Source organism: Columba livia, chromosome 19 (genome assembly GCF_036013475.1).
Source record: "Columba livia isolate bColLiv1 breed racing homer chromosome 19, bColLiv1.pat.W.v2, whole genome shotgun sequence".
NCBI classification, from domain to species: Eukaryota; Metazoa; Chordata; class Aves; order Columbiformes; family Columbidae; genus Columba; species Columba livia.
Genome location: NC_088620.1, coordinates 10031721 through 10269165, shown reverse-complemented (window position 1 = coordinate 10269165; position 237445 = coordinate 10031721). Strand labels below are relative to the sequence as shown.

Sequence of the window (237445 nt, the reverse complement as noted above, 5' to 3'; positions counted from 1 at the left end):
AAGCTGAAGGAAAAGAGGTATGATTTGAAACATTACTTGGCTTGCTCACATTGGAGTGCAAAAGGTCCTTCCTCCTTATTATCTCAAGTTCCCTGTTGGGAGAAGAAGGAGTACAGCTACTGAGCCTCTCCTGTGTCACCCGTGAGTCCCAGCTGATCACACTCAGGAGTCAGGGTCTTCCCTCTGTGCCTCCATTCTTTTTGTTTGTTTGCTTCCAGAGACTCTTGTTCCTGGCACCATTGCAGAGATCTGAGAAACGCCTGCTTCCCGCTCTGGTCACACCTCCCACCAAGCCACGCTGTCCTGGCCTCAGGATCACAACCTCCAGCTGCCGGGCTCAGCCAGCACAGACATTGTCACCGCGCGACTTCCACTCTTGCTGTGCCCTCAGGCTCTTTGATCATCTGAATGCCATGGGTGCATGCAGGGCTTTCCCAGGGAGGAAGCTGTGTAAATGGCAGGTGCCACAGCATCCACCAGCTGATCCTTGGATCTTTGCTCTTCCTGGAGTTGCCTCTTAGCATATCACAGCAACCTTCCATGGTTTGGCGCAAGAACTTGACACAGTTGCCCATTAGCAATGAGCGTGTGTGTAGTGTGATCCTGGTCTTTATGTCTGGCACCTTCTGGATGCAGGGGAGTTGGACAAGAACATGGGACTGATGTTTGTGTAGTGTCCCATTGCCTTTGAATGGTGTAATTCCTTCCGTGGCCAGAGTAAGTCAGTGTAAAGCCCAGAGACTTCAGGGGAGTAGCACTGAAGCTGGAAATTCCATCTGCCTTGGGATAAGGCATCAGTCCCAGTGGTGGCAAAGATAATATGGAATTTCACAAAAGAGGAAATCAAGCACTAGGAATATGTAATTTGTGCCAGTCATCATGGATCTGCCAAACAAAATAAATTCTTCTTTTGAGGATGTTATAATTTAACTGATAGCAGTAACCACACAGCTATAACACAGGCTATGGAAATGCTTTTTATGTACAGCTGCAAGGTCTAAGAGTGTTAAATCTAAGGTATAAAACTAAGTAAAGAACCAATTGAGTGGCCATGACAGATCCATAAGAGCAGCTGTTAGTGCAGAACTGCAATGGGATGCAGGTATTCCTACAGGTTCAAAAGGATTTGCAGTGTGGTTGATACTTAGTATTTCTGCCACTGCTGTAGTAGCAATCACTGATGATAAAAACTGTGAGATAGCAAATAACAATGCCAAATAGTTTGAATTGTTTCACAGGGTATTGAAATATATTTTTAGACAGACAGTGCAGAACCATGTAAGTATAAGCAAGTATCGTTGGTCCTCCTGGACAGGACTGTGTACGCAATTGAAGCATTGACTGGAACGGTGGTCTCTAATATTGACCGGGCGGTCAGACATCATGGATTTCAAAATAAAAAGGAGGCAGCGATGTCCTTGGGTGTGTCCCTGAGGGGTCAGAGCAGCAGCCGACAATGCCTTGACTCACGGGGGAGTCCCAGATGGGAAAGCTGGCACGGACCTGGGGATCGCACTCTTTACAAAGAGGTTGAAAAAAATGACAAAAGGTCTCCTGAGAGTATCTGGAGAAAAAACTTCTTATGAGAAGAGATGAAGTGGGATGAGTCAGAGCGCGCTGCCTGAGGAATCCAGTGTGGCCGACCAGGAGCAATGACGGACGACTGCCCGTGCGCAGATGCTTTCTGTGCAGTTATGAGCACTGGAGAAGCTGTTTCTGGAGTTGCTCCCTCAGTGCCAGCAAACTCCCGTGCAGCTGGGGTAGACAGAGGGGTGAATTTGGAAGAAGGCAACTTTCCTCTTCCTCCTCTCACCGTCTCCTTGCGGTGGCCAGAGCCACCTCCCCAGTTTCATCACATCTCATGTTCCTATTGCTCAGGTATCTGGACACCCCCCCAGGGGAGTCCCATGCCCTGGGTAAAGGAAACCTGTCCATGGTGGGTTTCTGCTGTGTGGCCAACAAAAGGATGACCGTGGGCAGGGATGAAGAATGGCACTAAACTCAAGGTGGGCAGAGCATGCTGGTGGACAGCATGCAGGGACGATGGACAGGGAAGGGCATGCAGGGGCTGTCCACAGCTCCTCACCACCCATCTGGGGACTGGTGCAGTCTGTTCCCACCATCAGTGTTCTACGGGATGTGATTTGTGTGAGCAGCTGGGATGCAGCAGGAGGACGTCCTTGTCACAGCATCTGCCACCCAGCCAGACTGACAGGCAGAGGCTGGTGTCTGCAGAGAGTCAGGTGCCCAAAGGCATTAATTTTGTGGTGGGGGAGCTGCAGGGAGCAGTGAAGTGGAGACCAAGGTTAAAGTGTCTGAGCAGCTGTTTGGATTGAGCTGTTGCTGTCGTACATTCTGGCCCTGTCTCCACCTCTCTGCCAAATGATAACCAGGATGGATAGCAGTCCCTAAGCAAGTGGTGTGCTCTCCCTACATGCTTTCCCGGCTGACAGGGCCTCAGCCCAGCCCACTTTGCAGTTCAGAGTCACCAGGCAGCACAGCTCCCTGTCTGGTGCAGCACACAGCTGCTCTGCTATGGACATCTATGTTGTCTTTACCCAGCTCTCCTCACAGGCCATGAGATCTAGGGCTCTGAGTGCCTTTGCCACGCTCCTGAGCACAGTGTGTGTCACCTCTGGAGTCCCTGTCATCACAGGAAGAAGCTGCAGCAGCATCCTATGCCAAGTGATGAGGACTGAGGTATCTTTCCCTCTTCACTCTCAAGTTACTGCATCACTGCATCACCCACGCACAGGAGCATTCACATCATCCACCCGCACTTTGCTTTCACCCAAGGCAACAGGGCATTCACAGGGCTGGGGGGAGTTAAAACAAGAAGACAGACAGTTAGGCTGGATTTTGGACACCAAGCGAGTCCTCAGCAGGTGGGGAGATATTCAGGTGACTGGCAAGAGGATGGGACACAAAACATCAATGGCAGAGGTAAAGATGGTGAGAAACACAGAAACAGCTTCTGTGAAATCAGAAGGAACTGACTGCACAGAACACAGTCTGACGTGCGGTAGGAGTGGGTGGCAATTTCCACTGTAATAACTTTCTAAGGGAAAACCAGCATTCACATGTTTGAAATGCTCTGTAGGAAAACTTTCATTTTGATAAAGCCCAATTTTCTGCTGCAAAACCACCTAAGAGGTGGCTGGGTTTCAACTGCCTGCACATTGTGTCCCAGGAGATGGGACAACTTGTCCTTGGGGACTTCCAGTCTCCTGGGACTGCTGCATAGCAGAGGCTGGAAAGGAGCTTGAGGAGATCGGTCACTTATTGGGGGATTCCTGCACATCTTCACCTTGGAGGACACTAGGACCCAGGCCAAATAATGCAGTGATGCAGTCACTGGTGCAGATTGGCTGGGGAACATCAGCCCCTGTGCAGCCCTTTGTGCTCCCCAACACACACAGCCCACACTGGAGCTCAGTCCAACGGCTGGGGTGTCCGCGGTGAAGCTTCTGTTGGGACATGGGTGTCAGAGGTGACACCCGGGGCTGTCAGATTCACTTCCTTTATCTCCAGGGACTCTCTGGGGACACTGGGACACCAGAGGTTGCCATTGCACCGATAACCTGCAGCCCTGTTCATTGCAAAATGTGGTGAGGTGTGCCTGTGCAGCACTTTGCTCAAGAAGAAATGGTCCCACCATTTAAAAAGGCTGGAGGGGCCAAATTCCCTGGGAAAGGGGACATATGAGCTTCTCCAGGTGGCTGTGTCTCCCCAACAGAGTCCAGGTGGTGACAGGCTTCATTGGTAAGTAGAGGTGTCACCTTGTTGTGCCTCATCAAGTTGAAAACGAGACCTCTGGCCATGCCCAAAAGCTTTGGGCTGGGATGAGGCAAAAAAGGGAGGAAGAAAAAGGGGGTCAGTGACAAATGAAGCACTCAGGAGCTTGCAACCCTTCCAGAGATAGGCATCCTCAAAGACAAGACATCATCTTCACAGTGATGGGCACAGAAATGTGCAAGAGTTCCCAACTTCGCACCTCTGAGAGCTGTAGCAAACACCTCCTCTGCAGAACCCCTTGGTGTGCATGGCCAAGCCCCCCATCCCCCTCAGGAGCCCCCCATGTACACAGAGCTCCCCTGGCACCACGGGGCCCAGCAGCCGTGGGTCTGCCCCTCCGCAGTGAACAGTGCCCGGGACAACTCAGTCCTCAGAACTTCGTAGTATCGTGGAATCATTTCAGTTGGAAGAGACCCTCAGGATCATTGAGTCCAAACACAACACAACTCCAGCACTAACCCATGTCCCTAATACCCTTGTCTAAATGCCTTTTAAACCCCTCCAGGGATGGTGACTCCACCACTGCCCTGGGCAGCCTGTTCCAAGGCCTGGCAACCCTTTCTGGGAATAATTTTTTCCTAATATCCAATCTAAACATCCCCTGGCGCAACTTGAGGCCCTTTTCCTCTTGTCCTATCACTTGCTACTTGGGAGAAGAGACCAACACTCTCCGTGCTACAATTCATGCTGCTGCTGGGAAATTTTCATGTCTTTGCAAATGTTTAACCAGCTCCAGGGGCTTCCCAACCCGTGCAGCTCCCATGTGAACACTTCTGACTTTGGGAGAACAGGAAAATTAGAGGGCTGCTTTCCAACCTGCCAGATGTGGCTTTCAAAGACACCAAGCACAACGAATGAGAGGCATACAGCCTCGGGAGCAGCTTTGGAAGATGCTGAGCGAGCCAGATGATGCCAGAGCTGGCCCAGTTGTGTCAATGTGGCATGTATGGGCAGGAGCTGAGTGGCATCAGACTTTCAGCTGCACTTGGTGTATCTCACCCCAGGAGCCAGCTGGCAGGCTGGAGAGCAGGGCCTGGGTGTGCTCCAACATGTACCAGAACGGATAATTGATGGGTTAAGGCTCAAACACAAAATCCAGAGGGTGGGAATGTGACAGCACGTGAGAGCTGTGCCCTCCTGTCATGTGTGATGGATATTTGCTGGAAGATCAAAACCTTATTGCTGAGGACAGATAGAAAATTTGATTGCACAAGCTTTATTATGAAACCAGCTTAAAACCAAATAAAAACATGAGGAGACAAGGCCAAGCAGCACTGGTTTTGAAGAAAACACTCTTCTTTATCTCATCTCTTTCTCTGAAGGTGTCTTTAATGTGCTTACAAGTCAGCACGTCTGGAAGGCAAGACACACAGTCTCAAGGTGGGCAGGCAGGGTTACCTGGTGGAAAATGTCATTGAGGGTCTTTGTGGCCCATGACCCAGCTCTCCAAGGCTTCCTGCAATCCTGTGAACTGCCCTTTACTTCCCAGTTCCATTGCCATGTCAGGTCACAGCCCTGATCTAATGCAGAGATGTGCTAGAAAGTCCCAGCCGGTCCGAGGATTTCTAATATTAGATAAACACCACATTTCTGCTTTGCTTGTTTTCTGTGGAGTCAAACTTCATGTTGTCAACCTCTTGAAGCAGACGAATCCTCTCTACTGTGACCACTGCTCCTGTATGTGTCAAACCCGGGCAGTGAAGCATTTCAGCTGCAGGTAGTCAGTTCAGCAAACTCAGAAGTGCTTGAATTTGGGGTTTTGTACTAAGGTGAGAAGTGTTCAGAATCTGTAACCACAGATGCTTTGAACCCCAAACAAATGCTTTAATACAACTGAGGTTGCTGTGTACCAGTCAAAAGACTCTCAGTATATCCTAAAAATAAATACAGAGATAATAGCTTACAGAAGCCACGGTTACCTCATCAATGCTTAATTATACTTAGTTTACATAATTTACAGAAACATTTACTTCTCCTTGGACTCAAATGTACCAGTTTCTTCCTTTTCCAGTTCCCAGCTGCCTTGGCATGCCTGAGAAGCTAAGAATGAGAAAAAATCTCTGCACTGTGCTCTATTTTCCCTTCTCACATGGGGTGTGCTGCATCCCAGTACTGCCCACTGCAGCATCCTTGAACCAGGCACCTCAGAAAGCAGGAGCAGACAAGGTAAAGCCGCATGCCCCATGTGTCTGTGGAGGTCCAGCATCACTCAGTGAGTTCCCAGGTGCTTCTGCCATCACCCCACTCAGGAACACCCAGCGCCCTGTCCTAGGCCTGTGATATCTATCTGTAAATGCCTCTTACACTCAGTCTCTAACACTCAGGCTTCTGGGCAGCCTTCACACATCAAGGGCTCCTTCACTTCTGTTCTCTGGCTCAACTCGTGCCCTGAGGTTTCCACAGGGCCATGCCAGATGTGCCCAGAGTAACCCTTGATGTTTCACCAGTGGTGGGGAGTGCTTCATCAGGGGACACCCTCTGTGTGTCCCACCAGGGATGCTGTGGATGCCCTGGCCCTCCTGTTTGCACCTTTAAGATGTCTTGGAAGAAGGATGTTTAAGATATCTGGGGGAAAAGAACAAAGCTAAAGGGATAAGTGTTCATCAAGGTTCTGGCCAGCCAGTTCTTGGACTCAGCATTTCCTCCCCATGGAGGTAACTATTGCTGCTGGGTTCATGCAGCAACACCCTGGGGCTCCCCATGTCTCCTGTTTGTCCTTTCATGTTTTGATTTCCCTCTCACCTGACCCAGTTCTGCCCACTAATAAATCCTTCAAACTTGAAAAAGGGGTCAAATACGTGCTTAAAAGAAAAGTGCTAGATTGAGAAGAAGACCCCTTTAGTTTGGGGACTGGTGCTGGATGGGTAAAGTCACTTTCTGTTTTGCAAGGCTTCAAGTCTGTTCTGTTCACACCACTCCCTGCTTCTGTTGACTCTCATTTCTCTCTATCTCTTGTAGGTTCACTCCATGCAAGGTGAGGCGGCCACCATTACATACACCTTGCAGTAGGATTACATTCCTAATTATTCTTGGAGGAAGGCTATTATGCCCGAAAGCTTGTCAACTTTTTTCCAGCTGTATCAGCTCATTTAATGTTATTGTCCTCTAAAGACCATTTTTCTTGTATATGCTTAGATCACCATGCCCACAAAAGCTTTAATACTAATTATTTCTGACATTGCATTTGTCTTTTTGAGCAGTATGGACAAGCGAACAGATGTATTCACAGACTAAGTCAAGTAACACTCAGATCTCTTTCTGAGTGCCAATTACCAGCTCATCCTCTCCCATGGGTCTTCATCACGTGCATTATTATACATTTACCTGGCAGACGCTGCTGTTTGCCTGCCAGTCACTGAGAGATTTGTAAGGCTTCGTTTGCAGTAGTTCACAGTCAACTTTTCATTTTACTATGGTGAATAATTCAGAATCATCTTATCAGATGATCTAGACATGTTTATCCCATTTCCCAGGTTCTTTGAAAATACATACAGATCCCTGCTTTCTATTGTAACAGCCGAGCGTCTGTTCCTCTTTCTTGGTTCCTATCTTCTATCCACTTACAAAAGCAGAGAGGTTCCCCCTGTTATTTCAGGATTATTTAAGGACCATTTGCAACATGCTGTCACAAAATCACAGAATCCAGAATGTCAGGGGCTGGAAAGCTCATCCAGTGCAATCCCCCCATGGAGCAGGAACACCCAGATGAGGTTACACAGGAAGGTGTCCAGGCGGGTTGGAATGTCTGCACAGAAGGAGACTCCACAACCCCCTGGGCAGCCTGGGCCAGGCTCTGCCACCCTCACCCCAAACAAGTTTCTTTTCATATTTAAGTGGAACCTCTTGTGTTCCAGTTTGCACCCATTGCCCCTTGTCCTGTCACTGGTTGTCACCAGAAGAGCCTGGCTCCATCCTCCTGACACTCCCCCTTTCCATATTGATCCCCAGGAATGAGTCCCCCCTCAGTCTCCTCTTGTCCAGCTCCAGAGCCCCAGCTCCCTCAGCCTTTCCTCACACGGGAGATGCTCCACTCCCTCCAGCATCTTGGTGGCTGCGCTGGACTCTCTCCAGCAGTTCCCTGTCCTGCTGGAACTGAGGGGCCACAGCTGGACACAATATTCCAGGTGTGGTCTCCCCAGGGCAGAGCAGAGGGGCAGGAGAACCTCTCTGACCTACTGACCACCCCCTTCTAATCCACTCCAGGTACCATTGGCCTTCCTGGCCACAAGGGCCCAGTGCTGACTCATGGTCACCCTGCTGTCCCCAGGACCCCCAGGTCCCTTTCCCCTACGCTGCTCTCTAATAGGTCATTCCCCAACTTATACTGGAACCTGAGGTTGTTCCTGCCCAGATTCAAGACACTTGCCCTTGTTCTATTTCATTAAATGTTTCACCGCCCAGCTCTCCAGCCTGTCCAGGTCTCTGATGGCAGCACAGCTTCCAGTGTCACCACTCCTCCCAGCTTGGTGTCATCAGCAAACTTGCTGACAGTCACTCTATTCCCTCGTCCAAATCATTGATGAATATATTGAGTAGTACTGGTGTTATAGAGGAAGTGTCTCGAAAAGCCACATGAACAAAGTGTTGATGAACAAACTTGTTCCCTTGTTCACAGACTCCTCAGATACATCTGTGAGATGTGACTTCTGGGTGCAAACAGGGGGCTGACTCTTCCCCAGCAGAGCACCTTCGTTCCTGTGCCTCTCAGCCCTTCACTGCAGGGTCTCCTGGATTTGCCCAGTGCAGTACTAAGACTCTGCTGGTCCCCAAACCACCCATCAGGTCTCTGCTTTTGTGCAATTGATGTTTTTATTAAGTGCTTCTATGCCCTTAGCAACTTGCCCTTAAAAATCCGTCTTTGATCTACCTTATTTTGACTTGGTCTTTCACTTGAAAGTGTTGCTGCATTTTTCCCTTCCCCCAGTCAAGCAGGACCTGCAGCCTGTCCCTCTCTGAGGGATGTCTGTTTACATGTAATTGTTGTGTTCAGTCTTCTGCATAACCACACCAGCATTCTTCTCCTAGAGCAGGTTTCCAATAGGTCATATATATATTTACCCGAACCTTTCACATGAGATGTTCCTGCAGTTCACCCTGTCTGAATTCACCCTTTTAGTTGTTCCTTTTGCTTCAGTCAGATGCTCCATTTCTGTCCACTTTTCCCTTTTTGATTAGTCTGTACTAGGTGGGTATTTTCAGTTGCTGCATCTCTTAGAAATCTCTGTCTACATGATAGGCAACACGTGGTTTTCTACAGTTACCTCTGGAACCTGTGCAATACTTCTGACTAAATCAAGCATTACTCCTCTGCCTCAGCTGCTGTGCTCCAATAGCCCAGGCTTGGCTTGGCCCTGATTTATCCTCTCTGGATGGAGGGGATCCAACTCCCCTCTTATTCCTGGTTTCTGTGCTGGCATCTCTCTGAGCTTCTCTTAAACTCTGAGAGACCTGTCAGTGTCCTGTCAGCTGGCAATGTCAAAGCCAGCCCCAACACCATATTCCCCCTTTCTAAGCCCAGGGCTGCAGCTCAGGAGGATGCTGGGGTATTTACAGATCTAACTAACTGATCTACTGAATTTAAGACCACTCATGGAAAGGGTTGTGAAGCACTGGAACAGGCTGCCCAGGGAAGTGGTGGAGTCACCATCCCTGAGGATGTTTAAAAGACATAGCTGAGGCTCTTAGGGACAAGGTTCAGTGCTAGATGTGGGTTATGGTTGGTCTCGGTGATCTTAAGAGTCTCTTCCAACCAAAATGACTCTACAATTCTTTCAAGGAAACATTTTTTCCCTATGTGCAAGTGAAGTTCGCCTTGCTGTACCTTGTGTTCATTGTGTCTCGGAGAAGATCCAGGCTCCCTCTGCTCCACAACCCTCGGCCTGGCGGCAGGCTGCAGTTGTATCTGCCCCTGCCCTCCCAATTTGCCCCTGACCCTCTCCGCTCAGCCCCGGCAGCGGGAGCTGTGCAGGGTCGCCACCTCCCCGGGGCCGAGCAGAGCGGACCCCGCCGCCGCAGCCCGGGATGCAGCCGGGGTTGCCCGTGGGGTCCCTGGGGTGTGAAGTCCCGTCCCCCCGGCCCAGGCAGCGCCTCCCCAGGCGGGGCGGCCGCGCTATAAGGGGCGGCGGCGGCGGCGGGGCCGGCCGCGCTATGGAGATCGAGCGGTGCGGCGCTGCGCTGCTGCTGGCGGGGCTGGGGCGCGGGGGGCTGCTCTTCCTCCTCCCCCTCTTCCTCCTCCTCCTCGTCCTGCTGCTGTGGGTCTGCTCCCGGCCGCTGGTCGTGCGGCGCGGCCCCGGGCAGGTGGGCTACCTGCCGGTCCCTGGGCTGAGCCGCAAACAGGCTGCTCGCCGCGCCCGCCGCTACCGCCGGCCCGGGGCTCTGCCGCCCCCCTACCCCAACGGCTGGTACCGCCTGCTCGACTCCGCGCAGCTGCCCCGCGGCGCCGTCCGCAGCCTCTCCCTGCTCGGTGAGTGACCCCGACCCTCGCCTGGGCAACGGGGTGATGAGACTCGCGATCCTGGCCGGTGTGCATGGCATCCCTGCCCCGGCATCCTTGCCGCGACAGCAGGGCATCCCCGCCCGGGCATGTTTGCCGGGGCACCGGCGCATCCCTGCCTTGGTATCTCTGCCGGCGCACTGGGGTATCCCTGCTTGGGTACCTCTGCCAAGGCACTGGGACATCCCAGCTGGTAACTCCACCAGGACATCCCTGCCTGGACATCCCCACCGGGGCACCAGGGAATCTTGGACAGCACCCCTGCCAGGGAAACAGGGCACCCCTGCCCAGACGTGCCTGCTGGCGCACAGGGACATCTCTGCCTGGGCAGTTTGCTGAGGCACTGACATCTTCACACCAACATCCTCACCGGGGAGCTGGTGCACCCCAACCTAGGTGTCCTGCTGGGGTACTGGGAGTGGCACAGCAATGTCCCTGCCTGGGCTCCTTGCCAGTGGTCAGGGCATCCCTGCCTTGGGGCTGTGCTGTGGCACTGGGACAATTCTGCCCATGCACTCCTTTCAGGGCACCCCAGCCCCCAACCCCATGGGGTAACAAGGGTGTCACAGCCTGGGTTTTGCATGTGCATTGAGTATCCTTGCTGGGGCACTGGGGACACCATGGCACAGGCTCTGTGAGACTGTGCAGGGCACCCCTGTCTGGGCTCCTTGCTGGGACAACAGACCATCTAGCTGCCTGGGCTCTCTCCGCAGGCATTGCTGTCTGCAGCTTCCCATGTCCTGTGGAGATCAGGATGGGGACTCACAGCTACATCCAATGGAGAACTGTGCTTGTCCAGGGTCCTTTCACCCTGAAGAAGGGTTTGGACTTGTGCTGGTGTCTTCCTCATCAGAAGGGATGTTTCTACATTGAAACCTCTCATATTCAGTGATGAAAGGGTGGGATGTTTTCTGTTTTTAAGAGCCATGCACTCCTGTGAAGTTGTTGTTGGTTTTGGTGTTGTATATTTTGTATAATGGGACCTATGTAATTCAATATATACATCCTAGAGTACCCTCACCAGCCTGTTATGACTCCCTTGGTTGTCTGACTGAAGCCCGGTTCCTGGCACCCAGTCCTCTGGGTCTTGCTGAAACATGCAGGTAAAAATCATTTCTAGTGGCAGCGTAACAGTAGTGTGCCAGTGCCAGGGAGATTATCAGTGAATAAGACAGTTAAACAACCTGCAGCCTCCAGGTTTGTGCATGTCTAATTTATTTTGGAGTTTGTGAGCATAGCCTGGAAAGGCAATGAGCCAGAGATGGTGAAAGAACAGAGATCACTTGACTCAGTCCCTTTGGGATGTGATCCCTTCCAAAACATGGCACTGAGCACGCAGGAAAGCCTTATTCTCTGCTGAGGTTGTGAAAGCAGAGCTGTTCTGATCCGCTGCTCAGGCACTGCCTGCAGGGGAGCTGCTCAGACCCTGGTGTGCAGAGAAACCCCAGAGCGCAATCTCTGAGCCAAGTGCCTGGAACTGCACGGTGGCCCTGGGGCATTTTATATCTCATATGCTAGTCTTGCTATAATTGCCACCTGACTTCCATAAAATATATTGGCTAATTTAAAAGAAAAGCATCAGTATTGTGGAAAAGCACAGTGTGGAAAGCAGCACTGCAGAGAAGGACTTGGGAGTTCTGGTCGACAACAGGTTGACCATGAGTCAACAATGTGTCCTGTGGCCAAAAAGGCCAATGGTAGCTGGGGTGCAGCACACTCTGCTCTGCCCTGGTGAGGCTGCATCTGGAGTTACTGGGACCAGTTCTGGGCTCTCCAGTTGAAGAAGGACAAGGAATCACTGTAGAGAGTCCATTGGAGGGACACAAAGGTGCTGAGGGCTCTGGAGCATCTTCCTGATGAGGAGACACTGAGAGAGCTGGGGCTGTTCAGCTGGAGAAGAGAAGCTGAGAGGGTGCTGATCAATGGGATCAGTATCTCAGGGTGGGTGTCAGAGGACGGACCAGACTCTGTTCAGTGGTGCCCAACGCCAGGGTGAGGGGCAACGGGCACAGACTGAAACACAGGAGGCTCCATGTGAACATGAGGAGAAACTTGTTTGCTGGGAGGTGCCAGAGCCTGGCCCAGGCTGCCCAGAGCGGGTGTGGAGTCTCCTGCTCTGAGACATTCAAACCTGCCTGGACACCTTCCTGTGCAATCTACTCTAGGTGTAACTGCTCTAGAAGGTGGGTTGGACTGGATGATCTCCAGAGGTCCCTTCAACCCTAACCAGGCTGGGATTCTGTGATTGTGGCTATTAATGTTCTAATAATCAAATGTAGCAGAGTTTCTCAGTGTACCTTATGCCAGGACACTATCCAAACTGAAGAGACCTCAGATTTGATGCACAAGCCAGAACAAAGATCAGCTTCTCTTCTGGTTCCAGAGGCTGGAGACAAAAGCAGGACTCACTCAGGGGTCCCGGGTGAGGTTCTCAGGCAGCCCAGCAAGGGTCTGACCATAGGCACTGCTTCAGATCTTCAAGGCAGAAGAGCTCCAAACTGCCTGGATGAAGGAAAGCTCTAGAGATGGGACCTTCGTGGAATAAAACTGTCTTAAACCTTCAGTGAACAAAGCACCAGACTTCAGAGCTGCTCCTAGTGAACCTGCAACACCACCAGCAGGCAGAAACCCTTTCCCTGCTTTCCCCTCTTTGCCTGAACCTCAGGTCAGTTGGAGAGGCAGGTCAGAGAGAGAGGAAAATGCTGATGTTCCAGAACGGATCCCTGGTACCTGGGGCAGGGGGAAGGACCACTGGTGCCTCCACTCCCCTGTGCCAGCTGCCAGCAGATATGTGAGAACCTTCCAGAAAGACTGCAGGGACAACAGAGCCAGGTGTCCTGGGTAAGGAGGGACCCTCAGGCTCTGCAGTAGAACTCATTTCTGCCAGATACCAGAAACAATGCTTCCTAGGCTCGAAAGCTGGGAAAATTTGCAGGGTTTTCTTTTCTTTGCTCAGAACACAAAACTTCAACAAAGTGTTTTTGGGTGGGATGGCTGACACTGGGTCACTTGTCATCAGTGTGGCTGTCTGGGAAAATACAGACAGGACCTGGCTCTCAGATCCAGTTTGGCTTTATTTCTTACTAGTTGAGCTTTAAGTTACAGCAACTGCTATAATGATCAGATTTCGAAAGCTGATGAAATCTGAATTAATACATGCATAACCTGAAGCACAGTATGGGAGAGAGGACCTCGGAGCACCCCAGCCTTTAACTCAGTGGCTGCATCTGTATGAACAGCCCCTGAGTGCTCCTGAGCTCCCAGAGCAGCTGTGGCCCTTCCAACCAGGGCATGGCTTGAGGGGACACTGGAGCAGGTCTGGCTTTGCATTAGAGCCAGGTCACCCATGAGCAGACCCTTTCCCTGAGCCGCTGGCAGGGATGTGGGTGCTGGAAGGGCTGCAGTGCAGCAGCACTCTCGGAGCAGCTCTGTGTTTGGCCAGAAAAGCACCTGGCACCTAGTCAGGCCCTCCAGGAAGAACATTGATTTAGGTAATCATGTGGCATGCCATCCCGCTGTGGATGCCTTACACAGCTGGCTGGACCAGTGCCATGAACAGACCTCCAGCTATAGCCCAGGTACTGTCTTTCTCTCCATTTTATTATCTCCTTACTCAGCAAACACAGTGCTACCCTGAGGGTGGGGAGGAAGAAGACAATCCCAGAACTGAGCAGGGGCAGATCCCAGCAGGACAAACCTCACATTGCTTCAAGGGAGCACAAGGAATCAGGTCCAATGATGGAGAAAAGCAAGTCTGAGTGCTGGAGCAATACAAACCCATGCCAGCATCGACTCTCACTCACTCCCCACCCGGAGCAAACCAGAGTCAGGCGCTCCCCTTTGCTTCACCAGAAAACTACCTTTTGCTAAAGATGTGACCATTCTCCAGCCTGCAGCACCAGCTGGCCCTGCTCCAGGAAGGGATTTGCTGCTGAGCTGCAGTGCAGATGGTCCTTGGAGTTCAAGAGCAAACAGATGAAGGGCTTCTCCTTCCTACTACAATTAGCAGAGATTCCCAAAATGTATGAGCCTGTGCTCCTCCTCTACATCTCTGAGGCAAAGGCTTTAAATGCAGCTACTGCTCTGCTACATGTGGATCCCTCCCTCGGCAGGGGAAACATCGAAATCTTTAACTACTTCTGTGAAGGCACCTTTTATCCTGCAGCTGAAACAGCTCTGAGAGCTCAAGGACCAGGGCTGAGGGACAGAGCCAGGAGGGTTTAGAGACAACCAGGAGAAATCGTGCCAGCTGCCCTAGCCTGGCATGTGCTTCAGCAGCCGCCAGCCCGGTTCTGCACGGCCCTTGGTGCAGGCAGCAGATGCTCCTGCCTGGCCGGGCAGCACGGGCTCCGGCAGCTGCCTGCTGCCATCTCCTGGTTAAATAACCTCTCCGGAGCAGCCGTATTGCTGTCCTGCCACGGCTCTTCCGTTGGAAAGCAATGAAAAAGTCCCATATGAATTTTTTAGCAGGATATTTCTGCACAGGCAACGTCGGGTAAAGGCGCCGATTGGTGCTGCTTGTTTATAAACTGAGCAACATTTGTCTTACCTGACCCTCTTCATTTGGAAACGTCTTTGCAACCCCACAATCTCGTATTTCTGCAGGAGAGCAGCTGGCTGTGTTCCGCGGCCAGGATGGCCAAGCCTATGTGGTGGACGCCTACTGCCCCCACCTCGGCGCCAGCCTCGCCGCCGGCGGGCGCGTCGTGGGCAACTGCATCGAGTGCCCATTTCATGGCTGGCAGTTTCAAGGAGAAGATGGAAAATGCACCCGCATCCCGTATGCTGAGAAAGGCGAGTATCCCCCAAATCCACGGAGAGCTTCTGCAGAAACAGTAGTGCCCTTTGTGTCCTCATTAAAAGCTACGTCATTAAGGAAAAGGGGTCTTTATAATAATTCACACTCCATCTGGCTCCCCTATTTCATGCAGCACCCTAATTTTCCTCCTGGGTTTTACATGTTGTTTACATGACGTTCCAGTGCCCTTTCCTATGTTAGATGGTAACTGGGACTTCAGTCTGGTTAAATAATCACTCTTCTTGATTTTGATAGTCCTACAACTCCTGTGTTCAGCAAGCAAGGTATAAAAATAAGAAGGTTTTTAACTCCAAGTTATCATCATCAGCAGGGACAGATCCTGAGGAGCTATGGGGTTTCAGGAATGATTCTGTACTCTATAGTCACAGCTTACACCACGTCAGTGCTTAAATCTGTCACGTTAGCATGACAGAATAGTCTCCCAATGACAATTTTTTCTCCTTTTAAGGTCTGAAGGGAACTTTTGGTTAGAATCCAGGAAAGCTCTTTGCACCCACCTACCATTTAGATATGATTCGCGCTGACTGTGTAGGAAGAATATCTTAAAGTTCACATGTAGCCATTACTTGATCTAGCTGCACTAATTAGTTTAAACCACCAATTCTAAACGTGGCTGAAACCAGCAAACAGACTTACCTTGAGTTTTGGTTTGGCTTGTGCTTCTTAGTTATTTAAAAGCAGCTCCTTCTAGCTCATTGAAACTTGAGGTGAGTCCACTGATGCAGCAGACAGTTACTTATTTGAACAGTTTTAAGAGTAGAGAGAGAAGGCTGAGGAGCAACCACCTGTGCCTCTTCCCTAGAAAGACTTCTGCAAAACACCAAACTGAAATAAAACTGATTTAAGCAAACTGTCTTCTATGAACTTCAGAAGCCATTGTCCTCCTTCATCAGCCTGAAAGCGGGAAAAGCATCACTAGGGAGTCTGTGCTACATGAGTATCTCCCATAAAGACCATCTCTGAGCCGTGGTTCCGGATGAGGTGACCCTCAGCACCAGTGTCAGCCTTAGAGATGCCACTTTTAACTGACTCCTTTTTGTCCCCCACCAGTGCCGGACTTTGCGAGTATCCGGACCTGGCCGTCCTGCGAGGTGAACGGGATGCTGCTGGTCTGGTACCACCGCGAAGGGGTCGGTCCCACCTGGGCAGTGCCTGAGCAGCGGGAGGTCGCCACCCAGGAGTGGGTGTTCCGCGGGCAGACCAAGCACTTGGTGGACGCGCACATCGAGGTAGGGAGCCTGGTCCCTCTGCGGGGTGAGACCACGCCTGGATCGTCTCCTATAGTCCGGTTCAGGGACATCCCCTCCCAGTTTACCCATTCAGGGACATCTCCCTCCTGATTAACAGGGCTCTGCCTGCACCCAGTGCCACCGGCAGAGCTCAGACCCAGAAATACATCCCTACGCTGTGTACCGAGAATATGACATATGTTCCCCAAACACGCATCGTGGGCTTCTTGAGTAGACAGCAGATGTTCTGGGTACTTAAAAGGAATCTGTTAATTTGCTTTGACTTATAACTGATGTAATTTAAAAAAAGATTCTCTAAGAATTGCGGCACTTAGTGTCAGGAGGCTTTTCAACTTGTCAGTCACCAAAATGGAAATGCACAGTTATTTTGCTGTTAATCTTCATAATCACCGTCATATGCTGACAAATGTGCCACATAGAACAAAATGGCTGTTGCCTCCATCACCTCTCGGTGGAAATGAGTCTGGAAAAGCGGAACCATTTTGTGGCACTAAACAGAAGAGACCATGGCCGTGGTCCCCAGGGGCAAGCGTGGGTAGAGGCGATGGGAGGCAGCAGCAGTGTTGAAAACAGGCAAACCCTTGGGATTTGGGACCTTGGGAGATTTTTATGTACTTGCCACTGACCAGGACACCCCTATTTGTAAAAACCAGTGACAAAAATTACGCTTATCTAAAGCACACGTCTTTCCAAAGGCAGCGCCTGCCTGCTGACTAAATCACGACTTAGGTGAGTGGATTAGAAAGAAAAGAATTATCAGAAGAAATGAAGAAGGTGCAGGAGGCACAGGAGATACAGCTCTGGGAGTGGGAAGAGGAGTTGGGAGAAGCCAGGAGAATTTGGGAGACTGATGGGATAGACAGTAATATTTATTTCATGTCTGCTTTTCAGTGCAAGCCACTGTACACAGGTCTGTACTGGGGTCAGTGTGTGCTACTTGCCAAGCTGGCGGAAAGCTTGTGTAGCTGAGTAATAGAGAAGTTAAAACTTCTCCAAAAGTTACATATTGTGGGCAGCCTAGTGGGGTTTAAACTTTTAAAAGTATGTGAAAACTAGTCTAGGAGCACATACACAACAATGCTTTATTCCTTACAATTACTGCGGGGCCAAAGGGAGGACTTGGAGACTCAGCTTGTGCAGCTGCACAAGTTAACATGCATAGACTCCTGTGAGCTTAAAAGTAACCCTGAATATTAAGAGCTTCCTGTTTAAATGATCCATATACGCTAGTTCAGAACCAGTCCCTGGTCGGTCTGTGCTGAGGCTCCTTCGTCCCCGTGCTCGGTCGCCTCGTGCCGTGTTGGGTCTCCGCTGTGCTCAGCTGTTAAATACAGGCAGCTCACACCCCACTCAGCTCTCAGCAATGGCAAATTGTTCCCCAACGGCAGGAAATCCCTGAGAACGCGGCCGATGCGGCTCACCTGGATTTTCTCCATGGAACAGCTATTCTGGGTGGATCTGATCTGAGATACTCAAAATCCAGACTGTGGGAGTTTATGAAGCACAGGTGGAAGGTAAGACCCTGACTCCCCTCTTAGCCATGAAGTCCTTCAAACCAGGTCCCCTTTCTGCCGCAAAGCATCAGTCACATCTCGACCCCTTGGCCACATTCCCCCGTCTCCAGGCCGAGGCTCTTCTCTGTGTCTCTGAGGGGTTTAGCTGCCCTCCCTCATCTCTGCTCATCGCTACATGGTCTTTTGGGTTCAGTTTTGGGTCCCTCACTGCAGGAAAGACCCTGAGGTGCTGGAGCGAGTTGAGAGAAGGGAATGGAGCTGGTGAGGGGCTGGAGCACAAGTGTGATGGGAGCGGCTGAGGGACCTGGGGGGTTCAGCTGGAGAACAGGAGCTGAGGGGAGACCTTCTGATCTCTGAACTGCCTGAAAGGAGCTTGGAGCCAGGGGGGTCGGGCTCTGCTCCCCAGGAACAAGTGCCAGGAGCAGAGGAAATGGCCTCAAGTTGCGCCAGGGGAGGTTGAGGTTAGATGTGCGGAACAATTTCTTCCCCAAAGGGCTGTGGGGCATTGAACAGGCTGCCCAGGGCAGTGCTGGAGTCACCAGCCCTGGAGGGCTGGACAGACGGACATGAGGTTCTCAAGACATGGGGCAGTGCCAGAGTTAGGATAATGGTTGGACTCCATGATAAGGGTCTCTTTCAGCCAAAATGACTCTGTGATTCCATGATTCACAATCAGCTCTTGTCACCACATCACTCCTACCATCCCTCACCATGAACTCCCATCTCCCCAAGTCCTGGACTGAGTTGATTTTCTCCACCTCTCCAGGGGGAATGGTGTCCGGAGCCGGAGCCCAACGAGCATTGCTCCCAGCTGCTGCTCCTACACTCCACAAGCATCTTCGGGAAGCACATCCCCGCGCTGGATCTGAAGGTTTCAGTGAGGCAGGTATGTCTTGTGCTGGTGACCACCAGCAACCCGCGGCTGAGTCCTTGCCCGTTCTGCCCAGCATGGCCTTTCCTACCAAGCACATCAGACACATGGGCCAAAACCACCCACTGACTGTGGGGCTGCCCCACAGCGCAGAGCAAAAGGAGGGTTTGTGAGGACCGCTGTGCCAGGAAATAATTGAAAAAAGAAATAGCAGACAGTGATGACAGTCCCAGGAGACCTTCACACCACATTGCCACAGCTCTTGATGTGGACCTTTTGGGTCTGTGGCGAACATGCCTGGGAAAGGCGCAGGGAGCACTCAATATACAGTGAGAAACATTCTGAGGATGTTGATCTGTGTGATCCAAAAAACTCGGCTTTTTCTGACACCTTTCTGGAAAGCACAAAGATTTGTCAGTTTACAAACATTTACACTAAAAAACCAAAGTCCTACTCATCAAGAGCTCCTCCTGCAGTTCACTCCTTTTCTTATTTTCTTCCTTTCTTGTGTGTTTGGTTTTCGGTTTGGATACACATTTATTAACCACACTTCTCTTTCCCCCTCCACTTCCCAAAAATCAGAAAAAATATGTCTTGTAGCACAAGATCAGCCCTGAATAACAATAAAATAGTTGATAATAATTGATAAAGAATTAAAGGAAAATAGAAAAAACATTGCCACTAAACATGAATTGCTGGGAACTGGATCTTCACACTTTGTTTTTGGTTGTGTGTTTTCTTTTGATTAAATGCGAAGCTTGCCTGATAAAACCAGTATCTTTGTTCTAGTACAGTTTTGAAGGCATTTGACGTATTTCCATATTACAAATTCAGAACAATAGCAAAACAAGTAATAAGGGATAGATCTTGGTGTAATTAGGTAATTATCACAAAGTGTATGTTGATTGTATCTCTGAGTTTTTAAATCTGTGCTATTTAGAACTGATATCAAGGAACAGGAGAAAAAAAAAAAAAGACATTAAAACAATCTTACAAAGACTCTGTACCCAACCAAATGTTAAATGAATAGTAAATCAAGTAGACAAAAACCCCAGTAATATCTGCACTGCCTCGAAGAACCAAGCGTATGAGGACACATCCATGTGTGGGTGCACATCAGAGCGCAGAGAACAAGCACTTCATGTCATGCAAGACAAACGGGAGAACCTGAGCCCCTTCAGCCAAAACCTGATGTGACTTGTGGCTGCAAAGGAAAAAGCCAGAGCAGGAGCATGGCTGTTGTGTTACCTCCATACTCACATCATAATCACCGCTACTGAGATCCAGTGCCCAGGACTTGTGTCACCAGTCCAAGGAGGCTGTTCATGACCTGAAGGTAGTTCAGTGATGAACAACAAGACCAAGGGACAATTTGGAAGCATTTCCTAGATTAGATTTTAAAACTTTGGGGGACCAGTAGGGTGTTGTAAATCCTCATGAATTCCCTTGGGCTCACAGCAAAGCCACCCAGCCCTGACACAATGTCCCAGGCAACCAGGGCTGCACGGCTCTGCTGTTTCCCAGGTCAGGGGAAATCCATCACCAGGCAGCACATGGTCTGTGATTCATGGCCCTGAGGTGTAGCTTGACTTTGAGCCTATGATCAGATGAAAGACAGAGCAATGGGGACTGGAGCACAGCCTAGGAGCCACCTCAAGCTGCGGGAGTTGCTGCACCACACAGCTGGACCACTGGGGACTGTTCCTCAGGGTGTTCTGTTGCTCTGCAGGTGGGGCCAGCGCTGGTTTTCCTCATCCTTGAACACACTTTCCTGGGCCGTGGGATCATCCTGCAGTCGGTGACTCCCCTGGAACCTCTCCTGCAGAAAGTTGTTCACACAATCTACTACCAGAAGAACATGCCAGCCGTAATCCCCAAGTTCCTCCTGAGAGCAGAGTGCTTACAGGTAAGGCCTATGAAGAAGCGCGGCCAAAGGTGGTCACCTGGAGCTTGGTGGCTCAGAGGTGTGAGGAGGAAGAGCAGTTGCCCGTGTGGGCTCAGCTGTTTGCAGGAGACAAGCACTTATGGGCAAGATCCTTCCAGTGCTTGGCAATGTCTTTCAGTTTTAGCAGCCCAAGGAACTAAACTGAGGTTTAGCAAAGAGGGTCCCTGCGGTGGCTTGTGTGCTGAGGAGGGCAGAGGTGCCATCCCTCTCCTGCGCAGGGGGAATGGGGGCACAAGGATTAGGCAACCTCTGCCGAACCACAGGACCTCTTAGAGAGAACCAGCAATTTGTCCGGATTTCCAGCATCCCAGGCTGGTGCTTTAGGATCACTCTACCTCCCTCAGTGAGAACTGAGTCAAGAGATCCTCTTGCTGTTAATTTATCATGAGATTGGGCAGCTCCTGACAGAGGTTTCTCCAGGTCCTTACCACAGGGATCCATGAAAGTGGTGAAAGGTCCCTTTGAAGATCTCCAGTCCAATATCCCTGTTGGGGGCAAGGCTGTTGCCAAGTTCAGGTCAGGCATGGCCTTGAAGGCCTCCTCCTTCAGAGAACTCCAGTTCCCTGGGTGACCCGTTCTATTACTGCTCTACCCACATTGTTCATTTTTGAGAAGTTCAAAATGGACATGAAAACCAACCTGCAATCTGTGGCTGGAACTGCCAAGAAAATTCGGACTCTGTCACTCCTGTAACTCCCTCCCAGCAGTCAGAGGGGTTCATGTCATTCCCTTCTGTCAGGGGCTAAAGCTTGGAAACTGTTTGGTCTGACCCTGCAGTAAAAATGGCCACCAGATTGTTTTCAGATGCCAAAACCCTACCCCAAATCCAACTTGGCTGTGCTAGCTCATATTGTATAAATGCTGGCTTAATATTTTGCATTCTTACTGATGTGAATGAGCAGCACTGATTTCTGCTGAGACCTCTTCACAGAGGACAGCTCCATAAATCTTACTGCACGTGTGTCTGAGCAGAGTTTAAGATGCAGATGCTTAATTTGTAAAGCCCTGGTTGGCTGGAGCTGTGCAGCAAATCTAAAAATCTCAGGTGCAGCAGCTCCTACCTACACAACATCCATTTCTTTTTCAGTATCTCCTATGACAAAGGTAGTCTAAGATGAAAGCGGCTTCTTGCTGGGCTAAACATCTCCCAACTGCAGACAGAGCAGTAGCGTTACAAGTTACAAACAGCACCAGCAGTCTGACATGGGTCACTTGGGGGAAATGCTAAAAAGTAATCCTAGCATGCAGGTAGCACAAATCTGCTGGTTCGGCTTCCCCACCTGAATGAGACCACCCTTCTCCCCCCAGTTTGAACGCGATATAACCATCTGGAATAACAAACAGTACCTGCCCAAGCCGCTGCTGGTCAAGGAGGACTCCAGCATCCAGCGGCACCGGCGCTGGTACAGCCAGTTCTACAGCCAGAAGGGCACTGGGCTCCCAGCGCAGGAGGGCCTGGACTGGTGAGGACCTCGCTGCCCTCGGCAGAAGGTGGCCAGAGGCTCTCACACAGCTCCCTTCCTCCCTGGGCAGGCATGAGCAATATTAGAAATGTTGGTGCTGACACAGGGAGCAAAGCCTGAAACACGCTTGTTCTTCTACCTGTGCTGCAATGTATGAGCTGAGCCGGAACCTGCCAGAACTGTCTTCAAAGTGCCTTTGTCTCTTGCTGCTGCTATCATTTTGAGTAGTTATATGAAAAGCTTTTCAAATGGCCTTCTATTGCCTGAAGTGTCCTTTCCCAGCCAGGGCTGCTGTTGCTCCTGCACTATCCCTTTGGCCGGGGCAGGTTTCAGCTCTCCAGGGGATGTCTGCATGGCAGCAGGGCTGTGACTGCGAAGCCCACAGACATCTGCTGTCCTCCGTCTCTCTGGCAGCAGCAGGGCAGTGTGGGTTTCAGCTGCCCACCATGCCCTTACTGTACCTGCTGGTTTCCTCAAGCCTACCCAGCTCTTGCATGAGTCAGTTCCTCACGGAGCACCTAGCTGGGAAGCAGAGGGACCATCCTGGTGAGCAAATCACTTAGACTGACAACAGCTCTGTAGGTCAAGGTTGTGAATAAGATCCTGCTTGGGTAGCCCCTGGATTCCAGCAATACCCTGGGTACATGGTTGGCTGTAAAAATTCGTGTCTCATGGCAAGACCACAGGTAGTGCTCACTGTCACCGATCAGAAATGAGGCTGACACAGGGAAACTAGGCTGCAAATGTGGCCAAAACTAGTCTAGATTCCCCTGTGCTTTGTGCCTAGGCACTCTGTATTGGAGGGCTAATTCTGCCTTGCTGCATATCCTAGAGAAACCCGTCACCTCCCTAGGCAGAGCCTTGGATAAGAGCAGGACCCTGGCCGTTAATCTCTGCCAAAATCAAGAGCAAATGCTCAAATGCTGGAACTTTCTGGGGAAGCTGGTAGGGGCTGCTCTCACGCGTGCTGTGTGCTTGTCTGTGCTGGGGAATTCTGCACTTTGCTGAGGCTTCTGGTTCCTCCTTCACCATCAACCCCTGGAGCAGGAGCAGAATGTGCCACCGCAGCCCTCTGCCAGACCGGAGTCCATCGCCCCAGACAAAGTGCAGCTGTGCCTTTGCCATTCATATCTGGCTATTGCGCTGTCAGCATTTCACTATTAAACATTTTTTAAAACTGATCTCACGTTCATGGTTGTTATTTTTCACTGTTTTGTGGGGTGTTCTTGCATTGGAGAAGCAATTCTGGAACTGGCCCACGCTGTCTTGTTTCAGGAGCCACAGAGAATCTTCAGCAAGGAACTTAAGACAGTAGGAGCTTGGACAAGGCGCAGTGCCCAACCCAACAGCCTGAGCCTCTCAGGGACCTGAGAGCATTCACACATCTTAGTGGCCCTGACCAGCCATACCTGGGACATTTGTCCCCTCCCTGCCGTGACCCAGGAGCACCATTTCAGCTCAGCTCTGGACCTTCAGTCGCTGTCCTGAGCTACGCTCCAGCCCACACCTGGCTGACCTGACCTCTGACCAGAGTCACTTCCCAGCTTGACCTCCACCCTGTCCCACCACCCTGGGCCTGGTTGTGTCTGACCCCGGCTGCCCTCACCAGATCCCACCCCTGAGATGCAGGTTGGCTCCCCAGCCTGACCCCAGACCTGCCTCATCACCAGGATCTTGCTCTGGACCCTTGGTGGAGCCGGGCTGTGACCTCCGGGCCCGCCCTGCCCGTCCCACTCAGGCTGCTGGGACCCTGCTCAGGTCCCTCTGTGAGCAGCCGCCCTCGTGCTGGCGGGTGACGGAGAAGCAGCAAGAAGCAGGAATTGCAAACACCGGGTCAGAGACATTACAGAGCGGGTCAGGATGTACTGACTGCTCAGCCACACGTCCCAGGGGGCACACGGCCACCCCGCACACCCCACACACACGTACAGAGGCTTTACCTGCACAGGACGTCTCAGGCTGTCGTGTAACACACCTGGGCACTTGCACCCTGCTCCTCACTGTGCTCCCACATGGGATCTCAGCACGAACAAAACTCCACAGAAGGTAAATGGTCAAAGATCTGATTAGAAGTGGCGAGTTAAATCAGTTAAAATCTAGTTCTGCTAGATTCATCAGTCCTTCTGAAATGAGAGGAAACTACAGGATACCCCAAGAACCTGAATTCTGAGCCACCATTTCCTTTCATACTAAGGCTAAAGTAGTTGTGTCACATTAAGGCAGAAATTAGAGAACCGGAAGTAACACAGGATTAGCTTAAGTCTCTAACGCTTCCATTTGCAATCTTTTTTATCCCTTTAAATGGGTTCAGCAAAAAGTATGATTCAGTGCGAGGAGACCGTGCCGTGCCAAGGAGCATGGTCCTCTGGTCCTCTGTGCCTTTTGGTGACACATCACCCCCTTGACATATTTAGATTTTTCAAACAAATCCTAACTCCTATCTGGTTAGGGTGTGAGAGACCTCATCTCACCGTTTAGTGAAATCACTTTTACATCAAACCTACTGCAAAGCTATGGCCATTCTTACCATTATATTCTGATCACTGTAGTTATTACTGTGGCTTATCTTCACACTTCACTACTAACGAAGAGAGTTTATCCAACTGCCAGACCTATCACCATTCCATGTATTTTCTTCTTCCAGCTAACAAACTACAAATTTCCTAATTCTCAAGCAGAGTTATTTTTTTCCTTGCCTTTATTAAACTTTGTTTTTTTTGAGGGGGTGAGGGGCAAGGTTAGAAAACCCCAAAGGATATTAAAGTAGGTCAAAGAGAAGGATACAAGGGCAACAGACAACGCACCTTGGATTGTCCAGCAGTCAGCCTGGTCTTCTCCTCCGTCAAACCCTGGTCTCTGTGCTTGTTCCACATGGGACGATCCCCTGGTTGTTTCTGGCTCACCTGCAGGAGGGTCTTGGAGCTCCAAGGAGCATCAGTAGGGCTCAGCTCCTGCAGGGACCCTGTTCACCAGCGCATCCCCATGAGACACCAATGCAGGTCAAGGCTGATACAACCTCTAGGCAAAGGTTTCTGCGCCTTTCTGATTTTGGCTCTTTATAAACAGCTGCCGAGGGCTTTGCCTTGTGCAAAAAGCCCACTCAGGGCCCAAATGCACCTGTTCTCCTGGCCTGAAAGCAATCTGCAGGTGGATCTACTGATACAAATGACAACCTCTGACCAGTTGGGCAGAAACACGGTGTATGTCAGTTAAGACTACCTTGCTTGGTATCAGCTTGCAGTGCTTTAGCAGCATAAAAACCAGCTGATCCAAACCTGTCCTGGTGGTGTGAATACAAATCCTGCATTACAACACACCGACCAACCCCTCTGGTGGGCCAAGCCGACCTGGAGCAGGTTCTGCTGCAATGAAGGTCCCGGTGGCACCAGAGGAGCAGGTTCACTGTACCGGCAACCAAGCGCGAGGCACGAGATGCTCCGGAAAGCGCTCGGGATGCGGGAAGAACCCGCCGTGGAGTTGTACAGCCGACAAGGTCCATCAGAGACCGGTGCTGAGATTACGCCGCTTTCACGGCCGTTTTCCCTCTTCCCAACAAGACGTTCGGCACGGGGTGATGCCCCATTCGCGTGCTTGAAAAATAGAAAACCCCAGACACTTTTTTTTTCCTAAAGGTTGTTTTATTGTAAAACCATAAATACAACACTGACATGAAAATCCTCAAGCAACGGATGCTCTCTTACAGTTACAGTTTGTCTTCTGCCTTGGCATCAACTCTGAAAAGAATGTTGCAGAAACATGTCTCTAAGTTATCTCCAAATAACTGAGCCCGGAGCGCTCAGCTCGTTTGGAAACTAAGTGGAACTATTCCTCCTCTCTTGTGGAATATTTCCATTCAGACAGCAACAGACTTGTAAAAACAGCAACATTTAAACACCTTGATTTATTTTTTCTTTAATAATCCTTTTCATTTGACGTCAGTCTAAGTTTCAAACAGCACTGAATTTATTTAGCTGTAAAAAAAAACCGAAACGAAACAAAACAAAATCCTAAAAAGAAAACCAGAAGAACTTGAGTTGGCCTCAAGCGTTCATATATCACAACGAAAATCAGCAACTCAACCCCGTGCAATATTGCTCTCTATTGAGTCATTCGATCCACACCAACAATACATGAGACTTCAAACAGGTTTTGTTTTGTTTATTAACACAGCAAGTGTGACATTAGATAACCTTTTAAATACAGTACATGGTTCAGCGCGGGGCCAGCTGCCCGCACTTTTCCCCGTTATGAAGACAAAGCCAGCGGTGGCGGTTTATAAAAATATTGTGTTGCTACAAAAGTATAAATTAATGCTACCGGTATTAAGAAATATTAAACACATAAAACTTATAAGGATTAAGAAAAATATTCATTAATACCTGTAGAAAACTCTGGCCTAAAAAAGATATTTTTTGTATATTTTTTGTATATTTTTTTTTTGTATTTTTTAAGATGACATGAGATTCTTGCACTCGCAGGTAGAGACACACGCAGGTGCATCTGTGGTATTGCCTAGAACATCTGCATCTACAGAAAGGAAGGAAACGCACACGAGTCACCGAGGGGAGGGGTGGGGAGGAGGGAGAGGAGAACGTTAATTGTTTGCTTGATGAAACAACAAGAATTCAGCTCCCAACGGGAGGTTTGGAAAAATGAACATAGGAAGGAGGAACAGCTTCTCTTTTCGGACTGGCTGCAAACAAGGATCTCCTGACGGTTCAGTTTGTCGGCACGACACGTTCTGGCTACGGCGCGGACCGGAGTCCTGCCCTCTGGACGCTGTGTGTTCCTCCTGGACCGACAGCCTTGGCTAGTCACCTGTCACCAATGCTTCAGTTCATCCGCTATCAGTTTTCCTTTTAAATAATTACAAAACCAATAAAATTAAAGTCCCAATGAGTTCAAAGGGACTGTGGAAAACAGCTTCTAAGGCTGTTGCACCTTCCAGAATACACAGCCATTGCAGAGACCGCCACAAGAACCCCCCAAAGACTGAAAACAAGCGCTGATGAGGCTGGGAGTGTCTTTTTAAGGAACTTTGGTTGTAAAAAGCAAGGGTTTGACATGCCTGTTCTCATCAACTCACTGCCGGATACTCGTCTCGTTAAGGCTGCGCCGCTCACCCGGTACCGGACACGCTCACCACTGCCAGGGACGCGCCAGCGATGGGAAGGGAGAGAATCCTTCAGTCAGTGGTCGCTGTTGTGCATCCATGAGCCGTTTCTGTGACCCATTCCAGGAGCTATTCTAAAAAATTCAAACTCAGCTGCCTACAGGTCATTAACCCTAAAGGGTCTACACTGTTGTCTAATGTGAGCAAAACTCTTCCGTCAAGTTATAAAACAAAGGAGTAGTAAAAAACCCAACTAACCAGCCAAACAGAAACCAAAATTAAACAGAAATCCCTCAAACATTCAATATATAAAATTAAATTTCAGGGCAATACACTCTCATTGGTTCACCATTTCTGGCCTAGCATAAGCACACTATCCCACAGGACTAACGAGGCATTTGACTCGGAGCTGTGCTTGGCTTTACCTCTCCGGATCTTCACTACTGCTCGTTTTGCTCAGTAATGTTTCCAGAGGCCCCCGGGAGGTGACAGCCCGTGGCGTGGGGACAGGCCCCGCGCTGGGAAAAGGGAGCTCTTATTGCTACGGGGCGACATCGTCAAGTACCTGACACAGGACCTGGAGTCTCAGCCAGTGTCTCGGGGTATTCCCAACTGATCCAAGATCATGGTGTAGCGCAGAAAATGCACAGCAGAAGCAGCAAAACATTGAATACTCTCCCCCACCCCGATTTGTCCACCTTGGCACTGTAAGGGCTGACAAGACGTTTGCTCCTCAACTGGTGTTTGCTCCTCTGCCCCTTCTGCCCATCAGCCACCTCCCTCCTTTCTGAAACCTGGTTCATGTACGTACTGGAGTGCTGGGAGGGGTCTGGTGCCGGTGGCGAGGAGGACGCAGAGGAAGATGCTCTGTGAACCCTCCTGGACCCACGGGGCAGGACGGGACTCGACACGCAGGAATCATTGCTCAGCTGCGTTTCTCTTGGCAAGGCCCAACGCAGCCTGTGCCCTAAGGAGTGTGCTCCGTGCAGCTGTGCGGCCTGGGCTCAAAAAACGCTCCCGTAACAGACTCCTCCCAGATGAACAGATTTCTCCTCACTGTAAAGGTTTCCCAGAACCTGCCTTTAGTGTCTTTTTGTTCATTTTCATCCCATTACTTCTAATTGTTCCATAGGCAACACCTCGCCCCCTCCTGCGTGTGCTCCCTCTGAATGCCCACGGGAGCTCCTCTCCTCCTTCAGCCAGAGAGATGCAATTAGAGATCAGCCCTTCCTCAGCACAACGCAGCGCTCCCAGCCTTTGAGTAACTTTTTGGCTGCCTTTTTATTGTCTTTTGATTTACCGTAACTTGGTGCTGCCTGGAAATCCACACGGCGTTCTCCAAGCGGCACCGAGTCTCAGTCGCCCTGCTCCTGTGCAACACGTTGCCCTGACGCGGCTACCGCGGGATCTGGAAGGTGGAAAAGGTCCCTCAGAGCAGGCGAGGTGGAGGGGACTCACCCACCAAGGTGAACATACATCATTTCTTCTCACGCCAAACCTTTCATGTTATTGCGAGCAGTCGGTGAAAACCCAACCAGCCAACCTGAGACATCTCAACGCTGTATTAACTCAGATACCGCAATTTAGAGCTCAAGCAACTTTTAGAAGTGTCTCCCCTCTACTTTCAGTGATTCCCGAGCTTTGAGAGTATCTGCCACAACTTCATTTGCAAAATCCATGGAAGGGTCACGACTCCCTGAGCTGCTTGGGGACGTTCTCTGACCAGTGGGAGAACACCCAGCAAGCGCAGTTACACCAGTGCAGGTGGTTGATGCTTAAACCAATCTAAGTTAAACTGGTTTAACCAGCAATTAACAGACATATTAGACAAAACCTGAGCCCATGGTTGGCTTTAACAGAAAGTTCTCCAGATTGCACTAGTTCAAACACAACCAAATCAGTTTTCTTAGAACAGACACAGAGCTTTAACAAGTTTACTTCCATCTGAAAACAACCCAGGTGCAAGATACCGAGCCTCTCTTGAAGGGAGAGCACAACTGCTATCAGCTGCTAGAGACACGGCGAGAAGAGACAGACAGGGGACAACTCTGGGCCCCGTGTTCTCCACTGACCCTCTGGCTGCCATACTCACTCAGAAACAACCTTCTGTTTCAAAGAGCTCTGCCTCTGTATCCCACTTTCTCAGTTTTCTAGTAACAAGGATCTTCAGACAGGACTGGAAGACAGTTTGTCTCCTGTTGGTGCTTGCTCCCCACCTGAAGATCATAACCCCCCAAAGCAAACTGTGAAGTCAGCAAGAGAAGTCTGCAAGGTTGGCAGATACAAAAGGAATGCCTGGAGGACACATACACCATTTTTTATCCCAACACATTTCTCCAGCACAAGTAAAGGCAACAAGCAGAAGGCAAATTCCCAACGTGACCTACCAGAGGATGATCCCAGCTCTGAGGAGCTCTCCTCCCAGCTCAAAGGGAGCAGGACCTCATGGCAGCTCTGGCCAAACTAGCAGAGCCTCTTCCCCTCTGGTTGTCCACCACCAGTGCTGCTCCAAACCACCGAGGCAATCGCAGAACAGAATCACAGAAGAGCTTGGGTTGGACTAACCTGGCAAATTAAAAGCTTCCAGAATTGAGACCTTGGTAAAGTATCCATGATCCCTAGAATGCAAATCCAAGTCTTGAAGAGGGAAGGAGAAACAGGAGCAAAAGCATTTAGGGTAAATACATGTGCTCCAGATGTGCTTCTCTCCTTTTAAAGCAGCATTAAGTTAACCACACAGAAGTCGGGCAGTGAGCAGACACAGCAGGAACAGCTCGAGCAGAACACCCTGTAACCACGTCTAAGACTCGGGAAGAGCTGCGGCTCCTTCCACAGACTTGCAAAGGGGGCTGGCCAACCAGCTCCTCTTCTCACTGACTTTCCAGATCGTGCCATTTTAGGGCTTAGGGATTTACTTTGCTTTTTCAGCTGCTAAGCTGAGTTTTTAAGTCTTTGGGAGAATCGCATCTACCAGACAACGCTGTATGTTTGCTTAACATCCATCACTAGTGCAACTATAACCACAGTTGTGGTGCAGGGGCAGGTACTCGGATGGGAGACGGGGCCAGTCAGTCTATTTGGCTGTCCCAGCAAGAAAACCACAACCAAAACCAGACTGCAGACAGGGTTAGGGGAGACAGGCTGGGATTTGGGGTGGCTGTGTCCTCCCCATTCGCACAACCTGGGTCTGTAACCAGGTCCAGCCAACCTCTGTGCACAGCCTGGCATCAAACGGCTGCATGAATGACCGCAATTCTACCTCATTCTCAATTCCAGGGCTTTAAACCTCCAGTAACTCTGCTTTGTCCCACCCTTAATGCCTTGCAGAGAGACAACACAACAAGCCTGAGTTAGCAAATCCCACAGAAGTTGCCAACCTGTCCCTTAGCAAAGGAGGGTTAGGGTTTGAGGCTTTCTTTCCAAAGGAGTGCGAGTGTTCTACACGTCTGCCTGAGCATCAGGGAACTCGTGAGTGTCTCCCGACGTCTCAGGTAAACCAAGCAAAAAGGGGTAATGTGCCATCAGGAGAAAAAACTACAAACCCTGTCCCCATCCTGCCCATCAGCTGAGCTGCACGGTGCACGCTCTGCAGCCTCAGAAGTTAATCTTGCTTTGGATTCACAGATGCCGAGTTTTCTCTCCGCAGAATACCTTGTGCTTTTCAGTGGGAACAGCAGCACAGCACAAACGCTCTGTTACCGGCACACATCTCACTTGGGTTTTTTGTTTGTAGTTGGAGACTTAGTTATTGGTTGTTACTGGTTTCTCCTGCACTAGAAGTGCAAACAGATGGACCCAACTAGTAGCCGGGCAAGCAGGGTTTGTATGGGAGAAAATAAAACCAGGAAGAGGAGAAGCTGGCCCTACAACCAACACCTCCAGTTGCCAAAGCCACTGCCAGAGAAATCAGATGCCCAAGTGCCTCCGCCTTGGCTGCTCAAATTCCAGTGCCCCTGCAGCTGCCCGTGGGTTGCAGACCATGTCTACATGCAAAACTGACATTTAGGAGACAACTGGTTTTGCCCTGATGCCAGTAACGGTGCCGAGAGGTCAACACAAGTGCTAGACCAAAGCTAGTAGGTCGTCTCCAGGCTGAAAAGGGTGCAAAGAGCCACCCTCAGTAACCTTGACCTAGAGAAGGTTTCCAGCACACAAACTGTGCCCCTGGCTGAGCCCACGGCAGTGAAGCTGTCAGGTAGAGCCTGTCAGGTTCAAGGCATCTGAACACAAAGCCTGAGAGATAAGATTTGCCATTTCTCATGTCTTGGGACCTGCAACTTTCACTACAACCAGAGATGAGCAGGTGGGATCTTGGTTTAACACCTGTTTAAGAGCAGCACTTATAAGAGAGTCCCGGTCTCACCACCGCATCGTCAGCAACCAGCGAACACCCAGCGCTGCCGAAGGGCTCCAGCCTGCTCGGAGCCGAGCGAGTCCTTCCTCCCGAACCCCCGACGCTGCTGCGGCCCCTGGGACGGCAGCTCTGGAGCACACTGCTGCAAGCAGGAGAGACAACTGCAAAAATGAGAATTTGCTTCAATTTGCCTCCAGGATACAAGTCCCAGTGATGAAAAATTAACAGTTTGGCACCAGCAGTTGGGAATTGTCCGAACCTGACAGCCTGCAGAGATCCCGTCCGGCAGCCCCTGAGCTGTGCTGATGGGCACCAGACACAGCGGAGCCCTGGCTGGGGGGACAGCAGAGTGACTGAGGTGTTTCTGGGTTACGATGATCTCTAATTGCATTTGGGGTGAGCCAGTAAGTGTGAACGCTCAAGGGCCCGTGGCCTTCCTAGCCAGAATGACTCGGCAACGTAACAAGTAGTGTAATGCACTGTAGGTATTAAAAAGACATTCGTGCTACTAGAGGAACCATTCGAAATAAAACGGGAAGATATTCTTTGCACTCAATCAGGAGCACTTACATTCAGAAGGATTTTTGAGCCCATGCACTTCTTTAAGCTTCCTTCAAACCCCAGTTTGACAAAACTGATCTTTGTTCCCCTGAAAATCATACACCTTGGTTTGTCCTTGGCCTTGGGAGGGTTGTTCTGAGTGCGTGCACTGAGAAACCTTTTTGCAGCAGGTTTAGGTACGAGGGTTCTCAATGGCAGCCGGCAGAGCCTGGCGAGCTTGCTGGTGGCCCAGAGACACCTGTGCTATCACCACTCGCTTCATTTGCCTGGTTTTTAGCTTTTCCATAAAAGCAACTGCTGTGGTTCCCATAAGGATATTATTAAATTGTAAATGGGCTACTCCAGAACAAGTTTGAGAAGCCCCGACTGGCAAAATTCACAGAGAAGCTGATCAACATTGGGAATTGAGAAAAGAAGTTATGCTGGAAAAAAATCAATCCAAGAAATGTAACAGACGTTTTCTGCAACGAACCATTTCTCTTAGTTTTAAATAAAACTTTACATCCCTAGTTAACATGATGAACCCAAAACTGGGAGTGGAGACAGCAGTGTAACTTTTGGAAAAAATGTATAAGAAAAAGTTACAAATAAAATTAAAAAACCCCTTTAAAGTCTCCCTTCCTGATTTGTAAAGGTAACGGTGTGTTCATGAAACACAGCTGCCCTGATAACATGCAGACAAACGCCCTCAAGGTGTACAGCTCTTCAGAGGAGCAAAGGCCAGTGCAGAACTGGTCTGTTCACTGTAGTCTGATTATCCATGGGAAGATGGCCCAGGGGACGGGAGGAAAGGTGGGGTGGAGGAGGAACAAAAGAAACTTCAAGTCACTTTAGATCTCAGCTGCCTGAAGACTTTAGAACATCAGCCTCCCATTGGTCTGCCCACTTGAAAACATTAGAAAGTCTGTCAAGTCCACACACTATCTATGGAAAGGAGCACGTTCTGGCAGAGGGCCGTGTCTCTCACGTGCTCAGCTTTCCTTTCAAACTTAATTTTATATATATTTATATTTTTATATATATATAAAAAAGCACTTGGTTTCCAGGGGCATTCATAATGAGGTCCACAGTGTTTAGAACTTAAAATTCTTTTTCTTTGTTTGGAACAGTGTTTTAAAGTTTTGTTTTAATTAAAAGACAGTCTTAAAGCATGTTGGACTTCAAAAACATGAGTTTGTTCATGTCTTCTGGACTGAGTAGTCGTCTCCTTTTGATTAAGAGAGCCTGCTCACACATATTTACACATTCGCTTCTGGCACCAACAGCAGGCACTGCTAAGAGCCAAAAGGCTAGCTTGGCTAGTTTTGTATGCTTTTGGGTAACACACGACCAGTACTGAAACAGGTCAGGGGTGGCCTGGAAGAGAGGTTCTTGCAAATAATCATAGACTTCATTTTTCCCGAACCAATCTTCTTCCTGAGCTGCTGTGGCTTCCCCTGCTGCCCGAGGCTTCTTGGTTGAAGGTTCAAATTCTGTTTCTTCTGCCCAGGACTCTTTCACCTCGTTGATCAGCTCACAGACCTTGCCGATGATCTCTTCGTGCTGGTATGGTGGGACGGGCCGCAGCTTCTGCTGAGGGTCTAAGATCATGGCTACCTTGTGTGCCGAATGAACTTTGAAGTTCTCCTTCAGCGCCTCCAAGAAGAGGTGGCAGAGTTTGCTGACCACGCCAGCATCGTTAGCTTTGGAAGTGAACAGTTTCTCCAGTTTGACGTAGGTGGGCAAGACCAGCTGCAAGGTGGGCCGGCTCTCGTTGCTCAACTCAATCACCGCCTGCTTGACCGGCGCCAAGATGGCCGCCAGGTTGCTGAGCAGGTGTTTGTTCAGGTTTTGGATGAGGTTCATCTTCTTGGCCCTGCTGTAGAACTCGCAGATCTGCTCGTAGCGCTCGTGGACGAGCAGGAGGGAGTCGGTGACCGAGTTCCAGCAGGGCGGAGGAGAGGTCTCTTCCAGGGAGCCAAAGGTCTCCTTCGAGAGGCCTGTGGATCCCGCCAGATCTTCACAGACATTCAGGAGCTCGATCACTTCGTGCATGTTGCGAGCCTGTAGTGTTCGCTTGTTCAGCACACTCTGCACTACCGAGTTCAAGGCACAGGCCGAACAACGCAAGCACATGCCTGCCTTGGAGAACGCAGAGGAGTTGACTTTGCAGTCTGTCACGTACACCGTCCTGATCTCTGACATCACAAACTCCGACAGCACGTTCTGTACCCAGTGGTGGATAAAATCACCATTATCGCGAATATCTACGCCCTTAATTCCCAGGACGTAACTCTTGATGTGGTTGCCTTCCACCTGGTAAGCTGTCAAGATGTAGCAAGAATCGGGGCCAATGCTCTGCGAGTGGCAAGTGACACCGATGCCAAGGCAAGCATTGCTGCCCAGGGCGCAGGTGACCTTCACCTTCACTTGGTTGTACATCCGAGGCAAATGCTTCAGAGCCAGTGTGTTGAAATTGCCAAGGATTTCGGTGACAGAGAAGGCACCGTAGCGAGCTCCGCTATCGACCAGGGTCTGCGCTAGCTTGATGAATTCCTTCCCGCTCACCACGCTCAGAGCCCCGAGGTCAGTGCACATCACCCTCAGGAGCCTCTCGGCAATGTTCTGCCGCTCCTTCTCCGGGATCGCGCTGTTCCCTACCGAACCGCTCGTGGACGCTGCAGTGAAATACAAGGAGGGAGAGAAAGCACCATGTGAGCATGGCTCCTCTGCGACAGGAGAGAGGAGGAAGTCACAAAACAGTTCCCAGAGAGACCCAAAGAGGTGGAACAGGCCCAGATGATGGAACAGACATCTCCAACCCTGGATTTCTTCTCCCAGGGGTTTCTGGACAGAGGAACCTCCAGGAACAGGCCTTGCTCTTGCTTAGAGCAGCAAGGAGCTTATTTGCACGCCGCCCCTGGTGTGGGGACTGAGACCAAGCACACACTGGCTACTCTCAATCTGGCGCCTTCACCAATGGCACCTGTGCGGTGTTCACTGCCCAGACAAGTTATAACCACGAGTGCTGTTTGCTATCCATGTCGACAGGCTGGTGGTCACAGCTTAGCCCAGCTAAGGATTTTTGTGATTTGAGCCTTTTTGTTGGGAGAGTTATTTTGAGAGGAGTTACTTCCTCCACCATCTCAAATAAAGCTGAAGCCCAATCTTCCATTTCTTCCCTGAACTCCACCATTCCTACTTCTTGTGGCTGACTTTGGGCAGGGTGAATGTCATTTTTGGTGATATCAGAATGCAACAGCACCACATTTTTGTATCACCTTTCTCCCAAGGCTGCTCAGCTCACATGTTCTGCAACTGGTTTCCCATCAGGCTGTATTTTACCTTTTCCTCTGGTGAATTACAAGCCTGCAGGACGAGCTGGGGCTAAAGTCAGCACAGCGAGCGACAGGCTGCGCCTGCGCCACACCACAACGGCTGGATTAATGTTTTGACCCCAGGTCAGGAGATCTGACCGTGGATCAGAAGTTAACTTTTCCCAGGAGCTCCCAAATGCATCTTCCTTACAAACCTTTCCTCCTCCCTCCCCAGGGCTCCCAGTACTTCTTGCCTATGAGCACTCCTGTAACGGGAATGTGTGCTCTGCTCTGCAGGATGGTACACAAATTACAGATGAAATTAAGTGCAGTCAGGCAAGGACCATGTCCCTGTGCGAAGCCCAGCACCACTGCACCCTCTGTGGCAGTCATTTGTTCAAAGCGGGGAGGTAAGCCCGGGACGGAAGAGCAAACACCGCTACGTACTGTTGTTGGCGTTATTTCTTTGGAGCTGTGGTTTCCACTTTTCTTCAACGACGGCTAGAGGTGATCGGGGCTGGCTGGAGGCAATGTTGTTCTCGTTGTCAGCTGTGGGGCAAGAGACAGGCAGGTGTTAGAAGCACAAGATAATAATGCTTAAAGCACAAAGAAGGGGAAACAGCACCCACCATTTACTTAGGGTTCCCTTAAATAAGGTGACACCGACCTGCTTCATTCTCTGTAGCTTTTAAGCAGTTTTCAGTGAGATGTGAGATGGCACAGTACTGCCAGACACCTGCAAAACTGTCTGTGGACTTGCAGCCTATCACCTTCCAAAATGGGGCTGAAATGACAGTGGCTTTTTCTGTGCTTCAGTGACACTGGTGCCATCAACACACCTTGAGAAATGTCTCCCAGTGCACTGAAGCTGCACACCCAGGGGAACAGATGTTCCTCGTGCAGCCCAACTTGTGCGATTTGCTTCTTTTCAAAATGAAAGCAGGTGTAACAAGCATTTATCCTTCTTTTGCCTCACTGCCTCTTTCTGCACCACAGGTGGCTTCCCTTTGCTTTACTGCTAAGTAGTTTGTTTTTTAAGCTATGTTCAACTCCTCTGTATTTGAGGACTTTATTACAGTATTCACGCATGGTTTCCTCCCACTGTAGAAAGGGCCAATGTCCTCTCGGGCTGCTCACTGCTGCCTCGCACTGGAAACAAAATGAAAATAAACCAAGTTTCTGGAATGTGATCAAAGATTGTTCCTCCCTATGACTGCAAAGATAGCGACTGCTCTGCAGGTCTGTGTTCATGCTCCCATTTCTGTATATGGAACTGAGCTAAACACTTTGGCTGCCAATCGGATGGGGCCTTTCATGGAAATGTAATAAAGATTGGGAAATTCTGTATTGTATCTACCTTCTTTCCCCTCCTGTGCCCCAAGAACTTCCCCCCAACCTCTAGAGGAAGTTTTCTAGTTCTTAGTATGCTTCATGATGAAACTGTGCTCTGCAACAGGCTGTGAAGCAACAGTAAAGTGCACAATGAAGAGAGCTGGAAGAGGAAGGAGAAAGATGGAGAGACAGATGACCAAGCTGAACAGAAGGATGGAATTAAAATCAAAGACAAAACAGGTCCTTTACTCATCACAGCTGGACTCATCTCGCCTAACTTTGGATACCTCCATTAGACATGCCTCTCTTCAAAGTGGCCCCTTGGGGCTCCTCTTACGGTGGTGCAAAACGGGCTCAAGTGTGCGATTCCTTCACCCAGGCAGAACTAAATGCCTCTTGCAGTGTAAGATCCATCATGCTCTGAACCCACCTGGAGTTCACCCACTGGGTGAACCCACCACACCTGGGAATGTCACCCACTGACATTCAATATGGGGACTTCTTCCACACTGATTCTAAAGGGATTCCAAGCTGACCAGCTCAGGTGGCATTATCTACAGCCCAGGCACACCAGCATGCAGTGAAAGGAACGCTGCGCCAGTGCTCCAGAGAGTGAGCATGAAGTAGAGAAATGTCTTATTACAGCACACACAGGCTGATGTGGTGCTGGGCAGAACAAACAGAAGGTAAAGCTCCATGTGCAGCAATGACCAGTGAGAGAAGGGAGACCCCCAAGGATCTAGAGACAAACAATGACGTGATCAAATTTCAGTGCCCTCTTGCATATGAGCACGTCCTCTCGAATCTAAGCAGCTCAACTGCTGGGGCACTCACAAACCTGGCCGATGATGCACAGATTGTACAGTTATTATTAGGTCAGGGCACTGCACAGGCTGGATCAACACCTGAGAGCAATCCGGGCTATGACAGAACCAGGGCAGATGCTGGGAGCATCTCAAGGATGTATAGGTTGGGGAACGACCTGTTGGAGAGCATTGTAGGGGAAAGGGACCTGGGGGTCCTGGGGACAGCAGGGTGACCATGAGCCAGCACTGGGCCCTTGTGGCCAGGAAGCCAATGGTACCTGGGGTGGGTTAGAAGGGGGTGGTCAGTAGGTCAGAGAGGTTCTCCCGCCCCTCTGCTCTGCCCTGGGGAGACCACACCTGGAATATTGTGTCCAGTTGTGGCCCCTCAGTTCCAGCAGGACAGGGAACTGCTGCAGAGAGTCCAGCGCAGCCACCAAGATGCTGGAGGGAGTGGAGCATCTCCCGTGTGAGGAAAGGCTGAGGGAGCTGGGGCTCTGGAGCTGGACAAGAGGAGACTGAGGGGGGACTCATTCCTGGGGATCAGTATGGAAAGGGGGAGTGTCAGGAGGATGGAGCCAGGCTCTTCTGGTGACAACCAGTGACAGGACAAGGGGCAATGGGTGCAAACTGGAACACAGGAGGTTTCGCTTAAATATGAGAAGAAACTTGTTCCCGGTGAGGGTGGCAGAGCCTGGCCCAGGCTGCCCAGGGAGGTTGTGGAGTCTCCTTCTGTGCAGACATTCCAACCCGCCTGGACACCTTCCTGTGTAACCTCATCTGGGTGTTCCTGCTCCATGGGGGGATTGCACTGCATGAGCTTTCCAGGGCCCTTCAACCCCTCACATTCTGGGATTCTGTATGTGCTCAGCGAGTCCCTGCTCCAGGCTGGTACCTGGGGACCGCAGCCACAGGTCAGTGTGTGCAGGTGTGGAAGAGCCGTGAGGAGCAGGGGGTGCTCCAGTGGATGCCAGTGATCAGATACAACAGATCACTTCTCCCCCAGCGTTTGCTTAGACCAATTGTTCTTGTGCCAATATCATCATTGTCCTCAACTCCAAACGTCTGTGGGTAGGCAAAGGAAAATGATCGACGTTGCTTACTAAGTCTGTTCATGGTTCAGGCCTTCCTTGTTTTGGTGAGGGGCAGGTGGGGGGAGAAACCCTCTATATTTCATCAACCCAACTCTTTTATCTAGTTCACAGTAACAGAGGATTTATAATGTAGAAATACCCACTGACATTCAATATGGCATTAATGAGATTTGTGCGTTTCAGCCTCATCTTACTTATCGAGCAGTCTGTGAACTACACAGATCATGGTTCTCTAATTTCTCTTCATGCCTCCAATCCTTTAATCCAGGTTCAGCCTAGTCGTCCTTTTATTTTTTAGCTCTAGATTGTAGGAAGGGCATTCTATGGTAGCACTCGACCTGAACAAAGTACTCTAAAGGGAGTCAGAGCTGTATATTGTACACTGTAATTACAGAACAAATTCCTTTGCCTGGTGTTCTGCTGTTCTATTTCTGCCTTTCAGCCTCCCATTTACATTCTAATTGCTTCTTCTCATTGTGTAGCTGCTTTATGGAGCTATAATCTCTCCTTATTACCTTCTAGCCTCCAGGCTCAGCCCTCTGCATGACTTAAGAGCCAGTATGTCCCCACTTTTGTTCCTGGTTTTGCTCCTCCAGGCCAGCAGCACATTTCCTGCATTCAGTCACCACCAAAGGAGCTCACTGGATGTGTCACATTTAGTTGGAAGAGACCAGCCCTTTGCGTCAGACACGATAAGCCAAACTGGACTCCTGAACACATTAACTGAGGGAATATTTGACCCATCTGGCTTCTTGTATCTCTGCATCCCCACAGTGAGACATTCCTTGAGTCAGGCATATGGACCGGTCTAAATGGCTCCTATACCAGTGTCCCCAGTATGTGGATTCTCTGCTGTCTCCACACCCCCAGACCTCAGAGATGTTGGGCCCATCTTGGATATGGAAATCCCCACGCTCTGACAGTCTAAAAGGCAACAAACTGCGACCGGAGTCACTGCAAGTCCCGTGTAAGCTCTGCTGGTGCTCTGCTTAAGCACAATATCCAGAACTGGACACCTCCCAAAGCCGCTTGCATCTCTTACATCTCTTCATGTTGGTCTGCCCTCAGCCCACAGCATAAACACGGTGCTGCTTGCCCCCAGCGGCATCCATCTGGAGGAAAGGGTGCTGTTCCCTCCCAAGGAACAGGCAGGAGCACAGGGCTGGCAAAGGCACCAGGCAGAGATGGCACAGCAGGGGACGGCTGCTTTCCCAGGGCAGCCTCGCTGACACCACTTCAAGAAGACATGGACAAGCTTGCTGCCACTGGACCAGTGGGGGAAGCAGCCAAGCAAAGACGGTGACTTACAAACAGGCAGAGATGAGAAAATCCAGAGTTTAACAGGGATAATCTTGAGTTGGATGCTGACATTACATGACTTGGATCACCAACACCTGCTCCCTCCAGCCATCTCTGTGTCCAGAGTAACCCAGGTGACCGAGCCCAGAGCCCACGGGTCATTTGTGGAGAACACAGAAGGAAGAAGCTGCAGACAGCACTAGCTTAACGTTTTCAACAGCTCACACCTTGCCAGTGAATTGCTGTTCTTCCCTTTGACACCTTGGCCTTGGTCCCTCCTCCGCAGTCCCTCTACTCAGTGTCACCAAGAGCTGTAACTCAAAATGCCGTTTTTCAGTACCAGAGACCAGAAGAAGGAAGAGGATGGTCAGGACGCAGTGTGGAAACGAGCAGAAATCGCCACCAACAGACAGAGGAACAGACCCCACCACCACAGAGTGACGGCGGCCGCCGTGCCGCGCGGAGTCACACCGAGTCACAGCACTGCACATCAACCAGCTTCTGCTCTAACAGAACATAACATCCACAAACCTCACACCACGTGATAACAAACCACCCGAAGTGTCTATTCATAACGTTACAAAGATGATAAATAAAGCAGCTGCTGAACAACACACCAAGCCTGCGCTACGATTCACCAGTGAGAACTCAACTGGGACCGGGGAACCGTGCGGGTGAGGAACTCAAGGGACGCTCATTAAAATTAGTGCTAAAACTAACGCACAGAAGAAGGTAAGAGCTTTGATTAGAGTTACTGCTGAATGGACAATGTGCTTTTCCTCAAGCCTCTTGCCCTTCAGGGCTCGCCTGTAAATTGAGGGCAAATGCAAGCACCGAACATAAACCTCAACAGGGCAGAGAACACAGGTCTGTCAAAGGTGAATTAATCTGAATACCTGTGTTAATTCACTTGAATTTACACTCAAGAGGAAAAAAAAAAAAGAAAAAAAATAGGCCAAAATTAAAAAAAAATCCTATTTCTAAATTTTTGAATATGTCTTTGAACCAGCCTTGGCTTTGAAACTTTAAAATCATCTCATGTATGGAAATAAAAACCAAAAATGTGGCTTAGAAACAAAGTGGTGCAACCGTTCCTCAGAATTTTCTTTTGTAGATTGCTGGGAAAGAAATGAACGCAACTGATGAAACGGCAAATTCTCCTTCTGAGAACACATTTCGATCCTTTGCAGAACTCCGGGAGACACAAGCACGGAACAGGACTCGTGCGGGCAACGGCTCTGCTGCCCTGCGAGCGTTTTTGCTCTGTTTGCTGCCATGAGAACCACCCTTGTTGCCGGAGGAGGGATTTAATCTGCTGTAGGAGTCACCCATTAACGCTTACACAACGAGCATTCCCTTGGAATCGCTCCCATTTGGACTGAGGGAATGAGCAGTTTGATGTGCTGTGTGCTAGCACGGCACCTTCCCTCTCTTCCTATGGAAAGGAGTAATATATCTGATACACCGTGAGCCTTGCGTTGGTGCAGCCACTATGTGCTCCAGCCTCTGAGGATCTTTTTTTCCGCAGGTAAAATTACTGGGGCTTTGGAAACCGTGAGCAAACAAGCTCCATTGACACACAACGGGGTCAAGATCAGGTATCAGCGCAGAATTTAATTCTCCGCTTTAAGCGAGTCAAAGTGCCCAGCTTACCTGCATGGGACTGCATGTGCTCCAGGAGATTGTTATAAAACTGGAACTGGATTCCACAAGCTCCACAGGTGTAAGGCTCTGTTTGGGAGAAATCAGTTCAGAAGAATTACACAGGGTATGGAGGGAAGCAGCACACGTGCAGTTTGTACAGTAGCGGGGCAGCGCCTCAGAGCCTGGTCCTTGTCACCTCAGCCCCCGTGTGCACGTCACAGCGGCTCTGGAGAAGCTCGGGCTGTGAACTGGGAGGTGCCAGGGGCACGTCCCCGCGGGCTGGGCTGGGGTGCACGTGCTTCGCTTTGCTGCCATGAGAAGGCTGGGAGGGCAGAGGGACAGCTCGAGGAACCTGCCGGTGCATTTGGGGGGAACTCAGTGAAGCTGCACAAAGATCTGAGCTACACACTGACTGCGGTTTCCCAGCTCGTGCCTGCTGCAGGCTGCTTTACACACACCCTTCTTGTCAAGCCTGAAAGCAAAGCATAGCGAACTGATCTGACTGTCAAATTCCAGTCTCTGCCGCCTTTCCCGAGTAAGACAAGGAGCATCGGGTTGTGAAAAATCCTGTTGCTGTGAAGTTGAAGCGCCAGGAGTGAACTCAGCTCGGTTTCTGTGCAGCGAGAGCGGGGAATGGTGATGGCAGCGGGCTGGGCGGCCGCAGGTCGCCGGGATAAGCAGAGGTGGGGAAGGAGCAGGGGGGCTGTGCCGGGGCCGAGAGCGGAGCCGTGGGGCCAGAGCCGTGTGGAGGAGCCGGAGCCAGGACAGAGCTGGGAGCAGAGCTCCTTTGGGAGCCAAAAGTGGCCATTAGTTCTGTTCTAACAAGTGTGTTCAAAGTGTGTGTTTTTCCACCAAACTAACCTAACAGCAAGTGTTTGCACCTGCTCATCTAAACAGCATTAGTTGACAGATGTAACGTCAAACTGCAGTGGCTGAAATACGTTAAGATCGCAGTTTGCCTCTGTGCCTCAAGACACACCAGCACCCTGCCGCCATTTATTCTGTGGCGTTTTGTTCCGTAACAGCAGAATGCACAACGCAGGCATTTGGTACACAAACGACTTTGCATATAAATGCCTGGCACACACACAGAAAAAGGTCCATTGCTACAACATACCAGAAATCTGTATCTGTATTTAAAGGAAAAAAAATACCCTGCATCAATGAAACTTAAGAAACCTATTGCACATATGCAAAAGCACCAGCATCCAGGATGGAAGAACCAAAATACAGGAAGGCACAAGCCTGACTTGGGTATCATCTGTAAGATGTTTATGTCAGGTAGCAAGACTCAGAATTCATCAGATGGCTACAGGAAGCTGGGAGGAAAAACATAAAAGATTCATATAAGATTCATAACATGAAATGATTCATATAAGCTATACGTATATGCTGTAAGGTTAAACACCCTGCTGTGCCTTTCCCTCAGCACCTACAGCCTCTGAAACGATGGAGCCAGCTCAGTGCATTACTTAAATTGCTGTATTTTCTGGTGATGCTGCTCCCGTGTTTTGCTGTAGTGAGGAAGTTTGGAAATACTGCACTTAAGTATAATAGTAATAAACAGTAATAGTGCACTTCACTGTGCTTGTGAAGAAAAGGGAAGACTTTGGCAGCCGAGTGGCACACTGAGGAATTTCGGGACTGGGGGAATGAACATAAACTGGCTGTTTGTGTTGAAACCATCAGTAGTGAAATGGCTGGCTGTGGTAAAATGCCACAAAAGGCACAAAGTTGTTTACACTCCTTTTGTAATTATCAGTGAGAAGACAACCCCACATGGGTGCAAACCATCACTCCTAGATACATATTTCAATGTCAGATGACTTGTGTTACAGATGCACCTATTTGCCTCTGCTGCTTGGGCAACCTGGACAGTAGGTTGACCCCCTCTTCAAGCATCAAAATTAGCATTTGATTAATCTAATGCAAGAAAGAAGTCACCCTTCAAAGAGCCAGCTGAACATTGCCACCAGGTTCCTGGTGGGGGCAGGGAGCTCTGGTGCTGCAGTCACAAAGCCACCAGCCCTGCTCTTCATCCCCTTGCTTTGCTGGAGCCCCTTCCCCTACCATGAGTTGGGAGAACAGAACACGCTGCACATCTCAAGGGTTTCAGAGAGTCTGACATTTAGAGGTGTCACACCGCAGTTCCCCACGACACTTCCAGGTCTCCACATGCCATTTAAACATAAGCATGTACTCGCATTCCCCTCTGCCATCTCTGCCTGTAGTGCCCTTGGCCAAAGCAGTGGTGGAGCAACCCATCCTTCACTGTGCAGTCCAAGGACCCCCCTCTGCTGCCAGACAAGCACACAAACTCCACAATTCACCCCAGAAGCAGGTTTCCAAGCAGCCGCCAGAACAACTCCCGCTGAGCTCAGTTACGGGCTCCTCGCAGGGAAGCGAATCCTCACGTACATCCAGCGGTCCCCACGCAGCACGTCGCTCATTCGTGTTTCTCTTGTGTTTCACCACATCCTCACGTTTCCTTCTCAGCTTATTTTGTTTCAATGAGCTGCTTCACCTTCCTCCTATTATATTCTCAGCATAAAGCCATGATGTCTTTTTTCTGGTTATCCCCTTCGCTCCCAGCCAGTCCCTTCTGGGTTCTCCCCATCTCCATCCATCACGCAGAGACCATCAAGGTCTCCATGGTTCTTCAGCTCGAGCTCCTCTCTCTGCCACCACAACGTGCTGTGCACTCTGACTCTGAAAGGTCTCTCGTTTGTGACACTTCTCAGAAAAATCATGTTGATTTTCATCCCATTTCCAAAAGCCTCCCACCCTGTTCTGCTACAGAAATGTCCACTTCTGGAAACAAACCCACTGCCTAGCTTCAAAAACTCGTTTCACATTCTGAAAATACCAGCACATTTTCTAAATACTTTTGAGACAGTCATAGAAATCTACAGTTTGCCACCAAATAAAAAGATAATTAAAACTAGGGATAAAATTTCATTTCAGCCAACAATTCACAAGTGTTTCCCAGGGAGGAGGGAAGGGATGCCCGGGAGGATGTGCAGAATCCCTGTGGGATTGAACGAACGTGCTTTCCTTCCCAGGGCTTTCTCAACCCTCATACATCTGAGATTTCAGCTTCTAAGGCATCTATACTCCGCAGCGTAAGAGACTCAGGCCGGCTGGAAGGAGGGTGGGTGAGCCGTGCTAGGAGAGGGATCTGGAAGGTGGAGAGAAGAGAGAGGGGAAAAAAAGCCACCGCTGGAAAAGAATTGTACATCTGGGCTGGTACACACAGCGAGTAAATCCTGCTCCCTTTGACTTCTGCTTGCAATTTAAAGGACAAAGTTGTCAAAACTGCTCTGGATACCCCCGTGAGCCACCACTTGTGGGGATGGGAAGGGAGGGTGTGAAAACCACCCAAAATTCAGCATACACCGTCAGGGAAGGTGGAATGAGATGGGCCGGGAGCTCACCAGGGCTGGCTCCAGAGCGCTCCCCCTTCACAGGCTGAAATCCCGAGTTCTGGTTGCTTTGGCTTTGCTGGCCAGGCTGTGGCCCAGGCACAAGGTCCTGCAGTTTGCATATAGGAGTGTGTGGCTTCGCTACTACTGACTGTCCCCAGTGCATCCTACCAAAATGTCATGTTAGCAAATAACCCATCAAAATCCTGCAGTGGACAACTCTATAAACTTGTAGTACAGTATTCTCACGCATCACTAAGTAACTCAGAAGATGAAATGCCAGACCATTACTCCTCTACCCACCTAGAATCATAGAATCATTGATTGGAAGAGACTCTGAGGATCATGGAGTCCAACCATAACCCACCCCTGGCATTGCTCCATGTCCTGAGAACCTCATGTCCATCTGTCCAACCCTCCAGGGCTGGTGACTCCAGCACTGCCCTGGGCAGCCTGTTCCAATGCCCCACAGCCCTTTGGGGAAGAAACTGTTCCCCACATCCAACCTCAACCTCCCCTGGTGCAACCTGAGGCAGTTTCCTCCGGTCCTATCACTTGCTAATTGGGAGAAGAGACCAACCCCCTCCATGCTCCAGGCTCCTTCCTGGAAAGCACAATCTTCACACAGCCAAGACCAGAGCTGTGAAGCTGGGGCAGCAGTCAGAGATGCTGCATTTTCTGCAGGTCTTGGGATACAGCTTGAGCTCTCCCATGGGCTCACGTTCAGCCACGGTTACAATGCACAGAAGCTGGAGAGCCAGTGCAGCAGCAGGAAAACGGTTCTGCCCGACCCCGACACCTGCTGCTGGGCCAGGAGCCTTGCAGAGGAAGGCTCTGGGCATCTCCTGCCCTCCATGTCCTGCCTCTTCTCACACATGGCTGACCTGCATACATAAGGCTTTGCTGCAGAAGGGCTGGAAACAGGCTCTGAGACTTCATGAAAGAGTAAGAAAAGATCAACTGGACCCCCAGTGAGTTCAGGCTGCCATGTGAGCCTCACTGTCTCTTCGGGCCTGTGTTGTTGCTTCACGTTCAGAAGGCTTCTGCAAGCTTGCAGCCTAAATTTGCCAGCGGAAAGTCCATGCAAGAACTGGCAAATGTTGCCTGGGCCAGACTTGTCCACACAGCACTGGGGAAGAGGAGAGGGTACGACACTGAGTACACGACTTGCTGTGCAGCACCTGCGCTGCTCCCCCACCATCTGTCCACCCACCGTCTTCTCCTGCCTCCTGCGGTCCCTCCTCCTCCTCCCTGTCCCCTGTCACTCAGAGCTCACGGCACAGACCCAGCAGGTTTTTCTCTCTGTCGCTCCTGCCACCACCGGCCATGCAGAGCAGCACAGCACGGTGTCTGGAGATCCCACTGTGCTGAGCCAGGATCCTGACTCTGTACGGCTCTTCTGAGGCAAAATATTTGAAAATCTGGAAGGAGAAAGTCACTCTGAACATGTCGTGTCTGCGGCAGAAAAGGGCTGCTCTACTGCAGCTGAGCCCACTGGAGTCTGGCTCTCGCTCTCGTGTTTTCCCACAACGTGGAAGGGTTTCGTAGTGGAAAGCACAATGAACCTGTGACGGGCAAGCAGCAAACACCCTCCCAGGGCACTTCAGCAGCCTCCTGTGAGCTGTCTGAAAGTCAGGCGTTGCAGCATCCCCAAGCAATGGCATTTCATTCTCCTATCAGACACCAAAGAGCTCTCCTCCCCAGCAAGAAGAGACATTTGTGGTGCGCTGGCTGTTGGCTGCTGAGCACAAAGCACTCTTTTTCCCCCGAAAAACCCACCTCTTTGCGAGACAGGTCTGTCTCTGCTCTGAACACAACGTGTCACCATTACTGGTTGCCCAGGGACTCTCTGAAAACACCTTTACAGACACCTAAAGCACCAGCGGCCGCTGAAGCCTCTTCAGTCTCTTGACCCGCACAGAACTAACACTCACAGTTGGCTGCACAATTTAAAACATCTTTCCCCAGGGTTATTATTAGACACTTTTATTAGTGCTTTATATATACGCAGTGAACAAGGCTCCAGAGTAAGGCTGTAAAAGCCAAGAAAGAGAAAAACCAGCATTCGTGCTTAGGTTAAATAAATCACTCTAATTCCCATGTTAACTCTCATTGCCACATCTAAGCCAGAGAAAACAGCAGAGCCTGGTTTGAGGCCAGGAGTGAACACGAGTTGAGAGCTTTTAACAGACAGTTTCAACAGAAAGTGCCCTGGGCTGCCTGTGCACGAGCAAAACCCATCAGGCAGCCCAGGAACGGGGAGCCCCAGGCAGCTCTCGCCTCACCAGAACAGACCCACATTTCAACACCCCTTTCCGCATTTTGATGAAAAACAAATGCAGAAGAACTGCAAGGGAAACTTGTCAGTGTTTTCACCCGCTGTTTCCATTGGCTTCAGTTTTAATAAGAGCGTGACTGCATCTTCCCATTCCTTTGACAGAAACCGATGAAACAGAACATGTGGCTCAGCAGCAGCCTCCTAGAAAAACACCATCATGCGTCAAATAAGTGGAAGATTCATGAAAACCGTCCTCTGTCACTGCGGCCACCGAGGGACAGCAGCCTTGGGTTATGAGTCTGGTGCAGAAATGATTATCCCTAAAATGCAAACGCAACCCAAGCATTAAGATGATGGAGAAGCTCCATAGGGCAGAACCTCGAGCGGAGGCCACGTGCGTCTGCCCATCCCAAACCTGCCACCCTGCCCTGGGCTCCTATTTCTCACCTGTCTCTGCAAAGGGATTTAGTGAGCCGAGCCACGAAGACAAATCTTCCTGTGCACAAACGTAACTTCAGCATAGATTCATTTGCAGTCTCTCGGAACATATATTATTGGCATATTTCACAAAACTTAACTCTCCAAAGGCTGAGATTGAGTCAGAATGGTCTAGCTGCCACGAACTGCACCAAAACAACCTAAAGGATTTCTGATGCTTTTAAATCTAAAACCAGAGCCACAAAAACAAGGTATTTTGGTCTTTGACACATGGGCTAATAATAAAAACCCATTTATTAACGAAAAACGCTATGCGGGCAGGCCAGCACGGCTGCAGGGTGCAAGTCCCCGCCTTCGCACACCACAGACATCCATCGCACGTGCTTTGTAGAAGTGGGGAAGGATTTGAAATCAGGGGACTTGTGATTTCTGCAACAAAGAAAGAGATTTAAATGCTGAGACTGGCGGAGACCTCGCTGCCCGCGACACAGCTCTGCCGCCTGCTCACCGTCCTCCTCCTCGCTCTGCCCTTCCACACTGAACTGTGGCAGGACTGGGTCTCCATTTACCGCAAATTCCGACGTGTCCAGCTGTGAATTTTCTCCCCGTGCCTTGTCAAGTTTCTCATGGCTGGGAATCTGCATCTTCCCTTCCCATTTGGAAACATCCGGAGATTTTAACGTACACCCTATGCTACAGTAATGGGCACGGGCAAGTGGTGAGGGCCAGCAGAAGAAAAGCTATTGGGGTAAGAAACCTTTTACAAATGCCTTTTTGGGGAGCCCAGATGCACATTTCCAGACTCACCGTGGAGCTTCTTCAAACTGAAGGTGGGGAGGAAGAATAGGGTGTTTTATCCTCACTGGATGATACGCCCAAGAGAGAGTTCCTGAGCAGCGCACGCCACTTCAGGCTGAGAATGCACATTTTCTGTGGAGCACGGCTTGCAGATTGTGTCTCTTTAACGTGTGACTGAAAGGAATGGAAACACTGGATGCTCCACAAGCCCTTGGTCAACCAGGGGCCCTCTGCACCCCCTGTGGTGCCCGGGAGCAGCAGCAGCGACTCTCAGCACCTCACACCTTGTGCAGTTTCTTACCGTTTCCAGGTGAGCCCTGGAGTGACAAACCCCTGCGGAGGGGAAGAAACCATCAGTGTTAAATATTCGGCCATCAGTTCAGTGCGTTCACGGAACGGCCCCAAGTCCAAAGTTCTGAATTAATGCATCGGTGACTGAGGCTCTTGGGGCTGACAGACTTGGACTGGTTTGCTTGGAAGGAAAACTTCATTAACCTCCTAAGTGAAGCACAGCGAGGCTTCGTGATAAATATTTCAACACGATGAGGACCTGTGCTCTTGAAGATGCATTCAGCTGGCAGGGCAAGCACGCAAGCAATGAGGATGAAGGCATGGGTGCTGCTTGGCAGAGGCACGAGCAGACAGTGCCGTGGTGAGGGTACGGCCGGGAGGCACCAGCTGCATACGGAACGCTGCTGACCACTGCACACGCTTCTGTGACCCGGCGCTGTGCTGAGAGTGCTGTTTGCAGCTCATGAGGTCTGTATCTGAAGGATCTTCACTGAAACAAGTTCCTCACGTGGTCCTAGTGAGCAGCTGAACAGGGCAGGCTCCTCCAGGTCCCATTCTTCCACTCTGTGTGCTCACTGCCTCTGCTTTGGGAAGCTGTGTACGGATTCAGTGAACGCAAGGATGCTCACCAGACCATCCCATGGCTGCAGGCTCTAAAGGGCTCTTTCAGCACCCCAGAGGCAATAAGCTTGTGAGGGCCAAAACCTGGCATTTTACCGTCCCCCTAGAAGTCACCTTGACCTGGAAGAGGCAGCGGCGGACACCCCATAACGCACCGCGATGGATTCTCAACGTACTCTGTGCTGCTTTCCAGCCAGCAGTGCTAAAGCAGTCTCCTCCTTACGCCTGACTTCTATACGCATGAAAACCATTGTCAGTTTGCAACAGGAGTCCAGGCCACTTGCTAAACGCTGCTACTACAGTATTTTAAACAAAGAAAGACTGTTGGGATTTTTCTGGTCTTATTATTATTGGTCATTTTGTTATCCATGCACTGTAATGTCCCCGCCTCAGCACAGCCAGCTCCACTAAAGCAAACTACTCAGAAAACTGTCATGAAGTGTCACACTTTGAATGATTAACAATAAGTTGGCTCGCTTTAGGGATTTGCTAATCAGGCAGAACTGAAGAAGGAGTTCAACTTTTTCTGCCCATATTGTGGTCTATCTGTGATCCTTTTTGCCCTGTCCTGTCCTGCTCCAGCCCAGCACAGCATCTGTGTTTGAAGACTCCGATCCACAGCTCCGATCCACAGATCCACTCCGATCACTGGCTGGTTGTTCCCAAGTTTGCTGACTGCTCATACTCCTGCCACAACCAACCTCGGTTCCAAGCAACTGCCCAGTGGACACAGCAACTCTTACGTATGCAATGGAGCAAAATGACACTTTCTTAACTGAAGAATCGTATTTTGTGCTTTGGTCCAGCTGACATAACCCGTGAGCTGGCTGGGTGTGTCACAGAAGGCAAGGCGTAGGGGCTGGCTGTGCTAACATCACACTGCAACCAACAATCAAGAATTAACATGCCCCAAGTGTTAAAGCTGTATTTACCACCGAAAAATACTAGCCTAAAAGTCATGTCTTCCCAGAAGAAATCCTGCCAGGTTTGGATGTGCTATATCATCACTGGATGAGGATGATGGCAGGGGAAGATGTACAGCCAACAAGAGAGAAGGAAGAAGATGCCAGTGTTTGTAACACACCTGGCTGACTCCTCCTGTATGTGCACCATGACCTGCGCTTCCAGTGCAAAACAGCTTTTATGGACTAGCTGGCAGTATGAGGATCTGAACATCCCCACTCTACAGCGAGATCATCCATGTAAAGGCTGAGTGTCAGGAGGATGGAGCCAGGCTCTTCTTAGTGACAACCAGTGGTAGGACAAAGGGTAACGGGTTCAAACTGGAACACAAAAGGTTCCACTTAAATTTGAGAAGAAACCTCTTCCTGGTGAGGGTGTCAGAGCCTGGCCCAGGCTGCCCAGGGGGGTTGTGGAGTCTCCTTCTGTGCAGACATTCCAACCTGCCTGGACACCTTCCTGTGTAACCTCATCTGGGTGTTCCTGCTCCATGGGGGGACTGCACTGCATGAGCTTTCCAGGGCCCTTCAACCCCTGACATCCTGGGATTCTGTGATCAACACAAGACTCATGAACACACACCATGATGCCGACGATGGTCTCACCGTAACGATGCAATTTGCTTCACAGCAGAAGTTTGGGAGGAGCGGCGGGTGGGTGTCCCAGTGTGGGCTCCATCGGGGAGCACACGGGACCCGGCGCTGGAGGGACAAGAGGAGGGACTGAACCGTTCTGTGACAGAAGGTGCGTGGGAGACCCAGCAGACATCACGTCTGCTCCCATCAGACCCACACAAAGCCTGAGAAGAGATTTACATCACCAGTTTAGCGCTGATCTGCACTGTCTTTTTGCTGCTTTCCACAAAGCTAAAGGTTAGTTCTGTGCAGCTGCTAAGTGAAAAAGACACAGAACCTATTTCTGTTTGAGAGACAACCCTGTTTAACACATGCTAAAAATACTGGGTTTACGTGGCAAGTGGCGAATGAGACATTTCTAATTATCCTTCTGCTTGAAATAGTTCCATGCTACAACTGGATGGGAATTAGGACCCACAATATATTGCAGGATGCTGCTTATGTACACTTTCATCTTGCCCCTCTACCCACTCGGAAAAGCTTCCCCGTGGAAATAGGAATGAAAAGCACTGACATTTTCAAAACTGCAAATGCTCAAATTTGTTCCAGTGGAACTTATGCCAGTAATAGTTACCTAATGCAGCAGATGAAACTGAGACATATTTATACAGCTTAAATTAACCTTGAACGTTAAAAATATTTCCCAATTCCCTACATAGTTTTAAATGTTGTCTCTTTCACGTTCAGAACATTTAGCAAGTTTAGACATCAAGAAATACCACCAATTTCAATAGCTTTTTTTCTTTTGATGGCTGTATTTTCAGGTATTAAACTAAAGAACTTTTTAATTGCCTTTTTGCTTTGATTTTTTTCCGTAAGGTCTCACAATTTCCTGCACCCCCTTGGCCTACAGGTGGTGTAACGGGAGATGTGTCATTTTACCGAAGTCATGCAGAGCATCCAAACCAAGAGATGGAGGCTGGTTTAGGCTGGAAACACTCACTTAGAGATGGTTGTTGCCCCTTTCTGGGACTGTTTCCTTCCCATGCTCAGGCTGAAAATCTCCAGCTTTTGCAAGGCAAATATTTCACAAACCAGCCTTCAAATAGTTTGTTGGCATTTAGTACAAAAAAACCTTGCACGTGTCAAAACTCAGAAAAACGACGCCCACCAAGGAGTGTTTTCTTAAAGCGGCTTCACAGAACTGCAGATGATCACCAGCTCATGCATCACAACCAGTCAGTTCCATCTTTTGGCATCAAGTCATGTTAATTGTTTTCCGGACCCTGCTTAGCTCAGCACTCAATAATCCCCAGCTCGGTGAGAGCTGGGAGCTCTGCGGCCGCTGCCTGTGCTCCAGAAGTGGCACCAAGAAGCAAACTGCACATTTTAGCAGATACTATTTTTAAAGCACTGAGAAATTCCCAGATTTCATTAAATAAAACAAATGTAAGGGGTTGTGGAGACTTTTTCCTATTAACACAGAGGACTCCCTCCCAATCATGAAGCTAAACCATCCTTCTCCATCCACTATGTGGCTCCACCGTGCTCCGCTGGGAAAAGGAGCTTCTGCTGTTATAGTAGATGGACTCAAACGCAGCCACAGAGAACAGTTTTGTAGGCACTAAGACACCACGTTACTCAGATAAAGATACCAGGTACCTGCATTCACAAGAGTTTGGGCTGGATGCAGGGAAGAGACATCACAAATCCAACATTTTCCCTTCTAGCTGTCTCATTCCCACTCAGGACTCCCCACAGAGTCGCATCCAAGTCTATTTTAGGTGGCTTTCCTTGCTGACATTGCCACTCTGCTCGTCCTCCCCCTCACTCCGGACACGAAGCCAGTTGTGCCACTGTGACACAGGGAAAGAGCAGAATGTACCCGGCCATGTGGCCTCAAAAAATACCACTGCTCTGTTTGTTATCACTATAAACGAGCCTGTGACACAAAACCCACAACCACAAAGAGCAAGTGGTGCAAGGACTCAAGCATTTAACAAGGGCAGGTCGCACAGCTCTGAGGCTGCTCAACTGGGACATGAATTTACCTCCCAAACCTGGGGACTGTTCTTTACAGCAGCAGGAGTTTGGCGATAAGCAGCAGATGGGAGCGGGGAGGATGTAAGTGTCCGTCCTTCTGTCATTCCCAACCACATAATCTCCATCTGCTTCCCTGCCTGTGTGAGATCTGCTGGCTGGAGCACAAGAGAGGACAAGCCAGCAATGCCAGAATGACTCCCCAGAGTTCACACCACACATGTGAATACTGAGCCACGCAGTTTGTCCCACCTGCTGAAACACGGCCATGGAGAGAAGGAAAACGGGGAAGCAAGGACATGTCAGCTCTGCAAAAAGCAAGTTATCAAGAGCTCTGCGTGGACTCCCAAGCACGCAGATGCCTGCAGAGCTTGCCATGGCCTCTCTAATCACCAGCGCCATCCACACTGTGACACGGTGATGCTCACTGCAGTCCCTGCCAATGAGAACATTTAGACCGACTCCTGAGAACACGAAGAAATACAAGAGAAGAAACGGCTTGGTGCAAGAGCTGGAAAAGAGCACTGAATGGGACACAGAGGAAGCAGCACAAAGATGGAGTCAAGGTGGGAGAAACAGGCTGGGAAAGAAAAGAAAGTGCGGGATGGATAAGGGAAGGGGGAAAAGGGAAGAAGTTTATACATCCCCATGCACCAGTCTGGCTTTGAGGAGTGTGTCAGCTGCCTAATGCAGAACAGAACTGCTCCCAGCCAGAGCCCAGCTCCCCTCCAACCAGCCCGAGCTGCCCCTCCACTTCCTCAGCTTTCCTGGCGCACACAGAAGTAGAGGTGAGCACGCTGCAGCCCGCCAGGTCCTGAGCCACTAAGATAAACTGCCCATACATGTGGTGCAGACAGAAGCACTTCTCACAATAAAATAAGACCAGCAAATAATACAAAAATCACTAGTAATTTTCTAAGAATTTCTGGCTTTGTTTTGATTTTTACTTTGAGCTTTTACTCACATGCTTTTAAATGTTGTAGTTCAGCTAGAAACAGATTGAGGAGGATGAGTGTGATGTGAGCTGGTAGGAGATGGCAGGGAGATCTGTGAGATGTGTCACAGCAGTAATGGGTATTTAGCAGCAGTTCAGACAGAACGGAAGTCTCGGACTGTTCAGTACAGCCGCTCTTTTTGTGTGTGCGTGTGACTCTCGTCAGTGGTTCCTACCCCACACCCCACGATACGGGTTCATTTCCCCTCTTGCAAAACTTAACAAGAGGAATTTTGCAGTCAGAAGGTTTTATAATGCAGATTTCTTGGGTTCAGGGATGAACTGTTTGATGTAAAGGGAGATAACTCTGTCATTCCTGTGTAGGCTATAAAGAGTTTGACAGGAATAAAAAAGGAACAATCTACGGTTGCTGCTTTGAAAGGTCCCCAGAGGAGTCAAGAACCCAAAGGTATATTGGCATTTAAAGATGTGCACTGAAAGGTTTTGAAACCCTCTGCACAAACCACTCCTACTGCCCACAGAAGTCAAGACGTGAGGAGCAGACTGGCCGAGAGCCGAGTGGCCATTTTCAGCGCAGTAAGTTGGGTCAGTAACTCTCAGCAGGTAATTTGTTTTGGCGTCATGTCTACATACACAGACATGTGTCACGTCTACGCGACACTCCTACAGCATTCAGTGTCATGTCGAACAGGCTGGGCGGGCTGACAGAAGGCAGACTTGGGCACCTGCTGCCACCCAAGAGGAACAGGACTAAAGAGTACAAGGGCCTGAAACACAGAGACGAGCTCACCTGATGGATTCTGCTTACATCGCTTTTCTTTAGGTTTTTCTGTCCCCGAATGAACAGCTGTAATTGTGGTGAATGCTTGGATTAGTACACAATTGTTCCCCAAAACATAATATGCAGTATTTTAGTAACAACTTTTTTCCCATTCGCTATCACCCGCTCTGCTACTGCACATGGGTTTTCCAACACCATTCCTTTCCAACATGGTTCTAGAAAGCCTCATATTTGCTTCAGAGCGGACACAACCCCCCACAACAGACACTGTGGGACCTGCTCCAGGGAGAGTTCTCTTCCCTTACCTGTCCATTCCAGCTACCGGCGTTGCGAACACCACGTGTTTTGGGACTCTTGCATGGGGAATGGAGGGAGGCCAGCCTTTTCTGCTGGCATGTTATTTATCTCTGCATTAGGATGCCAAAATTACATTTAATCTGGTCTGCCTTTTATGCTCCAATTAGCGAGCACAACAGAATGGCACTGTCCCACATGAAGGCAGCAGGATACATAGGCAGGATAAGAATATTGTGAAGAAAACTATAAATGGTGTAACTAACCAAAATTTTCTAGGCCAGTGGTTACGTTTAGTTACCACCACTTGGACTTAAAACTCAAAGCAAACTCCAGAAGTGGGGTAAATTTGAATTCCTTCTAGCACATGCATTCTGGCCCCCATTTCCACATCTGGTGTGCTGTGACCTCCATAGAGCAAAGTCACAAGCATCTGGACTCTGGGTACAGTGACATGTAAATGCCACATTTACCACTGCTGTAATATCCAAACTGCTGTTCTACTCATAGTGCTCAAACTTCTCTTGCTTGTTACAAATGGCTTCACTTCCCAAGAACTTCACTGATGCACAAAGAACGAGTACTGCTTTATCTCCACCCATATTCCCCTTTCTCTACATCTTTGCTCCTCACTGAAAAATCTGTGTTAAAGTACATGGATCTGGGGAGCAGGATCCTCACGTCACTATTTTCTATGGTCTCTGGAGATCCAGGAACCTGGGGAGCAATGAGAAGAAGGTGCTACCCCAGGAAGGCTACCTGTCTGCAATCCTAAAGCAGATACTCCAAATCTACCAACAATCACCAATCACAGCAGAATCCTGTGCTGGAGGGGGATGTATGTGCTAAGCAACAGCAGGAGGGGGTGAACACACTTACCGCTGGAGTTCTGGGAGTTGCTGTTTGTTTCTTCAAAGTTGTTCTGCGCTTTGCCTTCCACTCTCCTGCTGAAAGCACTTTCTGCTGGGTGGAGAACAAAGCAGAGATGGTGACTGGTCAAGAGTGGACATGGAAACACACAGACAGCAGGCAAGACAACATGCTCCTGCGCCACAAACCCTGAATAAAGTAGAAAGGTCAAATACCTCATTTTGGAGGCAAATGGGCCAGATTCATTGGAGGGATAACAGGTAGATATTTTTCTTGAATGCCTTCTGGCTGAGGTGGCCTGGATTGGCTCTTAGGGAGCCCATGAACACCAGTCCTGACTGAACCAGAAGGGTCATGGCTTCCTTCCCTGCAAAAAAACCCAACCCTTATCTTCCTCTTTTTTAAGGCAAAGAGCAGCCATTAAAGCCTCTGGCACAGGTGAGCAGGTCTGCAGACTGAATTCGGGGCCTCACAACATGTAGAGCGTCACCTACAGAACCCTGTGCCCGCTCCCCCTGTGCCTTCAGGTCCAGGTGAAGGACTCATGGGCTCAGCACTGCCCACGATGTCTGGAGAAGCTACAGCAGATCCCTGACCCTCCGTGCTTCCCAACGGTGGCCTCGCTGCCTCAGCCCCCCGGCCCAGCAGCCGGCCCAGCTCCTGCTCCTGTGCTCGCGCTGCCGGCCGCTGCCCCCGGCAGATCTCCCGCTCTGCACGCCGTAGCAACAGCACAGGGCAATTTATCTCCCAGTAACTGGACTAGGAGGACTCGTCCAGCATGCAGAGGTGGTTTCTGACCTGGCAGTAGCTGCAGTGTCCTGAAATGTCACTGTACAGCACAGCTGAGGTGCCTCCCACCCTTCTCGAGCTGGTGACCCTTAGCACAGGTTCAACAGCACAAATAGAATCATTTTGGTTGGAAGCAACCCTTAAGATCATCGAGTCCACCCCTGGCACTGCCCCATGTCCTGAGAACCTCATGTCCGTCTGTCCAACCCTCCAGGGATGGTGACTCCAGCACTGCCCTGGGCAGCCTGTTCCAATGCCCCACAGCCCTTTGGGGAAGAAATTGTTCCCACATCCAACCTCAACCTCCCCTGGCGCAACTTGAGGCCGTTTCCTCTGCTCCTGGCGCTTGTTCCTGGGGAGCAGAGCCCGACCCCCCTGGCTCCAAGCTCCTTTCAGGCAGTTCAGAGATCAGAAGGTCTCCCCTCAGCTCCTGTTCTCCAGCTGAACCCCCCAGGTCCCTCAGCCGCTCCATCACACTTGTGCTCCAGCCCCTCACCAGCTCCGTTCCCTTCTCTCCATCCGCTCCAGCACCTCAAGGCCTTTCTTGGCGTGAGGGGCCCAAAACTGCCCCCAGGATTCGAGGTTTGGCCTCCCCAGTGCCCGGTACAGTGGGACGATCACTGCCCTGGGCCTGCTGGCCACGCTATGTGAGGTCTGTCCTCACTTCAACTAGGTTTGCAATATCTGGGCAAATACATTTACTGCAGTGACTCAAAAGGAAACAAAACAAATGAAAGGTGAACTGGCCAAACTAATGTGTACGGTCTGTGCTGCACAGACTCATTCACGGAGTCCAGTGTCACCCAGCAGCTTCATCTGAAGGCGGCTTAGCAAAACTCTGCTGGGCTCAGCAAACTGTACACAGAGAGAGAGGGGACAAAGATGTCTCTCGTTCAGGAGTGACAGGGGCTGTTGCAAATTGATATCAGATCATCATTTCCTTAGGTAGTTCCGCAGACCAGAGGAGTGGTCAGAACTGCTGCCACAACTTCCAAAGAGGCCCCAGGTCCTGCAGCCTCCCGGCCTCTCTGTGCTCCGTGAAATGTGGCTCAGACACACAGGCTCATGTCTGATGTCCCTAGAAGAGACCATGAAGGTCCCAGCCCATTAATTTTGGTCCAGCCAGTCCTTAGGGGATACTTCCAACTCCGGAGCAGGCTTCTCAAATTCTCTACCTACTACATTCCTGACTCATTCTAAACTGCAGAAGAGGAAAACCTGGTAATCAATTCAGTTAAAACAGAACCACATAAAACAGACTTGAAAAGGAACCGTAGACGTTGTCTAGTCCACCCCCCAACAGATAAATAATAGGAATGAGAGGACTTAAGTAACTAGGACATCAGAGAACACAGTGGGAAAAGAGACCCAGGTTCAAATCCTGGTGTATGTCACAACTGAGATGGAGGTCTCCAAAAACACTGGATAAAATTTGCAGTAGTTTTGTCCTCATCCCCTATATTATTTTTTCTTTGTTTTTTTCCAAGTCTGGCACTAAAAATAAAACCTGGTTTAATGCAGCTCCTTGGACTTACTGTGTCCTTTTTCTTTTTCTTTCTTCCTTTCTTTGTCTCACTCTCTTTCTCTCTCCCTTTCCATTTCCCCCTTTCTCTCCTCATACCTGAACCTTTTGCAAAGCAAAATTATCTGTACAGAGAATGTAAGTGCCGTGCTACTGAGTGTCTGTGCAAAGCCTGTGAGCGGAGCGGTACCGCATCATCTGTGACATCATCCAGGCCCACGCAAAACACCTCTAAGTGCAACACTGGGATGGCATCCATCCCTTCTGGAGACTGTCTTCCTGACGGGTGGCACTGTCAATGCTTTTCGTCATTTCTTTTGCACAGGACACCATGGAAATGACGCCACCACACAGACAGGGTAGGACCACCAGACTAATATTAGTTTCTTGAAGATCAATCTACCAGGCTCAAGCACCATGCAAGTCCTTCCTCCATACAGGAAAAGAACAGCTCAATGTTTTTACCCAATGTACTGATGTACTTTTTGATTAGAGAAGTGCGGGGGAAAAAAGCGCCTTGGCAAAAACCATCTCCCAGTTACTGCTCAGATGAATCTGGCCTCTGACCCAGGAAGGCTCCCAGTTTTAGCACCTTTGTAGGAGATATGAAACTGCAAGAAGCTGTTGCAAGTTTAAGTAACTAACGAAAAAGGTTTCTCAGCTTTAACTCCCAACCTGGTTGGACTGGATGGTCCTCAAATTAGTAATAAAATCATACAAATGCTTAAGAGGTGCAATAACAATATGGAATGTCAGGACTCACATGTCCTGTAAGAAGACAGGTCACTCATGGAAACATCTGGTAGCTGTGGATGTGTGTCATTAACAAAAAGCATCCTTGCTCAGCATCCCATGGCCTGGAGAGCCCCACAGCCACCTCTGCCCATGCCCAACATTTCAGGGGCGTTTAAACGCCAGCTGATTAACCAGCCCTTCTTCTGCACTGAGATGGAACATGCGCCTAGCAAGCCCATAGATTTCAGAGACTGCTTCCTTGCTGCCTGGACATTTAACATTATGTCTCACATCCTATTTATTAATAGTTATTTTTCAACGTTCTTTGTCTTCCTTTTTTAAAAATTTATATATATATATATATATATATATATATATTTTTAAGGTTTTACATTGTTTGGAAGGAGGAAATAGGTGCTATGGGAGGTTCAGCCTTAACCTGAGTCTTCTAACACCTCTGTAAAGGTTCTGAACCATTAATTTTGCTGCTGGAGCCCAGCTTAGCTCTCGGTAAGGAGTGGAGCACTGTGAAAGCACCCGTGCTCCATTTCACTTCCACAGGCACAGGAAAATATCACCTTGAGGGGAACAAACACTAAATGCCAAACAAAGCTGAAAATTAAACAAACCCCCCATACCTGACAAGCCACTACACCAGTCCTTGGAAAGAAGCTCTTCTCAGATTGTGACACCAGGACGTTAAACAGGGTCTTTTGTACCTTGTGGTTAGCACGATGCTTAAAAAACCACAACTTATCGCTGGGAAGAGGTTATAAACACCTACTGCTGGTCTAAATTGTTATTTATAAAGTGCCAAAGGATCTACCCCTCAACTGCTTCCGGGAGTAGCTTTTCTGGGACAGTCATGGATGGAGCAGACTGAGTCCAAGGAGCCTCAAAAGCCAACCCAGGGCAAGACTGGACACTACGCAGTTCAGAAAGTTGACGGTAGAAAGGCAGTTGGTACCTGTAATGGCCTTGCTTCCTGGGGATCCAGAATTTGGAGCGCGGAACATCTGGGACTGGGACGCCGGTGGGACACCGGAGGGGGTGCGGTGCAGGAGGGTAGAACATCGGTTTATTGAAGCCGGTGACTTTTTGCTGGACTGGCTCGCCTGTGTCTTCACTGCCACGAAGAGTGGAGATCGAGAGAACTCTGGATATGAACACTCAGAACTAGTGCCTGGACAGTCAGTCAGCTCCCAGACCGTGTGCCTTCTGGGAGGGTTGCTGTCTAACAGCCACGCTCACCAATCCCTCGCGTGGGGACCTGCAGCAGCTGTGGATCCACCGATCCCATGTAACAAAACCGTTTTCCCCATTCACCCGAGGGGACAGATTCTCGAAGCTGGTTAGTTCCCTTCCACACCTTTAACCGACCCATTCCTCCTCCAGCAGGAATCACCCCATCCATCCATCCATCCATCCATCCATCCATCCATCCATCCATCCATCCATCCATCCATCCATCCATCCATCCATCTTTGACTGTCCCTGCATCTCTGTTCTCCATTTCTATGTATCTAAGAGTTTGGATTTTGAAAGCAGGTTTCTAATGTGATACTCAGAGCTCTGAACGGGGAGAAGTTTACATCTTTGTTACTTGAGTCTTGCATAAATCCTGGAAATCTCCAGCTATCCTCCTAGTCTCGTTAACCAAATAAAAAGGGTGCTATTGGTAATGGAAGGGAATTAGGAGGCAGAGTTCTCATCCTGCAAGTCAGGAAAGGTCTTTTGGCCGCCATCTCCTACTGGTGACACGTGGAGAAATTCTGAGTACTACTGGGACATGCTCTTGGAATGTATCTACATTTTGGTCTCTGCAATGCACAGGGAGGTTCACCAGGAATTTTCAATGCCAAAAGTCATATGAAAAACCTTTGGGAGGACAGCCCTCTGTCTAGGCCACATGGATTAAAAAACAATTACAGAAGTGGAGAAACATCCTAACAAACCCCTTCATTCCTCAGTGGCTTCTTCCATGGAAATGTGGATATACTCCTGAAGCCCAAGTCCCACCCCAACCAATTGACATGAAGAATTGGTAAGAAATAAGGTTCAGATAGATCACAGCCCAAGCTCACTGACAGTAATTTCCACAGGGTGATACATTAGTGTGCTGGATGCTGGATGGTACCACTAGCACCTGTTCATCCTACACAGCGTAACTCAGGAATGCTCACCCCACTGAGCAGTTCTCCATCACGGGCTGTCACGGCAGCACCACAACCTGCCTCTGAAACAGGCGAGGAGAAACGTCACCCAAGGCTGAGACCGGACACTCATTTCCAAAATTCCACGGGACACGACACACCTTGAATCTTTCCCTGTCAGCAGCATTGGAGAGTGAGGACATGCGCATTCCAAACGGCCTGAACTCAACGGAAACAAGTTTTTTGCTTCTTTTGATCTGTGACACAGATCCAAGATGATGTTTCCTGCAAATATTACTGTATTTCTGCAGGAGACTCTGCACTAGGTTTTCTCACAGTTTAGGTCAAGATACTTTTCCTCTGCTTGGTCTCTGGCCAGCGGAATAGGCAGGAGCCGTGCTTTTGCTCCCTATGCTTCCCTTCAGTCCCCATGGATCATCCTCTCCAGTCGCTGCCAAACTGCCAGCAAAAATGTAGTCACATATGACAATTCTCCGCTTATGTCTTACACAGTTTCCCACAAGGCCCATTCCCACCAGTTGCTGCTTTATTCCCCATCTACACCAAGAGAAGCAGCAACCAGCCAACTATTCAGTGTCAGAAACTATCATGGAACTATCATCATCACGAATCCTCTGCAGTCCAGATACTGCTCTCTGACAAAAAAAAAGTCTCAATGCTATGAAGACCTCCAGAATTACTTCTTCCCCCCCAACTTAAACAAATCCTAAGTCTCCAAATTCAGGTGCAGAGAGAAGGTTGCTCCATCTGAGTTTAGGCAGAGATTTTGAGCCAGTGAGACAAGACAGACATTAGTTCTGGCAGTCTGGAGGATGCTAATAATTCATTGTAAAAAAGGTTTTAGTCTTTAGTTCACCAGATGACAAAGTCTCCCTGAAGACATGTGAAACAGGCAGAGAGGATCACGTAGCTCCTCTGTTCTGCTCCTGAAGAGTCACCTTCACCTTCACCATGGAACTCACTGCCTCTGCCTCAGGCTGATGAAAAGGCCAAGTTCAAGATATTTCAAGATGAAAATACCGAGTTGCTGAGTGGTTACAAAAATCTCCTGCCTCAAAATCTGCAGCTGAACAGCAAGTCTGGAGACAGCGCTGCGGACAGATGATTCCATAACTGCTGCTATGAAGTTTCTAGAAGTTTCTTGGAAAGCATCTGAGATACACCCCAGTTGAGGGTGACGTACCGGAGAAGGCAGGAGAGAAGTAACGTGGAGGGTAAGTCCCACTGAATGATCTCCAGTCACCGGGTGAACGGAGCACAGCGTGATACGCTGAGCACGGATGATACAGGTGATACTTAACAGATGGGGGACTCCAAGAGCTTGTGCTCGCTCACGATGGCTGTAGAGGAGCTCCAGGGGCAATGATGGAGTTAAAATGACTGAAGGCGCTGTGTGGTTTGCAATCAGGGCACCCCCAAAGGGGACTGGGAGGACAATGTTAACTCGAAGTTCCTTCACTGGACCCAGTGCTGGTGTGTGCCCTTCACGAAGGCTGTTAACAGACTTGAGAATCTTCAGATGAGAAGGCAAAAGGATAAATGAAGAGCAGTAAACCTTACACAGAAACATCAATTCACTCCTTCGGATTAACTAGGAGGTTGGTCACTAGGAAGTAACTCAACAGTAGACTAGAGAAAGGACAGAAATTTGTTAACTTAGTCCTCCTTCATCTTGCAGGCAAAGTTATAAATAGGATCCACTGTCTCAAAGCTACAGCTAGATATTGTTAGTCTTAACTTAGTAAGGGTAATAATTCATCAAAATAATTACCTTAAGAGGCTGATGTATTTTCTATCACTCTTAACAGCAAGATTAGATGTCTCTCTGCAACATGTACATGAGTATTTAATCAAGGCAATCCTACAGCATGCGTTACTCCGGTCAGTCCAGAGGTCACAGTGGTCCCTCCTGGCATTCCCGCCTCTGGTAAGACCTGCACGCTCCGCAAATGGCAAGGCAGTGGAGGAGAAAATCTGGCAGAGGTTTCAACGGGACTCCTCAAAAGCTACAGAAATCCACACACCACCACCATGCAGCACCAGCACAGAGATCGGATTGTCAGTAACTTCACTTTTTCCAGGTAAAAATTCTGGCTAATAATTTGTGTATCACATTTCTTTCAGGAGGATCTTGTCACGATGGGTAAGGAACATTGGGATGGTTCAGATGGAATTGTATCATCACCACTGGAGAAAAACCTATCTTTAATGAATATGATAAGAGTGATTCCTTAACAATGGCCTGAAATTCAATATGCTGAGAGGAAACCTCTGCTATTGGACACAGGTCTCTCCACAGGAAAAACCCTGTGCTCAGATCTATCAAATTTTCAATGTGCTTCTTTATACACACAATTATTGCCAGTGGAGCCTGTTGCTAATGCACTATGGGACTGGAGAGTGGGAAAAAGATCTGAACTCACAGATGTCACTTGCTGAGATGGAGGAAGCAAAGACACACCATCTGACTGGAATCTGGGTCTGCTTTTTCCTCAGGTAGGCAGGACCTGTGTGGAAACCAGACGAGGATCCCTTTCCCTAAGAGAAAAAGCCACGATGGCATCTGCCTTTAAGAAACACTGCATCTAACCACTTCAGAGAAACAAACTGTACCCGGTGTCCTTCATGATTAGGAAGCAGAGGGGCTTGACGAACCTCCTTGAGCACCTTGGCTGTCAGGGTGGATGTAGGTCTGTCTGTCCTGCCAAGCAGGATGACAGGGCTGGCAGGGCAGGGCCCATCCCGCAGCCCCCGAGAGAGCAGAGCAAGGCAGGACCAGAGATCACAGCCAGGTTCAGCCTAGAGTCCAAATCAGCAGGAAGTTTGTGGCGATGAGAAGTCCATGGTCAAGTTAGAGAGTCAATCCAGAGCTCAGGGACAGGATCAGGTCTGGTGAGGATAACCAGGGTCAGACACAAACCAGCAGCTCTCAGGAAGGTCCAGAGTGATGAGACAGGGTCGACAGCAAGCTGGGAAGTCAGGCTGTGTGTTGGGTACAGACCAGTGGGATCCAGGTATGGGCATGTCTACAAGTGACCAACATCCTGCAGTGTAGCTCAGGTCGGGACTGAAGATCCAGAGCTGAGCTGGAACCGGGAGCTGGAAGGTGCGTGTAGGCTGCACGTGAGGTTGGTCAGGGCCATTAGGACCTATTAATGCACTCAGGGCCCTGACACCACTTTAGATTTTCATCTCGGAAGCAATGGACATGGATATCTGTGCAGACTTTAGTGCTCTCACCACTCCCTTCCATGACCAGGGAGTCTGTGGCCTCATCTGCAGTTGCAGAAGGGGATGCAGAGAGTGTACACTCTGGAGCTGGGACTTACCCAGCTAGAACCCACTCTTGGTGGCTTTATGAGCCAGCCCACGTTCCAAACCCACCAGGTCTTCTCTGCACTGTAAACACATCACCTAAGAGCAATCACAACAGCCCAGTCACCTGCAAATGGGTTAAATCAGTTCCACCTTACAGAGCAGACCAAGGAAGACAGAAAGAAACCTCGGAGCCCTCCCCGTCTCCACCTCCGTTCAGAGATGTTTCTAAAACTGGGACAATGAATGTGCCTACAAGTCACTTTTTTTGGAAACAGCCTCTGACACCCTTCTTAGAAAGAGTGAATAGGCCGACAGGAGCAGCATAAGAATATGTATTTTAAAAGAGTAATGGCCCAGTTCTAAGCATATTAAAAAGTTCCTACTCCTCACTAAAGAAAGGAACTTTCGAAGGAGACATTTGGCATTAACAGTTCCAGGGAACCCCGCAGCAGAGCTCTTTTCCACACAGCAGCTACCCAGCAGCACTGACCGCAAATTATCCTGCAAGGTCCTATTGACCCTGCAGGATAACAAGTCCTTGTTTTAGCCCATTTTCAATCACTTTTTATCCATTATCACTGAAAACCAGAAAGACAGGCTCCGGAAGGGAAGCTTGCGCTCAAATAGAGAGACCCAGAAAGCTGAATGGAAATGCTCAAGTGTTTTCCTTACTCACTGCCTCAATGGCTGATTTTTCAGCATTTGCCTTATAACCACAAGAACAAGACCAGCAGAAAGACACAGTCGGGGCTTTACTTGACTTTTAGGGCTGAGAAAAGCCAGTTGTGCTTTTCCAAAGTCATGTGTGTACAGCTGCCTCACAGGACCTTGGTTTGTAGGAAGAGTTAGAGCTGTAGGAAGGTGGGAGGATGTACTGGCCAGGCTGTCCTGGGAGCTAATCATGCCCTCTCCTGTATGTTCATCAGGTTTAGTGGTTTGTCACTCTAAATCATAAATCTTATTGATTGTTGGAACTAGGAGAGGGGGAAAAAAAAAAAAAAAGGTTAAATAAAAAAAAGGAAAAATAGAAGTTTATGGGGAAAGGGTTAAACCTTATGGAAATATTATCCTGATCTGAAGTGTCCGCATAGTTAAAGATATTTGCTGAAATGACTGTATCTGCACATTGCAGTGACTGCTGGTCTAGTCCGCAGCAGGGGCAGCTGCTTCTGCTTTCACAAAGATTGCTGCAGAAACCATGGCACAAGAATGGCTTTGAGCCCAGTGTTCAAAAGAGTGCGTTTCCTCCTCCATAACTGGCTTCTGGTAGGCAAAATGGGGCATCAGGAGCCCGCAGCTGCCCCCTGCATGGGGAGAAGGACAGCACCTGCGTGGACCTTTCACATCCACAGCCGACCGGCAGGGCCCACTGTAGGCAACGCCTCTCAGAGAAGAACAGTGGTGGTTTGCTTTTATGCTGGAGAGTCTGGGCTGGAACCAGCAGCTGCAGCCGGTTGGGAGGATGGGGAGATATCATAGTGACACGGCCCCTTGGAATGGGATGTCCTGGAGATTGGACGTGCAGTGTTTACAGCATGCTGCTCCTTTGCTGTCCACACAGTGGTGGAGCAGACACCAAAGCCTTGGTGTCTGCAGTCTCATCTGTTATTATTAATCTATCATGTATTAGGAGATTGACCTACTGCTGATCACCACCAACACCTGAATTAAGAGGTGGAGTTTGGGGGTGCAGGGGTGTTTAGGCATAACTGTTATATGTGTGATCATAAGCACTGGGTTATTCCCCTTGGGCAGGTGGGAAGTAAGACTAACTTTGTGGTGATGGTGGTAGACGTATTTTATACCTTACACCATGATCCTGGTCCATCCCACGCTTCAGAGAACCTGCATGGGAGTTGTCAAGAGCCATCAAGCCTTCACCCACCTTAAAAGTCATAGTCTGGTGGACTATGTTTCCAGTTTATTCCTATACATGCCTGAAATCAAAGCTGCTTTATGATAGTAACTTAAAAACCTAAGTGAAGCTGAACCTGGTGCGGAAGGAGCATTCGCTCCCTCTGCTGGCTGCGGATGAGCTGATGAACGAACCCACTAAGCTAATGATAACGAGCTCAGCTGGTCCATGCTCATCAGCCAAAACGCTGGAGCCAGACAGACATGGGCAAAGAGCAGCCATCCTGGCTCACAGCACTGAAACTGCAATAAAGAACAGAGCAATGCTGCGAAAGAAGCATTAAGTTCAGGTGCAAGGAACTTTCCTGCATACTTTTAAAGCATTCAAAACCAGGATGTAGTAAGAATTTCTCTGAATTAAGAATTTTGCACTGAATTACATTTAATTGCTCATTAAAACCTGCCCTTTGTCTGGGGAGTGCAGATCGCAGTGTCCCTCCAGAGTGTGGATCCTAGTGTCATGTAGTATGCTCAGAACTGCCTTTTCCCAAGCTCCCTGCAACAGTTTATTGCCTGTGATTTAGTACCAAGCTGCCATGGTAATTTACATTATTTTGAAAAGTAGTTTTAACTCACTGTCTTGAATAATTTCTCAGAAGCTCATAAGAAAGATGCTTCTTCCCTAGCATGGATGTTCCCTTCTTATTTAGGGGAGTCAAAAAATTTTGTGCATCACTTCAGTTAAACAACAAAATAAAGTATCAAACCCCAAAGGGAAATACATAGAATTCTGTGGACCTTGGTAAAAGTTGAGGGGCATTATAGACCTGACAATAAGTGTCCCTCTGAGAGGAGATTCCAGCTCGGCTTTGCAGTGGTCAGCACAAGATCTGTGTCCTGCCAGCTGCCGTCCCACAGGTCCCGTGGAAGGACCCACAAGGACGATTCACCCGCGACCCTCATGTTTAACCAGAGTAAATCACAGTCTGCAAGGGACCGGATCTCCAGCAGGATACTCACTGATGGGTGCGTGCAGCGCCACGTGTTCTTGGTAGGGAGTGTAGTATTTGTACTGCTTGCCACAGAATTCACAGGTGTAATTGCCAGTTTCTGTGAAGGTGAAACAAAGGCAAATATCAGAAGGGAGCAGCACCCTCTCACCATCACTGGCTTCCTGACTTTTTACACAGAAACTGGCCAGGGGACAGAAACTAGAGCCTGTTCCTCATGCACTTGAACTTCCCTGCGCTGTAATTCACACATCCTTTTTCCCAACAGATCAAACAGTATCCAGAGGGATGGACCACGCATAAGAAGTCCAGTAGAACTGAACAAGCTACAGGAGATGATCTCAAGACTACAGCACTTAAATGTACAAAACAAAGGACAGAATCCATTTCTCAAGTCTGTGTGACAGATGACACAGTTTCGTCTGCTGATTACAGACAGTCTGTGATGTTGTGGACAACAGGAAACAAGTTGTCAAGTTAAAGTCTTAATTACAGAACTTTCATATTGGGATTGTAGATTTCTCTTGCAGGAGGAGCGACTTTTCTGCAACAACTGTGGTAATTCCTGCTTTGGGGGTACTTGAAATAATGGAGTAGTGTAACCACAAACAGACACCTCCTATTCCTGCCAGTGCTGGGAAGTACCGAACCGACAGCAAGGTGCAAGCCAAAGGAAAATCCAGGGTTAATCAATTGTTTCCAAAATGCAGAATTCAGAGAAACGTTTTGGCAAAGTCTGGTCTTTGTTTCACTGTTTGATGAACCCACCACAGAGGCAGTGTGAATGCAATCGCCTGCCATCTGTCAATACACCTGAAGACCCTCCCTAATCGCTACCAACTTGCTTTTCTCCTGACCCTCCTTCCCCTTCTCTTTGCAGAGCTCCTGAGCAGAAATCACCACAAAGCTGCATGTCTTCGGGCCAGGGCTGTTGGTGTTTGGTGTTCATCTGAACCTACAGACATCTTTCAGCACCCATAAGGTCCCAACATCTCTGTGCAACACAGTCCTTTCTGGTTTTCCTAGCGGTACCCCAGCTAATGCCAGATTTTACACCCTCATGCTTTCTCTGTCACATTTTAAGCTGTATAATGTCTCATACTTGGACCAATCTTCTGGAAGGGTTCCGGCTCCTCCTCCTTCACTTCATCTGCTGCTATGACAGCCTGGTCATAGGGGTCTGCAAGAGAACAGAACCAGCAAGAGGGATGACAACAGCCTCAGGTTTTCCTTCTACAGCTGCACGGGCACTGAATGCTCCTGCATCTGTAAGGACATTTCCATCTGTAACAAGATTTCAAGACAGGAATTACAAACCGAATCACCCCTCTGTCTGCCTTGTCCCTCCTCTTCCTCAGCTGCCCCAGGACCACCCCCACTTCCAGCCCAGTAACATGTCTTGTAGGTATGTAATGGTTAAAAAGTACAGAGAAAGACTGAACAAACACATTGCGAAGCCTGATTATTTTCCAGTGCATCTCCTGTCTAATGATGTCACGCTGTCTGAAAGCGGGCACGGTAACGCAGTCTGCAAGCAAGTCAGCTCACAAACACAGAGCAGTGACCTTCTCCCATCTAACAGCACAGCTAGCAACAAATCAGAACCCAACCCTTTTGAGAAAATCATTTAATTGATGCCTTGAGCAATTCACTACATCACCAAGGACATGAAACACCTGCTTCTTTGATTTTCAGAAGCCTGATCAATTGTGTGGACAACAAAAACCTGGTATCTACTAGGGCTGGGCATCAATCTACTTGCTGTAGACACTGAGGGAGGGAGGATGCTCCCTGTCCCGCTGCCATTGGGGACAAAACGTGACTCTTACAAGGGCAGAATCGGACCTGCTGTGTCTGAACTACTGAATGCTTGAAAAGATTGGTGAAATAAAGCACACGAAGGATCTCGGCTTACCTGCCCGGTTTTCTGGGGCCCCTTCCACACTAAAAACTAACACAGAATAGAAGAAGGAGGGGAAGAAACAAAACAGAAATTAAATCCTCTTCAACGGCCTTGTTTTCCTCCTGCATTTCACACACGGCTTCAGCTTATTTCAGCCCCACAGAATAGACCAGGCTTTGTGCCCCAGTCCCTCCTCTTCCCAGCAGCATCCACACACAACTATTCCAGCGTGCCCAGCCCTAATGCACGCAGATTCTCAAGGCCTTTGTTCTGACACTGACACAGCCCCAGGTGAAGCTCAGACACAGCTGCCTTACATTTGTTCCTGCTAAAACCTGACCAGCCCTCAGAGGAACAGAGACTGAGTGTTCGTGCAAGACCCAAGTGGAAGCCGTTTCCAAAGCCCTCTCGTAACCCTAGACAGAGCTCCCTGCACCACGGCTATGGGGACACGTTTCTGACAGAAGCAGACAGGTCCATCTCACGGTGACTTTCAGTCCCCGTAATTGGATTCTGGCTCCCACGGGACTTGCCGCGCTGCGGGAGCCGTTCTTAGAGCACGTTCAGATGTCCGCACATTTCAGTTGAAACCAGCAATTTTTCTAGACACCACATATTGTGAAAAACCACTTGCTATTCTGAGACAGTTCAGCTATTCAAAACCTCCTGCTTTCCAAGCAGCCTCTTTGTAAAACTCTGCCAGGGCTCTGTCCTTGGCCAAGTGAGGAGCAGTTCCAGCAGATCTGGAGCACACAGAGTGAGGGCCTGGAATATCTGGGAGGATTACATGTATCTGTGAGCTTTAGATGCCCAGTATGTAAGGGGCAAGCCAAAGGCAGTAGCTTGTTGCTTCTATCTCCCCCAGTATAGAATAAAGAAGGAGGTGTCTGCTTCTGCCTGAGCGTCACCAGCCTCGGCCACATCTACATTCACGGAGGAACAACTGGCCTGCGAGGTCCACTGACAACCGCATCAGTTCACTACCACAGTAATTAACAAGAACAAAACATCTCTCAACTCTGAAATGTGGTTTCTCACCAAGGAGCACGTTGGGAACAAACCTGTAAAGTCGGGAACCAAAAGGCAAACAACTCTCACTCAGTGAGCAGCCAGACTGACAATTTACCTTCAGACGCTTGGTTCTAGCACATCCACCCTAACCATGAACCTTAGCACAGAAGGAGTGCAAGGACCACAGGTCCCCGCAGACGGTGTTATTTTGATGCACACACAGACAATCAAGCGCAGCGAATCTCTTCCTGCAGAGCCTGTGGACCGTGGCTCTGCTGCCGGAGCCCAGCGAGCCGCGCTGTGCCATGTCCTGGCCACAAGAACCACAGTTTGCCTTCCCCAACAACTTCGCATTCTAGCTTGGGTGTCTGAGTGTCAAAAACAGTACTCACCATCCACGGCATGTAGGTCTCTGTGTTCTTGGAAGCAGCTATAATATTTATATTTTTTCCCACAAATGTCACATGTGTACCTAAAATTGTCTGTAGGAAGAAGAAAACAGGCCACTTTAGAACCTTGGAGGTAAACGGCAAGCACTGCAGACAACACTGCTCCATCAGACACCCCACGTGGTTACACCCACCCCACGTGCTCTGTCAGATCTCTGCGGCATGCAGACAAATCTCTACGGCACAGCCTCCACAGACCCCACAGCAATGAAAACACAGAGCAGCAGGCCCTGCTGAAATCTCCTTTGGAAGTACCGGGCGGGATGGGACAAACCAGGAGAACCAACCCCAGAGTCAAGGATGAGCTGTTAGAACTTAACACGCTGACTACAGCCTGGGCTGGATGTGCCTACACGCGGATAGACACCCGGTTCTCCCTGCGGCGGTTTAGTGATCATCAACCGCACCCCAGATCCCATATGGGCATGTTCTAACAAAACCAAAGAGAATGAGCAATCCAAAGCATGCAGGACAGTAAGGTGTTCAATGAACAGAGCACTGACGGGGCCTGATTTCATATAGAATCATAGAGTCATCTCAGTTGGAAGAGACCCCCAGGATCATCCAGTCCAACCATAATCTAACTGTGGCACTACCCCATGTCCCTAAACCTCATCTAAACACCTTTTAAACCCCTCCAGGGATGGTGACTCCAGCACTGCCCTGGGCAGCCTGTTCCAATGCCCCACAGCCCTTTGGGGAAGAAATTGTTCCCAGATCCAACCTCAACCTCCCCTGGCGCAACTTGAGGCCGTTTCCTCTGCTCCTGGCGCTTGTTTCTGGGGAGCAGAGCCCGACCCCCCTGGCTCCAAGCTCCTTTCAGGCAGTTCAGAGATCAGAAGGTCTCCCCTCAGCTCCTGTTCTCCAGCTGAACCCCCCAGGTCCCTCAGCCGCTCCCATCACACTTGTGCTCCAGCCCCTCACCAGCTCCGTTCCCTTCTCTCCATCCGCTCCAGCACCTCAAGGGCTTTCTTGGTGTGAGGGGCTCAAAACTGCCCCCAGGATTCAGTTTGGCCTCCCCAGTGCCCAGCACAGGGGAAAAATCGCTTCCCTAGTCCTGCTGGCCACACTATTCCAGGACGCGTTGGCCTTTTTGGCCAGCTGGGCACACACTGGCTCATGTTCATCCACTGTCAATGAACACTCCCAGATCCCTTTCTGCCAGGCAGCTTTCCAGTTGCTCTTCCCCAGCCTGTAGCGCTACCTGGGGTTGTTGTGACCCAGGTGCAGGACCCGGCCCTTGGCCTTGCTGAACCTCAGACAATTGGCCTCAGCGCAGCGATCCAGCTGGTCCAGACCCCTCTGTATGGCCTTCCCACCCTCCAGCACATCAACACGCCCACCCAACTTGTGTCATCTGCAAACTTACTGAGGGTGCCCTCGATCCCCTCATCCAGACCACTGATAAAGAGATTACACAGAACTGGCCCCAATACGGAGCCCTGAGGACACCACTCGTGACCGGCCACCAACTGGATTCGGCTCCGATCACCACAACTCTGGGCCCGGCCCTCCAGACAGTTCTTTATCCATCGCAGATACACCATCCGGGCCATGAGCTGCAGCTTCTCCAGGAGATGCTGTGGGATACAGTGTCAAAGGCCTTACTGAAGTCTAAGTACAAAATATCCATATGGTTGTACCCTCAACCCCCTCTCTTCATCCCAGCACCAGCCGACCCCATCACCACAGCTGCACAGGGAAGACAGAAGCAACACAGCTCAAGACGCTTATGAATTCATTTTGGTCTGACCAGGGACAGTGAATATCTGTGGTTCAGCTGTCACATCAGGGTAGGAGGAAAACTTCACTTGTCAACTTGGTGGGGTCTTTCCAGCCTCTGATGTCTGCCATCCACCTCGGGGTGCAGACTGACACCAGAAGCAGTCACCCCGCTGCAACCGGCAGCGTTGTACTTGTCAGCCCAGCACACAGAATCACAGGATGTCCTGAGCTGGAAGGGACCCACAATGATCATCGAGTCCAACTCCTGTCCCTGCACATGACACCCCACAGCTCACACCATGTCGCTGATGGGTTGTGTGCTACCAGCCCACTGCAAAGTGAAACACATCAGCTTGTGTAGCCACAAAGGATCTAGAAACTGATGTGTTTTACCCACCACAGGAGCACACAGGAGTGTACGCAGCAGCTACCGCGGCTGCACGGCCAGGCAGCTGCTCAGAACCTCACCGGGGGTAGCTCGGTGTTTGTATTCATGTATCCATAGGATTAGTAAACCTAAAGCCTTATTTATATGTAAAGACCTATATATTTATATATAAACATATATATATATCTTTAATAGATATATTTATATATAAAGACTTTCTCGCTCTCTACAACTACCTGAAAGAAGGTTGGAGCATGGAGGGTGTTGGTCTCTTCTGAGTAACAAGTGACAGGACGAGAGGAAACGGCCTCAAGTTGCGCCAGGGGAGGTTGAGGTTGGATATGGGAACAATTTCTTCCCCAAAGGGCTGTGGGGCATTGGAACAGGCTGCCCAGGGCAGTGCTGGAGTCACCACCCCTGGAGGGCTGGACAGACGGACATGAGGTTCTCAGGACATGGGGCAGTGCCAGGGGTGGGTTATGGTTGAACTCGATGATCCTGAAGGTCTCTTGCAACCAAAACGATTCTGCGATTCTATGTTTTTTACTTCTTTCACACCATGTTCAAACACACTAGAGTATGCACATTAATAAGCTTTTATTCTACTTCTCAACTATTTTGTTTTTAAAATAAATAAACCTTTTAAGCTAGCATACATTGGTACAACCTAACTGCTCACTGGGGCTCGCTGCTGCAGTCCATCAGCACGTGGGGTTTCAACACTAAATGAAGAATCACTTTCCGCCCTTTATTCTGAATGAAAGTAGAAGCTACACTGATCCAGAAGAGAAATATGCCAACTATCAAAGGTGTTAAACTGCTGGGCACTGGAACTTGACCCCCGCTACCAAAATATATTTGTATCTTAATCAGAGCCCAGCAATGCTAAGCTAGAGCTAAAGGATTTTTAAAAGTCTAGGCTGAACAAGCGAGACAGACCCTGGGCATCTATACTGAGATAAAAAGGGTTGGCTGCTTCAGACGGTGCACTGCTTAAGGGAGAGCAGGAGGAGAAGGAAAACACGTCTGTGAGAAAATTCAAGTGCTAAAAGCACTGGTGGGTCATATTTAACTACGTCCATTATATAATGTTTAGAAGTCTCCTTCTGCAGTCGTACAACAGCGCTGAGGGTCTCAATCTGCCATGGACCTTTTGTGAAAACAAAGACAATGTAATGATGGTCGGGGAATACTTGTATGTTTCTTGCAAATAAAATCCAGTCAGTTATTAGCAGAGAAAATTCATAATGTGTCATCAATTATCAGTCCCACATTGCTGGGCCTACAAGACAAGAAGCCAACCTCCTTTTTGAAGTGTAATGAGCCATGTGATAGATGAACCAAAGACTAATTCTTCAAAGGAATACCAAGCACCAAGCACTTTCAAGACCTCCATTTGGAGGAAGAAAACTATTATGGCCTTAGTTTGGAAGAAAAGTGTTCAATAAATAAAGTTGTTAGAGCAGAATAAAACTAAATGCTAGAGGCAGATGATTGCAAGACTCAAACATGGCTCTCCGTCTGTAACTTAGGAAAGATTGGGGGGATTTTGCTGTCACCAGCAGTGACTTGAGTAGCACATGTTGGGTATGGCCACTGCCTTCCCCAGGCAGCGTGGGGAAATGAAAACACGATAAAAAGTGTAACAGCACACCCCGAGAGAAGAGGGGTTTGCTTGTTTTGTTAGGGGATTGCTTTCCTTTAGGAAGAATGACCTCTGCAGATGATAGCGAAACAAGTTGTTATGAGAAGCAAGAATGTGTAGACTGTGTCCCAGCTGGTGCTGGCGCTAATCTCTTCCTCGACTCTTTAAAGGAGATAATGCCCAGCAAACGGTGCCAGGTCTGAGAGACGAGGAGCTTTACAGCGAATTCAGAAAGTATCAGGAGGTTGCCGATGTGTAGCGAAGCTTTGCCCTTTCTGAACAACCGTCGCTCTTCCAGGGCTGTACCCAAGTGCCAGACGTCTTCCCTCTCACCCTTTAGAGCTTCGTTGCCGACAGCCGCCCAATATTTCCAGCGCTGTTCCCAGCCGGCACAGCTTTCTTAGCAAGAAACCTGCTCTCCAGCTGGGGCACTATACCCAGTGTATGTAATAACAACACAGCTTTCACCGGGAAGGGCTACAGGGACCTCCCAGTGCCCAGGGGTACCCGGCATCCCCCTGCTCCCCATCCCCAAACCTCTGCAGAGATGGTACCAGACGCAGTCAAACTAGTGCTGCTTCAGCAACTCTGCTCCCTCCATCAGCAGGCTGGCATTAGTGCAGTGCAGCTCCACAAAGAGCAAAAATACACCAACGCTGCACTATGAGGACTCCAGGAAAAACACAGGGAAAGATGCTAATTAGCCCACTTAACTAGCACAGGGGTTCAGGGCTGTCTCTTACCAGTATTCAGGCAACAGTCCTGCATCCTTGCTGCGAGCTGAGCAATCGCCATGATACACTGCTGTGAATTTAGAGTTCCAAAATGCTTAAGAGACAGCTGGTTCAAACCCAAACTCCAGCAAATAGCGTTTTTTCTTCATGCTCATGAGTCTTTCCAAGGGGAGCTGAGACTCCAGAAAGAGGTCTAAGGAGCAATGGCCTTACAGTCAGCCCATGTTTCATCTTGCGAATCAAGATACAGCATCACATTTTACTATAAAAAAAGGCAAGAACAGCCTGGACACAAGGCAGTTCCTCGGACAGAAAGGATGGACATACTGAGATGGCAAACAGGCAGGTTCTTCAAGCACCCCAAAAAATAACTCCATGGGACCCAAAAGCATTTTTGACCACTCTGCTTGCAAGTGCACATCCAGTAACCGATGGGGAACGTGTCCGGGGCTGCTGCAGCTCCTGTCCTGCGGTCCCTGTTCAGCAGCGACTCGCAGCTGCTGAAACACCCTGCCCAAGGCATGACCAGCCAGCACACCTTCCTTCCCAGAAATTAACTATTTCCATCTTTTTGTTGTTGTTTTGCTTCAAATATTCAGCAGAGAAGAAAGCACATATTTCATTTTAGCAGGAAAGAGGGAGGGCAGGGAACACATGCCCAACAGCAGCAGGCAGAAGAAGCAGCTTCTTTCCTCAGGGCACTTGTTCCAGTTCCTCAGTGGATTTTGCTTTAGAAACCCAGGAAGGGAACTATAGCAGTTGAAAATGTGTTGAAATGTCAGGACTTCCGTATCACAAGCTAAAAATACAGATCACTTAAGCCACCCTTGGAAGTGCAGGAATTCGAGACCACAAAAACTACATACAAACCAGTTCCCACTGGGCTCAAAGAGCTCTGCGCAGCATCACAGAAACCCAAACTGGCAACGGTTACGTCCATCATCCAGATGACGTCCCTGCAATGCTGACAGAAGGGTACAAAGTGATGGGGTCTCTACACAGTGGACTGTGGGAGCTCCTTAAGGACCTCTCCAAGGTGAAGAACACTCTTCCCCCGACCCAGAACTCATACTGACCTTTCAAATGGAAGAAGCCACAAAAGCCGCTTGATAAAGGAGCTTTCGCAGCAACTTGGCACTTTGCACATACTCTTGAATACTAAGTGATCCTATTCTTAGAGAGCACGGCAGAAATAGCTGTCCGGTAGGGACAGCCTCCAAATGCGGAAGGGCAAAACTGTTCAATGTAAATAGATTCCAACAGCCTGATAAATTATTCCTGAAATCCAGCAGTGTTTCAGCAAAATTAGAAAGATAAGAGGGCAGTCTGCACAGCACTACTGGTCCTGCTCCATGGTCAGCGTGCCACCTTTATAGAAGGTTTGAGAATGGTAAAGGGAGAAGCAAACTCCAGGAATTCTGCATTCCTGGCTCACCTTGGGAAACACCACTTCCCAATCAGTTCATAAAGCCCAGCAGCATCTCTGAAAGCAGAAGACAGCTGGATTTGTTAAAGGTAAGTCTGTTGCAATACATTTATCTGTCATCTCTCTATTTGAGGCTGTGATGCTTCTCCCCGCAACCAGGCTTTCAGAGTGAGGCTTATGTGACAATGACGTATCAGCATCGTCCCTCCAGCCACGGTCAGTGGATCGCAGGACAGTCCATGAGATGCTCTGATGCTTTCACATTCCTTAACTGTTTCCTGGAAATGTGCTGGGGGATGCTGGAGTTCTTACCAGTCCTGCTGGTGATAAATGCAGCGCGCTGGGGCTGGTGAATGGCACCGCCTTCCCTGGGATGTCGGCCTCACTGAAAGAACCATGAGCAACGCCAACACCCCAGGAAAAGCCAAAGCCAACACGACTAAACCACCCGACACAAAGAAAGAGCAAAGGCTGGCATTTTCTGAGATATGTGTCCCTGGGAAACACCCTCCTGAGCCGTATTCAGTGCACAGGCTACCGGAGCAGCCTCCCCAGGAAAAGCAAAGTGCAGCTCTTGCTTCCTTACAACAGAACAGAGAAAAAACAAAACCTGGGACCCTCACTTGCTTCTGTGGCTTCCACCCGGGGCAGCACAAAGACAGCTCTGGAGAGAGGCTTCTTCTCCCTTTCAGCAGCCAGAGGGGCACCTGGAGGGAAAGGAACACATGGATGGTTTCCTAAGCTAGCGGGATATTCCCCACGCAGGTTCACGGACAAGTCCTTTGACCTGACCCTTTGCCATCTTTAGGGGTTTCCTTCTCCCTGCTGGGCTGGCAGAGGCAGGATGGGAGTTTGCAGACAGAGTTCACTGCCTGTACAACTCCAGCCACTCCGCCTTCAAACTGTGTTCTCGCAGAAGCTACGAGCTTTACAACCACGTTTTACAGCCAAGTAGAGAGTTGCCAGTAAAATCAGTTTCAATCTACATCAGGTGTCTAATGGCAAAATTCCTTAAAAAGGGAGCAGGACTGAGCCCAAAGTCAGCAGCAACTCATTAAAAGTTTAAAGTATCCAGAGTTACATTAGTAAGGATTAAATAATAATAAAATCCAGAAATTTGGAAAGCACAGAAACCCTCACACACAAAGGCACAAGCCAGCTCCTAAGCAGGGGTTAGGAAGAAACTGTCCCTGTGGACAAAACTATTCCAGGATCATTCACTTCATGATCATTTGCTTCCTTCCCACAAACCTTTGGCCTTTATCAGAACACAGGAGACATTTAGGCACACGCTGGCTTCACCTAGCACAGTGCTTCCCATGTGGGGCAAAGGAGGCTCCGAGCCAAGAAAAAGCAATCCCAAAGCCTCACACAGAGGGGCCAAACCCCTTGAAATGATCAAAAAGTAGTGCAAGACCTTAGTTCACCTTCAAGCTGGTAAGATGCTAAATGACAAGTGAGAAGCACGGAGCCACGGGCTTGTGTCCCGTCTGAAGCATCTCAGAACTCAGCCCCAGCTCCTAAGAAGAGCTGGATGCATCCAGTAGCCACAGCCCTGACTCCTTACAGTATTTTTTTAAGCTGCATTCAAGAAGGCGACCAGTGAATTCTAGGAATTCTGTGACACTTGATCCAAACCACGTCTCAGCTGAATGGATCAGCATGATGGGCATGTTTAGGGCAAGTGTAGAGTCTTGCATATGGGCAGGAACAACCCCGGGTTCCAGTGTAAGTTGGGGAATGATGTATCAGAGAGCAGTGTAGGGGAAAGGGACCTGGGGGTCCTGGGGACAGCAGGGTGACCATGAGCCAGCACTGGGCCCTTGTGGCCAGGAAGCCAATGGTACCTGGGGTGGGTTAGAAGGGGGTGGTCAGTAGGTCAGAGAGGTTCTCCTGCCCCTCTGCTCTGCCCTGGTGAGACCACACCTGGAATATTGTGTCCAGCTGTGGCCCCTCAGTTCCAGCAGGACAGGGAACTGCTGCAGAGAGTCCAGCGCAGCCACCAAGATGCTGAAGGGAGTGGAGCATCTCCCGTGTGAGGAAAGGCTGAGGGAGCTGGGGCTCTGGAGCTGGACAAGAGGAGACTGAGGGGGGACTCATTCCTGGGGATCAATATGGAAAGGGTGAGTGTCAGGAGGATGGAGCCAGGCTCTTCTGGGTGACAACCAATGACAGGACAAGGGGCAATGGGTGCAAACTGGAACACAGGAGGTTCCACTTAAACATGAGAAGAAACTTCTTCCCAGTGAGGGTGGCAGAGCCTGGCCCAGGCTGCCCAGGGAGGTTGTGGAGTCTCCTTCTGTGCAGACATTCCAACCCGCCTGGACACCTTCCTGTGTAACCTCATCTGGGTGTTCCTGCTCCATGGGGGGATTGCACTGGATGAGCTTTCCAGGGCCCTTCAACCCCTGACATTCCGGGATTCTGTGATGGAGACTGAAGCTCAGACCATCCAGGGTTGGACGGAATTCCTGCAGGTCTGGAAACTTGAGGCCAGATTGGCAGGTACTTCCATACCAGGGGAATATCCTGAATTCATTTCTGAAGACAGCTCGCTGCTTCCTAATACTCTGATGGTCACATACTGTAATTTTTTTAAAACGTTTTGGGGGAAAGGTGTTTTGGGTACCACTCACTAGATGCTGGCACAGAAAATACTTCCCAGGTGTTCTCAGAATGTTACAAATCCATTAATTTCTGTCTCCCATAGTTAAAACTATGCTAAAATGTAATCCAAACAGACAGCAAATATCAGCAATTCAACGTGAAAGTTTTTTGGTGTTTTATAAGAATCCCAAAAATCAGCATAATGAAGCAGGACATTCACACTCCATGACAAAATCAGACAGATCAGGCAAAATAATTAAAGCCAGCAGGTCTAGTTTCCTATTTCTTCATTCTGGTGTCATTTCAAGTGTTGGATTCTTTTTTTTCACATTGTAACTAAGTGTAAGATAAAAAAAGTGAAAAGGGTGTGCTAAGGTGTTACTACCAGCAATTTGACAAAAAAAATCCTCAATCTTGCATAATTTAAAGAAAAATAGTATATACTTCACTTGTTGATGCAGGAGATGCATGGTTTATATCAATAAGGATGCTGAGTCTCCGTCATGAGTAAAAAACTCATGTGGAGTCACACTCAACACACAATTAAGGTTATTTCATTTTAACTTCCTTTTGGAATGAAAATGGTTTGGCTGGGAATACACACAACTTATGACAACCGTTCAGATTAAATGATGTAGCGCTCAGAGTTTCATAAAGGAAAAGCAAATCTCACCTTGACTTTTTTCCTATTAATTTGTCCATGACTAGAAATTTTGTCCCATTTCCAGATGGGAATTCACAGGACTATCACTCCCAAAATGGAAATAAAAGAGTGATAGTTACACGACTGAGTGGCACTGAAGAAGAGATCCCGGAGCCATAAACCTTCGTCAAGAACAAACTAAACTTAAAATAAATTAGGAAGGATGCAGAACCTTCCCCTCTACAATCAGCCAAGATAATCAAGACCTCTAACCCTTTTGCTTTGGTTGGAAGGAAGAAATCTTAAGAAGGAAACCCCTGTATTGCTCTGCCTTTCCTGGTTATAAAGATCCTTAGAAGTGAAAAAGCCAAGAAGAGTGGTGAGGCCAGCTGGATTATTCAATGGACGCATCTTTTTGATCGTTTTCTTGGCTTACAAATGATTGGAATATAGCTTTCAAGGTTTTTTTGTGTGCTATTCAGGCTTATTGTTGAAATGCCACCACACAGCTCGGCAGACACAGGTCCAGGTTGGAAGAGGAATTTGGAAGAATTAATGCTGTCTGAACACCTTTTCTCTTGCTAAATTCCAACCATGCTGGAAGATGGAAAGTGTATCACATCTCGATGAACAGTGGAGGGATCTATTTCTATCTTAAATAAAGCTCTCCTGGTATCTTCAGGACAAACTGATGGATGATTGGAACGATTTGGTATTACTACAATTCTTACCCTTTTTTAATTAGAGTAAATATATTTCTCCATCACTTTGGCTATCTAGGAACTCTGCAAGAGATCTCTTGCAAAGTATTAACATCCAGCTTTTTATGAACACGGTCTACCTGGTCAGTGTCTGGGAAAGGGGCAGAAATTTAACTTTTATGGGTATACTAGAAATTTTCTATATAAGATTCCAGAATCATGGAATGGTTGTGGCCTTGAACCCTTCCAGGGATGAGGCATTCACAACTTCTGTGGGCAACCTGTCCCAGTGCCTTGTCACCCTCAGGGGCAACAATTTCTTCCCTATATCTAATCTAAATCTCCTCTCCTCCAGTTTAACACCATCACCCCTTGTCCTATCTCAACAAGCCATGCTCAAAAGTCTGTCCCCATCTTTCTTATCAGACTCTTTTACCTATGGAAAGGCTGCACTAAGGTCTCCCAGAGCTTCTCTTCTCCAGCTGAACACCCCAACTGTCTCATCCTGTCCATCCAGCAGAGCTGTTCCAGCCTCGGGTCATTCCTGTGGCTCCTCTGGCCCCTCTCCAGCAGGTCCATGTGTGTCCTGTGCTGAGCACCCAGAGCTGGACCAGCACTGCAGGGGGTCTCACAGAGCAGGGCAGAGGGGACAATCCCCTCCAAACCTGCTGCCCATGGGGCTGGTGACACAGCCCAGGACATGGGTGGTCTCTGGGCTGCAGGCGCACATTGCTGGCTTACACTGAACTTCTCAGCAACCAACAACCTCAAGCCCTTCTCCTCAGGGCTGCTCTCAACCCATTCTCTGCCCAGCCTATATTTGTACCTGGGGTTGCCCCCATCCATGTGCAGGACCTCGCACTTGGCCTTGTTGAACTCCATGGAGTTCGCACGGGCCCACTCCTCAACCCTGTCATGGTCCCTCTGGATGGATCCCTTCCCTCCAGCGTGTCGACCGCAGCACACGGCTTGGTGACAATGCAAACTTGGTACGGGTGCACTCAGCTCCGCTGTACATGTTGCCAACAAAGATGTTAAACAGCACTGGTCCCAATACCAACCCCTGAGGATCGCCACTCGTCACTGGTCTCCACTTGGACATTGAGACATCGACCGCAACTCTCTGAGTGCGACCATCCAGCCAATTCCTCATCCATCCGTCCAACCTGTGTCTCTCCAATTTAGAGACAACGTGATGATCACAGATTTACAGAAAGATTCCTTTTCTATAAACTTACACTAAAACTACAGACACAGCAACCTCTCCAGAGCTGTGGGGCCGCAGGACTTGCACAAACGTCAAATCCTCCAGCGTGAGGGCCCGTGTGCCATGGGCCTGAGCACACCCTATGCCGTCACAGGGCAAGACACCCAACAGGACACCTGAACTGAGAACAGCCAAAAAGAACCCTCAGTGTAACCAGTGTGTCAGAAGAGCAACTTCAAATTTACTCTGTTAAAACCAGGTCTGGGAATGGTTACCTGTTTCACCCAGCCTCAAGAAAGACATTGGTGCTGTGATGTGAAGGCGCTGGGTCAAAACTGGAACAAAGGATAAAAGAAAGGTAAAGGGAAATGGATCTCCCGTGTTACAGAAAACCTGAGAAATTGCAGTGAGGAACTCTCTCCCATCCCAGTCCTGCAATGTGCTCAGAGAAGGAGAATGTACGAGCAAGACGGGAGTAACCTGTGTTACCTGTGCCAAAAACGTCTTGTTCCAGGGGAGAACAAATAACCCTGGCCCAGAGCTGCACAGAAATACATTCTGTGAAAGGCAACAACTAAAGCACTGAAGGAAAACATCTCAGGCCTTAAGGTCAACATTTTGTAGCTCCCAGAACTAAGTTCCATATTATTTTCTTAATGTCCTCCTCCTGCACTGAAATTCATCATTCTTGGTCTCAGCCCAGTGGTCATTTAAATTTGAAGATGAACACACTCATCTACTTGTTAGGCAAATGGGAATCTAAAGGGATTTTACCTGCTTAGAACGCAAACACATTAGAAAAATAAAATCCCTTTTTAGGGCTCTCCCCAAGAAGTGGGAGAATTATTAACTAAGAACACTGCAGAAATTAATCACAGAGTTGTAAATGACTAACTGTTCATTCGGCGTGTGTACGTGGGTGTGCACACACACACATCGTTTGCGTTACGCTTTTAATTGGCCAAGACCAAGCACAACAGTAGAACTTCCCATTTTTTGCTCTGTTACTTTCCCCAAAATGAAAGGAAATCCAAAGCTAAAACTGACTTTAAGGAAACATAAGGTTGCAAATTCAAATATTGAAAATTAATCAAGAAACGGAGACACTAAAGGTTCTTCCTTAACCTTAAATTAACACCAGCAAAGCAACGCACATATCTTTCCATTAGAACACTAAAATCACCACAGAATTTTGAATATATTCATTTCACGGTTTCAGTTCACAGCATTCCAGCCCACAGCCTCGCTTCTAACCTTGCAAAGCTTTTTCAGCTAAATTCCCTCTTAGGCTGAGCTTTCTCATGCTTAGTCAGAACCCAAAGGGAAATACATTTTTAAGATTTGAAGCCAATCATTTTTTTAATGTATGGAGTTGTGAAATATTTACTGTGTATTCCATTTGGAAAAAAAACGCAATTTTCCTTTTTTCTCCTTGTAACTAAATGGTGTCCCACAGTGGGGACATGCACTGCCCGTGGATGCCCTCCTGTGCACTGGTGCTGGGTTTGAATGCTTTTGGCCAAGAAACTGCAAAGAAAAACATTCAGTTTACAGCCTACAACATCCTCAGACCCAGATGACAGTCAGTGTGTGTCCCCGCACCGAGCAGCGTATCTTAGTTCAGCATCCAGGCACAAACCAGCACGCGGTAAGATACTACTGTGAATGGGGATGGAGGAAATACAGCTCACAGATGACAGCACAGTTAATATTTTATTTTCAAAGATGGGACCCATCATGAGTCTGATAAGAATTCCAGCTAGCTATGAGGAGCTGGGATACGATCAGAATTCAAACAGGTCTTGCGTTGAGGCATAAACACTTCACTACATTGAGGTACTTGATAAGAGAGACTGAAGATCTGGCAAAGAGAAATGACCCTCAGGATCATCGAGTCCAACCATAACCCAACTCCAGCACTGACCCATGTCCCTGAGAACCTCATCTAAACACCTTCTAAACCCCTCCAGGGATGGTGACTCCTGCACTGCCCTGGGCAGCCTGTTCCAGTGCCTGCTATGGCAAAGCCCAAGCTTGGAGTCAGGTTTTGAGCCAGGGATGGCGATGGCATTGAGCCTATAACACAAAAACTGAGAGATACTGGGTTGTCCCGCTGGTTTCATCACGTACAGAGCTGGGACTGGAGTTTCTCCTCTGAGGGTCATGCCAGTACCACTTTTACTGTAAGGATGGGATGCTAACAATCTAACGGAGTAACCTTCACACTCATGGGCACTACCTGCTCTTAAACTACAACTTGCTTGTCACGATCCTCAAAAAAGTTGTAACAAGGGAAAAAAAAAGAGCAAACCACACTGTCAGCAGCTCACCTGAACTCAGCCAACCTGGCTGACACACTAAATATTATTTAAAGATTCCAGGAATGGTAAGACTCTTCCCCACAATACTAATCAGCACCGTTCGTCAGGCTCAGGACTTCTCCCCTGAGGAGCTCACCAGACATACATGCAGTTAACATACCAGCTATACTTTAAGAAACCTTCAGCTTTCAGTAACTCTTCCCCCCGCATTTCTCTGCACCTTTGCTGCTGTGCTTTCTTTCCCAGGGCACAGAGATGCAAGCGAGCAGCGGGAGGCCGTGCCCGGCGCACAGGGACTGGGCTGCACGCCCAGCAACTCGTGTCCCTTCCATCGCCACTCGCCCGCTGGTGGCTACTGCCAAGTGACCTTCTCTCCATCCTGCAGAACAGCAAACTCCTCGGTAAAGTCACCCGAGGGCCAGCCAGGAAAAGGTTCAGAAGTACTAGGGACTGGGAGCACGATTTGGTGTATTTGCTAACCTCTGGTATTTCAAAAACAGGTATTAAAAGACCACTGGGAAGTTGTAATTAGGCTCGTGCCACACTGAGAGTTGCCAGAGCAACGTTAATTTTGTCCTAGGCTGGTTCAAAAAGGTAGAGACACAATCAGAAAAAGCAACAGTGACATGCAAGTGCTTATGCATGCGCAGATGAATTAAAGCTTCATGGGCTACCACAAAACTCACAGTGTAACCTTGAGCTTTGCAAGCCAATTACGGTTATTTTGGAGATGTTCTTATACACAAGTTCCTCTTTCCTACAGAAAATAATAATACCAAAATCCAACAGACTGAATATTACAATCCATAACCTGTAGCAGAGAGACAGATCGGGAACCAGCAAAAGCTGCCACGCTCTGGAGACAATGGCTGTGCTGGTGGAACATCATCCTCCCCCTCTACCTCCTGGGGATGAGCCCAGAAACAACCTGTCAGCCGGGAGACCACCCGGGGGCTCCCTCCTAACCCAAGGGCAGCTCCCAGGCCCAGGCACCGCCATGGGCAGGGCTGCTGACCCAGCGCTGGTGCCAGCCAAGCTCTGAAAACTATTGTCCCCAAACTGTGACATGTGCACTGAACCCAACCTGCATCATGAGGCTGGAGCATAGAGAGGGTTGGTCTCTTCTCCCAAGTAGCAAGTGATAGGACAAGAGGAAACGGCCTCAAGTTGCGCCAGGGGAGGTTGAGGTTGGATGTTGGGAACAATTTCTTCCCCAAAGGGCTGTGGGGCATTGGAACAGGCTGCCCAGGGCAGTGCTGGAGTCACCATCTCTGGAGGGTTGGACAGACTGAGACGAGGTTCTCAGGACATGGGGCAGTGCCAGGGGTGGGTTATGGTTGGACTCCATGATCCTGAGGGTCTCTTCCAATGATCCTATGATTCGATGACCCAGCAGAGTGCAAAGACCTGTTCAGATCTGAGGTGATGCTTCCCAAAGCTGTGTCGCTGGCACACTGCCCCCGCCAGGCCCGGCCCTGTGGACCCCTGCTTGCCCGTGGCTGTATTTCGCTATCTGTCAGGTTGCCAAGAATTTCCTGTGGTATGCGAGCCGCAGGAGGGAGATTGTTTTTACAAAGGTTGTAACTCTCCTAAACATGACTGGAATTTCCAAGGAGAATGACAGCCCAGACCTAGCCCAAACTTTCTTCCCGAGGACTTCCAAAAGTCTAGAGCAAAGCACAGAGGTGTACGAGCATCTCGGAAAAGCCTGACAGACTCAGCAACCCACGTGTCGAACTGGCCACCCTTGCCTAGGAAAAAATATCAATTAGAAAGTTTCTTTCAAATGTCTCTCCTCCCTTTCTCCTCCCTGCCAGTCAAAGCTGGGAGCACTTAGACAAGCCTCTTTATTAACACATTAGCACTGTGGGTTGTATTGTTTTCTTCTCTCTACATGTGGGAATTCTGGTCTTGGACCCTAAGCCAAGGCTAGAAAAGTAACTCCCAAAGCCATGCAAATATGTCCCCATGAGCACATCCTCTGCTCAATACCACACATCTGTGTCCCTTCAAGAATGGGTCCAAATAAAAGGCAGTCCCAAAGACACGATCTATAGACCAAAAACCCCAAAGGATGGAAATAACCAACAAAGTGCAACAGTTTTTCCTCAAGGGAGTCTTCAAAGTGCCTTCCCAGCTGGAAAGTCTAAACACCACTGTCTCCTCTTTAAAGCAAGCAGCAAACAAGCCACTGGGCTCAGCTGCGTCCCAGTTTGCCCCATGGCTCCTTTCTTCCCAGGAAAAAAGGCTGGGCCAGCCCTTCCTGCAGTCGAACCCTCGGACCTGAAGGCAACACAGCTTCACCCACCACGTCAGCAACTCATCCTCCCGACAGGCCCAGCACAACTCGCTCTCAGCCCCAGAACGGTGAGATGAAAACTTTGCCTCCCAGGAACAAGCACGGCTCGTGGCTCTCAGGATAAGTCTCGGAGCACAACGCAGGTAACTGTCACCAACGCTCCATTACTCCTGCGACCAAGCCAAGGTGCCCTTGGTGTGTTCTGCAGAGCTGGCACCCGAGATGTCTCCCCACTTGATACATGGCGTTGCCTTTAACAAAACTCTGCTGGTGCCACACATACCCCTTAAAATTCACCACGGAGAAACCTGAACAGCTTTTAAAAACCTGCAGTTCTAGTTATCTGAACTAACGCCAAAGACCCGCGGACGGTCAAGGTTGCTCCTCATCCACTCCAGTGTGGGATGGACACAACCTGTGCCCTAGAGAGAGGCACATGAGGGAAAACAAGGTCCTGCTGTATCCCTTAAATACTGAGAAATTTTAGAAGGCAGCAAACCATGCCTGCAGAGCCCGTGAATCTAGAGGTTCCCAATGAGACCAAAATAGCAGAGGAAGATTTGAACAATACAGACATCTGTAATAGAAAGGGTGTAAACAGCCAAATCGGGTCACAGAGGAATAGCAGCGGAGCAGCAGGCAAAACAAAAATAGCAGGAAAGGAAAGATAAATAAAAAATTCCTAAAATATATGAGGAACAAACAGACTGACAAGGAAACAAGAGAGCCATTGAGTAGAAAAAGGAGAAGAGCACTGCAGAGGCAACGAGGGCAGGCCAGGGATTTCATCCAGCCCCAGAGGGGAAGGCACGGGGAGGAAAGAAGACAGCTGAACTATCTCACTGCAGCGGCACGGAGGGGAAGAGGAAGGTGATTTTGTCAGGAAATTACAACCATCTTCACTTAGGAACAGCAGCACCGTCTGCACAGCTCCACGGTGGCTCTGTGGGACAGGTGGCAGGCACAGCCTGTTGTTCCATCGGTGCGGATGGCTGCGGATCTGCATCCCCATCCCCAGCCCATCGCTGTTTCCCTTCTCTGGTGCTGTGGTCTTGCCTCCAGCTCTTTCAGGTAGATGAGACTATTTCGGGATAGCAATGAGTGTGGCAGGTAAAAAGGGGGTTCAGCAATTCCTGCTCTGGGGAGGGGGCCAGACTCGTACAGCCCTGCATGAAGATGCCCCAGCCCCTCTCACTGCTGCCGGCTCCATCTCCACAGCGGCAGCTCCTCTGAGCCCAGTGCAGGGAGCAGCTGCTTGTCACTGTCCTCTCCCAGCGTCATCTTCTGCCTGTGACCTTCCATTCTCCCCCTCCCCAAGATCCAGCCACCACAGAAGTGCCAGTTATACTGACAGAAATCCTTCTATGGCTTGAACCATAGGGTTTGCCCACAGGACTGAGGCATGAACCCTCATGGTTTTTTCCCTTCTTACTCTCTATACCTCACTCTGCTCTGTCTTTCTCAGCCAAAAGAATTCCAATGACAGGTAAGAAGAGGAAAAGCTGACTTACAGAAAAACTTATCTCCTTGCACAAAGTGGTTCCCAAGCTCTGGCAAAAAGGATACTACGTCAAATACCAAATAATGAGTGCAGGATGCACAGAGCATAGCCCAGAACATAGTTGGGCCCAGGGCTATAATTCAGAGTAAGGGGACCAGGACATGAGCCTGGAAAGATTCATGATGAGTAAAACACCGATGAGCAGCAGAGTACCTACTGAAAATGGGACAACAAAGGAGGTGACAGGAGCCTGGAAAGGAGCCTCCCTGTCCGGAGCTGGACACCACATGTCACTGGGTCAATGGAGAGAGGAAGGGCCCGGCTGCAGAGCCCGTCTCCCCTCCACTGAGCACCAGGAGTGCGTATAGACCGAGTGATGTCTGTTTGCTACCGAGATGTTTTGGATCAGGATTTTCATTCCCCACCTGCAGCAAAGTCAGTTCTGCTTCCTTCTGCAGACAGAACGCCCAGACTCCCCTATGCTGACCCCAACTCTCCACCTGTCACAGTGTGGGCTGGAAAAAACAGCAGTTCAAAAAAGGTGGCATGATTGCACTTTATAATTATTATTTTTCTTTTATCTAACATTTTTATATCCACCCAGGGTAAGTTTGGTGATCCTCAACTGCCATCTGTAACCACCAAGGCTGGTAACTCACCTTTGCAATGGAACCTTTGGCTCTCACCTAATATGATCATAGCAAAGTCTGGATTTGCAGAGACCTCAGGAGGTCTCTGGTCCAACCTCCTGCTCAAAGCAGGGTCTGCTCTGAGCTCAGACTCGGGTACCTGAAACTTTACCCAGGCTGGTCTTGTAAAACCTCCAAGGAGAGGCTGAGGGAGCTGGGTCTCTTTAGCCTGGAGGAGACTGAGAGGCGACCTCATTAATGTTTACAAATATATAAAGGGTGAGTGTCAGGAGGATGGAGCCAGGCTCTTCTGGGTGACAACCAGTGACAGGACAAGGGGCAGTGGGTTCAAACTGGAACACAGGAGGTTCCATTTAAATAGGAGAAGAAACTTGTTCCTGGTGAGGGTGGCAGAGCCTGGCCCAGGCTGCCCAGGGGGGTTGTGGAGTCTCCTTCTGTGCAGACATTCCAACCCGCCTGGACACCTTCCTGTGTAACCTCATCTGGGTGTTCCTGCTCCATGGGGGGATTGCACTGCATGAGCTTTCCAGGGCCCTTCAACCCCTCACATTCTGGGATTCTGTGATGCAGAAGACACAACCTCTCTGGGCCAACCTGCACCACAGCACGGGAAAAGCTCTTCCTTCAACAACCTCTCTTCTTTCCACTTCTTGCTCATGACCTCTCATTCTCTCTCCACCCTGAACCTCCTGCCTCCATCTCCCCCATCCCACCCTCACAGGGGCCACACCAGGTTCCCCCTGATGCCACCACCCCGGCGCACAGACCCGCTGCCCCAGCCCCTCCGCACCTGGGCTCTGTTTTATCAACATCCTTCCTTGGCACAGGGAAACACCCCCCACACCCCCAATTTCAGGTGTCAAGTTCAAAAATCCTACAAGACTTGATGACCGCAGCACCCAGCGCCCCCCCGCCAGGGCTGAGGCAGCGGATCGCCAGCTCTGCCCGCGGCCGCCGCCACCTCACACCGCCCAGCTCCCCTCACACCACGGCCGAGCCCCGCGCTCCCCTCACCACGGGGGCCGCCGCCGCTCCCCCCGCTCCCCGCGGTTCCCCCCGGCCCCGCCGCAGCTCCGCGGCCGGGCCGCCCTCTGCCGGCCGCACCCCGCGCCGCAGCCCCGGCCCCTCGGCCTGCTGTCCCCGCCCGCCACCCCCGCTCCCCGCCCGCCACAGCCCGCGGCGCTACGGCCGCAGCAGCGCAGGGGGCGCCGCGGGCAGCAGGTCTGGCCGTGACCCCGGTGGAGAGCGGGCCCTGCGCACCGCGCCACCCGCAGTGCTCACGCACGCCAAGCCCCGGTTCCCCCTTGCGCACCCACAGGAGTACTTACTGCCTTGTGAGGCTCCTTCACCTGAGGCAGCTTCAGTGTCTGCAAAGAGAAAGAGCTGCACTTAGATCTGACGGCCGACTCTGCGCCCCGGCCGGCCCCGGCTCACTCTGCTCCGGCCGGGCTCTTCAGCACAGCACCCGCCACCACGGGCTGTCATGCCCAGACAAGAGCAGCTCCAGGAGCAGCTGCCTCGGTAAACGCACGGGCTCTCCGGCTGCCGATGGAGCGGGCTGTGAAAGGCCAGCAGCTCTGTGGGCTGTGGGGCTAAACCAGGCCACCTCGCAGTCCTCTGGAAGAGGTAAAACATGAGGGTAAAAAAATAGGAGGGTAAAAATGGGGTGGGTGAGAGCCTGGCCCAGGTTGGCCAGAGAGGTGGTGGATGAACCATCCCTGGAGACATCCCAGGCCAGGCTGGACGGGGCTCTGAGCAACCTGAGCTGGTGAAGATGTCCCTGCTCATGGCAGGGGGGGCACTGGGGAGCTGGGAAGGTCCCTTCAACACAAACTATTCTGTGATTCTGTGATAAGAGCCTCCAAACCTGGGGCTCTTGTTGCCCACACTGTCACAGGGGCCTGGGTTTGAAATGGGACGGCTAGAAGGGACCCGTACCCCAGCCCTGCACACAGGGAGCCGGCTCTGTGTTGCTTCACGGAGCCTCAGGAAGGTTTTGGAGCCGCCATCCCCGGCACCACCTCCTCTCACCTCGGGCCCTGGCTGAGGTGTGCACGGACCGGACTGACACATCCCAACAGTCCCACTGTCATCCATGGAGCTCGTGACAATGAGTTTCGTCACTTCTACTGAAGGTTTGTTGAAATCGCCCATGTGCTTAATCCCTGTGCAAGTGCTGTCAACCCAGGAAAGCGAACAGTGCACGGTGCACCCAGCTCAGCCCCTGTGGGAGACGGCACAGCCGGGCACCCCTCACAGACAGCGATGGCAACGCCTCCGAGAGACGGGCACAAGAATCCCCCCAGGGCTGCTCTGCCCTCCTCTTACTGAGGGCACATCTGAAAAGATGGAGAGAAAGCTCTCTCCGCTGTACCAGGCAGGAAGCACCCAGCAAAGATCACATTCGAGCCCTAAATGAACGCAGCGGGCAAAGCTACGAGCTGGAAAACCCAACGTTACAAGTCAAGGATCATAAACGAATAGGATTTCCAAGCCAGTCTGAAGCGTTTAATATTCATCTAAATTGCATATACTCTGTGTCACATTAGCTAATAACATAACTACGTTTCAAAATATTCCGTATGTCTCTTGGAATGGTGCTCGCGTTGCTCTGAAAGCCACAGCTGCAGAACGTCACAGCGCTTCTGAATTTAAAATTTGCAACCTCGAGTAATGAGCAGTGTTTGCATTTCATTTCCTTATTTCTTAAAAACAATAAAACCAAAAGATTGTGGGTTTGTGAATCTGTACATTTCTACTTGCTTAACCTGCCTGATTCAAACACTTTTTTTTCCAGGCGATGATATTAATTTGGCACAACTTCACAAACCAAGGGGCCAGAGCAGAAACCCTCAGTGCCATACGCAAAACCTCGCCAGTCAAACCCTGCATTTTCCACAGCTGCTATTTGTTTGAATTACCACCTATCACTCAAGGAAAAAGCAAGCTGTGGCACAATGGAGTGCTGCAAAATGCTGGCCTGGCGTTCCCAGCCAACAGCATAAATAAACCATAAAAGATATGTACTGTGCATGCACCAGGCCATTCCTGTCATTTAAAGAGCTTTAAGAAGTACTTTAGTCACATTTAACGATTACCAAGCAACACACAAAGGTTTAAGGAGTAGCCATTTCTGAACTGGCTTAAGAAATGTTACTCTTAGTCATAAGACAGACTGAAGTCTTCATGAATTAAAACAAAACCCAACTAAAAATCCCCTAACAGCCCACTCTAAATCACATTTGGGCTCAGACCAAGTAATTACAGCCTTAAAACAAAAGACCAATTTCTGAGAAAGTTGCAAAAGTAAGTCAGAGTAGGGAGGGTGGCAGGAAGGCTGGACAACAAGCAAGTTAACTCCTGTGTCTCAAGGCATTTGCTGCATCTGTAAAAATCTGCGGACTGAGAAATGTACCCAGTAAAAAATGGATGCTTGGGATGCAGCACAGAGGGCAAAGGACCCCCCGAAATCCTATGGTTTTTCAGTAGCAGATAATCTACAAATGAAACCCAACCATCTTCAGCTCGGAAACACCAACTCTGCTCAGCAATGTTTTTTTCGCTATTAATTTTCAACTTCTCACCTCCCAATCATTTCAGTGACAGAACTGCTCCAACTCAGCCTCAAAAAATGTGCACTTTGGAAAAGCGCCATTTTCCAGTTCGAACGAGTCATCTTCCTTTTCGTATTTGTGGAATCCAGCAAAACTCATTCTTGGAAAATATCAACTCGAAACTTCAAAAGCCTTGAGAAGTTTTTGAACGATTGGTTAAAGCAGAAACTTTGTGTGAATAAACAATCCTACTCCAGCTCACTCAGCACCTGTGGTGGCAGATGAGCCCCCAGAGCTGATCGCTCTGCAGCACCCCGATAATCTAAATAAATAATAATGCAAAACAACTCCAGCAAAATCATCGTTCAGCCCTGAAAAGCTTATCTGGAAACAGAGAACTTCCACCAATTATGAGAACAGAGGCGATATATCCTGCGAGGGTTAAACTGGAGCCTTGCTTGCTTTCATTTGCTTTCGGAAGAATTCTCCTTTGGGGAAAAATCTCCCTAAGCCCAAAGGTTTTTAAATTCATTTTTTAAAAGTGTAATAAAGTGATTCCAACCATTTTTTTCTTTGAGTTGCCTAAAAGTGAAATAGTTTTACAGTCTTCTTTTGAGTTATCTAGAAACGAAATAATTTTCCCCACTCCAAACATGCAGATGTTTTGCTCCTTTTGTTGCTTAAATACAACCCAACAGTACAAAACAAAACTTTCGAGCTGACGAACTCCTGAAGGGAACCCAAACCTTTGAAAAACCTCACACAGCTCAACAAAAAGCGCTGTAAGCAACATAATTTCCAGGCCTGGGTCTCACGTAGGCGAAGAGGGAAGGTTTGTCAGCGCCGCGGCCGGGACTGAGCCTCCCATCGCCAGCAGGAATGTGCAGCTTTTCTGCTCCGGCCGAACGGCGGCAGCTCCGCGGGAGGACGGAGCCGCGATCCCGCGGCGCCGCACAACAGCTCACAAAGGAGCCTTTCAGCTCCACAACGCAATTCCACCATTTCTCAGCTACGTTTCTGTTCCTCTGCCGAAGGTTTCACGTGGGGTTTTCTGTGCCCGCATCTCAGCTTTCCCCGCCTTTTCTCTCATCCCGACCCAGAGCCGCCCCAGCCCTTTGCGCTCGTGAACCGCCAGAGCAGTCGCTCCCTGAAAGTCTCCAGCCAACACTGAGCACCACTGGGAGGACACAAGGAACTAAGAAAATGCCCCGTTTTCCAATAAGAAACCACCCGTTCCTGAAGGCAGACGAGAAGAAAAATCAGCCTAAAGAACACAGGTCACCTCTGACACGGCTTCTTTACCATGGAGATCTAGAGAAGAGGCACGTGCGGTTATAAAAGACCCCAAGCATCTAGGAAATTTCTCCCCAAAATGATCATTACAAAGAAAACCGTGATGGCACCAGGTGAGAGTCTGAACGTGGAACTGAACAACTCAAAGGATGAGAAGAAATGTACCAGACAGAACTGACAAGTAAGGACCGAGTGCAAGAGCTGCGAGGGCAGCAGAGCTCCCAGCTCCACACTGCACAGCGAGATGTACAGAACCCAGCTTAGAAACAACCCAGTTCCAAGCAAGGAAAATGTGGGACCTCCAAACCTCCCGTCCTGGGGACAGAAGTTGTGTCCCTGAATGATGACAGCGGGGCTGGCCACAGGTGGTTGTTTCAGTTGTTCTGCTCCAAAGGTCTAAACCAAATGAACATGGTTACTATCTGCCCTCCCATGGGCTGAATTGTTTGCATCCCCAGCTCTTTCCATCTTGGGGACCAAGCTGCAGCGCAGCCAAGGACCGTGAGTGACCCAGGAGCCGACAAGAAAGCAAAAAGCAGAGGGCTGCTCAAGGAGAAGGGCTGCGTCCTTCAGCAAAGCACAGAAAGCAGATATTCCTGCTTGAATGCCCAAAAAGCCCTGGAAGAAAACACCTAAAGAGAAGAAAAAAGGGCCTGAGTTTGCTTAAGCTACTGTGATGCTGAGTTTACCCAGCATCAGTCAGACTTGCAGGGTAAGGCAGATGTTAGGTGACTGATGGGTGGCCCAGACCTCGAGACCTCCGGCTCCCGCCTCGCCAGCCACAGAGAAGTGACTACAGCATTCAGGATTGGAGTTTCTGGCAGCTGGGAACTGCACACAATGGGCCAAGGGAGCTCCATTTCCAGCGCCCGAGGGGGGCTGGGTTGCCTGCAATGTGCGGATTTATCCAAGACACGGACTGAAGATACACAGGGTGAACATGCCAAGTGCAGGACCAACCACATCCCCGGCGTGTGCGTCTCCACCGAGTTCTCTCACGTTTGGTATGATGCTGCAATACCAGCCACTTCTTTACACGAAACCTTACGCGTGGCCATAAAAGCATCTCTCGCAAAAAATTTCGTCTAGTTTTGCACTCTCACACTATTTCCAACAGTGATATTGGTACAGTTCTGTGCACCATTCTCACTGCATAGTATCACATGGGCCTTTCCTCCAAATAATCCTTGTTTTTCCTAACTATACATGACATGCACGTTCAAAGGCAGACAGGTACCCTTCCCTACTGCTTTAACTGCCAGCTCCGCTTCTGTTTCTGGAAGAATCACATTTACAGACTTGCACCGAGCTTCAGTTTGATTTCTTGCTGTAGAGTGTACATGAATAAATATCTCATTTTGATTCTTATTGTCTTAAGGCAATTCAAATGCTCTTTAAACATTACTACTACACGCATCACTTTACAGCAATATAAACCAACGTTTTCTAAGTTTCACATAAATTGTGCTTCTCTATCACTGATATGAAGGTTACTGATAACAGCTACACATTAGAAAGGCTTTGGAAGCAAAAGGTAAAGTCAAGTTTCCCCTGCGTTTATGACAAAACTATGGATTATTGATCATAGGCATGTGTGTCGATGCATCCACACCTTTTAATATATAGCATAGCATGATTTCATGATCAAAATATAAATAAATATACAAATACAAATCAGTTGTATCACATGGATGTGACCTTACACTAATACAGCTCTAAAACTCCACCTGTATTAAGGATCCTACAGTGCCTGGGGTACAGAAGTAAAAGAAAAGCAATCCTTGTCCCAAACCTAAATACTGCAATATTGGATTAGTCTCCATTATTCCCGGATTTCCAAACTTTCCACGAGGAGTTTTCTTTATGCTCCTTCAGCCATCCCAGTCAAGCGTTTTACTGACGACCACGAGTGCCGATGCCGCTGGTTACACCTGAGGAGCTAAAGCTCCTGTAAATCTGGCACACGGACTCCAGCGCTCAGCTGGGGTGAAATAAAGCCACTGAGAGGCTCGTGAGCTTGTTTCACGTCCCCCTTGTTACTTCAAATATGCATCTCCGAACTAGACAAGCTACGCGAATTATACAAAACACTGAGGAAAACTTTCCCATTTCTGCAATTAAGCGACATCAAGTTGGCCAGACTTGCAGAAAATCCAAATAAAAGCCGCTCCTGACTAAGCGCGGGATACATCGGACAAACGGGACATTTGGAAAGCGACCCCAGCTGACAGCATGGACACGGGGTGAGTGTCCTGGTTTTGTTAAAAACAAGACCGGTTCTCTTTTAGTGATTTTTCTTCCAGCTCAGTTCTTTAGGTGGCTGGACTTTTCTGAGCTTTAGCTGCATATTTTTCCTCGGATGCTGCGCTCGGTGCTGACAGGAGACCAACGGGATGCTGAAGAAGCTCGTGTTTAGATCTATTACCATGGTAGCCAAGAAAGACTGATAAGTTTTCCCATGTTCCATTGTGAGGGGGCGTGTTTGAGGAGGGGTGGATGGAACAGGTGAGTAGAACTGACCAACTAAGTATTCCATCCCATAATCGCCATACCCCTATATAAGAGGGTGATCCCAGGGTCACGCTCTCTTTGCCCGTGGCCGGCATCCAGAGAGGCCCCATCTGTCTGTCTGTCTGTCTGTGATCCCCAGCCCGCAGGCCCTGCACCCCGCACCCAGGCTCCGCTTTGCTGTGCAGTCCCGCCCGGGACTCCCGGGGCCGGAGCTGCAGCTGCTGGAGCCGCCAGCCCCGCAGCCCCAGCTCTGCTGCGCAGTGACGCAGCGCCACATCAGCACTTGCATTGGCTTTGTGCATTTTGTATGTATTCTCTATTTATTAGTAGCATTAGGAAAGCCCTTAGAACTCTCCAACTTGAAGCCTAAGTCTCTCTTCCTTTCCCCTTATCTTTCCAATCATCTTTCCAATCTAAAGGAGGGGTGGTGGGAAGTGAGGGGATAACAGGGAGCGTCTGCCACGGTTTACTGCCACATTGCCTTAAACCTTGACAGTGAGTTCGAGTATCATTTTGATTCTAACATAAAAATCCAGCGGTGTAGCGATGCCGATATCTGACCTGACATCCTGTCCCCACCTACCGGGGATGGACGAGGAGACCCAGCGGACACCTCGGGACGTGCCCGGCCCTGCGCTGTGGCATCTGCCAGGAGAAACCTGTGGGTTTGCAGCTCTCCTAATGTACAGTGATGCCCCCAGAGAGCCTGGGCAGTCAATACTGCACCCAACACAACAACGGCTGCTCCCGACCGCAGGAAATACCACTGGAGTAGAGAACCACCAAACCGCATCAGCCCCAAAGTCTGTCCTGCGAATGGGCCACCCGAAAAAACAGTAAGTGATGAACAGAGCAGCAGCACAGCAACCGTCAAGGTCTTCCCGAAAACACCCCCTGAGCCTGAATGTTACCCCAGGGTCCCCAAAGATTGGAGGAGGAGTGAAATACCTCGATGCGCTCGCACGTGGGTCTGGAAACAGTTGTAATACTTGTATTTCTTCCCACATATTCCGCACTCGTAAGACCCTGGAAAACAAGACAGAGAAGCATACATCACCCTGTTAAATCGGGAAAAACAACCTCACCGCATACTTATCCATAAACTGGGAACAGAAGAATGCAGTTTGCAGCAAAGTAATTTTTGGAAGGTTCATGGAGATAAATGCAGGAAATCGCTATCCCAGACTCAATTCTTTTTTCAGCCTTATTTAAGATTCCTTGGCGTATTACCCTGAACTTTCATTTTCAGTACATCTTTCTAACTTTGCTGACATGAAGGGCCACTCTCAAAATAACCTGACTTATAATTTTATAATCATGACTAATATTTCCTATGGACAGAAATAACCTTGAATTACTTTTCAGTAAGTTCCTCGTATATGGGAAAAAAAGCTTTTCAAGTGCAAAAAGCAGGCAGCGTGTTATGTGAGGCAAGGAGTTCTGCACATTTCTCAAGAAATGTACAAATTTCTCAAGAAACCCACAGAGATTTGGTAAATATCCACCCGAAGGAAACCAAATAGATACAAATAGAACTTCTGACCTTTTTAAGGAAAAGCACATGACCACAGTAGTCTCCCTTCTCAATCTGCGTCTCTAATTCCAGAAAACACACATCCCCAAACAGTCATTTGCAATGAAACCAGAGAAACAGAGCTGGGAGAATCATTTGTAATGATGAAATTATGCAATGAATTTTGCCTCTTCTGTTTATTGGACAGGCAGACAGAAATTTCCTTTGATTTGTTATTTGATTCAACCTTTTTTTGCCTCACTCCCTCTTGGTGAACAGGCTATAAATTCACCTTCCAAGCTCTCACTTGCAACATGTGCTGCATTTCTGAGCTGTCCATCAGCAGGTAAGTAACTGCGATCCTGTGTGTGCTCCTCATGGGGATGAGAGCAGCACCCGCTGAAAGAGGAGGCGGGAGAAAGAAACGCTGAATATTTTGTATGAACATAGCATTTCATTTCCATGGACGCTTCCTCATGCAACCTTGAAACAATCTCCTCCCGACCCTGCAAACCAGGAAAACTCCGGGACAAGCCACAAACACGAATAAAACACTCACACACACATCCAAATGAATATTCCCAAACGCCGTTTTATGGCAATACTTACCCAGCGCTACCCAAGAATAAAACCAATTGTGTATCTGAATACGTGATACCCACGTTCTTTTTTTCCCTTCCCATTCCCTATTGCTTACAAAACATTCCCATTCCCCTCCTTCCAGCCCCCGACAGCGCTGAATTCCCCGTCCATCGCTGTTCCCATCACTTGGGACGGGCTTTTGAGCCGGGGAGCTGCTTGGTCATTGATGCTGAAAGAGGCAATTCGCTACAGTCTGATACACTAGAATACGCACCTGAAAAAATACTCTAGAATAATGACATATTCACTTGACTATGTCTGATCTGCTCCACAGCCTTTAAAGTATTGTAGCTAGTTGTATTTTATACACAGATACACATATATGGGATAGTCATCACCCATGGTCACTCCACACAGGCTTTTTTAAGTGAAATCCTGGATACCTGCAGGTTGGCAGCATCATTTTCCATGCTCGAGGACTGATTATAGCCACCGCCAACCTCCAAAACCCCTTCCTGAAAACTATTCCAGCTGGAGCCCCAAGGCAGCAGCACCAACAGACGAGTGCACTGACCATCCCGGGGTCCCACAACCACCGACCCCCTGTGACTGCCCAGGTTGGGCTGTACCAACAGCAAACCGCCCCTGACACCCACCCACACCCCAAACCAGCACTGGGCCCACACGGGGCACTGGGAGAACTGGTAAAGACCCCCCTGCAGTGCTGGTCCAGCTCTGGGTCCTCAGCACAGGACACACATGGAGCTGCTGGAGAGGGGCCAGAGGAGCCCCAGGAATGACCCGAGGCTGGAACAGCTCTGCTGGGGACAGGTGAGAGAGCTGGGGTGTTCAGCTGGAGAAGAGAAGCTCCGGCAGACCTTAGTGCGGCCTTTCCGGACTTAAAAGGGGCCAATAAGAAAGATGGGGACAGACTTTTGAGCAGGCCCTGTTGTCACAGGACAAGGGGTGATGGTTTTAAACTGAAGGAGGGAGATTCAGGCTGGATATGAGGAAGAAATTCTTGTCCCTGAGGGTGGTGAGAGCCTGGCCCAGGTTGGCCAGAGAGGTGGTGGATGAACCATCCCTGGAGACATCCCAGGCCAGGCTGGACGGGGCTCTGAGCAACCTGAGCTGGTGAAGATGTCCCTGCTCGTGGCAGGGGGGGCACTGGGGAGCTGGGAAGGTTCCAACTCAAACTGCTGATTCTACGAAAAGCTGGAGTAATCTTTTTCAAGGGGGGAACCTCTGTCCCCACCCTGCACACACAGCAGGTCACTCCTCCGGGCAGGCAGCGGGTCTGCGGGGCTGAGTTACTGATGTACAGTCCTGCGGGCAGTGAGACAACTCAACAGCCACAACTCTGTACCCAGCACACCAAGATCTGTGGGGCAGAGGCACAGATCCTCATATTAGAGAAGGGAGGGATGACCTGTCACAATAAATGTGTTATTAGAGTGAAGGAAAGATGAAGTGGGGAAAAAAAAAAGACATCCCTCACTATGTGTTAAGGCCTTACAAAGGACATGCCCGTGTTGCCTCGGACAATGCCAACTGTGGTCATCATTTATCTTGGACTTCGTCCACATCAGGATGTATCATGCAGGTTAAAGCTCTTTGAGGTGGGAGAGGAGATGGGGAAGGTTTTTGGTTAGTCAGTGCATTCGGCTTTGCCAGGCTTTTCTTAAGCCTCGCGGTTGGAATTTGGGCAACACATGCGTCGCATCCAGAGCTTTCCCTCGCTCCCTGATCCCTGGTTAGACTTTCACACCCTTCCATCACATACCGGACGTGTATCTCAATGCATGGTCAAAAATCCAGGTCCCTGAATATCGATTTCGCGTGTATCCAACGGGAGAGCCACGTTCCAATGCTTTTCCATCTAAATCGTGCAAAAAAAAGATTAGAACAGAGCCCTTGAGGTGGATGCATTTCCAAAGAATAACGACGGCTGAAGCCTATTAAAAATTTCCAAGACTCATCCCTCCCTGTGTCTTGGCAACAAGATGTCAGAGGTCACACAGAGTTTCTTAAGACTTCTGCATCACTATTTTATTTGGTGTAACTAGGGAGAACCCAAAGTTCTCATGAATTACGTGCAGAGCAGCTGAGACATCAGCATCACAGCACCAATCAAATGTGTGCGTAAGACTGAGAGGCTCAAAACAGAAGGACTCACTCTTCACTTTGTCTAGAAACATTTCTGACTTAATGCATTACTTCAAAAATCCTCTACAGAATGTTTCTCACAAAGCACGGCCCAGATCGAGAGCTTAAATAGTGTTGTATAAAACTCCTCCTGATCAACTCACAGGTACCTCGGTCCTCCAAAACACAAATACGGACCTAATGCTATTCCTACCATCAGAAAATTGTCCACATCAGCCAAAGAGTCTCTGCCCCTTTCTCTTTGATTTACAACACAAGTGCTGTTGGCTTTTCCTCTGTTTTTAGGCAGTTTCATGGTGAATTTCTCTGCCTTTTTCCCTGACACCACTGCCCTGAGGAATGTTAATGCGTTGGACCTCTCCAAATGACCCTGGCCCAAGGCCAGCTCACCAAACTAGCAAGAAAAAGAGAAGAAGAGGAAATATTGCGGTGCAGGGCGAGCGATGCAGCACCTCGGGTGGCTGGGGATGGAGCAGCAGTACCAGTCGGCTGCGGACGGGACCCAGAGCCAACCGCTCCGCTGCCTTTCTACACTCGGGATGCCCAAAGGGGAACCCCACGGGCCTTGCAAGACTTCCGTGGAAATGCAAATGAAAGGAAAAGGGTCCAAAAGGACAAACAGCTCTTGGGCTGTGGCCTGCAGGCACTGCCAGCGCCCATCCCGCTGTGCTGTACGTGCTGTCACCCATCGCGGGGTCTGGGCTGCTCCAAACAGATGGGAACAGAGTCAGGGAGAAACATGTGGCTGAACGGGAAGCAGCAGCACACACAGGCCTAATTGGATGAAAACGCTACAAGCGAACAGCAGCAACTGAGCTGGGAATCCCTGTTATAAACCGCTCCAAGTAACAACTACAAATATAAATACAGCAAACTCCTTCAGGAGACGTGTGACTCAGAAAAGAAACATAAATCCTGCAATGCATGGTTCAGCCAAGTCCCGAGGCTGAGCGCCGCAGGATCGCTGTCACTTGGAGCCGCGTGTGCCCCAAAGCCACCACCACCATGTCCCCTTTAACCAACCGTCACCAGCGCACGACGAACTGAGACAGCCCGCGGGTCGGCATTTCCATGTGAAGGAGAGGGATTCATTTACCTCTGAGTCACCACTTCATCCCGCGCCATGAATCACTATAAAAAACAACCACTTTCGACACCTCCAATCTCAGTTTTTCTGATGAAGGCAAATAAAACCCTCCAAAAGCCTGGCCTTTCTGCACGGCTGAAGTGATTTAGACCCGGGCTACCAGATCACATCACGAGAAAGGCTTCGGGGGAAAAAGGGAGGAAAACTCCTGGCAGCAGCAGCAGCGAGCACAAAGCCTTTGCACCTTCAGCTCTTCACACTCTTGTGCTGTTCCAGAGCTGCAGCTGAAGTTGCCGGTGAAGCAACAGGCACGGGATGTTTCTTGTTCCGCGGCGACAGCAACAGAACCCGTCGGTGGTTTCTGTGGGGGGACGGAGGGGACCAGAAGAATTGACTGGGAGCCAGTTCAAGACACCACAAGGAACTGATATCTGGGCACCACGGCCGGTCCACACAGAGCACAGTATTTGGTGGCCAAACAGAAAAGTTATTCAGAGCCACCTCCCCAACAAGCAGGAGTTTTGTGGATGGCGGGATGAATGGGGGCACTTACAGGCCCCTCTTCACAAAGGCATCGGCCGCCAGCTGCCCATCGCCTCAGGACCAAGCTGCCTTTACAGAAACCCAGCACGAGGCTATAAAATAACAAATATGATGCACATTTCATTTGAAAAGGCCCTCCCAGATAGTTCTCCAGCTTACTGTCTGTGGCTTTCAACCACCACTTGTTAACTCGTAAATAACTCGCTGTCGCTCTCCCAGTGGTGCCTATATGCTGAACCATGTCCCCCCACAGCCCAGCCTGTCCCCAGCACTCTCCATAGGTACAACATGTTGCTGTACACCCAAGCCAGCCAACAGCAACAGCCCGCTGCCCACTCTGTACAATGGTTCAGTCAACCAGAGCTAGAAACACCATTTTAGGGGACTCCACCTGCAGAGCAGCTGCTGCCCAGCCAGAAGCCATGGGGACAATGGGGTCCTACGTGACAGTTCCCATCTGCAGATGCTTTCCTCAAGGGCTGGTGGCCACAGCTGAAGGAGAAGCTCCTGTTGCCAGTGGTCATCTCGCCACCCATCCCACCAGGGTGTCAGGGACACCTCTGTATTTCAGGGCTGCCCATGCAGTGACCAACCTCTCAAGAGCTGTGGGGACACAAAAGCTCTGAATATACACAGAACACAGAATCATACAATCATTTCGGTTGAAAGAGACCCTCAGGATCATCTAGTCCAACCATAACCTAACTCTAGCACTAACCCATGTCCCTGAGAACCTTGCCTAAACGCCCTTTAAACCCCTCCAGGGATGGTGACTCTACTATCATGTCGTCCAAACCGTAAGATTTTTAAGTTGGAGTTAGTTATGGCCTTCCTAGGCTTTCCCTAGATGTCTGGACCATGCATAAATAGCAGTGACCTCCCACCCTGCCATCCTTAGTGACTGTCCTACCGGGACAGGCAGGACAATGACGTTCCCAAGGAAGTCACCAGCTGACAACACCTTCCAGGGCTTCTCTCCAACAGCGCCGGCAATGATCAAGCAAAAACCAGGAGATAATCTAACATTGGAACCTCTCTTCGCTCCCATCTGCAAGACCAACCAAACCCAACAGCAACGATGGGCAGCTCTAATTAACTTTCTCCTGAGTCCCTTGAAGGAAACATGGTCCAAGTGAAGTGCTCTTTTGTCTTTGTATCAGCAACTGCCTTTGGCTCTCAGAGTCACTGCTGGGACCCGCTCCATGTTGGAGTCAATGGATGAGTCCCTTAGCGGTGCCAGCCCAGGATCCCATGGAAAGCCCATTCCCCAGTGTGGGAGGAGAGGACAGCTTGATATTCACCGAAAATCGAAAAGGAAAAAGCTGCTTCTCCTCGCTGCCTGAGGTGGGGTGGGGATACGAAGCGCTGTTTCACTGTTCTGGGAGTGGAACACCACAGCCAGCCAAAAATCAGAATTATTCCCACAATGTTACTAGCGATGGGAAAAACAAACAAACAGAAACCCGTAAAACCTGGTTTTGAGCTCACTCCACTCACTCACAGAAAGCAGCCGCTTTCCTCAAAGCAACTTTTCCCAAAACACTGCAGCTTCTTCTCAGGTTTTCCTCCCAATTGCCTCCTCACCTACACCCAACACACCTACCACCAGGCCTGGGTTCACTATGAATTTGACACATGACTGATGTGCAAGTCATTTAACATACCAAAAGAAGATAATAAGCTTTTTCTTATGGTTACCCAGATCCTGGTTGAGTCTTCAGGGGTGAGCAGATACACATACACAGCAAAAGTTAAAGAAAACCAATAATCCTGAGCCAGGGACCTGAGATTGCAGAATCCCAGCCTGGTTGGGTTGCAGGACCTCTGTAGATCCCCAGCCCAGCCCTGCTCACCTGGTCACAGAGCAGATCACACAGGTGGCTCCAGGGGGTTTGAATGTCTCAGAGCAGGAGACTCCACACCCGCTCTGGGCAGCCTGGGCCAGGCTCTGGCACCTCCCAGCAAACAAGTTTCTGCTCATGTTCACATGGAGCCTCCTGTGTTTCAGTCTGTGCCCACTGCCCCTCACCCTGGCGTTGGGCACCATGAACAGAGTCTGGTCCATCCCCTGACACCCACCCTGGAGATATTTATCAGCATTTATCATCATTATAAGCATAATATCGATGCGCATGTTGGCTCTGGTCCCTCTGACAGAGCTTCCAGGAACTGCTCTCCAGAGCTTCGTTCCTCTCCCCACTCTCACCCACTCCTGGTGCGTTACCCTCAGCTTACCGAGCGTCTGCTGGTTGCGGACCCCACCTATGACCACACAGATCTCCGCGGGAACATCTCCCGGCCCGTCTTTTATGTTCTTCTTGGAATCTTTGGTGTCATCTTGCCAGATCACCTCTTCGATGTAGTCATCTGGTACCTCTGTTTTCACCTTCACCTCAGTCATCATTCCAGCCTCTTCACTGGGTGAGGACTGAGATGTCGCCGAATCGGAGCCCTCTGCTTTCGGGCTCCGTGGGCTCCTCTTCAAACACTCCCTGGACGGGGGAAAAAGAGGAGAAAACATGAATTCTCATTGCCAAGTGTTTTTTCATCACAGGACATCATTAAAGGTACTTTGGTTTAATGCAGTTTATTTAAAACAAGTATGGGTAGGTATGTGTGTCTGTCATATATGGTAATTAAATTTTAACCAGAAAAAAAGTAATAAAACCATTTGCTGGTAATGGAAATATCCTTAATCACCACAAACAACAGCAGCAATCACAAACAGAGCGAATCTCCCAGCAACAGCACAGAATTTCACCACAACTCCAGCAGTCCTGACATCAAATATTAAGCCAAGCCTAGTCCATACATGCAGAGGAAACACCGTATGCTCCCGACATTTCAAATTTGGAGCTATCTCCACCCCTGTGCGCTTCTCCATGCGTTCATCTCCCATCACAGCCTCTCGTTTAACCCTTCGAACAACCTAGCTCTCATCCTATGGTATTTGTTTGGCCTTATTTAATAAATATGGTGATGGCCAGAGGGGATCATATGTAGTATATCATATGCAGTATAATGATATGTAGGGTGACTATTACGTTAGGGACAGATACAATTATCACAGCCAATAGAGAAAACATGATGAGGAAAGGCAGAGAGAAGAAAAGAGGGGTCCAGCGTATTTAGAAACAGATCAAGGAAACAGTATCTGTTTTCATCTTGGAAAGAGAAAGCTAGAAATTCATGGGAGAAAAGAATAATAAATCAATATTCAAAACCCCTTAAGAAAAGGAAGGAAACGGGACACCCCAAAGCTGCAAAACAGCATCAACAAGTGCGATAGTGGCACAAGGATGACAGATTTTGAGCGCGACAGATAAGGACCAGGCAATAAGTCCAAATGCACCATCCCACCGACTCACTGTGGGCTCCCTGTTTTTAAGACTGTTGTTAATAAATTCCAACATGCAACGCAGAGATAAAAGAATCACTCGTTCAGTCTGTGCAGAAATCAGAACTAAATATATAACAATAGCTTAGACTACCTAGAAATAGAGACTTTAAAGACTGTGACATATTTAGAGACGTCCAAACACTGCGAACAGCCAAAGGTGTTCGAAAACACTTTAAACAGAAGTAATAGACAAAACTAATTGTAAAAAGGGCTGAACCCAGAGATGAGAGTTATTAGACCATGCAATAGCAAAACAGAATGAAATCCCATTGGTTGGAACATCATAGAAAGAACAAGTATGAGTTAAATGTTAGCAACCTAACACTTGCAATGGTTCCTGACACTGGTTACGGAGCAACAGACACATCAAAACGCAGATCCCGGGTGATGGAGACGAGAGGAGCAGATGAACGAGGGGAACGATCTGCTGCAACAACTTCTGCACAACATCCTCCTCGGACACGGCGTTGCTGTTTCAAAATGGGTCAGTCACACCGCACCGTCAGATATTTAATATTCATCCCTTCATTCTCATTATGGAATGAAATGTGTAATTAACAGCGCCCAAACAGAGAGAATTCGCCTTGACCTGTCTCATTCCCATCCTCCTCACACGTACTCCCCATGTGCTCCCAAAATCATACGGGGCTTTTACAAGTGAGGAAGATGAATTAAGGCAGAGGAAAACGTGGTTGAAAGCTGGGCGGTCTGTATGGTAATATTATTGGATGGCCAAAAGTCCATCAATCTCAAGGAAGCAGCCAGGAGCCCAAGCACAAAACATGCAGCAATCAGAAACGGGCGGGATTAATTGCAAATCAATCAAACTGAGAAGGTGTGAAGTGCAAAACATGGAGAAAAGCGGCAAAAGCCACGGGGTGGAGGGAAAACCATCCCTCCTTCAGCGAGGACGGTGGAGGAAGGTCACCGTCAATGCGGCGTGATTCCCACTGGTGGGCAGCAAGGTGGAAGCAGCCACAGAAAGTCAACGTTGCACCTCGAATGAAGGCAAAATGCCTCAGCTACGGACACTACAGCAACCTGTACTTGCCAATCCTGGACAAAACAACAGGAAAATCAATGCAGGAGCCAAGTGATGTGGAATTAAAAGCTAATACTACTAGTGCTGAGGCTAAAGATACAGCTTTCTGAGGAGATTATAAATGGGGTAAGAATACAACAGACCTTCTGATGGCACCTGGGTTTACATCATGTCACATTTGGGTGTAAAACAAATCAGCAGTACATGGCATGAAGTGAGCAATGGGCTATGTGCTGCAAGACAAAACGCTGTCCTCAATGGGCACCGCTCCGAGCACAGGCAAGAGGCCAGTGGTCCCTGGGATGCATCAGGTAGAGTGTGACCAGCAGATCAAGAGAGATTTATCCTCCCCCTCTGCTCTGCCCTGGTGAGGCCCCATCTGCAGTTCTGTGTCCAGTTCTGGGCTCCCCAGTTGAAGAAGGACAAGGAATCACTGGAGAGAGTCCAGTGGAGGGACACAAAGATGCTGAGGGCTCTGGAGCATCTTTCACATGAGGAGACACTGAGAGAGCTGGGGCTGTTCAGCTGGAGAAGAGAAGCTGAACAGGGATCTGATCGATGGATCAATATCTCAGGGTGGGTGTCAGAGGATGGACCAGACTCTGTTCAGTGGTGCCCAACGCCAGGGTGAGGGGCAACGGGCACAGACTGAAACACAGGAGGCTCCATGTGAACATGAGCAGAAACTTGTTTGCTGGGAGGTGCCAGAGCCTGGCCCAGGCTGCCCAGAGCGGGTGTGGAGTCTCCTGCTCTGAGACATTCAAACCCCCTGGACCCACCTGTGTGATCTGCTCTGTGACCAGGTGAGCAGGGCTGGGCTGGGGATCTACAGAGGTCCCAACCAGGCTGGGATTCTGTGATTCCCACAGGGCTCCTGAAATGGTTGATGTGGGACAGAATTTTTTAATGCTCTGGAATTAAATTTAACATCGGTGTTGCTAAAATTTCCAGGTAACTCACAGAGGGCTGGAGAGCAATGGCCTTTGAAAAAGCCACGAGCACCAGTGGATCCATCACACCATGAGCCACCTGTGCCTGAGCTGAGCAGCTGCAGCCAAGTCAGACATGTCCAGAAACATGGGTGCACCCACAAACAGCACCCTGACACCCACTCCCTGCCCTCAAGGACTTACACAACCTCCAGATACATGTGCCTGAGAAATAAGCAGGTAATTTTCTGCCCGTATGAAGCCGCAGTGAAGCCAGTCCCGGCGTGCTGCAGACACACCGAGCGCCCTTGTTTTTAAAAGGTGATGAGAAAAGCCGGAGAAGGTTCAAAAAAGAGGCACTGAAATGGTTCGAGACTGGGAAAAGAGACACTATGGCTTTACGAGACCAAATAACTTCAATCTGTTTTTCAAGCCAAAAGGAAGACTGAGAGATGATTTGATTGCAGCATATTATCATCTTCATGGGGAGGAAATACTGTCTGGCCTTAATTTGGCAGGGAGGAGTAGAGTACGAGCTCATTGCTGGGAGCTGGAACCAGCTGAAATGAGGCAGAAAACGCAAGCACGGCTGGTGGTCCAATGGAACAGCCACCTCCAAAGGATGCGCTCAGGGACAACAAACCTCTCCAACTCTTCAGAGCCAGAGCATCCGCGTCTGGCTGGCCCCGGGTTCCTGGGCTCGGCACACACGTGCACTGGCCAGACTTGCTGTCCTGAAGCTGTAGGAATATATAAATTACCATAATAGACCAGACCAATGGACTCTGAAAACCTTTGCTCTTCACGCACTCTGACTTTCTGGACCCATCTCTGCCAAGAAAATAAATTCCCGGCTGGGCTGTCTGCTCTTAGGTTGGACCTAAACCTGCAATTACTAACTGAAAGCAATACTATTCTTTTGATATTGCCCCATATGTTCTAAGCCTGAGCAGATACTCAGTGCACAGAAGCCCTGAAAGAACCCTGCCGATCATCTAAAAGACAAAATACACAAAACCATAAAAACCATAGAACTACTGGATTTTTACAACAATCTTCCTACAACTTTACAACAGAGACCTTCTCTGCCTTCGGATGCTTTCTAAGAGAGATGAAGGCAGCAGGCAGATGTTCCCGGGTTACAGAATGGATACAGATGTGCGTGTGTTGGGTGGCGGACCCACAGCACCCCCGTCCAGAACCGGCACAGAGCTCCGTGCAGACCCACGTACCACGCAGACCCACGTACCACGCAGACCCCGGGGAATGGAGCTCAGCGTGGGGAAAAGAAAATCAAGTATAAGCATTAAGTTATTTTTCAGATCATATGTATTTATAAGAATACCTATATATGTAAATGTGTGTGTCTGTATATGCACACACACATACATGTGCATGTATACAAACAAGAAGGGCTGACGCATCTCGGCAGCATCCCCTTGTCGCACCCCGCTCCGACCCCTTTCTGCCACCGCAGCCCCGGGACACATTCTCTGCTGACACCCTGAGGTGTTGGCGTTTTATTGCACAAGCCAGATCCCATTTCACGGCAGCAGGGGCCCCGGTGCCAGAATTGTGTGAGCCAAAATGCGGGAAGCACCATCCCTGAATGCAGGCTTTGCTGCTGACCTGCACCAGCCTGAAACTGGTCCCACACCACCTGAGAGCGGTTTTAGTGACCTTCTTCACAGCTTAGTCTTAGCCACCTTCTTCTGTTTCACTTAAGAAGGAAAAGCTGTGTTTCTCATGTCACTCTTATTATTTCATATCTTGCAGATGTCAAGATCAGCCCAATTTCAACTGCTGAATCTCTCCAGCTCTGTGTCCAGAGGAACATTATGGCTTTGCAAAATACCTTAAAATAAGTGGAATCAAACAGCAACGCAGCCCCAGCCCTGCTTTCCTCACCTCGGACATGCTACACAGGCGACAGGGGAGCCAGGATTACTGCATATGATGCATGAGAGGAGCATCCCCAGCTGCTGAAAACAGCAGGAGAAGGTGATGGACCCCTCCTACCTCCCGTGCATCTGGAGAGTATCTTCTGTGCGCATCTTTACAGCCTCCAAAGGACTGATGGGCAGACTGCACAGAGAAGGTGTCTGAAGACCACACAACAAGATCCTGGCAAGTGATGGGACTGAATCTTAACCATCCTCTTGCCAGCAGTGACAGAGAAAATGGTCCCCAATGGCACAGTGTAGCAGTGACACTGCCCAGTGACAGTTCCTGGAAAATGCACCTGGTGCATTTTCTGAAGGTTACATAACTGGTGCATAACTGAAGGTTACACAGCTTTGGAGAGAGAAGGAGGCAGCGGTGTGGGGAGAGACAGCTCTCCTGGCGAGAGCATAATCCACGGAAGCCACTTTCTTCAGGAAACCCAGTTAGTGCTCCTGTGACTAGAGCAAAACCAGGATCAGCCCAGGCTTGTGTCTGAAGCTCATTTACCCAATTTGCTGAGGTGACGCTGTGCAGACCTGGGTATCACTGTTCCCAGGGTGCAGGAGGGAGCTGGGCTGAAGGAACAAACCTCATGGGACAGCAGAGTTTGAAGCCTCCTGGTTTGACTGGGGGCACAGGACCAACACCACGATGCAAAACAGGAAAGAAAAGGAAATTCCCAACTCTGGCAAACTTCAGGTGGGACCCAGAGGGGTACGTGCACAGCTGCAGCAGAACCGGGTTTCACTCAGAAGACACCATTCACCAGAGACTCCAGCAAGCCGGGAGGGAACACACGTGTGACCCAAAAGATCTGACCCAATGAAGCATCATTTCTTTACCACCCCTCTGGTCCTCAGATGCTGCATCGCTTGCAAGCCCAGAACACCACACTCACTTGGTGCCATGCTGGATTTTGCCTTCCCAGCTTCTGAGCAGCACAAAGAGTTTCCAATTAGAGATGAGAATAAAGCAGTAGCAGATCCAGAACATATTTGTCCAGAAAATCTCCTTCAGAGCCACAGTGGCAGAGAAAACACTGCCTGGTGCAGGGGAGAAATTTGGCCCCGTGTCCAGACCTGGTTCTGCTGTTTCTCCCCTGCTTGCAGCACAACTGCTGGAAAGTGTCAAAACCAGGATGAGTAAACAGTCTTACATCTGGGGGTCCTGGGGACAGCAGGGTGACCATGAGCCAGCACTGGGCCCTTGTGGCCAGGAAGCCAATGGTACCTGGGGTGGGTTAGAAGGGGGTGGTCAGTAGGTCAGAGAGGTTCTCCTGCCCCTCTGCTCTGCCCTGGGGAGACCACACCTGGAATATTGTGTCCAGCTGTGGCCCCTCAGTTCCAGCAGGACAGGGAACTGCTGCAGAGAGTCCAGCGCAGCCACCAAGATGCTGAAGGGAGTGGAGCATCTCCCGTGTGAGGAAAGGCTGAGGGAGCTGGGGCTCTGGAGCTGGACAAGAGGAGACTGAGGGGGGACTCATTCCTGGGGATCAATATGGAAAGGGGGAGTGTCAGGAGGATGGAGCCAGGCTCTTCTGGTGACAACCAGTGGTAGGACAAGGGGCAATGGGTGCAAACTGGAACACAGGAGGTTCCACTTGAATTTGAGAAGCAACTTGTTCCTGGTGAGGGTGGCAGAGCCTGGCCCAGGCTGCCCAGGGGGGTTGTGGAGTCTCCTGTGCAGACATTCCAACCCGCCTGGACACCTTCCTGTGTAACCTCATCTGGGTGTTCCTGCTCCATGGGGGGATTGCACTGGATGAGCTTTCCAGGGCCCTTCAGCCCCTGACATTCTGGGATTCTGTGAGAACAGGAGTGAATCTTCAGTTCTGCAGATCCCAAGGCTGGAAGCAAGTCTTACTCGTTTTGGGTGGGAACGTGCAGAGAGAAGAGGATTAAGCACTTTTGGGTCATCAGCTAAGTCAAGTCTTGGTACTTGGCCCTGGAAGCAGAATCACTCCCCAGCACAAACCATGAGGTGACCACGAGGCACAGAGCTCCCACTGCGCTAACACACAGAGCAGCCCTGTCCTCTGACTCCTGCGGGGCATGCTGGGTGACACACGGGTACCAGGGACATGGGCAGAGCCTCTGCTGGGTGGAGGCAGCAGCGCACAAGGGAGAACCGAGCACGGGTCAGACCCCACTCCTGGGCACCCTGTCGTGGTGGCTCTGGACGCAGTGCCCAGCCTCATGTGAAAAAATGCAGTTTTACGGTGTTCAAGTGTGGCCTTCCAGGGATCAGCTGCAGTTCCCTCTGCAGGTTCAACCTGCATTTAACATCCATGGCATGACACCTCCTGGGAAGAAGACATTCTTCAAACAAATTACTGTTTGCATAGGACAAAAACTTCTTAGAGAAATCTGACCAGAGATTAGGAGAGTGCACAGGTACAACTGGCTTGAACCTGACCTCCTTCCCAGGGTGCATCGAAGTCCTCCATGTCTTTGAGCTTTCCTCCAACCTCCTGCATTGTTTAATGTCTTGTCTTCACTGAGTTGTGGATTCCTTGCTGAGGAGACAGAAGCCTTGGGATCACACACGGCTCACACCATCGCTCAGTGGCATCTGTGGTTGCTCCTACAGGTGAGGTTCTGTTTCACTTTCCAGAACTGACTCTACAGATTTCAAACATTAAAGAGGCAAACAAACATCGCACTTGCATGTATCACTCCTGTGACTAAGTAGGCCACGTAGCCAATTACTGTATTACCAGCTCTGCCATCTCACAATGCTCATTTCAACATTGCCGCCGGCTTTGATCATCAGACTTTCATCTTCCGATGATGTTACGGCCACTTTCATGTCAAATATAAGCATGTGAAGGCAGAAGAGATTTAAGAAGGCCTTGATGAAGACTCTTTGTGAGGAACTGGAAAGGCAGTGTTAAAAATGGGTTCCTGGACCCATTTAGATACAGCTTCCCTTGGTCCTACAGCCATGACAGCTCAGGACAGTACGGGAAACACATAGAGCTGCTGGAGAGGGGCCAGAGGAGCCACAGGAATGACCCGAGGCTGGAACAGCTCTGCTGGAGGACAGGCTGAGAGAGCTGGGGTGTTCAGCTGGAGAAGAGAAGCTCCGGGGAGACCTTAGTGTGGCCTTTCTGGACTTCAAAGGGGCTGAGAAGAAAGATGGGGACAGACATTTTAGCATGGCCTGTTGTGATAGGACAAGGGGTGATGGTTTTAAACTGAAGGAGGGAGATTCAGGCTGGACATGAGGAAGGAATTGTTGGCCCTGAGGGTGGTGAGAGCCTGGCCCAGGTTGGCCAGAGAGGTGGTGGATGAACCATCCCTGGAGACATCCCAGGCCAGGCTGGATGGGGCTCTGAGCAACCTGAGCTGGTGAAGATGTCCCAGCTCATGGCAGGGGGGGAACTGGGGGAGCTGGGAAGGTCCCTTCAACTCAAACCATTCTGTGTTTCTATGATTCTATGAAGGCTCAAAGCTTTAGCACGGACAGATGATGAGGCACAATATGGACAAACGACTATACCAGAAGTACAATTTCGGCTTTAAAGCTCAATAGACTGATGACACCTCACCAGCACCAACGCGAGGAGCAACGCAAGAGCAATGCAAGGAGCTCCTCCAGATGGAAGGACAGAAAGGAGACAACTGACTGTTCACACCAGTCCCTGCACGGTAACACTTGACCCACGGAGCTCACGGCTCCCCCTTCCCACCAGTCTCCTGTGGAAGAAGGAAAGGAGGGGATGGCGGTGCAAACCAAAGAGCTGCAATCTGGTGCTGTTTTCATCTTTGGCGAGAGTTTCTTTCTGGCTGTGATCAGCGGAACCGGCAATGAAAGCAAACGGGGCCCGTCAGCTGCTGCAGCCAGAAGAAACTCGCGTTTGCAGTTTGCTTTTTCTGATCTGGAGTAGCATTCTCATAAATAATGAAAGTGACTAAAAGCTACTTAAAAAACACACACTCCTCCCTTATGAAAGAATGAGGAAAAAAACCCAATTATAAAAGGACATTTCTTCCAGCTAGGAATAATTTGTCATGTAATTCTCTGAAGACAGCAACAGAAACATGCGTGCTCCGTGCTCCCTTTTGAGTGATCTGTGATTGCATATGTACTCAGATGGCTTCTAATGAGGCTATTTTTATAGCACACATCCTGCTGAGCTTCTGGGGAGGGGCGAAGTGAGATCAGTGGAGAATCAGTCTTCAACGTCAGCTCCTGTGGATTTTCTCCTCAAAAAGGAAAAGGAAGCAAATGTGGTGGAGGACACACCGCTCTGAACCAACACCCACACACAAAGCTCTTCTGCCTCACCAGCAAACACGAAGCATCTTCAGATATTTCCTGGACACCACTCAAGCTGGAGGAACCAGCGACAAATCACCAATGACTCGATGGTATCAGTGATGGTGATACCCAAATCCACACGCTCTGTGCCCATTTACACTCCTGAAACACACTCCTGTACAGCCCCTGGGGCGCTCTTCTGGTCTGCGAGGTGCAAGAGCACAGTGATGAGGACCGTGCAGCGGGCACCTGGTGGAACACGCTTTGCAGAGCCCACCGGGACAACATCAGCAGTACGATGTTACAACTCATCTTCTCGGAACCCATGTGCAGCTGGCGCCCTCCACGCCAAAGCAAAAGGCAGCGGTTGTCAGGAAGAAAAGGAAACAAATGATCGAGGAGGCTGAAACTGGGCTCAATTTACAGATGTCTGCCAGGGTTTCAGAAGAACCAGAAGGTTCCTGCCATGACGGGAGCCAAGGGAAGTGGGATGCGCAGAACAGACGTAAATGAATTCGTATTTTACATGGAGATGATGCAAGTGGAAAAAGAAAGATGTAAATTTAAAATCTGCTTGTCTGATAAATCATTTGTGGTGGCCTTCCTCCCCCTTCCCCAGAGGAGCAGGTCAGGAAGCAGAGGACCAGCCTGGTGTCCTGCATCAGAGACGTCTCCTTTGCAGACCTTACCCAGCCAAAAGATTTTGAAGTTCAGGGCTAGAAGACAGAAAAGTCGGGAGCTGTTTTTTCCAGTGTAACAGCTGAGCGCTCCGAGTCTCCATTCCTCCTGCTTCAGTTTTCAGATGAAAGCCAAAGAGACCAAACAGCTTATCCACCCCAACCTCCCAGTCCCTGCACAGAGCTGTTCTTCTCAAAACTACACCTGCAGCTTCGGCCAGTGCCTCTTTTTGAGAGGCTGTCTTGATTTTGATGTGTGAAGAGCTGGAGTAATTATCACAATTCAGGGTTTCTCCTCTAAATAATTATTTTCCCGAAGTGGTGCCACACTTGCTGCGTGGATCCCTGTCTCCAGCCACTGAGCCACAATCACAGAGTCACAGAGTGCCAGCGGTTGAAGGGCCCTGGAAAGCTCATCCAGTGCAATCCCCCCATGGAGCAGGAACACCCAGATGAGGTTACACAGGAAGGTGTCCAGGCGGGTTGGAATGTCTGCACAGAAGGAGACTCCACAACCCCCTGGGCAGCCTGGGCCAGGCTCTGACACCCTCACCAGGAACAAGTTTCTTCTCGGATTTCTGGGGAAAACAAACAATGCAGCATAGTTTTTCCAATTATCTTGGTCTACTGAAGCCCACAACCTTTCCTGACACCAAACAGCGCTTCAGTACGTGTAAGAGGAACTTAATCGTGCGTGCGTTCCTCAAGGGATGCTCGGCAGCTCCAAATCCTTCAAAAAAGGTGAACTACAGGACCAAATCAGGCTGCTTCTCCTCTAGAAATTAAACATTAAAATACAAACCAGAACAACAGTCAAGAGCCACAAAGAATTCCTAAGGTATTAGCAAAACAAATTCCCTTCAGTCCTTATTAGGAATATGTTGAGGATGGTTTGAAGAGGAAAGTCTAACCAAATATATAAAAAAAATTGGCTTATCCAACAAAAAAACAAATGTGCGCCGTTTGCCAAAAGCAAAAGAATTCAGCCAGATAAAAACCGCGACATATAAGTGATGCAGGTTAAAAACGAAATTTAAGATGATAATAGAATAGCTGCCAGCGTCTTTAAATTTTCAAGCGTGGAAATGTCAACAAAGAAATTCAGCGAAAACCAAAGAGAATAGATTAAGGGTTTATTTATATTGGTGAAAGAACCCTATGTTGCTTGATTAAGAAGTGACTGAGGGGGTGACAACTGTCCGCAAATGTCCACAGGCCCCCCAAGATGGTCACTGACCCGCCAGCAGAACCACGGCCCGGCACGAGATGAAGGGGATAAACGAGCAATGGGAAAAGATGGATGGAGAAGGAGACGGGACCTCGGGACTGGGAAGCCCCCCCAGATGAGGGGGAGCAATGCAAACGAGGTGGACAACGTCCTGCTGCTGGAGATATACGTGCGTTTGATGGACACGAGCTATGAGGCGCTGCAGTGTCACCAGAACAAGCCCGAGCTGGCCAGGAGAGGACCTGACCCAAGGAAAATGATGTCCTGGTTACTCGGCTTTGCTGAAGACATTACAGCTACCGCATCGTGGTACTTTATGGCTCCAGAAAGGGACGTTTCTCCACATCGCACCATCAAAGATCTTCAAGGATTTGGCGTTTGGCAAATATGCGTGGATTACACAGAAAACACACCGGTCCCGTGAGAGCCAGGATGAATCTGGGCGCTGTCATCTCTTCACACGTGTACATTCGACCTTTTTTTGTGTTTCAAGGAAACCTGCCTGGGTTTCCCACGTCTTCTGTGCTGGTTGCAGTACAGAACTGAACCATCCGCTTTGTTAAATTGGCCAATGGAGACTTTTTGTGGGGGTTTTGGTTGGTTGGTTTGTTTGGTTTTGAAGATGGCTGGTGAGAGTCCTTCTGAGAGCACCACGGCTTATTAAATACCTTGCCTCGTTATGAACAGTTTTCTCTGCTTCTGACGCAGGATGAGTCCAAAGCTCTTCAAGCTCCAGGAATGAAAATCCCACAGGTGGCCCTTTAAAGAAGGGGGAAACAATTTAAATGGTTTTGCTTCTGAGAAACGCTGAGCGCTTGGTGTGTCCCTCCATGGGGTGTGGAGCCCTCTCCCAAGGTTAGGAGGACCACAATGTCCAGCTTGGGCATGCACAGATGTTGTCCTCCCCAAACGCTGGGGAGCTGGTGGGGACTGGTCAGCTGGGAGACGAGTCTGCAGAAGAACTGGGGCCATCCCAGGGCAGAGCTGCTTGGGAGGACATATCCACAAAGCACAGAGCAAGAACCGTGCGGAGGAAAGGGAAAGATGCCACCACTGAGGCTGGAGAAGGGTGAACTGAGAAGGAGGTAAGTGCAACCACTTCTCCATACCTTCTCCTCCAGCTGGAAAATCTCACCTTTGAAGCTAGAGACTGAAATGATCAGACTACTTAAGCACCACGGCTTGGTCTGGTGTGTTGACACCTCCATGTCCCAGCCTGAAGCACTCGCTGGACAGCTGTGCAGGGCTGTGCCTCCATCCAGGCCAGCACCGCAGAGCCCTCAGACAAGAGAGACACAAGAAGAAAGGCCTTGAGGTGCTGGAGCGAGTGGAGAGAAGGGAACGGAGCTGGTGAGGGGCTGGAGCACAAGTGTGATGGGAGTGGCTGAGGGACCTGGGGGGTTCAGCTGGAGAACAGGAGCTGAGGGGAGACCTTCTGATCTCTGAACTGCCTGAAAGGAGCTTGGAGCCAGGGGGGTCGGGCTCTGCTCCCCAGGAACAAGCACCAGGAGCAGAGGAAACGGCCTCAAGTTGCGCCAGGGGAGGTTGAGGTTGGATGTGGGAACAATTTCTTCCCCAAAGGGCTGTGGGACATTGGAACAGGCTGCCCAGGGCAGTGCTGGAGTCACCAGCCCTGGAGGGTTGGACAGACGGACATGAGGTTCTCAGGACATGAGGTAGTGCCAGATTTAGGTTATGGTTGGACTCAATGATGTTGAGGGCCTCTTCCAGCCAAAACGATTCTGTGATTCTACTCTGCTGGACCTCCACCTCCAGAGACCTCCCACCCCTTCCACGACCTCTACCGCAGTGCTCTTAACACTGCAATAAAGTCGCGACCCATCCGTGTCCTCACAGCCAGCTCACAAACACTTAAAGTCTGGGATTTTCCCTCCGTTTCGGGAGCAGAACACACTCTCCTGCTCAGCTACATCTGTGCTGCGAGCGGGTTCCCGGCTGGTGACAGCCCGGCTGCAGACGGGGCCTGAGCTTCCAGCTGGTGCCGTTCCCTCCGCAAACAGATGCAGCTCCTATAGCAGGGTCTGATTTATTCAGCAGGAGTCTCGCACATTAAGCGTAGTTAAGTCTGAAAACAAATCTAATGACTTTAAAATAAATAGCCAACGGAGGACTTGAAGCTAAAATTCTTCCTTCCTCTGACACCCACCGTATAAACAATAATAATTATATAAAGCCGTGTCTAACACATGACTACACAAGGCTCTGGTGACCAAGAAAAGCACACGCTGCTTGTCAGACATAATTGCACATTTGGTTTTTCAATTATTTCTCATCAAGTTCCAGAGCCCACCATCTGAATGCTGACATTAATTACTGGTAAGTAGTTAGTTTTACAACAGCGTTACGGAGACTCCCAACGATCACACACTCGGGGTCTGCAGCTGCCAGCGCTGTCCCCATGTCCCCCACGTCCCTCCCGGACTGTCACACAGACTCACACCAGCGCCTGACATCGGATCTGCTCCACCTCGTGCAGAAGGGGCTCCAGAAGAAGCTTCGAGAAACTTCCCAGCAGACGGCAGCAGCGTGAGGGAATGTCCCTCATCCACCAGTGCCCGTGTCACCTCCCGATGTCACGTTCCAGTCGCGTCCCCTGCGAGCCGCCTCCAGCGCCCGACTCGGGGCGATGCGCTCACAGCCGAGTGCCCGTCGCGCAGGAGAACGCCCTGCCTTTTATCGGCTTTGAATTCGCTGCCTTTTAATTTTCTCGACTGTCTCTTTTTGTCTTGCGGAAGGAAGAGAGAAGCCTCTGATCTCCCTTTTCTGGAGCGTTCAAAACCACGCGCAGCTTTGTCACGTCGTCTCTTAGTTGTCACCTTCTCCAAGGCAAACAGCCATCCCTCTTCCAGCTCCCCTAAAGGAAAGGGGTTTTTTCTATGCTCCTAGTAACTGTCTTCACTTTTAAAATTTCCCATTAATAAGCATACGGTGAGGTCCAGGAACCACACAGGCGTTAACAAGGTAGGAGAACAGCGAGCGCGTTGTGCCACCGCTCATTCTGAGCTGCAAACAGCTGAGCCGTGTTATTTCAAAGGCAGCAGCCAGGCCCCATCAGAGCCGCGCGGTGAGAAGATCATAAAGAACTTGTGCCTGCAGAGCTTTAAACATTTACTTGAAACAGAATAAAATCAATTCAATACAATAAATAAATAAAAATAGGATCGACCCGATACTACCGTCACCACATCAAGATCAAGCACGCTACAGTAAAGAAAAAAAGTTGCGGAAAGGTAAAGTTGTCCTGGCAACCTGATTTCGTTTGTATTTTTGACTGATATAAATTAATCGTTAAAAGCTTCCTTGATAGTTTGCAATTACTGAGAGTTTCAAGCAGCAACAACTTTGAAAAACATCTACCTTGTATCTCCAGGCCATTAACGGCCTCCCAGATTTCATCAAAGCCAGTTTTCAACCTTCATCACTAACAGAGCTTTCCTGAAATATTACATTTTTTATTGCATTTTATTTTTTTTGTAAACAGACTTGGTCATTTTCCTTTTTCTCGCCATCTTTTGTTCCATCAGGTCGATGCTGAAGTGGATTTTGTTTCCACTCTTCCACAAGAAAAACTGATGGCCAGGCTCACACTTCTTCTCTATGCACATGCAAAATAACAGTGATAATGGAAGTTCTGTCACCCCAATGGGTGCTCAAGTGTCCACCCTGGGGACACCATCGCTCAGGAACAGGTGACACTCAGGTGCTGGGCCCAAGGGCACCTCAGGAGGCCCAGAGGGGACACACCGAGGGTCACCCCACATGGAGAACACGCTCACCCACCTCCTCTGCAAAACGCTCTGGTGAGAGCTACAAAATCGAATGAAAAGCCAGAATAAAGAGTTTGGGAAAGGAAACGATGCCCGGCTCCCTTCCCCTCGCTCCTCGGCCTGCGCCCTTTCAAGGTTTCATCCACGCCAGCTCCCAGTGTCCCAGAACAAGCACTGCTTGACCACTCTCATGAGCCATCCCAAAAATGAGAAAAGATCAATTTTACTCGGTGTAAGACACAAAACGCTGGTGTTGCTGCCAACTGACAAAATCTGTCCACCAACCCCTGCTGAGTCCAACCCAGCGGGCGCCCCAGAAGCGTTCGGTGCTGGGCAGCACCACTGTACCAAAAAGCTGCTGGTAACGAGGGTAACAACCAGTGACAGGACAAGGGGCAGTGGGTGCAAACTGAAACACAGGAGGTGCCACTTAAATTTGAGAAGAAACTTGTTCCTGGTGAGGGTGGCAGAGCCTGGCCCAGGCTGCCCAGGGGGGTTGTGGAGTCTCCTTCTGTGCAGACATTCCAACCCGCCTGGACACCTTCCTGTGTAACCTCATCTGGGTGTTCCTGCTCCATGGGGGGATTGCACTGCATGAGCTTTCCAGGGCCCTTCAACCCCTGACACTCTGGGGTTCTGTGTGATCCCGTGATCCGCGAGCGGTGCAGCCGGGGTGCCGGGCAGGGTCCGGGGCTGTTGCGGGGGGAGCACTCGGTGCATGTCCAGCAGCAGGAGCCGGGGGAGGACCCCGCAGTGCAGCATTGTGGAGATCAGAAAGGAGCAGAGTTTTAATGTGGAAGGATGCGCTTCAACCGACAGATAAAACTTCGGCAGCACCTTCAAGTCTCCAGCGGGAACGGGCACATGGAGAGCGGAGCGACGGTATCGCTGGCAGCGCGAAGGGGAGGATGTGAAATGCTGCTGGAGCTGTGAAGGAGGCAGAGCTGGATGGGATGCAAGGGCGGTGGGTGCCCAGAGAAAAGCCTCGTGCCTCACCAGGGTCTGCTCCACACAGCGCTGGTGGCCCTGTGGCTTCTCCCCCACCATCACAGCTTCACCACTTGTGCCACCGTGGCACTTGCGGGCTGCCCACACCACTGTTCCCCCTCACTGAGGAAGATGACGGAGATGATGGCAGGACAGGGTGCAGCCCCCCATACCACGCTGGCTTTTTTCTTCAGCTCCCAACTGCTGTCTGTCATCCCCTGTCCATGCTGATGCAACCCACAAACATGCCTTGGGTGCTCCAGTGGTCCCCTCAGTGAGCTATGCATCATTCCACCACATGAAAGTACCTCCATGACTTTCTCACCATCTTCTCCAGCTCTCGTGGATGTTTCTATGGTCTGCTGCACCCACTCCCCGTCCTGGGCCACACGCTCCCCTCCATGGTGCATCTGACCACTGCCCCCACTGCCAGCCCGGTATCTCTCATCTCCTACATCTCCACCTATTTTTACTGCAAAACCTTTCTACACCTGGGAGATGAGCTTTTCACATTGCTCAGGATGGCGGAGAACCAGGAACCAGCTTTGAACACACATGGGACCAGGTAAATCCAGGTGTCACCAAAGCCACGCTTTGCTCCTGGCTCTCAAGGAACAAGCGGCAGGATGAAAGGAGATGGCCTCAAGCTGTGCCAGAGAAAGCTCATATTGGGTACTGGGAAAAACTTCATACCAGAAAGGGTTGTCAGGCATCAGAACTGGCTGCGCAGGGCAGTGGTGGAGTCACCATCCCTGGAGGGGTTTAAAAGGTGTTTAGATGAGGCTCTTAGGGACATGGGGTAGTGCAGGAGCTGGGTTGTGGTTGGACTCAATTATCCTGAGGGTCTCTTCCAACCAAAGTGATTCTATGATTGCATGAGCAGAGAAAGCCCAGATAAAAGGAATTTGTGCCTGGCCAAGGAAGGAAAGCTGCCCCTTCTTCCACACTTTCCCAGCTCTGGACTGACTTCACCAGCTACAGACGCTGGACAGTGGATGCCGCAGGATACTTTTCAGCAGGTCCGCACAATCACTGGAGGCACCCACGTGAGTATCACCCACCTACCACAGACACGCAGCCACCCCGGGCAGGGGGGAGGCCACCACACACCCAACGCTTTTGGGTTTTCAGAGCTGCTTTGGTAACCCCAGCACTGGTGCAGCTCAACCACAGCAATGCCAGGGCTGGGCACTCCCCATTGCCCACTTGGGCCAGGCTGCTGGCTGCTGCTCTGGGCACGGACAGCGACCAAGAAGCAGCATCTTCAGAGCTTCCAGCACGCCCAGCGAGGGAAGATGCCCCACAGCATCAGCAGGAGATGAGAGGCCACAGGGCCTGCAGACCAAGCCCACCACCTCTGCTTTGTGACAGGCGTTCCTATCGCTGCTCGTGCCCAGGCTGTGTCCCTCCCACCAGGACACACCGGCCAGGGGCTGCCACTCGCCCCGGGCACCGTGCCCACCACCACACACACCGGGGGTGGCAGCGGCCTCGACACCACCTGGAGCAGAGTCCCCTGGGTGGGACCTGGGACATCCCACACCCCATGGGAGCTGCAGAGACACCCCTTAGCAAGACCAGAGAGCACTGAGGTGGTGGGACACCCCCTCGCACCCAACCATGGCCCAAGGTCTCATCCAAGAACCTCATCCCGTAACAGGTCTTCCCACCACAGCGCGGGCCCAGGCTGGGGGGACTCAGCCGTACCACCCTGCACTGCATGCAGACCAAAGCCCAAAATAATCCTTCTTGCATCCATTTTCCTAGCAAAATCCAAACATGGGTGTCTAGATGCTGCACCCAACAGCTCCCAACTCATCCCTCTCATGCGGTCGCCCTTCACCACCCATCTCCAAGATGAAGAGCACCCGAGCGGAGCCACATCTGCCTCCCTCATCCCACCCCAGCAGAGAAAACCATCCACCTACCTGCTGGACGAGCTCCTCCGCCCACTGCTGTTGCTCTCGTCAGCCTAAGGGGGCAAAAGACATCAAAAAAAAGGGCTTTTAGGTTAAGAAAGGCAAGTCTGCCGTCCAAGCTCTTCCTGAACCCCAAAACCGGGGTTTGCCACTCTGAGTTCCACACGTGCCCGCGCTCAGCGCCCATGGGACACTTGGGAACGCCAAGCAGAGGTTTGCGGGACACGGCCCCACGGCAGAGGTGACATTATGAGCCAATTCCCTCCGGTTGCTCCCGCGCCATTTATTTTATTTACCAAATTTTAAGTGACGATCCCCCCTTTGCAAAAATAGGCAAATTTGCAGGAGGGAAATAAGGCAGAAATAGGCAAATTCAACACTGCGCCCAAGGTGAGATGGATTGGAGGGGCGGGTCCATCGCACCTCCCTTCGTTAGCGATGAATTGCCTAATTGAGCCCCTCCAGGCCGGTAGAAGGGGCTGAGCAGAGAGTAACCAGCATGTCGTCCTTTGCGCCTCCCTCCCCCGGCTCTCTGATCAGACGCTGCCTTGAAAAGCCAATATTATTCCAAACTCCGAAATTTTATTTCTGAATTTGTACAAATACAAGTGCAAAGCCATTAGCCGCATTTCACATTTTGCGCAAACGGCAGAAACAGGCGCTTCGTGTGCAGCGGGATGGGGGCTGGCCAACGATTTCGAGAAAATAAACCCTTTTTTAATTTAAATGCTAATGCACTGAATTAAAATTTAATAACTGAGGAAATTGAAAAGCCGAGCAGGAATATTGGAAATAAATCCAAGCAGAAACAGCTGAAATTAAAAATTCTAGAGAGTGGGAGGATAGCAGCTAAGCTGTCTGATATGATTGCATTTTATTTTTCAGAACGAAGGGGGGAAGGAAAGGAAAACTCCTCTCTTTGGCTGGCTGGAGGGCAGTAAATGGAGAGCGCTGTGATTTATTGCTCAATTTTCCTGAGGGAAAAAGGCTTGCTTTCATGCTGAAATATTTCATAAATTTCAAGCCGGCATAAATTCTTAATTTAAAAGTTATGGAGGTCACGTTTAGTGCAATTCGGAAATCTTAAAGGAATAGCAACCAAAAATTGCAATTTGAGGTTGGTTTGTTTTAATTCTCGCTGTAAAATTTTGTTGGAAGGGATCGTGCGGGTTCCGCGCGGCAGAAACGCGGCCTGGCCTGCGAAGGTTGGAGAAATCCACTGGAAACGAAGAGATCGAAACCTAATTTTGATTACAAAAAGGTATTTTTTAGTTATTATTGTTGGCCACTTGAGGAATTTCTGTTCAAAAATGTCCTCCCTCCACTGGCCGGGAAGAGCCAGGAGGGAGGAGCTGACGATGTAATTGCTGCTGTTAGATCTCCGATCTTTTGTGAGCACTGATATGTTCATTTGTTATACAGCTGTTCGGTGCAGAAAGGATGGCGGAGCACCCGTAATTCAAACAATCAATCAAACATTAATGATTTGTCATGCTTGCACAATGGGGAAAAATAAAAAAAGGGTGAGCTGGATGGGTTCCTGCAATGGGTAGAAACTGGTAGATTGTTCAAAGCTTCGGGGCATTTTCTAGAGGATCAGAGATATGTGCAGGGAAAAATAGAAAAGAGAAAAAAAGAAGAAGAAAGAGGAAAGAAGAAAGAACAAAGAAAAAAGAAGGAAAGAAGGGAAGGGAAGGGAAGGGAAGGGAAGGGAAGGGAAGGGAAGGGAAGGGAAGGGAAGGGAAGGGAAGGGAAGGGAAGGGAAGGGAAGGGAAGGGAAGGGAAGGGAAGGGAAGGGAAGGGAAGGGAAGGGAAGGGAAGGGAAGGGAAGGGAAGGGAAGGGAAGGGAAGGGAAGGGAAGGGAAGGGAAGGGAAGGGAAGGGAAGGGAAGGGAAGGGAAGGGAAGGGAAGGGAAGGGAAGGGAAGGGAAGGGAAGGGAAGGGAAGCAGGCTACTCAAAGACCTTTCTGCACAACCCAACCTCTCAGGTCCCCCTGTGAGCCACATTCCCAACCGCGGGGACATCGCCCGGGCTCCTGAAATCATAATTCCACATGAAAAACACCCACTGAAGAGAAAAGAACAGGTCACCTGGACAAGTGCTCATGAAAGCCGCAAAACAGAGAAGGCAAAACTAAACGCACAACGTTTGTACCATCTGCGGACCCACTCCCGCCACAGCACAAAGTCCTACCTAAATATTACCAAAAATTAAAATACTTCCATTTGGGAAGCACGTAGCCAATCTCAACTCTGGAAAACTGTCTGAGATTGCAGAGTAATTCATCATCCAAGAATTTCTTTAGATATAAGAAGCAAGAATTTCTTTAGGTGTAACTTCATTTGGGGAACGCATTGTGCAGGGACCGTGACACCGTGTGTTATTCCTGGTAACACACAGGCGGTAGCTGGAGCCTCCGCTGTGATTTACCACGGGGCTGAGGCAGCTATTCCTCTGCGAGGATCACGCATGTCAATCATTTTATGTTCCTTTTCGTATTTGTATTTGGAGTTGAGTGGATGAATTGCTGGCAATAAATGACATGGTGAGACCACACCTGGAATCTTGTGTCCAGTTGTGGCCCCTCAGTTCCAGAAGGACAGGGAACTGCTGGAGAGAGTCCAGCGCAGCCACCAAGATGCTGGAGGGAGTGGAGCATCTCCTGTGTGAGGAAAGGCTGAGGGAGCTGGGGCTCTGGAGCTGGACAAGAGGACACTGAGGGGGGACTCATTCATGGGGATCAATATGGAAAGGGGGAGTGTCAGGAGGATGGAGCCAGGCTCTTCTGGTGACAACCAGTGATAGGACAAGGGGCAATGGGTGCAAACTGGAACACAGGAGGTTCCACCTGAATTTGACAAGAAACTGGGCAGAGCTGGTGCAGTTGGTTTTGGTTGATCCAAGCCCATGGCTGACTTCTTTGTTTGGATCCATAGGCCTAAACATCAAGCCAAGTCTAAATAAACTCAGATCAAGCTGTCTTAAAGGTTCCTGGCTGCTTCAACAAGCCCATCCGCACCAAACTGCCACCGGTAGACACCTTCACACACGCTCCGCTTCCGAAACACACAATGAACCGGCCAATTTTCTGTGCCAGCAATTTGTCAGGGTTGCAAACTCTCTAGGAAGAGCTCAGCTCAGCACTTCTGCAGCATCAAGCACAGCAAATCCCGGCCCATCCTAAGGCTGCAAGATGGTTTAATCATAAATCACCAGCACTTGCACTACTTTGGACCATGGAGTGTCCAGCCGAGAAGTGGGAAGATCATTTCCTCTGATGATACACGGGAAGTGAACGTGAAAAAGTGTAATAAAGAAGCACTGTGGTGTTCTCCTCAAACTTTGCAAAATAAACACAACTACATACTTAAAAAAACCCCAAATTATTGCAGGAAAGCGTGTATAAGTTGACCGATGTCACAGAATCCCAGAATCCCGGAATGTCAGGAGTTGGAAGGGACCTGGAAAGCTCATCCAGTGCAGTCCCCCCATGGAGCAGGAACACCCAGATGAGGTTACACAGGAAGGTGTCCAGGCGGGTTGGAATGTCTGCACAGAAGGAGATTCCACAACCTCCCTGGGCAGCCTGGGCCAGGCTCTGCCACCCTCACCAGGAACAAGTTTCTTCTCATATTTAAGTGGAACCTCCTGTGTTCCAGTTTGCACCCATTACCCCTTGTCCTGTCACTGGTTGTCACCAGAAGAGCCTGGCTCCATCCTCCTGACACTCCCCCTTTCCATCTTGATCCCCAGGAATGAGTCCCCCCTCAGTCTCCTCTTGTCCAGCTCCAGAGCCCCAGCTCCCTCAGCCTTTCCTCACACGGGAGATGCTCCACTCCCTTCAGCATCTTCATTGCCCTGTGCTGGACTCTCAGCGATGTGAGCTGTTTGATGTTCCTCAGCTCTCCAGGTCCACCATGGCATGACGCTCAGAGCCTCGTTAGGTGGTTCCGACCCTCAGTAATTGTAAAGCAAATCTCAAAATAACCTCAACACCAAAGATCCGCGGACTCAAATGGATGGATGTGCACATGGCGTCCACCAGCCCCCCAACCCAAAGGTGACCTCCTCTCTCCTCCTCCTCCTCCCCACCTTCAGCACAGGGAAAACCAGGAGATGCATGCACATAATTTCTAAAAATCTGGCTGAAAGAAGCTTTTTCTCCTTTTATTTTGCAGTAAGCCCATTTGGAACCAAACGTGAAGGGATGATGCCTTTTGCAGACCATGCTATTAATCCATTTAAAATAAAACATTGCATTTAAATCCTAAAAAGTGGTATTTAAAGCCTACAAATACCCTAAGCAAGCCCAAGTGGTGAATCCTGGAAATAACCATTTGACCACCAGCAACCAGAATGTGCCAAAAATGGTCAGAGCAGCTTTTGACAAAGTAGCGTCTTTGGGAAGGGCAGAGAAATCTCCTGCACACCAGTTTACCCAGGTAATTTAATTCAGCGACTTAATTGATAATTGAGAAAGCAGAGGAGCAGAGGTTGTGTCCTCCCACCAGTCAGCGACCAGGGCCCCAAAACACGGGCAGGATAATTACTCACACAATCTCTCATGTAAAAGTATTTACAATTCAAAATATGATTCCCCAGAGCTGCTTTTGTACGTATCAGGTATGTTTAAAGTAGTTATGTTTAACTAGAGCTAATAAATATCTATTAAATTAAAATGCACTAAAGCAGAATGTGGTTTCTGGCCATATGCTCAAGTTGTAAGTGAAAAGTAAATCATGTGATAAATAAGAAATGTATCAGTCAACATCTTCTAACAGGATAAAGTGTCAAAAATTAGGAGTCCAAGCAGATGTATAACTGACCCGAGAAACGCATGTTTATAGAAAGGGCTACACTACATTAGGAGAAAACCCGCAATATTTTAACAGTTACTGCAAAACAACAAAATAACTCAAGCCCATGAAAACGTTAAACGAGATTTTGAAGGATTTAAGCACGGGCTTTCCGCCTGATCACTTAAACGATGATTAAAATCGATCATTTAAATCACTCAGATTTGCATCCGCGTAGGCCGCACTCAGACCCACTCGCACAGGCGGGACACCCAGCGTGGGACGGGGGGCCAGGACCCCCCATGTGCCCCACCAAAGCCCTCCCCAAGGGGAAAACACCTTTAAATCCATGTATTTATTTGTAGACAACCATGATTTCCCTCCGAACTTCACCCTGGCTCTGCCGAGGGGAGATGCCCCTAAACCTGCCCGGGGTTCGCAGGGGGAGCAGAAGCCGCTCACTCCAGCTCCTCTCCCAGAGCAGGGAAAGTCACCTTTAACTCTCCAGATGCTTTGTAAAGGGCTAAATTACTTGTTTTACCTGCGAAAAACAAAACCCAAAGCCCCACAACGTACTTTTCCCAAAGACAGCTGAATAATTGTGGGCGAAACACAAAAACACACACGTGGTTTAGAAAGGAGCCACGGGCACCCAGCGTGGAAAATTTCACCCCAAATGATTAATATCTGGCAACGGGAGAAGCAACTGAAAACAGGTCTCACAAAGGAATGCGCCGTAAAAATAACTGCAGGCCTGCCTACCTGCGCTGTCTGTTATTATTCACTTCAGAGCGAGAGAAAATGCAGGAAGTGCCTTTTTTTTCCTCTCCTTTTTTTTTTTAAAACAAAGGCCAAGACATTGGCCGTTTCCTATTTAATCTTCATTAAATAGGAGAAAAAAACAATCCCGCATCGCACCAAAACACCTGCAGAGCAACAGGACCCACAAATACACCCGTGTCGCTTCTTCTTCTGGATCTTTGTTTCCTCCTGCCCACACAGCAGTGCCGACGAAACCCAAACTCCCAACTTGCATGGCACCGCGGTCCCTTGTATCACCCTCCATTGTCCTTCTGACCCCCCAAAGCTCAGCGATGTCCCCCAAAGTTTATAAAGAGCCAAAGGGTGAACTGAGCAGGACGCGTGTTGGGCGCATCCTGGAATCTGGGCATCCCCTGCACGAAGGCAAATGATCCTTGGTGCTCCAGGCTGGGCCCATCCTCACCCTTTGCAGATCCCTCCAAAAGGGATCAATTTTCCACCAGGGAACAAGTTCATTCCTTGGGCTGGAGGAATGCGCTGCCTATTTCCTCAGCTGCAGCTTCCCCTCAAGAAACAACCAAAATAAGAATAATAAAAGAGAAATCTGCAGGGAGGAAATATGAGCTCTACCCAAAGCGTCTTCTGTGGTCCCAGGGCAGCACTGAGCCCCGGGAGTGAGGGTCCTTCACCCATCTATGTCTGTAAAACCCCCCGTCCCGTGGGGCAACATGGCCAAGATGCACATTGGGGATGCTGGTAGCAATTGGAAAGAATAGTAGTGTCAAAATTATTCGTGAGCATCCAGGGGAATATCACCCTTTTGCGCAGCCATGGGAAAAAGACAGCACGCAGATGGGCTGAGGTCCACGCTTCTTCAGGAAAACCCAATATTAAAAACTAAACCCCTGAGATTCTGAACCCTTTGAGATGAGAACAGCAGGAGCGTTTTCTACTTGAGGTCATCAGAATAAAAAGGCAGTGACTCCAACCCCAGCCGCAGACACTCAGCTCCTGCCATGCCAAGGATGAGCTCTCCAGCAGCGAGAAGGATGACGGAGGTGCTGATGATGGGAATAAACCAAACCTGCCAGAGACGCGCACAGGTGACGCCCAACACCTCCAGTGCTGGAGCACAGGGACATGGGAGACACAGTGGTACCAAAAACCCACGGACCACCCATTGGTATGAGGAGCAATGATCTCGTTTGGGTTCTAACGCCACATACAGAAAAGTGTCCAGTGTAAGAGGAAGGTGCTCATTGCTCTCAGGCATATCTATTATTTAAACTCAGCTTTAGAAATACTTGTTTTGATGTTGAGATTCTCCAGGTTCACTCATGGGAAGGTGCCAAGGTGACTGTGACCAACAGGGACGTGGCCCAAGCTGGACAGATGGAGCATCCCGATGCTCAGCACCTGGGGACACAGGGAGCCCGTCACCCCCAGGGCTGCTCTACATCCTGAGTTTGGAGCATGCTTGAGCAGACCCAAATTCACGAGGTTCACTGAGCAGCCACCTCACCCACCACATTTGCTCATGCAAATAAACGCCTGTTGGAGATGGCTACCCAACATAAAAAGAAATCAGAGTGGTTTGGGAATACAGCACCATCTAAGCTTGGCCAGGCCCCTGGCCATGTCCCCATCTTGCTGGTGGCCAAGGAGCACACACATCAAGGAAGACCTCAAGCCAGCAAAAACCACCACCAAAGGCAATGGTACTGCAGGATGGCCAGGCTCACAAGGACACCCATGACAGCAGCAGAAGAGATGCACTCGCCCCCCATCCGGCTGTCCCCATTGCAGCGGGGTCTCCTCTGGTCCCACCACTGAGGTGTGTGGTGACCCACCTCTCCCAGTGTCTGTCCCACGGTACCAGGGATAACTAATGACTGACAAGATTTCTCACCGCTCATCTTCTTGCAGCTTCCCAGTCGCCTCCAAGCCACTAGGTGCCTCCCAAATGCTAATTAGTAACAAACACTGATGACAAAACCAGCTAGGAGGTCAATCAGCCCAACGCAAAGGTCGGGGCTTCGCTGCAAAAGCCGAGATGGGAGGGATCCTCTCCACTCCTGGAGTTTCATTTCACCCAGGGGCCCTCTCCACACTGATCTTAATTCTCTGTGTATTGGCAGGAGAATTATTTTTCTTTTAACTTCTTTCTTTTATTTTTTCCCCCCATCTTTTTTTCCACCCCATTGTTTCATCTTGCAAATGGCTGCACTGGGTTTGCTCAAACTTCCACCCAAATCCTCATCTTGGGCAGAGAAAGTTGCAGCACAGAGGTGAACACTGTAAGTAGGCAAATAATAATAATGATAAGAAAAAATCACAATTAAAATCTAGAAGTTTTTCTCATTCAGTTCCATTGTGTTTAGTTCTTGCCTACTGTTTTATTATCTTCCCATTTTATAATCTTAATTTAATAACCTGGGTGTGTTGCATGCATCTGCCCAATATTGGAGCTGGCTCAGTAACTCACAAATACAAGTTCTTCTACAAAGTTTGAAACTAAAAAGGTCAAATCCATGATGGAAAAAGCATCCGCGGGGTTTTGCTAAGAGGTGCAAACACCAAACGTGGTGAGGTAGCGAAAAATCCCAGCACAAAAGCAGCCCCGGCTCGGCTGGGTGCTGCATGTTTTGAAATGGGAAAAATCTGCGTGCAAAGGACCCAAGGTTCCCGTGTCACCAACCACCCACCGCGGCTCCCGATGCTTCAGAAAGTCGGAGACGTGTTAAAGTGACAACCAATGATAGGACAAGGGACAGTGGGTACAAACTGGAACACAAGAGGTTCCATTTAAATTTGGGAAGAAACTTGTTCCTGGTGAGGGTGTCAGAGCCTGGCCCAGGCTGCCCAGGGAGGTTGTGGAGTCTCCTTCTGTGCAGACATTCCAACCCGCCTGGACACCTTCCTGTGTAACCTCATCTGGGTGTTCCTGCTCCATGGGGGGATTGCACTGGATGAGCTTTCCAGGGCCCTTCAGCCCCTGACATTCTGGGATTCTGTGGTTCAATAAGGGCTGCAAGCAGCTGCCCTTGAATCAAGGCAATATTCACATGAGTAATTTTATGAACTTGCTAAAAGCACTGTCAGAATCTGTGCTTTGAATTGCAATTTTTCTCTCGTGGCAGCCCAAGGAAATCCAAGTAGCACTTGCCAGCACTTTCCCAAAGAAAGAGAACATAAAATTTAACTTAAAACTACAAATGTTCAGACAAATATTTAAAATCTTCAACCTGACATACCTTTTATTTTTCTCCAAAACGGTCATGAAATTAAAATTATGAATTAAATCAATGTAGTAAATTGGGCTGCATTTACAGAGTTACTCCTTGATTACAAACAACTGAAAAATAATCAAAATGTTTTCTCCAGCTCCTGTTGCTCAGTGCTCTTCTCACTCCATTCTTTATGAGGAAAATAATCAAATGGAGGGTGAAGAGGACAAAAGGCATTACTGATTACTTCTGAACTCTCCCAAGAGCTGGAAAATAAGAGTGACCAGGCAAAACAACACCATTATCTGCATCAAGCAGTTGTTTACAGATGGTATGAGTTTCCCAGCAGAAGAAACAGCTGGAAATATTTTTAAAGAATAAATGTATATGAAATGAAACCTTAGAGGGGGAGGAGGGGATGATTATTTTCTACTTGGGGGGAAGAAGAGGGGAGAAGGAGCCACGCGACAGCACTGCAGAAATCCACCCGTTTCTCCAGGTTTCCAGTTTCACAGGAAACTCTCAGGAAATCAAGTTTTTAAAGATCCCTTTATAGGCACTTTTCCAACTTGATAAAACAAGCGTATCTCACCAGCTACAAGTGCGCACAGCGTGGAAAATAAAAGGGACTTATTTATACATGGAATCCCACATGTTTTACTACAGAAGTGCCACCAGACACCTTTTGTCCAGGCGTTTGTGAGCAGACACATCTCCTGGCTGTGACCGTGTCCCACTGCAGGTGTCGCGTCATGGCAGGACCCACCTGGAGCCACCACCCACCCACAGAGGTCCAGCCCGTCCCCACCAGTGGCCAACGCAATGTGGTGGGAAAGACCTGAATGCTGAGTTTAAGATGAACCACCTCGCTGGAGCACTCAGCTGATGGGAGGCAACCTGAGAAACCATCCCAGCTCCACTGCACGTGGAAGAACTCGGTAGAAGTTGACCAGGAACAGTTTAATCTATCCCAAAATGAGCCTCTGTGCATCCTCCCACTCTGTTCCGCCCCAGTGAGGCCCCATCTGCAGTTCTGTGTCCAGTTCTGGGCTCCCCAGTTGAAGAAGGACAAGGAATTACTGGAGAGAGTCCAGTGGAGGGACACAAAGATGCTGAGGGCTCTGGAGCATCTTTCACATGAGGAGACACTGAGAGAGCTGGGGCTGTTCAGCTGGAGAAGAGAAGCTGAGAGGGATCTGATCAATGGATCAATATCTCAGGGTGGGTGTCAGGGGACGGACCAGACTCTGTTCAGTGGTGCCCAACGCCAGGGTGAGGGGCAACGGGCACAGACTGAAACACAGGAGGCTCCATCTGAACATGAGCAGAAACTTGTTTGCTGGGAGGTGCCAGAGCCTGGCCCAGGCTGCCCAGAGCGGGTGTGGAGTCTCCTGCTCTGAGACATTCAAACCCCCTGGGCACCTTCCTGTGCAATCTACTCTAGGTGTAACTGCTTTAGAAATTGGGTTGGGCTGGATGATCTCCAGAGGTCCCTTCAACCCCAACCAGGCTGGGACTCTGTGATCCTGTGACAGCAAGCGCAGGGGTTTGCAGTGGTTGGAAAGGTGTTGGGGAGCACAGCCTCCCCAGCAGGTCTGACCTGGAGGTGGTGGCTGGAGCTCGGCATGCTTGGGCTGAAGTGCAGACCAGCCAGGAGACCCCCCAGGCTCTCAGAGAGCAGGATGTCCAAATCTGAACCCACCTGCAGGAGAAACACTGCGACACAGACACTCAGAGCATTTCTGTCATCGCCACAGTAAAGCAGGACAAGTACCTGAGAGCAGGATGCCCCAGCAGCCACAGGCCCACCTGTATCCCCAGGATTTGTAGACGCTCAAATCCTGCTCTCTGAGCATTAAAAAGGATGCTGGGAAAGACGGAGCCCAGCCTGGATCTAGAGCAAAAACCATCTCCAAAGTGGGGACCTCCCATCTGGCCACGAATCCTCCAAGTCCCATCGCTGTCACCAGCGTGAGGACAGCGACTGACACGGATCACCCTGCTGGTCCCTCCACGAAGCCCCAACCCAAGATGTGCGGAAAAACTAAGAACAAAAGCAAAACCGATTCATGTCAAGAACATCCTCGGAGGCCCATGCACGCCGCTGGGACAACCACCGGCACAGAGTCCGGGCTGTCAGGGCCACGAAGGAGCCCGGTGATGAGGCACTTCTTGGAAGAAGCTTTCATAAGATGAAAACTTTGCCCTTTAAATGTGCAGAGGCTGTGAAACACGTCCCAGAGGAGCTGCTCCAGCTCATGGGTAAGTCAACTGTGTTTCAGTGGGAGCAACGTGATCTCTGGGCAGAATTGTACATTTTGGAGTTGGTTTTATCTATTTTTTCTTGGTAAATTTTGGAGAATGCTTTGGGTGTCTCCATAATGAACAATGTGGCGTGGACGCAAAGTTCTGATGATGTTCAGCTTAAATCTGAGGTACATGATGAAAAATTAAACGTTTGCCAAACACACAATAATCCAAGGCAGAAAAATAGTGTGTAGAATTTAGAAAAATGCATAGTTTGATAAATATCGGTGAGATGGTGTCAGGACCATAAGGACCATAAGGACCAGCGTCGGCCAAGTGTCCCTTACAATGCTGGTACCCAAGACTACACGACATCCTTTCCCCATAGGGAGAGTTTTCATTTTGAAAAATAAAACCAATTATTTTTATAAACAAATCCCTTGTAGCATTTAGAGACGGGCTAAGAGGCCGAAACCAAACAAACATTTACCGCTGAGAGGGTAACTATGGGATGTCGCCTCCCCTCCCAGCTCTGTATGACTTTTAATAGACACAAATAGTGGTAATTTTGCTTTGGAAAGAGAAAAAAAGTAAAGAAGACAAACCACACTGATCTAAAAGTAAGAAGGGGGGAAGGCACGTAAGGCTGGATAATTTTTTTTGAACTTAAAAAAGAGCAGTAATTACAGGGGGAAAATTCATTCAGAAAGAGTTTAGTCTGCCTGGCTCCCTCAAATATGAAAAAAAGAGAAAAAAGCAGAAAAAAAAGAGTAAAAAAAAAATAAAAGAGAAGGGTGAAAATGAAGGAGGTTGGGAAAAAGCAGGCTTAAAGTAGAAATCTTAGAAATTCTGCTTGCAAAATAACTCCCATCAGCCAACCGCAAATCCTATAAATATCACCAGATTGACTCCCCGAGCAGATATAAATCAATAAATAAACAAACAATCCTCCAAGATTCAAAAAAGCCCCAAAAGGCCTGGCTGCTCTCGCAAGGGCGGCTGGGTTTGAATCCCAGAATCCCAGAATGTCAGGGATTGGACGGGCCCTGGAAAGCTCATCCAGTGCAATCCCCCCACGGAGCAGGAACACCCAGATGAGGTTACACAGGAAGGTGTCCAGGCGGGTTGGAATGTCTGCAGAGAAGGAGACTCCACAACCCCCTGGGCAGCCTGGGCCAGGCTCTGCCACCCTCACCGGGAAGAAGTTTCTTCTCAAATTTCAGTGGAACCTCCTGTGTTCCAGTTTGCACCCACTGCCCCTTGTCCTGTCACTGGTTGTCACCAGAAGAGCCTGGCTCCATCCTCCTGACACTCCCCCTTTCCATATTGATCCCCAGGAATGAGTCCCCCCTCAGTCTCCTCTTGTCCAGCTCCAGAGCCCCAGCTCCCTCAGCCTTTCCTCACACGGGAGATGCTCCACTCCCTCCAGCATCTTGGTGGCTGCGCTGGACTCTCTCCAGCAGTTCCCTGTCCTGCTGGAACTGAGGGGCCACAACTGGACACAATATTCCAGGTGTGGTCTCCCCAGGGCAGAGCAGAGGGGCAGGAGAACCTCTCTGACCTACTAACCAGTTTGCCGTCTTCCCAAGGCTTATGGCCATTGGGACACAAGGGAAAGAGGTAAACCAGCTTTTTTCCTGGGTATGTGTAAACCCGCCGTGGCTGCAGGAAGGATCCTGCCGACACATCGCAAAGATCGTCCCTGGGCAGAGGGGACAGTGACCCCACAAACCTCACCAGGAGTCCCCAAAGCGGAGCTGGCACTGGGAAGAGCGGGACACCACCCCACGCCATCGACCTTTGCTGCTGGCATTCCCAAATCACCATCTCAGCCATCGCTTGGGCTAAAGAAACCGTTTTTCGAGCAATTTGCATGGGACGAGCATCACCCCGACCTGACCTGCGTGACCTGCAATTCCCTATAGTTCACAGAGCTGAAAAAATGAGGCTATGTTGCTGCATGGAAATTATTTTCAGGCAGAAGTGTAGCTCTAGCAAGACCAACCATCGCACGGATTAGTGTAATTTTTACTGAACCATTCACACAACAGAACGGGGCTCTCATTTTTAAAAAGTGACACAGTCTGACATTTAAAATTTCCTGATTCATACAGGCAAAATATCTGCCCTATTTATTTCTTAAAGCAAGAACTATGTGTTCAAAATCTAAATTAAGCACTTGGAAGCCCCAGATTTTATTCAACTGTGCAGCCCAAAATTATATCCTTTGCTTTCCAGTCAACAACAGAAACTAAAATCAATATATGTTCACCTGAATGATCCAGAAGAGATGATCGAGCTGATGCTCCTTAGTAGGTCTAGACCATCGTTGCTGCTCACATAGAGATGGGATCACACAGCTCTGAGATCACAGTATCACAGTGCTTGGGGTTGAAGGGACCTCTGGAGATCACCCAGCGCAACCCACCTTCTAAAGCAGTTACACCTGGAGTAGATTGCACAGGAAGGTGTCCAGGGGGTTTGAATGTCTCAGAGCAGGAGACTCCACACCCGCTCTGGGCAGCCTGGGCCAGGCTCTGGCACCTCCCAGCAAACAAGTTTCTGCTCATGTTCACATGGAGCCTCCTGTGTTTCAGTCTGTGCACGTTGCCCCTCACCCTGGCGTTGGGCACCACTGAACAGAGTCTGGGCCATCCTCTGACACCCACCCTGAGATATTTACAAATACTGATGAGATCTCTCTCAGCTTCAACAGCCCAGCTCTCTCAGTCTCTCCATGATCCACAGTCATGGGTCAAACTTTTTGAACAGCATCTCTATGCCCTTACTGGAATTCGCGTGGGCAAAGGAGAGTGAAAACGAACCCAGGTTTCTGCAAAGCGCAGCAGTGTCCACAGTGCACTGCACCACGGCTCAGTCTCCAGCCAACCTCAGAGCCCAGGCTCCAGCCCAGCACTTGGCTTCCCTGGCAAGACCTCAGATGCCAAAGCAGCATCCCAGCTCCAAGCTCGGGGGGTCTTCATCAAACTTTGTGCGTTGCCAACAGATTTTTGCGGAATTGTGTGCTCTGCAGAAAACCACTGAAGTTATTCTGCTGGTAACCGCGCTGGCACGGCTCCCCGGCGGGTCTGCTGGGCAGCAAAGGAGCTTCACATTGACACAGATTCACCACCATCGTTCTCCATCCATGTTACTTTGCAGCGCTTTATTTTCTGCTAACACATACGGAAAGGCGGCAGCTTGCAGACTCAGTGTATAGGTCTCCGGTGACTAATTGCTTAGGTAATAAAAGAAAAACCTACCAGGCCACAGCTATGCAGCCACTATATCGCAATATGAAGTGGACGTACTCTTGAGCCTCCTGGGATTCCCCAAAATCCACAGGGGGGAGCGGGTTCAGAGAAAGGACATTTAGGAGGTAAAACCCCACGTTGCCTGTAAGGCTCTTAAATGTGACCTCTGGGCTCCCCCGCAGTCGCTAATGGGAAAACTCTGCACTTCGCACAAATTATCGCGAGTATCAAAAATATCTTTACAACGGAGCTTTTATTTCCACATATTTGAAGCTGCTTTCCCCTTTTGTTTCTTCTCTAAACCAGTTAAAATGAGCATTAAGGGATATAATTATGTTGTTAGCTTAATTGCCTACTTAAAGCAGAATCTACAGGGGTTTAATGCAAGATTTGAAAAGGGGGGGGGGGGAAGGGAAATTGGGATATTAATGGATACAATTTTAAAAATTAATCTCTTCTGGGGAGAAGAAAGTTTGGGGCACAGGATGGAGTGTGCAGGGGAGGAGGTGGAATCGGCCCCCATCGCTTTCTGTCAAAACGCACATTGTTGGCCCATTCTTTCTCCAGCGGTCTAATTTTGGAGAATTTGACCTAATTAATCAGTAACCACCAAAAAAAAAAGAAGAAAAAAAAGTATCCCTCCTTCAGTTTGAAACTGTAATGCTATTATTGGCGTGACACACTTAAACTAAGGACAGGGCTGTTATCTGGTACAGGCCCGATACTGCCAAGACCAGGCCAGCTGGGAACACTCTAGCTCCCAAATCACCCAGTGGACAAACAACCATTTTCCACAGACAGAGGGTCACAAACAGCACAAGGGGAGAAAAATAATGCTACCTGGCCCTTATTCTAACAGCTGCCATCTAAAAAGATGTCACTGGTGTCAATATGCAAAGGTAGAAGGATGCATGTCGCCCCACAAGCCAACCCATGCTCTCCCACACAAGCTTATGCATGCACTGTCTTTTGTATTTATTTAGAAACACCGAACTAAATCTTCAAAGCTTTCTGTGTTTACGCTGCCTTGTTTAACTAATTTTATGGCAGAACCAAAAAAAGCGTGGGGTGAAGCCTGTTGATGAGCAGAACAGAGCTGGAGGGCCAGGTGGGCGCTGCCGACGGCACCACCACCTGCGCCATCACGCGCTCTGGATGGGGACAGACTGCTCAGGCACCACCAAAAACTTTAAGCCTTTATTCATTCGCAGAGTCACAGAATCCCAGGATGTCAGGGGTTGAAGGGCCCTGGAAAGCTCATCCAGTGCAATCCCCCCATGGAGCAGGAACACCCAGATGAGGTTACACAGGAAGGTGTCCAGGCGGGTTGGAATGTCTGCACAGAAGGAGACTCCACAACCCCCCTGGGCAGCCTGGGCCAGGCTCTGCCACCCTCACCAGGAAGAAGCTTCTTCTCAAACTTAAGTGGAACCTTTTGTGTTCCAGTTTGAACCCATTAGGGTCCTGAAAGCCTCTAATTTCTGCATTTCTCTTCTCATGGAGAGTTGCTGTGGCTGGTGTTATCTCCGCTGTCTCAGCAAACAAGGTGCTGCTTCTCGAGCACTTTTAGGCTCCTCTAACTCATCTCTATAGCTTCAGTTTCTCCAGCACCGGGTTTTGTCAGACCTGGAATTAAGCTTAGCGCTTTTGTTTCCCAGTTTGACTGCTTTATTGGAATTACACCTCTAACCAGAGCTAAATCCCCCACTCTGAACCTCCGGTTTGACTCAGAAACTCTGTTTCTGCAGGTTTTTGATGACCAGCCCCCTGTCCAGCGTTCACCACGAACCTGAGACAGGCGGGGGACACAAAATTCGGAGGAAAACCCCATCGCTACCTTCATGAGGTTTCACTGCTGGTATGAACCAGCAAGGGAAAACACTCATGAAATTGAACAAATACACGTGGGAAACACCGTTCTGCTCCTGCAGAGACGGAGCAAATCGTCATCCACAGCGTGTGCTCACAACCACACGCCGAGCAAAACCGAGCGCCGCCATCTTCTTATTTCCCAGAAACAAAATGGTGATTGCAAAAGTGACGCTTTCCACCCAAAACGAGAGCCCTCCCTCACCCGGGCTGTCCTTCCTCAAAGCTGACTGAAACCAAATAGTGAAACATTTAAGAAAAGTTTTTATCGTGTTTATTTATTATTCAAATATTATTATATCCGAACTCTTTTAAGAAAACTATGTTATGTTTTAAAAACCAGCAGCTGTTCCCCCCAGCCCTCTGCAGAGCCTGCGGTGAGACCATGGCTGTGATTTTGGAGATTGATGCGCAGGGAACATCGCAATCCTGGATGAATTATTGGTGTACTCAGAAAAATCAAGAGAATTAATGCATTTCAGTGTCTCCTTGGGAACACGGAGGACATGTGCATTGTTACAAAGTTGGATATCATGAGGAGGAACATGTATAGCGCAAATTACGGACTTCAGAGAAGAAGCCACCTTGGATCGTTTGATTAATATAGTAAGTACTTCCTATACTGACATAAGTGGATTTCAAACAACTTGAACTCAACATAATTAGATGGATTCATAAAGCAGCAGAATTAAGACATTAAGTTGAAAGGGAAAATGGGGAAGGATTTGGAAATTAGAAGATAACGTGAGAGAAAATAAAGAAGGGGATGTATAAACTGCAGGCTCATAAATCCTGGGGAGTCCAACAGCGGGTCCGACCGATCACGGCCACCAAGTGGTATCTAACAGCATCATCAAAACAATTGGTGTTTATAAGCTTATACTGGAAACTTAACACCATGCACACATTACATTAAAAGCACATCAAAAAACAGCACCATTGCCAAATCAAAAGTGGGAAAATGCCAACATTTGGGTGGAATGCAGCCTGTGCCATGTGCCGCCAGCCTGTCCCGCGCTGTGACACAGCCCTGAGCTGCTGAAACCCATGCTGCTTCTTCCACACAAACCTCAGCTCCTCCAGCGCTCAGTTTGATTTAGAAACAAAATCAAAATGAAGGCCAATAAATAAAATTTCTAGTGGCCAGACCTACCTTGTCGGGGCCACTGCTGGATGATCAGGTCATTGATTCTGCAATGCTCGCTGATAATAAGTTTTAATTTAGAATTAAAATTTTTAGAGTATTATTTAGCAGCAATTATAGATTTATTTTCACTGTTTTTCCTGTGTGCCAGGGTTGGGTAACGCGGGGATGAGGACGCAGTAGGGACGCTCTGCGCTGCCGGGCACCCCGACTGCCTCTTCGAGGCCCAGCTGAGCATCTGCAGCTCCAGGACTCCCCGAGGTTAATAATTCAGCCAGATCACGGTGTTTTTTCCCCAGCCTCACAAACCTGAAATACAAGAAGCTCTCCCAATTTTCCACTCTATGTCCAACAGTGGTTTTTGCCGCTTGTCCTGGAGCAAAGCACTTGGTTCCTGCACGAGCTGCCCAAGGCCAGCGGGACGTTCTACCACATTTAGGAGGGGATTGCACTGGATGAGCTTTCCAGGTCCCTTCCAGCCTCTGACATTCTGGGATTCTGTGTGATTCTGTGACGTGCGGCCCAATTTTGGCTTTCCTTTCTTTCCCCAGCTGAAGTCAAGCTTAGTGCTGGCTGGGCTGGGCCTAGGCCGGGTTTGCGGGAGGGCCTGTCCCGGCTCTGGGGGCTGCAGGGCTCCGGCCCAGGTCTCAAAACCCACAAAAATTCCTAAAGATTCCTAAAAATTCCTTAAACCTTGACAGATCAACAAAAGACCCCAGAGGGGCAGGGACCCAGAACCACCTGGGTCCAGGACAACGCGCCTTCCCCAACACCCACAGCAAATTTTGGGCTCAGCGTGGGCAAAGCTGTCCTCCTTCGAGCCTCATTCATCAGCCAGGCCAGCGGCAGCTCTTGCTGCAGCTTTTCCAAACAAATTCCCCCCTTAGGCAGACACCTGGCTTGGAAAATTGAGTCACAAACGCTGAAGAAGTTTTGGCAGAGTTATAAAGGGTTGAACGCGGAGGCTGGTCGGAGTTGGGCAATCCGTACTGGTGGCGGCACTGCCAGCTCCCCCGGCAACGCGGCCACCCGAGGGAGGCAAAGGCCAAAATGAGAACATTAAATAAAAAAAAAAATTAAAAAATAAAAAAATAAGCTGAATGAGTCATTGTTCATCAGAGAAGGGCAGGAATCGGGATTTTTTTCTTGTTTGTTTGGGAGGGAGGTGGCGCGTTAGAGATACTGAAGGAAGAAAGGTTGATTTGTTTTGCTTTGGTTTACAGATATCCCATGGGAAAAGTCTTGTTTCAAGATTAAGTAGAGCTATTGATGATGAGTAAAATGGCTGCCAGTCACAGCAGTTAATGAATAAAGTAGTTCTTTTATTATACACCAAACAAGATGCTCCCTCCCATCAGCAGCCACTGGGCCAGGGCTGTGCAGCCCCCAGATCCGGGACAGGCCCTCCTGCAAACCCGGCCTAGGCCCAGCCCAGCCAGCACGTCCTCCTAAGCTTGACTTTAGCTGGGGAAATAAAGGAAAGCCAAAATTGGGCCGCACATCACAGAATCACACAGAATCCCAGAATATCAGGGGTTGGAAGGGCCCTGGAAAGCTCATCCAGTGCAATCCCCCATGGAGCAGGAACACCCAGATGAGGTTACACAGGAAGGTGTCCAGGCGGGTTGGAATGTCTGCACAGAAGGAGACTCCACAACCCCCTGGGCAGCCTGGGCCAGGCTCTGCCACCCTCACCAGGAACAAGTTTCTTCTCATATTTAAGTGGAACCTCCTGTGTTCCAGTTTGCACCCATTGCCCCTTGTCCCACCACTGGTTGTCACCGAGAAGAGCCTGGCTCCATCCTCCTGACACTCCCCCTTTCCATATTGATCCCCAGGAATGAGTCCCCCCTCAGTCTCCTCTTGTCCAGCTCCAGAGCCCCAGCTCCCTCAGCCTTTCCTCACACGGGAGATGCTCCACTCCCTTCAGCATCTTGGTGGCTGCGCTGGACTCTCTCCAGCAGTTCCCTGTCCTGCTGGAACTGAGGGGCCACATCTGGACACAATATTCCAGGTGTGGTCTCCCCAGGGCAGAGCAGAGGGGCAGGAGAACCTCTCTGACCTACTGACCACCCCCTTCTAACCCACCCCAGGTACCATTGGCTTCCTGGCCACAAGGGCCCAGTGCTGGCTCATGGTCACCCTGCTGTCCCCAGGACCCCCAGGTCCCTTTCCCCTACACTGCTCTCCAACAGCTCATTCCCCAACTTACACTGGAACCTGGGATTGTTCCTGCCCAGATTCAGGACTCTACACTCACCCTTGTTCTATTTCATTACATTTTTCCCCTCCCAACTCTCCAGCCTGTCCAGGTCTCTGATGGCAGCACAGCTTCCAGTATCACCACTCCTCCCAGCTTGGTGTCATCAGCAAACTTGTGAGCAGTTAATTCAAATCACTTTTACTGTTTGCAGAACTAAGGGCAACGTGACGATGGAAGAACCGGTGACACAAGACAGGGTTGATCAGGCAAACCAAGTCCAAACGGGCCTTTTCAGGGCTTTTTGTATAATTTATTTTCCATTGTTGATGAAGTGAAGAAGAAATTACATTAATGAATCATGAATACATCACACACCCGCTGATCTTGTGGAGCCACTACCAACTCCCGCTCATTTATTTTTCAAACACAACTAGGAAATAAATATAAAAGCACTGCTAGCCCGTGCCCTTCTCAACACAGCCGTCAGGAGAAAAACAAGAAAAGATGTTTGGGCAATAAGGAAACAGGGAAGAAATGAAACAACGGTGCAAACCCACGTCCCAAGAGCACCCGTCCCGGCGGCCCCGCTCCCGGCCTGCCACCGCACAGGTGCTGTGCAAATCCCATCCCACACACCAGCGCATTGGGATTTTGGGAAAGCCTTTAATACCTCGAGCTCATAAAGTCTTGCACTCTAAAAAATAAATATTTAAAACACTTAGGGCTTTATATGAGTTGGGGTTTTTTTGTAGTTTCTATTAAAGTTTTAGCAAATACACTAAAATAAGTGACCGGGAGCTTCATCCCCATGGAACACCCATCTACTGAGCCACCCGTATTTTGGTTTATTGGCTGGCACCAGAAACAAAAGTGCAAGGCTATTTAGGGAGAAAGGATGCTCTGCCCGATGGCGAGCAATCTCAGTCCCTGTCCCCATCCCTGTCCCCATCCCTGTCCCCATCCCTGTCCCTGTCCCTGTCCAGTCCACTTTTGGAGCCCTCACACATGCTGACAGCTTTTAACAGCATTTCACTACAGCTCTTGCTGGCAACAAGCGAATGTCTGCGCCATGAATCGTGTCCTTCCCACAACAAGAGAAGAGTCAAACATAAAACATTAACAGTGAATCTCTTGACCCACACAAGGAGAACTTCCCACGGCCAGCGATGCTGTAAAAAAGGCAGTGGAGATGGCACACACAGATAGGTCATATTTTACATTTCCTGTTGCATTGGCACCAATTACCTACATTTTAAGGTCAGCTTACAACAGTTTTCAAACTATTTTTAATCAATTTTTTTTCTTTTTAAACGAATAAATGTTTCTGTGATGCAGCATCACGCATTTGGTTTTGGGTTTGTTTTTTGGTTTTAAAGGAGAACTAATCTATCTTGCGAAGGCAGTAATAGTTAAGCACACGCTAATAAAAGTGCAAATCAAGACCTGGCCAAGCGACATAATTACTTTCCAGACGGGTGAACGTGCCGGCAATGGAGTCGCCCATCTGCTGAGAAAACGAGTGCAACAACGGCTCCAAATTTCTTCTTTAAGCAAAGGTGCAGCAGCAAACCCACAAAATAGGTTTCGCTTCCAGCAGTCAGCACCTCAGAGTCATTTTTATAATCCTTGTTTTTCTTAGATTATCCCAGTGTGGTTTTTCTCCCGTTTCCTTGTTGAGCGCTATTTAACCAGCACAAAGTATGCAATCATTAAACCACGCGACGCAGAGCCAACCGGTCAGCCAGAAATGGCCAACAGCAGCAGCCAGTCGTTTCTGAAATAACCGGTTTGTTGGGAAATCGATCAAAATAAAATCGCCTTTGGTGACTGTAATTTGAAAGCAGCGCCGGGCGCTCGGCGGGTTTGGGTTCAGCCCTGCACCGTGCTGGGTCCCGCCACGGGGATGCTGAGCTGCACCGGGTCCCCACCACACACGTCTGCAGGCAATTATAAGCATCTCTGTAATGAGAAACTATTTTTTTTAATAAATAAAAAAGTCTATTAGGAGACCCGGCCCCTCTCTCTTGCAAGAAGCAGAATTGCAATGAGTAAACTCTGTATTTGAAGTAGATATTGCAAGTGAAGGCTCACAGCATTTCCCTCCGTCCACTTGCTGATGCACCAGGGACCAGGCGGCATCACGGGTGCTGCCACCCGAGGCTCCGCTCTGGAACACGGGCAACACTTCTCCAGTTCCTTTCATCTGCAGACTCTGAATCACTGGGGCCCGCTATACCGACTTTAGATCATAGAACAAAATCATAGTATCAGTTTGGTTGGAAGAGACCCCCAGGATCATCGAGTCCAACCATAATCTAACTCTGGCACTACCCCATGTCCCTAAACCTCATCTAAACAACTTTTAAACCCCTCCAGGGCTGGTGACTCCAGCACTGCCCTGGGCAGCCTGTTCCAATGCCCCACAGCCCTTTGGGGAAGAAATTGTTCCCAGATCCAACCTCAACCTCCCCTGGTGCAACTTGAGGCCGTTTCCTCTGCTCCTGGCGCTTGTTCCTGGGGAGCAGAGCCCGACCCCCCTGGCTCCAAGCTCCTTTCAGGCAGTTCAGAGATCAGAAGGTCTCCCCTCAGCTCCTGTTCTCCAGCTGAACCCCCCAGGTCCCTCAGCCGCTCCCATCACACTTGTGTCTTGATTTTGTTCCTCGATTTTGGAAGGAAGCCGGATAAAACCCAAACGCGCTGGTCCTGCCCAAGCGATGCTCACTGTGCCGGGATGCGGGACGGGCGCCAGGACGTGGTCCCCAGCTCAGGTTTGGCTCCGCGCTCACTCCAGACATTAACCTGACTCAGTCAAGAGCAGTCCCAGGCAATCATTAACCAGGGAGGCCAACAAGCACCGAGTCCACACACCCTCTTCACTGGGGAAAGTCATGTGAAATTACAGCCTAAGGAACCAGCGCTGCTTGCCATCCTGGAGAGGCTCAGATTTAGTGATAAAGTGTCTGTTCCCACAGAAAAACCCCAATCAGCTTGTGCAAAACACAAACCTATCGCCTTCTCCTGACTTTAAAAGATGTTCTGGGAGCAAGTAGTGAGCGTTGATGTGACCGAGGCGTCCCAGTCTCAGTGGCTGCTGATGCATCTTGCCCATGGGAAACAGCGCGTTTCCCCACCACAGTTCCCCTTCCCCATCCAGACCCTAAGGACAAGCTACTTTATTTGGATTCATTTAATCAACCTGCCCTTTCTCCACACTGGTAAGCGCACCCTGTGGCTCCCAGCTCCTCCAAGGCTGCAAGTTAGAAAACCCACATCCTTTAATGAAAAAAAAAGTCTTTTAAAAGCCTGAGCAAAGCCCCAGGTTTTGGGAGCAGCTGGACCCCATCGTTCAACAGCATTTACCCTTTTAGCTGATCTCGATTTTACCAAGGGGTGAAGCGCAGAGCCTGTGCAAATCCTACCCAAATTACTCTCCATGTGAACACGGGGGAGCAGGGAAGGTCCAGGCCCCCATCTCATCATTTCTAGAGGCACAGGTACATTCATCCTCTCATTTTCAAGTTCCCTACGTGCACTGAGCAACTTTTTCTTCTTTTCCTTCAAATTAATGGTCAGCACCGAGCGCGGGGGGAAAACAGCGCTGGGCGCTTGCAAAAAGCACCGGACGCGGTGCAGCGCGGTGGAGCATCGCCTGGGCGCTCCTGCGGGAAATGCAGCAGAAACCGCCCTTTGGGGGCACTGGATGCCAAACGACACCAAATGACACCACATGACACCACCTGCACCAGCGCCTTCTTCTCCTCTGCATGTGGACACACCAAAGCAACCAGGGGCACCCACCGCTGCCGTGTCTCAAGTGCCCGTGCCAGCGGGGGCAGCTGTGGGAGCCCAATGTCCCGTCACCCCCAGGGAAGTTGTCTGGGCTCCCCACAAAGTGCTGTGTCCTGGTAGGGCTGCCGCAGGGAGGAGGAAGGAGGAGGAAAGAGGAGGAGGAAAGAGGAGGAGGAAAGAGGAGGAGGAAAGAGGAGGAGGAAAGAGGAGGAGGAAGGAAGAGGAGGAAGGAAGAGGAGGAAGGAAGAGGAGGAAGGAAGAGGAGGAAGGAAGAGGAGGAAGGAAGAGGAGGAAGGAAGAGGAGGAAGGAAGAGGAGGAAGGAAGAGGAGGAAGGAAGAGGAGGAAGGAAGAGGAGGAAGGAAGAGGAGGAAGGAAGAGGAGGAAGGAGAAGGAAGGAAGAAGAGGAAGGAGGAAGAGGAAGGAGGAGGAGGAAGGAGGAGGAGGAAGGAGGAGGAGGAAGGAGGAGGAGGAAGGAGGAGGAGGAAGGAGGAGGAGGAAGGAGGAGGAAGGAGAAAGAGAGGAGGAAGGAGAAAGAGAGGAGGAAGGAGAAAGAGAGGAGGAAGAGGAGAAAGAGAGAAAAGGAAGAGGAGAAAAAGAAGGAAGAGGAGAAAGAGAGAGAAGGAAGAGGGGGAAGAGGGGGAAGAGGGAGGAGGAAGAGGGAGGAGGAGGCAGTCTGGTCCGGCCCAGTGAGCTGTGCTCAGCCACGTGCACAAGCCTCCTCCTGTTCAAGCAGCATCACATTAAAGTGAGAATTACAGCGGCACAAACCCTCCTGCCTCAGGAGTCGCTACCCAGCACATTCAAGGTCTTCACTAGGAAAGAAACTTCTCCCGGTACCACTCATTTCCACGCCAAAACAAAGGGAGGAATTCCTGCCCAGCCAGTGGCACCACCATCCTCACCCTCCTCCAAACACATGCCAAGCGCCCAGACCTGCGCAGGGAGCGAGGCGGGGACGTCAGAGCCAGATGGACCAACCCTGTGCCCCAGCTCGTTTAGACCTGATATGGGGCAAAACGCTACGGGATCTGGTTTTTAGCACTTTTTTGTACCTCTCTGTACGCCTACGTGGAAACTAGTTTCGAAATGCATTAGAAAATACAACTACTACGAAATCACCAATTTTGTTGCTTTGCTTTCAGTGGAAGGAAGCCCAAAATGGAGGCTTTGCAGTTTCTCAAATGCAGAATTTCAGTTCTCAAGAGACAGTTAATTAAAATAAAATAAAAAAAAAAATTAAAAAAAAAAACAACAGCAGAGTTATTTTGTAACAAAACTATTGAATGTCTAAACTAAGTCAAAAGTTAAACACGCCACTGCCAAACTTCTGCAAGGCCCAATCGCTATATTAAGAAAAGAGATCATAAACCAAACAGAACTCCGAACCTAGAGGCCCCGATAGCCCACATCCAACAGCAATGCTTCTTCAGCTATGTGTAAATTTCTAATTATAACCACAACAACGACAAAAAATGCCTCCAAATCCAATCAGAATCTTTCCCTCCTTGTCCCCAGAGATCAAATTTACCCAATCACAGTTTTAATAATTATTTCCATATGTTAATTATTTCCTGTAAAAGACTAACTCGCTCCTCTTTTGTATTACAGTAAAATCCATGTGCAGGGCTCGAATCCGGGCTGAGCACCGAATTACGGGACTTTTCCATGTTTCAGGCCCAAAATAGATGCTTGCAAAGCAAAATGTGAACCGGAGCAAAATTCCCCCCAGCCAGGTGTGTCCTCATGGGCCATCGCACGTATGGGTGTCTGACCATTCAACTGGGGAGAGGAGGAACACGACATTTTTCATTGATACCCACCAAGGAGAGCACACGAGAACCATCCCAGGGAAAGAGCCTTTAATTAAGGTCCAGTCACTGATGAAGACCCAGGTGACTGAGACAGTTCCTGGGGATCCATCTCATCCTCCAGCTCTTCCTTCTTGTCCGTCAGCCCACACAACCTGCTCTCCACTATTACAAACCCAACGCTCCCTCGAGTTGGTGCCAATCCCGACACGTGTCCTACAGCAGCATGACCAAGCCAGAACCCAGGAGGACGAGCATCCACCCAGCAGGGATTTTATTCCTTTTGTTTTGCCGTTTATCTCAGTCCTGAGGGGCCAAAATGGCTCCAAACCCTCCTGCCGACCCCGAGATGACCGGAATGGAGGATTTCTGCTCACTTGGCTCCGGTCCCATAAACTTAAACTGATCCATAGACTGTTTGCTTTGTCAATACAAAAGTACAGCATAAAGCCTTCAGGCACCAGTTAAATCTTGACATCACCGTATTTATAGTTATGAATAATAAGAGCTTTTCCATAGCACTAGAGCAGCAAGGCATAATTCAACAGAAATTCAATTTTTAAAGTATGATGAATTGTGATACACTGAGATTTTTATGCTCCTATGACTATTAAGAAGCCCATGATATTCATTTTAGTAAAGTAAAAATTGAATATGGCGGAGTATTGTGCGCGGCTCAGGGAAGAGCACCACTGCGGGCACCTGCGCACATCTCCATCGCGACGGGGCAGGAGATGGGCAAGTTCCGATGATTCCTGGGCTGTGTCATCGCTGATGGCAGCTGCGAGTTTGGAAATGGCAGAGCATCGGCATCTTCCCGAGCTCCTCCCGCAAGAGGCCACCAGCCCTCTCCTGCCTCGCACCGCACCACGCTCGTTTGGCAACTCTCCTTTGCTTGAATTCTTTCACACTTCTTTCTCTGATTCATCAAAAAAATACCCAAAGACTGGTTATAAAGCCTTCTGCAGCCTTTCTCCCATCATCCAGCCCAGCCCTCTGGCAATGTCACAGTCACAGAATCCCAGAATGTCAGGGGTTGAAGGGCCCTGGAAAGCTCACCCAGTGCAATCCCCCCATGGAGCAGGAACACCCAGATGAGGTTACACAGGAAGGTGTCCAGGCGGGTTGGAATGTCTGCACAGCAGGAGACTCCACAACCTCCCTGGGCAGCCTGGGCCAGGCTCCGGCACCCTCACCCCAACAAGTTTCTCCTCCTCTTTCAGTGGAACCTCCTGTGCTCCAGTTTGCACCCATTGCCCCTTGTCCTGTCACTGGTTGTCACCAGAAGAGCCTGGCTCCATCCTCCTGACACTCCCCCTTTCCATATTGATTCCCAGGAATGAGTCCCCCCTCAGTCTCCTCTTGTCCAGCTCCAGAGCCCCAGCTCCCTCAGCCTTTCCTCACACGGGAGATGCTCCACTCCCTCCAGCATCTTGGTGGCTGCGCTGGACTCTCTCCAGCAGTTCCCTGTCCTGCTGGAACTGAGGGGCCACAGCTGGACACAATATTCCAGGTGTGGTCTCCCCAGGGCAGAGCAGAGGGGCAGGAGAACCTCTCTGACCTACTGACCACCCCCTTCTAACCCACCCCAGGTACCATTGGCTTCCTGGCCACAAGGGCCCAGTGCTGGCTCATGGTCACCCTGCTGTCCCCAGGACCCCCAGGTTCCTTTACACTGCACTGCTCTCCAACAGGTCCAAAATGTCCCACACAGCACAAGAACTCCTACACAGACTCGCACTGCACTCCATGGACCTGCTGTGCAATCTGCTGTCATCTCAAGAATCACACAGAAGTTTTGCACCTTTGGGATTCTGCGTTAGCTCATTGAGGGTGCCTACGGTACCTCTTCTTAAACCAGGCATTGCTTTTGCCTCTGCAGACCCAAACTCCCCTCTTTTGTTCAGTCTCTCTGACCCACAAGTCAATTATCTCCTCTAAAGCATCACCGGAATTCACCTCCCGAGACGCTGTCCCCTCGGCACAAACCAGCCGTGGGACGAGTGGCGGCAGCAGCGGCGATGCCCTGACCGGCAGTGCCGTCCCTGCCTGGAAGGAGAAAGAGGCGAAGAAATTCTGCAGTGAGCAATTACAGACCAGCTCGTGCATGAGGATGCTTCTGCTTAATTTGATCAGCCGGTGGCTGACTTTTACCCCAAACTACATGTGGGTTTCTCTCGCTAATAAAAACCTTTTACTCGAGCTGTATTAACCACAGAAGCTTTCAGCATCCAAATAAACATGTCTCAAAATTCTGACTCTCTTACCATCATTTTTTTTAGCAGCAGGCTCTGTACCTACAGCACGATGTGTCATTCTAAAGGGACTGATTCACCACTAGGCTTCATTTTACCCATAAAGGCAACAAAACATTTCAGCCCAATGCATGAAAAACAAATGCTTACTGACAGACCTTCACACAAACTGGGTTGTGCTTTGGCTTGGCACCTACTGCCAAGCTCTTTGTTGCCTTAGGGTCCTACTTAAATCTCGAAATCAGGCCCCGGGGCTGATTCCTGGCACTGTATCGCGTGTTTGCAACAGGGGGTAGGGCCGGCTGCTCACCAGGGACCTACAAGGACACACACACCACAGGATCTGGACCCTGCTCCTGCACATAAACTCTCAGTTTGCAAATACCCAGCAGACCCAAGCTCTCCATCCCTTCCCAGATGTGGCACCTCCCAGCAAACAAGTTTCTGCTCATGTTCAGATGGAGCCTCCTGTGTTTCAGTCCGTGCCCATTGCCCCTCACCCTGGCGTTGGGCACCATGAACAGGGTCTGGTCCATCCTCTGACACCCACCCTGAGATCACATTGATCACACTGATCAGATCCCTCTCAGCTTCTCTTCTCCAGCTGAACAGCCCCAGCTCTCTCAGTGTCTCCTCATCACAAAGATGCTCCAGACCTCTCAGCATCTTTGTGTCCCTCTGCTGGACTCTCTCCAGTAATTCCTTGTCCTTCTTCAACTGGGGAGCCCAGAACTGGACACAGAACTGCAGATGGGGCCTCACCAGGGCGGAACAGAGGAGGAGGATGAACCTCCCTTGACATGCTGGTCACACTTTTCTTAATGCACCCCAGGTACCATTTGCCTTCTTGGCCACAAAGGCACATTGTTGACTCATGGTCAACCTGCTGTCGACCAGAACTCCCAAGTCCTTCTCTGCAGAGCTGCTTTCCAGCAGGTCCGCCTCTCACGTCTGCTGGTGAAATCAGGAGCTGCAGGTGACCACCCTGACTGTCCCTGCTGCCAAGATCCCTGGGGACACCATGCCACCCCCATGCCCATGCATTTGATGGACACGAAACTGCTGTGGCCGATCCATTTGTGAAAACGTGGCCATGCCCATGAGTAGGTGGCCTGTCCCCTTGGACTACTCCCAGGTCCACGTCCTCCTCCAACTCCTTTCAGACTCCTAGACAAGGACGGGGTTGTTGATGAACATCCCTACCACGTCCTACCACACCAAACGTCAACAGGTCAGGTCACAAGGAAGCAGTAACATGGACTTTTAACATAAATAGAGCTTCCAGACAGCTCACAGTTCAGTCTGTTTCTATAAGGACCACGTAACATAGTCCTCTCTAACAAAAAAGAGGGAAAAAAATACAGTTATGAAGAAATGGTAGTTACTGCGTGATGCTGCCACATAGAGAGAGACTCCCGAAGCCACGGCAGATACAATGAACACACCTCAGACAACAAAACGCAGGGAAAGGATTCAAAATAACTCTTCTGCAGGTGTGAACACCTTGTGCCAACCTGGCTAAAAACGTCTTAGCAAGACAATCAGCCTGTATGTCTTCATACAGGAAAGAAGGAAGAAAACCAGCCTTGTCAAGCAGATTTGGCATTACTTCCCGGTAAGATTTACGGCTTTGGTTGAGAAAGATAACTATTTTAGCATAAGGGACTTAGATTTTTGCAAGGCTTATTATTGCACAAGATGTTGATTCGAAAAAAAAATATCAGCCCCAGAACAGAAATCAATGTAAACACACAGTAAGTGGATTAAAAAATAACTATTTGATAAATTTTGAAAACTAACTGTAATGGGAAAATCCTCATTTCTTCCAAGAGAAAGCAAGCCCTGGAAGGATTCAATATCTATCAATGATTTACAAGCAGCTAGAAAATCATTCCCAGTCCTGTTTGCAGAGAATATAAAATTAAAAATTAGTGGCACATAATTAAAGAGGACAGGGCACTAATACAATGCCATCTGGATCAATGGGCGCGCTGGACTCATTTAAACAAGATGCATTTTTATGCAGCCAAACACAAGATTGTACAACTAGAAAAAAAGAAATGGAGCAGATGGATGGTGTCCTGAAAGAGTGGAAGGAAACTGCTTAGTTGTTGTGGTGGAGACCAAAGGGGTCCTGCTGCCCATGTAAGGCCAAGGAGGAGGTGGTTGGGGTGGAGAGAAGAGGACGATGGGGCTGTGCAATGTACTGACGCCACCAGCTACATCATTAATTTGTGCTGTTTCCATTTCTCATACAACAATCACAAATGAGATGGGAAAGAGGCCAATCACAGACTCCCAGCCTGGTTGGGTTACAGGACCTCTGTAGATCCCCAGCCCCACCTGCTCACGCAGGGTCACAGAGCAGATCACACAGGTGGGTCCAGGGGGTTTGAATGTCTCAGAGCAGGAGACTCCACACCCGCTCTGGGCAGCCTGGGCCAGGCTCTGGCACCTCCCAGCAAACAAGTTTCTGCTCATGTTCACATGGAGCCTCCTGTGTTTCAGTCTGTGCCCGTTGCCCCTCACCCTGGGGTTGGGCACCACTGAACAGAGTCTGGTCCATCCTCTGACACCCACACTGAGATATTGATCAGCACCAATAATGTCCCCTCTCAGCTTCTCTTCTCCAGCTGCACAGCCCCAGCTCTCTCAGCCTCTCCTCATAAGAAAGGTGCTCTAGGCCCCTCAGCATCTTCGTAGCCCAAATCCACCACCCAACCTCTCATATCCTACAGCAGGTAGCTGAAATCTGCCCATCCCTCCTCACTGACTATGGACATGAACATCTAAAACCAGGGCAGACTAATACTATTTCCAGGGTTACAGACCTTTTTCTGAAGATAAACTTCAGGCCAAACAAAACCCATGAGTTTGCCTCAGGAGTTGCTGCTCAGGAGAGATGACCACGAGCCTTTCCACCTTGAAAACTACAGGTCCACAGAAGGTGGACAGAGCATCGTCTGCAATCACCGCAGTGCCATTCAGATGCTAAAGCCAATCCCATTTTCCTAAACCTTTCCTGGACTGGATGACCGCAGTCCAAGAGCCTGTTTATTTTTGCTGAATTAGTCAGATGGGTTTCTGTCAAAAACAAAGCTCATTCTCCCGCAGATCTGATCACATATAACAAAAAACCTGCATAGCTTAGACTCCGGGATCCTGACTTACAGTTGCAGAACCCAAGAAAGGAAAGAAGGAATGAGGTAACAATTATTTTCTTCCCACTTTATGTCTTATAAACCCCTTTTCCTCCTTGCTTACCCAATTTATTTTTTTATTACTGCCCTAGATGGCAGCTCCAGAAATGAAACACTTAACCTCGGCAAGTTGCTTCACTTAATGAACACGCAGCAGTTTGCTATTCATTACATCCAAAAGGAAAAGCCCAATCTGTTTCTGCTGCATTAGGCAGCACGGCTGTTGAGCGCCGCACGGAGAGTAGCCATGGCGACCTCCTCGGAAAGGAACCCGGACTTCTCCAAAGGCTGTTGGCAGCGCTCAGAGAAACAAAACAGAAGCAACTTTTTAAAAATTGGTATTATTTATTGCTGCTTTGGAAGAAAATTCAACACTAGTGAAAGATGGCGGACTGACGGCAATAAAAAAGGAGCTTATCTACAGACTGAGCGTAATATACCCAAGGTTTTGAGAGTTGGGTACCTCAACTCTGACCCAGAAACCATCACACAGCGACTGATCTCCTTGTCTATCAAAATGCCCAGCACATCTGCTACATCTACTGGCTGATGCTCAGCTGGTTGCTTATCTACAGCCCATGGAAAATTGGTCAAGTCTACCAGGACAAAGCCACCTCGAAGCTATGAAATGGCAATTTTTCTTACTCTAAAGAGTAGGTGAATTTTCTAACGCTGAAGATAGGCCAATGAAAATAGATTCTATGGAAAGACAGCTCCAGAGGCTCAAGCAAACTTCACTCTATCGCTCTACCCAGTCAAAGCTACAAGAAACACCAACCAAAATGGCTAAAACATCCTGATGTCTCCCAAACGCTACTTCATATTGACAATTCTGATGTGAGCTGATGAAGTAATTTCTCTTCAGTTCTTGTGCTGGGAAATCTAAGACAGATTATACAACTTGCCCAAAGCTAGAGAAAAAAGAGTTTGTGAGAACCACACGCTTATCTCTTGAATTTCAGTCCTGCATTTTATTCACCAAATCATTCCTTCGTTTTGAAGAGGTTATCTAAGTGCCCGGGGTCATCCCCAGCCTCCGCTGGGGAGTCAAAACATCAAAAAGCCAACAGACACAACCTGGCCAGTAAAAGGAAAAGAATTAAGAGCACTCCAAACTGTTTATTGCTACTGCGATTGTTATTAAATGAAAACAGAGCCATTTGATTGCTTTCCAAAGCTAAGAAGGGCGATCCAGGATGGAGGGATCCAGGTGGTGAATGCTGTGATGGAGAACATTATCCCAAGTGTGTTCCTCCAGACTACGATATAACCAGGACCTGCTCTTTGGGGTCTGCTGATAGTTGTTTTTTTTCCAAAAGAACCCCAAACGTTTCCTAAAGTGTTCCCATGTGGCCGTTAACACTGTGATCAGCTGCTGAGCAGAAACACCACATCATCAAGCAGAAACATCTGAAAGTTGCCACAGCTTCCAGCTTCCTCCAAACGTGACATTTGGGTTTGCCAAAAATACATGAATGCCCAGCCTGTTCTGGCCTCTCCTTGTTAACCACCAAATAGCCCAGACCTCACTCCATCCCCCCCAACCCACCCACCGAGCACTCTCCAGCTCTCCACCAAGCTCCAGTCTTCAAACAGCCAGAGCCAAGGCTCCAGCTCATCCCCTGACACAGTAACTTCCCAGCCCATCAAGCAGATTTGCTGTTCAGGCCACTGGAAGTATCTTCAATTCCTGTCCAGCCATACAAGGCAACTGTCAAGCTTTTATCGCCAGTGGTGACAGTACTGCTACAGGAACGGCAGGCAATGACCCTTGCAGAGGTGGTTGGGCATCCAGGCACGTTGGCCACACATCAAATAGCGTTGGCCAACACATGTGGTTTGTCCTGCAAACTGCCAGATCAGCTACGTCTGGTCCTAAGGCTCTAGTCTACATCCTTGTGAAGCCAACGCAACTACTGTCTTCCTCCAGCAATGTGTAGGAGAACACAAAATCTGAACACAACGTTAATCTCAGCCCATTTGTGTCTGGTGGGTACAAGATTTCTTTTTCTCTGACCACCTTCCATAGCTTTGAGCTAACTGGCAAACACTGCTGAGGACTAGAAACAGTTCCCACCGGCTGTTATTACCCACAGCTTTGAGGGCCTCCAACTCCGGATGTCACTTGTTAACGTCAGTCGGAATGAGCACTAACTAATTTCTTAGTGAACTGTAGAACAAACCAACCAAAATAAGCTGATGGAAAGGGCAACTACACATGCCACACAGACCTTCAACGTCTTACTCACATTCTTCTTTTCAGAGCCAAATACTCACTCCAGGTTTTACTTTTCTGTATTTAACTTCCACCACTTCACAGCTCCTATTTTTAAAGTTTCTGAATACCAGATGAGAAAATCCTACTTCAAATGGCACATTAGCCATGTGGCTGAGAAAATATCCATCCCAGCTCATTTTAAGCCCAACAGCTGAAGGCTGGCAGGAACTCTGTGATGAGGTTGCCTACAAAAACCAACCTAGACTCTATTTTCAAAATGACACATTTTGGTACAAAGGTCTTTTACCTTTATTGGCTTTCTGACATTCAAACCTATGACCCTGCAGCCATCATCAGGAGTGTGCTGGACAACGGTGGTCCTCGATCTTCTGCCATTAACCCCACTACAGTTCAGACACCCTCGGGAGGGTGCGCAATGAGCTGCAGAGCCGACAGAAAGAGCCTTCATCCAGGCCAAGTTCTCGAACATGGAGGTTGACTATGCCAGAGCACTTATGGACGAGTGCTGGGTAGCAAAAGCTTTTTATCATCTGCAGAAATACATTTGGAAGCACTAAATAATGGAATTTTATCCTTTTCTCTTTCATTTATGGAACAGACAATACAAGCGCGATGTGGGAGCACCTTCACCTTTCCCAGCGGTTCAAGTGTCCTCCCACATGGACATGCACTTTCTATGACACACTCTCTCCTGTACAGAGAAGGAAAGCCCCCGAGCAAAGCTCAGTGCTGCCTGAAGGAGGCACCAATGTGTTTGCAGAGCCCCAGTCTGCAGTGCCGAGCACCCTCGGAAAATGCATCATGAGCCAACAATGTGTCCTTGTGGCCAAGAGTCCAACCGCACCTGGGGTGCATTAAGGAAAGTGTGAGCAGCAGGTTGAGGGAGGTTTATCCTCCACCTCTGTTCCGCCCCGGTGAGGCCCCATCTGCAGTTCTGTGTCCAGTTCTGGGCTCCCCAGTTGAAGAAGGACAAGGAATTACTGGAGAGAGTCCAGTGGAGGGACACAAAGATGCTGAGGGGTCTGGAGCATCTTTCTGATGAGGAGACACTGAGAGAGCTGGGGCTGTTCAGCTGGAGAAGCTGAGAGGGATCTGATCAATGTTTATAAATATCTCCAGAGTGTGTGTCAAGAGGATGGACCAGACTCTGTTCAGTGGTGCCCAGCGCCAGGGTGAGGGGCAACGGGCACAGACTGAAACACAGGAGGCTCCATGTGAACATGAGCAGAAACTTGTTTGCTGGGAGGTGCCAGAGCCTGGCCCAGGCTGCCCAGAGCGGGTGTGGAGTCTCCTGTGGCTCTGGCTCCTGTATCCCTCATGCAGAATCAAGCCCTCAAAAAAAGCATCTGAAAATCAGCTGTCCCAACCTTGAGTAAGAGTGAGTACATGAGGAAGACTGAGCAGGCTCAGATCATGGGTCCATACAAGCCACTATTCCATCCCCAGCAGTGGCTGTGTTAGGAAAACATCTAAAATTAGGAAAAGTCTAAGTGGGACTTCTCCAGAATAATCTCCCATCCTCCCACGCGATGCAGCTCAGGGGCTTCATGGGCAGAGCTGCTGCCTTTGTGTTCGGTCGGTGTTGGCAGAAATTCCTTTCATTAATTTATCCAGCTGCTGCTTTTTTGCTATTTTGTAAATACAAAACCTAACGCCAGACTCTCAAAAAGAGACAGGGAGGAAGAATCTAGAAGCATTCCCATAAAAACCATTTGAAACGTCTTGCTTGGTGAAGCGTCAACACATCACACGCATAAAAGAAACAGAGAATGAGCGACTGAAGGGCGACTTGGAGAGAGCAGAGCCATCGAAACCCATTTCTTGGTGCACAACTTGACAAATCCCACCCAACACATCAGGCCATCGCCACCGGGGGGAGCGTAATTAGTAGCACACCTGCAACGTAGGCTCAAAAAATAATTAAAATCAGGTTTTCTTAATTTTTTTTAATATTTAAATGGACTACACAAACTTAAGGACATTAAACCTTCTGCTCTGTTTTTTTTGCTCTTTTTAAGTTCATATCCGATGTGATAGCACCTCACCAAGCAAAATGTTTTGCCAAACTGGTCACAGTCCCAATTCCCTGCGGGAACAGCTGAAAAGGCTGATGGGAGACCAAGTTTCAACCCACTCTCCAGCATTTGGACACTTCCGAAATAGTGCCAAATAATTAAACATTTACTATGTTAAAGTTGCTGGCAGTACAGTTTTCAAAATCTATTTCAAAATCTATTTCTACTAGAAATACTTTGACAATTTAATCAAATTAAAATGAAAACAAGGCATAAGTTTAAATATTGCTTTCACAGTGTGGCCTTCAAAATTTTACTGTGCTGTGTGTTGTAGTTGTGGAGGAGAACCAGAAAATGAAAAGCAAAAGTGATGTCAGTCGGCTTCCATCTCTAGAAGAGACGCAAAAGGGAGTTTTACAGGATAGAAGTGTTAGATCCATAGAATCATTTTGGTTGGAAGAGACCCTCAGGATCATCGAGTCCAACCATAACCCACCCCTGGCACTGCCCCATGTCCTGAGAACCTCATGTCCGTCTGTCCAACCCTCCAGGGATGGTGACTCCAGCACTGCCCTGGGCAGCCTGTTCCAATGCCCCACAGCCCTCTGGGGAAGAAATTGTTCCCACATCCAACCTCAACCTCCCCTGGCGCAACTTGAGGCCGTTTCCTCTCATCCTAAACGATGCCCGACCATGTCAGCCCCATGCTCAGCACCACCTGCTGCTTCCCGCAGCTATTGGGAGGGACCCCGAGCACCGGGGAAGGGACCAAAATAAGGGAGCACAGAGGGACCCCGGGCTCTGCGGAGAGGGTCAGCCCAAGGGGGTCATGGTTGGGCCTGCTGGACCCCAGCAGTAGGACTGTCACTGCAGGGACAACACCAGCGACACCAGCCAGCTCCTCCAGCCCCGTGTGGTTGAGTATTTCACAATACCGGTGAGTTTTAACACAGAATTTCAGAATGCCAGGGGTTGGAAGGAACCTGGAAAGCTCATGCAGTGCAATCCCCCCATGGAGCAGGAACACCCAGATGAGGTTACACAGGAAGGTGTCCAGGCGGGCTGGAATGTCTGCACAGAAGGAGACTCCACAACCCCCTGGGCAGCCTGGGCCAGGCTCTGCCACCCTCACCAGGAACAAGTTTCTTCCCAAATTTAAGTGGAACCTCCCGTGTTCCAGTTTGTACCCATTACCCCTTGTCCTGTCACTGGTTGTCACCAGAAGAGCCTGGCTCCATCCTCCTGACACTCCCCCTTTCCATATTGATCCCCAGGAATGAGTCCCCCCTCAGTCTCCTCTTGTCCAGCTCCAGAGCCCCAGCTCCCTCAGCCTTTCCTCACACGGGAGATGCTCCACTCCCTTCAGCATCTTGGTGGCTGCGCTGGACTCTCTCCAGCAGTTCCCTGTCCTACTGGAACTGAGGGGCCACAACTGGACACAATATTCCAGGTGTGGTCTCACCAGGGCAGAGCAGAGGGGCAGGAGAACCTCTCTGACCTACTGACCACCCCTTTCTAACCCACCCCAGGTACCATTGGCTTCCTGGCCACAAGGGCCCAGTGCTGGCTCATGGTCACCCTGCTGTCCCCAGGACCCCCAGGTCCCTTTCCCCTACACTGCTCTCTAATAGGTCATTCCCCAACTTATACTGGAACCTGGGGTTGTTCCTGCCCAGATTCAAGACTCTACACTTGCCCTTGTTATATTTCATTAAATGTTTCCCCGCCCAGCTCTCCAGCCTGTCCAGGTCTCTGATGGCAGCACAGCTTCCAGTGTCACCACTCCTCCCAACTTGGTGTCATCAGCAAACTTGCTGACAGTCACTCTATTCCCTCGTCCAAATGACTGATGAATACATTTAATAATACCAGCCCCAGTACTGAAATTTATGAAACTTTATCTCTCCATAAACTAAACTCAGTTGTTTTCTATTACAAAATGTGTTTCTGTACCTAAAGGGAAGCCCGTGCTACACAGACCGTGGAAAAAGATTTGAAGGCAAAGCACGTGTGATTCCTCATCTCTCCATCACCCACAAACCTGGCTGGCACTCAGAAGCCAAAAAGCTATGGAAGTTATCGCATCCAAGAGCACACTTGGGTACCACAGAGGACATACTATATGTAAATACAATTTATCACCCAGCTTCCCACCTAATGCCCAAAAGAAAACTCCTTCTGGCAAGACGCATCCCAACGCACGCTCGCCAGCCCATGATCCTGCTTGTACACAATGTTACCATCAGATAAATGTGTTTTCCAAACCCAGAACTCTTTCCAGCAGTTTCTGAGCAAAAACTGATTTATGGTTGCTGGCAATGTGCAAGGAATACAGATTTATTGCTCCTTGTAGACCTCAAAGTCCTCTTATCTCAAGCAAGAGAGAGGTGAAAGACCCAGCACCACCACACAGGGAAATCACAGCCACTGTGCCCAATGCAGGGGCTGACAAATAAACAGTTACTCATGGAGCAGTTTCTTTGTACCTAAAGCAGTTGCTTTGTACCTAAAGAGAAGCCTTGGCACCGAATCTTAACGATGCCTTGAATGCTCCTACGAGATTGTGAAGGTGCTTTGGGGGATCATATGGTGTTACTATAAATCTATTAAGAGAAGAAGTGGGGAGCTGCTCCTGCCAAGCTACAGCAGCATCCCGGGCAGTGCACTACAGGCTGCTACATTCAAGGGAAATCTTGAATTTTCATCAGAGACAACCAAAAGGTCAGCCTTTCTTACGGGATTTCAGCCATTCGAGTGCCCTTTTGAGCTACAATCTTGAAATTAGGAATAATTCATTCATTACAGACTGCTGATTACAGGGGGGAAAAAAACCCAGAAATGTGACATTTCTTCACAGTTCACCAAAAGGTCAGTCTACTGATTTACAAAATTTATATTAATTTTAACTCTGAGGCTGTCACATTGGGCACGAGGCGCCCAATTTGGGGAAATTAAGGTCGCTTAAGGTCTCTAGTTGCGTTTGTCATTTTGAATGCAAAAAGTTCTCAAAGGCAATGCTGAGGGAACCAACAGCCAAAGTCGCCCAAATTGGGAACAGCTATTTTAATAACTAAAATGTATTTTCGTCTAAGAGAACCCAAGCTTCAAGTCTCTTCTTGGCACACGTTGCCAGACATCAACTGCCATCGCTCCATGAAACAAACTAAAGTTTGGGGTTGAACCATCTCCCCCGGCAGATCCAACGGTCCTCAAGTCACGCTGCCACTTGTCTGAGCCCGCGATGGCGCTGGGCATTAATGTGACCAACTCTGCTTGTCACCACCAGCCAGCTCAACTTAAAAATGCCAAGAGATGACAATGACAAGGAGGATGAGGAGGCAGCCTGGAACTCATCTTCCTAAGCAACCCGAGCAGAGGAAGACTCAAAAGCCACCAAGAGGAGGGTGGGAGGTGTCTCCAACCAACATGTGGAGTATCGCAAAGCCACAGGGCACAACGCAGCCCCCAAAGGCACCGCTGGAGCTCAGACTGCCATGGTGACCACCCCAATGCAAAGCGCCATCGCCTCGTGATGCCACACGGGAGCAAGAAGAAAAGTTTGAGGGATCCGTCCCAAAAGATAACAAACCCAGTGATAAGCTTGCTGAGGTTTATGAGTCTTGTTATGTGCGAATAAGTCATTTGTGGAGATTTACAGGATTATAAAGCCCATCTTGTGCACAGAATCATAGAATCATTTCAGTTGGAAGAGACCCTCAGGATCATTGAATCCAACCATAACCCAACTCCAGCACTACCCCACGTCCCTGAGAACCTTGTCTAAATACCTTTTAAACCCCTCCAGGGATGGTGACTCCAGCACTGCCTGGGCAGCCTGTTCCAATGCCCCACAGCCCTTTCTGGGAACAATTTTTTCCTAATATCCAACCTAAACCTCCCCTGGCACAATTTGAGGCCATTTCCTCTTGTCCTGTCACTTGCTACTTGGGATAAGAGACCAACACACTCCTTGGGATCCCTACAAAAAGCCTGAAGCTCCTCCAGGCCCCCCCAAGGAACCTCTGCTTGGGCTGCTCTTCACGCAACGCTCCGGAAAAGCATCCTCACGTTTACAAAGAGCAGCAACAAAAACGGAGCAACCCCGACACTCTTTTTCTGCCACAGTCACCAGTGCAGACCATTTCCCACACCACTTTCCCGCTCCCGGTTTAGCAACAAAACCAGAGCCAAGGCCAAACCCTCAGCTGGGCTAAACCAGACCCGTTCGCACCAGCCAGAGCTTCTCCCTCGATTCTTTTTATTAAAATTGATACATTGCTGTATTTTTTACTATTATTGTTTATAAAGACACACTCACACAAACTGGAAGGGAGGCCTGCTGGGGCTGTCCCTGCACAGGACCTGCTGCACTCCCTGCTCCGCTGCTTTACTCGCACTTCTTAGACATTAAAACTGAAAGTATTTTCTTCTTCAAGCAGAAAAAATTAAGGAAACCATCTTGACATCGTGGTAATTTTATGCTCCAGCTATACCCTCAGCCCAGCAAACTTCTGTCCAGTCTGTGTTTATGCTGTAAGTAGATCTAAATTTTCCAACTTTGTAAATACAGAAAGTTGGATTTTAGCATCTTCTCCTTAGAAAACCAGTTCAATGTTTAGCTCTGCATTGAAAACCGGCCTTGGTACAACTACATTTTAAAATGAATTGCTACTTTTTAAACCATCTGAAAATACTAGTTCCTTTTTGTATTTTATTTCTTCAGGGGAAAAAACAGAAATCCAATCCACAATCAGACATTTGCCTTTTTTCTCCTTTTTAATTTAGTAACTTGTGAATTCATGCATTGACCCAGCTGAACAAAGGGCAAAGCCTGTTCAATCCCAGAGCCCAGGAGATACTCGGTTACTCATTCAAGACCTTCTGCAGAGTTTAAAAACAATATAAAAACCAGACTTAGTGATGAGGAGCGGCAGATTTGGCAATTATACTTTTAAATTAACGACCGAAAAGGAGAAAGAGGTAAACTGGGAAGAGATTAGCTGCTCGCTGTGCCGTGATGGGGAGATGGAGAGTGGAACTCATTAGCCCAATTACATAATAGATTGTTTTGGCCAAATTCGAAGGCTGTAGAAGCAGCGAGAGAAATGGACGTTGGGTAACGGCAAAGATGGAAGAGGTGAGGGACAGGAGGAAAAGAAAAGGCTTTTTCTGGATTTATTCATGAAGCATTTTGAAAGGTTTCCCTGTGGCTGGGAAGCACCAACCAGAGGCAGGAATTTGGCAGAGAAGTGAAACACGGCCGGCGGTGCCTGTTGCTGGGGACAGAGGTGACCAAGGCGGGTCCGGGGTCGGGAGGGACGGCTGCACACCGAGCCAGGGAGAAACACATTAACTCAAAACCTCCCTGCCTTCCCTTCCTCCCATCCCTCAACATCACATTTCATTGAATTCGAAAGCATTCTGAAATTTTACTAGTTTAGGAAAGACTGAATAAGCATGTAATTAAATTAATTACAGAATCACTGCTCTGCATCCTACCGCAGGAATAGCAGTGAATCAACCTAATGGATTCGAAATCACTTCCTAAATGCTTTCCAGTCAAATAAAACTTCAAGAAGAGTTTCAAATCACTCGCGGTACAGTCCAGAAAAATCCAGCCTCTCAACCAGTTTCTTTTACCTGTACAGGGACACGCTCCTAAAGGGCATGATCCAACGTGGAGTGCTTCCCTTCCTAAATAAACAGCAGTTGCTCAGAGCCAGACGCCTCCTCTCCCTGCCTGCATCCCTGCCTGCATCCTTTGCCTGCATCCCTGCCTGCATCCCTGCCTGCATCCCTGCCTGCATCCCCACCCCATTCACCGCCATTCAGCCACTATCCAAGTTGGCTCCTAGGGACAGTCATGACACATTTCTAATTAACTGTCCATCTGTGGAAGGAGGAGATAGGAAAAATCCTTCTGTGAGCTCATGGCTAAAGGGTGCGTTGCAAAGCACATGTACAAACTGAGCATGGGTGCCTGGTTGCTACCAGGAAAGGTGCCACCAGCCTTGGGGACACTGCCAGCATCCCCTCACCTGTACCGGCATCAACAAGACTAAAGCTGAGACTCAGATGCCTCAAATGAGAGTTGTGCATTGTGCGACACAGTGAGCTACACCAGCACAGTTGGAATGAGGTGTCGTGTCTTGGTCAACGGGACAGAGCATCCATCCCCTCAGCTGGGGGATGTCATAGAATCATTTTGGTTGGAAAAGACCCTCAGGATCATCAAGTCCAACCATAATCTACCCCTGGCTCTAGCCCATGTCCCTGAGAACCGCATCTCCATGTCTGCCCAACCCTCCAGGGCTGGTGACTCCAGCACTGCCCTGGGCAGCCTGTTCCAATGCCCCACAGCCCTTTGGGGAAGAAATTGTTCCCCACATCCAACCTCAACCTCCCCTGGTGCAACCTGAGGCCGTTTCCTCTGCTCCTGGCGCTTGTTCCTGGGGAGCAGAGCCCGACCCCCCTGGCTCCAAGCTCCTTTCAGGCAGTTCAGAGATCAGAAGGTCTCCCCTCAGCTCCTGTTCTCCAGCTGAACCCCCAGGTCCCTCAGCCGCTCCATCACACTTGTGCTCCAGCCCCTCACCAGCTCCGTTCCCTCCTGTGCACTCTCTCTAGTGCCTCAATGTCCTTCTTATGATGAGGGGCCCAAAACTGAAGAAAAGATTCAAGGTGGGGCCTTACCAGTACCAAGTACAGCAGCACAATCACTATTCCTGATACAAGCCAGGATGCTGGTGGTCTTTTTGGCCACCTGGGCACACTCTTGGCTCATATTCAGCCAGCTGTCAATGTCTAAAATCAGACGAGCCTCTTGCTCCACTGCAGGAGAGCAGAAGAGTACAAGCAGAAGCGGATTAGCTACAAACAGCACAAGCTGCATCCCAGCCCTGGCAAACACGAGACCACAAGCACCAACACGACCGCGGGAACAGGCACAGGCATCCGCTCTTCCAAGAAAAAAGGAATAGCCTCGCACTGCCTCACCGGCACAGCTGGTGGCGAGGCCGCCTTTCTGTTAATGCTTAATGCAAAGGTACTTTCACATACCACCACGTCCGCCGAGCACGTCTGGACGGCTGCCGGCAGCTCCGGATGTGGAGGGACCGTCACAGTGCAAACAAGCCCCTTTAGCAGCAGGGATGCAGCAGGGACGCAGCGGGGATCATTTGCTGCCTCCTCCCGCTGTGTCCCTGTGCCCAGCAGAAGAGGACCAGGGGTCTCTGGGGGAAGCAGTTTGATGAGCTGGTGTCAGCTCTCTCTGGACACTCACTCCCATGCCACACAGGAGGATCCAGCAGCTCCTGCTCCCACTGTGCTGCGGTAACACCAATCCTGCCAGCTTGGTCCCACGAGGCTGCAAGGCGACACATGTGATGTGTCCCCCGCAGCAGTGCCGTCCGAAGGTCATCAAGGCACACAGCGGCACAGGGTGACTGTCACACACCTGGGGCTGAAGCCCACGCACGGCCACAGCAGCACCCATGACTGCTCTGGGGAGACACAGTGTGACCATTCAGACCAGAAATCAAACACACCTGCTAAACCGGGTGACTTTGCTCAAATTAAGAGAAGGAGGCTCTTCCACCAGCATTGCTGCTTCCAGGAGAATGTCCATCCACGGCCTCAACGGCTTCAGCTAGCAATGAAGGCCACAGCCAAAGCCGGTTTTCACCCCCTGCCCTATGTGAGATGCTGCCTCAAAACCTACACGAGAGGTGCCAAAGATGGGGAAAGTCAAACAGGCACTGCCTACAGGGCTGCATCCCCATCAAATCCTCAGGCAGCAGGACACCAACACCACCTCTTGCCTGCTCATAAAAAATCCAAGTAAGAACTCCAGGACTCGCACTGTTTTCAATAAACTGATGGTCTGTTTGCCCACAGTAAATCTCTTTGCCCACCTGATGTGATCGACCATGATCTACATCTTCAAACAGAGCAAAAGCAGCAAGTTACTGGAGAGCAACCCGCTTGGAGCTGCAACTAGAGCTTGCTGCCCCAAGCAGGGATGAGCGGAAACAAATGTACATCAGTATACATACACCAGTGGGGGGTTTCTCTAGTCCCCTGGGACTGCAGGAGACTTGTCCCCTGAAAAAACTCATTAGCCAATGAAGGAGTTGTCAGCATGTGCAGCCACGTGTGCCACCTGATCAACAAGATCCTGTCAGCCCAGAAGCCACCAAGAGCTCAACAATGGGACAGGCTTCAACACACAGTGCAGATCTTCCCCTAGCCCAACCACAGGATCCCAGGATGTCAGGGATTGGAAGGGCCCTGGAAAGCTCATCCAGTGCAATCCCCCATGGAGCAGGAACACCCAGATGAGGTTACACAGGAAGGTGTCCAGGCGGGTTGGAATGTCTGCACAGAAGGAGACTCCACAACCCCCCTGGGCAGCCTGGGCCAGGCTCTGCCACCCTCACCAGGAACAAGTTTCTCCTCCTCTTTCAGTGGAACCTCCTGTGTTCCAGTTTGCACCCATTGCCCCTTGTCCTGTCACTGGTTGTCACCAGAAGAGCCTGGCTCCATCCTCCTGACACTCCCCCTTTCCATATTGATCCCCAGAAATGAGTCCCCCCTCAGTGTCCTCTTGTCCAGCTCCAGAGCCCCAGCTCCCTCAGCCTTTCCTCACACGGGAGATGCTCCACTCCCTCCAGCATCTTGGTGGCTGCGCTGGACTCTCTCCAGCAGTTCCCTGTCCTGCTGGAACTGAGGGGCCACAACTGGACACAATATTCCAGGTGTGGTCTCCCCAGGACAGAGCAGAGGGGAAAACTACAGCTGCAGGGAGCGGCAGGACCTCCAGCAGCACCCATGACACGTACACAGTTGCTCCTGTCCCAGCTGGCGGTGACACGGGACATCCAGCTCATGCTGAGCATCTCCCCTGCCAGCACCACGGCAGAGACCCTGCTCACGGGACAGACTTTGATGCCCTGAAGGCATTTCTAATTACCACATTAAAAGGTGTGAAATGCTTCCTTCCCACACAGGCACTACCATCTTCATTAAAAGGTGTGAAATGTTTCCTTCCCATGCAAGCCCGGCCATCTTCAGGGTCTGAAAGCTAAAGCCCTCCTTGGCATAACTAAACCAGCCTTCCCAGGAACCGATGTTCTAGGTCTCTTTGGGGCTTATGCTCCCCTTTGGCTCGCTCCTCCTCTGCCCCCTCATCCTCACATGCAATTAATGACATTTTCTCATGGAAATACCAGCAATGATCTTGAGAACACAATCAAGAAGGTTTCAGAGTGAACTGGATAAACGGAGCGGTGGGAACTTGCTGAGAGCAGAGGGCACTGAACACAACCTTGTGGAACGCAAAGACGAATGGCTGTCCTGACCACGCTCCCATGGGACGGGAGGTGCAAACCCCACCCAGGGACCTTCTCACAGCTCTGCAGGTGGAGATGCCGGGGACTGAAGACCCAAAGTGGGAACAGTGGGGAGAAACCACCAAAAATCAAGTAAACTGCTTGAATGAGACTACAAAAAAAAAAAGGCAATAAATCCACGCTTTGAGTTAGGAAAGGGTTGAACCTGATCTCAGTTGGCCGTTATGATGTGCAGGGAAAACATCAGCTAAATGCTCATCGGTGGTCAGATAATATAAACAGAAAACACAATTGCACCATCTACATGTCCCAACCACACCTGCATTTTGAACACAGCCCACAAGTCTGGCCATCTTGTCCAAAAAAAAACAGACTGTTTCTGGGGAAGGAAGAGAGCAAGATCAGCAGCAGAACTAAAATGAACTAAAACCTTCTAGCTCAGAGAAGGCAATGGGGGAAAAAGAGTTGGCACACCTCTCTGCTCCGGTGAGACCCCCTGCAGTGCTGGTCCAGCTCTGGGTCCTCAGCACAGGACACACATGGACCTGCTGGAGAGGGGCCAGAGGAGCCACAGGAATGACCCGAGGCTGGAACAGCTCTGCTGGAGGACAGGCTGAGAGAGCTGGGGTGTTCAGCTGGAGAAGAGAAGCTCTGGGGAGACCTTAGTGCGGCCTTTCTGGACTTCAAAGGGGCTGATAAGAAAGAGATGGGGACAGACTTTTGAGCAGGGCCTGTTGTGATAGGACAAGGGGTGATGGTTTAAACTAAAGGAGGGAGGTTCCAGCTGGACATGAGGAAGAAATTGTTGTCCCTGAGGGTGGTGAGAGCCTGGCCCAGGTTGGCCAGAGAGGTGGTGGATGAACCATCCCTGGAGACATCCCAGGCCAGGCTGGACGGGGCTCTGAGCAACCTGAGCTGGTGAAGATGTCCCTGCTCATGGCAGGGGGGGCACTGGGGGAGCTGGGAGGTCTCTTCAACCCGAACCATTCTGTGATTCTAAATGGGTGAGAGATGCTTAACGGCACCATCCAGCACCACAGGTGTGAGCACAGGGTGGCTTCACTCTCACGCTCCACCCTGGACACCGCCAAGGACCACAGTGCCGGTGCAGACCCCAATGTGCAGCCATTCCTCCCCCAGGCACCACGCAGACATTTCACTCTGGGGAGAAATCCAGTATTTTGTACCACTCAGTCCCATTACGGCTCACGGGGCAACGTCCTTTGAGTTAGAGGGAAAGGAAGCAGCGGATGAATTATGTGTTGTTTGACCTCGGGAACGGAAATCCATCAAGTTTCACTACTTCATCACTCCAGCACTGCGGCCACCCTGCCAAATTTCTACCAGGCCCAGTGCAGAGGCAGGGGACATGGCGATGGCATTTCACACAGGAGTTTTAAGTATTTGTTACTTGGGAAATGGGGTAGAAAAGTACAAAATATGTTTTCTTAAATATTCAAGCAGCTTATTTGATTCTTTTAAAAGACAAATTTTACATAGTGGAACTTTAAACCAGTAATACCTATTTTCACATTTTACAGTTTGGCTCAGAAAAATCCCAGAAACACAGTGAAATCTGAACGTAAATTTAAGCAGAGCAATGTGTCTCGATAAACCATCAAATGCAATACTTCAGGTACTGTACATGCAGCAACGTGTAGCTCTGGCCACCAGCATATTATGGAAAAAAAACCACCCTAAAATCTAAAAGTATAGTGTGCCTTATTTCAAAATTCAGGAGGCAAAAGGCCCTTTACCTGCATCTCTAGCGCCTGGGAATCAACAGTCCCAGCCTCACGGCACAGCTGGAATTACCAGGGAAGGGTAAGGCAGGTACCGGCACTGCAAGCCAGGCTGAATAAAACACCGTAATAAATTCTCACCGCAACAGAAAAAGCCAGCTACTTCATTCACATCCACCCCTGCGGTATCACCGGCAAACAAAGCAAAGTTTGCTCAGAGATGAGTTTGGTCCCTGGTGAAATTAGGTGCTGCAATCTATTGACACTCTCCTGATAAAGAGGTTTTGCATAAAGAACAACGGCTCAGGAAAACCCAGGATTTACCCAGTTTGGGGATTCTATCCTTTTTCCTGAGGAATGGTGCTGACCAAAGGCCGCTCTGGTGCACCAGCCTCCTTCAAAGTCGGGAACAGAAGGCTGACTTCATCTCGTTTCTTGTTACCAACTTTTTATACACTCTGGTGAGCTACAGCTTGCAAAATCATTGAAAATTTGGAAGAAACAGAAAGAGATACTCAGACCACAGGACATGAAGGTTGTCCTCGGCCCACAGGCTCCGGATTAGCAGGTGACAGGGCTGCAGTGTTTCTGGAGAGGGCTGGAAAGGCGATGGGAGCAAGCCTGAGGGTTTCCACGTGTCTCCTCAGAGTTTTTCAGGGCTGCAAAGGAGCTCAGGGCCGGAGCTGGCACACCCGTGACTGCGGGGACCAGGAAGATAGCAAAGCACAAACATTTTTAAACAGCGCATGCTAAAACTTCTCCATTTAACTTCATCTTCAAAGTAAGATCCACCAGATCTTGGAAAACAAGGACCCCAATGGGCACTGCATGGTCACAGCTGACTGTCCAAATACAGTTAATGTGGTAGAACTCCAGTGGAGGCCACGCAGCAGCTGGAAGGGTGACAATGTGGTTTGACATGTTTTTGTCCCAGGACTCTCTGGTGTGATGGGAACTCGCACGTGGTCTGGTCCAAGCCAGGGGGAGGTGGGGACGGCAAGATGACACCACAACCGAGGGGATGTGTCGCTGCTCCAGGGATCGGAAACCCGGGTCCTGCTCCTGCCCGCGGCTCTGGCACACCCTGGGAACCCTTTATTCTTCAACCATTTGTAACCACACTAGACACTCCGTGACTCCACAGTGCTCAGCTCCATGAGACCTGAGCTCAGCCAGCTCACTGAGGAGCTGATCCAACACAAGTCAAAGAGCCATCGTCATCCAGTCAGGCCAGAAAACGGTGTTGGACACTTGACGTTGTGACGACAGAGGGATGACGACTCCAGATTTGGTGATGAGCCTGAACCACATCATGCCTTAAAGTGCGTGGCAGGAATGCAGGTCAAGAGATGTTCTCCTGCCCCTCTGCTCTGCCCTGGGGAGACCACACCTGGAATATTGTGTCCACTTGTTTCGCCTCAGTTCCAGCAGGACAGGGAACTGCTGGAGAGAGTCCAGCGCAGCCACCAAGATGCTGAAGGGAGTGGAGCATCTCCCGTGTGAGGAAAGGCTGAGGGAGCTGGGGCTCTGGAGCTGGACAAGAGGAGACTGAGGGGGGACTCATTCATGGGGATCAATATGGAAAGGGGGAGTGTCAGGAGGATGGAGCCAGGCTCTTCTCGGTGACAACCAGTGACAGGACAAGGGGCAATGGGTGCAAACTGGAACACAGGAGGTTTCACTTCATTGTGAGAAGCAACTTGTTCCTGGTGAGGGTGGCAGAGCCTGGCCCAGGCTGCCCAGGGGGGTTGTGGAGTCTCCTTCTGTGCAGACATTCCAACCCGCCTGGACACCTTCCTGTGTAACCTCATCTGGGTGTTCCTGCTCCATGGGGGGATTGCACTGGATGAGCTTTCCAGGGCCCTTCAACCCCTCACATTCTGGGATTCTGTGTGAATGGAGCTGAGTCCTCTGCTCTGCACCATGGCCATGGCCAAGGTGACCAGGATGGTTTGTGGGCAGGGCAGTGTCCCCAGAGGCTGGCAGGCACTGGCAGCAGCAAACTTGGGGACACGTGGCCAAGGACAGCAGAGCCTGCCTGACAAGTGGGGAAATTAAGACACAAGTTGCTGGCTTTAGCTGAATGACACTGCGGTGACATCCCTGCCGAGGCCACAGCAACACCACAAGCTGCGCTGCAGCAGGTTCAACCACGTCTGTGTGAGCTGCTGACCATGCTGCAGGGAAAGCTGCTGAAAGCTGCTTCTCCCTTCGCATTCACACCATTGCGGAACTTCAGTCCTCCGTTTTTAACACCACAATCCTCAGCCCCTTACAGCACAGTGGAGGTGAGTCCTTGAGTGTCTAAAGTGGTTTAATGGTACAGTGTGGTGCCTTCCTCCACCCACCCATCCTCCTCCTCTCCCTGCGCCTCACTGCACCCTCCATACTCCAGTGTACTCACCAACCTGGCAGAAAGCCCTGCCTTTCCCTCCCCTCCATAGCTGTGTGCTTTTCATGGGTTAAGGAGATAAATCAGCTCACAGAAGGCTCCTGCAAACACTAGCCCATGAAATAAGCAGCAGAAGAGCATGGACAGAAGGCACAGGACCAGCACCTCCGTCTTTTGGCAACGGTGTGCTCTTGGCCAGGCTCCATGCCCCATCTTGCAGGCTCCGCTTGCCACCCACTCCTCCCTCCCACGGGATGACTAGCGGTGTCGTTAACATCCAACAAACGCGGGCTGAGGGAGCTCACACCTCCCCGAGTTACCCACTAACGCTGCTGCCAAACTTAAGGAGACCATAACGTGCTGCTCCGTCTTCAGATTGCGCTTGGAAAATACTCCTCATAAAAAGCGCAAAGCTATTTTTAAAGGAAATCCTGGATGCTTGTGAAGGCGAAGGCAGTAGGCAGCCACGAAGGTACGTCCAGCCAACGAGTCGATGGGTTGGATCTGGTTGTCTGACACCACGTTACGCCCCTCGAGCGGCAGCAGCCAAGCAGGGAACGAGGCTGGAGCGTCGGCCAAAGCCGCGGTCCTGCCGCTGGGTGCCAAAAGACACAAGAGTGTAGCCAGGAGCATGGCAGGAGGATCTCCAGGGGACACCCCAGCCGCTCGCTGGGGGTCAGAAATGGCTCACACAACCCCGCGCAGGGCTCACGGCTGTTATGACGCTCTGCACGTCACGCTGAGCAATGCACAAGATTGTGGGTGGTGTTATTAGTGTTCTGCTCGCTTTTGTAGGAGTTAATGCAAACAGCTCAATTAGTGAAAGCTCACCGCAATGGCAATTTTACTGAAAATCACATTATCCAGCCTTTAAAGGCTCCCAACAATCCTCTCATGGAAGAACCGGTGAAGCAAAAGGATTAATCTCCAGAAATGGAAAGAACAGATTTCTTATTTTTAGGAATAACATTTCGCTACAAATCCAGTAACTGGGATGGATCAAAACCAGCAAGACCTCGAAGTAAATGTCTTTGAAAGACAGGACTGCTGGAAAATCTCTCACCAACAGCGCAGAGGAGAAGAGACAGAACAGTTCGTGGAGGGAACCTGAGGTGACGGCTCGGTCTTATCCACTGTGACTAGTCCTACGGGCAGAAGATCTACACAACAACCTCTCCTCTGCCAGGACCTGAGCTCCGGGGATGGGTTTGGGTCTCCCAGAGCAAGGTCTGAGAGCAAGGAGTCCCAACAGGGCCTCCTGCATCCCAAAGGGATGTTGCTGGAACCACTCACACCTGTGCCATGATCACAAAGGCAACACCATGAAGAGATTCATTTGAGTCATCTCCTTCCTTCCCCCTTCATTTGCATGTGGACTGATGGGAAGGACATTTCCCACTGAAGCACATGGGGAGAAAACAGAGGTATCAGCACTGATGAGATTCCATTTTTACATTCTTTTTGAAGACCAAGCAATTTGCTGAGTTCCATGAATAAGGCTGATCCTCAAATATATTGACTTTATCACCACGTTTTAGAAACACTGTGCATCCATCCTTGGTTTTCTGCCACCTCCTCCATGAAAGTTCTCCCTTCTCCCACCCATGCCCACCCTGACATCCCAGCATGGTGAGATTCTCCTAGCGGATCATCCCTGTTCTTCAACCCTTGGGAAAACACACAGACTGTAATCTTCTGCTTCTTTTCAGCTTCATATCACTGGCACAACTTCCAATGCCGAAACACCACTCAGACTCCATAGCAAACCTCAGCCCACCTTGAACTGTCACATGCAACAACTGCAGATATTTAAAACAAAGATCCTGCAAGTTCATGGAAATCCACTCTACATCTGAACATGCTGGTGGGATCTTACCCCAAACAGGGAGGAGCTGTAGCTTGGGAGCTGACCTGGGCCTTAATAAAAACAACCTCAGAGCTGAGTCTCTGCAGTTTGAGAAAGGTGCTTATGGCAAATGTACACCATGGAAATAGGTATTTCTCCTGCACTGACCATGCAAACACGCCCTGCCCAAGCTGAACCCCAAGCCAGCAGCCCAGCCGGTGCACGACACAACACACGCTGTGCTCCACATGGACAGGCTTGGGCTGCTCTGGGACACAGGCTCTTCACGTTGTGATGAACCACACAGACTTCACTGGGCACCTCTTCCTGTCCATCTGTGGACAGGAATAAAACCTCCCAGCCTCGCTGCACCACGGTAAAAACAGCCTCAAAGTTCTCTGCTGCTCCTATACCAGGAGAAGCATCTTGGCTACCAGATGAGATCCTTCCCTGTCCAGCTGACAGTGGGCAGAGGGTGCCCTGTCACAGCCCATTTGTGCTCCATAATCCCACAGTGAATACAAAGGATGAACCTTCCAGGAGGCTACAGACACAAGGCAAGAAACTCTCAGCCAGCTTAGACAAACAGATTTAATCTCATTTTCAAGCTTCCTCCCTCACCTTTCAAGAAGAGGGGCAAAGGCAGGTCATAACATCTGAAACTTTCTCTAGGGCTTGTTCACATTTTTCCTTTTCCTAATGAACCAGAAGAGTCAATACGAAAGAGTCCTGCCCTGCTGCACACCTAAGCCAAGCTACACAACAAGCCCTGCCAGTTCCCCCAACTTCTGCATCTTTATAACCAAGTCACATCTTCTGGTTTGCTCTTGTTCCAACCTGAGTCCCTATGTCTGGTGAAAACCGTCACCTCCTGGTCACTCCTGCTCTCCGAGGAAGTGAGGAAGTCATCTGATGATGGGCACCATCAGTTTGATAGTGGCAGCACACAGCACTGGGATGGGGACAGCGAGCTAACCCTGGGATCACAGAATCCCAGGATGTCAGGGACTGGAAGGGCCCTGGAAAGCTCATCCAGTGCAATCCCCCCATGGAGCAGGAACACCCAGATGAGGTTACACAGGAAGGTGTCCAGGCGGGTTGGAATGTCTGCACAGAAGGAGACTCCACAACCTCCCTGGGCAGCCTGGGACAGGCTCTGCCACCCTCACCAGGAACAAGTTGCTTCTCAAATTTAAGTGGAACCTCTTGTGTTTCAGTTTGCACCCACTGCCCCTTGTCCTACCGTTGGATCACTGCAAGGCAAATAATGAATGAGACCAGCTCTGCCAAAATTTCAAGTTCACTCCTCACAGGACATATTTCTGAGTATTCCTACAAGACAACCTAGGTCCAACAAGCTACATCAGACGCAGGGACTTGAGGTCAGGTAATGGCACACCCTCTCACATGTGAACACAAACCACAAGGTTTATTCATTCTCCATAAGTTTGCACCACACCAACACACTGGGAGAAGCTGGAACGCGAGCAGGGCCGCTGTGCAGGCACGCTCACATGCAATTTGTTCACCTTCCTCTCCAAAGCAGGCTGTGATTTGAGAACGGCAGCGGTGCCAGCTCCAGCACAAGCGAGCCTTGGTGCGGTACCACATCTCATCAGCAAACCGCTCCCTCCATCAGGATCTCTCGTTTTCAGCTCTTTGCCTGGGCTGGTGGCTCCAGGAGTCTGCAGCCCTCCTGTCCTTCTCCAGTCCAACACAAAGCTTCCTTTGCCACCAACTACATCTGCTGATTTACAAAAGCTTCTCCTCAAGAGTTACATTACTTTTGCACTAATATCTCCCACATACTGGTTTTTTACTTAATTTTTCTCCCCTTGAATCAAATTACCATTTCCCTCTGATTATAATTTGGTCAAATAAAATACAAAGTTGAAGGATATCAGATTTGAGGAAAAGAGGAAAGCAGAGCACGACGACAGATGTGGTACGCTCCGGTCTTGCTTTATTTCCAATTCAGCCCAGGAGACACCCTGCTCTCATTAGCAGGTGAAAATAAAGAGGTTTAATATGAAAACAGTGTGAGCACACAGAAAACATCCACTCTGGGCCTGCTGGAACATGCCAAGATCAATGCTAAGCTCGCTCTCTATATGAGGGAGCTCTTTCACTCCAAAGACTGTAACTTCTTATCTGGGCTAATAACTTTCAATACGACACCTCTCAAATCCCATTTGAAAACTTAAATATTCAATATTTAGGACATTGATGCACTCCATTAGATACATAACAGTTTGAAGAATACCATCCTGCTGCCATCACAAAATGGACTAACTACTCATCTGCTGGTTACACCCGAGCCCCAAGGTGTGAATCCGCTGCCGCGTTCCCACCCCACCAGCTCATTTATGCTGAAGAAGGATCTTCCCATTTCACAACCTACAAAGAGAAGAAAAGTTGTGCAAGGGGAGAGTGACCAGGAGGCCCAAGGGCCTGTTTGGGAGGAGGACACGCAGCACGGGCTGCACGGCGAGCGGCACCAGCGCCGTGCACAGCTGGACACCTCGTTCGAGCAGATGGAGCTGGCAACCCCCAGCTAAACACACGCCGGCAAGGCCGCAAGCCTGCGACACTCTGTGTAAATGTTGTAATGTTTTAAGGGACAAGCCATAATCCACAAACAATAGATCTGGTCACATTCCCGACAAGGCGAATTCCGCCCTGCAGTCAAGATGTGACACCAGGCAGCCGGCGCTCGCTGACATGGAAACGCGGCCTGTTGGCGAAGCGCGGCCCGCGCGACCGCAGCTCCCCAGGAACACAGCCCCAGAGCCACGCGCGGCAGCCGCCCAAAACGTTGCTAATTTCTTCCCAAAGCTGTTGAAATTCGGATTATGGGGGTGGCTGGGTGAAAAGCAAGAATTCAAAGCCTGGACTCCAGAAATGTCTCTGAGCAGCCAGCCGTGGGGCCTGGGCCCAACGGGAGGTGTCCACTGCTGGGACAGCTTCCCTGCCACAGGCTGGGACAACTTATCTGGCGTAGGAACACATGGAATACAGCCTCGTAAACAGAGAAAACAGAACAAAACAAGACTTTCTGGCGTTGCTAATCCTACTCTCCAAACCAGGGTAAGCAGGCGAAGAGGAGCCCAGAGCCCCATCTGCCCTGCATCAGCCACCAAAAGAATCGCCAACTTTCCCAGCATGTTAAAGTCAATCCATTTTTCTAAATGAAACATTAACCACAGTGTGATACCAAGATAGAAGGCGGCTCTTAATTACACGTACAAAGGAGTCTGTAACACTCCAGCTCTACCACAAGGGCAGCTTGCTGAGAAAAGCAACTCTGATCAAAGCTTCCAGCCCCTTCTGTAGACCATAACAACGAAAATCTAGCGAGCTTCCCGTGTAACTGCATACATTGTCCCCAGGTTTTCATGCACGAGACTTAAGAACTTGTAGCCAAAATGCATTTCGCTTGTGGTATTACCTATTTTCTGATTTATGTGCCTGTTGAACTTAGGGAAGATTTGGGAGGTGAAGCATAGAACTCATGTGGAAATGGCCATTTTTACAAGGAATGTCCACTCCACATGACAAGCTTTGTGTTTCTGCACAAAACATTTATATATACACAACATACACAAATAGATGCATATATATATATATAGCTGTGCAACCGTAAGTCTTCAAGCTTCTTGGCAAGCTGCACAAACCGCTTACTTTAGAAACGATGTCTGCACAAAATGAATGTGCCCAAGTGTTTCACAACTCCCTCTGCTGATCATGGAGTTCCTGGGATGACACAAACTGGGTCCTGGACGCACCTCCCAGAGGCAAAAACTCCCTACCAGAGGCATTAAATAGCTCATTCACAAATACGCTCTTCCCGCATTTCCTGCCTCCAGTTGCTACCATCGTCTCCAGTGGACAAGCTTCCTCTGCTAGCTTCTGCCTGCTCTGAATATATCTAAAGAACCCTTTGAAGTCAAAATATTCTTAGCAATTAGATCTTCTCTATTTCTTTTTGCCTTCCTAATTATCCTTTTAACTGCCTTCTGCTTATTTTAATAGATCTTCCTATCCTCCTCCTTACCAGACTGTTTATACTTTTTAAAAGCCTACTGCTTACTGCTTCTAATACTGTTTATATCTTCACTCAGCCACCTCAGCTCTGTTGCTGCTTTTTGCCTGATTTCAGAGTTAACCAGGGGAAATTTCCTCTCTGATCTCTACAGCAGTTTGTAAATACCCCCCATTTTCCTACAATATGTTTCCCTTGTATGTGGGAGAGGGAACGAAGCCTCGTCTAGACCATCAAGTGCTTCGAGAGAAACTGATATCCTTATATATTGCTTTAGGCACACTTCTCTCCACTGCTTTGCCTATCGCTTTTGCATTAGGAATATTAAGCAGATTATTAATGACTGCGTCCCATGTGTTCCCTAACTACCTTATTCATTATCATTTCTTGCCTGAAAAAGTAAACAAATAGCCTTTTGTGCTCAACGTTACAGGAGATTACCTATGAATTTCATTAGTTATATCTCTACGAGGAGGAAAAAAACAGTTGCATGTGCTTTGGTTTCACACAAGGGCTTATACTGGGGGGGCTGTGTAGCCCAACGTTGTTGGAGGAGGTTTTGGAGCATCCCTTAGGGTTGGGAAGTCAGGAGAAATTTAAGGTCGATATGGCAGGAGCGAGAGACTATATTAAAGGCAGGCTCGCTCAATATTTCCTCTCTTCCTTATAATCCTTCCCCAGCCATCTGCTACTGGGCACTGCGAAACAGGAGACCAACAGAGAGAGATGGAAAGCAAGATCTTTTGTTTAAGCCACCGAATAGTCATTCTTTATAACATAACAGCAATTCTCCCCTGTCCGACTGTTGAGTTCTGCCAGAAGACTCTACAACACATGTTCCACAGACGCAGAGCATGAGCAACGGCATCAAGATACGCAGCGTCCACCGTCTCCCCTGGTAGTTTGTTCTAGTAGCTGATCTCCCATGCTGTTCAAAATTTCCACCTCCTACTCTTACGAACATTTTTGTATCTTCATTTTGTCATCTGAATGTTTGGATCCAGCTTCCAGATATTGTTTCTTGCTATGTAGTTTACTAAAACAAAAGGCTCTGGTACCTGGTTTTCTTTCTCCTTTCTTTTTGTTAAACCCATACAAAAGTAGCTCCATGAAGATAAAAATCAACAAGTGAGATTTTTTTTCTAGACTCTCATTGCCAGGGGGAGTTTCCCAAAATATGGGGCACATCCCCAGATGTTTAGGAACAAATACCAAGGAGTATTTCCTTTGACTCCTTGAACCGCTTCACTCTACTCACACAGTCTGTATCTTCTCCACCTTTTTAACATCTCTTACAAAAACGAGAGAAATGAAAACAGGGATATTGTATTAAAGCATAAGCAAAAGAGAAGACAGAATAGCTGTTTCCACACACCTCTCTTCCTTTGAACACCCGTGGTTTGTATTACCCCATTCCCACCGATTCGGTCCTTGTTGATGCCGCAGTTGTCCCTTTCCCACCCCAAAGGCATCGCTGCTTCTTCTCTGGTCTCCCCATCCCTAAAACACTCCAGCTCTCACCTCTGATGCACAAATCCTACGATTCACAGAATCACAGAATGTGAGGGGTTGAAGGGACCTGGAAAGCTCATCCAGTGCAATCCCCCCATGGAGCAGGAACACCCAGATGAGGTTACACAGGAAGGTGTCCAGGCGGGTTGGAATGTCTGCACAGAAGGAGACTCCACAACCCCCCTGGGCAGCCTGGGCCAGGCTCTGCCACCCTCACTGGGAAGAAGTTTCTTCTCAGATTTCAGTGGAACCTCCTGTGTTCCAGTTTGAACCCATTGCCCCTTGTCCTGTCACTGGTTGTCACCAGAAGAGCCTGGCTCCATCCTCCTGACACTCCCCCTTTCCATATTGATCCCCAGGAATGAGTCCCCCCTCAGTCTCCTCTTGTCCAGCTCCAGAGCCCCAGCTCCCTCAGCCTTTCCTCACACGGGAGATGCTCCACTCCCTTCAGCATCTTGGTGGCTGCGCTGGACTCTCTCCAGCAGTTCCCTGTCCTGCTGGAACTGAGGGGCCACAACTGGACACAATATTCCAGGTGTGGTCTCCCCAGGGCAGAGCAGAGGGGAAGGATTCACTACATCAAAGTTTATCTGATGGAGACGGGACCCACGGGGCCATCAGCACCGACACTTCTGACCACCTGAGACCCCATTCACCACCTGTTTCACACCAGTTTGATGCTACCAGTGGGTGTTACGGTGCTTGACACCAAAACATTTCGCTGGCTTGGTAAGCGACACATCCTCCATCCCTTCTTCTAAAGAACAAATTAAATGTTATATTCCTCCCACCTCCTCCCTTCGCTGTGTCAGTCCTCATCCCCAGGCTGATGTCAGGCTAAGCTGGTACAACAACATCATTCGCCAATGTTTCTGGAATATTCTCACTATATCCAAGCCGCACAGGAGGGAAAAAGAGATTAAAACCCCCCTGGGGGTCCCCAGCGAGCAGCACCCACCGAAGCAGCTGCAATGCGCTCCCACCCTCCGCTCCGCTCAGCACCCGCGGTGACCCAGGAGCAACTCTGCACCGGGGCTGAATATCACACCTCCTCCTTACAAACAGCGAACAGCAATATTTATTAAACATGTCTAGTTTTTCTGCTTTATTATGCATTTTACCTCTCCTCAGTCGTGATAAGTCTACACAAACCATTATTAGAATTTCTTTTGTTCCCAATACAAATACTTTCTTACTGTTCCTTGCACTGACAGCCACAGATTTTTTTCCCTTGTGTTTTTAACTTCCTTTATCAATTTTCTGCACTTGATAACTTCTAACTCAAGGATAACTGTCATCTCTTCCTTTTATTATTCTCCCTTTTTTTCCTCTTTTCAATTCTCACCAGCGCAGCGCTGCCAAGCTCACGCGTGAGCTCAGCCTGTCTGTGCAGGATGGCGGCCAGCGGGAGAGCGCAGGCTCCTGGTTTAGAGCAATTTTAAACCCAGACCAGGCTTCTCATTTCATGGCGGTGCCCACCCCTTGCTAAAAAGCACCCGTGAATGACACAGAGCCCAACAAATCCCGAAAAAAGTAAAATTCAGGATCCATATGGTGCCTTTTTGTGAAATACCATGAGGACCCACCTGCAGGCCCAGGCAGGTTAAGAGGGTTGCAAGGCGGGAGCTGAAGGAGGATTCATGTCAAAGGCAATGGAGACCCCACGAGAAAGCCAGATGCCACCAAAACTAAAACGAAAACAGACGCCAGCCTATAAAGGCCTATTTAAACTAAAACCTAAGAGAATTGAACAAGGAAGGAACACCCAGTTTACATGAAGTATTTTCTATTGATGAGGTGTCCTGGTTTAGTTAAAAATCAAGTTTCTCTGTTAGTGAATGTGCCTGTCAGCTAAAGCTTCATATGAGCTGCATTTGCCTGGAGAACCAGATGCATGTTTTGGTGAGCACAGCAATGGAATGTGAGGTTATTGATAAGGACAGATTCACATCTCGCAAGAGGGGCAACGAGAAACAGGTGACCAGAAACTGACCAACAGAGTATAACATCCCATTCACGTGAACACTTCATATAACAGTGGGAGATCATGATGATCTCGTCCCTTTTCCTCATGGCGACATTAGGAGAGGACCTTGCGAGTCGTCCCTGCGAACTGAGGCCAGTGACAGACTGAATCCAGTTCCACTGGCTGCAGAGTCCAGTCCAGGACTTCGGCTGCCGGCTCTGCAGTTGCTGGGACTTTCCAGATTGGTTTTGTATATTTTGTATTATTTTCTCTATTCTTACTAGTAGCATCAGTAAAACATTTTTAATGTTTCCAACTCTCTTCTCTCTGTCCTTCTTTCCCTCCCGATCGCCTGTGCTGAGTGGGAAGGGGGAGAGGGAAGGACAAAAGGGGGAGGCAGGGAGGGAAAGGGGGTTAACAATACATCTGCCATGGTTTTATTGTCACCCCGCAATCTAAACCCTCGATATGAGGTCACACATGTACTGCATCCCTGAAAAACTTTATACAAATCCAGGTAGGAAACAAAAGACTCAAGGCATTACAGTCCATACATAAATTGCGTAGGAATGACAGAGTTGTGTTGACAGCAGCAAAGTGCAGCCCAATAAATTAAACATGATTATGATGCCAACATGTAGGTAGCCGAGAATCTTTCTGGACTGGAAGCTCATCTGAGAAAGGCAACATAGAGCTACAGCACTGGGGAGGGGAGAAAGATGCTCAATATGTCAAGGAACACCAGAGAAGCTGCAGGTTTCTGCCAAGGCAGAAAATACGATTTCAATAACACGAGAATTCAGTTAATCCTACAGAGATTTGCAAATGTGAAAGCAGGTCTCATGTAGAAATTATGCTCTAGATCCCACATTGCCAGTGCACGTCAGGGAATGCAGCTGCCATAGAATCACAGAATGGTTTGTGTCAAAGGGACCTTCCCAGCTCCCCAGTGCCCCCCCTGCCATGAGCAGGGACATCTTCACCAGCTCAGGTTGCTCAGAGCCCCGTCCAGCCTGGCCTGGGATGTCTCCAGAGATGGTTCATCCACCACCTCTCTGGCCAACCTGGGCCAGGCTCTCACCACCCTCAGGGCAACAATTTCTTCCTCATGTCCAGCCTGAATCTCCCTCCTTTAGTTTTAACCATCACCCCTTGTCCTATCACAACAGGCCCTGCTCAAAAGTCTGTCCCCATCAAAGCCTGCCTGTGAGTCCTGATCTGCTCTTCATGGACCATGAGCCTTGGTACAACCAGGAGGAAACCGAGCACTGCCGGGGGTGGAGGAAAAACATTTCCTCCTGGAAAGGGCTGTGGGGCATTGGAACAGGCTGCCCAGGGCAGTGCTGGAGTCACCATCCCTGGAGGGCTGGACAGACGGACATGAGGTTCTCAGGGACATGGGTTAATGCCGGGGTGGGTTTATGGTTGGACTCAATGATCTTAAGGGTCTCCTCCAACCAAAACGATCCTGTGATTCTATGAGGAACGGGCTCCCTGGAGCCCCCAGCCCAGCTCAGCCCTGCTGCCCCACACCCTCTGCGGCCAGGCCCAGAGATGGGACTCGAGATTATCACCAAAACCAGCCCTGCTGCAGAGCCCACCAGGCAGCAAAGCCAAAAGCCTTCAGAACACAAAAACCATACCAAAAAAAGCCCATTACGCTAACACTTAACTAAAGAAAACTATACTTAAATAGGCAAACGAGCTAAAGGGCTTGCAGGTGTGGTGGTAAACTTGGAGAAGGTGGTCACCATCTACCAAACAGTTTGTTTAACAAACAGTTTAACAGCTGAGTGAAAAATGCCATTCGATACCCTGAGAAAGAAATAAAAATGACGAGAAAGTAAACCAAAGGAAGCTACACTTAAAGCCCTAAAAAGACAATCTACAAAAAGATTTTGAGAAACACCTCGCTAAAGGAGTAAAGCCTAATTCATTGTAAAAAGAAGAGAATAAATCAAGCACACAAGTACAAGAAGTCGGCCAGGTTCTGGTAGAAATCAAGCAGTAAAGAAAGATACAACCACAGGATAACGATTCAACTTCTTTGCACCAGTGCTCACTTGAGACGGGGCTCAGCCATTCCCCTCCCGGACTCGTCCTTCGTCAGGAAAGAGCTGAACATCTGCTCCAGCTGCAGGGAAAGACGCAGACCTGCCCAGCACATTAACAGCCAAAGAAACATCTACAGGGACAAACCGTATGTGCCCAAAAGTCTGAAAGGCATGAAGCTATTAAAGTCACCTGGCTGCCGCAGAGTCACCGGTATCAACTTCTGCACCTATAAACCAGAAAGTAATGAATGGGATCCCACCGTTTCAGAAGAGCCACAGAAGGGATCAAACGAACTGCGAACTGCAGAGCTTCGATTTTATAGCAGAAAAATTAGTATTAGCCATAATTAAAAAAAAACCCACAAAAACTAAAAATCAGTGTTCATACAGATAAAAAGGAAACACCAGGAATCAATACGGCTTCTGTAGAGTCAGAACTCACCGAGCGATGACGACGGTTGGCAAGAGTCAATGTGCAAGCAGCAAAGCCTGAGGGAGCGGTGAAGCGCACCTGGATTTCCAAAAAGCCTCAGACAAGTTTCCTCCACAAAGTTTCTTACGGCAAATACACTCGTGATACTTTCATATACACAGGATAAAGTAAGAAATGGTCTCATTGATTAACAACTGATTAAAAGATGGAAAATAAAGGGCAGAAAGAGCTGGTGATCACAGTGGGGTCCTGCAGCTATCTGCTCTGTGCACCAAGACTTGGGTGAAGGAAAATACGGGGGGAAAAACACCAACACAAACAAAACAAAGGTATTTAAATTAGACATTAGCATTCAGAAAAGCAATCGAGGAGACACCGAGGGCACTTCTCCAGCAGCGCGAACACAGCATTCGATGGTCGCCAGCGAGGCAACAACTCATTATGAGTAAAGGAACAGAAAATGTGCCGATGCATAAAGCTGCACCCGTAGCGCTGTGCGTGGTTCTGGTGTGTTCAGCCTGAAAGCCATGGCAGAAGTAAAACAGGAGCAAAGGAAGCAAAGGAGGGTGACAAGGGTGTCTGCACGGGGTGCCCCCAAGGACGCCTGGCCGCTGCTTCCCAAAGCACAAAAATAAACCCCCAAAATAAACCCCACAAGCAAGGGAAAGCAAATATTTTCTGCACTCGTGCTTGCCTAAATAAATTGCTGCAATTATCCAAATCATTGCCTCGGCGGTCGGTAACCCCAGAAAACTGAAAATCCACATAACGAGGGGCTGCAGCCTGTCCTGGGACAAGATACGAGGATGCTCAAAGAGTGGGCAGAGACCTGACAAAGAACTCCATGCTACACCTGCCAGAGTGGAAAATAAAGCTATTATTAGTAAATCACCTGTCCTGTGCCTGGAGTTACACCGGGAATAGGTACAGCCTTGCTGGCAAGGCTGCAGGCTCACAAAAAGAACCCAGAAAAGTTTGTAATCCTGTTTTCTTCTTCAAATTTCGGTAGTCAGTTGCCACTCAACATCTGGGGATGGAGGAACGAGACCAAAGCTGCCGACATCTCATATAAAAAGGGGAGAGGACACAAAACCATCGAGGGAACATCAGAGAAACAAAGAACCGCAACCCGGGACAGGGCAGGAGCTGGTGCGGAGGGACAGATTCCCTCTGACTTGAAACAGAGACAGGGTAACACAGCACCGCAAAGTCAAAGGAAAATACCGGAGGATGGATTCAGAGAGGTGTCCAAGAGGGGAAAAATGGTTGCGATCCAACATCTCACCTTCCCCACGCAGAATGATGAATAGTTCTCACACAGAAATGCGTAACGGAGCCAGCGGCCTCGCTGGGGGACGCTCTTCACGTCAGCTCAGGGTCACACTTGAGACCCCTAAACTATCTCCAGAAAGAAAATACAGCCTCAAATTCTTCGAGTTTCCAGCTCGCTACCAGAAAAATATAACAAAAATAACTGGGAAAAAGTTTAGAAGTTATGATGTCCCGAAAAAAACCCACCAGTTTCTGCAGTTTGCTTTTGAAACATTTCCTACTGCTTTTTTGGGTTTGTGGGATCATTAAAATAGCTGAGCTGGGAATGTCATTTACTTGGTTGGTTTTGCTAAGAAAGAGAACGTTCTGGGGTGGAACAGGGGCCATGTTTGTGTGCGTAAAATGGGGGTTTGCGAATAAAATGCTTTTTGTGAAGAAAATGGATTCAACTATTGATATGCAAAATAGACCAAATGATTATTTATATAACAAACTGTTATACAACGATCAAACTTTAAATATTATAAAAAAACTCTTTGGCAGCAAAGAAACTAAAATGTTCTATTCCTGGTGCCAGACGATTTCTAAATGAAAGCGTGTATTAATGGAATATATTCTTTGTATTTGTTGTGTAAGGGCTCTCTTGCCATAGAGAGTGTTAAGGTACAGGGACTGTTTTGGAAACAACACTGGCCTAACACTTGAAAATTACACAAATCCAGAGAAGACCGAGAATTTTTTTTGCTATTTTTGGGTGGGAGGAAGGAAGAGGCTTGAAAAATGTAAATATTCTCAAGCCATTTTTCCTCCAGAATGATATTTTGCTCATTATAGTAGTCTCTTAACAGAATGAAATCCTCGTGTCCTGCAGAGCCAAAGGGACAGGCTGAAGTCCACAGCATCCTCACAGCTAAACTGAGGGAGTGCGGTCTGGGCGATCGAGTAGTGAGGTGGACTGAGAACTGGCTGAAGGGACAAGGCAGGAGTGGTGACACTGGAAGCTGTGCTGCCATCAGAGACCTGGACAGGCTGGAGAGTTGGGAGGGGAAAAATGTAATGAAATAGAACAAGGGCAAGTGTAGAGTCTTGAATCTGGGCAGGAACAACCCCAGGTTCCAGGGTAAGTTGGGGAATGATCCATTAGAGAGCAGTGCAGGGGAAAGGGACCTGGGGCTCCTGGGGACAGCAGGGTGACCATGAGACAACACTGGGCTCTTGTGGCCAGGAAGCCAATAGTACCTGGGGTGGGTTAGAAGGGGGTGGTCAGTAGGTCAGAGAGGTTCTCCTGCCCCTCTGCTCTGCCCTGGGGAGACCACACCTGGAATATTGTGTCCAGCTGTGGCCCCTCAGTTCCAGCAGGACAAGGAACTGCTGCAGAGAGTCCAGCGCAGCCACCAAGATGCTGAAGGGAGTGGAGCATCTCCCGTGTGAGGAAAGGCTGAGGGAGCTGGGGCTCTGGAGCTGGACAAGAGGAGACTGAGGGGGGACTCATTCCTGGGGATCAAGATGGAAAGGGGGAGTGTCAGGAGGATGGAGCCAGGCTCTTCTGGTGACAACCAGTGACAGGACAAGGGGCAATGGGTGCAAACCGGAACACAGGAGGTTCCACTTGTATTTGAGAAGAAACTTGTTCCTGGTGAGGGTGGCAGAGCCTGGCCCAGGCTGCCCAGGGGGTTGTGGAGTCTCCTTCTCTGCAGACATTCCAACCCGCCTGGACACCTTCCTGTGTAACCTCATCTGGGTGTTCCTGCTCCATGGGGGGATTGCACTGCATGAGCTTTCCAGGGCCCTTCCAACCCCTGACATTCTGGGATCCTGTAATTAGGTACCATTTTACTGACTTCACCGCTTATGGAGAAAGTGAAGCACAAGTCTAAATCCCCTCAGGACTGGTCAGTGAGTGACTTCCTAAGCAGAACAAAAATTAAAGCACTGAAGATTAAAAACAAAACAAAACAAAACAAAACCACACATCCTATGAAGAAAAGTCAAGACACAAATGGAAAATTCCTTCCTGGCTCCACGGATGCTAATTGTGTACCTTACGCTGGGAGCTGAACAGCATAAATGTCTACATATATATTTAATTAGGTTAATTTGTAAAACGTAGACATATGTCTGCTTAAAGTAGACAGGAACATTTCATTTGATGTATTTTAAATATCACGTAATGAACTGCAATCACAAACACTGTTTTATGCTGGGGTAGGGAGGCCAAAGCTCAAATATGTACAATCAGACAAATAAACATCCACGGCGTGTGACTCTATCTCCTCCACACCATCGGAAACCAAAAGCAAATGGAGAATTCTCAGCGAATCTCTTTTATAACAACTAAATCAAATAAGACTGAGGCGTAAATTTAAATTAAAATTTAAATACATGCAAGGTTTCAGGGAAAGGGCCTCTTATTTTTCTTGATTTTGGGGGTGGTTTTGCTCATTTATGAATGGTGCCACTGTTTCCAGCGAGGATGCTCCAGGAGACTCCTGCATCCCTCCACCATCAGTTCCCAGGAGCGGGAATTGCATCGCCGCCCTCACACCGTGCGCGATACATCTCGGACCCTGTGAACACACTCCGGATTATTTTGCCTCCACCTAAAGCAATTTATTTGCCTAGATTTGCGTGTTTTCTTCCTTGCCCAGTGTCCTCCCTGGCTGGCGGCAGGGGCCGCCTCTCTGGCACTGTCCTAACAAACCCCATTATGGAGAAACGCTAATTCCAACTGCTGCTATCACCAACCAGCCTAATTTATAGGCCTCTAAAATAAAGACAGATAAGAAGGTAAAAATATCCCTCCCTCAGAGTTAATATGTAGTATGTCTCAATGGTATTAACCATAACCTGATAACTGAAGCCACATGCCCCAAAGCAGCCTAAAGATGACAGAGTCAAAATACACCCAACGATGCTCCTCCTGGTGTTCGATTATTAATTCCTTCGCTGGCAAAGTTCATTGCCAGCCCACACCAGTCCCACCCAGTGCCAAGCACTCCTCCCAGCAGCCCCAGGGCCACCAATGCCATGTCCCGATCGGTCCCCTGGTGTCACTGCCACCGCCGTCAGAGCAAGGATGCACCCGAGCATCGCGGGCCCTCGTCAGCGGCATCACCCGACTGCAAAGATTAATCCCGCTGATTCCCAAGGGGATTTTCAATTCCCCTCTGCTGCCAGCCCGATCCAAATCCTGCTATGCCTCCCCACACAGGTCTCAAAAACACACACAGAAATTCAAAAAGGTGTTTTGTTTCCAGGAAATAATTTTCCTGTGTCCTTCCAGCCCTCCCTCCCCACCCTTAAAATTACAAATATCTCAAATTCCAGTAAAAAATCAGGATTTGCAGCCCACAGACTAAAGCGGATCAGACCTCAAGTGACAGATTTACACGCAGAAAGCAGTAGCTGTTGTCGGGTTTCAACCTCGGGACCCACCGGGGCTGTCTGCACCCTGTTCACCGGGATCCTCTCAGTTCAGCTTCCAAACTACACCCAACAGTCTGCAACCTTAATATAAAAATGAATAAATCACACAAATCTGCTGAAATAGGGTTTCATTCTTTCTCCCCTTGTGGAGCCAAGTAATTAAAATAGTAATTAAAAAACCCTCACCAAAATGCGGACAAGAGTGCACCCCAAAGCCTCCGCAGCACCCTGAGTCTTGGCCAAGGACCACGACAGTTCAAGCCACGTCGCTTGGGGTTTTCCTGCAGATCCCCTCCCGGCTCTCCCGCACCGGCAGAGCTGTTGGCTGCGGTTGCAGAGTTTTGAAAACTGAGGTTTAATACTTCTAAAAATAGGTCTCAGGCAATTAAATACTTGTACTAAAATTGTTCTCGACATACTGGAAGCAGCACCTAAATGACGGGCCTTCCACGCAAGCACGCCCAACTTCTGAAAACTCACTTGTGCTGCTATTTTCGGGCGGGAAAGGATACCTGCGCCCACGCGGAGGAAAAAATTAACTTTCAAAAAATTCCTCGCTGCCTGAGTGTATCTAGTAAAATGAAATCACAACAAGTATTAAAACCTGAAGACCTTGGAGGTACAGCAGTGCCACCGGGGCACGAGCACCGGGACATGACCGCGTTTGGCCCATCGCAAGAGCCTTGCTCAGTTCAGCGCTGAGGCAGAGGTCTGACATACAGGGCTGTTCTCACTTCTATCAGTTGAACCTCATGTGATAACACCCCTAATTTCTGAAGCAGTGCAGAGAACACACCAACAGCTCCTTGAGCTCCTGCATTACTGACCCCAGCGCTGCTGAGCCCCTCGCCAGTTCGGACCCACCAGCCCACACGGCACCCCAGACCCACCAGAGATCTGCACATCTCCATCGCTGAGCCGCTCAGACATGTCCAGATGCAGAAACACATACACACACGTACTGATCCCTTCTCCACACAGTGACTCCTCAACAGCTTCAGCAGCCTCTGCTCCACATGCCAATGTTCACATTTCCCTGTGTCAGCCCATTACCAGCGCAGGTAAAATCTCCAGTCACCACTTTCCACTTCCAGCCTTATTTTTCACTTTACACCAGCCAAATATAGATGGGAAACAAACTGAAGTAAGGGTAATGGGTTCAAACTGGAACACGGGAGGTTCCACTTAAAGATGAGAAGAAACTTGTTCCTGGTGAGGGTGGCAGAGCCTGGCCCAGGCTGCCCAGGGAGGTTGTGGAGTCTCCTTCTGTGCAGACATTCCAACCCGCCTGGACACCTTCCTGTGTAACCTCATCTGGGTGTTCCTGCTCCATGGGGGGATTGCACTGGATGAGCTTTCCAGGTCCCTTCCAACCCCTCACATTCTGGGATTCTGTGAAATATTGTAAATTACAAGCAAGGCCTTGCCTATGTAATTAACTCCTTACAGGTACAGTACATCAGGTAAACCGCTCCAAGCGCACCCTGAAGTTGCCTTGGCAATACAGGTAAGAGAAATGCAGACAGAGGAGACCCAAGAAGAGTCACCCCAGCAGAGAAGCTGGTACGGTGAGCCCAGTCCCACCACCAAACACCATCACACAAACACCATCCCAGGCCCTTCACACGCCGACAGCCGTGGGGGTGTGCGCAGCCCCCCACCCGCCAGCCCTGACCCAGAGCTCTGCAATTTCACCCCAAATGGGCCCCATGGCCTCCAGCTTCTCCAGAGGTGGCACAACTCCATCAACCCCCAGTCTCAACCCCTGGAAGGAGCCTGACACTCTGCCCTGACCTTGTCCAAGAGTCACTGGGGACTGGATCCACACACGTGGGGGCACAAGCCAGGGAGTTCAGCTGGTTCAGCCTCCTCAGGGGGGGCACAATGTGCCCTGTGCCCCCACACGCAGCCGCCTCACACGGCATCCTGGCCAGAGCTGGCACGAGCGCTCACAGCGCGGTCAGTGAACCTGAGCTAACTGCCACCCAACTGCCAAAAAACTACAAATGTAGAGCATAAGAACCCTCCTACGTGGGGACAGAGGTGGTTTAAGTCGGGGTACAGAGTCTGACCTGCTAATATCACTTCTACATAACTCACACCCTCAGCATATCCTTCCCCAAATACGGCTCTCCAAACAAGAAACTTCTTCGCAGTTGCACTTTCAAACAGTATGGAGGAGGATTTTCTCTGCTTAACCTCTTTTTTTTCTGCCAGGTCTCACACCGCTCACTTGGGGAGCAACAGAGACTCAAATAAATAAAACCCAAGTAACTCAGGAAAGCCATCACGCAGCTTGCCCGGAACCTCCACGTGCATTGACACACTTAGTAGTGTCAGTGGAGATCACCCATCATTTCAGAACCTGACCAGCACATGCAGACTTCGGAGACCAGCAACGCAATTTCTCCATGGGAAGAGCCCAGACTGCTGACCCCAGACCGAAGGGACGACCAACGCTCAAGCTCAACTCCACACACCACTGCAGTCCTACCAACAGCAATGAGAACGCTCAACAGAGGACAACAAACAGGGCCCAGGACTGCAGGAAGACAGATTCAAGATCTAAATATCCAACATCAACCAAAGGAAAGCAACCCTGCCTTTATAAACGCCCTATCCAAGGAGGGGGACATGGCAGCTTTGATGTCTCCAGCACATACCTTGGAAAGCGACCTGCTCCACAGAAAGGGCATCTCCTCCATCCCTTCCCTTCTTCTTAAGACACGAGCATGTAGCAATGATCCATCCCAGGACTCGCCAGAACGTGCAGCAGCTACAGGTGCATCTCAGCTTCCCCAGGAGCCGGCGGGGATGGGAGGAACCAGATGCTGCTCCAGCCAGAGCCAAACACGCTGCCGCGGCCACCGGCTTTGTGGAGAACCAGCTGCCACCGAAGCCACCCAGCAACTCATTATTTATGATCATTAAATTTTTGATTATGTCCCCAAATGAAAAGCCCTCTTTATTTACATGCTGCATATTATATATATATAAATCTATTTCCATTCCCTTTGCGCTACAACTTCACCCCACTCTCACCAGCGCCAACCGGGGTAACCACGTCCTGTGTCTCTCCCACGCAGGGCACGTGCTCAACGCCTTCACCGCACCCCACGTGCCGCCTCCCTCCCTGCTCCCTCTTCCCACTCCTGGTGCCGGGGCTTAACAATTCAGCTCTCGCACAACAGCCGCTGTGACAAGTTACACCACAGCCCTGCGCCGCTGATGAAAGACACATCGCAAATGGTTATTTTTCACATACTATCCATGGTAAACAGCGTCATTCATTTCTATTCCCTTGCTCCAGACAAATCAATGATTGTTAATGCAAAGTCAACACGTCCAGATGTAGTTTGCATACTAGTTAACCACTAAATTGGCGTCACATAGTACCAAATAATCAAGAGACATTCAAGGAACCAAACAAAAGCAAAAAGGAGGCAGATGACTAGCAATTAATCCATAAAAGACCGCTAAAAATTAGAAACTTCTTCCCCAGAAAACACAGTATGGCCAAACTGAATCCGTAAACGTGAAATTCTAAATATACGTAATGCTAGATGCTCATAAATTTAGAAATTAGAGGAAATAAGTATCTCCCGACCAAAAACCAACCACAGCCTCCAGTCACGCTCGCCATCCTCTTTCGCTCCCCGCTTGGCCCGTTATGTACAAACTAATCCTGTGAATGGCACCTCTGACCAGAGCGCTCTCCATGGGCAGCTCCAGGACCGCGGGCCCCCTGCCCGTCTCGCAGCCCCCAGCATGAGAATAATTGCCCCTGTGGATCTGGGCATGAACTGGGCAACGCCAGCAGGTCACGGCGGGATCCACGAAACCCTTCGGTGGATGCGACACGCTTCACGTACAAACGGAGTCCCACCAAACCCCCAGCTCGGGCGGCCACGCGCTCCCCTCCACGGATAAACCCGCACCGTGGAGTTCCCAAAATGAGAGGGATGCCCACGGGTGCCATCCAAAGAATCGGCGCAAATCCTGAATCCGCATCAGCGCAGGTTTCAACCCGAAATAAAACATAAATTAATCTCATTTTTAGAATGCTAATTTCACGACCGCACTCGCATTACTGCAAACTCGACTTGTGCATCGCGGGGGCCACGCGACTGCACCCGCGAACTGAACTACTCACAGCGTTGCATCGCGGCACTGATATATATTTAAATTATTCTGGAGTTACACAAATAGCGCCATCACGTTTTATATGGCGTTCGCGTAAATATTATCTACTACTTTAATAATATTATGTCTATTTTCATCCTTTTCATCTCAGTTCTATCACAAGGAATCTATCGGTATCGCTCCATCAGGCTCCCTTTCTCCCCCTCCCAGGCTGCCAAAGAGCAATTTGTAAAATGATAAATATTGATCAACTTTCCCAGAAATAAATAACTAATAAATAAACAAATGGATACTCCTGAAAACAGACTGCGATGCAAAATATTACCAAACTAAATAAATTTTCAAGCAGGAGGAGGTTTCCCCTCGAAGGACACGGGTGCAAAGGAAGGTTAGATTCAGAAACACATTATAACCTCGAGCGTGGCTTCTCCTTGCCGGAGGAACGGATCATGGAAGCCGTTGTTTAAAAGAAACTGATCTACACAGAGTTAAAGATGGTAAAGGTTGCGGTACGCACACCTACGGCATGACAGCATCCCCACAACTCGCAGCCGAGCGCCACAGCACCGCGTCCTCATCCCTGCAGAGCCGTGCGACGTGCAAACCCACTGCTGCTACCCACAGAAAATTCACTTATTCCCACAACGGCTGGAAACAGGTTAAACCAGATAGAAACGAGGGCCTTTCGAGTTCCAATTCCTGGGTTTTTTTTAGGAAAGCATGATAAACTTTAAAGATATCACTGTGAGCCAAAATGGAATATATGGTGTTATTTGTAATTAAAATGTGGCACCCATCGGTGCCCCCACCACCCCATGGCCACGGTGTCGCTCCCCAGGTCTCAGGGTGAGGGTGTGGGGCGGGGAGAGAAAAAGCAGCATCACAACATCTCTGTTTGGAGAAAAATGTAGGAAACCATTAAAAAATATATAAAAATGACAGCCAAACAGTTTCTCTGGGTATAATCCGAGTAAGTGAAAGTTACGGGGTGCAGCTCAAAGATGGGGATTCTTGGAGTAGAATAATATGGAAAAGCCACCACGTTAAAGCTTCCTGGATAAAACCATGAATAAAATATTCTCCAGGACTGGTTAATCCAATTTAGAGCATTGTGTGTCATTTTTTACCCAGATGTGCCACCCAGCTCTAACTGCACCACTGCTGCTCCGTCACCGTGCTACTCGCTTCATTATTCGCTAGAAAAGAGGTTCAGGAAGAGGGTGGGTCCTCTGGGGGGGTGGGGGGGGATAAATGCAAAAATAAGAATATGAAGTTGACATTTCAGACTATTTTCTCCTCCACCCAGGAGTTATCCTGCTTGGCAAATTTTTTCCATCTCCCCCCCACTTCGATCAACCCAAAATGTGAAAGAAATCAAGGGGTGTGGGGGGGAAGTGAAAAACACCCCCCGAATTCTGAATTCACCAGTCACTCCTGCTTAATTTCCAGCAAATATGAAGTTATGTTGAAATCAAATCAAAACAGAAAACCAAAAAAAAAAAAAACCCACAACTTTTCAGGGTTTGAGATTCAGATTGAAAAATTCATTCCGGATTGAAATTTAATTTCAGCGCCTGGATTTGGGCGTTTGCCCGCGGGCGTCTGGAAACGCACTTCCGAGGTCCAAACCCAAAATCGCCTTTTTTATAAAGCAAAAATAAAAGGCAATAAAAAGAAACCCAAGTGCTGCAGCTGTGGAGCCAGCCATCTTGCTATTTTGTCCCCATTTTAGAGAGGAGACTGTGTCAAGGTTGGTAAAACTCAATGTTGACCTAATCTTCCCCTTCCTCTCCCTCCCCCAGTTTTGGGTGGAAAGGCCGTGTCTCTCTCCTCCTATTGCTTTTCTTCTTTCTTGAAACAATGCGTGTTTCGGTGCTCTTTTGTTATTTAGTTTGAAAAAGATCAATACCAAGACCCCAGGATTCAAGGGCAACCCTAAAATAATACACCGGTGTGTGCACAGTCCCGCACTCACGGGCCCCCGTAACAACAAAATAACAGCAACGCCGCAGCGTTTAAGGCAAGCAACAAAACCTGAACAAAATTAGGAAAAACAAGATTTTTTCAATTCAATTCCAGCTTTATAGTGAGAATCAAGGAGAAAAAAAGGATTTTGAAATTGTGAAAATATCATGGCTGAGCCCTTTAAATGCACTGAAGTTGTATCGGTTTAAAAAAATAAAATCAAAATCTGCACTTATTTTTTCACAATATTGTTAATTATGCATATTTCTAATATCATGGCGGACCTTATCATAAAGCTGTGTAAATACTGGGTTTCTGTGATCCACAGTATCCGGAGTTGTTACAGTGTGTTTAAAAAAGAGAAGGAAAAACACTAAAAACCCTTCTATGGAAATTTTCTTCTTTACAAAAGAAGTGGGAAATCAGATGTGGAAACTCTATTTTAATTATGCCGGAAGAAACCATCAGAAAAGACAAGAAATTCAAAATTAAAACTGCCATCCCACTCTTCATTTTGCTTGTCCTGGTGTTTTCCTGGCCTGTGTTTAGAACCTCATTGTTTCAGGGCAGTTTTGCATGAAATCCAAAAATCACCCAAAAAAAAATAAAAAATACAAAAAAAAATTTGGGTGTGTCCACAGCAAATTTTTCGATGCTCTGATTTTCCTGCAAAAAATCCTCATTTGGAACAAATAACTTTAAGCACCGCAGCAAAAAAAAACAGAGGAAAAATTCTATTTGGTACAGCGTGCTGCACAAGTTCAAAATTACAATGAAGTACAATTCATAATTGCTCCGAAACAGCAATTCTCCCACTTTCCCAAACTCATCATTTCACTGCGGCTCATCCTGGGCTGCCCACCTCAAACTTGAATTACTTTCATTTCCAAGCACTCTGCTGCTCCCAGGCTCCGTTTTCCTCCAGAAAAAGGGATGGTGGGGGAAAAACCTGAATTCATTCAAATTCCAGCTTAATTTTCATTTACATATGAGCTGGGCTTTGCCTCCTAAGGCACAGAACTGAAATTTGCGAGGCGAGCCGGGGGCACCCGGGGACCGCGGCGGGGGGACCCCGGCCCCGAGTCGCACCCCGGTCCCAACTTTCTTGAAAAATAAAAAATAGCAAAATATTTCCTCTTTTTTTTTTTTTTTTCAATTTTAATTTCTTTTTTTTTTTTTTTATTTACGAAATAGTCTCCTCTAGGTGGCGTCGTTTTAATGGAAAAAAAAAAAAAAAAAGCTACCGTTCAGGAGGAAAATTAGAGAAGGAAAAAAAAAAGGGGGGGGGGAAGAAAAAGCCCCGAGAAGGGGAGCGGGGGAGCGGCGGGAGGGAACCGGCGGGCCCGGAGCGCAGGGCCGGGCGGGCCGGGCCGGGGGCGGGCGGGCCGGGGTGCGGGCTCCGGGCCGGGCCGCGGCCGGCGGCTCGTCCCCGCCGACATGGCTGCTGGGCGCCGCTTTGTTTTCCGCCCCGGTGCGAAGGGGGCGGCGGGGCCGGTGCGGGCCGCGGCTGGTCCGGGGAGCCGCGTCCCGGCGGCGCCCCCCGCGCACTGCGCCAAAGCGCCGCCGGCCGGGGCTCCGCGACGGGGCGGCTGCGGCTGCCGCCCTCCCTCCTTCGCTTCCCTTCCCTTCCTCCCCGCTCCCTCCGCCTCCCCCCGGGGGACACGCCGCCCCGGCCGCCGCGTTTACCTGCGCTCCCGTCGCCGCCGCCGCCGGAGCGGAGCCGTCCGGCTGGTTCATGAGGCTGGGGCGGGAGGCAGGCGAGCCCCGCGCCGCCGGGGCCTGCGATCCGCCGCGCACAATGCCGGCGCCGCCGCCGTTGCCTCCTTTCCGCCCTCCCAGGAGCGGCGAGTGGGGGCGATGCCCCCGCTGCGCGGGTGGGCGGCTCGCCGGGCTGCTGCAGCCCCCCTTCCCCCCGGGGGCATGGGCCGGGGCGGCCGCCGCGGGCACGGGCGCTGCCGCTAGCGGCGCGGCGCGCAGGGCTGGGCGGGCGCCTCCCGCTGCCGAGCCCGCGCCGCCATCACGAGCCGCTCTGGGGGCAGCTCCAGCCGCAGCGCGCTCGCAGCCAGCGGCGCCGGGAGAAAGGGGCTGAGTCTGGCCCAGCGCGGGAGCCGCGCCGCGCCGCCGGCCGGCCCCGCGCTGCCCTCCGCCCCCGCGCGGCCCCGGCCCGGCCCGGCCCCGCGCCGGCCACCGCCGCGCCGCGGCCGCACAGCCCGGCCGCCGCCGCCGCCCGGCGGGCGCGGGGCCGCTCCGCGCCGTGGGGCCGCCGCCGCGGCGCCCCCCGTGGGGTGGCCCCGCGCGGGAGACGTCGGAGAGGGGTGCGGACCCCGGCCCGCGCCCCGGGGCGGCCTCGTCCCGCAGCCGGTGCCCCAGCAGCCCGGGCAGGGCGGTGGGGTCGGGGCCACCGCTCGCCAGTGCGGCCCCGGCTTGGCGTCGAGGCGGCCTCGGGGCCGGGGCGGCGGGAGAATGCGTGGCGGGCTGGGGCCGGGGTGAGAGCACGGGGTGCGGCACGGGGTCTCCCCGGCTGCTCGGGAAGGGCCGGTCGTGCCTCGTGACCGTCGAGCGGCACCCCCGGGCACGGGGCCCGCGGGAGGCCCTGGGGCGAAGCGGGACCCGAGGGGAAATAGGGAGCGAGGGGTCGGACCGAAGGCTCTGGGCACACCGGCCCTCCCGCGCTCCCCTCGCGGCACACGCATCGTTCGAAGCAGCGTCTGCGCTCTCAGTTGGTCCCCCCAGATGTTGGTCCCCCCAGGTGTTCGAAAGCTGTTTCACCATGAAAAGTCTGTCCCCATCCTTATGTGAAACTCATCCCGACACCCTTTCCCTCCACAAAGAGATTTTCCTCAGCGTGTGCTCGGGATGCTCTGTGAGCAAACTTTGCTGTGTTCTACCAAAAAGAAAAAAAACAGTGCAGTGCATTTCGTCTTGAAAACATAAAACACTAGCTATAAACATAATTACATCTCATGCATACCTGGTGTTTTCTTCCCTTGTGAAGTACTGCCAGAAATAGTTATTAATAGTGTTAATAAAATAATCCGAACTCATGGATTCCCCCAGCCCGGCCCATGAAACCCTCTTTCCCAAGAGCTCCACAAAGCTGGAAATTTGTGGGGAGTCAAACGCTGATTTTGGTCTTGTTGCCCTGACTAAAGATAGCGTCAGAGATATTGCAAAACACGGATTTTATTTTTCTTAATATCTTTCCTGCAGATTTCATTCCAAAACACTGTACAGCCAGATAATGTAATTACAGAGCTAAATAAAAACAAAGGGGCAGGGGAACTGGTGGAGACGTTGGGCAGGGGAAGATGTTTTCCGAATGAGCTTAGAAGGGATGTGGGAAGTCAAGAGGCAAAAACCGCTCGTGAGGCTCTTTCACCCCCAGTGTCAGTGTGAAGAGGAGCCAGAAGGAATCCCCTGTGGGCCACAATAAAGCAAAACAGGGCATTTAGCAAATTGTTTGAGGGAGGTTGGGGAAAAAATGCCGTTCTCCTGTGGAGCTTGGGGGATGGGAAGGCACAAAGAGATTCACCGATAGCCTTTGGGAAACCTGCTCGCTGCCCTCCTCAACAAAGTCGGAGCCTGCAGAGAAAAGGTCTCCACCCCTCCGTGTACCGAGATGTCTAAGGGCCCATTTGGAGCAGTCACCTTGTGCTTTTAAGTAGCTTCAGCTGTGGAGAATCCATCACGACTCATAGTGACTTGGCCAACCATTCCTTGGCCAACCATTTCAGCAACCTCCACTGCTGAAAGACAAAACCATGACTCGGGTCTAGCCTAACCCTGCTTGGCTCCCATTTCGTGTTTCTGTAAACTGGAAGAGCCTCCTTCCACCCCGTGTCCCTGAGCCGTGTAGGTAAATCATCCCTTTGCCTTCTTTTGGGGTCTTTCTTGCCTGTGGAAGGGCAGCGTTTGAGCTTTCCAGTCTTCCTCAGCCCAAACCTTCTCCCGTTTCTTCTGACGATGGACACAGAAGAGACGCAGGAATCAAGCAGCAGCCAGGGAACTGCCAGAGGCACGATGGCCTCACAGTCTGCTTTGGCTGTTCAATTAACGTTACCCTTGTGCCGGGTGGTGGGATTGGGGCTCAAGAGGAGAGAGTTGCCAGTTCGTGGTCAGGTCTCAGAGTCTGAAGCCTTTCTTCCAAGATTTGGCTGCTGGTTGGTCTTCGCTTTGTGAAACCAGCCCTCCAAAACCAGCAGGTGTTTCTGCTGCTGAGCGTGGATTTCATGCTTCAAGCGGTAATCCCTTCTGCCTGGAGAACCGCCCGTTCCCCTCTGTCAGGGGGAGGTCTAATGCAGAATTTCTACAAGTTGGGATATTTTGAATTAGGAAATTTCTATTGATTAGGTTTAAGGAGTTCCAAGGAGGTTTTAACCCTGGCAGGAGGAGACATCCATTGTGTCACTCAGGCTGAAGTCCCTCGTGATTGTCTGGTCTTTTCTCCTGTGTGTTGGTGACAGAAGTTTCAGCCATGCCAGCCTGCCACTCCAGTAGCATTCGGTGGGCTCGTCTGCCCTCACTGGTTTTTGCTTTATCTCTCAAAACTTCCTCATGACCAGTGACCAGAGCCTAAAACCCATATCCTTACTTTTTCAACGCCCTCAGACCTTCATTGGGTGTCAACTACTGACGGGCCCATTCCAGCCGGAAGGTCTCCTCACCACATTTCAAAACTGACTTTCCAATAAAGATCAATCTCTTTTCTCTCTTTATTTCAGTTCCCAGTGTCTGCAGGCGGAGGGCACAGCAGGACTCACCCCCTGGAAGCCTTGAATTTCTCCCAGGACCTCAGCGTCCATGTAGCACCGGTGACTCAGTGTCTTCTCTCTGCTTTCCTGTCTGTAAAGTGGGGCAGCATTAATGATGCCCCATTCCCAAGGAAGCTCTGTGGTCATTGCAGACTGGGAGTGTCACCCTGGTGGGAACCACATGCTGGAGGAGCTGGGGTCCCAGCTGTGATAAACCGATTTGATAATATGATTAAAGACTGTCATAATGCACATACGTACAAGGGCCGGTTCTGCAAGCTTGATAATTTTTTGTGTGCCTTATTTGCCTGTATTGTCCCTAATGTGTTTTTAAGCCAGGTGGCACAAGGAATTTCTATTCTCTATGAGCGTTGCAGCCCGCACAGCATCTGTCATGAGTGATGGAGCACCCGGAGAGTTTGGGTGCTGCAGTGTAGATTTGTGCTTGAGCTATTGTGTTCAGGACTTTGGTAACAGGAGAAGGCTGTTGAGTGAACAAGAGTCAGGGGGAGATGCCACTCAGCTCGTGGAAAGGGTGTTGCAGCGCACAACTAAATCCATTTTGCAGAAGTACAGCTGAGGATAAAGCTGTGACACACCGGAGGTGAAGCCTGGCGAGGCGATGAGGATTCTGCGTGAGGCACTTGTGCTCTGTTTCCAGCAAGGAGTCTCTTTGAGGGGTATGTGCTCAGTAGTTTGGAGGAGAAAATTATTGGTAGCGGTCTGCTTGAGGTGTAAATCTAGAGCTCATGACCCTCTTCATCCCACCACAGCACTGGCTTATCTGACACGGGGGATCCCTCTGTTTTGGTGCCCACTCCAAAGTTTGAACTCTGCGTCTGCACCACTGAAGTCGAGCCCCACGCCAAGGCAAAATGCTGAACACTGCTTATATGCTGCCATAAATAAGGCAGAGTCGGCAAACCACAATCAGGAAATGGCAAAAGCACTATTTATAATCACCGCTATCTGCAAAGATACGTGTGAGACCAGCAAAAAAAAATCCCCATTTCACTCTTCCTGACCCCAGCGCTGTCTATTTGCTCCACTTTGAGGCATTAAAGCTCATCAGAAATGTTTGCCAATGGTTACATAAAAGGAAATGTTGGGCTGTATTTGTCCTTGTCAGCACTGAACTGCTCCTTCCCTCTCTAGCCGTGATCCTTCTTGTCCCCTCCTTTGCCGGGACCGTCTGTGCTCTGAGCATGGGCTGTCAGTGCCCACAGGTCCCTCTGAAGGGTCTGCGATGATCTGATCTCCAACCCACACCGGTGCTCTCTGTGGTGGGCTGCTACCAATAACATACCAAATAACCAGCTCTGTGGAACAGGAGCCCCAAAACCATACGGTTTTAGGTCCTATACTTTTCCCTGCAGGATGATTAACATTTGCATCAAAGCCTCTTCAGAAATCACAGCAGCTGAGTCGTTAGGATCGGCTCTGTTTGGGTGATAACAATGAACCCCCATCCTGGGGAAATTCTGGTGAAAGCCAGAGCCTCAGAGCGCGGAGCCGATGGCTCCATGGTGCTTTGGTCCCCTGTTCTGAGCGGTTTTGTGAAGAGGCTGGAGCTGTGCACATCTCAGACTTTCAGGAGCAAACACAAGGGTGTGAGAGCATTTAGAGGCGTGCGAGTGCATATTTTACCTATATATAAAAAAGAAACCTTTGGTTTTAAAAGCATTAAAATTGTATAAACACGACACTCTCCAGAGCAAACTGCAAAGCAATAAAACCCCAAGCTGTGGGGCACCTCTTTAATGATGGCACAACACATTTCTGCTGTTGGGGAGGTTTATCGCTATGACAAAGAGCAACAGCCACCTCCCAACATGGGAGTCCTCCCAGCTTTTACCTGGAGGTGCAGGCAGCAGGTCCCCACTTGTGGGTTGACCAGATGGGTGCTTGGCCACCACCCTTTATGGGAGGAGGATGCTCGGAGCCCATCTGCTCTCCTGGGGGCTGCACTGGAGCCAAGGTCTGGATGTGAGGGCTGTGAGCAGAGCTTGAGTAGCTCCACCTCGTCCGGGAAATACGGGCTGGGCTGGAGGAGAAGGTCCCGTTGTGTGGATGAAACCCCCCAAGTGCAGCCAACCTGGACAAGAACCCAGGAGATGTTCAGCGTGGGCACATGGATGTGACGGCGCTGCGTGTTGGGGTGCACAGTGTGCCAGGGATTGTGTTTGACAGGAAAAAGGTGCCCGAGAAAATTCAGACATTGAAGCAAAGAATCTTCATAAACGGGATTTAAATAATAGATTTAGCTGAAAATCCCCAGAGGACCGATTTTTTATCCGCACATCAGGTGCTGTAAGCTTAGAAAAAGATAAGAAAATGTTCCTCAGACAGAAAAGGTTGAGTTTCTGCTTTAATTGAAAAATGCTATGCAGCGTCAATATTCCTAAAGACATGTTATGTTAAGAAAGAGTTTATACTGAGAGATGTATCACCACTATTTTGGGGTAAATTAGATTAAAGTGATTTGCAGTTATCCCCATATTAAGCAGTATAAACGGAAGAAATTGAAAGTTAAAGTTGTACTTAAAAGAAGCGCCGGCAGTTCACTGAGGAATTCCTGACTCCGCTCTGCCATAACACACAACCGTCGCCTGAGTATTAGAGCGGAATTGCAGCTTTCTGGGCCCATAATCAGATTCATCTGTCTCTTCTTTACAGTGTCACGGCAGAGCAGAATTAGGAATATTTGCATGCCTTAAACTGAGTCTTTCTGCTTTAATTGTGTAATTATGGAAATCACTATTTAGGGATCCGTAGTTACGGCTATGTTGAATTTTGCACTTCAGGCAGGCACAGAATCTCTTTGTTAAAGAGTGTTCCCTGCAAAACCACAGCATCTGCATTTTGAATATCGAATACATGTCCTGGCCGCGTATTTGCAAACTCATTAATTAACTTATCAGTTAAAACTAATTAAAAATCGGTCCTTTAACAAATCCAATGCATTGTGTCAGACCTGTCTTTTTTTTTCCTGAAGATCCTATTAACAGAATAATGCAGACCCTGCAACCTTCCTGTGTAATTAATACTCACCGAGCCCTTATACATAAATTTCACTTGGAGAATTTATTTTACAATGAATGGTCTCTTACGAGATTATACTTCATTGCTGAAAGTTTATTAAGCTGGTTTGTGAGGTTTTCCTTCAGATTCCCGTACGGATTTGCCTTCCAGCCCTGGTCCCCAGCACAGGGTCACCAGTAGAATCCCAGCCCTGTTTGCTCTTGTTGCTCGGCCGGAGTGAAGCTCCACAGAGCAGCAAGTTCTGGAGCTTTGTGGCTGCTCTGGAGCGACATGGAGCAGCCAGACACATGGGAGAGTTGGCCCATAAGCATTAGTTTGAATAATGAGGACAAGCGGTCTTTTAAAGTCATTATAACACCTTTGGTACATTGTGTGTGGGCCACGGGGTGGGAGGTTGAAAAAGTGAAGTATTTCCTAACTATTATAGGGCAATTATAACTATTATAGGGCAACGAAGATGCTGGAGGGAGTGGAGCATCTCCCGTGTGAGGAAAGGCTGGGGGAGCTGGGGCTCTGGAGCTGGACAAGAGGAGGCTGAGGGGGGACTCATTCATGGGGATCAGTATGGAAAGGGGGAGTGTCAGGAGGATGGAGCCAGGCTCTTCTGGGTGACAACCAGTGACAGGACAAGGGGCAATGGGTGCAAACTGGAACAGAAGAGGTTCCACTTCAATATGAGAAGAAACTTCTCCATGGTGAGGGTGGCAGAGCCTGGCCCAGGCTGCCCAGGGGGGTTGTGGAGTCTCCTTCTGTGCAGACATTCCAACCCGCCTGGACACCTTCCTGTGTAACCTCATCTGGGTGTTCCTGCTCCATGGGGGGATTGCACTGGATGAGCTTTCCAGGGCCCGTCAACCCCTGACATTCTGGGATTCTGTGATATTTTTTACCATCGCAGGTAGAATATACTAAATATGTGGCTGAGCTGGTGTAATTATTTTCATTAGCACTCATCTGAGGTGCTTCACACCATCCACTCACGGCTTGGCCTTGCTGAGTAATGTGTCCATCGCAGGTACACGCCAGTAAAACTCTTTGTGCCGCCACCACAGGCAGCGTCACCCTAAAAACAGCCTGTAAACTTCCACGGGCTGATTCGAGACAAAGAGCCAGACCAAAACGTAACATATTGTCATTTACAATCCCGCCACAGCTGCTGAGCCGCTGCGGATGAGTCCGGGCTGTGCCCAGCCCGGTTGTGCCAGTGGCAGAAAATTGCGGGTGCTCAATGAAAGACACCGAGTGAAACTTGGGATTTCTTTGATGGTAATAATGACTAGTATTACTCAGCTCTTCCCGAAGTTTGTTTCTCTAAATTAATCCCTAAGGATGAACAGAGAAAAGAAAAGGTAAAATCAGGTATGTCAGAAAAGGACACATTGAACAACGCATTTTAAAAACGAAGCGGTGGCGTGTTGAGCGAACTCTGCTGGGTTTCCCAATGACAACGGCTTCGATAAAGAGAATCCCATTCGCTCCCTGTGCACCTGTGTGTTAGCAGTTTGCAGCAATTATGATCTTCGCCCCATCTCGGTGGCTCCTCGGCCGGTCGGGACCCTCCGGTTCAACTGCGGAGCTGCAGCCCCTCGGCTCTCACCCTCCCATTAACAAACTGCAAACACAACATTAAATAATAGCAACTGCATCCCAACAAATAAACAAATAAATATTTCCAGTGCTTTATTAATAGAATTTTGACAGCTTCATTAGGTTGGTGAAATTTCGAGATACTTAATGAAATAATGCTTCATCCCTTGGCTTGTGATATAAATTGTAATGAAATGCGCAATTCCAGTTCATCACTGACAAACTGAGATGCTCTGCTCAGAAGGCACTATCACACTGCCAAGGTTTTTATTTCCCTGACATTATGATCTTAACAATTTTATTTTAACAGTTGGAACGGTAGCGCCTAATAAGTTAAACAGCAGAATAAAAGATCCCTCTAGAAGGAAAAAAGTATATGTTTAGGTGGAAGAGACTTCAGCTCAGATTATGGGTTGTTTTATATTCTAAATATGACATATTAATATCTACTCATTTAATACTATAATTTTTTTAAAGTTCCTTTCACTGAAAGATGATCTTTATTTCTCTGCAAATTGCCTAGTGGAATCCCCACTTGTGCAAATGATAAGTGACTGCCGCATAGCAAGAGCTAAATGCTCCGGAGCTCAATGGAGCTGCCCTTAAATGAACAAAGTAAATGGAAAAAAATTAAGTAGAATTAATATTATTAAAGATAATAATATAAATTATTAGTAGTATTCTATTAAGGTCAGATTAATCCCACTACAATTCAATTGGAATAATACATGCAATTTATGCAATCACAAATGTTTTAACATTTAAATTACCTTTTTGGCATTCTGGAAACCTGTGTTTTACGTTCTGGAGGAATGTAAAATACACTTCCCGGGGCCAAGACCAGACCCCCCATCCGCTCCCCACCCGGGGGTCCCGGGCGCCCCACGGCCGGGCCGGGGGGGCAGCGCCGGCAGCACCGAGCGGCGCTCGGCCCCCTCTAGGGGCTAAAGCACGAATCGAGGGCTGGAATCCGGCTGCAGCCTCTGGTCCTAAGCTGGTCCCTTGATCCTCAGGTGGTCCCTTAATCCTAAACTGGCCCCTTGCTTTTGGATGCTGAGATTTGCAGCCCTTGGCTCCAGCCCTGGGGTACCCAAGGGATGGGGGGATCTCCTGCCCCTACAGCACTGCTGGTGATTAGTTCAGAAATCATAACAAGGATTTATAAACCTGTATGCCCGACTTAGTCCGCAGAGGATGACATGTGAACGTAGCGTGTTTGCCGGGATCACACTGTCCCGTGGTTGGGAAGCTTCAGGCTCAGCATCTCTGCCCCTGTGTTGGTACTGGGAACCCCAGAGGGAGCTGGTCTCTGCTCCCCAGGAACAAGCACCAGGAGCAGAGGAAACGGCCTCAAGTTGCGCCAGGGGAGGTTGAGGTTGGATGTGGGGAACAATTTCTTCCCCAAAGGGCTGTGGGGCATTGGAACAGGCTGCCCAGGGCAGTGCTGGAGTCACCAGCCCTGGAGGGTTGGACAGACGGAGATGAGGTTCTCAGGGACATGGTTTACTGGTGGACTTGACAGTGTTAGGTTTATGGTTGGACTCGATGATCTTAAGAGTCTTTTCCAACCTAAATGATTCCGTGATTCTATGAAAAAGGCACGACTCCAAAACACAAGTATCAGATTGGTTTTCTCCAGTGAGGATCTGTGTGTTCTGGTATTTGCTAAATAGTTGATCACAGACTCCCAGCCTGGTTGAGTTGCAGGGACCTCTGCAGATCCCCAGCCCAGCCCTGCTCACGCAGGGTCACAGAGCAGATCACACAGGTGGGTCCAGGGGGTTTGAATGTCTCAGAGCAGGAGACTCCACACCCGCTCTGGGCAGCCTGGGCCAGGCTCTGGCACCTCCCAGCAAACAAATTTCTGCTCATGTTCACATGGAGCCTCCTGTGTTTCAGTCTGTGCCCATTGCCCCTCACCCTGGCGTTGGGCACCACTGAACAGAGTCTGGTCCATCCTCTGACACCCACATTGGTGATATTTATAAACATTGATCAGTCAATCAATAAATATGTCTTTGGGAAGGCACCAAAACCTCATGGTCTCCAAAGTTGCTAGTTTGAAAATGTGGATAAAATCTACACGAAGTCCAAGAGGGCAATTTGCCATGATTTTTAAAGACGTGGTTTTTAAACACTGTAGGTACAATGACAGCGCACAAGGTAAGGAAACTTGGGAATCTGTGGCACGGTTCAGAGCCGCGACCGAAGGGTGGGAAATGCCCCGTTTCCGAGGGTCCGGGCAGTGTGTGATGTACCATTCACAACACTGCCAGAAAGCTCTCAGAGGAAAAAACCTCTCTTAGAGTCTCTAAATTTAGGTTTCCTCCAGTGCCCCGAGGAGCTCATGAGCTGCTTGACCAAGATAATGACACACTGACATTTTTGGATCTTCTCTGTGTCACTGTTATTAATTTTGAAATCTAATTTTATCATTTTTATCACATTTTTTTCAAGTATTCGGTATGTACCACAATTAGGGTTCTTTTTCTTGTTGATAATAACAGCTCCTATTATCTATAACTCATCAGCTACATTTTTCTTTAATGCATTTGGCTCCCCTTATCAATTTTCTACGTACTCAGAAATGTTAAATTATCTTGATTACTATTTTTCCCTCTTATCCCATTCTTTATATGCTGTTTCCTTTTCTAATTGCTGCTTTCATTTTCGCCTAGAGAGATCTCAAAATCAAACACCATTCTTTTTAAATTATAGCAGAAATACAACTTTTTAGCCAGGTTGTGAACTCTTTGTGGGAACTTTTCATTTCTCACTCATTTACTTATGTGCTGGGTTTTCTTCCCAGAGAGTTTCACTCATTTCTTTATTCATCTTCACAGATTCAGGGAGAAGCACCAGGTATATATTACTGCTTGGGACTGTCTTTTATTATCCCATAATTAATGTAATCAGGTCATGATCACCAGTCTCTAGGCAACCACCGATTTCTAGTTCAGTGATCAATTCATCTTTATCCATCATAATAAGATCTAAAATAGAATTACCTCACGTTAGGTGCCATCCCGTTTCTGTTAGGAAATTATCATATATAATTTTTAGAGATGCCACTGATGTTTTATTACTGCCTGCAGGAGGTCTCCAACATTTACCTCCCACAATAATGTCCTGTGGAAAAGGGTAGTTTTTCTTTTGATGCCCCACGGAGAGGTGCACCCGCCATGGTGAATGGTGGCACGAACCACGCCGCACCCAGGCTCTTCCCACAACGTGAATTAACACGTTGCACCACGCGCATGTTATCACTTATCAAAATAGCAACAACTGCCACTTCACAGAATCACAGAATGGACTGGGTTGGAAAAGACCTCAGAGATCATCCAGTCCAACCCTTGGTCCAACTCCAGTCCATTCACTAGATCATGGCACTAAGTGCCATGGCCAATCTCAGTTTCAAAACCTCCAGGGCCGGTGAGTCCAGCACCTCCCTGGGCAGCCATTCCAATGCCTGACCACTCTCTCTGCAAAGAATTGCTTTCTCATCTCCAGCCTCAATTTCCCCTGGCAGAGTTGAAGCCCATGGCCCCTTGTCCTATTGCTGATGCCTGGGAGAAGAGACCAATCCCCACCTGGCTAGAACTGCCCTTCAGGTAGTTCTGGAGAGTGCTGAGCTCAGCTCTAAGCCTCCTCTTCTCCAGACTAAACAAGCCCAGCTCCCTCAGCCTCTCCCCATAGGGCTTGTGCTCAAGTCCCTTCCCCAGTCTTGTTGCTCTTCTCTGGACCTGCTCCAGCACTTCAATCTCTTTCCTGAGCTGAGGGGCCCAGAACTGAACACAATACTCCAGGCGTGGCCTCCCCAATGCAGAGTACAGGGGAAGGATCACTGCCCTTGTCCTGCTGACCACGCTAGTTTTGATTTTTTTCTTTCATTTATGGCCAGATAAGATAGCACAACTATTTATTCTCTTTGTATTCCTTCCTGTCTTGCTTCAATATGCTCATGAGAGCTGAGTTCCTTCTTGTGAAGATCCTCCAACCCTCCATAAGACCCTTCAACTTACCTCATCCCCTTCACTGTGCAACACGAGGCAAGCACAAACCATCAGAGAATCATAGAATCACAGAATCATTTTGTTTAGAAGAAACCCTCGAGATCATCAAGTCCAACCACAACCTAACTCTAGCACTAAACTATGGGCATGACTGGAAAAGCTTCACAATTGTGTCTCCACCAGAATAATGGAGGGAATCCCAGCCAGCCCACCTGTAATGGGTTGGTCTATAAAGATGTTTTGAAATATTTTTGATCAGTTAGGGTAATTCAAAATTTTGAGAAGTGTAATGAAAGCCGGTGATTTTAAAAAATCAATCTTATTGAATATAACTGACTTTTAAATTAACATTGTCATTGTATTTTCATCCATTGTTATTTCTCTTAGTTGGTTTTAGACTGAAAAGAGACTGTGGTTGGTCTTTGGAGCTGAGATTGCATCTTCTATCCATGCAGATACTGGGAAAGAAGTCCTGTTCCTGTTTGGCATATTTAAAGGCTAAAATAAAAAATGTAATAGTAATACTCAGTTTCACAGGGAGTCCTTCGTTATCAGCAGAACCAGGGTTGGAATAGAGCTGCTGTCTCCTGCAGTTGGGAAGGCCAGGGTAAATCTGCTGGAGCTTCTGTCCTGATGTGGTCAGGACACGTGTGATCCCAGGAGGTGAGGAGCAGCTGAGCCCATCTGCGCTCTCCAGCTTCCAGTGGGGGGTTCTCCCAAGGCTGGTGGAAACCAACATGCAGAGCATCTCTCCTGGATGTCCAAAGAGCTGACTCGAGCACGTCACCCACTTCCACTCATGACAAATATTGTACCGTGCCTTGGCAGCCCCATGGCAGGGGCTCTGTGTTGTCACCTGCTCCATAGCTGGTAAACATCATGGTGTGTCCCCTCCAAGGGCAGGGTAAGAGGTGGGCCTCTGCCCTTACTCATCGCTCTGTCTCAGTGTCCCACTGGCAAATGAAAATACCAAAAATCAGCCTCTTGTGTGGGATTCTGCAAGGAAATATTTTCAAGACTGTGTCAGGCTGCCTGACAGAGGGCTAGAGAGATAGCTAGATGAAAAACAATTGGAATAATTATTTGAAAATCAATAACTGTCTGAAAGAGCAATCAGTTGACCTGGAGACATTTCAAAATGACATCTGTACTGACTGGGCAACTGAGGTACAAATGACGACTTAAAATCTGCCCTGGATACCCTTAAATTGCCTTTCACCCCGAGTCCACTACAGTCAGCATCCAACCCTCAGTCATCAACTGCCCTGGTTTCAGAGGTGGCCAACTCTGGGAAGAAAAGCTCTTCCTCTTGGTCAGGGCTGTCCCAGGTCTCTCATTGCAATGGAGGGAATGGGTACACCCCTACAAAGAAATCAGGAGACCTGTGGAGAGAAGCACATATTGCAGGGTGAGGACTTGCCTCCTTGTTCAGTCTTGGAAGGAAATGTTAGGGCATTTGGATTTATAGACTCTGAACAGGGTCAAGCTGGATCATGTCTACTGCAAACTAGGCTCCTGGAGGTAGATCACCTCTCACAGAGCCCTGAAAAGCTGACTGGTTTATTTTTGGACTCTAGCATGTTTCTGGGAAGGGCTGAATAAACCTGAGAGCTGTCTTCTCCGATTAAAAAGAAAGAAAAAGATTTCACAAGTATGATCTTCTGTGCACTGACTACATGAAAACTGTAAAAACAGGCTTTAAAATGTTCAGCAAACCCTTTCCTAGAGGGTTTTTTCTAGAACCTTACTGGGCTTCAAAAGGCAGTAAAAAATGGAAGAAGCCCAACGGTTGACCTGCGCCAGAGGCCATGTTGGCCAATTCTTAGCCTGCTTTCCGCAGTCACTCAGGCTTTTTCACCTGGATGAAGGGGAAGGTCATCTCCAGGTTCACACACAACTCTCAACATATCCACGTTGTGTGTGATCAGTCCCTGGCCACAGGTCCCAGCTCGGGTAACGCGCTCCCATCTGCGCCCTCTGTACCCACCGTGTTTCCCGGGCAGGTGAAGCGATCCCTGTTCTTTGTGCCAAGTTTGTAAAGTGCTTTAGGATCCAGTGACAGGTGTTGAATATTTAAAGCAGGGAAGGGGGAAACACGAGCAGGTAGCTGCCAGCTGCTCTGCCTGCAGCTGATCGCTCTCCGCTCCAGCAGCCAGGCCAGTCCTCTCTCCCATTTCACATTAAGCTGGGCTTTTGACTTCTCTGCGAAGAAAACATGGGAATGAACAGAAAGAAATGTTGCAAAGAGCATATTTTTCCTCTTAATCCAGCAACCTGAATAAAATTAATAGATTTAACCCTTTTTTTTTTTGTATTGATAGTCCCTCACTAGACCCTTATTGTTTCCTCAGGGCTTAAATTATGGTGCAATAATTCACACTGAGTTGCATGGACGGCACTCAGCTTTGAGCCTTGTGCCTGACAATCCTCCAGGCATGAATTATTGTACTATAATTCACACCTTGTCATATCTTATTGCCGGAACATCCCCTAAATGACAAAGCTAGATTAATTAAGTAGAAATTCAGTCAAAACTTGGGGAAAGCAGTTGATGGCAGGAAGGACCATGTACTTAAGATCTTCATCTGTGTCATTTCAGTCTAGAAAGGAAGAGCCCCAAACAATTAACATAGGGGAAGAGGTTTATATATCCATATTGCAGTGCTTATGGATGTAACTACTTTGTGTGGAATCTCTCCAAGTGGAAAGAGATTACTTTTCCAAACTACATGCCTGTTTGTGCTCCAGATATATTGACCACAAAGGTGGCCCACAAAGGGCTTTTCAGCTGTCTAGGTTCTCATGCGGACCAGTCTCCTTCATGTGGACATCAGCAGCCATTTGCATGTAAAAGATGCTCACAAGAGGGTCAAAAGTCAATAAAACCCTTCACAGACATAAGCACACACAGTTCCTTGTGTGCACTCTTCTGTGCACACTCCTCCTCCTCCATCACACCAGCCATAAGTCACTTCTGCCAGGAGATCTTTGGTGTGTTTCCTTGGGCTCCCACACAAGCCAAGCCCTACAAGGTGGTGGATGAACCATCCCTGGAGACATCCCAGGCCAGGCTGGACGGGGCTCTGAGCAACCTGAGCTGGTGAAGATGTCCCTGCTCATGGCAGGGGGGGCACTGGGGGAGCTGGGAAGGTCCCTTCAACCCAAACTACTCTGTGATTCTGTGGTTCTATGATAAGCCACCAGCACCAGGTACCATGGCAGGAGGGCGGCCTTAGGACCAGACCTTGCCGAAAGTTAAGGTGCAGCTTTGCCATCAAAGAGTGCACTGAGCGTGTCACCACTGGGGCTGGTTTGGCTGGTGTCACACACACCCCCCTCAGAGGGCACAAGTGCAGCTCCTGCCTTCTTGGTGAGGCGTGCACTTTCAGACTGTCCTTGGGAAGGCACAAGCCTGGGTTGGGAGCAGATGGCTTTTTTTGCAGCCTGAGCGAAGAAAGGCACCCCTTAAGTTACAAGCTCATATCTGGGGAGAAATGGTTGTTTTGACAAGCAGTGGCAGGTGGCTGGAAAATCAGCAGGGATGGGAGACGTCTTGAGGAGGTGAATCTCAGCGAGTCTCAGCCTGGGCTGTGCGCGGTGAGCCAGCCCGTGGCAGACGGCGCAGGCATCTTTCTGTGCAGAGTGTGCTAAACACAGTCACTCACAGAAGCAACATCTTGCTGGTGTTTGGGGTAGTCGAGAGGAATCACTGCCAAACATCTAGGTGCTTAAAACAACACCAGGCGTCTGACGCGAGTCAGATAATTCACACCCTTCATGCCCACTGCAATTTAAAATGTTTCAGCTGAAATATTGCTTTCTGCTGAGCCAACTCATGCAGGAAACAGCTTGTGCTCAGATGGTTTGTGTGGTCCCCTCCACTGCTGCTCCTCTGGCTCTACCAGTACTCCTTGAAAGGTATGAGCTCGCTTTCAGATGGCTGAAGGGGCAAAAACCGTGGCCATTTGCCAGCTACTTGTTCCTGCCCATGGACCATCCCTGCTAGATGCAGGGGCAGTGGGTGCACTCCCAAATCCACTACAGCCAAAACGAGCTAACACAGTTCTTTCAACCTCAGAGTGGCAGTGGAAGGGACAAACGGAGTAACAAGTGGCTGGAGGTGACAAGACCTTCACATGGAGGAGCTCAGTGTCTTCTGCAGAAGCAGGGCATGCACTGCTCAAGAGGGCTCGTGACAACAACCAGTGCTTGAAATTCAGCACCTGGACTTGGGCGTGGACTTTGCAGTGCTGTGGTAGATGCCCACAATGCAGAGCCCAGGCTCTGGGGCTGTGACTGGCAGGACCATAATCGCTGAGCACTGGAACACCTCATGCAATGGGAATGTCAAAGAGCAGGAGAGACTATGGACTTCATACCTTCCTCAGGGCTGCAGACAGGCGCTTTGGTGGGACAGGCTCCAGACTGTGCTGAGACCCAAATCTCACATAGTTTCATCTTAAAACCCAAGGATTAGTGGCAGTGTCAACCTGTTGGCCTCAAGCTTGAGAGGTAAAGTTCTGTATATTGCACAGGACAAAATCCACTGGCTTCCCCCAGTTCTCATTTGCCAGGACATTTATGCTGCCTTGAGTTAAAAGAGCAGCCGGAGAAAGTGCAGGACCACCCATCCCATCTGCCATCCTGGCACAGTGCAGTAGTAGGGGCTATTGGAAAAAGCGTGTCACAAATAGATGATACTACAAAATCAACAACCGTTTGGCAAACTCCACCCATGGAGGCCACTTTTGACTTGCAAGTGGTCATCAGTGCAGATGTAAGTGAAACGCCTTGCACTGTGGGGCATGGCTCACGTCAGGAGGCCTCAGGTCAGCCTGGTGGTGACACCTTGGACCACAGTGAACCTCCGAGCCGGCTCTCCATCAGCTGTTAACACAGCAGAAGGCAACAAGCTCAGATAGAGGCACATCCCAGAGAAGTCAGAAATCCCCCAGCTGGCACACAGGCTGTGTCCAGCTGGCAGAACCAAGAGCACAGAGCCCTGAAGAGGTGAAGACAGCTGGGAAACCCAGACACCAGCTCACTCTGGCAGGTCTGGCAGCGTTTGTGTAGCACATGGATTCAGCTCAATGCTTCCCTGGTGGATGGGAGCACCTCTAAAGTGTCACCTGCAGAAGTGTCAGAAGTGTTTACTGACAACTGGGAATAAACGTGTCTTACCATTAGTTATCCATTAATTAGTAAAATAAAAACCAGTTAAACCAGCTTTTTATTTAGTGTTTGAGTCTTCCCTGTCATCCTGGATTATTATAATAACGATTACTTTGGGTGCTCCCGTGTAGCACCACCAGTCACAGCGTCATCCAGAAGGGAGAACAGTACAGTCTGCAACTCTTCTGCTGCTTCTTTCACCCCAGCCCCACCAAGGAGGCTGGGAAAACACCGTAAGTGCCATGAAACCACGTGGCAACATATATGTCAAGTCCAGAAATCTTCTAGGACAGCAACTGCCATGGACGTTCACACCACCTCGCACCGAGGGTGAACCCCGCTAGGAGATGTGGCAGAGACAGGCAGCAATGAGCTTCTAGCAGGTCAAACAACCCCAGCCAAACAACCCAGACTATGGCAGGCAGCCGGCTAATTTTTCTGACCAAAAGGAGCACTTTAGCCTGTTAAAATCCCATTCAGGATATTCTATGGGCCTGTCACTGCAAGAAAACAGGCTCTTTCCTCTAAGATTGTTGATGTAGCTTATTATTGAATACTCATCTGTTTGCAGATGTTCTATATTTTCCTGACATGAAGTTTCTTAACATCCCTTTTAAATTGTCTTTATGCTCACAATGTTGATGCATAATCTCTTTTTTCCTTGAGAAGTTACTGTAAGTGCCTCGTGCGATGATGAGATGAAAGCTTTCTTTGTGTTCCTGCCAATCCAGTTTGTATGCCTCTGTTTGTCACCTGCAGATAAAAGCTCAGGGATGTTGTTTAGAGCTAGTCTATGAAGTAAAGACTCAACTTGAGGCAAGGACAGGAGGAAAATATTAGCAAATCAAGCACCTAATTCCTGACAATCCCAGCAGCAGCCATTGTCCAAAAAAGAATCCCTACCTAAAGCCTCTTAGGGTTGCTTACATGAGTACATTATGCTTTAAAGAGGGTACACACAAGCCCAGTTCCTGTAGCTCAGCTGATGAGTGGTAACTCATTAAGCCACAGTAATTGGGCAGGTCTGTGTTTACTTGTATGACAGCTGGAGCATCACATTTTGTGAACCATATTTTTTTCCAAACAAAGCACATACCAAAAAAGTTTTGGACTGTGTCAAGCTGATGAAACCCAGTCATACAGACCATTGTTTGGCTTCAGAATGATGTCTTTCAACCATGAAAGTCTGCCTATAGATCCTTTAATTAAATATGGGACCAAGTTTTCTTTGTTTATTTTTAGACAAACTGGTTTAAGCTAAGGCAAAATAATACCTTTTGGTGACAGACACAAGTGTAGGCACACCGATGTTGATTTCTATCCCAAGTCACCCATGTCATGATTTGGGACAGCTGAAGCTTTGCCCTTGGTGGTTCCTCTGAATCCATTTCCACCTCCACACACCACTGCACACTCTCCATCGTCATCTGCCTCTGCCTGCTTGCCAGGAAACCCCATCACTGTTCACCCGTAAACCAGAACAGTCCCCCAGCACCTTCTGGAACAGCCTCTCCTGTGGCCACTGATAGGGTGGCCAATAAACCTCCAGTGAAGAAGATGATGTCCATAGGAACAAACCACTTGGAGAGAGAAGAGACTGGAAGAAGACTGTCTTTCCAGAAGTCTCGCGATCTTACCATGGCCATGCAGACAGGGCCTTCACCCTCTCCAGAGGGTGAACCTTTAACAGCACCAGACTCTTTGGACTAGTGGAAGACACTGCTGTATTCAGCTACTTGGCCACCTGCCAGAAAGTCATACCTAGAGGCTTTCAGTCTTCTCTTTCCCTGTGGCACAGTGTATGTTTGCCACCCTTTTAAACTCTTCCGTAAGAGACCCTGCCCAAACAAACTGGAGCTATTTTTTGCCTACCTGGAGAACGGTGAACTGTTACGCCAAGTTGTACAGCTCAATATCATAGAATCATAGAAGCATTTTGGTTGGAAGAGATGCTTAAGATCATCGCATCCAGCCATAGCCTAAGCCTGGCATTAAACCATGTCCCTAAGACCCTCATCTCCGCATTTGTTAAACCCCTCCAGGGATGGTGACTCCATATGAGCAAATGTGCAGAGTGAAACATCTGGCACAGCACAGTCAGCATCCATACTGTGTGTGTTCTGGTGGGGTTATTCTGGACTATCTCTAGTGTGGTTTTGTGGCACATTAGTGGATGGAGAGCAGCAAATGTTGCTCGGGCACATTTTCTGGTTTAATTTCATTTGACAGGGCGCTTTGCATGCTCTAAGTCCACTCTATGAGGTAAGTCAAATACTTGAATTTTCTCACAGCAATTTGGGATTTATCAAAAAGGAAACTGAGTTGACTCACAGTGTGTCCAGACTTGCTGTATTGGCATGTGCATGCGGGCAATATCAGGTACTAAAGAGATTTTTAGGTTAGTAGAGAAGTGCATGAAAAGAACCACCACCAACAGCTGAAGTCAGTTAAATTTGCATTGGAAACCAGGCACAAATTTTAGCAATGAGGGCAATTAATCATTGGGATGAATTGTTTAATGAAGAGATTGAGCTCTTTCTTTACTGATCCTTTTTGCTCAGGACTGGCTCATTTCTGGAGATGTTAGTCCAACAACTCACTGGTCTAATGGTCACAGGGTGAAGCTGGGATGTGTGGGATCTAAGACAGAAACTCTTGCAGCATGAGAGGTGAGGGGTTTTGCAGAGCTTTATACAAAACACTGTCCAATTTTGGGTTGTCCTTGTTAGAGTAGGAAACATTTTGAAGTCTTCTTTCATTTCCCACTGAGATTTGATTGCATGAGGAAAATACCAACAGCATTCTGGAGGCAGCGAGAGGAGAATTGCATTATTTAATAACCACCAAAGAGAAAACGTGGAGGGAGGGAGCCTTTATCTTAAACCACCAAGGGAAGTGGACTTTAGCAGAGATTTTTAATGCAGAATATAACTGTTCTTCAGAGAAGCACAATCTTAAAGAAAGCTTGATGTTTGCTTGACGGTTTCTACTCTGGTAAGACACAAGGAGAAGACCTGTGTTTTGTGGGATACCTGGAATATGAGACTGCTGCTGCTGCAGTGGAAACGCATGGGAAAAGCACACAAAGGGCAAGGAAATGAGAAAGACCCCCATGAACATCTCCCAGCTCCTCCCTGCCCTGGTCTCGTGGTCAAGCCAGGTGATGTACAAGATTTTTACTGGTGTGTCTTCAAACAATTATACACCGCTGAAGGCTTTTCTGAATCTGTCCCTCCTTTCTTCTCTCTGGCATTTGGGAAGGAACTGGGGATATTGCAGTTTTATCTGTTTTGCTGGGAGAATGCTTATGTGTATCCAGGTAGAACAGCCAATCCTTTAAAATATATGGAATATACAAAGATAAGTAGGTATGTACACTGACGATGTGACTGTAGAAACCAAGGAACTGGTTGCAGCCAGCAATAGGACAAGGGGCCATGGGCTTCAACTCTGCCAGGGGAAATTGAGGCTGGAGATTAGAAAGCAATTCTTTGCAGAGAGAGTGGTCAGGATTGGAATGGCTGCCCAGGGAGGTGCTGGACTCACCGGCCCTGGAGGTTTTGAAACTGAGATTGGACATGGCACTTAGTGCCATGATCTAGTCAATGGACTGGAGTTGGACCAAGGGTTGGACTGGATGATCTCTGAGGTCTTTTCCAACCCAGTCCATTCTGTGATTCTGTAAGTGCTACATATGGGCCATTAAAGGTTTGTTTATCTGTTCATCAGTTCATTCTTCTTTTCTTCTCCTGATTTATCATATTGGTGTCCAACAAACAACATCAGAATGCTCAGCCCAGTGTTTCTCTTTCTTCCTCCTCTACATCTCTGCCCTTTGCTGTCCTCCTTTTGCTGGTCCCCTCAGCGCTGGCAGGGTAGGCAGAATGCAGCCTTGCGTGATTTTCAAGCTGTTTGCATTGCATGAAAAATGTGGTTTTATTTTCTTTTTTCCAAGGTAGGAAAATAGTATGGTTTTCCCCTTCTCTCCTGATGCAAATGTGGCCAAATTGTTTTCCCTCCAACTTTCCATAAAACATATTCAATCCAAGAGGAGAATTTTGGGAAAAGATACAAGTTTTGTGAAGACAGAGTGTTCTCATGGAGGTTGAAACAGTTACTTCAGTTAGAACATTTGTGGCACATGGGCTGTGAAAGGCAGGGAAAAAATTAGGGTAGGGAATATCTCCGAATGGGATCACAGAAGAAAAAGGATGGTAGTTGAGTTAGAGAGTTAGTGAAATATAAGTGAAATCATAAGTTAGATGCAAACACAGGCTAAAGGTTTCTCCAGGTGGTAGGATGGGTAATTCTATTTGGCTGATGCTTTTTCCGGGTCTTCTAGTGAGTGTCTAACACTTTTATTTTCTTTGAGCTGCTTTATACAGTGAGGTCAATAAAGCACCGTCGCAAATCAATTTAAACAAAGGTGCGGGAGCAGCTAACTCCGAACTCCCAAATACTTAAAACAGCTGCCAGATCTGTGGCGAAGAGCAGAGACTGAGTTATTTAGCTCATCTTTGTCAACTAATGAAACAGCCTCCATATGGAAATGTGCTTTTTGCATATATTTTTGCTGAGAACTCGTTGAGATTAATATAGGCCAACTCTCACTACAGTTTTCATTTGAATTACCCTGAAGATTTGTTTGTATACAACTCTCTGAGCATTTGATTATAGTCACTCAATTGATATCGCTGCAAACTGGATGGAGTCAGACTCTGCCTTGACCGACCTGTGAAAAGGAGCGAGTCTTGCAGTGGGCTGGGGCACCAAGAGGGGACCGCAGGGGTGAGACACCCAAGCTGTGAGGAAGCCCTACCTGGGCAAGCAGGAGATATCAGTGTTCCCAAAGGTCTAAGTGAGGCAGAGCATCTCTAGGGGTGGCAGGAAGGTGCCCAATTGCTGTTCATTTAGCCTCGAAGTTGATGTGGCAGGAGAAGCTGCGGGATCGGTCATGGGGTGGTAGCGGCTGGTCACCATCTTCCCATCTCCATCCCACTGGGGACACAGAGTTACCCAGGACTTGAATCACTCTACCAGGAGCAGGAAGCAGCTCAGGATGATGCTGAAGGGCTCCCTGCAGCTCGGCTGGGCGTTGTCAGAGACAATTGTGAGATGCCGTGGACACGTGCGGGCAGGAGGCTGCACCGGGGCTGGGAGAGGGTGCAGAGCGGACTCTCTGTGCTGCCTTTGCATGGGCAGGTCCACAAGTTTTTTTGCAATTTCCCCTGTTACATGGGACTTCCCAATGTGTCTTGGGATTTTCCAGTGGGGTGGGGTTCGCTTCTGCTGCTAAATTGTTGCCCCAGGGCAGGTGGTACATGTGAAACGTTGGAGATCTAAAGCTGTCAAATGTTTGGCTTCTTTCTTGGGGGAAATGGCGTGGTCAAGACCACCCTGGCTGAAAGCAGAAGGGCTGTAGCAGTGCACAGAGTGCTGTCTGGAGAGCTGGTGTCTCCCTCCAGACCAGCCACAAAGCCTTTGTGCCTTGAACCTGGGCAAGCTGAGGTTGTTGCCACACCGGATTTGGGAGCCCTCCTTGAGTCCGAGGTCAAGCTCCTGGTGCAATTTAGCCACTGCTGGAAACCAGACCCACTGTCACTGGTGGAACCTGGTGACAAGCCAGGGCTGCTCTCGGCCTCCTTGGAGCAGCCAGCACATTCGTGGGTGGGCAAACAGACACATTTCACCATGGATTCCTATGAGGCTGGGCAGAAGAGCACTCCAGACGCACCCCATGCTGGCCAGGGCGTTCTGCTTGGCTTAGTGTGACGTGTGGCCATGACACCAAGCAAAGGTTGCAACGCGCAGCTTGCCCAGCTCCAAGTGCCCAGGTCTGGTCAGCTGGGATTCTTTACAGATCCCCTCTGGTGCCCTGAGCCCCATCCACAGCTTGGCATGCCCTAGCCTGTCTGTGCACTGAAGTCACAGCAGAACGACTAGTTTCTGCTCTTTCTCTTGCCAGTCTTGTCTCATCTGTGTGGGGTACGGCTCATTGAGCTCATGGAGATGTGCCTTCTCCCCTCCCTCTCTTTGCCACATAAATAGGCTGCTGAGTACAGCACGTGATGGAGAAGAGCAGAGACATTCACCGGGTGAGAAGGGATGTTGCCTGAAGTGGCCCCATCTCTGTGAAGGCTTTGGGATGCGAAGAGGAGGCTGTAAAGCTCCAGTCCATGGCACAGTACCGAGGTGGCTCTGGCTCAGCAGTGCTGCTGGTGGAGTGACACACTGGAGCACAGGAACTATCTTTTCATCTTGGTGGGGACAAAAACAGGTTTCCCTGCAGACCTTGAGGATATCCTAATGGTCACAAAACCGTAAGGCATGAACCTTGATAATGGGGCTTCTGCACACTAAAGGGATGAACTTGCAATTTTCTCTGCATTTTACTGTGCTGGGCACTTCACACCCTGTGTGAAGGGGCAAAGCATTTTTCTGTGTTGCAAGCAGGGAAATAAAGACAGAAGCACGAGATGTGAAAGATTTTGATTGGAATGTTTTGCCAGTCTAAATAAAACTTTTTCAAGCTTCATGCCCTATCATCTGGATTTGGGGCTGGCAATAACAGAAGCTACCGCCAACCAGCCTGTGCTCTGCAGATCTACCCAGGTGGGCCTTCTGCATCTCCTGTTTGTGTTTCATCAAGGGAGGCTCAGTGCACTGTATCAGTCCTCTGCCCATCAGATAAGAGTGTAAAGTACTCAGCTAATGCAAATGTATAGTAAATCAATAACATGCCACTACTAATACACTTTAATTAAAGCACAACAGACTGCAGCTCCTCTGCAACTACAAGGAAGGAGAATTAGGTGATGTGGCATCAGGAAAAGGCGGCTCATAGATTTGAGGATAAAAGAAAACCTGTCCTAGAAGTGGGGAGTGGGAGGGATGTGAGCAAGAAACAGTGGAGTTCAAAGGGAGAAGGCAGGGGCTGGAAAACAACAGCATGATCTGCGCTGCCATTGCACGTGTGCAGAATAGAAATATCCCATGGGCCGGTGGGTGGGAGAAGGACGTTGGGGAAAGCAGTGCCCGGGGAAGAAAGATTAAATGAACGGTGACTCACAGCTGCAGGAGCTGAGACCCTGAATGACTTACTAAAATCTCTCATCATGTAGGGGATTTCAGTAAAACAAATACAAATGATGAGTGAGGCACTCGCAAGACAAACCCGAAGGGAAGTCAGGAGCTAAAGGGATATATTGGACAGTGTGCACCAGAGCTCACCACCCATGCAGGGCTCTGCATCCTCCTGGGGTGGGGACAGGACTGTGCCCCGGTCCAGCAGCCTATGGGCAGCATCACCCAACGTGCTGGCCCAGGACTTCTGCGTCCCCTGGTGGGATGGTGACTCCTTCCAGTTCCCACCGACCTTGCCCTTGCACGCCTGCCACCGAGCCGGCAGCCGCTGGGAACTGCCCTGGGTTTCAGAGAAAAGGAGGTTTTCATATGGCCACACAGCCCCAGAAGCGAGTGCCTCAGGGATGAGTTGCTCGCATTTGTGCTTTAATTCAGCCCTCCTGGTGACTCCCTAGCATATAACATTTCGCTCAGATCTGTTAATTGAAATTTAATTTAAACTTGTTGGCTGGGAGCTCCCAGAGGGCTTAAGGGCTGGAGAAATGACCGTCAGCCAAGGAGAGTGTTGCACTGCAAGGCAACAATCTGGGCTCATTAGGGCTTGGGATTGGTCTTTAAATAGTTATCAAGTCTCTGAAAGCAAGCACGGCAAGAATATTTGTGCATTGTGCGTCATTTGGAAGAGAAACAAGCATGAATGGACAGCAGTGTGATTTGAAAGACCCTAGAGATGTAGAGAGAGCGTTTGTCTTGACTTTTTCTCAGTGCTTTGGAGGGAACGATGTGAGAGCAATGTGCTAGCTGGGTGAGAAACCAGAAATCAGAGTTGTGGAAAGGTCTAAAAGAATGCAGAGAGCTGATGGGAGGGTAAAGATGAGTCTGCAGGAAAGGCTGAAGCGACCTGGGAGTGCACCCCAAAGAACCATAGACAGCAGTGACCATCCATCTAGGGAATCAGCCCTGTCAGAAATATCGCACCAGTTGGGAATTTTTGGGAACTTGCACTAGTCTAGGCTGGCAATGTTGGAACCATCAGACCTGGAGCCTCTAAGAAGCTCTCTCTGGTTCTCCTTGGGCTGTCGATCCAGACTCGGAGGTGATGTCTCTCACCACATCCAGCCCTACCAGCACCTTCCCTTGTGTGGGATTCACTTCTCAGCATATGTCAGACATTTGGAAACCCCCAGGAGGCAACTGCTGGCTAAATGCGCAGGGAATGCTACTGGTTATAGATACGCTATTTGTTCGAATGAAGTACCCTTGCCCCTGGCTGCTTGCATAAATGAGACACGGTATTACACTCACTGCATGAAATTTGTAGTAAATAACTAAAGTAGTTATGGAACAGGATTACCCTGAAATTTGTTTCCATCCTATCATTGTGATGTGGTTGTCTATGGGCATTAGCTCCACAATATAATAAGCAAAGCCTCTGAAATACCTTTGTGAGAATTAGGGTTCTATAAATTAACTGATTACTGATAAAGCTTAATTATAAATTAGGTCTTATTATCAGAAGCTTCTGAACTACACTGAATGAATTAAAGCTGGAGGAGCAGAAATATTTCAGTTAACCATGTGAACTCTGATAAACGTCTGAATAGAGATGGTGCTCTGCACCGCACTCAGTCTGAACCCCGGGAATTAGTGTGAATTTTTACAAAAATGGGCAGGACTGTGCCTTGAGACACCCCTTCCTGCACCCGTGAGTGCAAACTCTTCTTTGCTTCTTTCTCTACTGTTTGCCCAGAGAACCAAGTGGTCCCTTCCCAGGGGTGAGAAATGGTTGAAGGAAAGAAGCCAGAGAGTTGTGGTCAATGGGGCAGAGTCCAGGTGGAGGCCTGTACCTAGTGGAGTCCTTCAGGTGTTGGTACTGGGACCAGTACTATTCAATATACTCATCAACAATTTGGATGAGGGAATAGAGTGACTGTCAGCAAGTTTGCTGATGACACCAAGCTGGGACCCCAAGCTGTGCTGCCATCTAGAGACCTGGACAGGCTGGAGAGTTGGGCGGGGAAAAATGTAATGAAATATAACAAGGGCAAGTGTAGAGTCTTGAATCTGGGCAGGAACAACCCCAGGTTCCAGTGTAAGTTGGGGAATGACCTATTAGAGAGCAGTGTAGGGGAAAGGGACCTGGGGGTCCTGGGGACAGCAGGGTGACCATGAGCCAGCACTGTGCCCTTGTGGCCAGGAAGCCAATGGTACCTGGGGTAGGTTAGAAGGGGGTGGTCAGTAGGTCAGAGAGGTTCTCCTGCCCCTCTGCTCTGCCCTGGGGAGACCACACCTGGAATATTGTGTCCAGTTGTGGCCCCTCCGTTCCAGCAGGACAGGGAACTGCTGGAGAGAGTCCAGCGCAGCCACCAAGATGCTGGAGGGAGTGGAGCATCTCCCGTGTGAGGAAAGGCTGAGGGAGCTGGGGCTCTGGAGCTGGACAAGAGGAGACTGAGGGGGGACTCATTCCTGGGGATCACTATGGAAAGGGGGAGTGTCAGGAGGATGGAGCCAGGCTCTTCTCGGTGTCAAGCAGTGATAGGACAAGGGGTAATGGGTACAAACTGGAACACAGGAGGTTCCACTTAAATTTGAGAAGAAATTTCTCAGTAAGGGTATCAGAATACTGGACCAGGCTGCCCAGGGTGGTTGTGGAATCGCCATCCCTGGAGGGGTTTAAAAGTTGTTTAGATGAAGTTCTTAGGGACCAGGCTTAGTGCTAGAGTTGGGTTAAGTTACGGTTGGACTTGATGATCCTGAGGGTCTCATCCAAATGAAATGATTCTATGGTTCCCCTGTGCAGCTGTAAAGAGCAGGGGCATTGCTTGATCCCCATGATCACCACTCTACTTCTCACTCCCCATCTCCTCACAGCTCTATTTTAACTTCAGCAGTGGCTTTTCCCCGGGGGTGCTTGGCCATTCTTGGTGCTGCAGCAGAACTCCATCCAGCAGTGCAGGAAAACATGCAATTACCTTGGGAAGTGCAGGATTCGCAAGCAGGTGATTGCTGGACACCGGCTGGGGAGCAGCATCCAAGGCCTCTGAGTACACTAAGGAAATAACCACCTGTACCTCCAGTATGGAAAAATAATTGTTTGGCTTTTTAAGGAGAAGCTCCATGTAAAGCTATTTTCATTCCTCCTCAGCAAAGCACACAGATGACATAGGATTGTTTTCATGATGACAAGGATTTGCTGCCTTTATTTGCCAGTGCAACCAAACATTTAATTATAAAAGCTCCTGAAATTAAGTAGATGCAAAAATTAAGATGAATATGCTCATTTTTGCCAATTCTATGAAATGCTTTTGCTCTGAAAGACTCATTTCATTACAATATACTGTAACGGAACGTTAACACTCACATAATGACCTTAAAACCTGCTTAGAATGCAGAAACAGGTCATTGCTGTTCACTCTCTTAAGAAAAGTTATAAACCCCTAAAAATTGAGTTTACAATGGAAACACTTTAATTATAGGAGCACATCATGTGACACCGTAATTCTATGGCTCAGTATAGAGTCTCTCCTAGATTACAGGCTACTTACAGGATATACATCTCCCTGAAGGTCACTGAGATGTGTTGCTTTCCTTATTTTTCTCTGCTCTGGAACATTTGAAGAAACAAAAATTTTCACGTAGGAGGATTTAGGTTGCTGCTACCATGTAGAGTTAAATCAGTCTGGTTAAAACAATTGAACCAGTGCAAAGGCATTTTCAGTGTGGTTACAGTGACCTATTTCAAATGAGCTTAAGGTGCTTCCTCAGTATCTTAGGCAAGCTGAAAGAGGCCTGGCTGATACAGAAAAGAGAGTACACCCTGCACCTTTCCTCAGGTTGAAATGAATCATGTTGACATGACCATCTTACACTAAATGGGCACAAGTCCAAGCACGACCAAGCCCCAAAGGGGACATTCACCTGACGTCCCATGGACAGGAGGATAGAGCAGCCAAGGGCACCTCCTGTGCTGAACCCCAGGTCTGTGGTGGGAGGAAATGCGCTCCCTCGATTTGAGTGTTCTGGCTCCCCAAATCTCACAGGGAGACCTGGGAGTAAGGGCCTGACCTCCAAGGTCTGTGCATCTCCATTGACTGCCCCCTCCACAAAGACACCAAGCACTTAGGCATAATATGGGCCGATTACTTCTCAGATCAGCTGTTTAGGGCTAAGGAAAACTGCCTGGAACAGTTCAGCTGCAATTGCCTCATCTTTCTGGAGGGAAAAGTTACAAGGAAACACAATGGGAAGCATCAAACAGCTGTCGTTTGATCCAGATGTTAATTTGAGATGGGGTCTCCTTGGCGTCTAGAATGGTGATGCTATGGCTTGGCAGGGAGAAATGAGAGACCGTGCTGACGATGATTTCATTGTATAGGGGAAAAGGTGTGGAAGGCATGAAACAAGTTGGGGTCAGCAAGTTTGCAAGACCTGCTGGGACACATCTGGCTTGTTGGTCAGAATGCACCAGGGTGCTTGGCCACCTCCATAGCTCGTATACTCAATGGCCTGAAGATGTGCTGCTTTCACCTTCATTGCATAGCGACGTGTGACACACTTGCAGACCTGATCTCCCCCCAGCCTGGCCAACAAGTCAGTGAGTGCACCCTGAAACAGAAACCTGGGTTTGCAACAGCAAGGCGTGACACTGGTGGGCAAGATCTCTGCCACATCCCTCAAATGTAACAGCCTATGTTGCACACCCATTGTCTAATGGCAACAGCAATAGAAATAGTGTTCATTGTGTCATGTCCCCCCTTCCTGTCCTGGTACCTGTGGTCATGTTGAGCAGCTCTAGACCACTGAGTAAGTACATTTGAGCTTTCTTTGCTTATCATTTATGTTTAACATATGCAGAGGCCACTAGGCTCCAGCTGAGAGAAGTGGCGATGAACTGCAGAACTGTGTCAATGTGAAGGATGGATGCAAGACCAGTGTGGAGCATCTCTGTTTCTTCGGTCCTCCCTGAATCTGGAAAGCTGGAGCAGGTTGTGGCAGCTCAGACAGCCCAGGCCAGGAAAGCTGCCTGGTGTTCTTCCCTTTGCAGCTCTCCAGAGCCGAGCTGCAGGAGCTGCAGGAGGAAAATGTCACCAGCCGACTGGAAAACCCATCAGAGGCCGTGGCGCAGCGAACCCCGGACCTTGCTTTGAAACTCCCTTGTTAAATAATGAATTCCCTGGCAGCAGGGTCGCAAGATGAAGGCTGAGCATGAGGGTGCCGAATAAGTGACCCTGTGTGACAAAGCAGCTGGAAAATGCCAGAAGAATTGGATCAATCAATCTTAACTCGCCACTGAAAAATTTAACCTTTCCAGTGGGATGGTGAGGATGCCAAACCTCCTTATTTTACCTACATCTTAAAAAAAATTCTCACATGCTCCTTGAGGAAGGAAAACTCACGTGAAGAAGCAGCAATTCAGAGGAGCTTATGGTGCAAGTGAGGTGTGGAGAGATGACCTTGGCTCAGAGGGCACAAGAAGGGAGAGCTCACCTAATATCAGAGAGCTAAATAATTTAAAGATGTCTTATGTTCCCTTCCTTCGCTATAGACAGCAGCCCATGGAGTTGCGAGGCAGCTGGAGGGTGCCAGGAAAGGCTGAAAAGCGCAGTCAAGAGAGTGAAGACACAAGAGCCATCCGTGGTGCTTGTGTGAGGATTTTCTTAGAGGTATCAAAGAGTGAGGACGAAGCTGGACAGAAGAGTTGTCTGACATTTTCTCACCTCTTTCTTCTCTTTTTAGACATGTTCTGGCTTTTGTGTCTCCCTAAATCAGCAAAATACTGGTATTAGAGTCCATAGAGCACAGAGAAAGCAGGAATCTGTTGAGTGCGATCAGGCTACTGATACCCTGCCATTCCAGGCTCCAGTTTCACAGGATCACAGAATGAACTGGGTTGGAAAAGACCTCAGAGATCATCAAGTCCAACCCTTGGTCCAACTCCAGTCCATTCACTAGATCATGGCACTAAGTGCCATGTCCAATCTCAGTTTCAAAACCTCCAGGGCCGGTGAGTCCAGCACCTCCCTGGGCAGCCATTCCAATCCTGACCACTCTCTCTGCAAAGAATTGCTTTCTAATCTCCAGCCTCAATTTCCCCTGGCAGAGTTGAAGCCCATGCCCCCTTGTCCTATTGCTGATGCCTGGGAGAAGAGCCCAATCCCCACCTGGCTAGAACTGCCCTTCAGGTAGTTCTAGAGAGTGCTGAGCTCAGCTCTAAGCCTCCTCTTCTCCAGACTAAACAACCTCAGCTCCCTCAGCCTCTCCCCATAGGGCTTGTACTCAAAGCTTTCCAAGCTTTGTGGCTGGACATAGCTGAAAATCTTTTGGATTTATATTTTCTAGGCTCTGACTCTTTTCCCAGGTGGGTTTCATCTAAGAATATTACAAAAATAGTGCAGCTGGCATCAAGTGTCAGGAGAAAATAGTGATTCTGCCCATCAAACAAGTCCTGATGACCTTGCCTGCAGCTGAAAGTGTAGAAATAGGCTGAGAGAGGCGGAAAGCCGAATGCTCAGTGAAGATCTGGGGTCTGCACGCTGTAAAAATTTGTGTCAGATACAGTCAAACTCCCAGAAAGTCTCTACAAACTGTTATAAAAACATACGGTTGATGTTTCTCAGTTATTTGGCAGAACGGGTGGATGGGGTACAGCAGCCACAGCCTTGCTAACATCTGGATGGAGGGAGGCATGAGGAGTTTCCTCAGGATTGTCAGGATTGTACGTTTTTGCTAACAGAAGCAAGGAAAGTCTGGGAAAATGCAAACAGATATTCCCTTGCAAGTTGTTCACACTGGGTTTCTGCCTCCCGAGCTGCTCCAGGAGCTCATTCGTTACAAATGCTCCTGCAGGTTCTGGCCCAGCCTGGGACTGGGGACCAGTAAATGGTGCTGGACCGCGCTGGGGCTTCCTCTTCCCAGCAGCTCCTGGTTGCCAGCAACCACAGTCCCACTTTGCAAAGGGTCAGTCTTCATTTTCTCCTTCAGCCTGTAACTGTTGTCAGTCCTGAGGATGCCTGGTGCTAAGGTGGTAAGATAAATACCAGCACTGGTTGCAGGATAAGTAAATCACAGTCTGTGGGCCCTCCTGTTGTCTGGTGGGCACAATAGGAATCTAGTTAGAGTTGTGTCATTGCAGCTTTATACACAGTGTACATGTAGAGTTGCTTTTCCTTCAGTATAGTCCATTTCAGTAAAAGTGGGAGCTAAGGCTTTGCAGAGATGGTGCTCTCATCATCCTATAAGGATCTCACAGCCTCTTTAAAAGTAAGATTTCTAGCACTGGAATGGGATCTTGAAAGCCCAGACTGGCTGCCATGGAAGATCCCTAAGTCTTGTTCTGAGCCGGGCTCAAGGGAATCTCCTGGGTTGGGACCTTCTCCCCTTTCTGACTGAGGACCCAACAACAACCACGGGATGCTCAAAGACCCACAAGAAGTGGAAAGAGGTTCCAGCGAAGGGCAGAGCAGATAGAAAAGGCAAAGCGAGGTGTTGCTACAACCTCCCAACCCAAGAAGAGCGTGGAGCTAGCAGGGTCTGCTTGCCACTCTGGGTTCATTCTCCTCCCCTGTAGTGATAGTCCCTTCTCCTGTTTCAGCCATCCCCATGGGTCCTTCACATCAGCCTTGCTGCATAACACACATTTATTTTGTAATTCAAGTGCTTGGTCAATACACACATTTCCCTGCTGTGTTGTTCTGCAGCAATTGGGATCTATAAAACATGGAATATTCACCATTTCTTCCCACAGCCTTACTCATGGCAGAAGGAAGAAGGACTGCGTTGTTCTTGAATCCAACAGTGTACATTGTACACACCATAAATCTATTGTGTTTACCCCCATAATTGTAGTAAAATAATGCCATATCCTCGCATCTGGGCTGCCAGGCATTAGCGTTCCTTTAGTGCTGTTATTGTAGGAGAAACACAACACCAGAAATATACTATTATCACTACAAAGTGACAGGACTGTGGCTATATCTGTACTAATGTGCTGCACTGTATGATAATTACAAATGCTTTTCATACATACACTTTTTTTCTTTCTTACTCTTTTTTGAGAGAGAGGGAGAAGTCTGAAGAGACACTGAGCCAGCAGCATTGCATGAAACCCGTGTTCTGCAGGAGCTGCTCGGCTGAAAACCAGCAAGTGATTTTGTAGCTTCATCCCCACCACCATCACCTTCACGTGAGCCCGTCTGACATCCTCTCTGTCATGCACTCAGTCATGTCAGCCTTGTTCTATAAGGAAAGAATTACAAATGGCATACAGGAAGACTCCAGCTGGCTGTTTTCCTTTCCAGATGCCCACACTGAATATGCATTTGAACAGCAAAACAGCGTGAGTGGACGCTGAACCCCTCAGTGCAGATGTATGTCTGGGCAAACAAATGTATTTTTTCTGTCCCTTCATATATCAGGGTAATATTAGACAAAATCTATTAGATCTGAACATTTTAACGTAGGCATATCTCTCACTTTATGCTTCAACATCCTAAAATAGCAAGTTGAGGGGATTTTTTTCACACTGATGCTGATTTTGAATACCTGTTGCAAGTGATGTGTTCAAACAGGGCTACCAGGCTAATGTGAGTTATTTCTAAGCAAGTGAACCTGGCACAGGTCCTAACGGTACCACCACTGATTGAACACCTAGAAAATTAATAAATATTGGTCCATGTGGTTTTGTAGCAATTAGATCCTCTAAACAAGCCTGATTTCCCTGCTTGCTAGCACGGGGAGTTGATTTGAGCAGCATTTTGCCTGGATGCAGCAGAGGTCTGCGTTGCACCTGACAGGGCATCTAATTGAGTGATTGGGATCACCTGGACCTATTCACACGGATTAATGTGAAGCCATGTGCAAGCTCATCCATTGCAAGGCAAAAAGGACCTCCTGGAAAACAGCGGCTTCAAAAAAGGATTGGTGATCACTGTGGGCAAGTGAGGAAACATAAGCTGCTAGTGCATGAAGAGTTAACAGTGCCTGGTGTATGTTAACACAGGGACGAGTAAGAGTAAGGAAAGATTTCTTCCCTCTACATGCAAGCGCTCACATCAAGCCTGGATTTTGGGGCACCAAATCTGATGTTCTCATGTGTAAAAGGGTACAGGAACCATAGAAGGTTCAGAAAAGAGTCACAGAAAATAATTTGAGGACTGGAGAAAATGCCCAGCAGTGAATGATTTGAAAAAGCACAATCTGTTTAGATTGTAGAAAGGAAGAGTGAGAGGTGACTTGATTAGTGTGTAAGTACCTTCATGGGGAAAATATACCAGGTACCAAAGGGCTCTTTAATTTAATGGAGAAAAGCATAATAAGAACTAATGGCTGGGAGCTGAAGCTGGAGAAATTCAGATTAAATAAGCCACAAGGTTTTAACAATGGAGGTGATTAAAGACTGGCACGAAGTCCTGAGGGAAGGTGAGTGTTCCTTGACTCTGATAGCTTCAGCTCAGGCCCAGACTTGTCTTTCGGAAGGCATGCTCTACCAAAACATCAACAATTTGCCTTTTTGCAGGGGAAAAGCCTTTTCTCATAGTGAGGGATGGATCTCAACAAGGCAGCGGGACCTCCTGGCTGAAAACTGCTGTGGAAAATTGCTTTCCCACCTGAATGTTCCAAGGGTACAGGGTCTTCTTTAATGAAAGATTATTTTGATGTCGTGTGTGGGTGGACAGGGTTTGCAGAGGTGGCTGAAGACCTGGCAGCCCGGGGTCACGGTTGGAGTAGATGCAGCTGAACCTCCCTGCAAGCAGGTGGACACGTCCCTTCCCAAGGCCCAGTCCCAGGTATGTAAGCCAGCACCAGTCCAGCGACACAGGCATGCACTGAACCATGCTTATTTATACAGCTTCAATCCTATTTATGCTTTTCTTTAGTGACTCCTTTTAATTTCACGCTGGTTAATGTTAAAATAGTCTTCCATTAAAAAAAATAAGACAACTTTTATTGCCCAAGTTGTATAGTATTTTTGTTGTTGTGCTGTGAGATTTTCAGCATATTTCCAATTTCTTTAGCAACAAGCAGCCACGTTATGATGACTCCCTTTGCAGTACACATGCACTGGCATTCATTCTGCGTGTGGTTACCTGGCCAGCTTGAAAACCCTCTGCTCTCCCTCCACCTATGTATAAACATTTCAGTCATCTAGTCATGGAGTCAAAGCGATACCAGGTGACTTATGTGATGGCTTATTCACCATAAATAATAAGGAGTGGAAGAAACATACCACTGTGAATAGTTCAAAAGCCATCATGGACAGAAATATGTTCCTGTGATAAGTACATTTGTAATAACAAAGCACATTTATACAAACCAAACTGTCCAGAGTTTAATGCTGGATTTCTTTTTCTCTCAGACATCATGGAATAAATGGCTGACATGTCACTCCAGCTGCTTTACGGAACCACGACAAGCCTTGCCCATTTCCACAGAAAGCCAGTGAAGCATCGCAGTGTTTAACCACTAGACCGAGCTCTTGCAATGGGCTGCGGGTGGCAGCAGAAAGGTCAGGGCAGCACTGCGTTTTGAGAGATGGTTTTAACCAAGGTATTTCGAGAGGCAACTGCCCACTTGCTCAATCTTTGAGCATTTCTGTTCCTGACACAGTGCTTGCGCATGCGTTGTCATAGAATCATAGAGTTGTTTAGGTTGGAAAAGACCTTCAAGAGCATTGAGTCCAACCATAACCCACCCCTGGCACTGCCCCATGTCCTGAGAACCTCATATCCGTCTGTCCAACCCTCCAGGGCTGGTGGCTCCAGCACTGCCCTGGGCAGCCTGTTCCAATGCCCCACAGCCCTTTGGGGAAGAAATTGTTCCCCAGATCCAACCTCAACCTCCCCTGGCGCAACTTGAGGCCGTTTCCTCTGCTCCTGGCGCTTGTTCCTGGGGAGCAGAGCCCGACCCCCCCTGGCTCCAAGCTCCTTTCAGGCAGTTCAGAGATCAGAAGGTCTCCCCTCAGCTCCTGTTCTCCAGCTGAACCCCCCAGGTCCCTCAGCCACCTTATTTTGTGTGTATATATCTTCACTTGTAAAAATTTTCCCTTAAAATCTCAGTGGTTTACCACTTAAGGGCATCATTTCCTACTTCTCCACCTCCCTGGGAATCCAATTCATCCACCACCTCCACTGCATCTGATTCTCCTGTGGTCCTAATATAGGAGTAAGTCACCTGTATAGAGACTAGTTTCTGGTACTTGATCTCCAGACTTAATTTCTTCTACTCCTTGGTGATTTGGTACCAGTAAGCCAATAGTTCATTTCCTAATATTAAAAATATAAAAATAGAGGTACAAGAAAGGAGTGTTTTCCCTAGTGAAACTAGTTAGGGTTCTGTTCTTCACAAAACTGTTAGAAATAGCACAGAGTTTTCTATAGTGGTTTGGCTCAATTTCTAAATGATCTTTTGCTGGAAAAAAAATATTGGCAGGACATCTAAATTCTCAATCTTATCAAGTGCTTTTGAGAAAGCTGCAGCTAGTCGTTTTGGGGGATTAACTCTGATTTTTCACATTCATTCTTAATAACTTCGAACAAACCTAGCCCAAGAACACACATATAATTTTTGGTTTTTCCAGTAAGATTAGGATCTCTGTTCCCTTATCACTATCTGAGAGATATATGTGGAAATCCAGCAGATGAGGGACATCTGCCCAATGGACACCACCAAATACCGACCGTGAGATGTAATGTCGTGAATGAGAGATGCAGTTGTGAGGATCCCATTGTTGGACATTTGGACAGGGGCTCTGGGAGGACTATTGGGTGAGACACAAAGGTGCAGACCTCATAAGGTGTCTAGCTGGGCTTCTGCTGCTGAGTAGAGTCAACAAAGGTCCTGAAGTCAATGAAGTCACACAAGTCTGTGTGAGTGCCATTGGCTGAGGACGAATGCGAGGCAAGTTTAATTTGCTGATAAAGGTAGCAAGATCTCAACTGTAAAACTTCCCAAATGTTCTCAGAACCAAGTACGCAGCAGATGAAGTTGAAGTCTCAAGGCACATATGAAAAAAATGTGTATGGGATCAGGATCTGGGCCTGCTGGAAACTGAATACATTTTTTGACTTGGTGGAAGGTGCCCATGAAAGGCGGCTCACATGGGATCAAAACAGACCTTGGTTGGAAATGACATTTAAGAATGTAGTTAAAAAAACCCAACCCAACCAGCCAACCAAACAAAAATCCGATATTGAACTGATGCCGTATATTTGCAAGTATCTATTTGAATGCTGGAATGCTGAAAATCAAGGTAGGTGAACTGAAGACTCAATTCTAAAGGAAGGAATTGACTAAACAGACTATCTAGAGACCTGGCAGAGAGATAGTGATCAATGGGACATTCATACCAGGGTGTAATTCATATAATAACAACAGAGTAACTGGCATCCATGGAGAAAAGATGTTAGAGAGGTCAGTAAGGAAAATAATTTCACTGCATCAATAAGTCGTGTGCAATTCCTGTGGACTGAAATTTCATGTATATGTAGGAAGAAAGGACGCAGCGGCCACACACTGTCCTCTATGGGTAGGTGACAACTCCGTGGTGGTGCATGGGGTCGTCAAGCATTGAGTAATATTAATTGGTCTCTCAGGGTAGAAAACATGAAAATAAAAGTAGACTTCAATTACCCCCATGGTGATAAGTGGCTGTTTCAAAGGGGTGAGGTGCTGAGACTACATTTTCAGGCAGTGGAAGTGACTGTTTCTTTGGAGAACAGGAAAGAGGAGAAGCAGCCTTTGGTTTAGTGTGGAGGAGTCCAGGAGACCTGGTTCAAGGTCTAACCATCAAAAAGTGGCTGCACAAGGGTGGCCATAATAGACTGAAGTTCAATACTCTGTAGGAGAGGGGTGGAAAAGCAGAAATCACTCTGATAAAGTTTAAAGGGAAATGGAAAAAAGAAATGAGGAGACTATTTAAAAGGGAATTGAAAGGAATGGAGAAAAGGGTAAAATGATTGAAATTGGTGGGGATACTTTTGAAAGACATTGTATTAGAAGCTCTGAAACATTATTAGAAAACTTTAAATGGACAAAAGTAATTCTGGCCATGGATATACAGCAGCATAAAAGAAGTAACTAGAACTAAACTTTTTTTTTTTTTTCAAATGAGGAAAATAAACTCTGTTAAGTTAATGTAAAACCATATTAACAAGGGCCAAAAATGTGTTTGAGAAAGAACTTGCCAAAGGCATAAAAACTAACAATAACATTTTTTTCAAGCATTAGAAGGTGACCATATGCTGTAGGGCTGGTACAGCTCATGGAAGATCAGAGTTCAGTGGGAGAATAGTGGAAGAAAGGGCACAGCAGGAAAGTTAAACAAACAGAGGAATTTAGTAACGTTCCCACATGGGGAATTTTCATTACAAGGGATGAGTATAAAGAACTGTTTTCTATTTTAGGCTTGAAATTAAAAATCGAATAATAAAAATTCATTAAGACCAGATGGTATTTTCCAAAGACCTGCAAAGGAATAAAAAAATGAAATTCCAGTCTATTAACTGTACTGGGTAATCTCTCACTTAATCTACCTAGACACCAGAAAATAGAAGGTGGAGAATTTCTTGCCAATTTATTAAAAATAAAAAGAGTTGAATGGGAAATATAGAATAGTGTGAGATGGGAAGCCTATTTTTAACAAGGAAAGCTGGAAGGCACTATAATGAAGAGCAAAATAAGTGGGCACATAAGGCAGAACAAGACAGTGTCTCCTCCAAAAGTGACAAACAGAGCAGTCCTGGATCCTGGAGGTGGGAACAGATGCAGCCCTGAGTACTCGAGTTTCCAAAAAGCTTTCAATAAGGTTTGCCCCCAAAGCAGTTATGAGATAAAATGAAAGGTCCTTATATGGTATAATGGCCACTTAAATGGCGTGGGAAAAAAATGCAGGAATAAAAACCTTCATGTCTCAAGAGACCAGTGCTGGAGTCAGGGGTATCTACCTGCAACAGTAAACAGTGGAATTCACTGATTACAGCTTTATACTGTTAATTTTTTAGCCTGGCCTCTGGCTTGTTTTTTCCAGCCAACTCACAGGTGCTACAGGGCACTCGGTGCAGCCCGGGGGAGTTTCCAATGGTCAGTGTGGGTATGAGCCTCCTTTCCTGGAGGGCAGGGAAGCATTAGTACAAGATGTGAACGTGTCATGCCAAGTGCAATGTAAAGATACATAAAGATCACAGAATCACAGAATGGGCTGGGTTGGAAAAGACCTCAGAGATCTTCCAGTCCAACCCTTGGTCCAACTCCAGTCCATTGACTAGATCATGGCACTAAGTGCCATGTCCAATCTCAGCTTAAAAACCTCCAGGGCCGGTGAGTCCAGCACCTCCCTGGGCAGCCATTCCAATCCTGACCACTCTCTCTGCAAAGAATTGCTTTCTAATCTCCAGCCTCAATTTCCCCTGGCAGAGTTGAAGCCCATGGCCCCTTGTCCTATTGCTGACTGCCTGGGAGAAGAGACCAGTCCCCACCTGGCTAGAACTGCCCTTCAGGTAGTTCTAGAGAGTGCTGAGCTCAGCTCTAAGCCTCCTCTTCTCCAGACTAAACAAGCCCAGCTCCCTCAGCCTCTCCCCATAGGTGTAATATGAAGATGTAGAAAAATTAAATCTGTATACGGAATTCTTGGGAACATCAACACAATCTTTGTAGTGCTCATAAAGGAAATGTTGGGAAACAAAGAAGACGTTTGGAGCAAGAAGGAAATAGCTTGTATAAATCCATGGAGTTACCCCATTTTGGATATGATATACATTCCTATTAAAACTACCCCCAAAATCTTTTGACAAACTAGAAGAGCTTCAGAGATGGGCAAGAAGGATTACCAGATACTTAGAATAACTTACGTAGCAGGAAATTTTAGAGGGGTACCACACCTCAGCTTGGAAGAAGGATGGTTGCACAGGTAAGAGAAAGACTCTGGTGGACAAAGTATTACAGAATCGTGAGTGACATAGAAACAGTGAACAGAGAACAGTTATTCTGTTTTACCAAGCACAAACCTCTGCAATCAACATTTCAAATTATCAGGCAAGAAATTTTAAACCAGTAAAGGAAACATCCTCTGAGAATGCATAATTGCACAAAATATGAAGTCTGAGCATGTCAGGGAGTCCAAAGGTACAAATAGGTTCAGAAAGTAGGGAAACCGATCTGTAGATGAGAAGGATGTTGTCTGAAACATGGTGACACAGAACAATGTTCAGCAAAAAATCCTTGAGCCCCACTCTGCCAGCAGCAGAGAGAGTCCCCAGGGAAATGCCACCTCAACTTTGTCCTGGTTCTTCTGGGCATCCTGTGGTGACCATTGGAGGGGAATGGGAAGGATTGATCTGACCCAGGATGTGCCTTCTTCCGTTCTTAATACATTAAGGCGTGATGGTTTTAAACTAATGGAGGGAGATTCAGGCTGGACTTGAGGAAGAAATTGTTGTCCTGAGGGTGGTGAGAGCCTGGCCCAGGTTGGCCAGAGAGGTGGTGGATGAACCATCCCTGGAGACATCCCAGGCCAGGCTGGACGGGGCTCTGAGCAACCTGAGCTGGTGAAGATGTCCCTGTCATGGCAGGGGGGGCACTGGGGAGCTGGGAAGGTCCCTTCAACACAAACTGTTCTAGGATTCTGTGATTCTATCTTGATGTGAGTTTAGTCACTTCCACAGGGTGAGGATTCTCAGTCAGGTGTTTTAACAGAAGCACTAACTACAGTAGTGGACTGCAGTGAATTAGAATTTTGACAACAATGGGGAAAAGCTGATCTTTATTCTGTTTAGGGAATTAAAAATACAGTCAGTCTTTTAAAAAAACTGGGACACGTATTTGTCAACAGTTTTTTAGAATTAAAAAATGTGCTTTTTAAAATGTATGCCGGTGTCGCATCTGATTCAACAGTGACATGAGCGTATTTCTTGCTGTGGAGGCTTTCCTTTTGCGGTAGCTCCATGTTCTAATGAGCTTATAATGAATCACTGAACAAGCATCATTGACATATCCTTTGAGGATAGGACCAGCCCTTGGCCGTGTCCACAGTCCCTTGGTTGTCCTCTTCGTTCCTCACACTATTGCATTGAAAGCTCCTTCTCCCAGGCGGTTTGATCCTCGTCAGGTCTTGTCAGGAAAAGAGTATGTCTTGCATAACCATATCGTATCTTAAGAGCTTATCACAATTAATTAAAAAAAAAAGAATATCACAATGTAATAGGACACCAGAGCCTCACCAAACTAACTCAAACCCACTTGAAATAATAAAGGGTAATATTTTTGCACAGCAAGTTAGTCATCTGCGGCTCTTGGAGGCATCTAAGTCTCACTCGGTGAGATCTGAGCTTGGTTATGACCAGGCTTGGACCAGGAGCCTGGAGAGGCCATAGCCTGATGAGTTGGGGTGAGGGAAGAACTAGAGATGGGAGATGACCAGCACTGCCAGTATGGGGAGATGAGGAGAGAGATGCTGCTGCATCCAGGGACTTGATGCCTAAGTCCAGGTTGGACTGCCTTATCAGCATCCCTGTGGGGGTGGTCTGAATTTTTCACCAGCTTCTACCTAAAAATATGCGCTTCTGAGCTGCATATATACAATTTTTCTTGGCCTCGGAACAGGGAAATCATCAGTCAGTGACCAGCGTCTAAAAGGCGTGATCTGCCAGGAGGAACATGAAACATGCCTGATGGAGAGCTGCTCGCAGCAACTTGCAGGGAAAAGCCTTCTTCGGGTTCTTCAGGGAACCAGGGTCATGAATTCTGGCAGAAAAAGGGAAAAAGAAGAGGGCTGGGAATCTCCCTTCCTTCCCAGGGTTAGTGGCCTTACTCTTAGAAGGTGACTCCATCCTTCTCTCTCCCTCCAGTCTCTGATGGAGCTGGGTCAGCTGCCTCTGGACCAGGGAAAACTCATTGAATCGATGGGAGCGGTGCTGGTGCCGAGAGCTCTGTCAATCTGCTCGGGAGCACCGGTGCTAAATTAAACCCGATTGCACTTTTCCCACTTTAGGAATTTAGATTAAAGTAACATTTTGTTTGAGAGAAGCGGCAATTATACCCTGGGGTTTGGGATTAATGTGATTAATACTTTCTCAATCTCCAAATGTCCCCCCTGCCCCCACTTCTGCTGCAATCAGAGTCTTGTCTTTCAGTGATGCTGCAGTAGATAGTGCTTTCCGAAAAAGGGGCTTTGTACTTAAGTCCTTATTAGAGAGCGTTGCATGTGTTTAGGAAGGAGCAGCTCAATAAAAAAGAGAACTGTATCGCAATGCATTAGTGTCTGTATCACATGAAAAGCCTGTCACTTCACCACCCAGGGTACTAATGAAGATCCCAATTATACGGCAATAAAATATACATACGCAGTACAGAGGGGCTTATACATTTTTAATTTTTTTTTTTCCAAAGCCAAATGCAGAAAGAAAATCCTAATTAGTGGGTTTGTCGTTTTTAAATAAAAAGGTAAGCAGTTGCAGGAAACACCCAGAAGTTGCATTTGATCCCCCAGCAGACCCACGTGTGGGCAGCCCGCACTCCCAGCCCCAGCACCGACCCCTCCAGCCCTGCCAGCAGCTCCCTGGAGCATCCTGAGAGGAGAAAACCGCTGGCAGTGACCCCAGCAGTTCCCACGCCCTCCACAGCCAAACTGTGCCCTCTCCTCACTCTAAGAAAGCTCTTCTTCAATCAGCTTTGTGCTGCTAATGAAGATTTTCCCTTTCGCAGGGAGATCAGAGCAGGGAAGATGCAGCAGGCTGTCTCTGGGGGTTTCCATGCATTGGAGCCACCGGCTGCACCGTCCAGCTTGTGTTTGCTTGTCCCCTGTGGCTGTCAAAGCTGGGGGGGTGGCTGTGATTGCCCAGCCTCGCTCTGGCATCAACAGGGAAGACCCATCATCAGCTGCATGACAACAAGAAAAACGTGACAAAGCTTTAGCAGCAAAACCAGCAGCTTCCAGCAAAAAATCCCCTTGTTTGTCACTGGACCAGAGCCCTGGAGGCAGCAGGCATGGGTGAATAGTGCCCCTATTAAAAATGCCTAGCAAAGAGCATTTGGGGGCAAAAGAAGTGAAAACCTGCCTTTTCTCCCCACCCATTTGGAGAAGACTTCTGCTATGTGACCATTCACTGTTATTTCGGTGACAAACAATGGTAGGACAAAGGGTAATGGGTTTAAGCTGGAACATAAGAGGTTCCACTTAAACTTGAGAAGAAACTTGTTCCTGGTGAGGGTGGCAGAGCCTGGCCCAGGCTGCCCAGGGGGGTTGTGGAGTCTCCTTCTGTGCAGACATTCCAACCCGCCTGGACACCTTCCTGTGTAACCTCATCTGGGTGTTCCTGCTCCATGGGGGGATTGCACTGGATGAGCTTTCCAGGTCCCTTCCAGCCCCTGACATTCTGGGATTCTATGATTCTATTTTCCATGCTGCTCCTGCCCTGGGAAGGCAGTGGGAAGGCAGTGAGCCTGCACGGGGAGCCCCACACATTTCCATTGTCCCCAGCCCCTGTGTGCCCTCCAGTCCCACCCCCTGATGGGGACACAGGGATGCAGGTGACAGATGCCTGTCCTCACCTCCACACCATGCACCATCTGCACCTGGAGACAAGATTTGCAACCACCTCAGCTCTGCAGACTGCAAGGATTGTACGGGTGGATTTTCAGGCAGTTTAACGGTACTTTCATGAACTTGTTAAAAATAAGAGTTTTCGTTCCTGTGGCCTATAATACATATAAATCTGGCTGTTGTCCATGGGAAAAATAAAACGCATACCCAGCCAGACTGCCATCCCTCCCAACATCAACTGTTGCTCCAAACCAGAAAGGTATTAGAGCTGTTCAACAAAACAACTTTAAGAGCTTAAACATTAGCCTA

General features: G+C 49.0%; 2 protein-coding genes across 27 annotated transcripts; one reads left to right on the top strand and one right to left on the bottom strand.

Annotated features, from left to right (window-relative positions):
- Positions 1 to 9914: 9914 nt before the first annotated feature.
- Positions 9915 to 23331, top strand: LOC102098254 (cholesterol 7-desaturase nvd-like). Its single transcript, XM_065036141.1, has 7 exons — positions 9915 to 10258; positions 14894 to 15082; positions 16158 to 16336; positions 17746 to 17871; positions 18638 to 18757; positions 20472 to 20648; positions 21996 to 23331. The coding sequence occupies exons 1-7, from the start codon at positions 9943 to 9945 to the stop codon at positions 22152 to 22154; spliced, it is 1266 nt and encodes a 421-aa protein (XP_064892213.1). The 5' UTR covers positions 9915 to 9942; the 3' UTR covers positions 22155 to 23331.
- A 2435-nt stretch (positions 23332 to 25766) lies between these two features.
- ZNF618 (zinc finger protein 618) lies at positions 25767 to 195844 on the bottom strand. 26 transcript variants are annotated; one of them, XM_065036115.1, is made up of 17 exons: positions 194643 to 195844; positions 122017 to 122060; positions 104066 to 104322; positions 99818 to 99913; positions 96888 to 96965; positions 89910 to 89948; positions 77276 to 77359; positions 70678 to 70767; positions 69287 to 69322; positions 68474 to 68551; positions 67382 to 67471; positions 59983 to 60141; positions 55979 to 56062; positions 54815 to 54871; positions 41656 to 41733; positions 35922 to 36023; positions 25767 to 34835 (listed from the first exon to the last, which is right to left on the bottom strand). In XM_065036115.1, the coding sequence occupies exons 1-17, from the start codon at positions 195726 to 195728 to the stop codon at positions 33322 to 33324; spliced, it is 3972 nt and encodes a 1323-aa protein (XP_064892187.1). In that variant the 5' UTR covers positions 195729 to 195844; the 3' UTR covers positions 25767 to 33321. The 26 variants fall into 26 exon arrangements, with proteins under 26 accessions (XP_064892187.1, XP_064892188.1, XP_064892185.1 ...); XM_065036116.1 differs by having other exon boundaries at positions 55979 to 56059; positions 194643 to 195843; XM_065036113.1 differs by having other exon boundaries at positions 59983 to 60171; positions 194643 to 195842.
- Positions 195845 to 237445: the final 41601 nt, after the last annotated feature.

Bases quoted from the DNA above. Each gene is read 5' to 3' on its own strand.
- ZNF618 (XM_065036113.1), bottom strand. From the start codon at position 195,728: ATGGTGAAACAGCTTTCGAACACCTGGGGGGACCAACATCTGGGGGGA. The intron at 104,323-122,016 runs GTAGGTGGATGG...TCCCCCGTCCAG, and splicing joins CGGAGGAGCTCGTCCAGCAG to GGAGTGTTTGAAGAGGAGCC. The intron at 68,552-69,286 runs GTAAGCCGAGAT...GTTCTCTTGCAG, and splicing joins GGCCCCAGAAAACCGGGCAG to ACCCCTATGACCAGGCTGTC.
- LOC102098254 (XM_065036141.1), top strand. From the start codon at position 9,943: ATGGAGATCGAGCGGTGCGGCGCTGCGCTGCTGCTGGCGGGGCTGGGG. The intron at 15,083-16,157 runs GCGAGTATCCCC...GTCCCCCACCAG, and splicing joins CATCCCGTATGCTGAGAAAG to TGCCGGACTTTGCGAGTATC. The intron at 18,758-20,471 runs GTATGTCTTGTG...GTTGCTCTGCAG, and splicing joins TGAAGGTTTCAGTGAGGCAG to GTGGGGCCAGCGCTGGTTTT.